General features: G+C 43.0%; 1 protein-coding gene, 3 long non-coding RNA genes, 1 other non-coding gene and 1 pseudogene across 15 annotated transcripts; 3 read left to right on the top strand and 3 right to left on the bottom strand.

Annotated features, from left to right (window-relative positions):
- Positions 1-25465: 25465 nt before the first annotated feature.
- LOC133495921 (uncharacterized) lies at positions 25466-41564 on the bottom strand. Its single transcript, XR_009793684.1, has 3 exons — positions 41480-41564; positions 41120-41388; positions 25466-26080 (listed from the first exon to the last, which is right to left on the bottom strand). It is a non-coding gene; the product is annotated as an uncharacterized LOC133495921 (long non-coding RNA).
- Positions 41565-61224: 19660 nt separating this feature from the next.
- Positions 61225-61343, bottom strand: LOC133497392 (5S ribosomal RNA; annotated as a pseudogene).
- Positions 61344-90540: 29197 nt separating this feature from the next.
- Positions 90541-268469, bottom strand: scn8aa (sodium channel, voltage gated, type VIII, alpha subunit a). 11 transcript variants are annotated; one of them, XM_061805759.1, is made up of 28 exons: positions 267437-268469; positions 266620-267353; positions 262323-262640; positions 236735-236852; positions 235555-235645; positions 235254-235382; positions 229509-229600; positions 212547-212768; positions 212259-212322; positions 206083-206224; positions 202504-202710; positions 202156-202437; positions 168637-168951; positions 167358-167493; positions 166905-167143; positions 156234-156407; positions 155744-156100; positions 154107-154580; positions 153039-153156; positions 151287-151441; positions 150849-151022; positions 125147-125269; positions 111820-112104; positions 111480-111533; positions 107369-107506; positions 107180-107284; positions 104678-104948; positions 90541-93705 (listed from the first exon to the last, which is right to left on the bottom strand). In XM_061805759.1, the coding sequence occupies exons 3-28, from the start codon at positions 262599-262601 to the stop codon at positions 92546-92548; spliced, it is 5904 nt and encodes a 1967-aa protein (XP_061661743.1). In that variant the 5' UTR covers positions 262602-262640; positions 266620-267353; positions 267437-268469; the 3' UTR covers positions 90541-92545. The 11 variants fall into 11 exon arrangements, with proteins under 11 accessions (XP_061661743.1, XP_061661675.1, XP_061661720.1 ...); XM_061805691.1 differs by lacking the exons at positions 125147-125269; positions 236735-236852; positions 262323-262640; positions 266620-267353; positions 267437-268469 and adding exons at positions 229829-233182; positions 236137-236172 and having other exon boundaries at positions 235555-235635; XM_061805736.1 differs by lacking the exons at positions 125147-125269; positions 229509-229600; positions 236735-236852; ... (1 more) ...; positions 266620-267353; positions 267437-268469 and adding exons at positions 229829-229920; positions 233037-233182; positions 236137-236170 and having other exon boundaries at positions 235555-235635.
- Positions 142741-142813, top strand: trnas-gga (transfer RNA serine (anticodon GGA)). The gene has a single exon. It is a non-coding gene; the product is annotated as a tRNA-Ser (tRNA).
- LOC133492936 (uncharacterized) lies at positions 146181-151428 on the top strand. The gene is made up of 3 exons (XR_009792805.1): positions 146181-150905; positions 151009-151137; positions 151290-151428. It is a non-coding gene; the product is annotated as an uncharacterized LOC133492936 (long non-coding RNA).
- LOC133492941 (uncharacterized) lies at positions 236229-238585 on the top strand. The gene is made up of 2 exons (XR_009792806.1): positions 236229-236289; positions 237613-238585. It is a non-coding gene; the product is annotated as an uncharacterized LOC133492941 (long non-coding RNA).
- Positions 268470-279226: the final 10757 nt, after the last annotated feature.

Raw genomic sequence — 279226 nt, 5'->3', positions numbered from 1 at the left:
GCAGGTGCGCAGCTTAGAGGGAACATTGGAGTGGACCCTCTCCACACACTCCCCATTGAGGAATAGTGGGACTGGGTCCATACCGCACTTCCGGAAGTCCAGGATGATTTCCTTCATCTTTGTGGTGTTTGTTGTTGATTGATGATTGTTGCAGATTTCAGGCAGGAAGATTGGCTGTTTGTTGCAGGGAACTGTTGAAGATTTTTGTAAAAACACTGGTCATCTGATCAGCACAGGCTATCAGTACCTTTCTCAGCATTCCATCTGGGCGAGCAGCCTTCCTGGTGTTTACAGTCCCAAGTGCCCGTCTCATTTTCATTTTGTAGTTAGACCCCTCTGTGTGTTCAGCTTTAAATTCCTTGTAGATTTCAGTAAATGTGGTATAAAATTTCATTCTTTGTTGTGTTTTGTGCATGTTTTGAGTTTAATAAGGAAATCTCGGTAATCTTGGTCTCATGGACTTCCTCAATGATGACCAAGGAGAGCACCTGAAAACTCTGTTGGCAGAGATGACCGAACTCTTGGAACCCGCACTGACTGTCCTAGCAACATTCTGCACATCATAAAGGTAATTTTCAGGCCTACAGCATCTTGGAATGGTCCACAGTGAGGCAAGTAAGACTGAACATTGTTGTTTTATTGAATTGCCAGAAGACCATCTCACAAAGTAGGATCCTGGATGCAATGGACCTTTCCAACCTGTCAATCACTCGTACAATAATAGCCAATCAGATAGCCGCATTGTCTTAACACTTGAATTGATACGCCCCTCTCGCCATATTGCCCCACGAGCAATGCTGGTTGTCAGTAGCGTGTGCTTGGAAAAGTTCATGTTACGAAGAAAATAGTCCTCAGATGCGCTTGGGGAACTTGCAATTCTGATGAAAGATAACCAGTAGGTTACAAGGGCCCCGGATGATTCATTTTCCAAAGCCTAAAACACAGTTGGCGAAGTGTCTACGATGGATTAAGGCTTGCAGAACACCGCATGTACAACTAAATGTTGAACAACATCAATAACCACAAGGCTGTATGTTCGAAGGTAAGTGAGGGAGAAGTATCTTCTCTGAGTTTGATTTAATTATTATCAGTGCTTTATATATTGCAGAACAACTTTCACTTTGTTAGTGTACCACTGACCTGCTGAATGAAGTGTGTAATGTTTTATGCCGACGAGTTGGGTTAGTGATACGTAAATGCGCGATGTCATGCAAGAGAAATGTCCATTTGCCTATTTGTATAACATCAGACTTTTAAGACAGAGCACTGGGTTCGATTACAAGCCAAGTCAAATTAATACACCTAATCACTTATAAAGACTACAATGATAATACTCATGATCTTTCCAAGTAAAAAGTACTCACCCTGCTTTTCATGTGCAGCACGATTCCACTATATTATCTGGATTTCAATTTGAAGTGTGTGAGGCATAAAACCTTTTTGCATCAATCACCAACATTTCACTGTAACTGTGACATTGCATCCTGCTCCATCCAAAATCTTAATTCCGTGTACATATCCTTCCGTGAAATAGTTGAGACCTCTCTGTAGAACTATCTTGGACAAGTCTGACGCATATGGCAAAAAACATACCCCAATATTATCTGGAATACGCGATAGAGAATCGACTTCAAACATGTTCTATTTAGTCACCATTTTGGATGCTTGTGGGACATAGTAAAGGGGGCGGAGTTTAAGATTGGCATTGGAAAGGTCCATTGTTGATGAATTCATCAGCCGCACGGCTGCAAGGATCAACTTGTTGCTCCTAAAGAAGGAACATCAATGGTGAATGAAAAACAAATACTTTGAAAATATTTTTAGTACATATGCAGAGAAGCTGGACCCAAAACCAAGCGGCGCTAGATAGAAAATGATGAACTGTTTATAGAGGAAAGGTGATGGAGGTGGTCTTTTGTGGGTTGGCAGGGAGTGGCACGGACAGGTGACAGGCAGTGGTGAAGACAGCTGGCTGGCTTGGCGGCAGCAAGGCATGGATTAGGAATACAGGGGGAAACCCTGAGAACAAGCAGAGAAACAGGAGTCAACAAAGGGAACAATAAATCATTTTGCTTACTTGAGGCAGGCGGGCCATGGTTCCACTGGAAGAAGCTGTAATACTTTGGCGAGGATTTACAGGAACAGGGAGGTTTATATCCAAGGGGTGAGAAGCAAAGCAAAGCACATTTATTTGTATAGCCCATTTCATACACAAAGTAACGCATCGTGCTTCACGTGGTTAAAAGAATTCAAATACAAAAATAAAAACATGTGAAAATAAAAAGTACAAGTAAAACAGCTTTTAATCCAAGAAATATCACTGAAAAGTGGAAGTACTCTAAACAACCTGAGAAAAAGGAAGAGTTTTTAACCTGTATTTAAAAAAAACATTCACACTTGAGGCTGACGTCACATCTTTTGGCAACTTATTCATTTTTTATCCCCCAGCATAATAGCTAAATGTTCAGGGGGAAGTCAGTAGTCACTCTAGGTTGAACCACTGACTCCAACATGGGAAAAACAAACAGAAAAATAATTGATACAGAGGATTTGAAATAAAAATTAATGTGTAAGGGCTGGAGGTTTGTAGAAAGCCATTGCTTTTCTAAATTAAAACATCTAATTTGCGGATAACAAAATATTGCTTTGCTGGCCAGCTCACCACACACAAAAATCGTTAACCTGCAAGATAAAATAAGAACCACAAGCAAAAATTATCCAAAAAAATGAACAAAGATGGTTATGAAGATACAGAGTTTTGGATGTTGATGGCTCAAAAGAGAAAAGAGGGGAAAGTTAAGTTAGGACACAAAAGCAGGAAAAGGCAACAAAGATAGACGATAATAAAGAGGACACAATGTTTTATAGAAAGGAAGAAGATGAGAGGACCAGTAGGAATAAGGCAGGAAGGGAGATAGGGAGGTACACACACACACCCCCACGCCACACCAACTGCTGCAGGGTATCCAGTGCTGTATCCGGCCTTACCCCCTTCACCTCCTCCACACAATGGGGGAGCAAATAAGAGAGTAACTCGGTCAAGAGGAGCAGAAATCGAACGGTCAAAAACATGGGGAAAGACTTTATCCCACATGCCAAAAATACAACAGTTAGATGAAAGCATTGAAGAAACATACCCTGTGATAGAAGTGGCAAATCCTAAGATTCAAGATGATCAACTACCTGCCATTTTGGTACACAGAACCTGGACTGAAGATAATGTGAAAAAGGCCATAGAAGGTATCACATCTCATAAAGTTGATGTAACAGAATTCGTCTAGGGAATGGAAGACTTAAGAAAGTCTTACCACTTAAATGGTGTGGAGGTACAACAAATTTGGATGACAGCAACGAAAGGAGATTGAGATAGCACCAGGGGAGATTGAAATCCAAAATATAAAAATGAATGACTTTCTCTAAGCAGCAGGGAACTTAATCATCGAGTTCGAGGGTTAATAGAGCACACTTCTGCTAGATTTTGACAAAGAGCAAATCATACTACCATTGGAAGAACAAAACAAAAAGACGATTAACCATTTGAAGAATATAGAAAAAACGTAGAACATTTAATCATCGTGGCTGCAGATGAGGAAGAGGCAGGGGGAGAGTAATATAGACGGGATGCAAATTTGATCAAAAAGAAATTATTTTCTGGTGTTGTGGAGAAAAAGGTCACATTTCACATGACTGCTCTAAAAACAAAAAACCCACCACCACATGACTTGAGTGGTCATCTTCCCATCACCATCTCCCAAGGAGAGTTGTGTAAATTGACAATGATCATGGTCCCAGATTTCCCTGTAATATTGTTGGGAAGAGATGGCTTGCTCAAACTGGGACTGGCCTCAGTGCCCTCTCCGACAGCAAATATAGAAGTAAAAAGAAAAAATAAACTACTGGGAGGACAGTTGAATGTCTTATAAAATAGAAACCCAGCACTGCATTATTACACCTTAGACGTTCCAAACAAACCTCCCACAAGAACAGGAGATCTCTTGCTGCAAACAGTTCGAGATATGATTGAACAACCACAAGGTGAAATGGGAAGTGACTCACTGTATGTGACCATGTGGTACAAGAATACAGAACACTACAAGAAAAAAATTCTTACAGGCCATACCAACCAAAATCACTATTGATTATCTGTACTCAAATGGTATATCAGCAGTGGCCCCAGGAACAAGAATGACTGACAAACTAAATGCATTACATAAGGAATGTACACCCCCACACATCATTGTACAAACAAACTGTACAGGAGTGGAAGAGTTTGGGACAATGTGTACAGGGAGCATGAAATGTTTCTTATTGGACAGAAATAGAACCAGGCTTGGATTATAGTGAGGAGACTGAACTGTACAGAAAACCACTTTATTGGACAGTGCCAATACAAATGGGGATACACCCATACTAACCAGATGAGACAAATTGACCCTTTTGGGCCTCACTGAGGATGAGGAGGAATTATTAAAAGACGTGCCTGATAAATTGTGGTCACAGAGACCATCAGATGTAGGACTCATAAAAGGAGCATTACCGGTGCAAATCAGACCCAAAACCGAGTACAGACCCCGTGTGCGACAATATCCATTGAAACCAGATGCACTCGAGGGAGTAAAACCAGGTCTCGATGACTTGCTGAGGGCAGGAGTGATAGTGGAGTGTAATGATTCACCATTCAACACAACCATATTTCTTGTAAAAAAAAGAAGAAAAAAAATGTCCCTCCTTTGGTGGGATGGAGCATGGTTCAGTATTTACAAGCAATAAATTCAGCAGTAATACAAAGAGCTCCTTGTGTCCCTGACCCACACATGTTGTTGAACAATCTGAGACCAGACGCTGCTGTATTGTAGATATAAGAAATACCGTTTTCTCAGTCCCAGTAGACAAACACAGCCAGTTTTGGTTTGGAGGGAAAAAATATACATTCACAACATTGTCTCAAGAGTATTATGAAAGTCCAACAATCTAATCACAAGTAATGACTGCAAGCATGTCCACGTTTCAGCCTCCAGGGGGCAGTCAAATCATAGTCTACGTAGATGATGTGCTTGTAGCTTCACCTGATTTGCAAACCTGCAGACAAGATACATACCATTACTCAAGCATTTGGCAGAAGAAGGTCACAAAATAAGCAAGAAGAAACTGCAAATGTGTAGGGAACAAGTAAAGTATTTAGGTCAATGTTTGAGTAAGGGGGGAGAAGAATTTTGGATGATAGAAAGACAATCATTCAACAAGCTCCAGGACCATGAACAAAGAATCAAATGATGTCATTTTTAGGCCTAACAAAATATTGTAGGACCTGGATAGCAAATTATGCAGAAATAAGGTTGTATGACACACTAATAAATGCATCAGGAACATGTGCACTGGTATCACTGCTCTTACCTGTGACTGCGTTTCCATCAACAGGAGAGGGTATACAATTGGCCGCATCCATCTTTGGACCTCCCCCCAGTTTCTCCCGAAAGTGAAAGTACTTGGAAAGATGGCAATCCAACATACATTGATGCAATTGGCATCCCACGAGGCATACCAGATGAGTATAAATTGGCTAACCAGATTGCTGCAGAATGGGAATCCATCTTGTTATGGATAACCCCGAATAAAAATGTTGACAGAATCAACTACATACATTACAATGTACATAAACTAGGGAACTATATGGAAGTAGGCTTTATTGCTATAAGAGAACAACTACCTGCAACCTCACTCATGGCTTTCCAGAACTGCGAAGCGGTCGACATGCTCCTGGCCGAAAAGGATGGCATCTGTTCACTGTTCGGTGACCAGTGTTGAGCGTTTATTCCAAATAACACAGTACCTGATGGGTCACTCACACGGGCCGTTGAAGGCCTCCACACCCTGAACCAAGGAGCACTCTGGTGTGAGCACATCAGCCTGGTCTGAGTGGTTGGGAAAAAATGTTTCGTAAATACAAAAACATGGTGTTCTCTGTCCTATTTTCTATACCTGTGTTTGCAGCTATTTTTACATTGTGTGGATATTGTATTCCCTGCATAATGGCGTCACTCAACCGACTTATAACCACTGTTATTGCCGACAAATTCAAAATTGGCAGAAATATATCACTATAGGCACAGCAAGGTGATGACAGTGATATTGTTGGCCACGATGTTGACGTTATGACTTCTCTTCCAGACCTGTGCTCTGATCCAAAATATTACACGTGATTAGTGCTATATTTTCCTCTGAGTGTAACCGTTTGTTTTCATCAGTATGATTCTTTATTAAAAAAAGCCGAAACGATGATCCATTAGATGATATGAGGATTTGTGCAAATGTAAGATAAACAGGGGGGAAATGTAGTAATAATTGTAAATATAATTCTAATAAATTTGCTGCAATGAAGAAACTGCTTCTACTTGCAATGAAGAATGCCTTGCTCTGCTCCAGATAACATACCAGCCGCTGAGCAAGAGATAGCACAAGAACAAGAACATCTAATCAGGAGAACTGTTAGAACCAGGAGTGCCTGTTGTCTGTTAAAGAAATGATTGCAAACTTGACCACACATGTACTCAGCAATCTTCCACAACGCATGTACTCATGAAACAAGCAGGTACACTGTGTTCCAACTGTTTTGCTCTCCGGTCTGCTTTTTGGAACATCTGTGTAAATAAGGAGTGTTTGAAACCAAATAAATTGAGGTGTTGAGGAGAGGATAATCAGAGAGCGCACGAGTGAGTTGTACGAGACAGTTCCTCTCCTCTCTCTTCGCGAACTGTCAAACTTGAACTGGTGTCTTTGCTTCTTTTTGTTTCCTGTTTAATAAATGTCTAACCAGTAAACCTGACATAGGACCACCCCCGCACATACCCTGGGAATTTTCTTGTATGTGTATCTGGGTACCAGAATGATTAAAATATGTAAACAGTATTTATACTTTACATATTTGAGATTGAAATTACAACAGTACACATATTTACTTAAATCTTTAGTGATAAAATCTTTGTTAATCTTTCCTGCAATAGTCGCCTGACCGTGGTTGAGAAACACATTGGAGATGCCTTGCTAGCAGGAACAATAATGGTACAAAGCACCTGTTTGCTGCTCGGAAGGGTTTATTAGATCCTTTAAGCACTCAGAATTAACGTGTCCTTTCTTAAACACTACTTTTCCCTGGTTGACCTCGCTAAACTTGTAAACTGTACACACAAACATCTATACTTACTGCTCTACACGCCTGCAGAGTCCCATTCACGCTCTCTAACAGAAACACACACATACGTACAGCCAAGGAGAGGTTTTAAGTTCACTTACCTGCAGCATTGCAACAAGATGATCGTAAACACGGTCCTTAAGGAAGTATGCATGGGCGTCCTCTTCCAAAAAAGGCCTTTTTCACCCATGTTAAAAACGAGCACTCACTATCTGGGAAACTTCCTCCACGTACTGACAAGCAGCACCATACAGAGGCACGTTTCTGAGGCAGTATGTTTTTGAAATTTTCTAACCAGCCTTGTTGGTCAAAAAGCCTTGTCCTTGGGGGGGAGAATCACAATGCAGGGGCCCACAAGTAGAAAAGTGCCCTGTTTGGAGCTCTGGAGGACATCCTAGTAGGTACCATGGTCCCGTGCCATTTGCAGCACAAAGTGGTTGATTCCTACCACTGGATCCCAAAAAGGATAAAAGCGCTCCCAAATAAGAGCCCATTCCTCCTGCTGGATTCCTAAAATGATACATGTGCACAAGTAGTGTCCACCTCTCAGGAGCCGCAGAGGAAGCTTTCGCTGGGGCACAACCCTGAGGTGGTTTTGTAAATACATAATCAAAAAATGTTAGCACTTTAAAAAAAGTTATCACAAACGCAACACTAAGATACGGTACATTTGCGAGACAGTCACCAGCGTGGACGATACAACATACACAACAAGGAAATGGTGGGACAAGGAAAGTTGCTGTTTTGAGGCTTTGATGATGTGCAACGGATGCCAATCGTGCTCTCATTTCTTTTCACACTTTTCCTCCATTCAGGCATCTTTTCGCCCGCTAGTATTCTGTTGAATAAGTTGGTCAAAAACTCCACAGTCATCTCTCCAAATTGGTTCCATACCTCCACCGGTATGTCATCAGGACCATTCCATTTTTCATCCTTTCCACCTGCTCTCTTGGATACACAATATACCAACCTTTCTCCTAATCATCATGTCAACCAACTCCTGAGCTATTCCTGTCATAGTCCCAACATTCGAAGTCCCTACACTCAGTTGTCGGCTCTGCACATTCCTCTTTTTCTTCTTAAGACAAATCCGGTTTCCTCCTCTTCTTTGTCTTGGGACTCACTGTAGTTGAATTTGCACCGACGTCCTGCAGATTAGCAGCAGCAGGCGGTCGTTGTTAACCCGGGGCACGACCGATTCTTTGTGGGAATCTATAGATGAACGCTCATATTTATTTGGCACAGTTTTTACACCGGATGCCCTTCCTGACGAAACCCTCTGCATTTATCCGGGCTTGGGACTGGCCTACAGATTGCACTGGTTTGTGCCCCCATCGGGCTGCATTAAAAAGAAGCCATCAATTGACTCTACTTAAGCATGACATGGCATTAGACTACATTCTAGCTGGGAAAGGGGTTTATGTGTTTATCTGAACCCAATGGGAGGTGTGTGTTACACTTTGATACAAGATAATTCAGATAACATTACCAGTGTGGTTGAAATGCCAAAGGTTATTAAAGATGCTTTTGGCCCATCGGCCAAAGCTGGCTGGTCAGCCAACTCTTGGTTACAAGATAGATTTGGGCCCATGGGTACACTACTTGTTCAACTGTTAGCAGTACGAGTACAGTAGTAACATTGTGTGTTATGTTTTGTTTATGCCAATTGTTGCTCACATTTGCAAAGACCCTGATCCTTCGGTGAATTTGTGTGGTAAGGCCTGGAGACAAAGCACAATTATCAGAGTTACAGAAGGGATGACTTTAAAGTGCCACTGACACCAAAAAGATGAAATTTAGTATGTTTTTAACCAAAAAAAAAAAACAGCCGGAATGGAATCATCTGTTTGTTTACAACACGTCAGAATGTTCCCGTATATTGATTTTTTTACTCTTGCGCAATGAAAAATCTGTGGATTTTGTGGGGTTGAAGAAGAAGCCAGACGTAACGTAGTTTGCAGACAACTTCAGCTGCAGATGAGAAATTAGCTGTTTTCTTTATCCTTTTTGCCAAAATGCCGGATCGTTGTGTTGCTGGATTTTGCTCTAATACTCAGGAGGACGGATTCACTCTTCACATGTTTCCAAAAGACCCGTGTAAAATGGATTGCACAGGTGGAAAGGACAAGAGGTATGTGGGTTCCAAATGACAGGTACAGTGAAGAAAATAACCATGTTGAGTACTGAGAAGAAGAACGAAAAACAAGAATGAAGAAAAATAGACATTCAATTAACAAATTCATTGCAAGAGTCATGGTTGTGCAAAGATGCAGTCTTCTAGCATTTAGAGGAGGTAGACTGCCCCACATTATGCTAAAAGAGTGCCCTTACCTGTTCACGATTCACCGTTATGGACCAGCGCAATGACAATTGTGCAAAGGGTGCAGTTGATTAATCGTCCGATAGGCTACAGTTGATGTTACTAAAATTAATACTGATTGGACCAGCAGGGTGTGAGGCTGTGTCTCAACAATGGCACAAGGCAGAAAATAGTGGGTTCGCTGATCAACAATTTCATGATCTAATGACTAAATTGGAAGAGGGGAAAAAACTGTTTGAATGCCTGGTAGTTTTGATTTGTATTGATCGGTAGCACCTACCCAACGGAAGGAGCTGGACGAGCTGCTGGCCGGGATGTGGAGGATTCAAAAGGATCCAGCCCTACTGGTCCTAGTTCAAGTGGCGTGCAAGTCTTCAAGGGTGGGTAGGGTGGTGCCAACAATCCGTTCAGCGCTTTTGATTATCTGTTCCAGTCGGAAATTGTCCTTTTTTTGTTAAGCCTCTTCTAAAAAAAACAGAGCACTGGACGATTCCACGTTAGCAAGCTCTAGACCCATCTCAAATCTCCCGTTCATAGCCAAGTTTCTTTAGAAACTTATTTTTAATCAACTCAGCAATTTCTTGAATTTAAAATGGACTTTTTGACAAATTTCAATCAGGTTTCTGAACCCGGGGCATGACCAATACAGTATGGTATTCTTTAGATGAACGTGCGTACTTGTTTGGCACAGTTTTATGCGGGATGCCCTTCCTGACACAACCCTTTGAATTTATCTGGGCTTAGGACCTGCCTATTGACACACTGACTTGTGCCCCCATAGAGCTGGATTTTGAATCAACTCAGCAATTTCTTGAATTTTAACAAATTTTAATCAGGTTTCCGAACTCATCACAGTACAATATCTGCTCTTATCAAAGTGTTAAATGATGTAAGGTTGAATACTAACTCAGGTGTCAATTTTGGTCTTGTTGGATCTCAGCGTGGCTTTTGATATGGTTGATCACAATATACTGCTAAACAGGTTGGAAATGTGGGTAGGACTAAATGGAATGGTCTTAAATATTTAGGTCCTACCTGTAGGAAAGGAACTACTTTGTGACCATTGGAGGTGCTCGGTCTCAGCAAATGGCAATGACCTACGGGTCCCTCAAGGGTCAGTTGTTGGACCTCTCCTGTTCAGCCTCTATATGCTACCCTCAAATTCTTCAAAACTTTAATTTTGAATACCATAGGTAGGCAGATGACACAGTTATATTTAGGAGTGTCTCCAGATGACTACAGTTCAATTGAGGTAATGCCCCACTGTCTAAATCAGATAAATAACTGGATGAGCCAAAATTTTCTTCAACAAAATCACAACAAAACTGAGACAATTGTTTTTGGCAATAAAGAAAAGATAATTGCTCTTAGTTAACACATGGAATCTCTATCTTTAAAAACTAAAGACCAAGTCCGAAATCTTGGTGTTCTGATTGATTCCGACCTGACTTTCAACAATTAATCAAATCAATCAAAAACTGCCTTCTACCATCTGAAAAACATATCTAGAGTCAAGTCTTGTAGGTGTTAAGCAGACCAGGAAAAGCTCATCCATGCTATTAACTCAAGTAGACTTGTCTACTGTAATGGTCTTCTGAATGGACTCCCCAAAAACAGCATTAAACAGCTGCAGGTCATTCAGAAACCTGCAGCGCACGTTCTGACCAAAACAAAGCGGTCAGAGCATATAATTCAAATCCTAAAGTCCTTGCACCGTCTTCCAGTCACCTTTAGAATAGATTTTAAAGTTCTGGTACTGGTCTATAAATCACTAAATGATTTAGGTCCTGAATACATGAAAGAAATGCTTATGGAATACAAACCCAATAGAGCTCTGAGATTGACTGACTCAGGTCAAATAGTGGAGGGCAGTCCAATGCAAACATGGTGAAGCAGCATTTAGCTATTATGCTGTACACAAATGGAATAAGTTGTCAAGAAAGGTGAGGTCAGCCCCAAATGTGAATGTTTTTAAATCCAGGTTGAAAACCCTTTTGTTTCCATGCTTTTGAGAATATATCCACTTTTTGATCATATAACTTGCACTGTATGTGGTTTTAATTGTCTTTTTAAAAAATATTTTGTTCATCATTTTTATTGTTTTTATCCCGTTTTAAATGTTGTATCTCTTTGCTTTCAAATGCCGTTAATCATGTAGAGCACATTGAGTTACCTCATGTATGAAATGCGCTATACAAATAAATTTGCTTTGGTTTGCTTTGCTTTTTTGTGGCAGCCCCAAACTAGACGGCGATGGAGGTACACAGTACTGATTTGATGACCGCTGTATAGAACTTTCTAAGCAGCTCTTGTGACAGGCCGTGCTTTTAAACGCCAGGTTGTGTTGGCCACACCAAAGCTCCAGTCGCGTCACTTCCTGTCGATACGCAGACTCGTCTCTGTCTTTGATGATGCCAATGACTGTGGTGTCATCTGCGAACTTCAGGAGTTTGACAGCTTGCTGCCTTGAGTATCTTGAGACTTAGGTGATAACTTGGCCAAAATGCAACTAAACATCATCCCCACAGTGTGTAAAGACATTCTGTTCCACAACGTGCAGGTGTCAATGTTGGGTGCTTCATGGTCACATCCAATCATGTTCTTGATCTGTAGAGGGATGTGACATGTAACACTCAGAAATATCCACTTTCCGATGCGATCTGGGAATGAAAACTGCTCATTTGACACATGGAGATCACAAGGCTGACAGAAGAATTCAAAAGTCACATCTGTTTTATATTACAAACTCCAATTCCAATAAAGTTGGGACATTGCGTAAAACACAACTAAAACCAGAGTATATTATTGTGGTGATCATTTTCAACCTATATAAAATTCAAAACATTAAAAAGACAAGATATTTAATATAGGTGGGACGGTGGATAAGCTGGAAAGCGTTGGCCTCACAGTTCTGAGGTCCTGGGTTCGATCCTGGACCCCCCTGTGTGGAGTTTGCATGTTCTTCCCATGCCTGCGTGGGTTTTCTCTGGGCTCTCCGGTTTCCTCCCACATCCCAAAAACATGCAACATTAATTGGACACTCTAAATTGCCCCTAAGTGTGATTGTGAGTGCGGCTATTGTCTGTCTCTGTGTGCCCTGTAATTGGCTGGCAACCAGTTCAGGGTGTACCCTGCCTCGAGCCCATTGACACCTGGGATAGGCTCCAGCTCTCTCCGCGACCCTCGTGAGGATAAGCGGCTAAGAAAATGGATGGCTGGATATTTAATATTCAAAGTGATATTATTTTTGTCTTTGCAAATACTGTATTCCTTCACATAACACTTTTATACTGTTTGTTATTTATTTTTGGATATATTGTTACAGCACCTCTGAATAAATAAACTGTCAAAAATTAGTAATGTTTAAATGCAAAGGATTTTCTTATTTATTTCAACTTGGTGCTTTTGTCAATCTCAATATGGGTTGAGGGGGGACTTAAAATGCACTTTTTGTTGCTAGTTGAACAGGACAAATACTTTTGAACAGACCAAAACGGAGTATTTTTTAATCTATATACAAATCAAAGCACACGTTATTTGTATCCATCTATCCATTTTCTTAGCAACTTCTCCTCACAAGGGTCGCGGGTGTGCCAGAGACTATCCCAGCTATCTTCTGGCAGGGGGCGGGGCATATATAAAGATATTTTATATATTTCTAAAACAAAATGTTAATTAGCATTATTTCTTGGCAAAATGGGTTTTGGTTTCTAGGTTGTAGAGATGCACATGATGGATTGCAGGTGCCCATTAGTGTGGTGACTTGTCCGTGATAATATAGAAATATTGCTTATGTCAACTTATGTAAAGACATTTCTCTCTATCTTAGGAAGCCAGAGCCCACAATAAGTTTGACGTTTAATGAAAAAAGACAAGTGGTCAAAAACAACACAAACCTCACTCACAGTATCAACAAAATGACAGCACAAGAAGTGACATACAGGTAAAGCAAAATAACCATTACGACTAATAGGGAGATTAATAAATAACTAATGTTGTTGATGAATATGTAACTCTTAACAACTATTAAAAACCAGGCAACCAGTTCAAGGGTACACCCTCCCTCCTGCCCGTTGACAGCTGGGATAGGCTCCAACACTCTTGTGACCCTTGTGAGGATAAGCGGCTAGGAAAATGGATGGACGGATGGATGAATTTCATTGTTTGATGTTTCAGGTCTTTTGTTTGAAGACCAGATACTGAAGGTAAGAATGCATTCATAAACTTGACTTGGGGAATTCTCACAGGACTTGACTTGCCCAAAACAAAATTACTCAGGAGTTTCTTGAGATTTGAAGGTTACCATTTGAGACTCACTTGAAACTTGTTCATGTGAGACTTGATCCCTATGTGTGCATGAAGTATGTTGATGTGACACAATACCGCTCTAAAATTTTAATGTCAGGTAGAAGCTAAATTTAGTCAAGGTTCTGATGAGAGTTACATTGAGTCTTCGCCACGGTTACCGCATTTTTAGCAATGCTGTGAAATTGATTCAAAATTGATAGTTTCACGGATTCAAAACAACATAAGCATCTTTACCCTTGTGATGCACTTTTTCTAAATCAAATAATGATCATCAGTCATTTCTTTATAAATTAGATGTTCTAAAATGAGTTTGAAATTATATTTGAGTATTTTGGGATCATATCTTGTTTTATGGTTTCAGTTTAATCTATAAACCTTGGAAATCATTGATTAATATAATGCATTGAGGCAGCACACTGGCGCAGCTGTAACCTGTCGGCCTTACATTTCTGAGGACTGGGGTTCAAATCCCGGCCTCAGTGTGTTTTCAATGGCGAATGTCCAGGGTGATGTCACGGACAGTAGATGCAGCCAATATGGTGACCAGTTGGATGTTGAATGAGATTTCTGGAACTTTGCGCATTGATTGATTTTTTTCAGCGGGCTTCAGCTTTGTGTGACGAGCCACAACTGACTTTTTTTTTTAGCAGGCACCTGCCTTGAGTTTCCAGCCACAACAGAGGTGTTTTTCAGCAGACTCAACAGCCTTGGGTGTCTAGTCAAATCAGTTAGATCCTGTTTTGAGACTTGTCCACCAACGGCAGCGTTCCAACATTGCATATATAATCTTTGTTCTGCTTTCACACACACACTCTCGGTGTTGGACCACATCCTATGCCTGTGTCACATTGGGTGTCACAGAGCACTCTATTCATTAAACTTCGAAGTGTTTCTCACATTTCACGCCTCTGGAGTCCAGTTATTGACCCAACCTGGAAATGACCCCTCCGTACAGGGCACTTAACCACGCCTTCTGAAGTGACGTCACGCCACGTGCACTGACGTAAGGAGCTTACTGACTGTACAGCAATGGCATAGGATGGTGGTGTGTAGGATGACTCTGGTGGTGGCAAAGATTATTAAGAACACAAAGGTAGAGCAGAGAACCATGTGGTGGAAGCTGAGGAGGGAAGAATGTTGTGTACCCTTTCAGAAAGAGGTGAGACAGGCTCTCAATAGACAGGAGGAGCTCCCGGAAGACTGGAGTGCTACAGCCAAGGTGATTAGAGACACAGGCAGGAGAGTACTTGGTGTATCTTCTGGTAGGAAAAGAGAGATAGAGACTTGGTGTTGCAACCCCAAAACACAAGGAAAGAGATTAGCGAAGAAAAGTGGTACAGTGAGAAGACTGAGGAGAGGCAAAAGGAGTACGTTGAGATGTGACGTAGGGCAAAGGTATATGTGGCAAAGGCTAAACAAGATGCATATGATGACATGTACACCAGGTTGGACATTAAAGAAGGAGGAAAGGATCTTTATAATTTGGCCAGACAGAGGGATAGAGATGGGAAGGATGTGCAGCAGGTAAGGGTGATTAAGCATAGAGTTGGAAATGTGTTGACTGGTGCCAGGAGTGTGTTGAATAGATAGAAAGAATACTTTGAGAAGTTGATGAATTAAGAAAATGAGAGATAAGGAAGAGTAGAAGAGGCAAGTGTGAAGGACCAGGAAGTAACAATAATTAGCAAGGGGGAAGTTTGAAAAGGCACTAAAGAAGATGAAAAATGGAAAGGTAGTTGGTCCTGATGACATACCGTTGGAGGTATGGAAGCAATTTGGAGAGGTGGCTGTGACCAAGTTATTCAACAGAATACTAACGGGTGACAAGATGCCTGAAGAATGGAGGAAAAGTGTGCTAGTTCCAATTTTTAAGAACAAAGGGACCTTGCAGAGCCGTGGCAAGAATTATAAAGCTGATGAGCCAAACAATGAAGTTATGGGAAAGAGTAGTGGAGGGTAGACTCACATCAGGAGTCAGTATCTGCGAGCAACAGTAGGTTTCATGGCTAGAAAGATTCCCACAGATGCATTATTTTTCTTGAAGATGGTAATTGAAAAGTACAGAGAAGGTCAAAAGGAGGTACATTGTGTCTTTGTGGATCTAGAGAAAGCCGATGACAGAGTACCATGAGAGGAACTGTGGTACTGCATGTGGAAGTCTGGTGTGGCGGAAAAAAATATGTTAGAATAGTACAGGACATGTATGCGGGCAGCAGAACAGTGTGCCGTAGGGGTGACAGAAGAATTTATGGTGGAGGTGGGACTGCATCAGGGATCACCTCTGAGCCTCTCCCTGTTTGCTGTGGTAATGGAGAGGGTGACAGATGAGGTTGGACTGGAATCCCCTTAGATCATGATGTTTGCAGATGATCTTGTGATATGGAGTGAAAGCAGGGAGCAGGTGGAGGAACAATTAGAAAGACGGAGGCATGCACTGGAAAGGAGACGAATGAAGATTACCTGAAGTAAAACACAATATATGTTGGTGAAATAGATGGGTGGAGGGGGAAGTGTGAGGCTTCAGGAAGAAGAGATAGCGAGGGTGGACAACTTCAAATACTTGGGGTCAAAAATCTAGAGCAATGGTGAGTATGGTAAAGAAGTGAAGAAACTGGTCCAAGCAGGTGGGAACAGCTGGCGGAAGGTCTCTGGTGTTTTATGTCATAGAAGAGTCTCTGCTAGGATGAAGGGCAAAGTTTATAAAACAGTGGTGAGGCCAGCCATGATGTACGGCTTAGAGATGGTGGCACTGAAGAAACAACAGGAAGAAGAGCTGGAGATGGCAGAAATGAAGATGGTGAGGTTCTCGCTAGGAGTGAGCAGGTTGGATAGGATTAGAAATGAGCTAATTAGAGGCAGAGCCAAAGTTGGATGTTTTGGAGACAAGGTTCAAGAGGGGCGGCACGGTGACTCAGCTGGTAAAGCGTTTGCCTCACAGTTCTGAGATCTCGGGTTCGATCCTGGCTGCGTGGGTTTCCTCCGGACACTCCGGTTTCCTCCCACATTCCAAAAACATGCAACATTAATTGGACACTCAAAATTGCCATGAGGTGTGATTGTGAGTGGTTGTCTCAATGTGCCCTACGATTGTCTGGCAACAGGTTCAGGGTGCACCCTGCCTCCTGCCCGTTGACAGCTGGGATAGGCTCCAGCACTTAGCAGCTAAGCAGCGAAGAAAATGGATGGATGGTTCAAGAGAACAGAGTTCGATGGTTTGGACATGTCCAGAGGCAAGAGAGTGAGTATATTGGTACAAGGGTGCTGAGGATGGATTTGCCAGGCAAAAGAGTGAGAGGAAGACCAAAGAAAAGGTTGATGGATGTTGGGTTGGAAGACATGAGGACAGTGGGTGCTCGAGAGGAAGATGCTCAAGATGGGCTTAGATGGATGAAGATGACATGCTGTGGCGACCCCTAAAGAGACGAGCCGAAAGGAAAAGAAAAACACCAATTTATTCAACAGAACACTCGCGGGTCAGAAGATGCCTGAAGAATGGGTTAGTATTTATTCACAGAAGTAAATGCAAAACCTTGCTTGGTATGTAATCAGCAAGTTGCAGTGTTCGACACCACACTACAATGCAGGGCCATAACAGAGTTGTCACTCCATACAGTGAAGAAAATAAATATTTGAACACCCTGCTATATTGGAAGTTTTTCCCATTTAGAAATCATGGAGGGGTCTGAAATTTTCATCGTAGGTGCATTTCCACTGTGAGAGAGATCATCTAAAAAGAAATACCCAGAAATCACAATGTATGATTTTTTAAAAAAACCATTTGATACAGCTGCAAATAAGAATTTGAACACGTCTATCAGCTAGAATTCTCACCCTCAAAGACCTGTTAGTCCGCCTTTAAAAGTCCACCTCCACTCCATGTATTATCCTGAATCAGATGCACCTGTGTGAGGTCGTTAGCTACATAAAGACACCTGTCCACCACATACAATCAGTAAGACTCAAATTTTTAACATGACCAAGACCAAAGAGCTGTCCAAAGACACCAGAGACAAAATTGTACAACTCCACACGGCTGGAAAGGGCTATGGAGAAATTGGCAAGCAGCTTGGTGAAAAAAGGTCCACTGTGGGAGTAATCATTAGAAAATGGAAGAAGCTAAACATGACGGTCAATCTCAATCAAAGTGGAGCCCCATGTAATAAATCACCTTGTGGGGTCTCAATGATCATTAAAAAGGTGAGGAATCAGCCCAGGACTACATCACAGGACTTGGTCAATAACCTGAAAAGAGCTGGGTCCACCGTTTCCAAGGTGACTGTTGGTAATACACTAAGACGTCATGGTTTGAAATCATGCATTGCATGGGAAGTTGCCCTGATTAAACCAACGCATGTCAAGGCCCATCTTAAGTTTGCCAATGACCATTTGGATGATACAGAGGAGTCATCGGAGAATGTTTTGTGGTCAGATGAGACCAAAATTGAACTTTCTGGTCATAACTAACCGTGTTTGGAGGAAGACAAATTATGAGTTCCATCCCAAAAACACCATCCCTACTGTGAAGCATGGGGGTGGTAGCATCATGCTTTGGGGGTGTTTTTCTGCACATGGGACAGGACGACTGGACTGTATTAAGGAGAGGATGACAGCCATCATGTTTTGTGAGATTTTGGGGAACAACCTCTTTCCCTCAGTCAGAGCATTGAAGAAGGGTCTTTCTTTCTTTCAACATGACAATGACCTGAAGTAGATAGCCAGGAAAACCAAAGAGTGGCTCCGTAAGAAGCATATCAAGGTTCTGGCATGGCTTAGCCAGTTTCCAGACCTGAACCCAATAAAAAATCTTTCAAGGGAGCTGAAAGTCTGTGTTTCTCAGCAAAAGCCCAGAAACCTGTCTGATCTAGAGAAGATCTGTGTTGGAGGACTGGGCCAAAATCTGTCCTGCAGGGTGTGCAAACCTGGTGAACAACTAACGTTTGACCTGTGTACTTGCAAACAAAGGCTCCTGTACCAAATATTAACTAACCCTTTTTCTCAGGTTTGCAAATACTTATTTGCAGTTGTATAACACAAATAAAAAGTTAAAAATCATAAATTGTGATTTATGGAATTTTATTTTTAGATCATCTCTCTCATTCTGGACATAATTTCTCTGTGTGAGAACTTGCAATATAGCAAGGTGTCCAAATACTTATTTTCTTCACTGTAGATCCACCGGGAGATGGCAGGCGAGATGCTGAGCTGGAGAAGTTTGGAGGAGAGGAGTTCAGGAATAATGGTGTTAAACGCAGAGCTGAAGTCCACAAACAGGATCCTTGCATCGGTACCCTTGCTGTAAAGATGTTCAAGATGGAAGTGCAGACCCATGTTGACGGAATCATCCGGAGACCTGTTAGCTTGATAGGCAAATGGCAGTGAGTCCAGTTGGGGACCTGTGATGCTCTTGAGGTGGTCCAGCACAAGGGGTTCAAAGGACTTCATGACCACGTATGTGAACGCAACAGGCCTGTCGCCATTAATACCTGCAGTTAAAAAATCATATATTGTGTTTTCTGGATTTTTCTTTTTATATTATCTCTCTCACAGTGGACAGTGCACCTTCAATGAAAATTTCAGACCCCTCCATGATTTCTAAGTGGGAGAACTTGCAATATAGCAGGCTGTTCAAATACTTATTTTACACACTCTATGTTAGAATAGTACAGGACATGTATGAGGGCTGCAGAACAGTGGTGAACGGTGCCGTAGGTGTGACAGAAGAATTTAAGGTGAAAGTGGGACTGCATCAGGGATCAGCTGAGCCCCATTCTGTTTGCTGTGGTAATGGATAGGCTGACAAATGAGGTTAGACTGGAATCCCCTTGGACCATGATGTTCGCAAATGATATTGTGATCTGCAGTGAAATCAAGGCGCAAGCGGAGGAACAATTAGAAAGATGGAGGCATTCACTGGAAAGGAGAAGAATGAAGATTAGCTGAAGTCAAACAGAATATATGTGCGTGAATAAGAGGGGCGGAGGGGGAAGAGTGAGACCCCAGAGAGAAGAGATAGCGAGGGTGGATGACTTCAAATACTTGGGGTCAGCAATCCATAGCAATGGTGGGTGTGGTAAGGATGTGAAGAAACGGGTCCAAGCAAGTCAGAACAGCTGGCGGAAGGTGTCTGGTGTGTAATGTCACAGAAGAGTCTGCTAGGATAAGGGCAAAGTTTATAAAACAGTGGTGAGACCGGCCATGATGGATGGATTAGAGATGGTGACTAAGAAGAAACAACAGGAAGCAGAACTGGAGGTTCCCCCCAACCCCAGTCTGGTGGCTATCCAGGCCACCAAATGCGAGGCGTCCGGGTGGACAGGTCAGGAGGACGACCCGGACGCCAAGCACCAGGATCCCCACGGGGTGATTCGGGTGGACGACCGCGGTGAGGAACCAAACAGTGAAGCAGGAACCAGACCAAGGCAGGCAACTGCTCTGGACAAGGACCTCCCACGCTGTGGTTGCAAGACGACCAGGGATTGGTCGCCGCTGAGGCTTGGTCAGGAGGCAGTCGTGGATTGGTCACCAATGAAGCCAGGTCATGAAGCGGCTGGGATCCCTCAGGAGTGAATAGCATGATGGAGAGAAGGACCAGAGCCATGACCGCCACCCCGAAGTCTCTCCAGCTCCAGGGTGGCTCAACAGAACTCCCCAGCTCCATTCGCCGTCGAGACAGGGGCGTGGGACGGCCGCGGACCGGTCCCCGCTGGTCCTTCTGGACAGGAACGTGAGAAGGTAGCGGCAGCAGCACCTCCTCCTGGACAGCAACGTGAGAAGGCAGCGGCATCGGCACCTCCTCCTGGACAGCAACGTGAGAAGGTGGCGGCATCGCCTCCTCCTCCTGGACGGCAACGAGGGAAGGCGGTGGCAGCGCAACGATCGCCACCTCCTTCTGGACAGCAAAGTGAGAAGGCGGTGGCAGTGGCATCAACACCTCCTCCTGGACAGCAACGTCCTCTTGGACGGGAATGTGAGAGGGTGGTGGCGCAACCATCGCCACCTCCTCCTGGACGGGAATGTGAGAAGGTGGCGTCTGCGTCCTCGCCACCTCCTCCTGGACGGGAATGTATGGGCGTGCCAGTCGCCGTCGGAGCAGGAAAGGGGGGCGACCGTGGACCGGTCACCAACAAAGCGGGAGCGTGGAGTGGCCACGGACCGGTCGCCACGGGTACTCCTGGGCACGGACGAGAAGCGGCTGCAGAGACTTCGCCACCTCCTGGACACCAACGTGAGGCGGCGGTGGATCGGTTTCTACTGCCAATTGAGCGCTGCTCGGAACAGCCAAAACTGTGATGAGGGAATGGCGAGGAGGCGGATCCGTTCCCACAGCGACGTGGGAATGGCGAGGAGGCGGATCTGTTCCCACTGCAATGTGCGCTTGGCTTGGTAGCGCATCCGTTGCCGCTGCCGCGTAAGCAGAAGTCAGTAACGAGTCCGTTGAAACTGCAACATGGGCGTGTCGAGGTGGCGGCTCTGTTCCCGCTGCAACGTGTGCTTGGCTTGGTAGCGGATCAGTTGCCACTGCTGCGTGAGCAAAGGGTCCGTAACGAGTTCGTCGAAGCGGCAACGTGGGCGTGTCTCGGCAGCAGATCCGTTGCGACAGCGACATGAGCCTTGCTTGGTAGCGGATCCGTTGCCACTGCCGCATGAGCAAAAGTCAGTGACGAGTCTGTCACAGTCGCGAAGTCAGCGTGGCTTGGCTGATTCTTCAATCCTTGCCGGACCTGGACTGTGAGAGCCCCCAATTCGGCACTCTCCCGCTCTATCTCCGCCCGCATTTTGCAGCAGAACACCTCATGATTTGGCGGCTCCTCCTCCCCTTGGGCTGGAAGCTTCGCCACCAGCTGCGGGTCTGCTGGTTTCACCGTTGCCGGCGAGGAGTGGGAGGACGAGGACGGCGTCTTTGTTGCCGCGCAGTGGGAGGAACAAGGGAGCGCCCAGCCTGAGTGTCTCCTCTGGCCGCCACGCGGCGGTCCCGGGTAGATAGCCAAGGGGGTTCTCACAAATGGATTGGTGGACTCTGACCTACCGGCCGAAGACGCTCGGGTGCTGGAAACGCGGGGAGGTGTAGCGAACTGACTGGGATGAAAGATCCGGTGAAGAGATTCATAATCGAAATAATCTGATTCATAGTCAGGCAGCCGGTCATACAAATCAAGGTCCTCATCAAAGTCCGAAAAATCAGAGTCCAAAGGAATATGAGGTGCTGGACGGGTCGTGGTCGGGACGTATTCATAGCTCGCTGGCGGCGCATAAGACACGGAAGCGGAGGACGTCATCGAGCCTACCCTGATCAGACAGGCTTGGTCCTCCGGCAGTCGGTCTGCCTTGTGTTGGTCCCGGCGACGCCGGGTCTTTCCTGCTGGGTCCTGTTTTGGCCAGATCATTCTGTCACGACCCATTGGAATGGAGGTAGGACCCAAATGCAGGATTTGGGAGATCCAAGGTAGTTCGGGGAAAATGTTTATTATTAGAAGGTCGGGGATCGGCCAGGCAGTCAGGTGCAGCAGCTGTAGTTGGGACGTTGGGCGAAGAGAGCAGGTGAGCGGACAGGCAGGAGTTGGTACAAGACGGAGAACCATCAAAGCAGGCAGAAGTGTCAAAGGAGTCAGGCTTACGGGGTCGGTCGGAGAACAGCCAAAGGTCGGTACACACGGGTTGACGATCAGGGATACGAGAGTGCTGGAACGGGACATGAACCTCAATGATCTGGTGGAGAACCAGTCGTCATCGGGGTCCTATATATAAAGGGAATAATCAGCCCGCATGAGGCGCAGGTGTGTGCCTCCCAATTAGCGCGGCCACACGGGCACCTGCACAGCCCGGGCTGGAGCGGCGGGCTCATGACACGTTCGAGGGGTGTGCAAGTTTTCAAGGTGGTGCCAACAATCCACACAGCAGTTTTGATTTTCCGTTGTAGTCACAGTTTGTCCTTTTTGTGGTAGCCCCAAACCAGACTGTGATGGAGGTACACAGTACTGATTTGATGACCATTGTGTAGAACCATCTCAGCAGCTCTTGTGACAGGCCGTGCTTCCTTAGAAGACGCAAGATGATTAATGGGCTTTTTTGAGGATGGAGTTGATGTTCGTCTCCCACGTCAGGTCCTCTGAAACTGTAATTCCCAAGATTATGAAGGTCTCGACGGTTGAGAAATGACTGTTGGACAGTGTGAGGAGCGCCTTTCGTGAAAAGGTGTTCAAGGTGTTCAAAGGACTTCATGACCACAGATGTCAAGGCAAAAGGCCTGTAGTCATGAAGACCTGAGACTGCTGCTTCATTGTTATCGATGGATCGTTTTAAGCAGTTTGGTACTTCACACAATTCCAGGGACCTGTTGAAGATCTTTGTGAAGACAGATTGGTCTGTGCAGATGGGGACACAAGGTCTGGGCCCGGCGCTTTGTTGATCTTTTGTTGTTTTAAGATCTGCCTCACACTCCATTCATGGATGTTAAACTGTATGGAATTTCAGTTTTCAAGCGCATGTTATCTTATCTCAACGAAATTATATGTTCAACTCCACGATAAAATGCATATCTTGTTTGATGTTTTTACCGAAAAATATAAGTCTTCATGAATTAAAGGCGACACGGTGGAGCAGCTGGAAAGTGATGGCCTCAAAGTTCTGAGGACCCGTGTTCAATCCTGGCCCCGCCTGTGTGGAGTTTGCATGTTCTCCCTGTGCCTGCGTTGATTTTCTCGAGGCACTCCGGTTTCCTCCCACATCCCAAAACTTGCAACATTAATTGGTTGTATTTGGGAGTCCTGCTGTTTGTGTCGATGTGCCCTGTGATTGGCTGGCAACCAGTTCAGAGTGTACCTTTCTTCCTCCCCGTTGACAGCTGGGATGGGCTCCAGCACTCCTGCAACGCTTGTGAGGATAAGCAGCTAAGAAAATGAATGGATGGATATGAATTATAGTTCGCGAACTTTGACCTAGTTTCCCGTATCTGACAAACGCCCCCTTTTCCTCTGACGTCACCCCCCCCCCTTTTCCTCTGACGTCACAAATAGGCAACCTGTTATTGTGTAACTAGCTTTTGGTTGTACACCGCTTGACGCCAAAGAAAAAACTATTTGTTTTGAGAATTCCTCAGTGATTGTAAACTAAAATCATTCCGTAATAATGGTGAAAAAGTGTGTGGTTCAGTTTTGTCGCAATTCAAATGATTCTGGTCACAGTTTATTTTCCCAAAGACCCCAGCATCAGAAAACAGTGGGTCAGGTTTGTGTAAATAAAGAGAGCAAATTTTTCAAAAACCAGTCAGCAGTCTGCCATATGCAGTGAACATTTCACCCCGGATTCTTTAACTGGTGGACTCATGTCTGAGATGGATTTTAAATGTTTAAAAAAATTATAAAACCTGTATCAGTGCCTACCTCACCGCTAGTTCTGGCTCCCGAACAGATCAGTGTTGTTAAAGGGACCAAACACGAACTTGGATCACCCACTGAACCTGGACACAGTCAAACAACCTCTGACGATCCCCCACAGAAAGTATTAAAACTGCAAAGAGCTTTTGTTAAAAGACAAGTGCAGAGGTATGTTGATCATCTTTGATTTCCTACAAACTTTGAACACTGTTGACATGGTTGAATTAAAGCCGCATATGTTGTTCTTGGCGAAAAATGTTTTATTATAGCATATCATTTGAACATTCTCAACTAGAAAAATAGGATCATATTTTATCCAAACCTTTTATTTTTTTTTTTAACAATTTAATGTCAGCTATAAAAATGTAGGCAAAAAATGCCTGACTCCACCCCAAACAAACAGTATCACAAAGAAGTACTGCATATCTGGCTACTGACAAGTGCAGGAAAGCTTATGTTATGATGTGTGCAGGGTTTTTAATTTTAATAAAATACTATGTATTATTAAAACAAGCAGTATTACATAGTAGTCACTCAGAGAAGAGTTTATAACTGCTAATTAATGTAAATTCTCTTACTCTCAAATTTGATTGTATACTTCCTTTGGAAACTTGGTTGTCGAGCAAGCAAAAACTGCAACGGTTACCAGCATCATGTGGATTTATGTGGGAGAAAACAGTATTTGTAATACTTTAACTTAGATCAATGAATTAAACTCTTTCCTTTGTCATGTGGAAAATTTCATGACATATGCTGCTTTAAAACCTCATCCAAAGTATGAAGCAAGGGCTGATTGAAATTAATTTGTGCTATCCAGGAGACCTGTTTTCACCTTATAAAAAAATAATTTGTGCGCCATGAAATTAATTGAAATAAACCTGTGCTTTATCCATACATTTTTTCCTTATTTTATAAACTTTGAACCTTACTTTTATACATTAATTACAGATGTTTCAGGAAGCATCTTCTGCACAAGAGGTTGAAATTGAACAAGCAGATGCTGAATCTCCATCTTTGGTACATTCCAAATGTTGCCAGACTGATGAAGTGCATGTTCATGAAAAAGGAACACAAATCTTTCTGACAGCAGAGAGGATACTGCAACATGTATTTCAAACCCAGGATGCCTCAAGATGCTCATATTGAAAGACCAAATAAGCATTCAGTGAAAATGTGATGAGAGCAACACATTTATATACAATGTAAGCATACAGTTCAATAAAAATGCAATGATTGTAGTTCTGCAGTGTATGTTTACTTCATATACGAACACATAGATCAACATTTACACAAAGAAAAAATAAAAATATGTAGGATGTAGACCATTTAAATCCGATGTACTCTTGGCCATCTGTCTCAAATCTTTGACACAGCAGTATGGAAATGGCACGTGGTTATTTCTGCCTACAATTGCCCAACACAATTTCAAGCTGTCAATAAGCAGCATGTCGCATTAACCTGAAAATCAGAAAATATACTCATATGACAATTTTGCAGAATGGGGCTTTGTTTGAACAAGCATTGATTGGACAAATGCTGCTTTTAGCAGGAACAATAGTAATAAAAAATATTATTTATTTAGAAAAATCTTGATGTAAATGGGAAAAAGATGGGCTGATTAGGAGAAATGTTATTTTTATTGTTTTTTAAAAGAGCTTTTACTCATGTTGTGTAAAATCCAGTCGCTGCTGACAGTGTTGCCTGAACTGGAAATAGGCAACCTCAGGTACCCATGGGTTCAGACACCTTCCATTAAATCCTGGGTGCTCTGCCATGCACTGCAGCGAATGATCTGGATAATCTGCCATATTCTGGTGAATATGTTGACTCTCATGTCAACAAAAACTTTCTTTTGTTGTTTCCATGGGTATGCAGCATTTACATGGACACCTGTAGATATTATTAAAAAATATATAAATCTGTTGACAGTCATAAACTTCTACAGAGACCCATATCAGTCCAGTACACAGAACCATCCATTTACATTTCTATTTTAAGCATTTAGTGCCCAAACAAAACCACATAATACCAGTTTACAGCTTTGAATATAAAGGTTAGGGCTTTTGCTCATGACATCTTGGAAAAATTGTGACAAAAATGGGGATGGACAGTTCTGAGTACTGTCTGGTTATGGCTCTCAGAAGGAGTCCCAAGTTTTGGCATCAGTTTCTTCTTCTTTTTCTTTTGGCTTAGCCCGTTAAGGGTCGCCACAGTGTGTCATCTTTTTCCTTCTAAGCCTATCTCGTGCATCCTCCTCTCTAACACCCACTGTCCTCATGTCCTCCCTCACAACATCCATCAACCTTTTCTTTGGTCTTCCTCTCACTCTTTTGCCTGGCAGCTCCATCCTCAGCACCCTTTTACCAATATACTCATTCTCTCGCCTCTGAAAATGTCCAAACCATTGAAGTCTGCTCACCTTGTCTCCAAAACATCCAACTTTGGCTGTCCCTCTAATGAGCTAATTTCTAATCCTATCCAACCTGTTCACACCAACCGAGAACCTCAGCATCTTCATTTCTGCTACCTCCAGTTCTGCTTCCTGTTGTTTCTTCAGAGTCACTGCCTCTAATCCGTACATCATGGCCGGCCTCACCACTGTTTTAGAAACTTTGCCCTTCATCCTAGCAGAGACTCTTCTATCACATAACACACCAGAGACGTTCCACCAGCTGTTCCACCCCGCTTGGACCTGTTTCTTCACTTCCTTACCACACTCTCCATTGCTCTGTATTGTTGACCCCAATTATTTGAAGTCGATCACTTTCGCTATCTCTTCTCCCTGTAGCTTCACTCTTCCTCCTCCACCACTCTCATTCATGCAGGTATATTCTGTTTTACTTTGGCTAATCTTCATTCCTCTCCTTTCCAGTGCGTACCTCCATCTTTCTAACTGTTCCCCCGCCTGTTCCCTGCTTTCACTGCAGATCACAATATCATCTGCGAACATCATGGTCCAAGGGGATTTCAGTCTAACCTCATCTTTCAGCCTATCCATTACCACAGCAAACAGCAAGGTGCTCAGAACTGATCCCTGATGCAGTCCAACCTCCACCTTAAATTCTTCTATCGAACCTACAGCACACCTCACCACTGTTCTGCTGCCATCATACATGTCCTGTACTGTAAACATATTTTTCTGCCACAGCAGACTTACGCATGCAGTTCCGCAAGTCCTCTTTCTCTATCATCGGGTTTCTCTTGATCAACATAGACACAATGTAGCTCCTTCTAACCTTCTCTCTACTTTTCCATGAGCATCCTTAAGGCAAATAATGCATCTGTGGTACTCTTTCTAGGCATGAAACCATACTGTTGCTCGCATATACTTACTTCTGACCTGAGTCTAGCCTCCACTACTCGACCCCATAACTTCACTGTGTGGCTCATCATCTTTATTCCTCTGTAATTTCCACAGTTCTGAACATCGCCTTTGTTCTTAAAAATGGGGACTTGCACACTTCTCTCCCGCTAGTATTTTATTGAATAAATTGGCAAAAACTCCACAGCCACCTCACCAAATTTCTTCCATACCTCGACTGCTATGTCATCAGGACCAACTGTCTTTCCAGTTTTCATTCTGTTCAGTGCCTTAATTAACGTCTCCCATACTAATAAAAGCCACTTCCCGGTCATTAACACTTGCCTCTTTGCCTATACCTCCTCTCCCATTTTCTTCATTCATTATATTCTCAAAGTACTTTTTCCATCTACTTGAGCATTCTACTGGCACCAGTCAACATATTTTCTTCGCTATCCTTAATCACCTTTACTTACATCCTCCTCCTCTATCCCTCTGTCTGACCAACCCGGAGAACTCCTTTTCTCCTTCTTTCGTATCTAATCTGGAGTACATGTCATCATATGCCTTTTGTTTAGCCTTCGCCACCTCTACCTTTGCCCTACGACGCATTTCAATTTATTCCTTACGCTTCTCTTCTGTCCTCTCCGTGTCTCACTTCTTCTTCGCTAATCTCTTACCTTGGATAACATCTTGTATTTTGGGTTCCACCACCAAGTCTCCTTCTCCCCTTTCCTACCAGAAGACATCCCAAGTACTATCCTGCCTGCCTCTCTGAATATCTTGGCAGTAGTATTCCAGTCTTCTGGGAGCGCTTTCTGTCCATCTAGAGCCTGTCTCACCTCTTTCCGGAAGGCCACAGAACATTCTTCCTTTCTCAACTTCCACCACCTGATACTCTGCTATACCTTTGTCTTCTTAGTCTTCCTACCCACTACAAGAGTCATCCTATACACGACCATCCTATGCTGTCGAGCTACACTCTCCCCCACCACAACCTTACAGTCGGTAACATCCTTCAGATTACACAATCTACACAAAATATAATCCACCTGCGTGCTTCTACCTCCGCTCTTGTAGGTCACTCTATGTTCCACTCTCTTCTGGAAATAAGTGTTCACCACTGCCAATTCCATCCTTGGAAGCCTGGGCCACGACCTAACTGCTGTAGAATTCGTATGATGAACGCTCATATATGTTTGGCACAGTTTTACGCCAGATGCCCTTCCTGACGCAAGCCTCTGCATTTATCCAGGCTTGGGACTGGCCAACAGGTAGCACAAATAATGTGCTGCCCAACGGGCTCCAGATAATAAAAAAGAAGCTCTCAAATAAACAACGTCAGCGCAAAAGATACACAATCTATATACTACATACACTATGTTAAAGTTAAGGTCACATGAAAGCAATCACAAGAAACACAGTTCGAACATAAGGTCCACATATCACATACTATGTGTGTTAAAAATATAAAGGATATGGCGATTTCATGAAAACGTGGGTGGAGGGGATTCAAACCACAATGGCCCTCACTAGTAGTTCAAGGTTGAGTCGATGATTGATGCTTGGTCCTCGTTGTATACTCTACGTAGGCAAAACGTTAGCGCGCTAGGCTAAATTGCTCCGAGCAGGTTCGATGTTTCTTCAACATCCAAGAATTGATCACAATTGTGTCTCGGTGTTAGCAAGCTAAGCTAAGGAATACTAGGCCGATAAGCAAATTTAAGTAAAACAGACACTTTCGTTAACGGTCCCAGCTAGGCTAAGATAACTTGGGCCGAGCTGCTTCAATAAGAACGATACTCCAATTTTTGGTATTTGGCCTCAGTTTACCAAGTGACAATACATTTTTGGCGAAGCAAGTTATGACCAGCTATTGCTCTCAAATTAATGTGAAATGCTTATTTGTGAAAATATACCAACTTAGACTAAATACACTTCCTTTGCATAATTTTAAAACAAGACCGAAAACTTCAGATACAGTGAAGAAAATAAGTATTTGAACACCCAAATATATTGCAAGTTCTCCCCCTTAGAAATCATGGAGGGGTCTGAAATTTTCATCATAGGTGCATGTCCACTGTGAAAGAGATAATCTAAAAAGGGTAATCCAGAAATCACAATGTATGATTATTTAATTATTTTTTTGGGGTGATACAGGTGCAAATATGTGTTTGAACACCTGTCTATTAGCTAGAATTCGGCTCCTCAAAGACCTGATAGTCCGTCTTTAAAAGTCCACCTCCACTCCATGTATTATCCTGAATCAGATGTACCTGTGTGAGGTCGTTATCTGGATAAAGACACCTGTCTACCCCATACAATCCGTAAGACTCAAACTTGTAACATGGCCTCCTTCCTGGGTCTGACTGCTGGCTCGGCACCTTCATTGCAAACTACTTCGTCTGCCTTTGAACATGTATTCTGTTGAATTGGCTCAAATTGATAACCTATAACGCCTTTATCGAGCTCGTACTCCTCACAGTCTTCATGGGAGCCTTCAGAATCATGTTCATCGCTCGAATTATCAGAAAATTCATCATCATTCTCAAATTGGTGTAGAACGGCAGCCATGTTTGTGTGATTATGTGTTATGTCACGACCCTTCTCGGGATTTTACGCTGTGTGCTCGGGTTTTTCGGCAAATTCAGCAATGTGCGATCAATTTTTGCCGATCATCGAAAACTCCAAATGTTTCCTCCATAACTGCTTTCAGATTCGAATTCAGCAGCAGCCAGCACCTCGCGCCCATGCCTCGGTGGTACTGGACCAGCAGCAGTTGCTGACTTTCGTCCATGCCTCGGCTATGGAGTTTGCATGTTCACCTCGTGCCTGTGTGGTTTTTCTCCAGGCACTCAGGTTTCCTCCCACATCCCAAAAACATGCAACGTTAATTGGACACTCTAAATTGCCCCTAGGTGTGATTTTGAGTGTGGGTGTTTGTCTCTTCGTGCCCTGCAAAAAAATTTTTTGTTTTAAATGCTTTTAATCATGAAAAGCACATTGAGTTACCTTGTGTATGAAATGTGCTGTACAAATAAATTTGCTTTAGTTTGCTTTGCTTAATGAAGACCTTGGTCTTAAAAGCCACGGTTAGAATCACAGTATAATGGCGGCTTTATTTATTTATTTTTTAATTTCAGGTTTTCATTCTTTTTGAATGTGCGCATACCATTATTTATTAAGGTTTTTCAGAGATGTTTCAAAAACCAACTGGTACATTTGGATATGTGCCTATATGAAAGCATGTCTTTTAAAGAAAATACTCCTCTCTTGTCTTATCCCCCGGACACATAATTATGGGATAAAATGATTTATGTTCAATTAACATTGAATTTTGCCTTAATATCGCAACCATACCCCACGTCTGGCGGGGATGACTGTAGAATGAATGTTATATGAACAATTTTTATCATTTTAACCATTTTTACTTTTATTGATTTATGTTCAATTAACATTGAATTTTGCCTTAACATTGCAACCATACCCCGCGTCTGGCAGCAATGACTGTAGTAATAAATGTTATCTGAACAATTTTTATCATTTTATTAAATTCTTAGAATTTCCATCTTCATCTATCTTTGTCATTCTTATATTGAGTTATCTCATTATTACCATTCTACCTCATTAAAGATCAAACGTCATCGACATTAACATCATTTAGTCGTAAAAATTCCATTTTAAGCAGTCACTCATTGATAATCTCCGTCTTAAGATAAAACAAATCTGTACAATCCTAATAAGGATTGTTAAATTTACTCGGTCAATGACAAGTGCAATCGATTCATAAGAGATGGAGCTGCTGTAAAAGCAGAGCGAACACTTTGTCACCTTGTTACTCTGAAAGGTTACTCGACAAGGCTGACAAGTGGAGGCAGACCGTATTGGCTCTGCAAAACTAAAGGCAGTTAGTACACCTAGGCGCATTCATCTCGACACCGACTTAAGAAGCTCCCGTCCTCCTGCACGCACGGCGTTCGAGTCGGCTGGGGAAAAGGGGTAGCTTAACCCTTTAACTGGAGAGTCGGTCAGGACATTTCTCCCAATTAGTCCTGCGGATAAGCGGAATCTGACAGTAAGTAAGTGTAAATCAACAGATCTCAGAGCTGTCTGCTTGATGGAGTGGCCATGCAGGCATCCTGTCATGACATCTCCGTTCTCTGCCTTGAGACACCTCATCTGGGGCTTGTTTTAACAGTCTGGCCATTTGGAATATCTCTGATGAGAGGCTGGCACTGACTCTCTATCATTCTGCTGCTCTTCCTGTCACTCTCACAAACAGAATGTCTTTGGGTTTTCAAAAAGTATTTGATTGCAGATGAAGCTCCTGTAAAGTGAACTATTTCATTTGTTTCTGAATGCATATATGTTTAAACATAATGGCTGAATGTGCAAAGACTTTGAACTGTGTAGTAACAAGTTTTGTATTCCATAAGCATTTGTTTCATGTATCCATGACTTAAACAGTTGAGTGATTTATAGAGCAGTAGCAGGACTTTAAAATGTATTCTAAAACTGACTAGAAGCCTGTGTATGGAGTTTACAATTGGAGTTATATGCACTGACCTCTTCGTTCTGGTTAGAAAGCAAGCTGCGGCATTCCGAATGAGCCGCAGCTGTTTAATGCTCTATTTGTGGAGTGCAGTCAGAAGACCATTACACTTGAAGAAAACGTTGGCTCAGACAGTTATTTACTTGCTTAAGACAGTGACACACCTCAATTGAACTGTAGTCATCTGGAGATACTGCTAAATGTAATGTGTATATCATCTGCATAGCTATGATAGTCAAAATTAAGGTTTTGAAAAATTAGACTTAGGGGTAGCATATGCAGGCTGAACAGGAGGGGCCAAAGAGCTGACCCTTGAGGGATCCCAAAGGTCATTGGCAGTAGTTGAAACTGAGCACTTTCAATGGTTACAAAGTAGCTCCTTTCCTCCAGGTAGAACTTAAACCATTTGAGAAATATTCCATTTATTCCTACCCACATTTCCAACCTGTTCAGTAGTATATAAGGATCTACCATATCTCAAACTGCTCCGAGATATAACAAGACCAAAACTGACACCTTTCCTGAGTCAGGATTCAACCTTATATCATTTAGCAATTTGATAAGAGCAAATTCGGTACTGTGATGAGTTTCGAAACCTGATTGAAATCTGTCAAAAAAGTCAATTTAAATCAAAGAAATTGCTGAGTTGATTAAAAACAACTTTCTCAACCATCTTGGCTATGAAAGGGAGATTTGCGATGGGGCTATAGCTTGCTAATACAGAATCGTCCAGTGTTCTGTTTTTTAGAAGAGGCTTACCAGACACTATTTCAAGACCTTTAGGAAACTCACTAGACTGAAGTAAACAGTTTATTTTTTGCTGCAAATAAATTAGTACCCACCTCAAAATAGTTTTGGAAAGGTCAGCTGGTATTGAGCTGAGACAGCTTGTTGATGGTTTCAATTGCTGAACTGTTTTCTCTACAGTTCTTTGATCGACTATCAAATTCTTTTTTTTCATTTTATTATTTTACTGATTTGTGCTGACATTTGACCTGATGGATTGTGTTTTGTTCAGTAAAATAACAGGCAACCTCATTGCATTTATCGGCTGTTATGAGTTCTGGAGCTATCAGATTTGATGGGGTTGTGAGTTTGTCAACCACAGCAAGCAGACTGCGACTATTGTTGAGGTTAAACTCAAAACAATCTTGTCTTTTCTTTATTGTGTTCTCTTAAGAACCTTAGGAGTTACAAGGCTATCACCATAAACTTCACAACATAACTTAAATTAATTTCAGTGAAGGGGAGTTTGAAATACATCCATTCATTTATTCATTTTCTGAGGGGCTTATACTCAGTAGAGCTTGCTTGCACTCACAGTCACACGTACGGGCAATTTAGAGTCTCGAACTAATGCATGTTTTTGCAATGTGGGAGGAAACCACAGTGCCCAGAGAAAATCCAGGCAGGCATGGGGAGAACATGCAAACGCCACACAGGTAGGGCTAGGATTTGAACCCCTGTCCTCAGAACTGTGAGACCAATGCTCTAACCAGTTGTGTCACTGTGCCGCCAGTTGGAAATACAGTATAACTTAACAAGAACTGTGGAAAAACATTCTATTACCACTCCAATATATGTTGTGACTGGATTCAACGTTGTACGAATTTACTCCCGACTCACATATAATGACTTGACTTGCTTAAAATTTAGTTGTGACTCAACTTTAAAATTCTGACTTGAGACTTGCACATGCAGTATGTGACTTACGCCCACTTCTGTCTTCTAGTATTTTTGCAGCACTGTGTGCTTTAGGGGCAGCATGGTGGAAAAGCTGGAAAGCGTTAGCCTCACAGTTCTTAGGTCCAATGTTAATTGCCCATACCAATGGATTAATACGTTGTTAATACCATGTTGTTGCAATCACCAGAGGGATCTGTGAGTTGTGGCACGATGAGACAGCCATTATACATTCACACAATAACAGTGAATGAATATGTATGAGGTAGCAAGTTGGAGCAGCTGGAAACCGTTGGCCTCACAGTTCTGAGGACCTGTGTTCAATCCTGGACCTGTCTGTATGGAGTTTGCATGTGCTCAACGTGCCTGCGTGGGTTTTCTCCGGGCACTCCGGTTTCCACCCACATTCCAAAAACATGCAACATTAATTGGACACTCTAAATTGCCCAGAGGTGTGATTGTGAGTGCTGCTGTTTGTCTCTATGTGCTCTGTGATTGGCTGATTTTGTATTTTTTTCCAGTAAATGTGTCCCACGTCCTGACAATAACCTCTGGGTAACACAAAGTTTAACAAACAAAAAAAAATTGATTGATGTGTTCGTGGCCTTTTGAAAGGACAGGTAGATTTTGAGCCCAAAAAATAAAGGTCAAAAGACAGTTCCTTCTAGGAAAAATGCAAGGGCATTGCAGATCTATATATTTTCTACTGAAGAGGTCCTTTCCATTGGAGACCAATGACTTATCTACTTTAGTATCTATCTATCTATCTATCTATCTATCTATCTATCTATCTATCTATCTATCTATCTATATCTATCTATCTATCTATATCTATCTATCTATCTATTAATTAATTTATTTATTTGTTTATTTTTAATGTCCTGTTCAGCTGTTGGATCAAGCAGAATGGAGAATCTATTTTAGTCATAAAACACACATTTTTTTTTATTAAATACACTTTTAAATGGTGACCTCTGGTTACTTCTAACAGTGTAAATACAGGGCAATCATAATATTTTGAAAACTTAAAATACGAGTCCAAACAACCAAAATAATTTTGTCAAACTTCAGACATAAAAATGTAGACTGAGTGAAATTTACATCAAATAGGCTACTGCACTTACAAGTTATACCTCAGAAATAAGTACACAAGTAATTTGTTTATATATATATATATATATGAAAGGGAGCGAGATCATGAAATATAAAAGTGAGCGATAAAATGCGTGATCTACAGGCCCAGTGCTACAGATAGGCCTAATTGTATTGTTTTGTCAATTATATAATATGTGAGAAATTTATGTCCAACTTACCTTTGTTTTTCCCGGTTTGGATATGCTCTTGAATAAGTGCACAGCACTTTGCCGGGAACCTCCATTTTTTGTATGTGTTCAGTTAGATATGTTGGTACCATTTTCATTCCTGTCTGCACAGTTTTCACTTTTTTCTAGCCATGCCCATCTGAAACAGTTTTTTACCCCGTGGTTTTTATTACTATTTGTTCTGTTCCTATTTACGGCGATACGCGCATGCAAACCCCCTGCTGCCCCATCCCGGGCGCTGGTTGAACGCGAGAAACTGAGTGCTTGAAAAGTACAATTTGGGGAAGGAAAAAAAAAGTCTGGTCACACCTGCTTGTATAATCTCTTCATTGAAACCGACTCCTTACAAAAGCATCAAATCTCCGCGGTCCATATAATGGGACTGTTATTGTTTGTCGTCAACACCACGCTCCTCCCGACACGTCGACTTCCACCAGTGGGCATTCTGGCTCAAACGCTTGAACATTGTACATTTTTATTTTTGTTTTGTTTTCTCAATGGCGGGAGTAGTAATAGCACGGAGCATCGACTCCCTGTTACATTCGCTTTGTTGGCTCTGAGCACGCAACACTTCCTGGTTACTATTTACGGTGATCTGCGCGTGCACAACCCCTCACGAGCCGAGAGACATAGTCTCTCCAGAGTGCCCTGGGCCGCCCCTGAGGTCTTTTTCTGGTCGCACATACCTGGAACACCTCAACAGGGAGGCATCTGGATCAGATGCCCCAGCCACCTCATCTGGCTCCTCTCAATGCAGAGGAGCAGCAACTCGACACTGAGCCCCTCCTGGATGACCAAGCTTCTCACCATATCTCTAAGGGAAAGCCCGGACCCCGGCGAGGGAATCAATTTCAGCCGCTCGTATCCGGGATTTTGTTGTCCTCGAGCCATCACCTTATCATGTTGGAGGGGTTTGTTTGTACCAGTGATCCTAGGAGCTAAATTGTCTGGAGCTTCACACCCCTGGTAGGGACACCCATAGCAAAAAGGTCATAGGTAACCCTCATGACAAGTACAAATATTGGATCTCAGTTTCCCTTGCCCGGACGCGGGTCAGCAGGGCCTGGAGGTGGGGCTTGAAGGCGAGCGCCTGGTGGCTGGGCCTGCATCCATGGGGCTCGGCTGGGTACTGCCTGAAAGGGTAACATGGGTCCCCCTTCCCATTGGCTTACTACCTGTGAGAGGGTTCATAGAGGTCGGGTGTGATGTGAGGTGGGCGGTGGCCAAAGGATCCCAAAGGCGGTCCGATCCCCGGCTACAGAAAATATCTATCTATCTATCTATCTATCTATCTATCTATCTATCTATCTATCTATCTATCTATCTATCTATCTATCTATCTATCTATCTATCTATCTATCTATCTATCTATCTATCTATCTATCTATCTATCTATCACTCCTCTCTCTCTGTATACAGTATACTGTCAAGACCAGAACACGAGGCTGAATCCAAAATGCACGACTCATGAGATCATGAGACCAGGTACAGTTTGGGAGGAGTCTTTATTCAGTCCACAGTCAGTACACGGGCAGAAAGTCCAACAAGGCAGCAGTAACAGAATCAGTGAGCGTAAAGGGAAGGGAAGGTCAAGAATGAGGCAGGGTTTGGTACATAGAGTAGCAAGGACGTAGGTGAAGGGTTGCAGGAATGTGGCACGACGTCCAACAATCTGGCAAGAACCTGACAGCATGCGCGGCATTATATACATTGACCGTAATCGCTAAAACATGACGCAGGTGCATGGTGCATCGGGAACAGACACACCCATGACAGAATACAGTAATGCCTCATTTTTAATGGGGAACAGAACCCCCCACGAAAAGTGAAAATCCCCAAAGTAGGGATGCAACCACATCTCTCGCCCACCCCACACACATACCCCGGGAATTTTCATGTATGTGTAACTGGGTCCCAGAATGATTAAAATATGTTAACAGTATTTATACTTTACATATTTGAGACGAGGCAGCACGGTGGAGCACCTGGTAAAGCATTGGCCTCACAGTTCTCAGGTCCCGGGTTCAATCCCGGACCCGCCTGTGTGGAGTTTGCATCTTCTCCCCATGCCTGCGTGGGTTTCCTCCGTTCCGGTTTCCTTCCACATTGCAAAAACATGCGAGATTAATTGGACACTCTAAATTGCCCGCAGGTGTGATTGTGAGTGCGGCTGTTTGTGTCAATGTGCCCTGCGATTGGCTGGCAACCAGTTCATGGTGTACCCCACCTCCTGCCCATTGACAGCTGGGATAGGGTCCAGCACTCCCTGCGACCCTCATGAGGATAAACAGTGAAGAAAATGGATGGATATTTGAGACTAATATTAATTATAAAAATATTTACTTAAATCTTTAATTATAAAACCTTTGTTAATCTTTCCTGCAGCAGTCGCCTGACCGTGGTCCGGAAACGCAGGGTAGACGCCTTAGTGGTGGGAAAAATAATGGTATGAAGCACTGATTTGCTGCTCGGAAGGCTTTATTAGATCCTTGAAGCCAGTGATCGGGAACCTTTTCGACTGAGAGAGCCATAAATGCCAAATATTTTAAAATCTAATTTAAAAAAGGCCAGGCATTTAAAAAAAAAACAAGTACAAGTGAATTTGCACATTTATGTAAGACCAATACCTTTAAGTATCATAAGTCTCTTCTTTTAAATAACATTATTATGATGTTGCTAACCAACGATGACAAAAGTACTTCCTACCATTAATGCGACTTCTGCTGCTGCATGGTTTTGCTGATAGCTTTATAGTTTCATCCATCTATCCAACCATTCATTTTCTACCACTTTTCCGGGTCAGGTCGCGAGGGAAGTAGCTTCAGCAGTGATACCCAAACTTCCCTTTCCCCAGCCACTTCTTCCAGCTCTTCCGGAGGGATCCCGAGGCGTTCCCAGGCCAGCTGAGAGACATAGTCTGTCCAGCATGTCCTGTGTCATCCCTGGGGTCTCTTTCCGGTGGGACATTCCCAGAACACCTCACCAGGGAGATGTCCGGGAGATATCCAAATCAGATGGCACAGCTACCTCATCTGGCTCCTCTCAATGTGGAGGTGCAGTGGCTCGACACTGACCCCCTCCTGGATGACCGAGCTTCTCACCCTATCTCTTAGGGAGAGCCCGGACACCCTGCAGAGGAAACACATTTCAACCGCTTGTATCCAGGATCTTGTTCTTTTGGTCACGACTCACAGCTCGAGCCCATAGGTGAGGGTAGGAACATAGATCGAATGGTAAATTGAGAGCTTCACCTTTCGACATAGCTCCCTTTTCAGCACAACGGACCGATACAAAGTCCGCATCACTGCAGATGCTGCACCGATCTATCTGTCGATCTCCCACTGCATTCTTCCCTCACTCGTGAACAAGCTCTCAAGATACTTGAACTCCTCCACTTGGGGCAGGATCTCATTCCAGACCTGGAGATGGCACACCACCCTTTTCCGACTGAGGACCATGGTCTGAGATTTGGAGGTGCTGATTCTCAGACCGGCTCTTTCAAACTCAGCTGCAAACCACTCCAGTGAGAGTTGGAGATCATGGCTTGATGAAGCCAACAGAACCACACCATCTGTAAAGGACAGAGATTCAATGCTGAGGCCACCAAACCTGAGACACTCTGTGCCTCGGCGGCGCCTAGAAATTCTGTCCATAAAAGTTATTGAAATCGGTGGCAAAGGGTAGCCTTGGTGTAGTCCAACTCTCACCGGAAACGAGTTTGACTTATTCCCAGCAATGCGAACCAAACTCTGACAACGGTCGTACAGGGACCAAACAACTCGTATCAAGGGGTTCAGAAAACCACCGTTAATATTTGGTACAGTAGCCTTTGTTTGCAATTACAGAGGTCAAACGTTTCCTGTAGGTGTTCACCAGGTTTGCACACACTGCAGGAGACATTTTGGCCCACTCCTGCACACAGTTCTTCAGACATGTTTCTGGGCTCTTGCTGAGAAACATGGAGTTTCAGCGCCCTCCAAATATTTTCTTTTGGGTTTAGGTTTGGAGACTGGCTAGGCCACGCCAGAACCTTATGCTTCTTACAGAGCCACTCCTTGGTTTTCCTGGTTGTGTGCTTCGGGTCAGTTTCTCCGTAGCCCTTTCCAGCCGTGTGGAGTTGTACAATTTTGTCTCTGGTGTCTTTTGACAGCTCTTTGGTCTTGGCATGTTACAAGTTTGAGTCTTACTGATTGTATGGGGTGGACAGGTGTCTTTATGCAGCTATCAACCTCACACAAGTGCATCTGATTCAGGATAATACATGGAGTGGAGGTGGACTTTTAAAGGTGGACTAACAGGCCTTTGAGGGTCAGAATTCTAGCTGATAAACAGGTGTTCAAATACTTATTTGCAGCTTTATCATGTAAATAAAGCATAGAAAAAAAATCATACATTGTGATTTCTGGATTTTTCTTTTTAGATTATCTGTCTCACAGTGGAAATGCACTTATGATGAAAATTTCAGACCCCTCCCTGATTTCCAAGTGGGAGAACTTGCAATATAGCAGGGTGTTCAAATACTTATTTTATTCACTGTACATGTCCTATACTATCCAAACATCCACCACACCAGGCTTATGCATGCAGTACCACAGCTCTTCTCTTAGTATTCAGTCATAGGCTTTTTCTAGATCCACAAAGCCACAATGTAACTCTTCCTTACCTTCTCTGTACTTTTGCACTAGCATCCTCAAGGCAAATAATGCATCCGTGGTACTCTTTCTTGGCATGAAACCATACTGTTGCTTGCAGATACTTACTTCTCTCCTGAGTCTAGCCTCAACTACTCCTTCCCATTACTTCATTGTGTGGCTCATCAACTTTATTCCTCCATAGTTCTCACAGCTCTGCAAATCGCCTTTGTTCTTAAAAATGGGAAACCAGCATAGTTTTCCTCCATTCTTCAGGCTTCTTCGCACCCGCTAATATTCTGTTGAATAAGTTGGTCAAAAACTCCACAACCATCTCTCCAAATTGCTTCCCTACCTTTTCAGGTATGTAATCAGGACCAACTGCTTTTCCATTTTTCACCACTTTTGTGCCTTTCGAACTTCCCCCTTGCTCATCATTGACACTTCCTGGTGCATCGCACTTGTCTCTTCTACTCTTCCTTTGCTCTCATTTTCTTCATTCATCAGCTTCTCAAAGTATTCTTTCCATCTATTTAGCACAATACTGGCACCAGTCAACACATTTCCACCTCTATCCTGAATCACCCATACACGCTACACATCCTTCACATCACATTATCCCCAAGTCCTGCAACACTGAAGCACATCCTGGTTGGTTGCAAGACCAGCCTTACTCAAGCCCGTTACACGCGGCGGCACAACCAACTGCTGAAGTGTTCTGGAGGACCAGCGGATAAGTGTTAACACCCTCCCACCCTCGTCAGCCAACTGGCAACCAAGGCTCTTTGTTCGGGAGGGGGAGAGTCAAACCAGCCACAGCTTGGCAGTGCGCGAGACTGGAAATTGCTGGCAGACCTGGACAAAAAGCTCTGCTTTCCAGTTGAGATTGCAACAACCACCCTACAACCAGATCTAGTGCTTTGGTCTGCCTCTCTCAAGCTTGTCTACATCATCAAGCTCACAATCCGCTGGGAGGGGGGAGTCGAGGAGGTGTATGAGCGGAAGCAGCTGAGGTATGCAGTATTTACGGACGAAGTGCAACAGCAAGGCTGGAGAATAGAGGTACGCCCGGTGGAAGTTGGCTGCATAGGTTTTAGCAACTCCTCAACATCGAGGCTACTCAGAGAGATGGGAGTCCAAAGGAACGCCCATCGGCAGCCACTCAGAGATCTCTCCAAGGAGCTGGAAAAGGCCAGCCACTGGCTGTGGATAAAGAGAAAAAAACCCAATTGGGCCTTCAGGAGAATTGATGGCACCTATGGGGTGAACCTGGGACGCTGGGATTCACTGCCAAGTGTTGTGGGCCTATCAGCAAAACACTTGATAACCCGTACTGTGCCATCAATTATTTGAACATCCCACAGAGCCTCATTGAAGCCGAAATATGCCTAAATAGAGGAATATTAATATCTACTGTATTCCTACATAACACACCCTTACCTGCTGCACATCCTTCACATCTCTATTCCTCAGTCTGGTCAACATATAGAGATCATTTTCTCCTTCATTTGTGTCCAACCTGGTGTACATGTCGTCAGATGGCTCGTTTAGCCTTCACCACCTTTACCTTTGCCATACGTCACATCTCAATGTAGTCCTTTTGCCTCTCCTCAGTCATCTCGGTGTCCCAAATCTTCTTCGCTAATCTCTTTCCTTGTATGACTTCCTGTCTTTTGTGGTTTCACAACCAAGTCTCCTTCTCCCCTTTCCTACCAGAAGACACACCAACAGACATGTGATTTTTCCGTTTAAAGGCGGAATTCTGTCTTTTGAAATTGCATTGATTAAAAAAAAATGCACATTCTCCATTTTTCTGCAATGTTCCGACCGTCACCGCTACCAGAATCCACACTCGTTCAATTCCAGTCCGACTTTTGCAAGCGAGGTGGAAGATTGGATACACGTCTTTTGATTGGTCGAACATGTTCCACCTGACCAATGAAAACGCTTGTTGGTACGAGGTAGTTCACGGGACCATTTTCAAGTCAATACGATGGTAGTGCTCAAGTGGAAATACGTCGCTTGAGTGAAAGAAATTGAGTGATATGTCGAAAATAAGTTAATAATAATGACACATGACATTAATAATTGTTGTTGAATTCATGCGTTTCATTCGTTTACTAAAACACGAAATTAAAATGTTTTTGAATTTATACGATATACACGCTATGAAATGGTTTCATGCCTAGAAAGAGTACCACAGATGGATTATTTGCCTTGAGGATGCTCGTGGAAAAGTACAGAGAAGGTCAGAAGGAGCTACATTGTGTCTTTGTGGATCTAGAGAAAGCCTATGACAGAGTACCAAGAGAGGAACTGTGGTACTGCATGAGTAAGTCTGGTGTGGCAGAGACGTATGTTAAAATAGTACAGGACATGTATGATGGCAGCAGAACAATGGTGAGGTGTGCCTTAGTTGTGACAGAGGAATTTAAGGTGGAGGTGGGACTGCATCAGGGATCAGCTCTGAGCCCCTTCCTGTTTGCAGTGGTAATGGATAGGCTGACAGATGAGGTTAGACTGGAATCCCCTTGGACCATGATGTTCGGAGATGATATTGTGATATGCAGTGAAAGCAGGGAGCATGCAGAGGAACAATTAGAAAGATGGAGACATGCACTGGAAAGGAGAGGAATGAAGATTAGCCGAAGTAAAACAGAATATATGTGCGTGAATGAGAAAAGTGGATGGGGAAGAGTGAGGCTACAGGGAGAAGAGAGCGAGGGTGGAGGACTTCAAATACTTGGGGTCAACAATACAGAGCAATGGAGAGTGTGGTCAGGAACTGAAGAAATGGGTCCAAGCAGGTTGGAACAGCTGGCGAAAGGTGTCTGGTGTGTTATGTGACAGAAGAGTCTCTGCTAGGATGAAGGGCAAAGTTTACAAAACAGTGGTGAGGCCGGCCATGATGTACGGATTAGAGACGGTGGCACTGAAGAAACAACAGGAAGCTGAACTGGAGGTGGCAGAAATGAAGATGTTGAGGTTCTCGCTCGGAGTGACCAGGTTGGATAGGATTAGAAATGAGCTCATTAAAGGGACAGCCAAACCTGGATGTTTTGGAGACAAGATTCGAGAGAGCAGACTTCGATGGTTTGGACATGTTCAGAGGCGAGAGAGTGAGTATTTTGGTAGAAGGATGCTGAGGATGGAGCTCCCAGGCAAAAGAGCGAGAGGAAGACCAAAGAGAAGGTTTATGGATGTGGTGAGGGAAGACATGAGGGCAGTTGGGGTTAGAGAGGAAGATGCAGGAGATAGGCTAAGATGGCAAAAGATGACACGCTGTGGCGACCCCTAACGGGACAAGCCGAAAGGAAAAGAAGAAGAAGAAGAAAACACGCTATGAAAGCACGCTTGCATTCCATGACGCAAATCTGAATTCAATTTAGTAGTTTACTTGGTTGAATTTGTATTTTTTGGGGGGTAAAGGTATGCACCTAAATAATGAACGATCGTATTGAGTACATTTTGTCTTTTTTCATTTACTCAAATCACATGCCTCCACCAAGTACTCTCCCGCCTGTCTCTCTGATTACCTTGGCTGTAATCGTCCAGTAATCCGGGAGTTCCTCCTTTCCATCGAGGTAATTTAAACCTGCTCCTAAAATTCGAGCCTTACTACTGTTCCACCTGCTCTCATGGATGTGCAATATATCAACGTTTCTCCTAATCATCATGTCAACCAACTCCTGAGCTTTTCCTGTCAGAGTTCCTGTAAGAGCCTAAAGATAATTTCTGTTCTTCAAATATTTTTAGTCAAAATAATTAGTGTCTAGTTTCTATTAAATCATTTCAGCTAAATTTTAATTATGTAGTATCGAGTATTCACAAATTGTTCATTATATGTATGCTGTGGATGAAGAATATATTACATTCTGTGGTATTTAAAATGAGGATTTTAGGCTTGGTACAAAGTTGATACGTTGGGATGACGTAATGAACCGGAAGAAGAACGAAGGTTAGCCGGACAGCGGAAATTTGGACGGTTGGTCGAAATAGTTTTCGACCATCATCATCAGCCAATCCTAATTATTTTCTTTCTGTTTGTTCATTGACCTGGATTTGCTGTGCCCATTTGATGTGGAAATAATTTTATTTACTTTATTTTTAAATTTGAGTAAACCGTTTTCTTTGAAAAAAGTACTCGCATCATAGATTACATTTTCTCCTTTTTTGTGAGAGTCAAGAAGGAATGATGCATCAAGATTCACCCGTTTAGATGAATTTCCACTGATGCCCGGCAAATTAACCTGTGACGGGCGCTGTTAATCTGGGCCACGACCATCCAGTATGGGATTCTTTAAATGAAGGCTCATATTTGTTTGGCAAAGTTTTAAGGCCTATGCCCTTCCTGACCCAACCCTCTGCATTCATCTGGGCTTAGGCCCGGCCTACAGATTGGACTGATTTGTGCCCCCATAGGGCTATATTCTGCACAATCAACATGGTACCAGATTATTGTCTTTTTAAACTGCATATGTTTCTTGAAATTCTTATCACAGCGCCATTTGCACAACAGTTATATCAAATCAGTCACAAAAACTGCCTTTTACCATCTGAAGAACAGAGCAAGAGTGAAGGCTTACATGTGTCAAGCAAACCAGGAAAGGCTTATCCATGATTTTATCTCAAGAAGACTTGACTATTTTATTGGTCTTCTGACTAGATTCCCAAAAAAGAGCATTAAACAGCGGTACCTCATCCAGAATGCTGCACCTCGGGTGGTAACTAGAACAAAGAGGTCAGAGTATGTAACTCCAATTCTAATGTCTTTCCAATGACTTCTACTCCGCTTTAGAATAGATTTTAAAGTTCTGCTACTGGTCTATCAATCCATCCATTTTCTTTGAAATTTATCCTCACAAGGGTCGCGAGCCTATCCCAGCTATCAACGGGAAGTAGGCAGGGAACTCCCTGTACTGGTTGCCAGCCACTCGCAGGGCACATAGAGACAAACAACCATTCCCACTCACAACCACACAAAGGGCAATTTAGAGTGTCCAATTAATGTTGCATGTTTTTGGGATGTGGGAGGAAACTGGAGTGCCTGGAGAAAACCCACACAGGCACGAGGTGAACATGCAAACTCCCCAAGGTGGGGCTGGGATTTGAACCCCTGTTCTCACAACTGTGAGGCCAATGCTTTTACCAGCTGATCCACTGTGCTGCCCTACTGGTCTATAAATCACTAAATTAAATAGCTTAGGTCCTGAATACATGAAAGAAGTGCTTATTGACAACAAACCCAGTACTTCTGAGTTCTGAGATCGGTTCTGAGATCGATTGACATAGGTTAAATAGTGGAGCGCACTGTCCTAAGCAAACATGGTGAACCATCATTTAGCTATTATGCTGCAAAGAAATTGAATAAGTTCACAACAGAGGTGACGTCAGCCCAATTGTGAATATTTTTGGATCCAGGTTGAAAACTGTTCTTTTGTCTCCCACTTTTTAGTGTCCAACTTTTTTATATTTCTTGCAGTCTATGCTCTTTTTAATTGTACTTTTAATTTCATTCTTTATCTGTATTTTTTATTTTTTTTCCCCTCTGATAAATGTTTTATTTCTTTGTATTCAAATGCTTTGAATCATGTAACACAGATTGAATTATCTTCTTTATGACATCCATCCATCTATCTATTTTCTTAACCGCTTATCGTCACGAGGGTCACGGGAGTGTGTAGCCTATCCCAGCTGTCATCGGGCAGGAGGCAGGGTAAACCCTGAACTGGTTGCCAGCCAATCGTAGGGCACATGGAGACAGACAACAGTTGCACTCACAATCAAACCTCGGGGCAATTTAGAGTGTCCAATGAATGCATGTTTTGACGATGTGGATGGAAACCGGAGTACCCGGAGAAAACCCATGCAGGCATGGCGAAAACATGCAACTTCCACACAGGCAGGGCCGGGATTGAACGCTGGTTGTCATGGCCCTGCCAGTCCAGCCCATGCTGGGCGGGTCCCAGAAGACTGGCGCTAATTAGGAGGCGCACACCTGTGCTTCATCCCCTGCGAATTAACCCCTGTACTTATAGGACCCAGGGGACGACTGGTCTTCGCCAGGTCGTCGCCTTGCATGCCTTGTTCCCACATTTCTGCATTCCTGACGCCAACGCCCTGTGTACCGACCAACGCCTGTCTCCCGACCTACTCTGTAAGCCTGTTGCTACTGTTCCTGCTGTTTGTGCTGACTGACTCCCCGGTTACCGACTCTGGAACGAATAAAGACTTTCTCCTTACTACTTGCCTGTTGCCCATTTGGGTCCGCCCACAATTCCTGGTTATGACACTCGTCCTCAGAACTGTGAGGCCAACACTTTACAACTGTTCCACCGCGCCACCTTTTGTTTGATGTGCTCTATCAATAAATTTGCTTTCCTTGTCTTTGCTACTTGGCAAAGTAAAGATTATTCTGATTGAGATTTTTTTGGTGAAGAATTTGAATTATGAGAGGTGAGTGGCACGCCCACTTCTGGGCTCACTGTAAAATTGGTGAAGTTACATCCTGCTGCTACTTGTCGAGTTGTGCTGTGTTAGCATTTGCTTTTGTTTGTTATCCATTGTCATTATTTAAGGTGCCTTATTTTTGTGTAAGCATGTTAACTTCAGTTTGTAATTTTCCGTTTTCTCTTTGTCGAGAAAATACAACCAACACACAACCACCACAACCACATAGTCATTTTGTGAACATGGGCATACGAGATATTGCAGTCATGTAAAATCGTTTTCTTAAGTGGAAAGTTACATGGAATATGTTAATGTGGGAAATACTGAATGTTTTTGGAAGCTTTATGGATAAACGGACCTGCGTTTGATAGTGACGGATAAAGTTGCATTTCACCAGCAACATGCCTCCTTATTCTGCCATATCTTGGCTTCACCCATCCTTTGTGCATCCTGGCTGTGAAGCAGCACTATGGCCAGCGCTCCAGCTTGTATAGGATAGAAGTTTGGACTTCCCTATTACAGTCATTATCCACACACCTGCTTTCGACATAGCCTCCAAAATGGTCCTTCGACCTGGATAGTATATCACACTCAAACGATACAAGATAGCTACCCCTCAATCTTAATGTTATGGCACACTTTCACGACACCACAAGTGACATCCTCTCTGTTATGAGGACTATGAGACAGAGCTGGATGGTCTCAGGACTCCATGGTGTGGACAGGTGAGTGCTAAGGTAGGGGCACAGATGACTCCCCTTTCTTCCGAGTGTTCTACTACCCCCACATGTAGCATAGTCAGGAATTTGCCCTCCAGAATAGTGGCGCATGATACAACCGGAATAGGCTTTGGCATGCCCCTGACAAGCAACTAGCCTTACTGCTACATCAATACAGAGAAAATGAGAGGTTCCATGGTACTCTTCAGACCTGGAGTTGTGATATTCAACAAGTCCTTTTTTCCAGAATGGAGTTGGAGGAAATTAAATGTGAGAGATACCTGCTTCAGGATTTCCAGCAGTGCATGAAGGCAGACCTCCATGAGTTAAAGGCAGCCAGTACAGATATCCAACAATTAGTCAAAGCTGCAAGAAGCGTTCCATAGTCCGCTTAGGCATGGCCAAGTTATACATACATGCGATGAGGAGGATGTGGACTGACCCCCACCGCCACCACCATGTGTAGGAGAGGAGATTAACTACCCCACAATTGAACACCTCAGTTGACTTCTAGTCACCAAGCCTGCGAGTTTTGTCAGCCTCTATTCATAATCCCCTTCAAGTAAAACAACCCATACCTGTCCTGCAGGCTAGCCCACTGCGGCCAACTGCTTGGCCTTGAGTGGCAACCCCAGGGTTCACTTCCACCGCCTGTGCAGACTCCTGTCTACATGCCAAGACAGGAGTCATCTTCCACCTGGCCATCAACCCTGAGTATGAGCATGAATACTGCCCATGATAAAACCTGTCCAATTATTCCTAATCTCTGGCATAGAGACCCTGGCAAGTTTCTCACCTCAAGATTACCTTAGAGAACTTGCAGCTTTGAACTTGTCAAGTACCTAGTCTTGATTGATCATTTAAAGTTGGAGGAAGCCAAACACATCACTGATGCTTACCTCCATTCCCAGACGCCAGACATCACAGAGAGGATAAAGGCCAACAAAAGATGCTGCCGTTGTGCCTGTTCACATCAAGCACCACACTGCAACTTAAAGAAGCCCTGTCAAGGGCGTCATAGTCGTCAAGGACTCATCCTATATGATGCCAACACAAGGCAAAGAAGAGGAGTGAAACCAACGTTACCACCATAGGACAATGGTGAGAGTTCCACATGAGTGCTATATCTCGACCTGCCTATGGAGAGCGGCCACACCCTGATCATAGTAGTTCCGATGTCCCTACACTATGGCAGCTTCACCCTCGAGACCTATACAGTGTTGGACAATGGGTCAGAAAGAAAAATGCTGCTGAGCGCCGCTCAGAAATGAGCCCTCCAAGGCACTAATGAAATCCTGCCACTGTGCACGATCAGACAGTATGTGTAAAGTCTTCTGGGTACGCGTGTGCCCTTTATCATCTCACCTATAGGTAGCCCAGGAACTTGATGTCATGTTGTCAATGCCTTTACAGCTCCTTTTCGTGATTTAACTAACCAGACTAATAACACTGAGTCCTGCAAGAAGAAATACAAGAACTTGTCAGACATCCCTCTTCAAGCTTTCAAGGGCTTCAACCCCCCGCTGCTCATCGGCAATGAGCACCCACACCTAGTCATTCCCACTCCACCAGTGCACATGGTACCTCCTGGTGGTCCTGCTGCGATCCATACCTGGCTGGGTTGAACACTTCAAGGCCCCTCAAGCATAATTTGCCAGTCAACTAACGCTCAGCAGTGCCTGTTGAGCTCCATAATACCTACAGTGAGCAACATGATGAAATGTGGAGCGACTTTGGGTGACAGACCTCATACCATTGCAGAGTGTCAAAACAGTGACATGCTCAAGGCAAGATAACTTGTAAATCAGCTTGTTGGAGACCAAGACAACTTGTGGAGGTCAACGGTGTCCTATGCTATGCGATCCCTTTGCTCCGCCGCAAAGATATGCTGATACAAGCAGGCTCAGTTATCAAGATAGAATCAGACTGAACTGGGCCCAGGAGACAAGTCATGATACGTTCCCCACCACCTCGTCATCCACAATGGATAGCACCCGCCTAGTGTTCAACTGCTTATTCCAGCACTGAGGGCAGAATTTGAAGCACTACTTCCTACCTGGGCTAACCCTACGGCATCGCTGCTAGAGGTCTTCCTCTGTTCCCGAGAGCACCCAGTGGCTGTTAGTGGAGACCTCAAGTCCATGTTCCCCCATGTTCGTCTCTTACCAGAAGACCACACTCTCATTTGTTTTGTGTGACATGATTTGAACCAAGAGGAGCCAGTGTCTATATGCAAGTGGCAAGTACTCCCCTTTGGCAGCACATGCAGCCTATGTTGTGCCATATTTGTCCTGCAACAGCACACGAGAGAACATGGTCATATTAAAAATGAGGTAAGGACCTCCGTTGAACGATGTTTTTATGTCAATGTTGATTGCCTTCATTGTTTCCTTCATCACTACAGCAAGAGAACTGGTGGACAGATTCCGAGCACTCTTCTCCTCACCTGGATTTGCTCTGCGTCAGTGGACCAGTAATGAGCCCAACATTATCTGTCACCTCTCTGAAGATGCTAGGCCTAACAGCATTAAGATTTAGCTTTCACATGACAACATGGACAACTCAACTATTGCCCTCAGTTGGCACCTTTTCACTGACATTTTAGGCTATAAACATCGTCCAGTACAGTATAGTGAGCCCACCATGCACAAAATCGAAAAAGTGCTTGCCAGCCAGTATGATCATGAACCTTCACCGTTCCATTGACAATATGAGCCAAGATGGTAGTGAGAGGCTTATGGGACAAGTCAATAGGCTGGGATGACCCCCAGTTGCATTCTGGCCTCCTTCATCGGTGGAAGAACTGGGAAGAAGAACTACTTTTCTTCCCATGAATGCACATCCCATGCCTATATCTACCAAAGAGAGTTGCAACCTCCGTGAAACAAACAGGGCTGCAAATCTTCTATGATGCATCTGAGAAAGCCTATGGGGCAGTGTCATGCCTCAGGATGGTGGAAGATGATGGATCAACTCATCTGGCCTTTATGATGGCTCGATCCTGAGTCTCCCCAATACCTTTGCACTCAATGCCTCATCGGGAGCTGTGTGGCACTTTGACTGGAGTGCAGATCGCAAAATTACTGCACGAAGAACTCACGCTGAACATCGGTCAAACTATTATGTGGACTGACTCCACTACTATGTTGACCTGACTCTGACTGGAATCATGCCACTTCAAAGTCTTTGTCGGGACTTGTGTTGCTGAAATCCAAGAATTGACCCCTCACTACAATGACTTGATACAGGACTCTCCTGACGACATCACCTGCGGAAAGGCACTCCAGCACCAAGCCCACCTCAATTGTTGGAGCCAAGGTCTGCTGTTCCTATTGAAGTGACTAAACCAGTAGCTAGAAGATCCTGTCATTTCCCCACAGATAATGCAGATCCCACTGAGCTCCGCCAGTCCGATGTTCTATGGCATAGCTTTCGACTCAGTTTACACAGACCTTCTCCACTTCACCTTGTGGGAGGAGCTGCTCCAAGCTACCACCCAGAAGCTTTGTGGGGCGGCTGCAGATGATGATGGTATCAGTGCTGAGAGGTACCGCCAGACCGACGGAGTCCTTTTGAGGATGGCCTAATAAGATAGTTTCCCTGGAGAGGTCCGCCTTTTTAAGACTGGCAAACCTGTTCTGAGCAGCAGCCATCTTCTGAACCTATCCCAAGATTTCGACACCAATGGGGGGCTAATTCAAGTTGCTGGCTGGCTACTCAGGTGGGAAGAGCTTGCCTACAAAAGCCTTTATGGGATGGTACTCCACCCGTCACATCCTGTGACATTTCTTCTCATCCAGGACTTTGACGGTCAGATGAAACATGCAGGCCCAAAATATGTCTTTGCTGAGATTTGCCGCACATACTGGATCCTGAGAGGAAGAGAAGCCATCAGACATTTGAATATGGAGGGCCAAACCCACTATACCCAAAATAGTTGATTTTCCTGAAGACCAGCTCCGTTTCTTCAAGCCAAAGTTCTACTCTACCGGTGTCAACTGCTTTCTCCAATTCAGTGTCAAAATGGGCCGATGCCAACAGAAGAGAAAAGGAATTGTGTTCAAATGTCCAACGGTCAGAGCAGTGCACTTATACATCCTAACATCAGTCGATACTGACACCTTCCTGATGGCGTGCCGTTGTTTCATTTCTTGAAGAAGAACCCCACCTGAGCTATATTCAGAGAGCAAGAACTACTGTACTTCAAAGGTGGAGAAAGAGAGCTGTGTGAGGCATTTGCAGCTATGTCACCTGATCTCCTTCTTCTCCGATCTTCTTACAACCACCTGCTGCTTCGGACAAGTAATGACTCGCTTTCCGCCAACCGACCTTCTCCCCTTTTAGACATTTCTGAATTCTGGAAATACCATTTGCCTCCAGGAACGGACAACATTCAAGGATATTTGCTCAGAGTGTGGGGACTCGTTACCTTGTGTTACGCGTAACTAAACTGTCTTTGCTGTAAGCTTCTCTCCCTGGCTAAATGCAGAGGGGTTGTGTCAGGAAGGGCATCCGCTGTAAAACACCATGCCAAAGAAATGTGTTCATTTAAGATGACACGCTGTGGCGACCCCTAACGGGACATGTTCAAAGGAAAAGAAGAAGGCATGCAATGTTCAGTCAGCGAGGTTTTGGTCCAGTGTGGATTCTGTGTGCGCAGTGGGTGAGCAAAGACGATAAGGAGAGAGAGCAGCACTGCGGGCGGTTGTGACGGTAGTTAGGTTGACGGAGTTAAATTTACAACCTGTTAGGAGTGAGAGGTGTTTGTGTTCCTTTTCAGAGTGTGCATCCACAAATCACATGATATATATAAAACCCTCAATTTCAAATTTCAGCCTCATCACTCGATCTGACACTCTTTTCACCTCCAAGACATTCTGAGTCAGCTCTTCCTTTAAAATAACCCCTCCTCATTTCTCATCCCATGTACTCCATGATGAAATCATTTAAACCCTGCTCTTAAATGTCTAGCCTTTCTACCTTTCCACCTTCTCCCTTGGATACACAATATATCAACCTTTCTCCTTATTAACTTGTCAACCAACTCCTGAGCTTTTCCTGTCATAGTCCCAATATTCAAAGTCCCTACACTCAGTTGTAGGGTCTGTGCATTCCTCTTCTTCTTCTACCGACGAATCCGGTTTCCTCCTCTTCTTTGTCTTCAGCAGCATAACGATCCAAAATGCACTAGCAAGTCCACCTTGCTCCATGTTAACAGACAAAGTTCCCAACCAGCTCTTTGGTCGCACCTGGATACACACAAGTGTGACATGTGTAGACAGCAAGCCCAACTTTACATCTGCTAAACTACACTTCTTCACGTCTCTTTTCCTCAATTCCCCAACTTTTCTTTGATACTTTACTCTAAATCCAAATCTCTCCATCAACCCCCATCCCCATCAACCCTTTTGCCTTCCTGCCGCCTATGGAAGCTGCTTTTCACAGATCACAAGCAGAGAGGAGGTCATTAGCTGAACGTACGTTTTGGCTTAGCTCCTCTTGGAGTTTTTCTTTCTCTCCGTTTACCTTTGTCTGGAACAAAGGGAGAGGCATTCAATAGTTATTGATTTGGAGCTATGCAACTTTTACTGGATATCCCATTTAATCACAAATGCTACTTTATTGTAGGCCCTCTGACAATCCCATTAAATTGCTCTTTAGCTAATCAAGTACATACATTTTCCTGGAGGACTAACCTTTTATAGAAGCAGCAGAACAAATCTCAGCAGTAACAGGATTGGTGGGGAACTGGAATGTTCCGGGCTGTCATGCCTCTCCAAAATGAGAGGAAAGAAACTTTGAGGAAACAACAGAAACATTCACTCAGAGTTCAGATGAACTATAAGGCAACACGGTGGTTCAGACAGAAAGTGTTGGCCTCACAGTTGTGAGGTCCCGGGTTCAATCCCGGACCCAGCTGTGTTGAGTTTGCATGTTCGCCCTGTGCCTACATGGGTTTCCTCCAGGCACTTTCTCTGGACACTCGGGTTTCCTCGCACATCCCAAAAACATGCAACATTATTTGAACACTCTAAATTGCCCCCATGTGTGATTGCAAGTGCGGCTGTTTGTCTCGATATGCCCTGCGATTGGCTGGCAACCAGTTCATGGTTGACAGCTGGGATAGGCTCACACTCCTGTGACCCTTGTGAGGATAAGCGGCTAAGAAGATGGATGGATGGATGGATGGATGCATGGACGGACATCAGAAAACATAATTTTCTGTTGATTTTTGAATGTAACAATCAAGTTGTTGCGAGTTGTTTTCTTCTTGCTGGGGAGGCGCAACAGAAAATAAGTGAGAACCACTGCTTTATGGGCTCCATAGTGTACAAATCAGACTAAACCTTATCTATTTTTGTCAAATGCGGTAATAATGGGGGAGAGAGTTTCTTAGAGAATATCATATTATTTTCACAGAGGTCAAACGTTTACATACATTTTCTTAGTATGGAGTAGAATTTCCTTTGAACTACATGACTTGGGTCAAATATTTTGGGTAACTTTCCACAAGCTTCCGACAGTACACTGCCGGAATCCTGGCTCATCCTCCTCACAGAACTGTTGTAACTGACACAGGTTTGTCAGTTGCCTTTCCCTGCCTATGTAGAGTTTGCATGTTCTCCCCATCCCTGTGTGGGCTTTCTCTGGGCATGCCAGTTTCCTCCCACATCCCCAAAACATGCATGGTAAGTTAACCAAAGATACTAAATTGGCTGCAGGTGTGAATGTGAGTTGTTGTTGTTTGTTGATATGTGCCCTGGGATTGGGTGGCAACCAGTTAAGGCTGTAGCCTGCCTCCTGCCTAAGAACGGCTGGGCGAGGCTCCAGTACTCCCGTGAACCTTGTGAGGATAAGTAGCTCAGAAAATGGATGAATGGATGGATGTTTCATAATATTGTTGTTGTTACAATCTATTCTTGTTTCTAGAGATGGTGAATTTGGACTTTTTTTTCCGTTGGTGTGGGCAATAATTGTCAAAATTATATATGTTTAAAAAATTGTGAAATATTTCAGTGTGGTGTATTTCTAGTTCCACCTTTTGAATGGATCTACTTGGCTCTTCTTCACTGGCTCCATCTTCTCCCTTAATATCCCTCTAAACTCTAATAACCTGTAGTAACTACTCCTCCTTCTTGTTCTAAACTCACCAAACAATCTCCAAACTAACACTATCCAAGTTCCCAATAGACTGGAACACTCCGAATAAACCCTAATTTTCACAAAGTTACTTGTGGTTTATATTGCTGTGTGAAACTTTCACATATTGCACCAAATTCTGAACCACTTCTTGAAGTGGTCACGTGATACTGCCAGGCAGCAAAGCTTTGGATGGCCCCTCTCCCAAATGAATCAGTCCTCGATATGCACTTCACAGACACGCCTCTTCATTACTTGACACACAGCTCAGAGCCTCGGCACATCCGGTAACATCAGTAGCTAAAGCATTTTCAGCTCTGCTTCTCGTGACAATAAATGTATTATTGGCAGCTAAATCTTAGCAAGGACGTGGCTTTCGAGGGTGATTTAGTTCTAGGCAGCAATCTTACATGTGTAAGCAGTCTAAAAATGTAAAGGCAAAAAAAAAAAACACAAATGGGAAAAGGGCCAGGTCCAAAAACAAGAAAAGGTTACTTAACTAAGTCAGGGGTGTGGCCAGACTGCTGCTCTGGGCACAGCTGCCTCCAGCAGCTCCTCCACCCCTGCACCTTACTGATGCTAATTAGGCAGTGCATATAAGGCCTTGTGTTTTTCATTCTCAGTTGCCAGTTTGTTTCCATGAGACTGCATAGCCGCAAATCACATGATATATAACACCCTCAGTTGCAAGTTTCAGCCTCATCATTCAATCTGATACTCTTTTCACCTCCAAGACATTCTTAGCCAGCTCTTCCTTTATATTATATCCTTTATTCAACTCCAGGTGTGCTCAATGTGTCGATCAGGATAGACCGGTTGATCACGAGGCAGTCTTGGTCGATCGCGGAATGGCATCAGCCAATTGTCCCTCTAAACTGTGCATATGCGCAATTGTGCACCGCTGATGCAATCTCGCAGATATTCTGCGTTGCGCGCAAAAAGTAATCACAATAATCCAATGCAAATTGAAAGTATAACATACAGCTATTCAGTTAGTGGTATTTTGCAATGTGATTCAATGAGTGAAGAATGACTGGTTGTTACATCCAATGGCACAATTCACATACATACTGTAAAACATGAAAAGAAGCCACTAGTTTCTTTTGCGCAGCACACGGAACTTTCTCTACTTACAACGACCACTGCTCCGCCACACTCTTTAAAATCAGGTTAAAATCCCGGCCCCTCCTGTGTGGAGTTTGCATGTTCTTCGTTCTCTGGGCACTGCGGTTTCCTCCCACATCCCAAAAACATGCATTAATTGGAGACACTAAATTGCCCCGTGGCACAGTGGAGCAGCTGGTAAAGCATCAGCTTCACAGTTCTGAGGACCTGGGTTCGATCCTGGCCCCACCTCTGTGGAGTTTGCATGTTCTCCCCGTGCCTGCTTGGGTTTTCTCCGGGCACTGGAACACTCTAAATCCTAGGTGTGATTGTTAGTACGACTGTTGTCTGTCTCCATGTGCCCTGCGATTGGCTGGCAACCAGTTCAGGGTGTACCCCACCTCCTACATGTTGACAGCTGAGATAGGCTTCAGCACTCCCCGCTACCCTCGTGAGGATAAGCGGCAAAAGAAAATGGATGGATCACTAAACCGCCCGTTGATGTGATTGTGAGTGGAATTGTTGTCTGTCTCTATGTGGCCTGCGATTGGCTGACAACCAATTCAGGGTCTCCTCCCCGATGGTAACTGGGATAATCTCCAAAACTCCCCCGACCCTCGTTAGAATAAGTGGCTCAGAAGATGAAAGGATGGATGGATGGATGGATGGATGGATGGATGGATGGATGGATGGATGGATGGGTATTGTGATTGAAGATGGAGGCATCACTGTGGTCTATAATTGACTCCCAGAGGAAGAACACACAGGACAGATTGGTGCCTCTGCAGGACACAAAATCCCAGCTCATCACCTCTGGACCTTCGTGATGTGACTATTGATTTGATTACACCATTGACACAGATACACTGTGTCAGAGGTGCAGTATTTGTTTAAATAAAATACACTTAACAGGTTCATCGGAGGACAGTTTGGGGTATTTCTGTTGGTGCTTTTAGAAATTTGTTGTGGGGTTTTTAGCTCCTTATTTGATGTCAGCATTACTTTGAATGGTGATTGCATGTATCTGTTCTGATTTCCATATTAAGAAATGGTTCCCACTGAAAAGATTAATGTGGGCCACTGCCAGGAAGACTGTCGATTCCATTAAAAATGGGCCCAGATGTTTGTCATTACAGTTATTGATAAGCAAAGGGTCAATACTTTGATTTATTCTGTGACGATAGGACGAACTTCAATCAATCGTCCACAATACACAAGTACAATCAAACCATTGGAGAGCCTCAGTAAATCTGTAGTGCCAGGGCCGGCTGATGTATTAGGTGAAATAGGCAAAGGCTTCAAGGTATATCGCAAAACTGGGGCGGAAGCACACCTTTAACCTTCTGGAATCATTTGATGGACACGTGCATCCAGAGCATGTAAACATTTTATGATGATGTCACTTGTTTTGTCAACTTGTTTTGAAAGTGTGGAATTTAACCTACATAGTGTGCCCCACATTTTCGCAGATTTCTCTATCTAAGATTTTTATTTAAAATGTACCATATTTTCAAGATCATAGAGGGCTTAAATTCTCTTCTAAATAGACGAGACGCCACATTAGACATGGCTCCTTACAATGTGGTCCACCTTATGTGCACACTGAGATGCAGCATTTGCAAATGTTGTTGTGTGACTTGTCCAATAAACACTAAGCAGGTCTTTGGTGCCGCAAACCATGCTGGGAGCATGTAAATAGCATTTAAAGTGCATGCTTTGTGTCAATTGTTTCTTGAGTCATTATTTTAATTACTTTATTATTTGCCAGTTATGATATTCTGTTTGCTATCGTGTGATAATTTTTTTTCCATGTGACACCGTGTGCACAGCATTGTCAGTCGTGACCTACCAACACAGGCAATGTGTGGGGCAATGTAAGATTCTTCTGTGTACCTGTATCTTGTAAGATCTTGTCTTCTCCTGCACCCATCCTTCATGACTCGTGATAATGATACTTTGTCTAAAAAGGTAGTTTATTCACTGTCGTAGAGGTGATGATTTGTGACTTGTGCTGACAATGGATGCGAGGAATACTATTTTGTTGTTTTTTTTTATTTTGCAAGGGACACATTCACCTCCATGTCTCGGCAATGTACTTTGCCATGTTACCTGCAGCTCATGGGTAGCTTAGGCGGCGCATAATAGCTCTGAACAGTGGAACTCAGTGAGGTTGAGTGACAACAGATACACTCTGTTTGGCCTAATGGCCTCTAGCATGATGACAAAAAACGATGTGGTTCCCATAATTTACTGCAACATGCAAATTTGGTTCTTGATTTGATATTTTATTCTACAAAGTGCACACTCACATACGCCGCTCATCAGTGTGTGTATGTCACATTTTATTTCTGTAGTTTTTTTTCTGAGAAAACAAATATTTCAGTCGAAAACTAAAAATACAGTTTTGGGTTATTTTCAGTGAAAACATTTCAGCGTCCAAAATTTGGATGCATCAGCAATAAAAATAATTTATTCTGCTTGTTTGATTTTCAAAATTAAAAATGTCAATCTTCCCTACTCGGACTTTTGCTTGTTTTATTCTATAATTGTTTTCATTTTTTTTCTCGTGTGGTCATGTTGACCCTGTCCAACCAGTTATTAGGTATAGGAGACAATTGCTTTTTCACATAAGATTTTCATGGAGGGAGTTACAAAAATCTGTATACGTCAAAATCATGTTTTGTGGTGAAAAAAAACGCATGGGTCCGTGTTGGCTGCCGTTTTTTTCATTAATAACATACTAAAAATCATCCATTTCATGACAGTGGCCCTTTAAATACTGACTCAGGAAAGGTGTTGATTTGATCTTGTTGGATCTCACTGTGGCTCTTTCTGATACGGTAGATCAGGGGTGCTCAATGCGTCAGCAGTTTACTGTCGATCGCGACCACGTGCCGAGAAAAAAAGCAGTAAAGAAGACAAAAACGTTTCACTTTCATACAGAATGTGAGGTGGACTTTTTTTTCACGATGTAATTTTCAAAGTGCGTTTGCTTCATCTGCCGGTGTAGTGAAATGTGGAACAGCATCTTCGAACTGTTTATGGAAAATACGACACTGACATTCCGCTGAAAAGCAATCTGACAATGAGAAAAGTGAACAAACTAAAATCCCAACTGGCTGCACAACAGTCTCTTTTCACATAATATAGTTTAACAGATAAAGATGCCACCATTGTTTCCGGGTTCGTCATATCAAACATAAAAGAGGCATAGCTGACTCGTTGTTCCGATCTTTTAAAAATAAGGGTGAAATATTATCTTCAGTAAAATCTCTGCAGCTCTAAACGAGTACAGTTACAAGGCGTTGTGAAGCCATGGCTGATGCGTGTACGGACATCGGATATGAGTGTTTCTCAGGAGTGTTGCCCAGGTGTGCATTTTCATTCATATGGTTTTTCGTAATCAACTCAGATAGTAAAAAAATGTTTAAAGTTAATTATGTTGTTTGATATTGGCTCACACGGTGATGCAAGGCACACAAACATACATTTACACATAAAGAATCCTCAATATACTTTAAAATAAATTTCTTTAGCATTTTTGTAGTAGGTAGATCTTTGTGACTTGGTCATTCTATTTCATCATTGGTCATTGTAAAAAACAAAAACAAACAAAAAAACGTCACGGCCCACCCCACCCCCATCGATCACAATAGGCTGGATGGTTGAGAAGTAGATCTTGGGGTAAAAAAGTCTGGTCACCCCTGTAGTAGATCATAATGTAGTGGTGAACATGTTGGAAACGTGCGTAGGACTAAATGTAACAGTCTTGAAAGGGTTCGTATTGTACCCGGAGGAAAGGAGCAACTTTCGAGCCATTGAAAATGCTCAATCTCAACAAATGGCAATGACCTTTGGGGTTCTTCAAGGGTCAGTTCTTGGACCCCTCCCACTGAGCCTGTATATACTACCCCTAGGCATAATTCTCAAGAACTTTAATTTTGACTATCATAGCTATGCAGAATATAAACAAACATATTGAACAGTGTCTCCAGATATCGACAGTTCAATCGAGGTGTTGTGTCTAAAGCAGATACAATGAAGAAAATAAGTATTTGAACACCCTGCTATATTGCAAGTTCTCCCAGTTAGAAATCATGGAAGGGTTGGAAATTTTCATTGTAGCTGCATGTCCACTGTGAGAGAGATCTTGTAAAAAGAAAAATCCAGAAATCACAATGTATAATTTTTTAACGATTTAGTTGTGTGATACAGCTGCAAGTAAGAATTTGAACACCTGTCTGTGAGCTAGAATTCTGACCCTCAAAGACCTGTTATTCCACCTTTAAAAGTCCACCTCCACTCCATGTATTATCCTGAATCAGTTGCACCTGTGTGAGGTTGTTAGCTGCATAAAGACACCTGTCCACCCCACACAATCAGTAAGACTCAAACTTGTAACATGTCCAAGACCAAAGAGCTGTCAAAAGACACTAGAGACAAAATTGTACAACTCCACACGGCTGAAAAGGGCTACGGAGAAATTGCTTAGCAGCCTGATGAAAAAAGGTCCAGTGTTGGAGCAATCATTAGAAAATGGAAGAAGCTAAACATGACGGTCAATATCAATCGGAGTGGAGCCCCATCCAAGAGATCACCTTGTGGGGTCTCATTGATCCTCAGAAAGGTGAGGAATCAGCCCAGGACTACACAACAGGATTTGGTCAATGACCTGCAAAGAGCTGGGACCATCATTTCTAAGGTGACTGTTGGTAATATACTAAGACATCATGGTTTGAAGTCATGCATGGCACGGAAGGTTCCCCTGCTTAAACCAGCACATGTCAAGAAGGTTTTGTAGTCAGATGAGACCAAAATGGAACTTTTTGGTCATAATTCCACTAACCGTGTTTGGAGGAAGACGAATGATGAGTTCCATCCCAAGAACACCATCCCAACTGTGAAGCATGGGGGTGGTAGCATAATGCTTTGGGGGTGTTTTTCTGCATATCAGAGAGGACGACTGCACTGTATTAAGGAGAGGATGACAGCAGCCATGTATTCAGTCTGAGCATTGAAGATGGGTCATGGCTGGTTCTTTTAACATGACAATGACCCGAAGCACACAGCCAGGAAAACCAAGGAGTGGCTCCGTAAGAAGCATATCACGGTTCTGGCATGGCCAACCCAGTCTCCAGACCTCAACCGAATTGAAAATCTTTGGCTGAAACTCCGTGTTTCTCAGCGACAGCCCAGAAACTCGTTTAGAGAAGATCTGCCTCGAGGAATGGGCCAAAATCTCCCCTGCAGTGTGTGCAAACCTGGTGAACAACTACAGGAAATGTTTGACCTCTGTAATTGCAAACAAAGGCTATTGTATCAAATATTAACATTGGTTTTCTCAGCCGTTCAAATACTTATTTGCAGCTGTATCACACAAATAAATTGTTAAAAAATCATACATTGTGATTTCTGGATTTTTCTTTTTAGATCATCTCTCTCACAGTGGACATTTAGCTACGATGAAAATTTCAGAACCCTCCATGATTTCTAAGTGGGAGAACTTACAATGTAGCAGGGTGTTAAAATAATTATTTTCTTCACTGTAACGAAATAAACCCAGATTTCCTTTAACTAAACCAGAACAAAACTGAGGTAACTGTTTTTTGCAATAAACAAAAGTGGATTGCTGTTAGTAAATACCATTACTCACTATCTGTTAAAACCAAATACCAAGTCTGAAACTTTGGTATTCAACAGTCATATTATATATAGAGTCATATTATATATAGAGTCCAAAGTAAAGACTGTGAAGCAGGATTTAGCTATGTTGCACAAAAATGGAATAAGTTGCCAATAGAGGTGGCGTCAGCTCCAAATATGAATGTTTTCAAATCCAGGTTGAAAAGTTTCTTTTTTCTCATGTGTTTAGAGTACTTTCACTTGACTTTCACCTTAAGATGTTTTAATTGCACTTTTTATTTTCAAATGTGTTCATTGCTTTATATTTGAATGTTTTTAATCATAGAAAGCACAATGCTTTACATGGTGTATGAAATCTTCTTCTTGTTCTTTCGGCTTGTCCTGTTTGGGGTCGCCACAGCGTGTCATCTCTAATGTACGCATATATGTTTGGCACAGTTTTACGCTGGATGCCCTTCCTGACGCAACCCCTCTACATTTTAGTAGAGAAGCTTACAGCACCTGGTATTCCCAGGCAGACTCCCATTCAAGTTCTAACCAGGGCCAAACCCGCTTAGGTTCCGAGATCTGACGAGATTGGGTGTTCTCAGGGTAGCATGGCCGTAAGCTCCCTGGTGTATGAAATGCACTATCAAAATGAATTTGCTTGGCTTTACTTTATTTTACTTTAGTTATCTTTTCCTGATATTTGCATTTGTCTGATTATCTAAAATAAAGTGAGGAAACTGTGATACCAATGCTCTTCAGCTGCATCACCATATCAATCCATCCAATTTCTTTGGATCATGGGAGTGCTGGAGCATATCCCAGCTGTTAACGGGCAGGAGGCAGGGTACACCCTGAACTGGTTGCCAGCCAATCGCAGGGCACATTGAGACAAACAGCCTCACTCACAGCCGCACTCACAATTACACATAGGGACAGTTTAGAGTGTTGAATTAATGTTGCATTGTTGCATGTTTTTGGGACTTGGGAGGAAACCCGGGTTCAATCCCGGCCCCGCCTGTGTGGAGATTGCATGTTCGCCCCTTGCGTGGGTTTCCTCCGGGCACTCTGGTTTCCCCCACATCTCAAAAACATGCAACCTTAATTGGACACTAAATTGTTTCTAAGTGTGATTGTGAGTGTGGCTGTTTGTCTTTATGCGCCCTGTAATTGGCTGGCAACAAGTTCAGGGTGTAACCGGCCTCCTGCCCGTTGACAGCTGGCATAGGCTCCACCAATCTCCGCGAGCCTCGTGAGGATAAGTGACAAAGGAAATGGATGGATGGATGGATATATTACAGTGAAGAATATAAGTATTTGAACACCCTGCTATACAAGCACTCCCACTTAGAAATCATGGAGGGGTCTGAAATTTTCAAAGTAGGTGCATGTCCACTGAGAGAGATAAAAAAAAAAATCTAGAAATCACAATGTATGATTTTTTAACAATTTATTTGTAATACAGCTGCAAATAAATATTTGAACACCTGAGAAACACAATTTTAATATTAGGTACTGTAACCTTTGTTTGCAATTACAGAGGTCAAACGTTTCTTGTAGTTTTTCACCAGGTTTGCACACACTGCAGGAGGAATTTTGGCCCACTACTCCACACAGATCTTCTCTAGATCGGACAGGTTTCTGGGCTGTCACTGTCCAATTTTCAATTGGGTTTGGTCTGGAGACTGGGTTGGCCACGCCAGAACCTTGATATGCTTCTTACGGAGCCACTCCTAGGTTTTCCTAGCTGTGTGCTTCGGGTCATTGTCATATTGAAAGACCCAGCCACAACCCATCTTCAATGCTCTGACTGAGAAAAAGCATGATGCTACCACCCCCATGCTTCACAGTAGGGATGGTGTTCTTGGGATGGAACTCATCATTCGACTTCCACCAAACATGGTTAGTGGAATTATGACCAAAAAGTTCCATTTTGGTCTCATCTGACCACAAAACCTCACGACTCCTCTGTATCATCCAAATGGTCATCGGCAAACTTAAGGTGGGCCTTGACATTTGCTGGTTTAAACAGGGGAACCTTCCGTCCCATGCATGACGTCAAACCATGACGTCATAGTGTATTACCAAGAGTCACCTTGGAAACGGTGGTCCCAGCTCTTTTCAGGTCATTGACCAAGTCCTGTCGTGTAGTCCTGGGCTAATTCTTCACCTTTCTAAGGATCATTGAGACCCCACGAGGTGATATCTTGCATGGGGCTCCACTCCGATTGATATTGACCGTCATGTTGAGCTTCTTCCATTTTCTAATGATTGCTCCAACACTGGAGCTTTTTTCGCCAAGCTGCTTGGCAATTGCTCCGTCGCCCTTTCCAGCCGTGTGGAGTTGAAAATGTTTGTCTTGACCATGTTACGAGTTTGAGTCTTCCTAATTGTATGGAGTGGACAGCTGACAACCTCACACATGTGCATCTTATTCAGGATAATACATGGAGTGGAGGTGGACTTTTAAAGGTGGCCTAACAGGCCTTTGAGTGTCAGATTTCTATGTGATAGATAGCTGTTCAAATACTTATTTGCAGCTGTATCACACAAATAAATTGTTAAAAAATTATACATTGTGATTTCTGGATTTTTCTTTTCATTATCTTTCGCACAGTGGACATGCACCTACGATGAAAATTTCAGAACCCTCCATAATTTCACAGTGGGAGAACTTGCAATACAGCAGGGTGTTCAAATACTTATTTTCTTAACCCTATATTTACTGTACAGGCAGCACGGTGTTGGCTTCACAGTTCTGAGGACCTGGGTTCAATCCTGGACCTGCCTGTGTGGAGTTTGCATGTTCTCCCCGTGTCTGCGTGGGTTTCCTCCAGGCACTCCGGTTTCTTCCCACATCCCCAAAACATGCAACTAACATCTAAATTGCCCCCAGGTGTGATTGTGAGTGCGGCTGTTTGTCTCCATGTACCCTGCGATTGGCTGGCAACCAGTTTAGGGTGTACCCAGCCTCCGTTGACAGCTTGGATAGGCTCCAGCACTCCCTGTAACCCTCGTGAGGTTAATCGGCAAAGGAAATGGATATATATATATATATATATATATATATATATATATATATATATATATATATATATGCTTAATTGCTGCTAGCCAACGAAATATCAGCGGAAAATCATCCAAACCAACCAGAGCCCTTACTAAAGTTGGACAACAACATTTATACAGATTTTGGAGCTCAACGCATTCTTCAAGGTTCACCATTGATTTTTGAGAAAGTTTAAGACCTTTAAGTGTGCCTTGTAGTGCGTAAAATAGAGTAGACATCCCTTTAGAACATCAATAAAGGTTAGTGTTAGGCCTCCTGCAACGCATCAGATTCATGCTCCTTATCGCTTTGTCATTTTCTTCCAGACAAATTGAAAAATCGGCGGAATGTTGGAGCAGCTGTTGAGCTTTGGCCTCATGCTTTCGAGAACTGGGGTTCAAATCCCAGCCTCCCCATGTGTGTAGTTTGCATACTCTCCTCGTACTTGCATGGGTTTTCTCTGGACACTCGGGTTTCCTTGCACATCCCAAAAAACATGCGTTAATTGGACACTCTACATTGCCCCTAAGTATGATTGTGAGTGCGACTGTTATCTGTTTCCATGTGCCCTGCAATTGGTTGGCAATCAGTTCCGGATGTAGACACTGATGGTGTAGTGGTACACATGCCTGATTTTGTGGTGTAGTGGTACACATGCCTGATTTTGATGCGGCCAGTGTGGGATCGATTCCCACTCTGATGGTGTCGATATCTACCCTGCGACTGACTGCTGACCAGTTCAGTGTATAGTTCGACTTTCTCCCAAAGCTGGCTGGGTTAGGCTGCAGCTTTCCCGTGACCCTTGTGTGGATCAGCATCTCAGAAAATGGATGGTTGGATGGATAAATATAAAGTCACTTGTATTATTTATATTCCTATCTTATCTCTAGGTGCCACACATTGTACAACAAATGACATGACTTGAACTCCTGTATGGTTTCTAAAATATTTGTGGTAATGTGAGCAATATGAGCAGGTGAGGCGACATGGATGGAATGTTCTAATCAAGTACGACATCTAGCGGCTTTAACCTGGAAGTACAGCAAAACAACAACAACGTGTTTTTTCACATGGAAAGTTTACTTCCACTGTAACCCAGTAGATGAAGTTCTTCCACACCAGGCACGTGCAAAAACATTTTCTGGGATCAGGGCCTGAAGTTACAAAAAAAAAAGGGAACCCACAGTACATTATATTTAACGTATTTTGTCATCACACTAATGAGAGAGCAACCCCAATTAATACATGTAATTTTTAAAAGCGGACAAAACATAACAAAAAATTCAAATTTAGAATTTATAAAAACAGCTGTGAATGAATAAAAACGTTGGTACAAACAAGCATAATCTTTTAGCTACTTAACAGACGCAGCCTCCCAAGTGATATTTTTTGGAAGATTGATATGACCTCACTCGGTTGAAGAGACTTTAGGACAGGATGTTGCAATTATAATACTCATCGGTTGCTGACCATGACTGGGCACTCATGTGCCTGAGTAGCATCTACACCAACATTGTCACAGATTATTGCATTACTTGTCACTTTAAACTGCATATATTTCTTGAAGTCTCGGCACCCTTTGCACAATGGTCATTTCACTGTTAGGTATTCAAACCGCTCTAATTGCAAGAGGACTCTGCATATTTTCGCACAATTGTCAAAAAAAAAAAAAAAAAAGTACCGTCTTTGCCAGATTACAAGCAGCCTTTTGATGCTCTGTGACTGTTCTCCAACTACCAGCTGTCATAACCAGAACTCTAGTGTGGACCCAAATGCACGATTCGGTAGACAGGGAGGCAGTTAAAAGAAGGTCTTCATTTGTTCCAAGGTTCCAACCGGAGAGCCAGTCAGAAAGAGCAGCAATATCAAGACCGTCAAGCTTACGGGGTTGGTCGTAGGACAGGCAGAGGTCGGTACACAGGGGTTCAGGATCAGGAACAAGGAAGTGCGGGAACGAGGCATGGATGGCAATGATCTGCAAAGCCAGACTGTCCGCTGTGTCCTACATATACTGGGATTAATTATCCCCGATGAGGCGCAGGTGTGCAGGGGACCTGCACCGCCAGGGCTGGGACAGTAACCCCCCCCCCCTCCCAACGCCTGGCTCCAGACGGCACAGGGGCCTCAGGATGGGATGCGTGGAAGTCTCTGATAAGGCTAGGGTCCACAATAAAACGGGAAGGGATCCAGGAACGTTCTTCTGGCCCATATCCCTCCAGTCCACCAGGGATTAAACCCCCCTCCCTCTCTGATGGGATGATAGAGGCCCATGTACCGAGTACACCGGACCCCCATTGATCATGCGGGGGGGCGGAGGGGGCTTGACTGGGGGAACATCTCTGCACCTCCCTGTGATTGGTGGGAGTGGGCCATTGGAGGACAGAGTCAACCTTACTGGGATCCATGCGAATCTGTCCCTTGGCCAAGATGAATCCCAGGAATGTGATGGAAGGTTGGTGAAACTCACACTTTTCCATCTTGACATATAGGTTATGTCGTAGTAACTGGTGCAGCACCTCCCCAACATGCGTGATGTGGGAAGCTTCGTCCGGAGAAAAGATCAAAATGTCGTTGAGGTAGACAAACACATTCTTGTTCAGTCTCTCCCATAGCACATCATTAATAAAATTCAGAAAAACCGCTGGCTCATTAGTCAGACCAAACGGCATCACCAGGTACTCGTAGTGGCCTGTTGGTGTATTAAAGGCAGTCTTTCACTCGTCCCCTTTTCTGATGCGTACCAGATGGTACACATTTCGTAAATCCAACTTGGTGAAGATCCAAGCCCCTTGTACCAACTCGAATGCGGTGGCGATCAGGGGAAGAGGGTACCTGTTCTTGATGGTGATGTCGTTAAGTCAATACAGGGCCGTAACGAGGTGTCCTTCTTTTTGACGAAGAAGAATCCTGCTCCAGCCGGTGACGATGATGGTCGGATGAGTCCTGCCGCCAGCAACTCCTCCACGTACTCTTTCATGACTTGGTGTTCCGGTCCTATTAATGAAAAGAGCCTCCCTTGAGGGGCTGCGGTGCCGGGCAACAACTCAATAGCACAATCGTACGGGTGGTGCGGCAGAAGGGACTTGGCCTTTGTCTCTGAAAATACTTCCTTAAGGTCCTAATAACAAGACGGCACTGGTGATAGTTCCAGGACGGACTTAAACTCCTGTACGTCGACTGGCGTGATCTGTAAATTCCTCTCTTTTAGAGCCCTGAGACACGCCTTACTGAATTCATCGCCCCATGTCCTGATTTGACCGGTGGTCCAGTCAATGTGTGGGTTGTGTCTTTTAACCCAGGGGCTGGCCAGGATGACATCGCTGCTCCACGAGTTAAATACGTGGAAACTTGTCTTCTCGGTGTGAGCGTCCGGGAATGTCATCCACAGAGATTGCGTACGGTGAGTTACTCGGCATAGGAGTTAACCATTGGCCGCGTATGCGTTGCAGAACCGTTGCGCCTGAAAGGTCATTGGGCTCAAGGCCTCAACTACCCAAGGATTATTCAGATTGGCGTCCGATCCCGAGTCAATAAAGGCCATTGCGGAACAAGTACGACCCCCCGTGCTCAAGGTGACTTGAAGCAGTGCTCGATCCGATCCCACCACGGTGTAATTCACACTCACCGGAGTCGTTGAGAGTGGAGCACTTGGGCCTGACCAGAGAGTGGGCTATTAAGTGGCCCAGCCATCCACAGTAGAAGCATCGGCCCTCTCGCCAGCGTCACAGTCATTCCTCTCCTGGACCATCGAGCCTCTCAACCTGAATCGGCTCCATCATGGTTATGGGCGTCGGCAGAAGGGGAACCGGTGGGGCAGACGAGCCCTGCTCTCCTTCTAATAGCACGTCCACTTGTCCCTGGATCGCTAGCCTCTGGTCAATCTTGAGAGATAGGGCGATGAGCGAATCCAGGGAGGTAGGCAATTCCACTGCAATGAGGTGACAGTGGAGCTGTGGTGAAAGCCCTTGGAAAAAGGCGTCAAAAGCCTCATTCCATCGACTCTTAGCTGCTCTTATGCAAACACTCAATAGCATAATCTGCTGCACGACGCTGCCCCTGTCGAAGTGCAATCAACGTCGCTGCTGCTTCGCGTTCCAGCGAGGCATACTGGAAAACTTGCATCATGGCACATACAACGGAGGTCCAGGAGTGGCACGTTTCGGAGTTATGGCTCCATTCTGCTGTGGCCCACGCCTCTGCTCTTCCCGCCAGGTGGGATATGACGAAGGCAATTCGTGCGCGGTCCGTCTGGAAGGCGGAAGCCTGTAGCTCGAAGTGGAGGTCACACTGGGCGAGGAAGGGTTTGACGTTCTCTGTGTTGACGGAAAACCATTCAGGCCAGGAGAGATGTGTGGACCCGAACCGCTGAAACTCCACAACTGGCAGGGTTGTCGGAGCGACCTGGACTGAGGTAGTAACTGTGCTGTCGACGTGACGTTAACGGCACTAGCCTGAGATGCAACAACTCGGCTCTAATCGGGCACAAATCTCAAGAAGTCTCTGGTTGGTAACCTAAAGAGCAGTCTCCTGCTCGGCCAGGCGTCTGCCCTGGATCTGAAGAGAGCAGCGGATGGTTTCTGAGTCGGCTGGGTCCATGTCGTGGCCAGATTGTTCTGTCATAACCAGAACTCGAGTGTGGACCCAAATGCACGACTTGGTGGACAAGGAGGCAGTTAAAGGAAGGCCTTTATTGGTTCCAAGGTCGTACGCCAGAGAGTCAGTCAGAGAGAGCAGCAGTATCAAGAGTGTCAACCTTACGGGGTGGTCGGAGGACAGGCGGAGGTTGGCACACAGGGGTTCAGGATCAGGAACAAGGAAGTGCGGGAATGAGGCATGGATGGTAATGATCTGGCAAAGCCAGGCCGTCCGCTGGGTCCTATATATAATAGGATTAATTATCCCCGATGAGGCGCAGGTGTGCAGGGGTCCTGCATCGCCAGGGCTGGGACCGGCAGGACCATGACACCAGCGACAAATTCCTTGTGTTTTTTGATATACTGTACTTGGCAAAATAAAGACAATTCTGATTCGGATTCTGAAAAGAAACCGTAATTTATTTCCACATTTTCTCTCAGTAATGTAATCGATTACAACCACATACATTTTTTAATTAAATGATGTAATCTCATTACATGTAATTAGTTACACCCCATCACTGACTGTATGTGGAATGTTTTTTCTCTTGTCAACACAATGTTTCATTTTTTTCGAGCTTTCAAAAAAATAAAATAAAACTCATTAAGGGAGGCACAGTGCATCAGCTGGAACGCGTTGGCCTCACAGTTCTGACGTCCCGGGTTCAATCCCGGACCCGCCTGTGTGGAGTTTGCATGTTCTCCCCATGCCTCCAGGCACTCCAGTTTCCACCCACATCCCAAAAACATGCAAGATTAATTGGACACTAAATTTCCCCTAAGTGTAATTGTCAGTGCAACCGTTGTCTGGCTCCATGTGCCCTGCAATTGGCTTGCAACCAGTTCAGGGGGCACCCCGCCTCCTGCCCAGTGACACCTGGGATTGGCTCCAGACCCTTGTGAGGATAAGCGGCTTGGAAAATGAATGGATGGATAAAACTCATTAATTTAACTCATTAATATGTCTAAACTGTAATCCAGTAACTTGTTAAATTCTGTGTTGATCATTGTTTCTCCATCTCTCTTAATTAAACATCACAATTGTCAATAACCAGTTGGACATTAAAAAAAACGTGTAGGACTTTTGTTTCTTAGTTCACTCTAGTTTGGCTCTGGCTCTCATTGCTTTGCTTGCTTTGTTTCGTGCATACAATTGACCCCTCCGTACAGGGCACTTAACCACGCCTCCTGGAGTGACGTCACGCCACATGCACTGACGTAAGACAAACAATTAGTAAAAATGGCAAATACAATACAATTCAATACATTCTTAACCGAGACAGACGCCATGCTTCTGATTTCCTTCAAATCAACGATATAGATTCTAAATACAATACATTCTTAACTGAGAGAGACGCCATGCTTCTGGTTTCATTCAATCGTTCACACGTAGCAATGTTATGGTAGCGAAGAACTTCGAATTCATTTATACGAGGCATGTATTGAAAATCAAATATAAGGCATACCTTTGTGCAAAAATATCTGTTTCGGTTGATATTAGATGGATTTAGTTGATGATGCGGTCTTCCACAAAGTTTGATCCATCGAAGGCATTTTTCGTACTGGGTCTTCGGTTTTGGAAAGGGTACTAATCGAACTCCACCAACTAGCCTTTCAGGATACCTGTCGTCACTATTACAAAGTCCGTGACTACACCTCTTAACCATATTTTTTGTTAAATAACCCAAATATGCGATAAAACGCTAACAAAACCTATACTGGACCATGCAATGTTGTCTGAGAAAATGGCGCGAGCAAAAAGGGGCGTGGTTTATGCAGATCTCTGGCCTCTGATTGGTCAGTTACTCGGATTGTGCAATATCCACGGAGGGGTCAATTTACTCAGTCCTACACACAATTTAGGAATCTTACACTTGAGTTGCAGTATATTGGTCATTCCAGAATTGGAGAATATTTTCTGTGTCCCACATGAAATCCATTAACAAAATATTGAACTATACAGTTGTTGTTGTATAACTTACAGTTATACTGTGACAAAATGTAACTCTCATTGGTAAAAGTGATTAGTGAATATAATTTAAAATATGAAATAACTTTTGCAAACCCCCTAAAATTACCCTCTTTTTAGTGTTCCTTCCTATTTAGGACCAACTTCCCTATCATAACAAATAAAAAAAGTTTCAAATCAACACTTTACGTAGGATTTCATTGTCTTCCGTTTAATTGTCAAGACATTTTTTAATTGAGATTTTAAAATGAAGTTGTACTGGTTAAATTTGGCATTTATATGCAAAATGTTTTAAAATTAATCATTTTGGCTTCATATTTTTAACTAAAAAATATGCCTTTGAACTGGTGTGTGTAAACTTTTTATACCCCACTATAGCTATTTATGTCCTCAATCAGTTGTACAGGCGAGCAAAATCTCAAACATTATAATTATTTGATTTTATAATTGTCAGGTTTACACAGCCTTTTGCTTAGTCAGGGACAGCTTCTTCAGGAACATGGTCAGTGATGTTTCTGGTGATATAGCATCCGGTGATAACCAGGCTCACGCAACCCAGGACATTTAAAGTACAATTTCTCAAGGAAAGAAGACATGAGGAACTTCTGGCTTGCGAGGAGAACGTGGGATGTGTCTCTTTCACAATCTCCAACCGTTCTAATCACATCTCCACGAATCCCCATTTTTATTCCTTACCGCGGCCCACATCACAATTAAGCAAATATGACAAGCAAAGCAAATGTGACAAAAATACCAAATGTGAGTCTATGCCATGTCTTCATCATCCTCTCGAGATCGTCAGTCTTTATGTTGTCTTCTGCATCACTCTCTGGTGTTTCCATGGCACCTCACTGTCTGGTGTTTCCATGGGACCCAATGTGATTGCATCACATTGTTTAAGTAAATCATAGCAAAAGTTTCCATGGCACCCAATGGACCTCTTTATTGCATCACATGAAGCAAAGAAGCATTAAAAACAACCAAGAGAGCAAATATGAAATAACTTTATATCTAACAATAATTACTCTGAAATAACATTGTCACTTGTGATTATAGTAATCCCAAATTTATATGAGCATTCAAATTAAATTGTTACATTCAATGATGTGCCCCTCCATGAGCCATCACCTGATCTTGATGGAGGGGTTTGTGTGTCCCAAAGATTCTAGGGCCTACGTTGCTTGGTGCTTCATACCCCTGCTAGGTCGCCCACAGCAAAAAGCTCCTAGGTGAGGGACCAGACAAAGTATGACTCCATAAACCCATATGATGAATAAAACTAATGGATTGAGGTTACACTTGCCCGGACATGGATCATCAGAGCCCCCCTTTGGAGCAAGGGCTGGAATTTGGCTTGAAGGCAAGAACCTGGTGGGACACAGTCCAAAAGAGTAATGTGTGTTCCCCTTCCCATGGGCTCACCACCTGTGGGAGGGGCCATAGGGGTTGGGTGCAATGTGAACTGGGAGATGGCTGAAGGCAAGGACTTTGCCGATTCAATCCCTGGCTACAGAAGCTGGCTCTCGGGATGTGGACTGTCACCTCTCTGCCAGTGAAGAAGCCCTAGCTGGTGTTTGAGGTCGAGAAGTTCCGATGAGATAAAGTCAGGTTGGCCTCCACACACTGAGCTCTGGTACCAGTCGTCTTGAGATGGTTTGCACTCTCTTCCGCTCTCAAGTTGCCCACGATGAGAGGCATCAACCAGGTGTGAGTATACTTCTTCCCGTGAGAAAGCAGAGTCTGGGTTCTCTGAGGTGGGCTCCCCAATCTCTGGCATTGAGGTGGCCAAAGGTAGTTAAACAGTTCCTCGATAGCAAAACCCTGGGGGTGGATGAAATTCGTCCGCAGTTCATATGTTACGGGGCTGTCCTTGTTGACACGCCTCTGCAAAGTTACCAGAGGATCACACTCCTCAACCTCCCTTGTAAGGTCTATTAGGGGTACTGGAGAGGAGGCTCCATTGGGAAGTGGAGTCTCGGATTCAGGAGGACCAATGTGGCTTTCATCCTGGCCGTGGCATAGTGGACCAGGGCTACACCCTTGGCAGGGTCCTCAATTGTGCATGGGAGTTTGCCCAAACAGTCTACACGTGTTTCGTTAACTTGGCGAAGGTGTTTGACCGTGTTCCTGGTTATCTGGGGTGCTTCATGAGAATGGGGTACCAAACACCCTGATACGGGCGGTTCCATCCCTGTAAACTCTGTAGGAGTTTTTGTTCCGCATTGCTGGCCCCAAGTCGGACTCGTTTCCGGTGAGAGTTGGATTAGAAATAGGGTGAGAAGCTCAGTCATCTGGGAGGGGCTCACAGTCGAGTCACTGCTCCTCCATATTGAAAGGAGCTAGATGACGTGGCTGGGGCGTCTGATTCAGATGCCTCCTGGATGCCTCCCTGGTGAGGTGTTCTGGACACCAGAAGGAGACCCCAGGTATGATCCAGGATGCTGTGTTGGATATTTTAAGTATTTCTTACATATCAAATATTAGCTCTATTAGTTGTACCTTCAACGTTCACAGGCTTTGTTCTGTTGTGGTTTCTAGCTTTCCCGGTCATGGTCACAGTTTGTAACACTTGTCCCTAGATGCTTCATATTTGTGCTCTTCTGCTGGCTCCGTTGTGTAAAACTTGGTGCAGCTGGACATAGATAATGGTTTTGTTTTGGCTTTTTCTTTCTTTCTCACTTTAATATAACACAGAGACTTTTAGTCTGAACATCAGTAAGGGGTGATAACTCGTAAGAATTGCACCTTTTCCTCTATTTGCAAAAACCTTTCTTGCTTTTAGTAATAAAACCCCACAAAGACGAGATTATGTCATGGGTGTGTCCTCCCTTTACCCGGTGCACACCTGCTCCGGTGAGCAGACGTGCCCACCTGCTTCTTGTTGCCCTGATTATGGTCTAGATATATTGTCACGCGTACGGTCTGGTCCTCCGCCAGGTTGTTGTACTTTCATCTCACGTTCCCGCAACCCCATGTCCTTGTACTTGATGCTCTGTGTACCAAACCCTGCCTCATTGAGGACCTTACCTCTCCGCCTATTGATTTGGACACTGCTGCCTGCTTGGACTGCTTGCTTATGTACTGACCTTGAACTAAATAAATTCGCTCCCCAAACTGTACCTAGTCTCGTGAGTCATTTATATTGGGTTCAGCCTCATGTTCTGGTCATGACAGAACAATCTGGCCACGACAAGGACCCAACCAACTCAGATTCAGTGCAGACTCTCCAGGCTCAAGAGCTCTGCCTCACGCAACATGAGGAACATTTCCTGACGTTTGATCACCAGTTGGCGTAGAAGAGCAACATGCTGCGGCCGGTAATGTCTTGGCTCAATTCCCTGCTCAAATCTTCTCCCAGCGGGACCGTAGCCAGCCCAGCGCTGGTAGCACCCGCGGAATCCTCGTGTCTCCATAAGTCAGTCAGCTCGCTGGTTATTCCCGCATATGCTGGCATCTACTTGCCGCTCTCCCCTCTGGAGCGATTCTCATGGGACTCCGGTAATATCAAACTCTACTTCGAGCTACTGATGGCTGCCTTTCCCTTGGACAGGGCCAAATTTGCTTTTGTCACTTCCCACCTGATGGCACGCAGGGAAGCATGGGCGACCGCGGTGTGGAGTTGCAACGCGCACACCTACCGGTGGACCTACCGTGGACGTCCTTTGTGAAGTCCATGGCGCAAGTGTTCCAATATGCGCCCCTGAACATGAAGTGGTGAACTCTTTGATCACAATGTGGCAAGCGCAGGGTCTCCGACTATGCTACTGAGTTCCACATTCTTGCAACCGAAATTCAGTGGAACAGCAGGGTGCTCCTAGATGCCTTCTTTAAAGGGCTGTTCCCCTCAGTAAAGGATTAGTTAATCCTGCTGGACCTACCGACAGACCTGGACTCCCTCATCACCTCTCACTTTGAAAATTGACAAGAAGCTGATGAATCAGGAGCAGGACAACACCTAGCGGAAGAATACACTCTCACGCATCAGGGACAATATACACACTCTCTCGGCTCTGGACATGTTCAAACCATCGAAGTCTGCTATCTCTAACCTTGTCTCCAAAACATTCAACTTTGGCTGTCCCTCAAATGAGCTAATTTCTAATACTATCCAACCTGCTCACTCCGAGCGAGAACCTCAACACTTTCATTTCTGCTACCTCAAGTTCGGCTTTCTGTTCTTTCTTCAGTGCCACCGTCTCTTATACATACATCATGGCTGGCCTCACCACTGTTTTATAAACTCTGCCCTTCATCCTTGTGGAGACTCTTCTGTCTTCCTGTTACAATGACCTGAAGGAAGTATTTTACAAATGCAAGCCCAAGTCTGTTCCTCCTCACAACTTATATCACTGCGCCATTGACTTGCTGTCCAGCTCCTCACCCCCTCCCAATCAATTATATTCTCTTTCAGGTCGAGAATATCAAGCCATGAAAGAATATGTGGAGGAGTCGCTGACTGCAGGACTCATCGTCACTGGCCGTGACAGGCTTCTTCTTTGTGGAAAAGAAGGATAAGACCATGCGACCCTGTAATGACTATCAAGGACCGAACAACATTACAATAAAGAACAGGTACCCTATCCCCCTCATTGCTACAGTCTTTGAACTCCTGAAAGAGGCCAAGGTTTCTACCAAGCCGGACTTGAGGAGTGCATACCACTACATGTGGATAAGAGACGGGAACGAGTGGAAAACGGCATTCACAGGGCATTATGAATATTTAGTGATGACTTTTGGGTTCACGAATGCATCTGCCATGTTTCAGAATTTTGTCAATGATGTTTTACGCAAAATAATGAACACAATGTGTTTTTGTGAACCTAGACGCCATTCTGATTTTCTACCCGGATGAAAAATCCCATGTCGGGCACGTTTGAGCTGTAAAACAGCAGTTGCTGCATGACCTGTTTGTCAAGGCCCAAAAGTATGAATTTAACCAACCCTCCAGATTGTTCTTGGGCTTTGTCCTGGCAGAGGGACATACAAAAAGTGAATATATTCTAAAAAGCATGAGAAAAAAGAAGTTTTAACCTAGATTTAAAAACCTTCACACTTGGGGCTGACCTCACCTCTGTTGGCAACTTATTCCATTTGTGTGCAGCATTATTGCTAAATGCCACTTCACCATGTTTGCTTTTGATTCTGCACTCCACTATTTGACCTGAGTCATTTGATCTCAGAGCTCTACTGTGTTTGTTTTCCATAAGTATTTCTTTGATGTATTCAGGACCAACATCAATTAGTGATTTGTAGACCAGTAGCAGAACTTTAAAATCGATTCTAAAACTGACTGGAAGCCAGTGCAAGGACATTAGAATTGGCGTTATATGCTCTGACTGCTTTGTTTTGGTCAGGACGCGAGCTGCAGCATTCTGATGAGCTGCAGCTGTTTAATACTCTTTTTGGGGAGTCTAGTCAGAAGACCATTACAGTAGTCAAGTTTACTTGAGATAGAAGCATGGATGAGCTTTTCCTGGTCTGGTTGACACATACAAGACAGATGGTAGAAGGCATTATTTACTGTATCTGATTTAGACAGTGGCACAATACCTCAATTGAACTGTAGTCATCTGGAGACACTGCTAAATATAACTGTGTGTCATCTGCATAGCTATGGAAGTCAAAATTAATGTTTTGAAGAATATTACCCGAGGGTAGCATATACAGGTTGAACAGGAGAGGTCCAAGAACTGACCCATGAGGGACCCCATAGGTCATTGCCATTCGCTGAGAAAGAGCACCTCCAATGGTCACAAAGTAGCTCCCTTCCTCCAGGTAGGACCTAAACCATGCTAATTGATATAAGATTGAATAGATTTGATATCCACACTCCTTGGTTGTGTCTTTTTTTTTTTTAACCATAAAACCAGAAAGCGGTCATGCAAGCCACTTAATCACCATACTCTCATTGGTATTACTACTTCTAAACTAATTATTGCAGATGTAAAGGTGTCACCAATTACAAGATAATTATTCTAATAAATAAACAGCTTTTTTTATTGTCGCAACCATCTCAAAGATCAATACTTGATACCTGATAAGCTCAAAGGCCTGTTATAGATCCTATATGCCATACCCCAGGGATCATTAAATGTGTAAGAATTATTTGGACATGCACAAAATACTGAACATCAATTTCTGTCATGTATTACTATTTGATGTTGGATGATATTATTCACTCTCACCAGAGAGGATACGTGACCAACATATCATCAAAGATAATTGGTTTCTCAACACTCCAGCCTGGGAGCCTTCCTGACCGCCACTGCCCACATGGCACTGACCACAGTGCATGACCGCAAAGCACACTTCACCTCTGTGCAGCACCATAACACACACATTGGGAGGTGAGAATAATGCATGATGTAAAAAGCGTGTTACGATATATAAAGTCCCATGAAAAAATACCCCCTTCCAGAATTTTTTGTTTTGTTTGCATATCTATCACATGCTAAGGATTCATATAATCAAACCAATTTTAATATCACTCAGAGATAACTCAATGAAATACAAAATGCCATTTTCAAATGACATTTCAATTTATCCAAGGTTGTCCTCATATGGGTCACGGGAGACCTGGAGCCTATCCCAGCTAGCTTCAGGCAAAAGGCAGTCTATACCCTGAACTGGTTGCTAGTCAGTCACAGGGCGGGAATCAATCCCCTAAAGTCAGGCATGTGTACCATTTAAATCCGGACTGTAACTTGGCCACTCCAAAACCTCTTTTTTTTTTTTTTTTTGAGCGTTTGATGATAGAGGTGGACGTGCTGGTGTGTTCCAGATCATTGTCCTGCTGCATGATCCAAGAGTGCTTTAGTTTGAGGGCATGAAGTGATGACTGGACGGATTTTACACAGCAGAATTCATAGTTCATAGTTCCATCAATCACAGCAAGTTGTCCTTGTCCTTGTTCAACAAAGCAGCCCCAGACCATTACAGTGCCACCATGCTTCACTATTTGTCACGAACCATCAGTGCAGGGAAGGACCCAAATGCAGGACTCCGAGACAAAGGAATAACATCCATTGGGTTTTATTGCAGAAGCAGTGTCCGCACCCGGTGACTCGGTGCAAACTCAATGAAGTGGCAAATGCCCGTGACCAAAACTCCAAAATAAATACATGAAACATGCTGAATGCGCCACAGGTGTGACGAGTGCCAGAAGTGGCACCGCCCAGAAGAGTGACCAGGTCACGCCCCTCCTGCCAGTGCGCCAGCCCAGCTCATGACACTATTGGCATCCATCCATCCATTATCTGAGCTGGTTATCCTCACAAGGGTCACAGGAGTGCTGGAGTCTATCCCAGCTATCATCGGGCAGAAATGGTTGCCAGCCAATTCGCAGGGCACATCGAGACAGTCACATTCACAATCACACCTAGTGACAATTTAGGGTCTTCAATGAATGTGTGTTTTTGGGATGTGGGAAGAAACTGGAGTGCCAGAGAAAGCCCGCACAGGCACGGGAGAACATGCAAATTCCACACAGGCGGGTCCAGGATTTGAACCTCAGTCCTCAGAACTGTGAGGCCAATGCTCTTACTAGTTGCGTTAGTCATAAATGCTGTGCCATTTCTTTGCCAGATGTAATAGGCCACGCACCTTCCAAAAAGTTCAGTTTTTGATTTGTCAGTCCACAGAATGTTTTTCCAAAAGTCTTGAGGATCATCAAGATGTTGTTTGTCAACTGTGAAATGAGCATTTGTATTCTTTGCTGATAGCAGGGATTTTTTCCCGGGATTTTTCCTATAGATGCCATTTTTGGGCAGTGTCTATCTTATGGTAGGGTCATGAACACTGACCTTACCTGAGGCCAGTGAGGCCTGCAGGTCTTTAGATGTTGTTCCGGCTTCATTTGTAACTTTCTGGATGAGTCGTCGTTGCACTCTTGGAGTAATTTTAGTTGATTGGTGAACCTGACAGTTGTCCATTCCTGGGAAGGTTTGCCACTGTTCCGAGTTTTCTCCATTTGTGGATGAAAGCTGTTCCCTGCAGCTCCGAAACCTTAGGTATGGCTTTATAACTTTTTCCAGACTCACACTTCCCAAAATTTTGGTTAGTCACATCACAGTGTCTTTGTGATTTAACCAGGGGGACAATTACCTTTTCGCAGAGGGTCAGAAAAGTTTAGATTTTTTTCTGCCTTAATAAATTGAATTGTCATTTGAAAACTGCATTTTGTATTTCCTTGGGAGGTCTGAGTGGTTTTAAATTTGATTTGAAACTTTTGTGTGTGACATAAAAAAATGAAAATCAGGAGGGGGATAATAATTTTTCAAGGCACTCTGGATCCCTAGATATACTAAATTCCAAAAAGGAATCATTAGTCCTTAGTGAGTTCTTATCAGAAAAAAAATAGTTCCCTGTCAATTGATAGTCCATTGTTCTTCGTACTCACCATGCATGTCGTACTAGGATGGCACCAACAACCGGAGAGAAATTTCTTGTGTTGTTACATACTTGGCCAAAACAGTTGATTCTGATTGTGTTTTCCCACCACTGCACATCTGTGAAAGATTGTTTGTGAGTTGGGCTTGTTTTCTAAAACAGTTTTTTTTTACCCTTATCAAAATAGACAGGTTTTACAATGCTACAAGATAGCATATTGACAAACTCCGTGGCATTACCAGTAGCCTAATTTTGGATTGTTTTCTTGAATGGAACCACATTGGTCACGTCAGGAACTTCTGTATCCCGAAAGAAAGTATTTTAAATGGGAACGTGCTAACAGTTGTTACACTAACAGAATAAAATGTGGAGCGTGTCAGATGATAAATGCCAGAGGATCTTGCCAGGTGTGTTTTTGATTGTGCCCAGTCATTTTCAATGGGACTTTAATCAGAATGTATTGGGAAAGGTGTAGTCATGGTCACATCCATCCATCCATCCATCCATCCACCCATCCATCCATTATCTGAGCTGTACAAGAAATTTAAAAAAAGAAATTTAATAACTTCTCGAGACGCAAATTTTGATACATCATTTTTGTGTGGTCTGGGGGTCTCGGTTTTGTGGGCTGGATTGATTGCAAAAATAGCAGAATTTAAAGGCATTTTTAAAAAGTCTCCTAAAGATGGAGAAATTCGGCCTCAAACGGCTATCATTCCTGAAAGGTATAAATATGAGTCCTCCAAATGAAAGCTGAAATTGTACACGTCAATCACATTGTAGTTGTTTTATGTGAAATCTATAGTGCTGGCATATGAAGCCAACCTCATAAAGGCTGCAGTTAAGGATGTGCCTTTTCCTCACACCTGCTGCTGTCTTCAGGAGCAAGGCTGAGGTCTGACCTGTGACCTGTGTAGAGCCCACACAATGCCACTGTGTTACGAATCCATCAATAATGAGGAAGAGGGTCATGTTCTGTGGGAGGTGGCTGGGGCCATTGAAGAACACCTGTGTGCCTTTATAAACTGATATCACCAGCGTGTACATCCTCCATGGTCCACTCTCACAGCTTCTTGCTGGCTTCATGTCCTCTAGACAGTGTCGCCCTTCATTTCACTCTCCCCAAGGTGAGTCGTCGCGCTTCAAAACTGTCAGACAGTGAAGAGTACTTGAATTTAGAAAGAGCCTTTGTGCTCCGGTATTGACCAGGTCATTGGAGGATGATCCTACTCATGTGGTGCATGCTCTTCCCCTTCTTCATTTCTGCCAGTAAGGAAAATGTGTTGGATAAAAGAAGTCACCTGTTGAGGTAATTACTTCTTACATGGTAGCAAACGTTTGATGATACAGTATAGAGCTTATCATATTGGGAAAGTTTTATCCTTAGTCCATACTTTTTCCCCTCTAGGTGGCATTTATATCGGATGGAAAGGGAACAAAACATAATTCGGAACTACAAGAGGCATTCCGAGGGGACTTACACCAGTGACCTGATTGGGCATCTGGATAAAATGAAGGCCAAAGACTTTGTGGAGTGGCTGACCAGCATTAAGTGAGAAGGGTAATTTAAAACAGTTGGTTGTTGAAACGGAGAGACAACATAGTTTCCTGGAAAAAGATTCTGTTGTATGATTGACTATTTCACTCAAGTTTGTAGACTCCATGTTGTGTAATACACTTTGCATTTTCATTGTAGATGTCATGGAAAGCTGCTCAGAATTGCAGCAGACGTTTAAGAACTTCTCCCAGGAGCATGCAAAACTGTACTCATTAAAAATGATGTATTATTATTATTATTATTATTGTTATTTTACATCACTATTATTAGTAGTAGCATCACTAGTAGTAGTTTTGTCAAGATTTATTTCAAGATTAACTTTATTTGTTTTTAATTATAATACAATATTTTCTTTATCTGCAAATTAATTACTGTATACTACACTATTTCAGAGTTGAGATTTGAGAATAAAGTCTTATTAGCCACCAATATTTTGTTGTTATTATTTGTAATTATTGTGCATGCTTTGGTAAAATACACAGCCGAATGACGTGGAGTGAATGAAGAGGTACTTATTGTTGATGTACCTGTCCTGCCACATGGAAGTGCTGTTGCTCAGGAAATTAGTCAACTAGTGTGCTTGTGACCATTTGGCCGAAAAAGTCACATTGCTGCCACGAAGGATTTGTTTGCTTATGCAGTCCAGACTACGTATTGACACACTTGTGTTTAATTAATTAGTTTTGGGAGGTGAGGGATATATTTGGGCTTCATCTGTAGGGTATAAATGCAATGCGCTATTCAGGATGGGGCGAGATTTCTATGAAATTTATTTCCACAAATATATACACGATTTATATATTTTTCAGATCCAAAAATTTATGCACAATTTACAGGATGTACTCATTCATTCATTCATTTTCTATACGGCTTATCTTCACTAGTGTCACAGGCGTATTGGAGCTTATCTCAGATGTCTTTGTAAACTAGTGTAGGAGGAAAACCCACAAAGCAAAGGGAGAACATTTAATTGCTACATAGGCGAGGCTCGATTTTAACCCGGGTTCTGGGAACCGTCAGGAAGATGCTAACCACTCAGTCACCATTCCAGTGTGATTGACAAGTTTTTCAAATCCACAAATATTTCCCCATTTACATGACTTTATTACTTTTTTATGTTGTGTGTGCCTTTATCACAAAAAAATTATTTATATATTATTATCATCCATCCTGCCTCACAGTTCTGAGGTCCCGGGTTCAATCTCGGACCCGTCTGTCTAGAGTTTGCATGTCCTTCCCGTGCCTGCGTTGTTTTTCTCCGGGCACTCCGGTTTCCTCCCACATCCCAAAAACACACATTAATTGGAGATTCTAAATTCCCCGTAGGTGTGGTTGTGAATGTGAATGCTTGTTTGGCTACGGGAACCTTTTGCTACCAGCAACTCCTGCTACCATGCTACTTGCTCCATGATTGTGTTTACTTCCATTTGAAGTTGTTATCATCTACTGAGCACCCCTGTGGTTGATCAGGGTGCCTGCCCTCCTCGAGAGAGGACTGGAATAGGAGGGACAACAGAGGTGGGGGCAAAAAAAGGAGATGTCATCTGACCCCAAATGCAACCCTGTAGTGTTGGTAATGATGGTTTTATTTGTTTTGCTGCTTTTCTTTAATTTAGTTTTTTATTAACCCTTGCAGTCAAAAAAGATGAAGATGCCATGATGTTTTATGAACTGGCAGCTCCTTATATAGTGTCCGGAAGTATTGAAATCCTTTGGATTTTATCTTAAATTTTTAAATAAATTCTTCTTAAAATGTTGTCTAGTTGGTCTTCATCTTATTCAAAAGAATAAACAGGGTCTGCTTCAACTAATACAGCATGAAAAGATGTTTTCATATTTTTTGATACATTGTTGTTGTCATCACTACTAATGAAGGTACCCGGTCACATTTGAATTGACAAAATAAAGGCCAGTGATCATAAAAGACGGGATGTGATGGAATTGGATAAGAGGATTTTTTTTCCCAGCAGTCTGATATAGTGCAGTTGTAAAACCAAACCGGACCGGAGGAACCAGCGACGAAGTGCGATTCGGGCGAAGTCTACTGACGTGGAACGTAGGGTGCACCCTCATCGACCTGGGCAGTTTCAGCAAGACGGCGACCGGGTTAATGATCTTGGAAATTGGGAATGGGCCAACGAACCTGGGAGCATGTTTCCGGGATTCCGTCCGAAGCGGGAGATCTTTGGTGGAGAGCCACACTCGCTGTCCCACCCTGAGCTCTGGTGCGGCCCTTCTCTTGCGGTCCGCTCATGCGCAGCAGTGTCCTCCGAGCTGCTTCCCAGGTCCGTTTGCAGCGTTGCACCCCGGCCAGGACCGACGGGACCCCGGAGTCTGTGGCCAGTGGAGGAAACGGACGGAGGATAGCCATGCACGACATGGAGTGGAGCCATACCTGTTGAGGCGGAGGGTAGAGAATTGTGGGCATACTCCACCCACTTGATGTGCTGGCTCCACGTGCTCTGGTCCCTGGATGCCAGACATCAAAGACCGGTCTCCAACTCCTGATTTATCCTCTTCGTCTGGCCATTAGACTCCGGGTGATGACCTGATGTCAGACTAGCTGAGGCGCCGATGAGGTTGCAGAATTCCTTCCAGAAGCGGGCGCTGAATTGCGGACACCTGTCTGACACGATGTCCTGGGGTAGCCCGTGGTAACGGACGACCTCGTCCAACACCATCTAGGCTGTCTGCTTGGCCAACGGGATCTTCGGAAGCGGCACGAAGTGGACCATCTCGGAGAAACGGTCCACTACAGACAGCACAACTGTGTTCCCTTGGGAGGGTGGAGGTGTGGGCCACTGCAGAGTGGAGTCGCAACTCAGAGATCTGCCGTTCATGGACGAGGTTCGTCTGCGCGCTCACCCAGGTATTCCAGTACGCGGCTCCGGAACACAAGGCGGCGTCCTCTCTCATGACAATTTGTCAGGGTTGCCACAGCGTGTCATCTCAGATGAATGCACATATATGTTTGGCACAATTTTTACGCCGGATGCCCTTCCTGACACAACCCTTCTCAGGGAGTGGCGGCCCCGTAGCTCAGTGGTTAGAGCACCAGTTTGGTAAACCAGGGGTTGTGCGTTGGTATCCTATTGGGGCCTCCACTCCCCCACCACTACCTTACAGTCAGTAACCTCCTTCAAAAGACATCGTCTGCACAAAATAAAATCTACCTGTGTGCTCTCTTGTCAGTCACTCTATGTTCCTGTCTCTTCTGGAAATAAGTGTTCACCACTGCCAAGTCCATCACTATCTGACCCTCAAAGTTCCTTTGCTGGATCCTGTACTTACCCATCACTTCTCCATCCCCCCTGTTTCCTTCGCCAACATGTCCATTGAAATCTGCACCAATCACAACTAACTCTCTGACTGGGATGCTCAGGACTACTTCGTCTTGTTCCTTCGATAATTTCTCTTTCAACTCAAGGTCATATCCAACGTGTGGGGAATAGTAACTCATTACTTTATACATAATACCCTCAATTTCAAATTTCATCCTCATCACTTGATCTGATACTCTTTTCAACTCCAAATCATTCTTAGCCAGCTCTTCCTTCAGAATAACCCCTACTCCATTTCTCTTCCCATCTACTCCATGGTAAAATAATTTCAACCCTGCTCCTAAACTTCTGCCCTTACTCCCTTTCCACTTGCTCTCCTGGATGCACAATATATCAACATTTCTCCTAATCATCATGTCAATTAGCTCCTGAGCTTTTCCTCTCATAGTCCTAATATTCAAAGTCCCTACGCACAGCTGTAGGGTCTGTGCACTCCTCTTCTTCTTCTGCTGACTCAGCCGCTTTCCTCCTCTTTTTTGCCTTCGCCCTACATTATCTAAATTTCTACCTATGTCTTGCAGATTAACACTGCCGAGAGTGGGCATATTTAGCCGGTGCCATGACCTATGCGTTATGCAATTCGTTTGTTGAACGTTCATATATGATTATCACAGTCTTACACCGGATGCCCTTCCTGATGCAAACGTCTGCATTTATCCAGGCTTGGGACCAGCCTAAAAGTTGCATAGGATTGTGCCCCCCATCGGGCTGCAGATAGTCCAAAAAGCAATCAAATAAACAAAGTCAGCACATAAGACACACAATTCACATACTACCTCATATATGTTAAAGTTAGAGTCGAATACAAGCAATCAAATAAACACAGTCAGCACATAAAGTACAAAAATATCATACTACCTAGTCTCTGTTAAAGTTAAAAGGGTATGTGGTTAAGCAAGGTTCAATCATGGAAATATAAAGGATGTGGCGATATGGGGATCAAAGATATTCAAACCACAACCTCTCTAGTAGTTGAACCTTGATCCACTTATGCAATTTCGTTCGATGTTTCTTCCACAGCAATGATTTGATCACAAACGCGTCTCGTTGTTAGCAAGATAAGATCGACTCGGCCGAGAAGCAAGTTTAAGTGGACGTTTCCACTTGCCCCACTTCCTATAAGTAATCACGGTCCTCGTTGTATACAAAACGTAGGTTTTGCAGGTCGTGTAGGAACTCGTGTTTGATGTTTTCCCCCTCAGTAAATATTTGATTACCGACGCGTCTTGTTGTTGGCGACCTTGGCCGAGCAGTTTCAATGCGAACGATATGGCTCCAATTTGGGTACTAAGTCGTCACCAGGAGCGTCCCACGTCAAGTGTTCACAACATTCGGTTCAAATTTAGCAGGGTTTATTGAGTTATGATCGGGCTGGGCAGAGCCTCCTCGTTTAAGCTGCCACCAGTTCGTCAACCACAAAGATGGCTAATACTCCAAATGCATATTTCTTCATATTCCTATTCCCGTCACAAAGAACATTTGATGTTTCAAACAAGTTTCTTGGGTGTTGCGAGCCTTTCAATTCTGCTCCATTTGTTGCTTAGGGCAAGTTGAGCTTTCTGGCAAGTGACTTTGTCACTTCCAACTGGGTACTCAGCTGCAAATGTAGCATGCCTTCCCTGGAAATGTCTTTCCATATTACTTTTTTTGTGATTTTACAACTTCTCAGTAATAGGTGTAGGAAAACATCCCATACTGCCAATGAAAGCAAGTGATTCAGTCCAAGAACTGTTGAATCCTTTACTCTCCACAGCTATCATTCCCTTTTTCCGTTTGCGATTCATGGCCCATCACACACCCACCGGATTGTTTACGACATCCACCTGCCATGATGAGTTCATCGTAGGATTTGATGCAAATCTTCATTGATAGAATTGTAGGAATTTAATATTTATTCCACAAATTTTTACAGCATTCAAAAACAAAAACATTTCGTCATGTTTCTCCACCATCTAATTTTCATCCCCCATCCTTTTCCTTTTTCATATATTTTTGAAAAAGCTCCAGGGAGGCACTAGGGCGGCGCTAAAGAGCCACATGCAGCTTGAGAGCCACGGGTTGCCTACTCCTGCTATAGCATCACTTCAGATCCACAATAAGAAAGGAGCAAAGAGAAAATTTTGTACACGTATTACCATTCAAAGTATTAAATCAAACGTATCTTAATGTATTTTGCCTGTTATTTATTGAATTTCATATAAATCAGAACAAGAATGAGACTTAATGGGCAAGTATGTAACAACACACAAGGAATTGGTCTCCGGCAGTCGGGGCTGTGTTACAATATGTCTGTTCCAATCCATTTTTCTTTTAGTGCCACTCAATGTTTGAATAACCTTTATCACCTTTGATTGTTTGTCACAGACTTCCTCAAATAGTGCTAGTTTCTCTTTCATAAAAGTGGGAAATTACCTTACCTGTCTGAAAGTTCAGCACCACTCAGTTCATGATCTTCAAATTGCCCCTGGCCTAAGGAAAGTATATATATACCTCAATTGAACTGTAATATTCTGGAGACACTGCTAAATGTAACTGTGTCATCTGCATAGCTATGATGGTCAAAATTAAAGTTTGGAAGAATTTGTAGCCTATGCAGGCTGAATAGGAGAGGTCCCTTATGTGACATGTAACGAGCCTCTCAAGGCACTTCATGATCGCAGGTGTGAGGGGACAATGTGCAACAAAATGAGTAATAATTTTGACTATCAATGGCTGAAATGACAAACCACTTAAAGATTTTCCTGTAAAACATGCATGTGTGCGCATATGCACAGGAAAAAAATATTTCTGAATTCACACACAATAAACAGTTGCAAAGTAGGAAAGATCTCTCCTCCTGTTTGGGATTTTTAGTACAGTTTTTTAATTAATCTCAACACTTTATTTTACTTTTATTTTAAATTCCATTATTATTTGAGTTAATATGGAATGTGTTTTAGGGTATCAATGAGAGCCGCTGTATATTTTATTGTAAGGACAATTTAATGATTATCTGGTATGAATGAACAAAACGGAGATACTCATCTTGGTCAGTCTGGTGGCCATCCAGGCCACCCAAAGTGAAGTGCTTGGCTGAGCGGTTGGGAGCTTGGCCATAAATGATATTTAATGTCCAAAAAAGGCAACTAAACAGTCCAACAAACAATAATCAAAATAACAACAACAACAAAAAATAAAACTTAATGAAAAAAAAAAAAAACAGACAACATTAACTGGACAGGGACAATGGCAGGGGCATGGACAGAGTGCCTGACAGGAACAAAAAATGGCATCAAGAAAAAATGGACTTACAGGAACTGAAAGAAACCAGAGAGTTAAATACACAAAGATTGAGAAGACAACAAGGAACAACTGGACAAGACACGAGTGGCTGGAGGGAGCTGATTGGTCAACACAAAGGAGAGGGTAAACGCAAACAGATGGACATAATCAACTGAGGACTGAAGACATGAAAAAACATGGGACACCTGAAAACACGAAATAAAACCAGCTGAAATAAAATGTTGACCATGACATCATCCATAAAATACCATCACCATATCCATATTTGGTCCTACCCTAACCGACCAACCGACCATTTCAACATCTCCAACTCCTCCGTTGACCATCCGTGACTAGGACATGAGGCGAATCTTCAAACAACAAAAGAGCAACGAAACAGCGAACCCAGACCTTGTGTCCTCATCCTACTTTAAAGTCTGCCCAGACCAACTTGCTCCAGTCTTCACAAAGATCTTCTACAGATCTCTAGAATTGTGTACCAACCTGCTTCAAACGCTCCTCCAACATCCCGGGTCCCCAAGAATCTCTGGTCTAAATGACTACAGTGTGTTGCCTTGACTTCTGTGGTCATTAAGTCCCTTGAACGCCTCATGCTGGACCACCTCAAGACCGTTGCAGGTCCCCAGCTAGATCCACTGCAGTTTGCTTACCAAGCTAACAGGTCTGGGGATGATGCAATCACCATGGGTCTGCACATCATCCTTGTACACCTTGACAGCAAGTAAGCCTATGCGAGGAGCCTATTCTTGGACCTCAGCTCTGTGTTCAACACCATAATCCCCAAATGCCTCTCCTCCAAGCTTCTCGAGCTCAGAGTCTCACCTGCCATCTAGCAGTGGATCTACATTTCCTGACAGGCAGGACACAGCAGATGAAGCTGAGGGACACCACCTCATCCATCAGCACCAAAGCACACCAAAGTTGTGTCCTCTCCCTGCTGCTTTTCTCGCTCTACACGAACGACTGCACCTCAAGGAACACAGCTGTGAAACTTCTGAAGTTAGCAGATCATCGGGCTCATCAAAGATGGTGACAAGTTTGCGTATCGACAGGAAGTGGAGAGGCTGGATCTTTGATTTGGCCAACACAACCTGGCGCTAAACATACAAAAGACTGTAGAAATGATGGTGGACTTCAGGAGGCATCCTTCATCACAGCTGCCTTTCATACCATCCAACAGTCTTGGGTCAAGACCTTCAAATTCTTGATAATTACAGTCTGACAGGTGGGAAACGGGAGACAAACATCAACTCCATCCTCAAAATAGCCCAGCAAAGGATACCCTTCTTGCCACTTCTCAGCCTGCCACAAGCACTGCTGAGACCATTCTACACAACAGTCATCGAACCTGTACTGTGTACCTCCATCAGAGTCTGGTTTGGGGCCGCCACAAAAAAAATACATACTTCATCTGCAATGGACAATCAAACTGTTGAATCGATTGTTGGCATCACCTACCCACCTTGAGGACTTTCACACCACTCAAACTAAGACAAGAGCGGGCAGGATCCAATCGGATTCTCCACATCCTGGCCACCAACTTTTCCACCTCCTTACATCGGGTTGCCGCTATCGATCAATGCATACCAAAACTAGCAGGTATTCCAACAGTTTCTTCCCTCTTGCAATTAAGTAATTAAATCCTTGTATATACAATTTTGACCCTACAATTCAATTCCAACATGCTGCTAGTTTTCTGCCTTGGATTGTTGTCACACTCTGCTGGCCAATTATTATTAACGTTATATATGACAGACTATCGCATGACTCGTTCCTTTAAACTGCATAAACCCCTTAAACCTTGACACGCTGCACAATTCTCATTACACTTGACTATCACTCTAATAGGCATGATAGAAGACTGCATCCTTGCACAACTTTGGACAACTGTGAGTTTATATAATGATAATGTTCCCTGTCAATTGACTGTCTAATGTCCTTTGTTGTTAGTCTGTTTATTCTGTTCTTCATACTCGACATATATGATATGGCGACACCCACTACCAGAGAGAAATTCCTTGTGTGCTGTTACATACTTGGCCAATAAAGATGATTCTGATTTACTCGTCAACATTATTGCTTCAGAGCCTATATTTCCACATTCTTGACCCCGAAGAGGAGCATTACAATACAGATTGATAACAAGGTTGTAGTCCTGGGTAGTAGGGAAAGGGGGATCTTAATACATGCGCGTTTTAATAAACTCCATAAAGCCTTTAGAAAGAGAGGCCTGCCATCATAATACCAGTAAGCCGCATTTCACATGACATTGTGTGATCAATCCGCTTGAGTGGGGCTAATTTGTTGAAAAGATGATGAAGCAAACACATAATTTTAACTGGAAGGGGGCTTTATTGGTAATAAAAAGTTCGTGCTCAAATGAAGACAATCTTTCATATATTCTTGCCAAGAGTCCAAGTGGTTGTGCAATACACTAGCATATTGTACTGAATATCCTTTGTCACTCACTTTCTAAAACACGGTGTCATATAAAAACAAACCACTTTTTCATTTTTCAGCCAAAAAAAACCTAATAATCAATGAACCATGCTTTTTCAAAAAGTAATGAATCCTATAATTAATGAATATCGCTACAAAAATCAATTTCAGAGGGACACGGATAGGTAAAGGAACTTAAGAGAAATTAATCAAAGGCAAGCTCCTTTTTCACAAGCTAAGTGGGTGACACACACACTCACACACATAACACTAGAACAGCACATTGCTGACAGGCATTTTTTGTCTCTTAACAACACACACTGGAATATTGAGATGAGGTGAGTGTCTGCATGGCAGTGTTCATGATTCCGTATACTTCATGTATGGTGTGCTCACCCACGTCCCCCAAATAGAAAACTCTCCACATCTTTCTATCATTATCATCACTCTTGTTTCATGTTTTTAGGTGTGGCAGACATCACAATTTGCAGAGAAAAGGCACATGCCATTCAGTGGAACACTATTGAAAGCAAATGATGCGGATGAGTTGTCATGACACTAATGAATGTGGTGGGAGTGGTGGTGAAGGAAGGATGAGGAGTAAAAAGTGGGCTATACATGGTTAGGGGTTCATGAGCCACACCAGCTAGAAGAGCTGATTGGTAGAGAAGGTCAGTGTGCAGTGCATGTGTGTGCGCACGTGTAGTGAGTGAATGACATGCTAGTAACATTGTCATTCTGTCACAATCACACTACGATTCAAACAAGCTCAATCCCTCTCCACCAACATTGAAAGATCTACTGAACATATTGAACGTAATCAAAATGCATTTTTCTGTTTGATATGTATAAATACATATGTGTGTGTATGAATGAGTCACTTCAATTCAGTCACCAAAGTGAAAAGTGTCACAACAAATCCAAAAGGTAACAAATGTGACAAATGGCATAGCTGGAAGCCATTCTATAGCATCATTACTATTTTTACATGTGTGATTAGTAGTAGTAACAATGTTAAAATTCTTTATTTACAAAAACACAACAAAGCATGCCGATTAAATTAAATCATATGGTACAATATTTATAGTTTCTTTCAAAAAAGTCATTCTTTCCGAACCATTGTGCCATTTACACTGTTGCCTGCGTTGTACATCTACATCTTGTTTTTTTTTTGTTTTTTTTGTATGTTGGTGCCTAACCCAGTGAGTGAGTCAGTTGGAGCAATTTCGTTGAAGATAAGATTGATTCAGGTGAATGGTGCAGCTTAGTCAAATGGTTCGCTCATCGGGAATGTATTTGGTTTTAGTGTGCAGCAGTCATAGCTATTAGGAGACTTCATGTCGTAAACCGACCTGGCTTCATGGTTCAGACAGAAGAGGGTACTTTTGTAAGGGGTAGAGGCAGTGTTATACACACCAAATGGCATTAGTAGTGTGACGGCGGATGACAGATCCGGATAGAGATAGTATCATTGACTGGCACATACAAAAAGAATGGCAGGAACACCTTAAGAGGCAGCTGGATTGACAAAGCCTTGCATTTCTTCAAGGAGTAGAAAACAGCCACAAAGCTGATTTGATTGCTCACACAGCATAGCTGCATCCATGTAAGAGGTGCTGATGTTTCATCTGAAGTCTTGCCTTTGTCGTCTATGCCTGACTCACTGGAAATGTGTGTGAAAAAAGATGGTGCCAATGATACACTGACAAACATGGCAGTTGATTCTGTTGGTGAGCGTCACTTGCAGACAAACCACACTTAATTATAGCAACTACAAGCCCTTTTGTTGCATGACCCCTTTCCTTCTGTTCATGCTAGGTACGGTGAAGCAAGAACACTGGATCGCCATGCGCTAACTCTGCCCACACTTCACAATGTTCCGCGTCATTCTCCAGCCTTGTGGGAGGATATCAGAGAAGACAAACTGCCAGACGATGTGTCTAATTTGACAGAAACGCGTAACATTACATAACAGATAAATGGCTGGAATCTCTAATGCATGTCTGTCAAGAGTACAAAGAAAGAAAATCAAATCAGATCTTCATCTTCAGGGCTACAACAGTCACAAGGATCTCAAACTCTGTGGCGTATCAATGCTCTCCCTACAGCAAAACAATATGAGATGTGAGCCCCAGACCCCAACGAGGATAAGCGAGCATCTATGACATGAGTATGGAATTCTACCACCTTTGAAACAGCCATCCACATGGGGAGCAGCAAAAAAAAAGAAAAAAAAATACATTTAAGTTGCCTTACAGCTGACATTGGAACTTTACATTAGAAGAGTAGCAACACTTGCAAAGACTACAGATCTACTTATCCCCAGGGAGCAGCCTCTTGCTCACACAGTGAAATCACTGCAGAGTTAAGAGTATTGTGTCGACTATGATTACTCATGCATGATTCCTGATCAAAACGTGCCTTCATAAAAGTCATTTCTATGCATTGAACAAGCACAATAACTATTATTTTGGTCTGAGCAAGACTCTTGCACACTGTGTCATAACCATGTCCAAAACCAAAATATCTTTTCCCGATGTCAGTAGAATAAAGACGATATGAAAGCGGTTGTCACATGGGTTTGATGTCCGGGTTTTTTTCCTTCTCAAAATATGAAGAATCACTGAAGCACAAACAAACAAAAACCCCTTTGTCTATATTTCAGTATTCCCCCTCCCATCCAGCCACCCACCCATCCCCATGTGGTTGATTTGTGATTTTCTTTTCTTCTCCCTTAGGCTGCCGATATAATTCTTGTGGTGCTGCAGTGTGGAAAGTTTGCAGAGGTACTTCACATGCTTGGCGTTGGCAGGGATGTAGCTGTTTCCTCATTCTCTCATCAGAGAGTTGTGTGTCTTGGCAAGTTGGTCCCCAAAGATATCGGTGTGTGTGTGTGTGTGTGTGTGTGTGTGTGTGTGTGTGTGTGTGTGTGTGTGTGTGTGTGTGTGTGCGCACGCACACATGCAATTGCCAGCACACTTTTTTCAGTCACTAACTTCTAAGAGCTTAGTCATTATGCAGTAAAGTTCCACAGTAAACTGATTGGGTTTGGTTCAGCTGTCTTTGATGACATAAGAAACCACATTTCCCTCAGTAGTCAGTAAACATTGTCTTCCAGTATTTTTCTCACGTTTTATTACTTGCAAATGATGAGTCTAACTGTTCTTAACACTTAGATTCCCACTGATCTTTTTTGTTTTTGTCCTTCTCCTTCCTGGCCCACTCCTCCTTGTTGTCATCTTGCTTCTCCTTGTCAGGTTTGGTCACGCTGTCATATGAAGGGAGCGAGGCAGTGGATGGCGTACTCTCCTTCTTCTCCTGGTTGTTGCCACCATTTTCCAGTTTGCTGTTGACAAACACATGCCTCTTGAAAATGATGCCGCGGCGTATGAGGTGAGCGCGATAGGCATTTTGTATGATCCTGGCTGACATGTCCTCCTGCTTGCGGCGCAGGGTGGTGGTGATGGGCTCGTACGACACCTTAGAAGGGTTGGCCGCCACAAAGCGCTCTTCCATCTGCTGCCTCAGCATGTCCAACTCACCACTGTCACCCAACACACGCTTGGTGAAGGCAAACAGGATGTCCAGGCAATGGATGCGATCGCCACTCACCATGGGCATGTCCATGGCAATCAGCTCAATGGTGTTAGGCTTTGGCACACGAAGTGGGTGTTCGAGCGCGTCAGCAAAGTCAGACAGTTTGGCAAAGGTGATGAACTGAGAGGCAGTGGGATCAAACTTCTCCCAGATCTCATAAAAGGTCTCAAAGTCATCCTCACTGAGAGGATCGGCGCTCTCCTCTGTGGCTACGCTAAAGTTCTCCAGGATGATGGCAATGTACATGTTGACCACAATCAGGAAAGAAATGATAATGTACATGACAAAGAAAAATATTCCCACTGAAGGGTTACCGCAGTCACCCTTGACTGAGGTACCAGGGTTCTCCAGGTTGGGGTTGCAGTCTGGCGGGTAGTTGAGGATGGGCAGAAGTAAGCCGTCCCAGCCAGCCGAAGTCGTGATCATGAACAGTATGATCATGCTGTTGCCGAAGGTCTCAAAGTTGTACAGGTCGTCGATCCCGGCACCATGCTTTACGTAACCAAAGTTGGACATGCCGAAGATGGAGAAGATGAACATGACCAGGAAGAGTAAGAGGCCGATGTTGAACAGCGCTGGCAGTGACATCATCAGGGCAAAGAGTAACGTTCGGATGCCCTTTGCTCCTTTGATGAGACGCAGAATACGTCCGATACGAGCCAAGCGAATCACCCTGAACAACGTTGGAGATACGAAGTATTTCTCGATGATGTCAGCCAGGAACATTCCTGTGAAAGTGAACAACAAATCACAAGTGAAAAAAGCTGCATAAACTGTGTGTGTTTCTTTCGGCTTGTCGTAAACTAATGCAGGGTATTTGTGGGTTAGGTTAAACTTTTTACAACTATATTTAACACATTATAGGAAATTAAATTTTCATTGCTCGCAGACAAGATGGATTTCTGCAATGCCTACCCAATCATAACGTGTCATATTAACCAACCAAATAATCTTTTGTCAACTGCCAATTTCTGAAAATGTGTCTGTGAGACAGTCTTTCCTTAAAGGGGTACACTCATAATTAGAAATGTTACAGTACTTACACAGCCCATCAATGTGGTTTTAGTTAGCAACACAGTCTGGGCGACATAGAGCAAAGATGAGCTAGACATGCTGCTTATGTTTACTTTCAATTATAATGGCGAAAGTTAAAAAAGAAATGATCTTTTTTTAAGATGCAATGACGGTCGGAGTATGTGAATAATCGAAGAAAAAGTGGTGAAACTGATCAAGATCTCCTCTTTTTCAAGTGTGAAAGGTCTGGTCTGAAGCCAAAATAGAAAGTGCAGGGTGAGATGGTGTGTAATGTTGAAATTCCACCTTGGCACAGCCTGATACAGGATGAAAGCACAGACAATACAGTGCACAAAAACCTAATTGTGTATTAAAAATATAATACACAAGATAACATTAACCTTAAAACTTTGTGAGCATCATTCAGCTCCCCCCATGGTGGTGTGTGCTCTTGTACTTTATGCTGTATGTGTGAGCACTCAGGAACAAGGCCCACTGTTGCAGTCTAGCAGCGGCCATGGCTCTTCATCCCTTAGCTGCGTTAAAGACTTAGGCTAAAGGCTTATGATCTGTGAGGAGGGTAAAGTGCTTTCCATACAGATATTGGTTGAACTTGTTCACTCACCAGACCAGACTAAGTGGTTCTCGGTCAATTTGCGCGTAGTTGCGCTCAGCTGCATTCAATGATTGATGATCTGCAAATGTGTACTGAGCCATTCTCCTTTACCAGTGGCACTATTAGCATCACTCATTCAGACCAATTCACTTTTGATAGGACGCCCTCATGTTCCAGCCTTTGGAGTTCATCTTCTACTTTTCATTTTAGATGTGCCCAAGCTGTGTCACAGGCTAAGCAAGGGCAGGGTTGGCCTGGGACGGAGTGGAGGCGAGGAAGATCACCTGGAAAGAGCTTTGGGAGATCGAGGCATTTAGGGCAAGCTTTACCATCACAGCTGTATATGAGGTCTTGGCTTCTCCAACGAACCTAAACCAGTGGTATGCCAAAGATCCCAAGTGCCTGTTATGCCCAAGTCCTGCAACACTGAAGCACATCCTGGCTGGTTGCAAGACCAGCCTTACTCAAGGCCATTACACCTGCACAACTAAATGCTGAAGTGTCTCACTGGTGTTCTATAGAACCAGCGGATGAGGGTGAATGCCCTCCCACCCTTGTCAGCCAACTGGCAACCAAGGCTGTTTGTTCGGGAGGGGGAGAGTCAAACTGGCCACACCAAGAAGCCACCAGACGGTGGACAGCTCAGCAGTGCATGAGACAGGAAGCTGCTGGCATACCTGGATGAGAAGATCTGCTTTCCATCTGAGTTTGCAACTACCACCCCACAACCAGATCTACCGGTATGGTCTGCCTCTCTCAAGCTCGTCTATATATCGAGCTTACAGTGCCCTTTGAAGGGACATTCGAGGAGGCTGAGGTATGCAGGAGTTGCGTCCAAAGTGCAACAGCAAGGCTGGAGAGCAGAGGTACGCCCGGTTGAAGTTGGCTGCAGAACGTTTATAGCTTCTTCAACATCCAGGCTACTCAGATAGACGAGAGTCCGAGGGAAGGCCCATTTGCAGGCAGTCACAGATCTTTCCAAGGCAGTGGAAAAAGCCCGCTAGTGGCGTTGGATAAAAAGGAAGAGACCCCAATTGGGCCTTCAGGAGAATTAATGGCACCTAGGAGGTAAACCTGGGATGCGGGGATTCACTGCTGAACCCTCCCGAGAGTGTCGTGGGATCATCAGTGAAAGAAGGAAGGAAGGAAGCCTACTTGATAATCCGTAGGGTGCCATCCCTTATTTGAACATCCCACAGAGCCTCATTGGAGTCGAAATGCATGAATAGAGGGATATTAAGACCCAGTCCTACATAATACACTTTGGGGCAGAGAGCGTATGGAACTGGGTGTGGCTTTTGGAATTTGTGCACAGCGTCATGATCCAGCACAATCTGGGCATTCAGGCGCTTTAGCCTGCCAATGCCATGTTTGCGATACTTCTCCTGCATTGATAAGTATTTTGTTCAATTTTTTTATTTGGAGACCCATTGCTCTGCTTTTTGGTCACTACAGCTTGCATTTCTTTAATTGACAGCCAATCCAATTGTATTTCATGAAGCCATTCACGGCCAAATAGGGGCGCAACAACATACAGGGACAGGCCTACTCTGTTACGTTTTGAGGATTTAATCAGGAGACCGCAAGTGCAGATGTGAGATGTGTGCCTAGTAGTCCTTCTTGGAGATGACTGACAATGCAGATCCAGTATCAAATTCCATAGTCAGTGTTTCTCCTTCGAGTTTGGGAGAAACCCATATTATTCCCCTATTGAGTCTTTTCAATGAGCATACATCAAAGCAAGCTACGGTACATCGTGTACAATGTCTGTATCAGAAGAGCACGTTTCAATGTCGTGCATGTCTTATTGTTTATTCTTATGTTTGTGAAACTTCTCTTTCTCTTTTTCTCTCACTTTTTTTTTTGCACATTTTCTGTATGTGACATGTTTTATGGCACTTGTTGCACTCCTTTTCTTTAAACCAATAGTCAACTGGAGCGTGTAACTTCTTCCCACAGCGATAGCATTATTTTTCTGTCTTTTGTTTATGTTGTGCACATTGCACTCCTGTACATGGCATTCCTGTGTCATCTGCTGTTACAGCTCAGTAGCGCCATTGGCATCAGCTTCCATTAACGTAGCAACTTCAGTTACACTTTTCAGGGTCAGGTCTTTTTCTGTTAACAGTCATTTTTGCATATTCTTTTTGTGCATCCTGTGCACAAATCTATCTTTCAGTGAATATGTCAGATTTCTTCCAAATGAACAATGCTGAGACACTTTTCTTAATGCTGCCACAAATTCAACAATAGACTGTTTTTAATTGGTTTCGTTTTTGAAATTTAAAACTGACAAAATGAAGAAAGGCTTTGGATTGAAATGTGTCTTTAAAGCAGTAACAATGTCACTGTATGACTTTTGAGCAGGATTGTCTTGAGTCAATAGGTTGAGTAGCAAATTGTATGTCTTAGCTCCAATTACACTAAGCAGTACAGCTATGTTTTTGCCATCTGGATTGTACTGTACAACAAAGTATTAATCTAACCTTTCGACGTATGTTGTCCAGTACTCTAATGCACTATCAAAACTGTCCATTCTTCCAATCATCCCTGCCATGGTTGGTGAAGTATTTCCCATGGGGAGAGACATTTTTACTTAGCGTTTCAATGTGCCAGCTTCTATCACAGTCAACATGTACAGTAGCTTAGCTCAAGGTGGGGGTAAGGAATGTAACCCTCGCGGATAACGAGGGAACCCTGTATCTGTTATATGCACAGCAGCACTATTTATGGATGGAAATTCAGGTGGTGTGTCAAGTTTAACCATGAGAGGGTCAACGAATAGAATAGAATAGAATAGAATAGAATAGAATAGAATAGAATAGAATAGAATAGAATAGAATGCCATTTATTGTAATTATATGTCATACAATGAGATAGGAGAGCTTCTCCTGCATACAAAAGTCCAAGGTAAAAATAAATATGTTAAAATAAATCACTCCATCCATCAATTTTCCAAGCCGGTTATCCTCACAAGGATGGCGGGAGTGCTGCAGCCTATCTCAGTAACTCCAGGCGAAACTCTGGGGGAAAGGCGGACTAAACCATGAACTGGTCACAATAAATATAAATAGATATGCAAACCCTGACCAAGCTTTCACATATTGATTAATCGCACGGCTTCAGGAAGAATGAATATTCAGGGGAATGATGGCGATCCGATAAAAAATTTCTCACTCGGTTAATCCTTGCTTTTGAGCATTTGTAGCAGAGCAAAGCAATTTTATTTGTATTATGCATTTTATACACAAGAAAATTCAATGTGCTTTACATGTTTAAAAGTATTCAAATACATCAATAAAAACATTTTAAAAAGTACACTTAAAACAGCTTTCAGTGCAAGAAATATCACTGAAAAGTGGAACTACTCTACTAATCTGAATTTGAAAAACTCACACTTGGGTTTGACATCACCTCTGTTGACAACTTGTTCCATTTTTTTGCAGCATAATACCTAAATGCAGCTTCACCATGTTTGCTTAGGACTCTAAACTGAATTATTAGACATGAGTCAGTCAATCTCAGAGCCCTACTGGGTTTGTATTCCATTAGTATTTCTTTCATGTATTAAGGAACCCATAACCCAATAGCTCAGTGGTTAGAGGATTGGTTTGATAAAACCAGGGATCGTGAGTTCGTGTCTCACTGGGGTCTCTACTCCCCAAGAGGGGTTGCGTCAGGAAGGGCATCTGGTGTAAAAAAAATGTGCCAAACAAATATGAGCGTTCTTCTGAGATGTTATGCTGTGGCGGCCCCTAACGGGACAAGCTGAAAGAAACTTACTATTCAGGATATATACCATTTAGTGATTTATAGATCAGTAGAAGAACGTCAAAATCTATTCCAAAACTGACTGGAAGGTATTTATCTCCTCTGCCAATGACTTGCTTGTATCTCCTGGTGTCACATCACAGCCTGTAAAGTTTGTGAGGCTTTGTAAACTCTATTACACCTCCCGGGGTCTGTTGCTGGACAAGTAAGACTATCCTCCTCCTGTAGTCCATCTTTGCATTTTTTATGGCTTTTTTTCAGTTCAGCTAGATCGACCTGTCGATCGCGATCGACACATTGAGCATCCAGGTCTAAAGTGTTTCCAATCTCTTGTTGGACATTTGACATACTGGTGGAACTTCGGGAGTACAGTCTTGAGATTGGTCTTGTTGAAGTCCCCAGCTACAATATGAGTACCTTAGGAGTGGGCCTGTTGCTGTTCATTAATGACGGTCAACAAGAGAGAGTACAGCATTAGTATTAGCATTAGCATCTGGTGGGATGCACACAGCCGTGATGATGGCTAAAGTTACATCTCTTTGGACATAAGACGATGGAGCTGCCATTGGTGAGGGACTTAAAAGAGATGGCGTTTGTGGACAGTTCTTTAGCCTAAGCAGGAAGCTGAACCAACGGCCCCAATTTTACTTGCTCTCCCTCATCCGCCTGCATCCCTATGCCTGTCCCACAACAATCCACAGTCTCATTATCAAGCCTGGAAAGTTATATCTGCATTGAATGTCTCCTGAAACTGATTTTTTGTCAGTATCCAAAGCCCAAAAGTTCCTGGCGGGAGTAGCACCATCGTGCCGAGGTGTATGTGAGCAAAGTGCTAGAAAATCACAGACAAAATACAAGTATAAAACATTGAGAAGGAGAGTCATAACCCGGTGCATCCGTGCGCGCTGCTAGAGTGTACATGTAGTAAACATACGAACATGTAAACATGTAAGCCCATTCTTGGACAACAGTAAGTTCTGACTGTTTAATAGAGAATGGACTACAAAATACTTTTTCACGTTTCACTCATATTTTCAAAGGCTGTAACATCCGCTGTCATTTTTCTACCAATCATGCTAATCATGTTATCAATGCAAAAATAGATAGCAATGCCTCAGCAGTCTGAATCCAGCTTACAGACTCAGCAACAACAATCCAACAAGTTGCCATCCAAGATTCATGTCTTTTTTTATTACCATTCAAATTAGCAAAAACAAGTGACCATCGTTCCCAAATGGGAGTTTCTTCAAGAATGCACAGTAAATAGAACAAGAATCTTGTGTCATGAGAGCAAGACCAAATTTAAAAACTTAAATTACTCGTGACACAAAAAACATGCAAATTTGTATGTTTTTTTTTTTAAAACAAAAACGGCTGGAATGGAATCATCATTTTGTTCATAGCTCGTCAGAATGTTGCCGTATACATATTTTTTAATCTCGCGCCATGAAAACCCTGTGGTCTGCAGAGGATTGAAGAAGAAGCCGCAAGTGATGTATTGGGCAGACAACTTCAGCTGCAGAATTTAGTGTATTTACCGTAATTTCTCGAGTGTAATGCATCTTGAAGTATAATGTGCACCCCCAAAGTTGACCTAAAAAAATCAGGGAAGCCCTTCTACCAATGTACAATGCGCACCACCAATTTGCTGCTACCCATGTGCTCAAAATATATTAAATATATTTATATTTTGTTCGCTATGTACTTGTATTGTTTTTCAAAAAACTGTCTGTACGACAATCATTAATAGTAATCATTGTGCATGTACTGATGTATAATCTTAGGACAGGCCACAAGACAAGCGTGTCCTGGTCCCTCTAATTGTCAGAAAAGAATCCCTCAATCGATTAAAATAAATCCACAATGGCGAAAGTTAAAAAATAATGATGGCATAACATTTTATTAATACTGTTGATAATATATATTATAGTCTTAAATAATATTTAACACTGTTTGACTTAAACATTTTTTGCAATAAATATTTGTGCATAGTTGAGTTTATCCTTTACGTTACACATCATTGGCCAAGACTTCAAAAGCAGGTTATCTGCTTATCTACAATCTGAAAAATATCCATCGTAGCTACCTTTGGTCACTTGGTCTAGTTCTGTTGCTTCCTGAATTCATGAACAGTGATCCTATTTTGCTCCCACAGGATGTCATTGTCTGTGCCATCCATGGCATTTGTGGGGAAACATTTTTTGAATCCCAAGAGTTTGGTTCCACAGTGCAGCTTCTCGCCCACCTGAGTCCATAGCATTCAGATGGTGTCAGGTGGCTATCAAAACAACATGAGCTCAAACTATGTAGAAATTAGCGTAATGTGCACATTTTTAAAAAACTGATCATTTCAATGGTGCCCGCTCTCCTATGTTTTTATAAGGTCCCCATGACGCTTGTATTACATAGTTTGTGCTCACATTCTTTTAATACCCACCTGAAGCCATTGAGGCGAGGTATCGTTGTTTCGAACTGCCGCGCTACCTCTGGGTTGGCGGTGTCATCGCAACGAAAGATGACACATATCTTTTAAAAGAAGCTGCACAACTAGCCATTGTAGTCAACATTTTTTGTCTTGGTTTAAGTTAAAACTCAAGGCAGTCGTTTGTGATCTTTGGTGCAGTAGCAACAAACATGCTGTGCTAACTATCGTAAAATGCAAGCTCCCCGAGGAGGTCATAGAGTTCAGGTTGGGGGCACACATTACCGTAATAAATATAAATGTGTAATATAAGACATCGTATATCATATTGAAATGTATGTGTATACCTTTTTTAACCACTCTATGTACCTGTATACAACTATACAATATGATTCTATTTTTTATTTTTCATCCATAACTAAATATAATGCCCTCTATTAACTTTTTGAAAATATTTTTGGAAAAATGTGCACATTATTTTTGAGAAATTACAGTACCTCTTGTACAGGCGAGAAATTAGCTGTTTTTTCTGCATTATTGCCAAAATCTCAGCTCATGTTGCTGGATTTTGCTCGAATGCTTGGGAGGATGGGTTGTCTTCACACATTTCCAAAAGACCCAGTTCGTTGTGAAAAATAGATTGCACAGGTGCAAAGGACAAGAGCTTTGTGAGTTCCAAATGACAGGTGTGTATAGAGCTAGTAAAAAAAAAAAATCATTGGAGGGAGAGACTAATTTGTTTCACAGTTTTTAGCATATGTTACATGTGAATTTAGAATAAATCCCGTTGTCAAACCAGCAAAATATAACAAAGCAGTGGTATTGACAATTTCAGTATAAGTATAACACAATTTAATCACACACAACACAAAACAATAACTAACACAAAATAGAAGTACAAAGACCGTTTAGTAGCATGTAACATGAGCTAACTAGCCAAATGATGTATAGTCACCAAAGTCGAACGAATGTTTCAAATAAGCAAATGCTATTTCCAGCAAATGTTCCTAGTTGGCGAATGTTCCGGAAATGTCAAAAAGATGAAATGCAGAAGGTAGTGTGGCATCCGTGGACTTGTGTACTTGTCCGAAAGCAGCAGTGGTCATAAGAAGCTCCGTCGAAATCCACGTGTGACGACGTAAACTTCTCTCAGAACGTAACAAAACATCCGTGTCATAATAACTTAATACAGTACGTCAGTAATAAAGTACGTAAGAAAGGAAAATCAAGAGAATAATGAATGAATAGCTAAAATAAAAATGTAGACACAAATAACACATAGCATAGCTAATTTCGATAACATCCATGATATTTACTTCAACTAGCATGAATCCTCCTGAGTACGCTACACACACAAGACTTGTAAAAGGGTTGGGAAATCAAACAATTATGGGCCAGTCATTTAGAATATTTCATTGGGTCCCTCGTCCTCCTCGTCGGCCCATTCGTCTGTGTCTGTAGGGGAGTCTGGTGTCAGTGGTGAAGTGTTGGGAATATCGTCTAAATAGAGATGTGAAACAATAAAATGGCCCCGGTCGCTCTGAGATCTTTTCTTCCTAAAAAGAGCTTCAGTTTCAGAAGCGGCGTCAGAAAAATAAAAAACTTGCTCTTCTTCATCTGCCATTGCCTTTGGCGCAGCGTGTTTTCGATGCCGAGGGCTCCAGTGTGATGTCTGCACATGATGTCACAGACAAATATGGCCTCCTCTGCAATGCACTATGTTTTGAGTCAGACTGACGCAATTTCATGCTTTTATGAACCGCTCCCAGCTCACTTTTCCCGACTGGTATTATCATCAAAGTGATTAATATTATTTGTAGTTTTGATCACAATACATATTTTAAGCTTTGAATTTTGTGTCACGACCATTTTACGCTGATCACACAGGACAGTGATTCACCGTGTAGAGGTAATTGATGAAGATTTAGCTAACAAGTGAAGTATGTCTTATGCCTATATTTAGTCATGACTGCACAATTTCCTCATGTCCTCAATGGGGCTCTGTTCTGTAGCCAGATGTGTCCTTGAGTGATATCGTGCATCTCTGCACGTAGCTCACCTTGCTGCACACCTACGCCTCATGCTGGCTGAATGGCCCCGGAGTATATAGGACCATGGGGATGACTGGTCCGGCGCCAGATCCTGTATCTCTGATCGACAACCCGTGTGTACCGACCTCTGTCTGTTCTCCAACCGACCCCGTAAGCCTGACTCCATTGACACTCCTGCCTTCCCTGATCGAGCTCCCGTGTACCGACTCCTGCCTGCCCGATCCGCGACCGTGGAACAATAAGCGTTTTTCCCGAATAACCTCTGTGTCTCCCGACGCCTGCATTTGGGCCCTACCTCCGTCTCGATGGGTCATGACATCTATGTTGGTTTTTAAAAGCCAATGTGGCCCCTGAGTCAAAAGGCTTGGCCACCCTGGTGTAATTGTCATGAGCTATCCTTGTAGATCTTGTCTTGGAGCTTGGATGGTGCTTGCACTGCTCTCTCTGAATTTGTCAGAGTAGTTTGCATGCAAAATACGTTTTACTTTTACTTCAGTATTTATTAGAAGATGAAGCAATACTTTTACCCTGCTACAATGATTGACATGCCAATCGCTACTTTGATTTATCCATTATTCCATGCGGAATCTATTTATTATTACCTTTGACTTCTACATAGGGTGCTGTTGTGCCAATCCAATGTGATCACTAATCTCATTTCTCCAATTCACCAAACAGATGGGTCAAGGCAGCCATATGAACACCCAAAAATCCTTTGTAGTCCCAATCAAAGTGATTCATTTGGGGAGAAAAAAAAAAAACAGCCCCACGAGTGTTTACTTTACGGACTGAAAATGAATAGCTTTGTCATGTGTCATCAGTCTAAAATTATGACAACACAAATGTGAATATTTCAGGCCACTTATAACTTAAGAAAACACCATTTGGAATTTCTCTCTCTCTATCTCTCTCTCTCTCTCTCTCTTCTCTCTCTCTCTCTCTCTCACTCTCTCTCTCTCTTTCTCTCTCTCTCTCTCTCTCTCTCGCTCTCTCTCTCTCTCTCTCTCTCACTCCCTCTCTCTCCTGTTATCAGCACCACCTTGGCTGCCCATCTGTTTTCTATCAACTGTTATCATCTCTGCCTGCATAAGATCCTGCCAGATTGTGGAAATCCTCACCAAAGTGTAAATGTTCCACCATGGTACACCGACCTAGTACATTCACATAAGCATGCCTTATTTTGTATTATTCTGTTTTCCATCTTATTTCTTGTACTTAGTGCTCCTTTTGTGTACCCTACTTTACTGACTTTACCTACCATGCTGCTTAGCCAAGCCACCTGCTTGCACCACCGCCTGCCGAACAGTTCCCATTTTGGCAACATGCCATATGCGTCAAAGATTGAATTTTCTCTCTTTTTGTCAATAAACTATTCACCAATAACCTCTCTGTCTTCTCTTGCTACCTGGTTCTGCTAAAATGGATACCGTCAACACAAATGGGTATTTTAATAGTTTGGTGCTTGTACTCATCAAATGCAGCCCTACAGGGACACAAAGCCAGTGGAATCTGTTGGCCGATCCCAAGCATCATGTGATGCCCAAGTGCGCTAGTTCAGAAAGTAAAAGGTTGCCAAGAGTTTTATCGGTCATACAGTTTTTCTATTTGTAAACTTTAAAGAAAAGACAATGATGATCTCGCTTCTACTGAAGATCTTTATACCACCTCTGTGAAACACACTACAATTAAGAGAAACAGTTCTACAAGTAGTTAAATTTTACTGTAGCTTATGCCATTTATACTTGATTATCAGGGCTGGATGGACTGCAATCAATGAAAACACGGATTGTCATCCAAACAGAATGGTTCTCTGTCCTGCAACTTACCAACAATTGACAGGATAACAACCACCACATCAAAGATGTTCCATCCATTGGTGAAGTAGTAGTGGCGAAGAGCAAAGAGCTTCAACAAGAACTCTGTTGTAAAGACCACAATGAAGATGAAGTTGACCCAGTACAGGACAGTTTCTGTCTCATCGGACTGATCATCTGTTTCCACCATCATGGTGACCATGTTGAGACAAATGAGGATCATGATGGAGATGTCGAATACTTGCTGTGTGACAAAGTCAAACACCATTCCTTGTATCTTGTTCTGTGGGGACAGAGGTCACAAAATTTAACATATGTACAAATTCATCCATGCATCCATCTTCTGAGCCACTTATCCTCACAAGGGTCACAGAAGTGCTAGAGCCTATCCCAGCTGTCATCGGGCAGGAGGCAGGGTACATCCTGGACTGGTTACCAGTCAATCGCAGGACAAACAGTCGCACTCAACCATACCAACGGGCATTTAGAGTCTCCAATTTATTCTCTAAATAATTTTAGGGATGTGGGAGGAATTTTGAGTAACGGGAAAAAACCCATGCAGTCACAGTGAGAACATGCAAAATCTGCGCAGGCGGGGCCAGGATTTGTATCCTGGTCCTCAGAACTGTGAGGCCAACACTCCAGGCAGTTGCTCCACTGTGTCGCCCATATGTACAGTACATATATTCATTCATTTTCTACAGCGCTTATGCTCCCCGGGATTGCGGTTGTGCTGGAACTTCTCCCAACTAACTCTGGGCAAGAGGCGGGGTACACCTTGAACTGGTCGCTAGCCAATTGTAGGGCACACAAAGACAAACAACCATTTGCACTGACATTCACACCTACAGGTAATTTTGAGTTTTAAAATAACCAATCATACATGTGATTGGGATGTGGGAGGAAACCAGAGTACCTGGAGAAAACCTATACAGTAGAGAACATTTGAACTCCACACAGGGCAGGCCCAATTTGAACACTGGTCATCAGAACTGTGAGGCAGATGTACAAACCAGTCAGCTACCGTGCCTTGGAAGTGTGAGTGTCCATATATTCTTCCACGTTGCCAGATGACTTTTCAAAGCCACTCCAATCCATGTAGTCTAGAAATCTTAGATTACATTAATTACATTAGTGCACTTTTTCACTGTTTTCACTGTAGGCTTCCCTCACTTAAGTGCTTGCTATATGTTGGTATTAAGTGAGTTAAGCCGCGATTAGACGAGCCCAAGAGCTACTCAAGGTATGGCACATTATGCTTTATTTAGTGTAGTATAGCAGTAGTCTAAAACGTTATACCCCTGGTAGAACAGTCATTGTGCTGCTTTTATTTAGGGAGTTCGTGGTTTAGTATTGTTGAAGTTTCAAAGAATAATGAGATGTGAGTCTGGGTGTTTTTTTACATTTCAGTTACCAGTTAAGCAAGTGTTAGTAGTGTGGCATTCATGGTAGCTTGAGGAGGAATGTAAACACCAACAAGAATGAAAAATGAAACCTGAAAAGGCAAGTACAATGGCTTACAGTTCCAAAGGAGTGATTGTAAACCTGGGCTGTAATGTGTGATGAGTTCCAAGATGTCGGTACAGCATTTTTCATTGCTCTAAACACAGGTGTCAAACTCTGGCCCTTTGGCCCGTGAGGCAATTTAAAATTAATATTTGAGCTGGCCCGCCGGTATTACAAGTATTACACACTTGTTTGGTTCCATATTAAAAGATTCATTTGTTCAACCTTGGCCCGCGGCTTTGTTCAATTTAAAATTTCGGCCCTCTGTGAATTTGAGTTTGACACCACTGCTATAGAAGTATATCCCGCTGTGTATTGTTTTTGCTGATAACGCTATGACACACTCAGCCCGTGTAGTTGGAAGGTGGGAAGTCTTACGGATCCATTGGGGACACATTCACATGACCATGTCTCCATAAACCACCGGGTGGCAGGATGTTCAATGTCTTTTCTCTTCTCTATCAGAATATGAACCTAGTCCATTTTCTTGAGGAGCGAGCATAGATTCGTGAGGTGGATCAACGTAAACCCAAATCTGTATCCTCTTTTTCAGAGCAGAAGTTGGATGCTGCCGCGCTTCGCCCTTCATCACCTACGTCTACATGAGCCCCCCCTCCCCGCCCACTGCCGAGTGAGTAACGCAAAGAAGAAAACTGATCAGATTTGCAAAAGACTCCCTGATTGTTAGGAAGTCTTCACACACAAAAACAGACAATACTAGAGAGTATTTAACCGAGGTAACAACACGGGTAGCCACTATGTTGTAACCATAACCATCATCCTTGATTTCGCATGCAATAAACATTAAAGAGGAGAAACTATACAAAAATACAAGAATTTGAGAAGGGGACAGTTACTTTTTCATTGCATTGTACAGGTGTATGTGTTGCTTGAGTGAAATACTTTAAATAACTAAAATATTAACATTCCATTAGCACTGTCCCACATTATTCTGTGGTAAACAGTAACTTCTTGGATGGACATTATCTTAAAAGAAGCATATTGTACCTGAGGTCGAGGGATGGGTTTCTGAGGCTTTTTGGAACCTAGTTTCTTCATGGCATTGTAGTACTTCTTCTGTTCCTCTGTCATGAAAATATCCTGACCTCCAAAGTACATGAGGGGAAAAAAAACAGCAATATTTGATCATAATCTTGTACCACAATTGAAATGGAGAAATAGACGTGATAGACTTATCTTTTTCTTTTGCTGGTTGAAGTTGTCAATGATCACACCAATGAAGAGATTGAGGGTAAAGAAGGAGCCAAAGATGATGAAAACCACAAAGTAGATGTACATGTAAATGCTGACTTCATAGTCGGGCTGGTCTTCCACCTGAGGGCAAGAAAGACAGGGCGTAGGTTAGTTCATCTGTTAAATTTATCATCCACTCAGTGGCACCTTGAATGCGCCAAAAGTTAAAAGACTTTTGAATTCAACCAAAACAACTTTTGAGCGACATGAACATATGACTTGAACCTCACCTGATTCCATGTTAACCATAATCAAAGGATTAACTTTGGTTTTGGCCATTTTCTTTGGATTTTCTGAAGGGACAATGGGGATCATAGAATATGCAACAGAAGTACTGCGCTGTGAAAAAGTATTAGTCCCCTTTCTGATTTCAGTTTTTTTTTTCTATGACAGGTTTCAAATCATCAAACCAATTTTAATATCAGAGACAACCTAAAGAGATCCAAAATGTGGTTTTCAAATGACAATTTATTAAGGCACAAAAAAGTTTGTCCCACGCTTCTTTCCAGAATTGGTTCAACTCAACCATATTGGAAGCTTTTCTAGTCTGAACTGTACGATTTAAGGTCACACCATATCATCTCAATTGGATTTAAATCCAAACTTTGACTTGGCCACATCCATCCATTCATCCATCCATTTTCTGACCCGTTTATCCTCATAAGGGTTGCGGGGAGTGTTGGAGCCTATTGCAGCTGTCAATAGCCATGAGGCAAGGTACACCCTGAAATGGTTGCCAGCCAATCACAGGGCAGACTTGGCCAACCCCAAACCTTATTATATATATATATATTTTTTTTTTTTTTTTTTTTTGGGCCATTCAGAGGTGGACTTGCAAGAATGTTTTGGATTGTTGTCCCACTGTATGATCCAACAGTATTTGAATTTGAGGCCGAAAACTGATAGCCGGACATTCTCCTTCAGGATTTTCTGATACACAGCATAATTTATTGTTCCATCAATCATAGCAAGTTGTCCTGGTCCTGAGGCAGCAAAGCAGCCCCAGACCATCACACAGCCACCATCATGCTTTACTTTTGGCATAATGATCTTTTTGTCAAATGTTGTACCATTTCTACACCAGATGTAACGGGCCGCACACCTTCCAAAAAGTTCAAATTTTGACTCGTCAGTCCACAGAACGTTTCTCAAAAAGTCTTAAGGATGATTAAGATGCATTTTGTCAAATGTTTGATGAGCCTTTATATTCTTCTGACAGCAGTGGGTTTCGCTTGGAAACTCTCCTATGGATGCCATTTTTGACTAGTGTCTTTCTTATGGTGGAGTCATGAACACTGACCTGAACTGAGGCCAGCGAGGCCTGCAGGTCTTTAGATATTGTTTAAGGTTCTTTTATGACCTCCTTAATGAGTCCTTGCCACTCTGGAAGTAATTTTAGTTGGTCATCCACTCCTGGAAATGTTTGCCACCGTTCCCATTTTCTTCCATTGACTGATTTTACTGATTTACTGATTTTACCATTAACTGATAATGGCTCTGATAGTGGTTCGTTGGAGCCACAAAGCCTCGGAAATGTAACCTTTTCCAGACTGATGGATTTCAATCACTTTTCTTCTTGAATTTCTTTGGATCGTGGTATGATGCATTAATTCTTGAGATCTTGTAGCCTATTTCATGGTGGCTGACAGATTCTATTTAAGTGATTTCTTGATTCAACAAGTATGGTGATAATCAGGTTTGGGTGTGGCTTGTGAAATTGAACTCACCTTTCCAAATTTGTGGTTAGTCACAGTGACTTTGTGATTTAACTGGAACAATGAAAAACAGTAAAAATGAAATTACTTTTTCACATTGGGTCAGAACAGTTTGGATTTTTCTTGCCTTAATAAATTGAATTTTCTTTGGAAAACTGTATTTTGTATTTCCTTGAGTTGTCTCTGAATGATATTAACTTTGTATGTGATATGGAAAAAAATTAAATCAGGAGGGGGGGAACTACTTTTCCACTGCACTGTAAGTGAACACTCCCTCGTGGAATTGTGATGGGCCTTCACTCACATTCCAAGACAAAACTCATCCATCATTAGCGAGTGTGTCAGTGTCATGATTAAGTGTAGAGATTGACTCCAAAAAGGCTGCTTTTGCATTGGCCTTTTTGCCCTGAATGAGAAAATTGTCAAGAACAAACACTATGTTCAAGCATGAGGGTTTCCATATACGCATTTACCATAAAGACACCCTTGGCCACAGTTCAATGATCAACTCGGTCTCGTGTCATTGGACTTAAGACGGCATGTATTGGATAGTTGTGTGGATAGAGATATGATCACCACTTGCTAATAATGTTGGCTCCAATGATAGGGGAGTCCGGTCAGACCTGACACATCCAAACGTATTGTGAGGATCTGCTGGTTCTGTTGACTTTATCAAGGTGTGGTGCGTCCTCTTGCTGGAGCGAGTGTGACGCGGTTGGGATAAATCAGCACCTCCAAGTCTGAAACCATCGTCTTCATTTAGAAGCCAGTGGAGTTCCCTGCCTGGATTCGGGTTGTGCTTGTGCTCAAAGCAGATGAATTTACGTTCTCTTATGTATTTTTCACAAGTGAGAGAATAATCCAGTTGGAGATCGTCACACAAAATCCAAAGATATGCATGATCTGCATCAGTCTGTCGCAATGAAGAGAGTTAAATAGAGCAGCCAAGCTGTCAATTTAGCTTCTGTCTATCTTCAATCCCCAATAGTCATGAGCTGTGGGTATTGACCGAAACAACAAGATTGCAAATACAAACATGTTTGTGCTGCTGGGTGAGTGGCCTCTACCTTAGAAATAGGATGTGATTTGGGAACATCACAGGAGGCTATGGGGAAGACTCAGGACAGACAGGACTACTTATCGCTGCTGGTCTTGGTGCAATCTGGGCTCTCTCCCTGAACAGCTGGATGAAGAGAGTGGAGTTTGAGCAACACCTAGGCTGGATTAAGATCCAGAGCTAATTTTAAAGCGTATAGGGTGCCAGACTTCACTGTCAAAACAATATGATGGAAAGGTGACTATTATGCAGAAATACTCGTACCCACACATTAGGCGCCCCTACGTTCTAGCAAAACTGAGCTGCATTTGGTTTTGCTGAATGCACAGATTAGTGTCAGATACCAGTATTAGGTTGTAATAAACCTCGCAGACTTGCTTGCTTAGTGAACTTGTTGACAGAGTGGTGGTGGAGGTGAAATTTGTTTTTGGTGATGAGTCCATGAGGCACATGCACACAAAATAGTGGATGGCACGCTGGATCCACAAGTAAAATTTGCTTTTACTGACATTCCAGGTGCTTTCTTTCTTTCTCCACACCCTGGATTCCTGAAAGTAGAAGCATCTCTATTTGTAATGTCATTGTTGTGGTCTCAGTACTCATGGTTACAAAACCAAAACTTGGCCCAGAATCATATCAGGCTGGCACACAGTCATGACTGGGCCCTCAAAACGGGACAAATTTTGCAAGACAAAAAAATTCATATACACAATGTATAACGTATCCTATCAATGTTGATCTTTGCCATATTTTCATTATGTCATGGAACAGCTGGGAACACAGGTTTAAATTGTAAAGAAAAAAGTAGAAAAAAAACTATCTCGCCATCCATTATCTGAGTCGCTTAACTTCACAAGGGTCGTGGGAGCACTGGAGTGTATCGCAGCTATCTATGGGCATGAGGAAGGGTACACTCTGAACTGGTTGCCGGCCAATCACAGGGGACATACTGTAGAGATAAGCAGTATCACACTCACAATCACACCTAAGCGCAATTTAGAGTATCCAATTAATGTATGTTTTTGGAATTTGGAGGGAAACCAGAGTCCCTGGAGAAAACCCATGAAGGCACAGTGAGAACATGCAAACTCCACACAGGCGGGGCCAGGATTTGAACCCCAGTCCTCAGAACTGTGTGGTGACATTCTAACCAGACACGCCAAGATTAATATAAAAAAGGAATAAAACGTTGCCTGTTCAATTAAAAAATGTTCTACGATGATTACAGTTATTCCAAATACTGTACAACTGAAAATGACATTAAAAGGTTTTATAACTATACCTCTCTGGAATCCACAGCTGCATACATAATGTCCATCCAGCCTTTGAATGTGGCCTTTGAATAGAGAAACTCGTTGAAATACACTGATAGACAATAGTGTCAAAAAAGACAAAAAGAAAAGCCTACATTTCCTATACAGGATAAGGGAAGCAAAGAGTATCCAAACTCAAAGCAAGAGTGATGCATGTCCAGTTGAACAGAAAAAAAGATAAATTTGGAGAAACACTTATGCACACAATGGAAGGAGCTTGTTAGAACTGTCGACGCAAATGAAAGAAATCAGAGATGATGGAAAGTTTAAAGAGGAGAAATCAAGTCCACATCCAAATTACACACTCACCACTTGTAGCAAAGCCAGGTAGCCAGCGCCCACATTGTCAAAGTTGATTTTAACGTTTTTCCACCTGACCTCTGTAGCGTTTTGCTCAATGAGGGCCTCACATTGAGTCTTGTTGTTGACTTCGTCGACAGGAAAGTACTCCTCAGAGGTCTCATTGAAACAGTAGTAGTACTTGCCCGCAAACAAGTTGACGCCCATGATACTGAAAATCAGCCAAAAGATGAGGCAAACCAGCAACACGTTCATAATGGAAGGGATGGCTCCCACCAAGGCGTTGACTACCACCTAAACCAGATCAGGAAAAACATCATTAAAACACCAGTAGCACCAGGGATTGCAAATCGATGACTTTAACCTTTTGGCAGGAGACATCATACTGTTATATTCACTGAAAAAAATGTTTTTCTTACTTTTAGAGGAGGCACAATTTTAGTATTATTAATTCATCAAGCTGAGCTACTCTTTCAGTGTGGCATAGTGTATCCGAGACTATTGACATGTGGACAACTAGTGCCATTTGGTGAAATTGTAGCTGATCATGTTTGCATGATTAAAGTTAATACGGTCTTTGTTTTAACTTTTCTGAGGGAATGGCTCATATATTAAGGGATGTTCAAGCAGGTGCCTGCCATAAAGGGTTTGGAAAAGGCTGCTTCACAATATACGGTATATATTATATCCATCCATATTCTGAGTGGTTTATCTTCACAAATTATATACAATTAGAAATATAATGGGCAGGACAGAGAGTTAGCACATGTGCCTCAGTGTTCTGAGGTCAGGTTTGAATTTTGACTTTCTATGTGGCGTTTGCATCCGCTCCCAGTGCGTGTCCTACCATATAACAAAACAGGGATCTCAATTGAAAAATGAATTGGCCATAAATGTGCAGAGGAGTGTGAATACGTGTTTAGAATAAAGAAGGAAATGTAGATTTTTAATACAAAAACAGTCTACATTGTAGTCATTTAGAAAACTTATTTGTGGTGTTTTTGCTCACCATTTGGAGTATTCCGGATGTTCTCAAGTGTAAACTCAAATTTCCAATTATTCTTGATTGTAAAAATGCTATCAGGTAGCATAAAAGAATGTGGTCATATTATTTAAAACGGACTGATGAAACAGTCAATTCCATACCAATATGATGTGTCCATACCAGCACAGTCCAATTATTAAATTGTTAAAATTATATATAATAAAATATATATATATATATTTGTTTCATGACTAGGCTCAACGAATTCACACATTTCTATTGCGATCAAAATAAATATCACATTTAACCAGCCCAAATGTACTCCTAGCAGTGCAGTCTAATTTACTGAATGCTGTTAACATAGTAGTGCTAATTTTTTTAATGGCAGGCTGACAGCTGATCATGTATGTCATTGTTTTGTGTAGCCATATTCCTTCTCTCTGGACAGCTGTTCTCTCAGCAGGTATGCAACTGCCAACTTCCAAGCAACTACACTGTCTGCTCAAATCATCATTCAAAAGGTTTTTGTTGAACATTCTGAGGGAATGGCTCTTGTTAGAATATGAAGAACAAATCATCTGTTGACCTCTTTAATATCTGTAATTATGAGTATACGCCTTTAAGAATACAGCAAGGTAGACTAGGCAGGAATGTGAGGTAGGGAGCTGCCCGTTGTTGTAGTTGTTGTTTTCAAGAGTTTGTGGGCTGCCCAAGTGTTAATAAAATAAATAAATAAATAAATAAATGGATAGATGAATTATAAAAAACCCAGAGGCGACTCCTGTTCCTCATTGCTAATTGCAGACTGCATTAAATTGATGTCAGAGATTCATGTTTCACAGTACCGCACGTCTGCTCTGTGGAGGAGGAGGATGTTTGGCAGCTTCGGTGCTCATTTGAGGTGAAGCTGTAACCCGACGAGTGTGCGACTGATATGCTGTTGGTGGACCGAATGATGAAGACCACGGCCGTCGCGATTGCGTTGCCATGTGCCAAAATCTGGGCGAGCCCGCCACAATGGGATTACTCAAAGGGAAGGTGCAGTTTGAGCTGTTGACTGATGTAGTGCGCTGGACACAGGATGTGAAGTGCAGTTGACCTTATCAATGTCAGATGACACCGCACCCGACTGTTGCTGCTGAGCTGGGAAGAAAGACTCAACAACAGCTCATCAGTTGGTACTCTGCAGTGACGTTTTGGAGAATTTAATATGAGAGACTCCATATTCTGTGAGTTTCAGCACCATGTACAGCAACCAGAAGAGTCACTTCGTTGCCTTGTTCATGAGATTGAGAACTTTGGATATTGTTGATACACTGAAATGCCAAATCCAATCCAAGGTAAACCAATAGGTGACCGATTTATCCCAGCTCTCAGTCTGTATAAGCGACGCCTAAATACATAACTTGCACACCCTGCAATCTCAAGAACCACTCCATTCAATAAATCAATAGAGAAATAAGTGGATAGAGAGCGAGGGACGAAAGAGATTATGGCACAATGGGAGCTAATGACAGCTTTGTTTCCATTTGAAGAACATTTTAAAACAGCAGATTTGTAAGCAAAAGATTGAATATGTCAGATAGAGATGCATTGTTCAAAAGACTTAAAAACCCTGTAAAGTGTTTTCAGTGATTTGTTTCTGAATACATATATACAGTATGTGTGACCATGAAGACTGAATTGTTGATATTTGATGTTAAAATCATTCACTACTTGTCATCCATATTTTATGTCCGTGGCTAAAATCAAGCTCAAGTATGCACTTCAGCTTTCTTGTATGAGTCGAATTTTCCGCAATTGAAAGTTAATCAGTAATAATAGCTTACACCTTTTACATCATTGCAGCATGCAGTTAGCAAGCAAGCCATGTTAAGAAGATGTGTTTTACTCGAGTCTTATGTGTTTTGTATTATTTGGTTCACAGTGTCTCTTGTGCTAAATCGGAGTTAGGCTAGTTGGCTTGTAGACCGGATACTATTTGTCACCACCTTTTTCAATGTGCGGGTCAACACAAACAGACAGCTCCAGGAAACTTAAATGTTTGTGACATTCACTAGTCTATGAGTTAGTGGGATCCCACTAGCAAGCTAGCAAACAAGCTGACCGTTGACGGGCTCCTCCAGTACATGAGTCGGTGTGAGGGTCCACATATCAGACATACTTCAAGGAAAGTTACCTCCTTATTAACACGGTGGCACACATTATTCAGTAGAACTGATATTGTGTGAGCCACAGGCACGTATTTGAGAAATATCCGCCACACCCATTTTCTGAGCCGCTTGTACTCACAAGGGTCACAGGAGTGCTGGAGACTACCCCAGCTATTTTCGGGCAGGAGGCGGTGTACACCCTGAATTGGTTGCCAGCCAGGGCACCATGAGATTAAGAAACAGGCGCACTATCTCTACGTGAAGACTGTTTTTCCCCCTACCCAAGACACCAACCACCACCCGCCTCAACGACTACTGGCCGGTAGCACTCACACCTGTGATGATGAAGTGTTTTTTCTACGATGCAAACAAATCAACAGAGGATCCCATGAATAAAGCGCTACACACAGCGCTGTCCCACCTGGAGAAACAAGGTCATTAAGGCCCCCTTCTCTTTGTAGAATACAGTTCAGCGTTTAACACAATCCTACCACATGCCATGGTAAGGAAATTGCTGAACCTCAGTCTACTTCACTCCACATGCCTATAGATTAAGGACTTTTCAACAGAACGCTCACAAAGGGTCAGGATTACCCCCCACACTTCTGCAACCCTCAAATTCAGCACCAGCTCCCCTCAAGGGTGCGTGCTGAGCCTCCTGCTTTTCACATGCTACACTTCAGATTGGCCTCCCCATCCACACCAGTACACCTTCATTAAGTATGCAGATGACACCACAGTGATGGATTGCATCACAGGAGGTGATGAGTCCGCTTACAGGATAGGTTGCAGCCACTGACCCTGTGGTATAGAGAAAATAACCTGCTTCTTAACATATCCAAAATAAAGGAGTTCATACTAGACTTCAATAGAAGAATAAACAGACATTCAGCCCATTTTCATCAGTGGGACCTGTGTGGAAAGGGTCAGTGACTTCTGCTTTCTGGGAGTCCACATCAAGGAGATGCTAACCTGGAAAAAGAACACTGGCCAGGTGGCTAAGAAGGCTAAAAAAAAAAAAAAAAAAGACTTCACCCACTGAGAATCCGCAGGAAGAGCAACATCAGCCAGTGACTACTTGTCTTTTTACCTCTCCACCATGGAAAGCATCCTCACCTAAAGCCTGTGTATGTGCCAGCTGCACAGTTGCAAACAGGGAAGAACTCCACAAGGTCACCAAAATGGCAGAGAAGGTCATTGGGAGCCTTCTACCTACATTGGAGGACCTTCACAGTTCTGAATGCCCAAGGAGAACCAATGCTATCCTGAAGGACTCCTACAATACTAAGCCACTCCCTGTTTGTGGAATTGCCATTGAGCAGATGGTACAGGACCATTAAAAACAGGAGACATAGGCTTTCCAACTGCTGTTAGAGCCCTAAACAATCTGTAATATGTGAAATATACCAATGCAGAAATTCTAGCATCTGTCCATCCATCCATTTTCTACCGCTTACCCAAGGTCGGGTAGCAGGGACAGTAGCTTTAGAAGGGACCCCCAGACTTGTCTCGCTCCAGCCACTTCATCCAGGTCTTCCAGGCAGATCCTGAGGGAGGTAGTCTCATCAGCATGTCCTGGGTCATCCCCAGAATCTCGCCATCCAAATCCAATGCCCGACCCAGCTCATTGGAAAATAGATAGCTTCGCCTTTCAGCTTAGCTTCTTCACCACAATGGACAAATACAAAGTCAGCATCACTGCAGATGCTGCACCAATCCACCTGTCAATCTCTCATTCCATTCTTCCCTTGCTCAAGAACAAAATACTTGAAGTCGTCTACTTGGGGCAGGATCTCACGTCAGACCAGCGTCTACACCCACCGTTGGATCCAACTAACCACCAGGTCGTGATCAGTTGACAGCTCTGCCTCTTTCTTTAACCATGTGTCCAAGATGTGGCTGCAAATCCGATGACACGACCTCAAAGTCGATCATTGAACCTTGACCTAGGGTGTCCTGGTGCCAAGTGCACATCCGGACAACATATGTTTAAACATGGTGTTTGTTATGGACGATCCGTGATGAGCACAGAAGTCCAATAACAGAACACGGCTCTGGTTCTGATCGGTTGGCCTGGGGGTCCTTCTTCTCAAATCATTCCAATTCAGGCCTCACTGTCATTGGACACCTGAGCATAGAAGTCCTCCAGCAGAACGATGGAGCAGCACCCCCTTTAAGGACTCCAAAAGGTTGAGTATTCTGAATTGCTGTTTGGTGCATAGGAACAACCAACAGTCAGAACCTGTCCCCTCACCTGAATGGAGAGGGATGTTACACTCTGATCTACAGAGGTGAACCCAAACGTACAGGCACTGAGCCAGGGGGCCATAAGTAACCCACACCTGCTCAGCGCGTTTCACTCTGGGCAACTCCAGAGTGGAAGAGAGTGCACATTCGCTCATGAGGAATGGTGCCAGACCCCACGCAGTGTGTGGAGGCGAGACTGACTATACCTAGTCGGTTCTTCTCAACCTCATACATCACCTCGGGCTCCTTCCCAGTCAGAGAGGCAACGTTCCACGTTCCGAGAACCAGCTTCTGCAGCTGGGGATTGGATCACCAAGATCCCTGCCTACAGCGACCACTCAGCTTGCACTGCACCTGACTTCTATAGCCCCTTATACACATGGTGAGCCCATGGGAAGGGGGATCCACATTATCCTTTCGGTCTTTTCGGGCCCCATGGTTGCAGGCCCTGCAAACCAGGCACTCACCTTTGAGCCCCACCTCCAGGCCTGGCCCCAGGTTGTAGGTGTGACCTGCATCTAGCCAAGGAAAACCTCGATCCACTTGTATCATTCATCATAGGAATCTTTATATGTATAGGTACAGTGGTAGCTAATTTTCAAACGTCTCTGTTTTCGTACAAATCGGTTTTCAAATAAAAATTGCAAGATTTTTTTGCTTTGGTTTTCAAACGAAAATTGGTATTCAAACGCCCTGACCAGCTGACCCACGACAATTTTTTATTGTGTTTTCGAACGGACCCACGAAAAAAAACGGAAACGACGTAATGCATGCAACTGCATGCGATGCAACCAGTTGATTCACACACTCCTCTGGACGTGTTCGTGTCCCGGTTGTGACTTTTTTTCTTCCAATTGAGCAATATTAACCCCCAGTCATGGCTCCAAAGAAGGCATGTGGAACTGCCGGTGCGGAAAAAAGGAAAGTGTTGCGCAAAACTGTCGACTTCAAAAATGATATGATAGCCGAATACGAATCTGGTGTGCATGTTTCTGAGCTATCGAAGAAGTATGGCATGGCAAAATTGACGACTGACTCACAAGATACATGTGTATATACAGTTGTCCAAGACAACCGGAAGCGAATTGACAGTGCAATTTCTTATCGGAGAAAACATCGACTTCGGCATTAAATACAGGTTCTCTATGCCGAGTTTATCTAATTTTTCCATGGACCTTTGTTTATTTTCTCCTTCTAAATGTCTAATGGTATCGGACAAGACACTGGGTGTGGTGGTATGAGACATATTTTCATGTCGTCTACAACCGACTTAGCATTGAACAATGCTTTTGTTACACCAGCAATACGGCAACATAAACAAAAGTTACGTGATTTTATGATGTAGGTGCACGAGCTTTGTTGTCTGTGCTTTCATCCTGGATCAGAGTGTGCCAAGGTGGAATTTTAACATTACACACCATCTCATCCTGCACTTTCTACTTTGGCTTCAGAGCAGACCTTTCCCACTTGAAAAAGAGAAAATCTTGTTCAGTTTCACCACTTTTTCTTCAGTTATTCACACACACTGACAGTCATTGCATCTTAAAACAACAGCATTTCTTTTTTAACTTTCTCTTTTCTTATCGAGAGTTAACATAAGCAGCATGTCTAGCTCATCTCTGCTCTATGTTGCCCAGACTGTGCTGCAAACTAAAGCAGCAGTGGTGGATACTGTCATTATAAAACACATTGATGGGGTGCGTAAGTACTGTAACATTTGTAATTATGAGTGTACATCATTAAGAGCGGAGGGGGCGGTGTAAGATAAACTAATAAAAAGAGTGTGTGGCAGAGCAGGAGTTGTTGTTCGAGAAAGTTCCGTGTACTGCCTGATAGAAACCAGTGGCTTCTTCTTTTCATTTTTTACAGTACGTAAAGAATTATGCCATTGAATCTAGCATCACTCACTCATTGAATCACATTGCAAAATTCCACAAAGTGAATGACTGTACGTTTTGCTTTCAATTTATTTTTATGCGCAACACAGATTATCTGTGCGAAGAGATTGCATCAGCGGTGCATAAGTGCGCACACGCGCAGTTTAGAGGGGACATTGGCTGATGTCTTTTTTTTGGGGGGGGGGGGCATGCCGTCCCGTGATCAATCAAAACTGCCTCTTTATCACGAGTGATGCATTGAGCACCCCAGAAATATATATATATATGTGTGTGTGTGTGTGTGTGTGTGGTGTGTGTGTGTGTGTTGTGTGTGTGTGTGTGTGTGTGTGTGTGTGTGTGTGGAGAGAGAGAGAGAGAGAGAGAGAGAGATTCTGCAGTAACTCACTATGTCCAATGCTAAATTTCAGGTGGAGCTTACGTAAATATCTGCTTAGTCTATGATTTCTTAATGTGTCCATTTATTTCACTTTTAATTTTTGATTTTCATTGTGTTTTTTCTATTTTTATCTTGATTATTATAGTTTTATTTAAATTTTATCCCTGTACTAAATGCTCTGCACTTTCTTTTTGTCGTTGCACTTGTTGCAATGACAAATCTCTGAATCTGAATGACTGACATGGGTGATAATTGAAACACGGAAACTGGGATATAGGGATAAGACACTCAAGATCTGAAGTATAAATACAGCCTAGGAGTAAAAAAATAAAAATAAATCAAAAAGCCACAGTTCTCAATATTATTATCATTTATAGTAATACATTCCATGTGCAATATGGCAACTTTATTTGAAGTATTGCAATGCTCCACAATCGCTTTCATCTCTGTATGCATCCACTTCCCCATTGATTTATTTGTTGCTCAGCATTGGTATTGGTCACTTTTAACAAAATGTTAATATATCGATAGGTGAATATCAACATTATGATCTTTTTATACCCTTCTGTTTGTCTTTCCGTCCTCACAATGTTCTATCGTACTTATTCCATTAAAAAGCATCTTGTGGATGACTAGTGTCACCGCCAATCCCTTGCCTTAAATGGATGCCCAAACGTATTAGACTAGAGTTATTGGCAGATTATATGAATGAGCCTTGATCTATTTGATTATTGCAAGCAGCTTCTTTTTGCTAAATTGTCATTTTGGGAGGAACCAAAACAATGCTTGCTGTTCTCAATCCACAACTCGCAAAGAGGGGTTCAATGGAGCCCCTTGTTACCTCCCACATTCACTTTCCATTCAAATGAAAGGCTACAGGAATCCAGGACCTGCTGTATGGTGTTATGGTATGGATAGCTTGTGTGCAATGGCATCTGAGCGTATTTGCTATTCTTCTACCCACGCCCCTTAAAGGTGGGCATTGAAATGGAATACGTAGAATTAGATGAAGTGGATTAATATCCATTGGGGGACAGAAGTCTAACTAATAGTCTGTACTCCAAAAGCCACACTTGGGCACTAATCTGTCTCAATTCCTGACACTCCCTGAAGATCCTGGACAAGCAGGAGAGAATGTGACTCAGCAGAGACGGAGAAGTGGTGGGTAGAGAGGGTGGGACTAGGGTAGGGTGGATGCTGTACTGTGCTGCACATCTGGCCATGAATGGGGTACATGTCAAGAGTCCTCGTGCAAAAGTAGTAGTGAGAGGGGGACAAAGAGGGAGGGGCATGGGGCAACAACAAGAACCAGCATTAACCAATCACAATAACCAGTCACACAAACACCACATACCAATCACGGACAGGTATTTGACAACTTGTCAAAAAACCTTTTGGCTACGGGTGCGTTTGAATGTGATATTGAACTTAATCTTACTTGTGATATATGGCCTCAATCACTTTTTAACCGAAAATACAAATGTAAAGTGAGACTGTTGTTTCACAAGCTCATGATGTGATAAAAATGTAAATCTAAAAAACTGTGAGTAACCCAAAGCACATTTGACGCCCAAATCAGTGACTTGTCAATATTATATGTACTTGTTTTTGTTCGTAATCTGCGAACTGATTTCAAAGCTCCTTGGAATTTGTACAAACATACAAAACTGAACCGGCTTTCAAAAAAATGTAAAAAAATCTTTTACTCAAGATGCAAAATGAAATACAATCATTAAAAACAAAATGACTTTAACAATATTAATTCAAAACAAGAATTTGCTAAATGGTTGACTGTCCTAAATGACAATGAAACGACATCACTTCTACCCTCCTTCCTTGAAAGTGCTTGTAAAGTATGTGCATCTATTATCTGTCATGATCCTGCCGCTCCAGACCGGGGTGTGCGGGTGCCCGCGCGCTCGCGCTAATTGGGAGGCACACACCTGCGCCTCATGCGGGCTGATTATCCCGTGTATATATAGGACCCTGATGACGACTGGTGCTCTCCCAGATCGTTGAGGTTCATGTCCCATTCCAGCACTCTCGTATCCCTGATCGTCAACCCGTGTGTACCGACCTTTGCCTGTTCTCCGACCGACCCCGTAAGCTTGACTCCTTCGACACTTCTGCCTGCCTTGATCGATCTTGCGTGTAGCGACTCCTGCCTGCCCGCTCACCTGCTCTCTTCGCCTGACATCCCAACTACCGCTGCTGCACGTGACAACCTGCCCAATCCCCTATCTTCTAATAATAAACGTTTTTCCCCGAGCTACCTTGCATTTGACGAATCCTGCATTTGGGTCCGACCTCCGTTCCGATGGGTCGTGACATTATACAGTATGTCTCTGCCATCTGTAGACTTAACACCGTTTTGATCAGCCTGATCATTCGGTAATTGGCATATTTTGCTGATCGGCCCATCGGTTTTGATGTCATAATTCGTCGCGCTGATCAATTGCATGATTGATGACCTCTGAGAAAGATATGTACTCTGCGCCGCCATTGTGCACACCATATGTAGTACTATTTACATGTTTTTTTCATGTTTTTTGACATAGAATTGTAAATATGTGATGGCCGGTAAAGAAATAAAAAATCAGCTGCATAGAAGAGAAAAGATGGCTGAGAGACAACAAGTAATGCGTGGATTAGACTACAAGACAAATTTGCTCTTTAAAGATTGTCAGATTACTGGAATAAAACATTCTATTCCAATACCACTGCATCCTGTTCTTTTTATCAGTGGGCTTTTGTCTGGTCAACTCAAATCAGACTTCATACAAATGTTACTGTGGGGATGTCAACATGAGTGGATCGCACTAAAAATAAGAAAAAAATGGGGGGAAACATGTTGGTGTTCACCGGTGCTCAGGATAGGACATTTGTGTAAGGCTTGCTTGATGGCTGCAGTTTGCCTACTGAGCTAATAGAGCTGCGGATGACACAGTCAACATGCGTCTGCACTTCATCCTTGAACACCTCAAATACATGGAAACCTATTCGTGGGTTTTGTTCATGGACTTCTGCTCTGCATTCATCACAATTAATCACGGACTCCTCCCCTCCAAGCTTCTCCATCGCAACATCTTGCCTGCCATCTGCCAGTGAATTTCCAGCTTCCTTGATGGGCAGGACCCAGCAGGTGAGGCGGGGGGACACCACCTCATCCACACGCACCATCAGCCCTGGGACACCCCAATGTTGTGTCTTCTCCTTGCTACCCTTCTCTCTCTTCACAAATGGCTGCACCTCAATGCACCCGGGTGTCAAACTCCTGAAGTTCTCACATGACACGACTAGGACAGGGACAATTAAAACTGCTGAACGGATTCTCGGCACCACCCTGTCCACCCTTGAGCACTTCCATGCCACCCAAACTAGGACAAGAGCAGGCAGGATCCTATCGGACCCTCCACATCCTGGCCACCAGCTCTTCCAACTCCTTCCCTTTGGTAGGCGCTACCAAAAACGGCAAGACAAAATTAGCAGGCATTCCTACAGCTTCTTCCCTCTTGGAATTAAATTCTTGAACAACGAACTTACAATTGACTGGCTTACAGTCATCTTTAGAATAGAGTTTAAAATTCTGCTTCTGGTCTATAAGTCACTGAATGCTTTAGGTCCTGAATATATGAAAGAAATGCAAATGGTTACAAAACCAGTCAGGCTCTGAGATCGACAGACTCGGGTCGAATAATGGTGCACAGTTCAAAGCTAACACCGTGAAACAGCATTTAGGTAATATCCATCCATCCAGCCATTATTAGCTGCTTATCCTCACAAGGGTCGAAGGAGTGCTGGAGCCTATCCAAGCTGTCAACGACCAGGAGGCAGGGTACACCCTGAACTCCTTGCCAGCCAATTGCAGGGAACATGGAAACAGACAACAGCCGGACTGACAATTTAGAGTGTCCAATTAATGCATGTTTTCGGGATGTTGGAGGAAACCAAAGGGCCAGGAGAAAACTCAAACAGGCACGTGGAGAACATGCAAACTCCACACAGGGAAGGCCAGGGTCGAACCTTGGTTCTCAGAACTGTGAGGCCAACTGTGAGGTCCTCAGAACTGTGGGGCTCCACAGTGCTGCCCATTTAGGTAATATAGTGCATACAAATGGAATAAGTTGCTGACAGTAGTGATGATAGAACCAACTATCAATGTTTTTAAATCCAGGTTAAAAACTCTTTCTCATGCTTTTTAGAGTATTTCCTTTTTTAAATGTTATTTCTTACATTGATTTAATTGTACTTTGTACTTGCATTGTATTTTTGTTCTCTGTTTTAAATGTTTATTTCTTTGTTTTGAAATGCTTTTAATCATGTATGAAATGTGGAAGAAATGTGTATGAAATGTTCAATTAAAATGAAATTTCTTTGCTTTGGTTAAAATTCCACTGCAGCATGCTGCGAATTTTCTGCCTCTGGTTTGTTGGCATATCCTGCTGGGCCAATTAGTATTTTATATTACAGACACAACTAGTCACTTTAAACTGCATACACTCCTTGAGTCTTGACACCATTTGCACTATGATCATTGAACTATCACTCTCATGGGAATTCTAATTGCTCTAAATGCTAGAAAACTCTGCATCCTTTGCACAACTGTGAGTTTAAAAAAAAAATGTTCCCTGTCGATTGTCTGTCTGTCTGCTGTCATACTAGAGCAGCTCCAACTACCTTAGACCAATGCATTGTGTGTTGTTTAGAAATTTGGTCAACAAAGCTGATTCTGATTCTGAATTGTGATTCACTAGCATAATATTGGTGGTCTGAGGAAAATTTGCTGGTACGCATATGGTATGAATCTGCCGGTGATTTTGCCAGTGTGACATCTGTAAATGATGACGCAGGCAATATGGCTGCCACCGGGATGTCAAGTGAGACTTCGGTAACTATGCACATTAATGATGCTCTCCGCTCACTTTTTTTTATTATTGACATCAAAATGAATAATATTACTGTATATGTATTTTTGATAACAATACCTATTTTAAAATATATATTTTGGTGTCAGTTTTTCTCTTTAACAAAGCAAAAAATCTCAAAAACGGGCTCCTTGCAGCGTCTTTGGCACAGATTTTGAATGTGACTGGTGGTTGCTGGTTTTTGTCACCACTGAGGGATTCTGTGTGCTGGGGAAGGAGTCGGAGGTTATTGGGATGTGTAGGGGATATGTGAGGCACGAAGGTGTGGGTTGTGGTCATCATTGAAAGCTGTGCTCAGAAATCAGGCCAGAAGAAGAGCTAATTATAGATACGAGTGCTGGTTGAGGTGGCATGTTAGCCTTGGGTCTTTAGCTGGGACATAATTCACAGTCACCAGTTTGCAACAAAGTAAGAAAAGATCATCAGAATTTGTCCTTTCTCACTTATGTGATGAGGCACCTGCGCAAAACAAAAAATGGCTTTTTTTGTATGTGGTTTAAGGTAATCAATTTCTCTGAAAGTTGTTCTAGTGTTATTACAACTGCATCATGGCTTGTTCGTTACCAAAATCGAAATTAACAGGAAGGCATGGTACAAGATGGGAAAGGTTTGGCTTTGTATTAAGAGAACCCCCAAAATTTTGTAGATCTTTGTAGTATGTTTATTCATTATTTGATAGTTTTCAGTTCTAACATGCTTGAAACTGTTAAATTGGCATGCGGAAGGATCAGCTGCTTAGCTTTGGATCTTACCCTCATCCCTTCAAAACGTGACAAGGCTCTGAGGGGTCTCAAGGCCCTTAGTGTCCTGAGTGATTTAATAGGCCCTAGATCGGAGTAGCCCAGCGCATTAGCTACAAGGCTGACTATAGACACCTACACAAAAAACAGAGAAGCAAAAGAGGTTCCAAACTGTTAGAAGTGTGAGATTATTCACTAAGGAAGAGAGAGGGCCCTGGCGTAGACGTGCAGAGTTGCTTAACATACACACAAATCTATGCATCCTATGCAAATATAACATTGCATTTATCCATGCATAGACACTTGAGAGAGAAGGTCAATGTTTAGGTTTTGTTTGTGTGGTGTTTTTGTTGTTGATTTTTTTTTTTTTTTTGTAGCAGGACACCAAGTGGTTTGTTAATGTTAGTTAATTTGGGGAAAATCCAGTGCACCTGCAAGGAAATGCGAAATTAAACATAGAGAAAGAGGGGGGGGGGGGGGAGGATCAGAGGGAGGGGACTCAAATCAAGGGCAAATTAAGCATTGAACATGACACAGCTTAGTACAAGCAAGAGGGGGCGAGGAGCAGAGGAAGACTTTGAGAGGGGAAGGCAGGAGGAAGAAGAAGAGAGGTCAACCTGCAGGAGTTGATTAAAAACCTAACAGATTGGAGAACCTTACCCTTGCCCCTCTAACATTGTCTCTCCATGTCGCTCTTGGGTTCAAATCCCAATCACAATTTAAAAAGACAAACTAACGGTACCTAAGAGAAAGAATACAAGTCAACATATTCAAATGTGTCAGTGGACTGGCATTATTTCTCACACATTATGTAAAGTTCAAATGGTCACACAGTTGTGCAGGCGGTGGGGATTCAAATTGGAGAGGCACAGTCACATGAACCACACATGAGAGACAAGGATGGAAGTTTACGGCACACCCGATGAACTTATAAAGACTTCAAGGACAGTAAAACCCCATTGAATACAGTCCAGTTGTACACAGTTAACAGCATGTGGCAAGAAATGGCTAAAGCCCCTCTCAAGTAAAATGTTTTTCAAGTGCAAAATACAAACCAGTGTATGCATTCACCCAATGTGAAATGAGACAAAGTGGCATGTTTGTTAACAATGGATCCCATGAAACCGAGGCCTGTAGAGCTGATCTAAGCCTTGCACACGAATAAAGAAGTTATTACTATGTTAGTTATCATGATAAAAGTAAATCATTACTACTATAGTTGGTGTTAGGAACTATTGTAGTTGGTGTTGGGAACTACTATAGTTACTGTTGGGATTATTTTATCATGCATTTGTTTCTGTTAGTCTTAGTCTGAATTGTTCTTGTTGTGAGCTGCGTGCGTGTCTTGACGTGTGAACCAGTGACACCTGGAAGGCGATGCCCCCCCTGCCGACCTCAAGCTGATACTCCTGAACACTGCGAAGCGATGTCTCCATCCTGGCCTCAGCATGTTTCCCTTCTGATCTTAAGCAGATACTCCTCAACACTGGGAGAAGATAACGCCCTTCTTCCGCAGGAGGATAGCCCCAAATGCCATAAACATGTCTTTAAACAATGCCATGCTTTTTCTCTTGTGGGTTTATCAGGACACTCTTGCAGCCTTGAAGAAACATGTACCTTAGTGTTTATGTGCTGTTGGTGTAGCCATCTGTGTCAGCATTTTTGCTGTATAACCATGTAACCCTTTGACCTGAGAATGCAATAAAAAAGAGCAGACAGGGAATACCACTTGGCAGTCTGAGGTAGTGCACTCACACAGTGTGTCCTCCGTCTGTCCCTTGCAAGAAAAGACAATCTTGGTTGGTTTGAGTTCACTCTCTACAGTCCTCTGGCTTGTCTTACCTGTATTTCTAGGAACATCTCTGACATTCTAAAACTTGGTCCTTTGAGCCGGATGACAACATTTTCTTTTCGGCGGATGATCGACGACAATTGAAATCGGTTCACCGTCCAAGTCTCCAGGAGACCCGGAAAGTCCTCCTTTCCATGAGGCCAGTCCTTGGACATCCTCCGCCGGGAGAACACAAACGTCATCCGATGACTTGCATGTGTCTCAACCAACGGAGATTTCACAGGTCAGTGTTTGCATTACACTTGGAAAAATAGTACCGAATATCTAGTCGAAAGACTACTTAGTATATTTCCCATTTTTCATGGGTCAGTGTTTTTATAACACTTGGGAAGAATAGTTCTGAACATCTAGTCAAAGGAATAGTATATTTCCTATTTTTCAAAGGTCAGTGTTTTTACAACACTTGGGAGAAATAGTGCAGAATATCTAGTCGAAGGACTAGTATATTTCCAATTTTTCAAAGGTCAGTGTTTTTATAACACTTGGAAAAATAGTACAGAATATCTGGTCAAAAGACTAGTATATTTCCTATTTTTCACGGGTCAGTGTTTGTACAACACTTGGAAATGTAGAAAACTTTTAGTTTCAGGACACAGAAATTGATCAGTCTGTGAGAGTGAATGTGTACAGAGTGAATGTCCAAAGTTTGAGAAATCTAAAACTGACTGAGGGTCGTGAGTAAAAACACCCTGGTAATACCCGCTCCGAATTGGGAGTAGAAGCTTGGTATTCAACCTGAGTCAGGCACTTGGAATTTTTCTCAAAACTGAGGAACCAAATCTACACGCTTATAATAATTAAGACCGTCAAAAATTCCAACCGTCCACTTTCCAATGTTGAAGTAAAGGAAAAATGTCGTTTTGCTGAAATTGATTACAAGGGAACAACAAAATTCACCGAAAAGTGGCAGAAAAAGTATGGATTTTCTGGAAATGTAGACAACTGTGAAGAATTGGACAAACTTCTCAGTAAATGATCTATTAAAGACGGGCAGAAGAGAAAAGACAATAACCACGGTAAACAGTGGTTTTATTGTCAGGCCCTTCTTGATAGAGCCAGAGAAATTCAAAGTTGTAAAATTGAAAAAATGAATAAAATAAATTATGAACGTGTCAAGCAGAAAAAGAAAAAAGCAGAGGATCCTGTAGTAAACATTAACTTGACAGGAAAACTTTGTGACACAAAAGGGGGACCACATGACGGGAGTAATAAAAAACCTCCATTTGACGTGTTCAATTTATCACCCAAAAAAAGCAAAAGTGGTTTAGAGAAGGCAAGTATCTTAACTGCGGCAAGGACTGTCATCGTGCTCGCTATTGTAAAGCCAAGGCCAAGTCGAGTTGACACCGTGTTGACGATTCATCTGATGAAGATTGACTAGGCCAGGACTCCAGAGCGGCCGCGGACTGTAGATTGATTACCCACCCTCTGAACTCCGATAGCGACAATGATAAAAATGTTGAGGAAGACATTAAACACATGTTCGACCTCGAAAATTATTTCATGCGTCATCAGACTGAACCCATGATGAAACCAGAATTAACCTTACTAGTCCAGGGAAAACCAACCGTTTTCCTAGTTGATACGGGCGCTGATGTGACCATTTTAGGAAAATGGGGCCCTGCGACAGTTAAACCAAGCCAAAAAAAAGATTTAACAGTCGCGGAGCTCATGGTTTACTTCAACCCTTAGTTTTGTCCCGTAATATCGAGTTCCGGAGTCCCGATTACCCAAATAAAAAGGCGAATGTGGAAGCAGTTCTACAGCCACGGTGCCCGCTCAATTTATTAGGTCGCGACGCATTGACACTATTAGAGATTAGCATCCCAACTAATAAACGGGGGCGAATGGAAGCTAACATCCAAATTAAAGAAATGGGGCACATTATTATTGGTCACTGAATTTGCCTGAAGAAGAATGTGGCGTTGAAAATTTACTAAAAGTAGCTCAAGGGAGGGTCCGGCCGGGTGGCGACATGCAGTATCGAAATCATTTAAATGTCACCATTAGGTACAAAGAATCCCAAGGCCCTGATCCAGACTACACCAAATTGTTTTTGGAATTGGCTGAGCAAGAAGTGCAGGTCAATCACATTTATTGGAAAGGAAGGTGGTGTTTTGCGACTGTCAGACTAACCACGGAAGTGAAAGCACTGCTCCCTCCCGGGCAGCATCCACACATTTCACTTGCGAAGCCAAAACAATTGTAAGATATGGGGGACTGAATTCAGTGACACTTTTACCCACACTAGCAGAGGGCACTCCACATGACTGTGGAAGCCACGTCCAAATTTCCACCAAACCACGACCTGACCTAATGAACACTCCCCTCCCGAGTGGAGAGGTTGTTTTTGTTGACGGATTAGGAAACAAAGGGGAAGATGGCCGCAACAGGCTGGGATTTGCAATAACGACACAAACTAAGGTCTTGTTTCAGCCAACACTTAACTCAGTATGTTCGGCAGAGGCAGCAGAATTGTTTGCACTGATCCAGGGTTGTAATATGTTTTCCAAGAAACATGTTACAATCTGGACCGACAGCCAATATGGCTGGGGCTCAGTTCATGTGTTTTGTCGACAATGGTCAAATCGGGGCTTTATAACCACAACAGATAAAGAGGTTGCTCACAAGGCACTTCTCCAGCAGTTACTGGACGCAGTACAACTGCCGGACAAAGTAGCCATTTGAAAATGTGAAGCTCACTTCGCAGGAAATGACCCAATCACAATTGATAACAGACTAGCTGATCAAGCAGCCAAGGCTGCAGCCCAGAGATTCCCTATGGCACTGGTGAAAGAGGTAACAAAAACACATGCAGTAAATCAACATGACATTTTGATTTCACGTCAGAAAAATGCACCACTCACTGAATGCACACATTGGGAGGACAAAGGTGCGAAAATTGACAAGGACGGGGGTTAGCAAATTGGTCCGAGGGGAAAACCCTGGCTGCCAAAATCATTGTTTGGATGGGCAGCAAGATTGACAGATCGGTTGAGTCATGTGTCAACAGGGGGAACGGTGGCATTGACACAACAGTATTATCACACACATGGGTTTACACACTTTTCAAAAAAATTTTGCAAACAATGTGTTATCTGTTTAAAAAATAATCCACAAGGGTATTTAAAACGACAAAGAGGAACATTTCCTCTGCCTCCAGAACCATTTCACACAATCCATATGGATTACATTGAGTGAAACAAAACATGAGTGATGGAATATTGGTGATAATTGATGTATTCTCCAAATGGGTTGAGTTGTTTCCAACAGCGCATGCTGATGCAAATACGGTTGTAAAAGCACTGTGTAATTGTATTATTCCAATGTTTGGCATTTCAAGTGTGATTCGAAGTGACAATGGCACACATTTTGTGGATGACGCTGTGAAAAAAGTTGGACAGCTGCTGAAAATCGACTTAAAGCGTCATTGCGTGTATCATCCGAAATCTGGTGAGCTGTTTGAACGAACAAAGGGAACTGTCAACAAAGCTAGACTCATAAAGACAATGAGGGAAACAAAAAGACAATGGCCTGACTGTGTTTCAATCGTTGCAACGGCAATGAGGATAGTGCCAGCCGAAGGAAAAACATTAACCCCATTTGAAATTCTATATGGCCACCCTTATAGACTTCCAGACCTGGACTCGTCAGAATCACCAGCAACAGGCACATCGATCCCTTTCCACATGAAAAACATGTTTGACCGGAAAGAGATGCATAAACACAATGATTTGCCAGTGTGTTCTGCTCCACAGACAGATCACGTCCGCGTGGGAGACCAAGTCTTCCTCAAAGTGCTGAGACGACCTCGCTGGGACAGTGAACGCTGGGATGGCCCCCACCAAGTGATAGCAGTGACACCTACGGCTGTAAAGGTCCAGGGACGTGACGGCTGGATCAGCCAGTCGCAGTGCAAGCTCCTCCGATTCCCTCCTGACGGGCCTCGTGACTCCAGTCCCTCGGGGTAGGATCTCCACGACGTACACACCAGTGTACCGACGAAAGACCACAGTTGGAGAGAGTGTTTTCCGTGGCAAACACACCCCTCTCGGGAAGATGAAGCAGACCACCGGCCAGAGGCTAACCGCAGTCCTGTCAACCAAATCTGCTGTTTACTTTCTTGCAGGCCTGTGCCTGATGGCAGGTGGTGCGTAACCTCGCGGGAAGGAAAGCACCAACACTGAACGGTTGCACAGCCGTAGACTGTTGTCTACGTCCATCCTGGGAGACCTACAGCTGCTGATGGACAGAACGGTAACGATGATTAATGTAACTTCCCTTTCTCAAGAACTTTCCATCACCATTCCGCTGGACCCATTGCAGTCCCGCCAGACAAGGTTCAGCAAGATCTCAGCGGTTCCTGACAATTCGGGTGCAGATTTAGAAGAGCAATATACTGAAGTAACTAAAATGAGTCAGTGGCAAGATTATTGGTTTTATCTAATGAGTGCCCATGATGCAAATGATAAAAAATGGTTGTCCTGGTCCAATTATATCACTTCTGTTGATGGTGATTATTGGTCAAATGCAAATGATAAAAAATGGTTGTCCTGGTCCAATTATATCACTTCTGTTGATGGTGATTATTGGTCAAATCCACATCGGAATCAGGGAGTGTCAAATTGGCACGGCAAAATATCTATCAAAGCGATAAGGTCTGATGTACCCACCATAACATTTGTATTACAGCCAATGTCGTCCCTACCAAATAAAGACAGAGAGAACTGTACTATGCTGACTCTATGGGCATGGTACGGAGGAGGGGGCCATCCACGTGTCCCAATTAAATTGTGCTATAATTGGCAGCCACCCATCCATAATGGCCAGTCACAGCAAGAACATCTAAACGCTGTTGTCACCTCCCTACGAGAAAAAATAAGGGAAAAAGCGTGTGGTGTTAAAACTCACTATAAAGGAGAATACATTGAAACTCTGTTAAGAGAAGACAGAGGTGTTGGGATCAATGATAACCTCTTCCTCGAACGAGGAGTGGCAGTAGCTAAGTCGTTAAAGAAAAATTGTGTTGTGTATATGAAACCGCGTCCCGCTTTGCAGGTTGTAGAGGCAGTTCCATCTGAGTGTGTTCTGAATATGACAGAGGGTCTGCCAGGCACCCCTTTTTGTTTAGCATACTCGACTCATTTTCCTATTGTGCAAGGAGAAACCAGACCGATGTTATTTCATCCTCCTCCTTCTGGGAACTTCACGTGCTTTAAACGAGATAAGTGTGGACAGACTAAGTGTACTGATCATGGTAACATCAAGTTCACTATGTGCAGCACCACCATCAGTTGTGGTGGTATTGTGGAGGAGGGACTCTGTACGCTAAATTGTCTTCATATTGGTCAGGAACTTGTGTGTGTGTTACTGGAGTCCAGCAAACAACTTCTTTCTTTCTTCTTTCTTGTTGTGAATGATGAAGTGTTAACACTTAACAGTACACTCAGGATGAAAAGAGATTTGAGTAATGCTAATTTAAAGCCTCCAATTACACAGAACACCCCAGTTTATTTTGATGCAGTTGGCCAACCTCGGAACATTCCAGACAAAGATAAATTGTTAGATAAAACGAAAGCAGCATTCACACAGCTGCCTTTCATAAGTTATCTTTTTCCTATAACCACATATAAGCACACTGAACTAGTCAATTATCTAAATCATAAAGTTAACACGTTAACAAATTTCACAGAAGCATTGTTCACACATACAGCTTCCCAATTGCATCCCACTTCACTTGTGGCTTTGCAGAATAGGCAGGCATTAGACATGATATTGGCGGAAAAAGGAGGGGTTTGTCGTATGATTGAATCTGGTGAGTGTTGTACCTTTATCCCTCTACACACATTGTCTAATGGTTCATTAACTGTAACCCTTACACTACTCAGGGCTTATAGGGAGAAAGTATGGAAGGTGTCGAACCAAACGCTTTTTTGCAATGGGTTAGGGTTAATACGTTTGGAAGTTGAATACTTTTGGAAATTGGAAAAGCATAGCTGTTGCTATAGCCATGATTATCATTTGACAATTATTGTCTTGTTTTTGTATCGTTTATGGTATTCCCCTTTGCAAAGTTTGTACTGCAAAAGTCATGGATGTTGTTGAGATGAAAGTAGCTGCCCAAGTTACTGTCGCCATGTCTGAATATCAACTAGTGTACGTGGACTCTGATAATGATGATGATTCATTCTACTGTTATGTAAACCTTTTTTGACGACTTCACAGAAAAGCAATGCAGTTGTGAATGTTTGATGTTTCCAGGTTTACCTTGTATATACGTACATTTAGTCCAATAGGGCATCCGGCGTAAAAATTGTGCCAAACATATGTGCGTTCATCTGAGATGACACGCTGTGGCGACCCCGAAAGGGACAAGCCGAAAGAAACTTACTTACTTTTAGTCCAATACAACTTTAGTCTTTTGCCTCAACTTTCGCTCTTGCTTGGGAATGGGTTTCGACTCTTTTTTCCCTGGTGGGTTTTTTGAGTAGTTTTCTTCCCACTCAAGGAACAGCTTTTGATAATGATGTTGTGTTTTATTTTTATCGTGATCAACAGGGGGGAAATCGATAAAGAAGTTATTACTATGTTAGTTATCATGATAAAAGTATATCATTACTACTATAGTTGCTGTTGGGATTGTTTTATCATGCATTTGTTTCTGTTAGTCTTAGTCTGAATTGTTCTCTTTGTGAGCTGCGTGCGTGTCTTGAAGTGTGACCCAGTGACACCCTCAAGCTGATACTCCTGAACACTGGGAAGCGATGTCTCCATCCTGGCCTCAGCACGTTTCTCTTTTGATCTTAAGCAGATACTCCTCAACACTGGGAGGACAAAATGCCCTTCTACCACAGGAGGATACCCCCAAATGCCATAAACATGTCTTTAAACAATGCCATGCTTTTTCTCTTGTGGGTTTATCAGGAAACTCTTGCAGCCTTGAAGAAAGATGTACCTTAGTGTTTATGTGCTATTGGTGTAGCCATCTGTTTCAGCATTTTCGCTGTATAACCATGTAACCCTTTGACCTGAGAATGCAATAAAAAAGAGCAGACAGGGACTACAACTTTGGCAGTCTGAGGTAGCGCACTCACACAGTGTGTCCTCCGTCTGTCCCTTGCAAGAAAAGACAATCTTGGTTGGTTTGAGTTCACTCTCTACAGTCCTCTGGCTTGTCTTACCTGTTTTTCTAGGAACATCTCTGACACACACTACCAACACTAAATCGTGACCAGCAGGAGGAAATTAACAACAGCTAGAGTTGGCAATATGTAGTGTGAATGATTCCTGAGGGACGCTTGGCTAGTAATGCAGGAAAGATTTGATGGGATCACCTCCAATGCACTGACCGCCATTAAGAAGGTGGAGGAAGAGGACCCTCCAAAAGTTTTACAATTTTGAATTTCAGCAAAACTAACGAAAAAATGTTGGCACTATCGTATCTCACAAATCACAAGTGGGCATAACGAGCCACATTTTAGTCAGCATCATCATTTTTAGTATCCATCCATCCATCCATACATCAATGTTCTGAGCTGCTTATCCTCACGAGGATCATGGGAGTGCTGGAGCGTATCCCAGCTACATTTGGCCAGGGAGCGGGGTACACGGTGAACTGGTTGCCAGCCAATCACAGGGCACATAGAGACAGACAACAGGTGCACTCACAATCACACCTAGGGGCAATTTAGAGTGTCCAATTAATGCATGTTTTTGGGATGTGGGAGGAAACCAGAGTGCCCAGAGAAAACCCACACGGACACAGAAAGAACATGCAAACTCCACACAGGCGGGCCAGGGATTTGAACCTTGGTCCTCAGAAATCTGAGGCCAACGCTGTAGAGCTGTGCCATCGTGCCACCCATTTTCAGTATTTGAGCTTTAATTTTCTTGTCTTGTCTTTACCGAGCAGTAAAAGTAGCAGTCCTTTCTCTTCTATTAAAAAAAAAACAAAATATCTAATTTTGTATATCTTTAGCAAGGTGACTGTGTCACATTATTTAGCACTGTGTACTGTTAAGGTGATCATTTGATTCTGAGTGATTTGCCTCAACATCGCCAGTCATATATTTACATATGTAGCTTAGCAGCATGCGCAGCATACTGAGGCAGGAGGGGTACAGTAACTTTATTTAGCTTTGACTGAGGCTGTGTTTGATGGCCAGGTAGCTGCCTGGTAGAGTTGGTCTGATTACTTTGGAAATCTAGTTGGTTATAAGTTATCGTATTAAAAATGTAACAGTATGTATTATTTCAATTACTTTCTCAAAGTGCTATAATAAAATACATTTGATTTCATTTTGTTTACTTTACTTAATTTTTAATTACTGCATTAACAGGATGGCCTTTATTTGTCAGCGTATTTTATATGCAACGTACGTTTTACTTTTACTTCAGTATTTATTAGAAGATGAAGCAATACTTTTACTCTGCTAAAATGATCGACATGCCAATCGCTACTTTGATTTATCCATTATTCCGTGCGGAATGTATTTATTATTACCTTTGACTTCTACATAGGGCGCTGTTGTGCCAATCCAATGTGATCACTAATGTCATTTCTCCAATTCACCAAACAGATGGGACAAGGCAGCCACATGACCACCCAAAAATCCTTTGTGGTCCCAATCAAAGTGACTCATTTGGGGAGAAAAAAAAAACATCTCCACGAGTGTTTACTTTACGGACTCTGAAAAACAACAGCTTTGTCATGTGTCATCAGTCTAAAATTAGGACAACACAAATGTGAATATTTCAGCCCACTTATAACTCAAGAAAACACCTTTTGATAAGTTGCAATGTCTGTCTCGCTCTCTTGCTCTCTCTCTCTTTCTCTCAATGCTTAATTTGCCCTTGATTTGAGTCCCCTCACTCTGATCCTCCCTCTCTCTCTTTCCCCTCTCTCTCTCTCTCTCTCTCTCTCTCTCTCTCTCTCTCTCTCTCTCTCTAACATACATTGTGCCCCCAAAATGAGTCTGGTCAGCGAATAGCTTCTTCATTCATTTGTTTAAGTGAAGAAAGCAAATAATGTTCTGTCGGGTCCAATGAATGTGTTGTTGGTTTTAGGGCAGTTATGCGGCAGGTGTGTGGGCGCCATGATGGACGAATGTTTAGCACATCTGCCTCACAGTTCTGAACACCAGGGGGTTCAAATCCCAGCCTAAAAAACGGATAGATGAATGGATGGGAGTTCACACACACACGCCCATCCAACCATCCATCCATCACTTTTATGAACAGCTTATCCTCACGAGGGTCACAGGTGTGCTGGAGCATGTTCAAGCTAACTGCGGCCAGGAGGCAGGGTGCAGCCAATCACAGGGCAAATACAAACAAACAACCGTTCACACACATTCACACCTATGGACAGTTTAGACTCTTCAATTAACCTACCATGCATGTTTTTATGATGTACCTGGAATTGGGAGTACTCAGAGAAAACTCAGACAGGCACGAGGACCCTGCCAAAGGGGTAGAGTTTTTCTACTGTTCCTTGGCCAGGACAAAATCCACACTGCTCATACTGAATCTGAGAATTGACTTCCTGACAGACCCTTCTCTTCAGCCCGTCTGAATAATGAAGACTGAGCAGTATGACCCCTCTGTAGATGGAACAATACAAAACACAGGAATTGAGGACCTGTTCGAAGAATCCCCCCCGTGCCAACTCACAAGTCCCTACTCAAGGTTATCAGCGCCCCCATGGCACTATACACAGTGTTGATGCCACTCTGTTTCTCCCTCCTGAGATGCCGGATGGTTGACTAGAATTTCCTCTAAACCAACTGGAAGATTTTCCAGAGCCTCACTGAACACCTCCCACACTTCACTTATTGCCTCAGCAATCACCAAAGCTGGACTCTGTTTTTTCTGCTCTTTCTTCAGCTTCATTGTATCCCTCACCGTTGATGTCCACCAACTGGGTCAGGTATTGCTGGCATGACAGGCAACTAACCTTACGGCTACAGCTGTGGCCGGTGGACTTGGCAAGAAAACCGTAGACCATGGTCCACTCAGAATCAAAGCCCCCTGCCTCCCCTGAAGCGTGTGAAGTTTTTGCAGAGGTGGGACTGAAACTTCTTTTGACGGGGGATTTTTCAAAACATTCGCAGGAGACTCTCACGATACGTTTGGGCCATCCAGGTTCCACCGCCATCTTCCCCAACATCGGAGCAAACGGCGAACCAGGTGATGATCAGTAGACAGTTCCACTTTTCTCTTTACCCGAGTGTCCAAGATATGAGGCTGCAAGTCCCATGACATAACTGCAAAGTCAATCATTAAATGGTGACCTACAGTGTCCTGGTGCCAAGTGCACGTACAGACATCCTTATCTTTGAACATAGTGTTTGTTTTGGACAATTCATTGTGAATACAGAAATTCGGTAACAGAACACCATTCAGGTACTGATCTAACAGTAAAGATCCATCCCCTGACCCAAAGGCAACAGGAGTGACCCCATTGTTCAGGGACAGATCCAGCGGAAAATAAGTATTCCCACACTTGCCTGATGCCTCTCATCATGGGCAACTCCATAGTGGAAAAGAGTCCAACCCCTCTCAAGATTGGTACCACAACCCAAGCCATGTGCGGAGGCGAGCCTGACTAGATCTAGTTGGAACTTCTCAACCTCACACAGCAGCATCCTGCCCTGCCAGAGAGGTGATATTCCTTTTCCCTTGACCCAGTTGCTGTAGCCGGGGATCAGATCACCTTTGGCCACCACCCAGCTCACATGGCACCCAACCCCTATGCTCCCTCCCACAGATGGTGAGCCCATGGGATGGGGGACCCATGTTACTCTTTCGGTCTGTGCCCGGTCGGGCCGCATGTGTGAAAGCTCAGCCACCAGGTGCTCACCTGCAAGCCCCACTTCCAGGTTTGGCTCCAGAAGGGGGCCCCGCTGAGCCACATCTAGGTAAGGGAAACCTAAATCCATTTTTATTGCTCATAATAGGGGTTTATGGAGCCCTGTTTTGACTGGTCCCCTACTAACGACCTTTTTTTGCAATGGGTGACCTTAACAGGGGCTAATTTATTCATTTAATGTGGCTTCAACAACACTAATATTTAAGTTATTGGTCCATGTTGATGATAACTAAAACCTTTTTTTTTCTAGATTAGTTGGACGAACTGTCTACAGCTGCACCACCGTGCCGCATATACAGGGTGTCCCAAAAACAGGTATCTTCTTCTTCTTTTCCTTTCAGCTTGTCCCGTTAGGGGTATACACATTTTAAATAATGATATTTGTAAATTCTTGTACATGTTAAAAATTATTCTAATTGTAATAAACATTAAGTTTATAATTATTTAAAGTCTGTATACATTTTTTTGGGACATCCTGTATAGAGATCGTGCACCAACGTCATAAAATCACGTGATTTTTGTTTACATCGCCATATTGCCGGTCAAACAAAGCATTGTTGAAAGTTAATTCCGTTGAGACGAAACAAATAAATGTCTTATAGGACAACATACAGAGTTTTGTCCAATACCGTTAAACATTTAGAAGGTGATAATAAACGAAGGTATGTGGAAAAGTTAGACATACTTGGCGTAGAAGACCCATATTTCATGCCGAAGTCGATGTTTTCGCCGATAAGAAAGTGGACTGTTAATTCGCTTCTGCTTGTTTTGGAGAACTGGATATTCAGTACATATGTATTTGGTGAGTAAGTCGTCGAGATTTACACGGAAGAGTTTTAAAGTGTATAAAATTCTGGACGCATACAAATACTTTGTTGCTGGATCTGTTCTCAATCAGGAATAAATCCCACATCGTGAAGGACCCACTCAGACTTTCTCAAAACAAATACCAATATTTAAATGAATGACCCCTGGTTTTACAGAAACTTGGATTCATTAACTATGATTGGAAAAAAAATCTCGGAGTCGTCTCCTCCGTATACTGAAGGGTAATTGCTGCCACACGTTAACCTCTGTACACCTCTCTGTTACAGACAGTTTAATATACTTTTTAAATTCGCATTGTTCTCAAATCAGTCAACTTGGCGTTATAAATACTTCTTGATAATTTGAGACTGAGAAGGATAATTCCTACCTGAAATGATCGCTACGCAGGTGTGTGTATTTCTTTGGGAACCATCCATCCCGTTTAATTGCTGAAATCCATCGTTCTTTTCTATCTTTTCACATGATATTCGAGAGAATGATATCTTTGAAGGACTGTCATATCTATAGTAACAACCAACAACACAACACGTCTCAGGCATTGTGAAAAATCTGCTGTGGTTCGACAACTCCTGTACTGCTGAGCAGCTTTGTTTGACCGGCAATCCATCGATCTTCTCTGGTCTTTTCAGGTGGTATTCTATAGAATGATATGTTTGAAGAACTGTCTTGTCTATTGTGACAACCAACAGCAGTTTATTGAGTTTATTTGCCCTTTTCGCCACCTTTTTGCACATTAAGGCTCAAAAGAAGAAAGGTGGGGTGTTTATTTAACAATGCTGGTCCAGCCAAAAGAACAGCAATGACCATGGAAACGAAAAAAAATCAGAGAAAGGATTAACACCAACAGACGTGACGGACTTAAAGACTTGGGCTTCAGTCAGACTAGTGTAGGAATTATTATTAAGGACAAAGCCCATATTTTAGCACATGTGAAGAGTTTCGTCCCAAGAAGGGATCATACAGCGATCACGAAGCAACTTTTTTTTTTTGTGAAGAAAAAAAACCAACAAGCAACGTTCTTCGATCATTGTCGAGGTGGAAAGATTACTCTGAGATTATGGATCGAGGATCGGAATCAACGTAGGCTTAATGTTAGCCTAACATTCATTAAGGGAAAAGGCATGGTGAACTTTGAAAGCGCAAAAAGGCAAGAACGCTGATGAGGAATTTTCCACTAGCAACGGCTACCTGCACTTGCTTCCTTAGCAATAGCTGAGCACAGCCTCCCTTCATCTTCATTCATCCCAGCCTGCCTTCCCAGATGGTATGTGAAGAATCTTCCATTCATCCATTTTTTGAGCCGTTTATCCTCACGAGGGTCACAGGAATGCTGAAGCAAATCCCAGCGGTCATTATAAATTTTGACTTTAATGGTGAAATCTGACTTAAATCAAAATTCAACTTAAGTCGCGAATGTGGGAACAGATCTCAGTCGTAGACTGAGGACTACCTGTATATATATGGGTTGGGCTTCCGGTTCCCAAAGTGGTGACAACTAATCAAGGAGGCTCTGACCTGCAAGACCGTACAATAAATAAATCCTTCTGAATTTGGACAGAATGTTGTGAATACTCAATGTGGGACGCCCCTGGTGACGACTCCTGTGGAATAAACCCATCATCTGTGTAATCTTAGTACCCATTAGGAACCGTATTCATTCGTGATGAAGCTGTGCGGCCTAGCCTAGCCTAGCCTAGCCTAAACTAGCTCAATAACATCAAGCCACGTATGTAATCAAATATTTGCTGGGGAGGTAATCATCAAACATTCGTACTTACACTACCGGCAAAACCTACGTTTCATTTACAACGAGGACCGTGAGTACTTAGTAGGAAGTTGGGCAAGTAGAAACATCAACTTAAATTTGCTTATAGGCCCGGACCACCTTAGCTTAGCTGGCTATCAACGACACATGTTTGTGATCAAACCGTGCTGTTGAAGAAACAGCGAACGTGAATAACTTGTACGACGAGGGCCATGAGGACTTTAACAACAAATTTAAGTCTTATCTTAGTGCATCTTAAAACCCAAATTGGTGCCGTGTCGTTCGCGTTGAAGCTGCTCGGCCTAAGTTAGCCTTGCGTGCTAACAATATTACCTACAGTACATAGAGTATACAACGAGGACCAAACATTGAACGTGAATGCAACCTTCAACTACTCGAGTGAGGGCCATTGTGGTTTGAATCCCTTCCATCCAAATGTCTTTTAAATCGCCATATCTGTTATATTTTCACACAGGTAGTATGTGATTTGTGTACCTGATCTGCTGACTGTGTTAATTTGATTGCTTTTATCTAACTTTAACATAGATGAGGTAGTATGTGAATTGTGTATCTTATGTGCTGACTTTGTTTATTTGATGGCTTGTTTTTGACTATCTGCAGCCCGATGTGGGTCACAATTCCTGTGCATCCTTTAGGCCGGTCCTTAGCCCGGATAAATGCATAGGGTTGCGGCAGGATGGGCCTCCGGCGTAAAACTGTGCTAAACATATATGAGCGTTCATCAAACAAATTCCATAACGGATAGGTCGTGGCCGTACTATCTACGCCCGCCCCCGCCACTGTTAATCTGCAAGGTGTAGGGAGAAATTCAAATAATGTAGGTCGAAGACAAAAAAGTGAAGGGAAACGGCTTAATTGGCAGAAGAAGAAGAAGCATGAACAGACCCAACTACTTACCCTACCCTACTTTGAATGTTGGGACTTTGACAGGAAAAGCTCATGAGTTAGTTGATGATTAGGAGAAAGGTTGATGTATTGTGCATCCAAGAGAGCAAAGGGAGTAAGGCGAGAAGCTTAGGAGCAGGGTTTAAATTGTTTTACCATGGAATAGATGGGAAGAGAAGTGTTATTTTGAAGGAAGAGCTGGCTAAGAATGTCTTGGAGGTGAAAAGAATATCAGATTGAGTGATGAGGCTGAAATTTGAAATTGACGGTATTGTGTGTAATGTGATTAGCGGCTATGCCCCACAGGTAGGATTTGACCTCAAGTTGAAAGAGAAATTCTGGAAGGAACTAAACGAAGTACGCCTGAGCATTCCAGAGAGAGAGTTGTGATTGGTACAGATCTCAATGGACATGTTGGCAAAGGAAACAGGGGTGATGAAGAAGTGATGGGTAAGTACGGCATCTAGCAAAGGAACTTTGAGGGTCAGATGGTGGTGGACTTCACAAAAAGGACGGAATTGGCAATGGTTAACACTTATTTCCAGAAGAGACAGGAACATAGAGTGACCTACAAGAGCGGAGGTAGAAGCACGCAGGTGGATTATATTTTGTGCAGACGATGTAATCGGAAGGAGGTTACGGACTGCATGGTAGTGGTGGGGGAGAGTGTAGCTCGACAGCATAAGATGTAGGATGACTCTGACCAGGAAGTGGCATTGATTAGTAAGGGAGAACTTAGAAAAGCACTGAACACAATGAAAAATGGAAAGACAGTTGGTCGTGATGACATATCAGTGGAGCTATGGAAGCAATTTGGAGAGGTGCCTGTGGAGTTTTTGACCAACTTATTCAGTAGAATACTAACGGGAGAGAAGATACCAGAGGCATGGAAGAAAAGTGTGGTCGCCCCCATTTTTGGGAACAAAGGTGATGTTCGGGGCTGTGGAAACTATAAGATGATGAGCCACACAATGAAGTAATGGGAAAGAGTAGGGGAGGCTAGACTCAGGACAGAAGTATCTGCGAGCAACAGTATGGGTTCATGCCTAGAAAGAGTACCACAGATGCATTATTTGCCTTGAGGATACTTGTGGAAAAGTCCAGAGAAAGTCAGAAGGAGCAACATTGTGTCTTTGTAGACCGAGAGAAAGCCTATGACACAGTACCAAGAGAGGAACTGTGGTAATGCATGCACAAGCCTGGTGTGGTGCAGAAATATGTTAGAAAAGTACAGGACATGTATGAGGGCAGCAGAGCAGTGGTGAGATGTGCCGTATGTGTGTCAGACGAGTTTAAGGTGGAGGTGCGACTGCATCAGGGATCCACGCAGAGCCCCTTCCTGTTTGCGGGAGGAATGGACAGGCTGACAGATGAGGTTAGACTGAAGCCCCATAGCTCAGTGGTTAGAGCACTGGTTTGGAAAACCAGGGGTTGTGGGTTCGTAACCCACTGGGGCCTCCATTCCCTGAGAAGGGTTGCGTCAGGAAGGGCATCCGGCGTAAAAATTGTGCCAAACATATGTATGCGTTCATCTGAGATGATACGCTGTGGCGACCCCGAAAGGGACAAGCTGAAAGAAACACACACACACACACAGATGAGGTTAGACTGGAATCCCCTTGGACTATGATGTTCGCAGATGATATTTTGATCTGCAGTGAAAGCATGGTGCAGGCAGGGGATCAATTAGAGAGATGGAGGCAAGCACTGGAAAGGAGAGGAATGAAGATTAGCCGAAGTAAAACGGAATATATGTGCATGAATGTGAGAGGCAAAGGAGGAATACTGAAGCTCCAGGGAGAAGAGATAGCGAGGGTGGACAACTTCAAATACTTGGGGTCAACAATACAGAGCAATGGAGAGTGTGGTAAGGAAGTGAAGAAACGGGTCCAAGCGGGGTAGTTGGTGGAAGGTGTCTGGTGTTCTCTGTGACAGTGAGTCTCTGCTAGGATGAAGAGCAAAATTTATAAAACAGTGGTGAGGCCAGCCATGATGTACGGATTAGAGACGGTGGGACTGAAGAAACAACAGGAAGCAGAACTGGAGGTAGCAGAAATTAAGATGCTGTGGGTCTCGTTTTGAGTGAACGGGTTGGATAGGATTACAAATGAGCTCATTAGAGGGACATCAAATGTTGGAGGTTTTGGAGACGAGGTTAGAGAGAGGAGACTTTAATGGTTTGGACATGTTCAGAGGCGAGAGAGTGAGTATATTAGTAGAAGGGTGCTGATGATGGAACTGCCAGGTAAAAGAGCAAGATGAAGACAAAGAATAGGTTGATGGATGTTGTGAGGGAGGACATGAGGACAGTGGGTGTTAGAGAGGAGGATGCACGAGATGGAAAAAGATGACACGCTGTGGCAACCCCGAACGGGACAAGCCTCTATATATAATACAGTGAAGAAAATAAGTATTTGAACACCCTGCTATATTGCAAATTCTCCCACTTGGAAATCATGGAGGAGTCTGAAATTTTCATCATAGGTGCATGTCCAGTGTGAGAGAGATAATCTAAAAAGAAAAATCCAGAAATCACAATGTATGATTTTTTAACGATTTATTTGGGTGATACGGATGCAAATAAGTATTTGAACACCTGAGAAAACCAATGTTAATATTTAGTACTGTACCCTTTGTTTGCAATTACAGAGGTCAAACGTTTCCTGTAGTTGTTGACCAGGTTTGTATACACTGCAAGAGGGATTTTTGCCCACTCCTCCACACAGATATTCATTGTCATGTTAAAAGACCCAGCCACGACCCATCTTTAATGCTCTGACTGAGGGAAAGAAGTTGTTCCCCAAAATCTCACAATCTATGGCCATGGCCATCCTCTCCTTAATACAGTGCAGTGGTCCTGTCCCATGTGCAGATAAACACCTCCAAAGCATGATGCTACCACCCCCATACTTCACAGTACGGATGGTGGAGTGGAGGTGGACTTTTAACAGTAACAGGTAACAGGTCTTCGAGGGGCAGAATTCTAGCTGACAGACAGGTGTTCAAATACATATTTGCAGCTGTATCATACAAATAAATTGTTAAAAAAATCATACAGTGATATTTCTGGATTTTTCTTTTTAGATTATTTCTCTAACAGTGGACATGCATATGCATGAAAAGGTGGGAGACCTTGCAATATAGCAGGGATGTTCAAATACTTATTTTCTTCACTGTATATGCATTTAAACAATAAAAAAATGCATGAACTTCATGCAATTTAAATGTGTATCATTTTCCTTGTCAGTGTCAGTGCAATGACTTCAGAGAGACTCAAGAGGGAAGGAGTAAGTGTTTAAGTCGTATCTCCATTGTTTGCCTGCACAATTCTCGATTAGCTTCTCCATTTCTTCCATTATGTGTGGCCTTTCTTTTGTAATTTTAGTCACTCCTTGGGCAACACTAGCTGCCTTTTATCACATTTTTATTAATTAAGATAGTCGAAATAGTCGACTTCGCCGTATGATACTAGGAAGAGCCGTAACAAACAAGCATTGCATTTGTGTACTTCGATTCACTGTGGTTTGCTGAACTCTCCTTTTCCTTTGCTGCTGGCAACACCGCTGTCCTTCTTTGGGCTCATAGCAAAGAAAATACTGGAAAAATTAAAAAAAAAAATCTTGAGAACCACTCGCGAAGGTGGATGCTCACACACTGAGCCCGCAGTAGCATGGTATTAGCATGCACTGGCTTGAGCCTGAGTGACTGCTTATCTCGAAATGAACAGCGGCTCGTCTCGGCACCACCCCATGTGCATTCGCCACTGCTCGGCCCGAGTCGGCTACCCAGTCAACATTGGTTTAGCTTTGCTCGGTGTTTGGGCACAGAAAATTGGGTTGAAAATGTAAGTTTTTTTTAACAGAGATTTTTGGGTTGGTCAAGCACTGAGACATTTCAATTTGGGTGTTTCACTGTATACACGCACACACACATATTTCACAGATTCTGCCGTGGTATGTAAACTTATGAGCACATTTGTACATGTACATGTCAACTGTCTTAATGGAATGAAAGTGTAGAGCTTTTTCATAGCCATTAAATTGAGGCATACACTTGTCAAATGTGAAATTTTTTTCCTTTTCCCCTATACCTATGTATAATATGCTGTTACATTTGACAATATTGGGGGAAAATGTACATTATACATGAGAAATAATGGTACTTTTCCAAAGTAACTGTGGTAACACTGTCCACCAGCATTATCATACCACTTAAGTACATAAAACACATGTTCTTCTAATCATGTGTCAGTTGTCCCGAAATACAAATTGTACATTGGTGAGTTTAAGACTGTGGGCTGAGGGGTGTAGCCATTTCTTCCAAACAAGAAAAATCAATAGTCAACACATAGCACCTAGAACCAGCCAGTGACACCAAATGGTCAAACACACGACATAGAATATGGAAACATCCAAAGCTTACCAAAGTCCCATAGGGAGGATTGTATAGGCAAAATCTTCATTTTAACAGGTGGCAGAGGAAACTCAGTTTTTAAAGATAAAATTATGGGGAGAAAATTAGATTTTGGGCAGTTGTTAAAGCTGAGCCTTTCCATTACACATCAATGACTGTAGCCAGCCTTTTAAAATAAAGATTTTGCCTTCATTAACACAGTTCATTAACAGTGTTTAGACTAGTTGTCACCTTCAGCCTGACCCCATGGACAGCACTCGTTCAGGACACCCAGCTTTTGGCCCAGTGCTAGGCCAGCTGGGTGGATGTGGCCTCAGTGCGTCGGTATCCTTCTGCAAGTGGGGCTGTGATCCCAGGATGACGACAGCACAAAACAAACAGAAATAAAGCAAACTAAAGGCAGAGGGGAAAAACAAAACCATGAAAAATAATCTGAATTGAAAAAGAAAGAATGGATGAAGAATGACACCTGATAGCTTCTTCCTCACACACTGGACTTTTGAAGATATATTTACATTTTATCCGAATATTAGAGGAGGCAGAGCACTTATTTTGCACCCTAATTTTGATCATTCAGTCTTTGTCCCCTGGTCAACACATTTAAACCATTTTGAGCCTGTGACTGTCCTTTGTGCAAAATATTTGGGGAATATGAAGCCCTCAGTTTCACCAACCTTTTGTTGAATTTTAAGGAACTTTTCTTTCTATTAGGCCATCATTTACTGCAGTTATTAATAGTAGTCTGTTTGCAGGAGTGTGTCCCATTCATTTTAAAATTGCTGTTCTGCAACCCATCCATCCATCCATTTTCTGAGCTGCTTATCCTCATAAGGGTCACGGGAGTACTGGAGCCTATCCCAGCGCTAATCGGGCAGGAGGTGGGTTACACTCTCAACTGGCTGCCAGCCAATCACAGGGCATATGGAGACAGACAACAGTCACAGTCAAAATCACACCTAAGGGCAATTTAGAGTCTACATTTAATGGAAGTTTTTGGGATGTGGGAGAAAACTGGAGTGCATGGAGAAAATCCACGCAGGCACAGGGAGAACATGTAAACTCCACACAGGCGGGAGTGGGAACTGAACCCCGGTCTTCAGAACTGTGAGGCCAACATTCTTACCAGTTGCAACACCATTCGCACTGTTATCCAACCTTTGATTTAAAAAAAGAAAAAAAACTGGGCCGGATCCCACTGTTTTGGCAAATTTCAGGCCGATCAAATAACTGCCTTTCCTCTGAACAATATTTGAAAAGATTTTGCATAGCCAGGTTGTGGAGTCGGTGAAATATTTAATAATTATGTCTTTCCCCCATTACTTTTTTAAGGTGTTTTAATTGCAATCTACAGCACTTTGGAAACGTTGTTTTTGTTTAAATTTTGCTATATAAATAAAGTGGATTTGATTGGATAGGAGACATGTTATGGAAAGTTGGCTTTTTATTTCCTGTAAACATATAGATGGGACTTTGGAGTACCTGCCCACATCTAAAATGTCAAATTAAACAATCATGTAAATCCTTTGTGATCTGCCTACACCTACCCACACAGGAAACTGCAATAGATCTTTGAATAAGCACTCACTTTTTCATAGTAGCTGCATACTCTCTTCCCACCTGCCTAGCTCCTGTGGTAATGTTAATAAACACATATTTGACAATGCCCCTACAATACAGGAAGGTGGAGTGTGCATTGGCTAATTTGCATGAAAGAGAAACAACTCTACCGAAATCTAGTCATTTTAACCAGGTAAGTGGATTTCAGTGAACTGTAATTCTTCATCCTTTATGTATTTTTAAGTGAAGAATGTCCTTTTATTAGGGCACATGGAAACTTTTTTAATTTGCTCCTCCCAATATATCTCCTTTAACATGTCATCTTTACTGGAGCAACATTTTATATTCAACACTGGATTCCAAATGAGACAGCCCCTGTTGTTCACATTAACACAGCAAAACAGACACAAATGTGCAAGAAAAAGATGCAATAACAGAGGGGTCATGAGGAAAAGAGTCAAGCAGATTCACACAGAATAACATGAGCTGGTTTAATGATGGTGCCCCACCCCTCTTTGCAAATCTATGTCAACAGTTTGCACTCCACAACACAGCACAGCAGAGGCAACACCAACCACCACAATTCATTCATTCATTTACTTATTTACTTATTTATTTTGCAGTGGGAGTGCTAGTGAAGACCAAACTTAACTTAACTTACCACTGGGTGCCTGTCACCCACCATCATTACACTTCAGTACAACATCATCACATTGCTGAGGTTAGACTTTCCAGAAGGAGCGAGCAGGGAGATGGTGGGGAAAAAGTGGGAGAAGATTTTCACACTTGACAAAACATTTGCTGATGGCTTGGGAAGCTGCACCGTCCTAAATGCTCCAACAGCAACAACTTTGAAGAATGTTACTTTGAATATTTATGTGGCAACTTAACGGTTAATACTAGAGAGAGCGAGAGAGAAAGAGACAGAAAGAGCGAGAGAGAGCGAGAGAGAGAGAGAGAGAGAGAGAGAGGGAGAGAGAGAGAGAGAGAGAGAGAGAGAGAGAGAGAGAGAGAGAGAGAGAGAGAGAGAGAGAGAGAGAGAGAGAGAGAGAGAGAACGCTTGATCTGTGTGTTTATATGGACAATTGACCTTTTGCTAAGCTACACCATGTAAATGCAGATTTTCCAGTAACAATGCAACACAAAATACCGGTAGAGGTAGGCAATGGAGTTTTATTATCAGTAAATTAATGTTTTTTGTTGTTGTTGTTGTCAGTGCATTAACCAAACTGCTAACATTATGCTACTAACGTGAGACCTCGTGATGACACGTGGTGCAAGGTGGCTAAGGTCATTAGTATGGTGCTCCTGGATGCAATGTTTCAATAGGCTTATTACTTTTTGCGTTTACATAATTGTAATACGAAGAGCAGTTAATCTGAGATTTATGGTTGAAATCTACGGTAACTCCAGTCTCCTTGTGTGGAGTTTTCTTGTTCTGCGTGACCTGCGTGGGCTTTTTCCCAGTCTTTTAAAAACAAGTGAGGTTCACCAAAGACTATATTGTACACAGTGTAGGTCTGAATATGCGTGTGAATGTTATTTGTCAATGTGCGCCCTGCAAATGAATGTGGTGGAAAAGCCTAGATGAACATCCCACAAATCAGTCAGTGTCTCTGAAGACTAAATCATGACAAGATGTGTGGAATAAAATGGAACTAAATGCTCTGCCAGAGGTTCAAAATGTACACTAACTACTACGATTGTTAAAAAGTGATGCATGGGGGTGACTTGCGGCAATTCACCATGCACTTTAAAGCCTTTCAAACTGGTTATCTTACTTTAGTTTGCTAGTCGCTCACAATGGTACCAGAGTACGAAAAGGGGAAACTGTTGCAAACAAGGAGGAGAACCAAAGACAACTAGTGGAAGGTTCTGATGTGGGTGATACGGGCATCTGCCTAGGGTGGCATGTTGATGACTCATTCAGATAACTCACTGATAACTTTGGATGAGAGATGCAGTATAGTACAGTACACAGTTACACAGTAACCCTAACCCTAATTGCAAAGACACATATAGTAAGCAAACAAATAATCAAACTCATATTCAGACATATGGACAATTTAGTCTTCAATTAACCTCCTGTGGATATTTTTGGGAATGTGGGAGGGAACCTGATTATCTGGAGAATGGTTGATAAAAATAATCCTAGTTTACTTTTGTTTGTTTGATAGTTCAATTTAAAACCTTTATGAATTTTCATTGACTAAAACTGGACTAAAATTATTATTATTTAGAAATGACTAAAATGTTACTGAGACTAAAAAGCATTGTTTTTAAAAAAAAAAAATCACAATGGTACCTCTGCTGTCACTTTGATAAGATGAATGTAGCCTTCTAAGGCTATATCCACATCTATACATACCCATCTTGAATATAATTTTGACAAAAATGGGATTAAATTTCTCAGACGTCAAAAGAATCCTGTTGAAAGTGCGATGGATTTAGCGACAGCAACTAAGAGTGTAGCTGTTAGCAAAAGGTCAATGATAATTGTGAGATCTTAACCCTTATGGTTGCCATTGTGTTTCACTCTGCATGGTAGTCATTGACAGGAGTCCATTCACAGGTTTTAGGTGAGGTGTTGGACACTGTGGAGAAGCATTTTTGTTCAAGAAGAAGGACGGAAGTCAGAGAAGTTTTTATACTTTTCAAGTGCCTCCTTATAGATTGTTATAATTCTGGAAAAAAATGTCATCTCTATCTGAAAAAAATCACTCACCAATATCCATCTCACAAAGTTTAAGTGCTTATGAAATTAATGATGGATATTCTCTTTTCTGGTCCTTCAAACTTGACACAAGACACAAGGAATAAGGAAAGAGGACATTGGAAGCCTAATATCAACAACAAAAACATCTTACAAGTCAGAGACAAGCCAAAACACAATTCTTTGAAACATCCCACAGCTCTGAGTGGTACTTAAATATGGCTCCAATCAATAAGTGTGTTAGTAAATGTCTCATCCAATTATTTCCTCAAATCATATTTCAAAATGTTGGATCAGGCAAGAAATTTGGTCCTGAAGTTATTTTTGTCACACATACAGTACAGAAGCCTCTCAGAGAAGGAAACCAAGCATAAAAGCTTGATTGATTGGGAAGTAAAAGAAAGGCATGTGTCCATTTCATATGGACAGATGCACAATGTGTACTCTATATCACACTTATGCAGTAGCATACTGTGTAGATGACAATTAGAAGCTAAATAGACGAGATACTAACTTAAGTATCATTTCATTAACAATGTAACCTCTCCCAATTGACAATAGAAAGCAAAATCATCAGATTTTATGCCTATCTCCTCAGCACAAAGTATATTCATATATTCTATTTTTAATATCCCAAAATATAGCTCAATTGTCTATATGTATGATGAACGCAAGTAGTAAAAGTATGAAGTAGGTGTTCATATTATTTACATGTATTAATTTTATTGTTTGAATACTGCAATTTTGTCTTAACCAAGGTGTGGTTGCAGGACTGACTAACCCCTCTCACAGAAAAAGAAATGCACTTACATCCACAATGAAGAAGTCCAGCCAACACCAAGCATTGGTGAAGTACTTGACAAAGCCGTAAGCAACCCATTTCAGCAGCATCTCCAAGATAAAGATGTAGGTGAAAACCCTGTCTGCGTACTCCAAAATGATTCGGATGGTTTTCCTTTGCTCAATATAGACATCCTCAAATGCCTTTGGGAGAAAGAGGAAACAAATATGTCACATGCAAGCATTATTTATAATGTGAAATGTGTCCGGCACCATGGCCAGCCATGATTAACATGGAGAATTAATTGCTGTGCTGTATGTAAGTAAGGTATTCTATAAATGCTGAAATATTTGCTGTGATTTAAGGAGCATTTGACATATTGTATTTAGAAATGAGTCGCAGTTTGAAAAATTATGCAGCCCTTTAATAAAGGAAGAAAAATAGCACTTCATTTGCCTCCAACTCACCAGGGCTCCACTGCTGAGGAGGATCATAAAGATGATGAGAGTCTCAAACCAGTTGTGCTCCACGATCAGGTAGCAGGTCTTCCTCAGGAACCACCAGCTCTTCCCCCACCCCATGGTGATGTCAACATCGCAGCACTTATACTTGGCCACACATGCTGCAAGCACACAGGGGATGATGAGGATTCCACTGTCAGCGACACAGAACAAGTGTGTTCAAGCATATTCTGTGCTAAATCGGAGATTACACCAGTTACAGCAGGACTGTCCCAAGTTATTAGTTGATTAGGTGCCTCATACCTCTGTGTATTGTTATCCATCCATTTTCTGAGATGCTTATCCTCACAGGGGTTGCGGGAGTGCTGGAGCCAATCCCAGCTGTCAACGGGCGGGAGGCAGGGTACATCCTGAAGTGGTTGCCATCCAATTGCAAGGCACATGGAGACAGACAACAGTTGCACTTACAAATTTAGAGGAAATTTAGATTCTCCAATTAATGCATGTTTTTGGGATGTGGGAATAAAGAGGAGTGCCCAGAGAAAACACTTCCAGGCATGGGGAGAACATGAAAACTCCAAACAAGGTTGGGTGGATTTGAACCCCGGTCCTCAGAACTATGAGGCCAGCGCTCTATAGCTGCTCCACTGTGCCGCCCGCATTGTTAAATAGGTTAAATTATTTAAAGAGCCCAAGTCCTGACCTCTTTAACTGACTTTTCTTATTACACTGAAAATTGATTATTGCATTAATCGCTGTATAATGACATTATGAGCAAAGTAAGGTCATAAAAATCTAGTGTCAATTACGGATTCCTACCCCATAAATTCAATACACACATAATGATAATTCAGCCACTTTACTTCAAAAGCCCAACTTCCAGGTGACCCTGTAAAATGATCCCGATTGATTATCCTGTGGTGTGGGGTGTGTTAAGAGTGATTTCGCCTCCCTGAAGTGTAATGATCAGGGTCAACAATTAGAAATGTTAAATGTGGTGGAGGGATTTGTGTTTTTGTCCATCTGTTATGGGGTGGTCTGGTTTGGAGGCCTGGTTTGATGTGGATTCGTAGTCCTCAATTGGAAATGAGTTAAAGTGCCTGCTTTACTTCAGTGGAGTTCAAGTATTTTGCAGTCTTGTTCACTAGTAAGGGAAGAATGGGGCAGAAGATTGTCAGGTGGATTGATACAGCATCGATAGTGATGTGGATTCTGCATTGGTCTGTTGTGGTGAAAGGGGAATTCAGCGTACTACTCAATGGATGTTGCCACTCTCACCTATAATAACGAGCTTTATATGCCCCCTGTGATTGGCTCACGACCATTTTAGGATGTACCCTGCCTCTCACCCAAAGATATCCAGCACACCCGCCACCTTAGTGAGGATAAGCAATAAGGAAAATGAATGAATGAATGTTTGTGTGTTTTTACATTATTTTTAGATGACGTAGAAAACGTTAAAAAAATGTTGGCTTCTTAGTGACCTGAATGACATTAAACAAACATCCTGTGCTGAGTTAACAGTAGTCATAGTCCTTTAAAAAGATGCTGGATATGCACACATATCTTGAGGGGATTTAGGGATCAGTGTCAGGGATAGAGAGAGTCAGAAAGTGATGATAAATAGTGGGCATGCTTGAGTGAGTCTTTATAATGAAACTGTCATTCACCCAGCTGCCCTAGCATTGTCACTAAGCCCAAGGGAGTCTTGGTGCTGCTGACTGAACGTAATGGGCGCCATGGAAGCAGCGGTCTCACCATCTGTCCAACATGCCTCTGGTTCCAAGTATTCTTCCACCGTCTCCACCACCACCACCTCCTCTATATCTGGCTTGATATCAATGGTGCTGCCCTCTGACGAACTGGTGTCATACAGCTGAACAGACAGTTGTTGGGAAAAAAAAAAAAAAACAAACGCCAACAACAGTGTTCAGGTCTCAAGGTAAAATCTCAAGTCTGTTAGGAAATGGAAATTTCATCATAGCCCATAGGTGTAGTACAGTGTAGTAAGTAGCAGTACATTAAATACTGGAGTATTTGTATTGCGGTATCATGCAACATCCCAAATGTTCTCTGAAGAATAATTTGGTGAAAACCCAAGTACATCATTACCAGTTTTTCAGTAACATGATAGTTGGAAATGATATCCAATTGTTGTGTATATCGCTGATGTACACTAATATGTTTGATTTTTGCACTAACTATCTTCCCTGATATTATATTAGGCCCCGTAGCTCAGTGGTTAGAGCACTGGTTTGGTAAACCAGGGGTTGTGGGTTCATATCCCACTGGGGCCTCCACTCCCTGAGAAGGGTTGCGTCAGGAAGGGCATCCGGCGTAAAAATTGTACCAAACATATGTGCATTGCATCTGAGATGACACGCTGTGGTGACCCCGAAAGGGACAAGCCAAAAGTACTTCTCTCTCATCTGCCATATACTTGTCATTTGTAATCAGTAGTTTGGACTGATTCATATGTTGTTTTAGTTTTGTACTTGAGCAATCATTGATGTTAAAAAGTGTGATGAGGACTGTGCATTATCTTTCCTTTATGGGTGTGTTTAAAAAGTGTTTTGACTGTTTTTTGTTCTATTCTATATTTTAAAAATAATGTGTTAAATTGTTATTTGTTTTTCAGTGGTGAGAATCTGGGAAATTAATTCAGTTGGAAATTATGTTTGAAATTCGACCAAATCAGAGTATAAACTCAACATCACACAATGTATTTTTGTCAAACCGAGTCACCACAGACGGTTTGACAACATAATCATATGAATGTGGCAATGGATGACTGCTTGTCAGAAAAGAGGCTCGAGTCACACTCACCTCTTTGCTGTTCTCATTATCTGACTCGCTGCTGAAGTCCTCTGTATTGAGGTTCTCAAAATCAGACTCCCCAACAGCAATGGGTACGCAGACAGTCAGGTTGGGGTTGTGGATGAATGACATGTGGTCTTCATCGATCATGTACTTGCCCACACTGCTGCCAATGCCACTGGTAGTGCCATTGCCATTCTTTGCATAGTCCAGATCTCGGTTTATGTCCACCCCTGTGTGATTGGCAATACAGTTCAGCTTCTTGTCATACATGTCGTCTAAAGGCTTCTGCTCGTCCTCCATGGGTGGTTTCCTCAGGAGACTGGCCAGGAGCAGTCTCATCTTGGCTTTGATCCATGCAATGCCTTTCTTAATGCGGATGACAGAAATTTGCAGGTTGTTCAGCTCTCCGTCATCATCCGTGGCAGCCAAATTATCTGCACTGAATGAGCTCAGCAGCAAGGCAAGGAAGAGGTTCAACACCTATGCAAGATGGAGAAGGGAAAAAAAGGCAAGCAAATGTGGATATTTGGATCATTGGCAGAAGGTATCGATCCAGTGGGGGGAAGGGAAATTTCAGGGCTGACAATACTGATATTTTGTTTTCAATTATCATGATATAGTGATAATGCCTTGTATTGGTGTCCCATGAAATATATAAATCATATAAATTAAATAACTCAACACAAAGGTACATTAACAGATATAGTGGGATACAGTATTTGTCTCTGCTGTAAATGTCCACCCTGTCAAATGAAACAAACAAATCCCTTGTCAGCTCATTATTCCTGAAAAGTGAGTGAGAGGTATTAAATTTCCACCCCACTGTTAGGTAGCAATGGCTAATACTGCCTTCACACCAAGTTTTTATGCACATTACTTAGTAGTTGGGCCATTTTCAAGTGACAGACATTCTGTCCACTGGACTGCAGTGTCTTAAACAATATCAGATCAAAGCCAAAAGGTAAGCCGAGCCGGATTGAGTTTTGTTAGGTGTACGGATTAATGTTATCTTTTTTATGCATATTTATAATTTTTGTGGTTCCTGTCATGATTACGGCTACCTCCTCTTGATTCCAGCCAAAAGAAAAAGAAGAATTTTCTTAGCATTGGCTAAATTTAACATTTGAGGGTTCTTTACAACCAGCATCAATTCCAAACCTCTGAACTACGATGTATGTGCTGCATGCGCCACATAAAGAAATCCAGATACCAGTTGGCAGACATAATTCTCCAAGAGTGGAAAAAACAGTATAACCCAAACTGTCTTTCTGGGGGCTCGCACCTCTTATTGTCATGGTAACAAACTATCTACTGTCATTTGCCCATTATTTCTTGGGAAGAGGAGGGGTTTCACACTTCCATGGGACAGAACCTCTCCCTCCTAACAAGCTTATTTAAAAAAAGCGGGGGAAAAAAGGTAATAGTATAAATTGTGTAAGAATTATTGATTCTTGGGATATTTTAACAAAAACATGTCTCCATGAAATTTGTAAACGTTTACAATAACTTCAAAAGCGGAATGGCCAGAAGAAAATATGTGATGCTCCTATTACCATCTTCTAGCCTTTTAAAAATATTCATTTGTCTGTTCTTTTAAGTGGGTGCTCTCTCACAATTATGTGATAAGTTGTGTACATACTCACCACCAAGTTGCCAATGACCATGACCATCATGAAGACGATGAGGCACATGGCCTGGCCGGCCACCTCCATGCAGTCCCACATGGTCTCAATCCACTCTCCACAGAGCACCCGGAAGACAATCAGGAAGGAGTGAAAGAAGTCATTCATGTGCCAGCGTGGCAGCTTGCAGTCAGTGTCGATTTTGCACACACAGTCTTTGTAACTCTTTCCAAACAGCTGCATGCCCACTACGGCAAAGATGAAGACGATGATGGCCAACACAAGAGTCAAGTTCCCTAAAGCGCCCACGGAGTTGCCAATGATCTTGATCAGCATGTTGAGGGTTGGCCATGATTTTGCCAACTTAAACACTCTCAGCTGGAAAAAGGGAGTTGGTGAAAGGGCATTAACGGGGTTATGTCAAATTATTAAAATCTACACTTAGCCCCGCCCCCAACAACACGTTCGTACTTTATAAATTCTATGTTTTTTTGCCAAAATGACCATTTACCAGTCGAAATGACCGTAGCACTGACAGACCCTCGACGTCTGCTAGGGCCAGCTCGACTAAACTCAGGGTCACAATGAAGCCGTCAAAGCAATTCCAGGCCTCTTGGAAGTAGTAATAGGGATCCATAGCCACAAGTTTGAACATCATTTCCCCAGCAAAGATCCCAGTGAATACCTGGCAGGATGGAAGACGGGAAACAAAGAAGAGTAATAATCAGAAACATGATGGGGCTGTAAAGACGACTTATGTGACAGTGAGGCCGGTCTTTACAGTACAGCAGTCACTCACATTAGAAAAATGTACGGCTGTGGTCAGTCATGCTGGCAGATACAGATACAGGTGTGATTAGGGATGGAATCTCAAGACCTTAAAATAACTTACTAGTTTAGTATAACATAACTGTAAATTAAAAATAAAATAAACAAATACATAACTAAAATAGAAAGCAAACATTTAAAACTGAGAAAGGATCATTTCAATTTCAACTGATATTAGTAGAACATGATATAAAACGGTATTTGAAATTTTTCATCAATAAAAATTCTTGATCTGACAAACTTTATCTGAAGAAAAATTAAATGCACTGGCCTGTCAAGGAATGAACACAAACGGTCTATACGCACAATGTTTTGAAAATACTGAAAGTTTAGTTTAACATAATCGGTGTTAGTGGCAACAAGCTAGTGATACATTGTAACAAACATTCCTGTTGGGAATCGTGATATATTATAATCTTGTGTAATTTACGGCGGTATCGATATTATCAATCCATTAATGAATGATAGCAGTACGTGATCTCTCTTCCTAAAGCATGTAGAGGGGAAAAATTTTATACTTTGAGATAACGCGCACCACGGGGAAAATGACCGTTACAACTTAGATCAAGTCAAAGTTAATCACAATCTCATACTTATAGTTAGTGGTGCAGGTGCACGCGTGCGATGCCATGACTGCCGTAAATAGGAGGCCGGCTTACTAGAACGCGCCTTTATGTGCATGCACTCAACGTATTGGGCACACCTGAATAAAGCAAAAAGGTGGATGACATTCTAACGTCTTTTTTTGGGGGGGCACGCCGTCACATAATCAACCAAAACTGCCTCGTGATTGACACATTAAGCACCCCTGGTGTAACTGAATTTCCTTTGACATGGCTCATTATGTTGATGACTTTCAACGTAAATGCGCTCACAGTATGTGAAGAAGCTCTGAACATGCGTGTTTGGCATCACTTCCGGACATGGTCAGTACGGTTAACTTGCATTTCCTGTTTCCAGGTGAAGACTGATTGTTTAGGAGCAGGCTTGTTTCGTTAACGTTTATTAAATAAACACATCACATCAGTACACAAAATAAGATACGTCTTTGAATATCTATTTTTTCTTCTCGTAACAAATTTTACACGCATGGTTTTTCGTGCTCGACTGTGCGAAGGCGCGCGAGTGTGGCCGCGCTCGTCAAATGTGTGTGACTAACTAAACCAAGCCAACTATGATTTATAAATTTGAAAGGTCGCTTGCAGCTTTGTTTGTTTTTTAAACCCACAATGATATCCCCATCTGTTTTTCTTGGTATAAAACTGAATTATTGCTTGCAGAATATCTTTGGCAATGCATGTTGAAAGCTAAATGATGCTCCCAAACAGTTTTAAGGTTAATGTTATTTTTTCTCCGATATTTGAAATACAGAATTAGCTTTTTGTGCACTGTATTGTCTGTGGTTTCATCCTCAATCAGCCTGTACCAAGGTGGGATTTTAACATTAGACACCATCTCATCCTGTACTTTCTATTTTGGCTTCAGACCAGACCTTTTTTACGAAAAAAAGAGAAATCTCATCCAGTTTCACGACTTTTTCTTCTATTATTCACATGCCCCGACATTCATTCAAGTAACAGCACTTTTTTTTTTTTTACTTTTACCATTATTATCGAGAGTAAACGTGAGCAGCATGCTCTACGTAGCCCAGACTGTGTGGGTGGACGGTGTTTGTAATTAGGAGTGTACCCCTTTAACAACTGAAGGGGGCAGAGTCAGATAAATGAGCAGGAGACTGTGTGCTTCCGTGTCAAAAAATAGAAAGGCTGTGGTTCACTGCGCTGGATTGGTCACCATAAATAGTAAGCAGGAAGTGTTGTGTGCTCAGAGCCAACAAAGCGAGTGTAACAGCGAGTCGATGCTCCTTGCTATTACTACTCCCGCCTTTGAGCAAGCAAAACAAAATTACCAATATACAATGTTCAAGCGTTTGAGCCAGAATGCACACAGGCGGAAGTCAACGTGTATGGAGGAGCTTGGTGTTGATGACGAACAATAACAGTCCCATTATATGGACCGCGCAGATTTGATGCTTTTGTGAGGAGTTGGTTTCAATATAGAGATCATACAGCAGGCGTGGCCAGACTTTTTTTTTCTTTACCCAAATTATACTTTTCAAGCACTCTGTTTCTCGCGTTCGACCAGTGGCGGGGATGGGGAGAGAGCTCAATGGGGTTAGGATGCATGCATCGCCATAAATAGTAACCGGGAAGTGTTGTGTGCTTACACGTATATATCCATCCATTCATGTTCTTAGCTGCACGATAGTCGCAGGAATGGTGGAGCCTATCCCAGCTGTTAACGGGCAAGAGGCAAGTTTACACACATGCAGACATGGGGAAAACATGCAAACTCCACACACGGAAGTCCGGGATTGAACAGCTGCACCACCCTCATAACGTATGTTGTTGCTTATACAGTATTAGGACAAGAGGCTATAACTCAGCAGCTAATAACCAGTAATGATAGATGCGTGCAAATTTCCCCTGCTGGTGAACGAGCCCCAAGTGTGACAGCCACAGTTGTATCCTGTCAGGTTAACCCCATGGGAGGTTAAAGAAGGAGAAATTTGGGTGCATTTTCTCAGTTTTGTTGCACAACACGTCGACAGCTTGGCTTAGCTAGAACGAATGATCTGTAATGCTAAGCACCGGCGACGTCAGCGGCGGAGTCAAGGATGTTTCTTCCACGTTTGGCTGTGAAAGCTGGCACACATCCAGATATTGCTTGGATTTCAAAAGTGTTCTTCATTTTCAATTTTTATTTTCAATTAATGTCCAAAATATATGTAATAATAATATTACTTCACATTGGAGGGTTTATTGTACATATGAAATTTGGAGAGAGGCTTCCTTTAACATTGCAAAGAGAAATTAAGCAGTAAAGCTAGAAAACTGTTTACAGCTAACCATGCTAAATCAGTCTTGGTTTCAGGCGCTAACCAACTAGAAAGTGAATATCCCCCTGAGTAGACAACTATAAACGTGTTCACAGTAAGTGGCATGGTGGCACATCTGGTTAGATCGTTGACCTCAAAGTTTTGAGGACCGGGGTTCAAATCCTGGCCCCACCTATGTGACACTCCAGTTTCCTCCCACATCCCATAAACATGCATTAGTTGGAGGTTCGAATAATTGGCCCTAGGTCTGATTGTGAGTGTAACTGTTGTTTGTCTCTATGTGCTCTGCAATTGACTGGCAACCAGTGTACTTTGCCTCCTGCCCGATGATAGCTTGGATAGGCTCCAGCACTCCCATGACCCTTGTGAGGAAAAACGGCTCAGAAAATGGATGGCTGGACTTTCACAGTCCACACCCACCAAACATCATCCCTCTGACTACTCTCTCACATTGACTTGTCTTTACACAGATATTCTTTAGCAGGGATGACCACACATTTTTGCCCGGGGATGGGGGGTGGGGCTGAGTGTATTGTCGCCGTGATGTGTAGGTGTAGGGGATGGCCGGGGGTTGCATCGCAGCGACTGTCATGGAGAAAGCAAAACACATATGGTAAATAGGAATCCAGCTTGCTAGAACACGCCTTTATGTACATATGCACACCTTTAGATGCACATGCACAGCGACGTGTCAGAAGAGGCCAGGAGTGGTCAAACCAAATTTTCAATCTACCAGTGTGATCTACGTATTGACCACAACTCAATCAAGCAATGAGATGGGTGATGTTTTTTTTTTTTTGGGGGGGGGGGGGGCATGGATTCGAGATCAATTATAACTGCTGTATGAAATACTTATCCAGTCTTAAACACCCCCACCATCCCAGTCCCCATGAAACCTGCAATATCAGGTATGAATGATTGTAGGCCTGCCGCCCTGGCATCTGTGGTCATGAAATACTTTGAACACCTGATCCTGAACCATCGCAAGAGTGTCGCAGATCCTGTCTGGTGGACCCTCTGCAGTTCGCTTACCAACCAAATGGGTCTTTGGTGGGCGCAGTCAACACTTCATCCGAGAACACCTTAATGGCACAGTGACCTACATGAGAATCCTTTCATGGACTTCAGCTCTGCTTTCAACACCATCACTCCCCAAACTCCTCTCCTCCATTTTTAGCTCAAAATCTCACCTGTTATCTGCCAGTGGAGTTCCAGCTTCCTGATGGGCAGCACACAGCAGACGAGCCTGGGGGACACCACCTTATCCACAAGACCCAACAAGACCGGGGTGTCCCAAGGATATATCATCTCTCTGCTGCTCTTCTCTCTCTACACAAACGACTGCACCTCAACACAGCCAGCTGTCAAACCCCTGAAGTTTGCAGACAACACCCCAGTCATCGGCCTAATCAAAGATAGTGATAAGTGTGTGTACAGTGTCGTGAAAAACTATTTGCAAATCTATCACACACAAAGGTTTGAAATCATCAAACCAATTTTACAATGACTCAGAGACAGCTCAAGGAAATACAAAATGCAGTTTTGAAATGACAAGTCAACTTATTACGGCTCAAAAAGGATCCAAACCTTTCTGACACTCATTGAAAATGTAATTGCCCCCTGAACCCAAAAATGGGTTTTGCCATCTTTGGCAGCAATAACTGAAATCAAGTGTTTGCGATAATTTGTAATGAGTCTTTAACATCACTCTGAAGGAATTTTGTTCCACTCTTGCCAGAATTCTTTCAACTCCACCATATTGGGGGGTTTTCCAGCCTGAACTGCCCGTTTACAATCACGCCACAGTCTCAATTGGATTTAAATCCAGACTTTGATTTGGCCACTCCAAAAACTTTTTTAGCCATTCAGAGCTGGTGTGGGGAACACAATATTTTATGACCTGTAAGCCGGTCCCAAGCCCGGATAAATGCAAAGAGTTGCGTCAGGAAATGCATCCATCGTAAAATTGTGCCAAAGATATGTGTTAATGAAACGAATTCATAACAGATAGGTCGTGGCACAGGCTAAATATGCCCGCTTCCGCCACTGTTAATCTGCAAGGCGTGGGTAGAAATTCAGATAATGTAGGTCGAAGGCAAAAAAGAAGAGGAACGCGGCTTAGTCAGCAGAAGAAAAAGAGGAATGTACGGACCCTACAGTTATGTGTTTGAATGTTGGGACTATGACAGGAATAGCTCAGGAGTTACTTGACATGATGATTAGGAGAAATGTTGATATATTGTGCATCCAGCGGAGCAAGTGGAAAGGAAGTAAGGCGAGAAGTTTAGGAGCAGGGTTTAAATTATTTTACCATGGAGTAAATGGGAAGAGAAATGGAGTAGGGGTTATTCTAAAGAAAGAGCTGCCTAAGAATGTATTGGAGTTTAAAAGAGTATCAGATCGCGTGATGAGGATGAAAAGTGAAATTGAGGGTATTATGTATAAGGTGATTAGCGGGTATGCCCCACTTGTTGGATATGACCTCGAGTTGAAAGAGAAATTCTCGAAGCAACGAGACGAAGTAGCGCAACGCATCCCAGTCAGAGAGAGAGTTGTGATTTGGTCAGATTTCAATGGACATGTTGGCGAAGGAAGCAGGTGCGATGAAGAAGTGATGGGTAAGTACGGCATTCAGCAAAGGAACTTTGAGGGTCAGATGGTGGTGGACTTCGCAAAAGGATGGAGTTACTCACTGTAAGGTAGTGGTGGGGGAGAGTATAGCTCGACAGCATAGGATGGTGGTATGTCGGATGACTCTGATAGCGGGTAGGTAGATTAAGAAGGCAAAGGGAGAGCAGAGAATCAGATGGTGGAAGTTGAGAAAGGAAGAATTATGTGTGGCCTTTCGGAAAGAAGTGAGAGAGACTCTAGACGGGCAAGAAGAGCTCCCAGAAGACTGGAATACTACTGCCAAGTTTTTCAGAAGGGCAGGCAGGAGAAAACTTGGGGTGTCTTCTGGTAGGATAGGGGAGAATGAAACTTGGTGGTGGAACCCCAAAATACAGGAAGTGATTCAAGAAAAGAGATTAGAAAAGAAGAAGTGGGACACGGAGAGGACTGAGGAGAAGCGAAAGGAGTACATTGAGATGCGACGTAGGGCTAAGGTAGTGGTAGCGAAGACTAAACAAGAGGCATATGACGACATGTACACCAGGTTGTATACGAAAGAAGGAGAAAAGGATCTCTTCAGGTTGGCCAGACAGAGGGATAGAGATGGGAAGGATGTGCAGCAAGTTAAGGTGGAAATATGTTGACTGATGCCAGTAGTGTGCTAAGCAGATGGAAAGAGTACTTTGAGAAGTTAATGAATGCATAAAATGGAAGAGAAGAAAGAGAAGAAGAGACAAGCATGAATGACCAGGAAGTGGCAATGATTAGTTAGGGGGAAGTTAGAAAGGCACTGAATAGGACAAAAATAAAAATGGAAAGACAGTTGGTCCTGATGACAGACCAGTGGAGGTATGGAAGCAATTTGGAGAAAAAGCTGTGGAGTTTGTGACCAACTTATTCAATAGAATCCTCGCGGGAGAGAAGATGCCAGAAGAATGGAGGAAAAATGTGCTAGTCCCCATTTTTTTAAGAACAAAGGCAATGTTCAGAGCTGTGGAAACTATAGAGGAATAAAGATGATGAGCCACACAATCAAATTATGGGGTAGAGTAGTGGAGGCTAGACTCAAGTCAGAAGTAAGTATATGCGAGCAACAGTATGGTTTCATGCCTAGAAAGAGTACCACAGATGTATTATTTGCCTTGAGGATGCTCATGGAAAAGTCGAGAGAAGGTCAGAAGGAGCTAGGTTGTGTCTTTGTAGATCTACAGAAAGCCCATGACAGTGTACCAAGAGAGGAACTGTGGTACTGCATGCACAAGCCTGGTGTGGCGGAGAAATATGTTAGAATAGTACAGGACATGTATGAGGGCAGCAGAGCAGTGGTGAGATTTGCCGTAGGTGTGTCAGACGAGTTTAAGGTGGAGGTGGGACTGCATCAGGGATCCGCTCTGACCCCCTTCCTGTTTGCAGTAGTAATGGATAGGCTGACAGATGAGGTTAGACTGGATTCCCCTTGAACCATGATATTGTGATCTGCAGTGAAAGCAGGGAGCAGGCGGAGGAACAATTAGAAAGATGGACACATGCACTGGAAAGGAAAGGAATGAAGATTAGCCAAAGTAAAACAGAATATATGTGCATGAATGTGAGGGGCGGAGGAGGAGGAGTGAAGCTCCAGGGAGAAGAGATAACAAGGGTGGATGACTTCAAATATTTAGGGTCAACGATCCAGAGCAATGGTGAGTGTGGTAAGGAAGTGAAGAAACGGGTCCAGGCAGGTTGGAACAGCTGACGGAAGGTGTCTGGTGTGTTATGTGACAGAAAAGTCTCTGCTAGGATGAAGGGCAAAGTTTATAAAACAGTGGTGAGGCCGGCCATGATGTATGGATTAGAAATGTTGGCATTGAAGAAAAAAGAGGAAGCAGAGCTGGAGGTAGCAGAAATGAGGATGCTGAGGTTCTCCCTTGGAGTGAATAGGTTGGATAGGATTATAAATGAGCTCATTAGAGGGACAGCCAAAGTTGGATGTTTTGGTGACAAGGTTAGAGAGAGCAGAGTTACATGGTTTGGACATGTTCAGAGGGGAGTGAGTGAGTATATTGGGGAAGGGTGCTGAGGATGGAGCTGCCAGGCGAAAGAGCGAGAGGAAGACCAAAGAAAATGTCGATGGATGTTGTGAAGGAGGACATGACCTGTGGCAACCCCTAACGGGACAAGCCCAAAGGAAAAGAAGAAGACAGTCTTGAAGAAATAAACTACTTTACACTGTGTTGAACATTTTTTTTCCATTACATATTTGAGCATGGGGCCTCAGCTGGTAAAGCATTGGCCTCCCAGTTCTGAGGACCCGGGTTCAATCCCGGCCCCGCCTGTGTGGAGTTTGCATGTTCTCCACATGCCTGTGTGGGTTTTGTCCGGGCACTCTGGTTTCCTCCCACATCGCAAAAACATGCAACATTAATTGGACACTCTAAATTGCCCCTAGGTGTGATTGTGAGTGTGGCTGTTTGTCTCTATGTTCCTGCTATTGGCTGGCAACCAGTTCAGGGTGTACCTCGCTTCCTGCCGGTTGACAGCTGGGATAAGTTCCAGCACTCCCCGCGACCCTTGTGAGGATAAGCAACAAAGAAAATGGATGGATGAATATTTGTGCATAAAACCTTTGTGCATAGTGAAGTTTACCTACATTACAGATCCTTGGCCAAGACTTCAAAAGAAGCATCTGACTCAGCTCCAATCTGAAAAATATCTACTGTAGCTATCTTTGTGCATCACTGTCAAATTCATCATTGATGAGTCCAGTGGTTGGTCCAGTTCTGATGCCTTCTGCATTCATGAACAATGATCCCATCTTCCTGCCACAGCATATCATCCTCTGTGCCATCCGCAGCGTCTATGGGGAGTCTGCATTTTTTGTCTTCATTTAAGTTTAAACAAACTCACGGGCAGTTGTTTCTGATGTTTGGTGCAGTAGCAACAAATATGCTACCCTCGCAATCGTAAAATGCAAAGCTTACCCCACAGACCTCCTAGGACAGGGGCGCCCAGACTTTTTTTCCACAAGATCTACTTTTCAACCAGCCAGCATCTCATGAGCTACCGACGGGGTTGGGTGGTGGGGGGGAGTGGTTGATGATGCTCCCAATGTTATGTGATATATTGTACTTTATATAAATATATATATGTATACTTAAAATAGAGAATTAGCTGTTTGTGCACTGTATTCTCTCTGCTTTCAACCTGGATCAGGTTGTGCCAAGGTGGAATTTTAAAATTACACACCATCTCATTCCGTACTTTCTACTTTGGCTGCCTTCAGACCAGACTTTCCCACTCGAAAAGAGAAAATCTCGTCCAGTTTAACCACTTTTTCTTCAATTATTCACATACTATGGCAGTCATTGCATATTAAAACAACAGCATTTCTTTTTTAACTTTCTCCATTAATATCGAAAGTAAACATAAAGCAGCATGTCTAGCTCGTCTTTGCTCAACGTTTCCCAGACTGTGCTGCAAACTAAAGCAGCAGTGGTGGATACTGTCATTATAAAACACATTGATGGGTTGCGTAAGAACTGTAACATTTGTAATTATGAGTGTATGTCTTTAAGAGCAGGGATGGGGGGTGGGTGTAAGGTAAACTAGGAAAAAGAACGTGTGGCGGAGCTGCGTTCGCTGTGAGAGAAAGTTCCGTGTGCTGCCTAAAAGAAACCATTGGCTTCTTTTCATTCTTTTTACAGTACGTATGTGAATTGCACAATTGGATGTAACAATCAGTCATCCCTCACTCAATGAATCACATTGCAAAATGCCACAAACTGGATAGCTGTATGTTCTAATTTCAATTTGCATTGGATTTTTTTGTTTTTTTGTTTTTTGCGCGCAACTCAGAATATCTCTGAAGAGACCTGTATACGATTATACACTGTTACTGTATTTTATTATTTTTCATCCATACCTAAATATAATGTGCTCTATTGACTTTTAGAAAATATTATGGAAATTTTTATTTCTATTTTTTAAATATTATTTTCTTGTTAGGCAGCAGGTGGCGCACCTGTACAGTGTTGGCCTCACAGTTCTGAGGTCCAGGGTTCGATTCTGGCCCCGCCTTTATGGAGTTTGCATGTTCTCCCCATGCCTGCGTGGGTTTTCTCCGGGCACTTCGGTTTCCTCCCACATCCCAAAAACATGGAACATTAATTGGACACTCTAAATTGCCCCTAGGTGTGATTGCAAGTGTGGCTGTTTGTCTCGATGTGCTCTGTGATTGGCAGCTGAGATAGGCTCCAGCACTCCCGCAACCCTCGTGAGAATAAGCAGCTAATAAAATGGATGGATGGATGGATTTTCATATTATTGATATTTTGGCTGTTCTTCTAAATGTTAAGAGTTGTATGCATTTTGGTAGTTCCATGTCTTTTGGGAGATCCTTCAAAAAAAAAATATTTGATCGGGACATTCCTGCTTACCCTATAACATCTTAATCAGTTTCTTTTTAAGATTTAAAATTTCTTTGAATCCCTCCTTCATGCTGCTTTGTGTTTTTTTTTTTTTTTTTTTTTTTTTCTCTGATTGAAATATATTTGTGTTTATGTTTGGATATAATTGCTGTGACAGGTTTCTTTCCCCCAATAGGATGAATAAAATGCTGTATGTATTATATGTATATAATGCCTCTGTTTTCACTGAATTTTTACTTTGGGTGCAGGAAAGTGGGGGTGTGGCATTTCTGTGGTGATTCTGACTTCGATGTGTCTCCACCAAACCGGAGGAGGGAACCAGGATTAGAACCTGTCAATATACTGTTTGTAAAAGATTACAGGATACCTGAAAACCTGCATAAGAGGCTGGTTTCACACTCTATTAATAGAAAATATACAGTATTACGAAATCACTCACCAGATTCCCCACATAGAGCATATCCTCGAAGTCAGGTGTCATGGGGTAGTGTTCCATGGCCATGAAAAGTGTGTTGAGTACAATGCAGATTGTAATGGCCAAGTCCACAAAAGGATCCATGACTATCAGGTTGACAATCTCCTTGATCTTCAGCCATGTAGGGGAGCATTCCCATATCAAGAACATGTTTGAAAACTTGTACCAGCATGGGGGACACTTTCGCTGGGATTCCTCTAGTTCTGAAGACATAGCGTGGGTCAGATTTCACAAACTAAAATACAAGTGCATGGATCAGACAAAGGTTTTGAGTGACAGAAAAATTGTATGTACAGTATCTAGTATTGCTTGCTATGTAAAGTACAAAAGCAGGAAATACATGACAAGCTAACCAACCAATGAGAATGAAAGAATAATGAAAAACCAGGTTTAAAAGCTGGGTTAAAGAGGCAATACCCTCCACTAGAGTGTTGGTAATGACGCTCATGACACTGTTGGCCCGCTCTTTCCGCCCAAAGGAGGTATTGAGCTGGTCCACAGACACCATCAGGGAGCCAGACATCTTCTTCTTCACCTCAACCTCAGTAGCAGGCTGTCAGGAGGAGAGGAAGAATCAAGCACCCATGGAGAGGACATGAACACCATCCCACATCCCCACCAGTGGCTGGCAGAGGGAAGCGGACAAAAGCATTGGCAGTAAAAATTGTGATTGTTAACGTTTGTCATCGGGGCACGTGTAATGTTTATTTTTCTCAATGATAGTTAAATGACCTTTGTATATGCTTTAAATTCATGAAGGGGTGAGTTTATTTACAGTTCCTAATGGCAGGTTTTGAGAGGTTGTCCAAATGACAAGACTTTTATGCATTGCAAAATCATGGTTTATGTGTGCAAAATGATGGGATTTGTTTATTTGTATAAACCCAAAAATTGGAAAGAGACAATAATAAAAAGTGAGTTGAGTTGCAATGCATAATCATGCTCCAAGTCAAAGAGAAGGAAAGGAATCTACAGATTTATTTGTCATGCTTTTGTTTTTGGTGGGGCTCTATCATGTGAACTATTGGGACACTACTTGTGCCTTTCAGTTCAATCATGTTAACTATGGAGTTTTTGACAACGAACAAAGGTCAACACATACAAGAGCAGCGGGTCTCCTTTGCTTATTAAAATATTCATGTGTGTTCCATTAAGATGGACCTGTGCATTAGGGTAGCAGATCAAAATGTCTCCCTGCTGACTGTCTTCTCCACCTCCTACTGTAGCGCTACCCACACAAGCTTTCAGAGGCCTTAGATGCCTGAAGAAGGAACACAGTAACACACTGCACTGGAGAATATTAACTCATCTTTACATGTTGCTTTGAAAGCATGGTGATAGTGGGGAATAGTCAAAAAATTTGAAGGTGTCAATTGAGAATATTTTTTTTGCACCAGACACTGGAATTCAGAATTACGAATCAAATAAAAATTGTCTGAAAGTCAGTAAGAGACCCACTTTCACTAACCTATCATAAATGTAGGGCTAACTTAAGCATATTTATGAATGACACTATCCTTTGCTTTACTATGAAAGGCAGCACACACTGCAGGTGTTGGATGAGGAGAAGGGGGTGGAAAAAAGTTACATACGGGATTTTTTTAAAGGTGACAGATCAGGAGATTAAAAAAGAGGAACGAGAGTGGCAGGGGTTGCGGGTCCATGCCAAGATAGGTCTACTCATTGACTTCCTTACTCTGTCATCAGTAGCCGCCTTATCTATTTTCACCTCAGGCAGAAGGCGTCCACCAGGCCCGGGGCCAATCAGCGACACCACGCCGTTGCAATCCACTGTACTGTTCCTCTTCCCATGATAGCCACTATAGCTGCTGCGCCGGTACGGGCTGAACAGGGAGCCCCGGCGCTCATCACACTCTTCCACCGTGCTGTGTTCATCGTCTGCAAACTCGTTCTCTGAACCCACATCCTTGCCCCGGCCCTTGAAACTGAAGATGCTGCTCTTGCTGTTGTGGCGGGACAGAAAGGGTGAGCCTGGTATGCTGAGGAGAGACTAGAAGGAAGCAAAAACAACAGAGTTGAGGTGAGAGATAAGGGTTAGGAGTTTGCATGTTCTCCTCGTGCATGCGTGGGTTTTTTCTGAGCACTCCGGTTTCCTCCCACATCCCAAAAGCATGCAACATTAATTGGACACTCTAAATTGCCCCTAGGTGTGATTGTGAGTGTGACTGTTTGTCTCTATGTGCCCTGCAAATGTCTGGCAACCAGTTCAGGGTATAGAGCTTGTGCACCTACGTCATAAAATCACGTGACTCACCATATTGGCGGTCAAATAAAGCATTGTTGCAAGAGAATTCTGTTGAGGCAAAACGAAAATATGTCTTATAGCATGATACCTAGAGTTTTGTCTGATACAGTTATAGATGTAGAAGGTGATGATAACAAAAGTACGAGGAAATATTAGAGACACTTGACATAGAGGACCCATATTTCATACCAAAGTCTATGTTTTCGCCGATAAGAAATTGGACTGTTAATTTGCTTCCAATTGTCTTGTACAAATGGATATACACATTTATCTGATGAGTAAGTCATCAAGATTTCCTGGATCTGTTCTCAATCAGGAATAGTGTGATGAACCCACTTAAGAGTTTTTCAATACAAATACCTATATTTAAATAAATGAACCTGGTTTTACAAAAACTCATTCATTAACTATGATTAGAAAAAAATAGGACGGGGAGTCTTCATCTCCGTACACGGAAGCGTATTGCAGCCACACATTAATCTCCGTAAACCTCTCTGCGACAGATGGTTTATTTCCTTTTTTTAAATATGCATTGTTCTCAAATGAGTCAATTTGGCATCGTAAATACTTGATAATTTGAGATTCAGTAGAAAAATTCCTACCTGAAATGAAATGATCGCTACACAGGCATGTGAATTTGGTTGGGCACCAGCCATCACATTTAATTTCCAAAATCCATTGATCTTTTCTGGTCTTTTCAGCTGGTATGCTATAGAATGACATCTTTGAATATCTGTCTCGTCTGTTGTGGCAACCAACAGCACAACAGGTCTGAGGTACCCCCCCAACCCCAGTCTGTCTGGTGGCCGTCTAGGCCACCAAAAGCAAGGCGTCCGACTGGGCAGGTCAGGAGGTCGACCCGGACGCCAAGCACCCAGGTCCCCATGGGGTGATTCTAGTGGACGTCCTCGAGGAAGAACCAAACGGCAAAGCAGGAACCAGACGGAAGCATGCGACTGTTCCGGACAAAGACCTCCCATGACGTGGTTGCGAGGCGAGCGGGGATCAGTCGCCGCCAAGGCTCAGTCGGGAGGCAGCCGTGGATCCATCACCTGCGAGGCTAGGTCGTGAGGCAGCCAGGGAGTGGTCACCGCTGAGGCTTCATTGTGAGGCGGCCAGGGGGCGGTCGCCGCTGAGGCTTCATCGTGAGGCGGCCTGGGATCAGTTGCTGCTGAGGCTAGGTCAGGGAGTGGGCGAAGATCGGTGGCCGTCGTGGCATGGCCCTCAGACAGCCGTGGACCGGTCGCCATTGAAGCAGGAGAGGGAAGTGGCAGCCATCGAGACCGGGGTGTGAGGAGACCATATACTTGTCGCTGTCGAGACAGGAATGGGAGACAGAAGAATACCTGTCACCGTCAAGACAGGGGCGTGGGACCGTCAAACCAGGAATGGGGGGCAGCCGCGGGCCGGTCGCCGTCGAAGCAGGAACATGGGGCGAAGGGGACTGTGATGCCGTCGCTGCCTCCTAGACTGGAACGTGAGGATGCTGACGAGCCGTCACCGCCTCCTGGACAGGAACGTGAGGCGGCTGCGGAGCCATCGCCACCTCCTGGATGGACAGGAACATGAGGCTGCGGAGCCATCGCCCCCTCCTGGGCAGGAACGTGGGATTTGGAGAGTTGCTCCTGAAAACCCACAGGCCGCAGAACGCTGCGTTGTTGCTCTTTCGGTGTTTGACTTGGCACATCTGAACTGGGGGCTTGCCCATGAATCAGAGTCGACTGCTTCAGGCGGAATCCCACTGGCTCAGAGTGAAGGATCCCGAAGGAGAACTGGCAGAAACTAGGGGGCATGAATAAATCATTCTTGGGAACAGCATGGAGCGACGGGAATGATAAAGTCCTCCCCCTCTTAACTGGAGAAAAATAGCTTATCTTCGATCGCCAATTCCACCCTTTAACTTCGCCGCTTGCCCGGAAGTCTATCACCACCGTGACGTAGGTGTGACACGGCAGTGAATCTGTTGCCACCAGCGACGTGAGCTAGGTTCGGAAAGGGGTCGATGGATACCTTGGAATGAGAATGGGTCAGCAGCGCGTCTGTTGAAATCGCGACCTGGGTGTGGTGAGGCGGCGGATCTGTTTCCACTGTAACATGAGCTTGACTCGATAGCAGAGCAGTGGCTACCGCGGCGTGATCTTGCAATGAATTTGGTGAAACCGTGACGTGGGCATGGTGCGGTGATGGATCTGTTTCCACTGCAACATGAACTTTGCTCGGTAGCGGGTCCATCGCCACCGCGACGTGGGTGTGGCTCGGGAGTGGGTCAATTGCCACTGCAGCATGAGGGTGAGTTAGCAGCGAGTCTGTTGCAACCGCGATGAGGAGCGCCAGTTCGTCACTCTGCCGCTCTATTTCTGCCCGCATTTCGCGATAGAAGACCTTGGGATTCTCGAGTCGCTGCACCTCGGGATTTGCGGAACCCTCCCCCCTCTGGGCTGGAAGTTTCGCCATCAGCTCCGGGTCTGCTGGTTTGGGTGTTGCCGGTGAGGAGTGGATGGACGATCGCAGTGTCTTGGTCGCCGCACAGCAGGAGGCACAAGGAGGCACCCTTCTTAGGCGTCTCCTCTGGCCGCCACGCGGAGGACCCGGGTAGATGGCCAAACGGGTTCCCAAAAAAGGATTGGAGGACGAGGACTTGGACGTACCGGGTGAAGGCACTCGGGAGCTGGAAACACGGGGAAGTAAAACAAACTGACTGGGACTAAAGATAGGGAGAGGAAATTCACAGTCAATATCCAAATCGCAGTCTGGCAGCTGGTCATATAAATTTACGTCTTCCTCAAAGTCCGAAAAATCCGAGTCCAAGAAAATATAAGGTGGTGAGCGGGTCGTGGTCAGGACATAATCATGACACACAGGCGGTGCGTGTGACAAGGAAGAGGAGGGTGACATCATGGAGCTTACCCGGATAGGATATGCTTGGACCTCCGGCAGTCGGTTTTCCTGCCATTGTTCCTGGTGACGCCGAGTCTTTCCTGCTGGGTCCTGTAATGGCCAGATCATTCTGTCACGACCCATCGATGTGGGAGAGGACCGAAATGCAGAACTCCGGAGATGCAGACGCAGTTTGGGATCAGTCAGAGAGAGCAGCAGTCTCAAGGGTGTAAAGCTTACGGGGTTGGTCGGAGGACAGGCGGAGGTCGGTACACAAGGGTTTAGGATCAGGAAACGAGGAAGTGCGGAAATGAGGCATGGATGGCAACGATCTGGCAAAGCTAGATCATCCGCTGGGTCCTTTATATACTGGGGTTAATTATCATCGATGAGGCGCAGGTGTGCGCCTCCTCATCAATGCAGGTGTGTAGGGGACCTGCACAGCCAGGACCATGACAGATATTGGTACAGCGTATGCCAATTTCTGTGAGGAAGTGTGTACCAACAAAAATATTTTGCACATTCAATAACAACAAGCCATGGTTTACAGCCAGAATTAATCAACGCTGCCAGGCTATAGTGGTCGCATATCGCAGTGGGGGTAGGGCCCTGTACAATCACACTAGAAACTCGCTGAGTAAAGTAATTAACATTTTGCTCCAGATTTGAAAACAACACTTTGACTCTACACACCCACCAAATCGCATCTCTGACCACTTCAACATCTCCAAATCCTCCATTGACCATCCATGAGCTGAACATGAGCCGGATCATCAAACAACAACAGATCAACAAAGCGGCTGGCCCAGACATGATGTCCCCATCCTGCCTCAAAGTCTGCACAGACCATCTTGCTACAATCTGCACAAAAGGTCTTCAACAGCTCTCTAGAGTGAGGATGGAGAGGAGACCCATGTTGACTGCATTATCTGCAGACCTGTTAGCTCAGTAGGAAAATCGCAGTGGGTCCAGCTGGGGACCTGCAACGTTCTTGAGCTGGTCCAGCACAAGAGAAGACAACTTTGCACAACTATGAGTTCTTATAAGGAAAAAAGTTCCCTGTCTTTTGTCCTTCATTCTTGTTACTTTGTTTATTCTGTTCTTTGTACTCAACACTGGCCAATAAAGCTGATTCTGAATCTGATTGAAACATGAGCTGTCTGAAGTGTACCCTGCCTTTCACCAAGCAGTACTGTTCCATTCAATATGCTAGACAATGAATCTTGGGGCATTTTCCATTATAAGACCTAGGCACACTCATTCATGATTCATTTCAAACATGAAAAAATGGAATCAGCGATACTTGACTTTGTCACGGTCATACTGAAAAGCAGGCGAACAAGATAGAGAAAGAACATGAGTCATGATAAAATCAATCTGTATCACCGCCAATATATATCCTGCTTTTAATATAACTGTAACTAGCTCAACTGAAATGTTTTGGCAATGGTCTGCCAAATACAATGTGAACAGGAAATGCAGGTAAGCACATCACATTACATAAGTCCCATTTTATTGTTTTCAGAAACCCACACTCTGCGACAATATGAGCACTGCCTTTGGAAAGGTACAGAATCGCTCCCTTTGAAACATTCATGGAATTGCTATGAATTGTTCAGAGACTGGATTTAGGCACGGGGCACATCTACACATCCAGCCGGTGTATGCTCATCTCTACACAGCAGTGCATTGTCACCCCTCAAAACCAAGTTCATGTGTCACCTGATAGTAAGCAAAAACACAAACATTTTGAGTATGAGTCATGCTTGTCATGAGCACGCGGCAAGGGACAGGACCCAAATGCAGGACTCCGAGGCAAGGACATGATGTTGAGCGTGGTTTTATTACAGGCAGACGCTGTACACAGCTAAGCAGTCCAAAAAAGCAGAAGCACAAAAACGCATGGCTAAAGCCAAAGTCCAATAATCGTGAAACAAGGTCCAAAGTAAAATGCAAAGCTTGGAAGGCAGAGGCACCAAAATGCAAGGCTACAGGCAAGGTAGAAAAACATGAGACGAGGTCCGATGATTACGAGGCAAAACTTGGAAACATGAACAAAAACGTGACTTGTCTAAGGTGGCACAGGAACGCCGTAACGAGGGGAATACACTATTATACCCTCACCCACAATGATGCAGTGTACAACACACACAAACACAAAGAACTGGCCAATGGAAGAGACAAACTCAAGGCTTAAATGCCTAGCGTCCTTACGGCGAAGTTGTGGGGCTGCTGCCAAAGGTAGGTGGCATGGCACTGCCCCTGACCATACTATTCGATTTGCTCTACACTGGTCCATTCACATCCAGACTACAACCTCAGAAAAAACTTTAATTAATAGTTATGTTCCAGAGGGTAATAGTGTTTTGGTCTCGCAAACACAAACATTAACAACAAACATTGATGTTAAAAACCTTTCACTGTGTTTACACACAATGCAAAATCATTTTTGTTGTATGGCAGAATATTCAATCCATTTTATAGAGTTCATCTTATTACATGAGGCTTCAGCCCACCTCACTAGAGATTATAAGAATAACTGCAAGCTTGTTTTGCCTTTTTCTTTGTGTTTTCACAACATTTAGTCTATAACGACAATGGTGGTAAATTAAGTAAAATACCTCATTAGTTAGTTAATTAGTGTGAAGTTACTACACTCCTGTTTGCAGCAAAAAAAGAGATGGGCAGTGTTCAAACTATTATTTGTCCAACATTTTGTTGTCATAATTGTTGAAGATGACTGCTAGTAGTCATGTAAATGTGTTGCTTTCTGGATTTTTGAAGATGCTGAGGTTCTCGCTTGGTGTGAACAGGTTGGATAGGATTAGAAATGACCTCATTAGAGGGACAGCCAAAGTTGGATGTTTTGGAGACAAGGTTAGAGGGAGCATACTTCGATGGTTTGGACATGTTCATATATTGGCAGAAGGGTGCTGAGGATTGAGCTGCCAGGCAAAAGAGCGAGAGGAAGACCAAAGAAAAGGTTGATGGATGTTGTGAGGGAGGACATGAGGAATGTGGGTGTTAGAGAGGAGGATGCACGAGATAGGCTTCGATGGAAAATGATGACACGCTGTGGAAACCCCTAACGGGACAAGCCAAAAGAAAGAGAAGAGAAGAGTTGCCATTTGTATTTTAGTAGGCTGATAATAATTATTATCATTCCATTGCCTTCGGTTTGATTGAACTACTAGGCCAGTTTGGAGCATTGTTTGTGAATAAAGGACTATGATTTGAAAGATGCAGTTTGGAGCATTGTTTGTGAATAAAGGACTATGATTTGAAAGATGTAGAGAAAGCCTACACAGGGTACAAAAAAGAGGAACTGTGGCACTGCCTGAAGAAGTCTGAGGTGGTCGAGAAGTACGTTATAGCAGTACAGTACAAATATGAAGACTGTAGAAGGTGTACTGTAGTTTTTGACAGAGGAATTTAGAGTGCAGGTCGGACTGTATCAGAGATAATCTGTAAGCCCCTTCCTGCTTGCAGTGGTGAGGGATAGGCTGATAGATGAGGTTAGACTTGAATCCCCATGGACCATGATATTTGAAGATGAAATTGATAAACCAGGGAGTAGGTAGAGGTTGGAAAGGTGGACTAGAAAGAGAAATTAAGATTAGTAAGACTGTAACAGGATCATAATCAGCTTTATTGGACAATTATGTAAACAACACACAAGGAATATGTCTCCGGTAGTTGGAGCTGCCCTAGTAAGACACGTTTAGTACGACAGCAGACACTGAATTTTAACTCAGAGTTGTGTAAAAGATGCAGTCTTTTAGCATCTAAAGCTTTCATAATCATGAAAGTGTGAAATGCACACTCTAATGGCACGCATGTCCCACACAAACCAAGATACAGGATGTTTACGTTTGGTGGAATTTGGTGGCGCGAATCCAGCACCTATTTTTTCCAAGGAGGCGTTTCGTAACGTGAATTTTTCATCACTAGAGACGGTCGTAAGTAGAGGTACCATTTTATAATGGTAAATTGGCCCAGCAGAATGTGACAACAAAACGTAAGGCAAAAAAATTGGCAGTATGTTGTAGTTAACATGTACGTTAGTTTTTCAAGGATTTAATCGCCAGAGAGAAGCTGAAGAAGCCTGTAAGTTTTGGTTTTTATTGTTCGGAAACGTCTACCTGAGGGAAGATGCTGGAAGGGCTGATGGCAACGATGTGGAGGGTCTGATAGGTTCCTACCTGCTCTTGTTAGAGTAACGTGCAAGTCCTCAAGGGTAGGTAGGGTGTTGCCTACCCACCCAAGGAAGTGAATCATTTGCTGGGGTTTTGTGAGGATGGAATTGATATTTGTCTCCCACTTCAGGTCTTGTGAGACTGTAATTCCTAGGAACTCGGTCTCGACAGTTGACATAAGACAGTTGGGTAGTGTGAGGGGCAGCTGTGGTGAAGGATGCCTCCTGAAGTCCAGAATCCTCCTAAAGGACACAATGATTTACAGCTGTAGTCTTTAGTGCGTCCAACTCAACGTTGGATCAGCCACACTAAAGCTCAAGCCTCTCCACTTCCTGTTGACATGCAGATTTGTCACCGTCTTTGATGTGCCTGATGACTGTGGTCTCATCTGAAAACACCAGGTGTTTGACAGCCAGGTGCCTTGAGGTGGAATCTTTTGTTTAGAGCAAGACGAGCAGACGAGAGAGGACACAACCTTGGGGTGCCCCTGTGCTGATAGTGCGCGTGGATGAGGTGGTGTCCTCACCTGCCTTGTCCTGCCCGTCATGAAGTTGTAGATCAATTGGCAGATGGCCCACGAGACACTGAACTTGAGAAGCTTGGAGGAGAGGAGTTCAGGGAAGATGATGCTCAACACAGAGCTCCACAAACATGATCCTCGCATAGCTTCCCTCACTGTTAGATGTTCAAGGATTAAGTTCAGACTGAATTTGTTGAATGCATCATTCGCTGACCTGTTTAGTTGGTAGGCAAACTGCAGTGGGTACAGCTGTGGACCTGTGAGACTTTTGAGGAGGTCCAGCACAAGGTGTTCAAAGGACTTCATGACCACAGATTTCAAAGCAACTGGCCTGTACTCACACAGACGGGCAGGATAGTCCACCACTTGGTTAATCTTTTGCGTATTGCATCCTTTTCATGGAAGGTCAATGTAGAAGTCGAAGATGTTGAAGTGGTTGGTGGTGCAGTGTGTGGAGTGAAAGTGTCCTTTGCAAATCTGCAGTAAAAGTTGTTCAGTTCGTCGGGTAGTTTACCATTGTTGTCCAAAAGGGTGGGTCATTGCTTGTAATTGGTTAGTGATTGTAATGCGGGCCAGGCTGATTTGGAGTCGCTGAAGTTGAATCTAAAGGCGGTGGAATTTGCTTTTATATGAATGAGAAATGGTGCACGGATGTTTCACAGCTAAGCACACACTGCAACTTGCTTTTGGTGTCATTGTTCTTGAACTGTAACCCATTTTACTTGCGTGAATTCACCTCTTTCATTCCCGTAGGTGTTTACATTCCACCCCAAGCTAATATGAATGGAGCACTACTAACGCTCACAAGCAGGTAAACAAGATTGAAAAAACCCCACTAAGATTCACCCCTCATTCTCCTAGGAGATTTTAACAGAACTAAACTTAACCATGAACTCCCTAAATATAAGCAACACGTAAAATGTCCAACGAGGGTTAGTTTTAGGGTTATATGACAATTAAACAAGCATATCGAGCAATTACACGCACTCCCCTAGGCTCCTCCGCTCACTGCTTACTCTACTTAATACCTACATACAGGCAAGCACTTCAGTGGGCGAAGTCCTCGGTAAAATCAGTTAAAAAGTAGACCAATGAGACAAAATTAGAACTTCAAAGATGCTTTCACTGCACAGACTGGAGTGTCTTTGAAAATTTCTCAACCAGCCTTGATGAATTCACCAATATTGGTACTGTGCATGTGACCTTCTGCGAGGTGTGTGCACCAACAAAAACCTTTTGCATGTTCACTAACAACAACCCGGTTACAGCCAGACTGAGGCAACTCCACCAGGCTAAAGAGGATGCATATCATAGTATGGATAGGGCCCTCTACAATTGCACTAGAAACCAACTGACTCAAAAAATTAATATTCTAAACAGGGATTATGCAGCTAAAATGAAAAAACACCCTGACGCTATTGACTCCAAATCAGTTTGGCGCAGATTACAATCGCTCATTAATAACAAGCGACGGTCACCCCCCCAGTAGAAAACAAAAGCGGATTAGCTGACAACCTAAATAGCTTTTACTGCAGATTTGAAAAGGACACTTTCAACTCCACACACCCAACAAGACGCACTTTCGTCTACTCCACAGTGTAGCATCCATAAAAGGGACGTGAGACAGATGTTCAAACAACAAAAGATCAACAACGTGTCGGGCCCTGACCTTGTGTCCCCATCCTGCCTCAAAGTCTGTGTAGAACAACTTGCTCCTGTCTTCACAAAGATCTCCAATACCAACCTGCTTCAAATGCTCCACCATTATACCAGTCCTAAAAAAAGCAACCGTCTCAGGTCTTTATGACAACAGGCATGTTGCCTTTACATCTTTGGTTATGGAGTCCTTTGAACAGCTTGTGCTGGAACACCTCAAGGGCATCAGAGTTCCCATGCTGGACCCACTGCAGTTTGCCTCTCGAACTTACAGGTCTGCGGATGATGCCGTCAACAAAAGTCTGCACTTCATCCTTGAACATCTCGACAGCAAGGGAACCTATGTGACAATCCCGTTCGTGGACTTCAACTCTGTGTTCAACACCATCATCCCTGAACTCCTCTCCTCCAAGTTTCTCCAGGTAAGCGTCTCACCTGCCAACTCCCAGTGGATGTACAACTTCCTGACGGGTAGGACACAGCAGGTGAGGCTGGGGGACACCACCTTATCCACTCCTACTATTAACATGCTGTTTTCTGAATTTTTAAAGACACACCAGTCTGTGCATTCAAAACAGCTTTGAAGTTCTAATTTTGCCTGATTTGACCAGTTTTTCATTGATATTATCTAAGTTTTTGCACACTGAAATTCTTGCCTGTATGAAGGTATTAATTAGATTAAGCAGTTGCTGGCGGAACCTAGAATAATGAGGTGTATAGCACAATATGCGTTATCTAAAGTGGTATCTCAAAGTGCTATTTTCCCTGGTCAGACAGTCTATGGGTTGATTGTATTTTGGGAGTTCGTGGTTGTGTTTAGCTTTGTAAAAATCTCCTAGAAAAATGAGGGCTGAGTCTGGGTGTTTTTTCTCAATCTCCTTTACTTGTTCGGTGATGGTTAGCAGTGCTGTGTTCGTGCTGGCTTGGAGTGGAATGTAGACACCAACAAGGATGAAATAGGCAAACTCATACGACGAGTAAAATGATTTACAGGTCAAGAACACTAAAAGCGGGCTGCAGTGTCTGGTGAGTTGTGTGACATCCATGTACCATTTTTTAATTGATATGGAAAAATATCCCATGGCCTTTTGTTTAACACAACATCTCTGTGATTCCATCTGCTCGGTAAATCTGAAGACATGTAGCGCTATAGGGGCATCAAGAATCTGTTCGCGCAGTCTCGGTCAAGCACAGAGTTTTTGCTGGTCCTGATCAGGGGATGAAGCTTGTTTGGAGTGGAGCGGAGATTCGCAAGATGAATAGACGGGAGTGCTAATCTGTCTTCTCCTGCAAAGTCTGTCTTGGATGTGGGCCTGGATCCTCCTGCAACGTTGTCTCCTCCATGACACAGTTGCTTTCACAGTTGATGCGCCAGTAAGTACATTGGGGGGAGTCAGCGAATTTGTGAGAGTTGTTGAAAAAACAGTCTGGCTAAGACTCTCTGAGGGTTAGCAAGTCATCTCTTGTGTACTTGAGTCCAGAGACAACCAAAAAATATAGAAATCTAGACAAAACCAGAGTGCAGCATGTTGAGGCGACCACAGAGGTAGTTGCCATCTTGGAAAAAATACAGATGAATGAGAGATGGGGTGGATAAAGAATGAGACTACAGGAAGAAGAAATAGCATGGATGGAAGACTTTAAATATTTGGGTTAATAGTTCAGCTGAGTGTGAAAAAGAGGTGAAGAAATTAGTCCAAGCAATCTGGAACAGGTTGAAAAAAGTCGTTACCTGACAGAAAAGTCTCTGCTAGGATATAGGGCAACCTTTTCAAGACAGTGGTGAGGCCAGCCATGATGTATGAATTAGAAACAGTGGCACTAACGAGACAACAGAAAACAGTGCTGGAGGTTACAGAATGAAGATGTTGAGGTTGCTAGGAGTCATCAGGTTGGATAGCATTGCAAATGAGCTCATCAGAGAACAGCCAAGGTTGTGTGTGTGTGTTTTTTTTTTTTGTTTTGTTTTGGGGGGGGGACAATAATGTTCGAGAGAACAGACTTTGATGGTTTGGATAAGTCCGGAGGAAACATTTGAAGAAGGGTGAGGTGGCTGCCAGGCAAGAGAGCTACAGGAAGACCTAAGAGAAGGTTGATAGATGTAATGAGCTAAGTGTTATTACTATTCCCGGTTGTTATGCAAACCCCAAAAACTGATAAAATGTTGCATTCCTGACTCCTGCAGCTCAACCAGCCAGATCCCGTTTTGAAGATGCGCAAAAGTGGGTTCATATAATCTGGAGCCATAAAATTTCCTCATGACTTGTACAGCTGACTGAGGGAGGAAGTGATTGATGACTATTGAATAATGGAACACGATAACCCCGGTGGTAGTTAAGTGGGACTGTCATCCCAATAAACATTCTAAAATAGATATTGTAATGAAAAATACACATAACAGTATTCACTTCAGTGTCTATACGGAAAAAAAAAAGTGAGCGGAGAATGCGTCATCCATGCACAAAGTTGTGGAATTGAGTGTCCCTCGACATCCAAGTGGTTGCCATATCGCGTCCTCTGTCCTTGACGTCATCGTCACTTCCGCCGTTGAAAATGACTACTATCGAAGCCGAACAACAGAGATATTCGGATTTTTCCGACACCCCTTCTGACACCGGAGCTCTTTTCGAAAAGGACAACACCACACAACCGAGTGAAGTTACCGGGACAATATTACACTATTGTTTCGAGCCCTCAGGGCAATATTACACTATTGTTTCGAGCCATATTCACATGACATCCGATCACGGCCAAACCACATCCTGTCCGATCCACTGCGGCGGCGGAGATGAGCCATCGCGGCTCATCGCAGCCGGCCGGTGTGGCTTATGACAGAGCCGAGCAGTGCTGCTTTAGGGGGGTGTTCACAGTCAAGCCGGGGCACTTTATGCGCGCACGCGACTGAGGAACGCATTCTCGGCTGGGTTCTTCAGAGCCGCCCCCGTCGCAAAGCCCGACGCGGAGCCTTCGCAGAAGCTGTGACCCCGAACACGCCGCCTCAGCCGGTGTGGCTGAGTTTCAGCACCCTTTCTGGGATATAAGGAGGAGGTGGAGCCGAGCTATGCTCCTTTTAGGGGTATGTTCAAAGTCGCCGCAGTACGCGATGAACACTATCGAGACGAGGCTGAGTGAGACATTGTTGGCTGGGCGACGCGCACATCGACACATTTCATACGCATATCTTTTGTTACGTTATGAGAGAGACCGATTACGTGGTCCGCCCCAAACTATTAATTTTTTTAGTAGCTGTATACACACTTACCCGTTATTTGGAACCCACAAAGCTTTCGTCCCCTGCACCCATGCAATCCATTTTTCACAACGAAGAGGGTGTCTTTCAAACTTATGAAGGGTAATTCCATTCTCCCGAGTGTTCAAGCAATGTCTAGCAATGCAATGAGCCGGCATTTTGGCTAACACGAAGGAACAACGAGCTACCTTCCCGGAGGTAAAACTAATGGAAACAAACGAGTCCACGAGGGGGCGCCGCTGTCACGAGGGGGCACCGCTCTCCTTTACGTCACTTCCTGCTTCTTCTCGAAAACAAATTCCTGAGAGGATTTTCATGGCGGGAGTTACAAAATGCTGTATACGTCAAAATCATGTTTTGTGGTGAAAAAACACATGGGACCATATTGGCTGTGGGTTTTTCATTAATAATATACCAAAAATCATCTGTTTGACGACACTCGACCTTTAGAAATACTGCATATAGACCCACGTAAATGCCCCACTTGTTAACTAACCATCAGGAATATTCTATATCAGGGTTCGGGAATGTATGGGTTTTGAGTCATACCTGGCTCTTTTGAAGGTTGCATATGGCTCACAAAGCCCTCATAATGACATACAGTAATCCCGCTCTACTTCGCGGTTCACCTATTGTGGATTCAGTGCATTGCGGGTTCCTGCCCACCCCAAAAAACAAAACACTGTTAATGTGTGCGTGAGAACCTCTCTCATTCAAAATGCCTACAAAGCGCTGATCTTAAAGCTCTGGCCGAAGCACCCAAGCTGAAGAGAAAGATGCAAAATAAGATTGTTTTAAAAGAAAGCTACATTAACTTTGTGGACAGCGGACTGCAGAAAAACCTCTGGTGTCTGAGGAAAAGGTAGCCACCGCCATGGCCGCTAGGGGCGCTGGCAGTCTGGTCTCGGAATACATTTCTGGTTCACAAAACATTATTCAGCATCTGACGTGAAATGTCCGAGACCTGGTCCAATGCATTGTGGAGAACCTCAAGGCCATGTGTATTCTAGTTTGGAGGGAATGTGATGAGAATAAGGGTTTTTTTGATGCGAAGTGAAAGTTTGATCGTTTTTTTTTCCCGAGATTTTCAGTGTTAAACACGCATATACTGTTATTATTTGGTTAATTATGATTTTATCTTTCATAATTGCTAATTATCCTGGTAATCTGTCATATTTTTGGACAGAATGAGGTGAATAAATAATACCCTGCATACGTCGCCACCGGTGCCAAAAAGGAGCAAGGCTTCTCGAGGTGGTCCTGAATGAAGATTAGCAATAAAAAGGAAATGTTATAAACTGCATCCAAGCTTTTTATTGATTTATACTACTTAAAATTTCTGCACATGGCCCAAAAAACATGTAAATTATATTGATTTGTGCATTAATAGTGATACAATGATCTCTAACTTGTCACTGGACTTGATAAAATGCAACAGCGTTTAGGCGACAATTGGGGATGTTTATGTATGCTTCTTGTTGCCAGGTTGGTTTCAGATATGTTGAATGCCGTTGGATCAGTATGTGGAGTGTTTAGGGTGCAAGTACTGCTAAAGATCCACTGCAAGTGATCAAGAAGGTGTTACTGTAGCAGGTAGAGTTCCATGCTTTTTTTTTAATCAGTTTTCATTTTTTTTACATCATGTACTTGCCCAAGTAATTGGTAATTGAGTTTTATGCATTAGATTATGCATATTTTTAATACATTTAACGGAACGCTTTGTAGTTAATTGAGGCTTTTTTTTCTTCATAAAATTATGTTTTGTAAAATGTAGGTTGATGTAAATCCCATTAATTATTAAATGAACTAAAATTTTCATGTCAATAGTAACCATTTTGAAACATGAATGCAATGTATTTATGTAATAAATGTACACACGAATATGTACAAAGTAAATGAAATGACTTAGTATGACTCAATTTAATTTTTTTTAAGGATACAGCTCCAGAACTAGCTACCAGTTACCAGTGACCACTTAAATCAGAGGATGGACCGGGACCATATGTTTTATTATGAGGGGGAAGAGGGATTCCAACCGACACAGCCTGTATACACTGTGTGTAAAAGCCATTTTGAAATGACTGGGCATTGACAGTACTAACATTTCGACAAACAGTTGTGACTTTCATCTAGTCAACAATCATATCAAATCAATCACAAAAACTGCCTCCTACCATATGAAGAACATATTTAGAGTGAAGTCTTGTATGTGTCAAGCAGACCAGGAAAAGCATATCCATGCTTTTATCTCAAGTAGACTGGACTACTGTAATGGTCTTCTGACTGGACCTCCCAAAAAGATTATCAAACAGCTGCAGCTCATTCTGAATGCTGCAGCTCACCTTCTGACCGAAACAAAGGGGTCAGAGCATATAACTCCAATCCTAAAGTCCTTCCACTGGCTTCCAGTCAGCTTTAGAATAGTCTTTAAAGTTCTGCTACTGGTCTATAAATCACTAAATGATTAAGGTCCTGAATACATAAAAGAAATGCCTACGGAATACAAACCCAATAGAGCTCTGAGATTGACTGACTCAGGTCAAATAGTGGAGCGACGAGTTCCAAAGCAAACATGGTGAAGCAGCATTTAGCTAATATGCTGCACACAAATGGAATAAGTTGCCAAAAGAGATTAGGTCAGCCCCAAGTGTGAATGTTTTAAATCCAGGTTGAAAACGCTTCTTTTTTTCCTCATGCTTTTATATATAGTATAGTATATCTCCATTTTAATCATATTACTTACACTTTACTCTATTTTATTTTTTTAATATATATTTTGTTTGTCATTTTTATTTTATCCTGCTTTCAATGTTTTATCTCTTTGTTTCAAATTCTTTTAATCATGTAAAGCACATTGAGTTATCTCGTGTATGAAATGCGCTATACAAATGAATTTGCTTTGCTTTGCTTTGCTTTGCTTTGCTTTGCTTTGTACTGTGAGGTGATCTGTACTCACGTAGGGAGATATTTAGATGCTGTTTCCAGGGCAGTCCTTGAGTGATGGCCACATAATAGCTTTGTCCAGTGTTCGCATGAATCTGTCAGGTATAGCATTAACTTGAGGCCACAAATGTGTGATCCTACGATGTTGAAATCCGAGATAGACTGCAAACTAGGAAAACTGGTCACTGTTAAATGGGGGACTATTGTTGGTTTTTAGAATTTGAGGAATCCCAAACATGGAGAAGACTTTGTCCATGACAGGAATGACAGTGTTGGCTGAAGTTGATCTCATAATCTCAACAACAGGGTATCGTGTGTAATTATCAATGATGATGAGTAGATACTCTCCAGTCAGAAGTGGTCTAAAGAAGTCTACACTAAGACTGTGCCATGGAATTTCTGGTAAGGCTGACATCTTCAGTGGCTCAGTGTGGAACTGGTGTGTTAACTTGACATGCAAGAGATTTGTGTACTGCTGCTTCTACTCTGCGATCAATGTCAGGAAACCATATCTTGGTTCTGAGCAATGCTTTCGTCTTGACAATGCCCTGAAGTTCTTCATGGGCTAGTTGTATGAATTTATGCTGTAGGGCAGTTGGAATGACTATTCTTGTGCCTGGAGTATAATGTCTGATGCATGTGATGTTGTCAATTCCCTACTCACACGTTTGAACTGTTTAAGTATGTCAGCATGGCGTGATTTATCAATTTTGTGCCAAATGTTGGGTCTCATGCATTCACTGACCTCTTGCAGGATTGAGTCTTTCTTTGTCTCTTCTTTGATCTCGTCAAGCATCATGGCCATGGGTGTTGGATGGTTCACAACAAAGTTTATATACCGCTCAGCCACTTTTGCTGCACGTGTGCTTTTGTTTTTTTTCAATGTGATTTAGTGTTGAAACATGTAGTCAGATGAGTTATAATCCCCTTTTCTATATTCTACTTTGATGTTGAAGGAGTTTAGATCTGGAATTGTTCAATATGATTTCAAAGTGTGTCTTATGCCCATATTTAGTCATGACTGCATAATTTCCTCATGTCTCATTGGGGCTCTGCTCTGTAGTCAGATGTGTCCTTGAGTGATATCCGCATCTCTGCACGTAGGCTAACCTTGCTGAACTGCATACTGGACACTTTGTAAAAATCCATTGCCAGGTAGAACCGGTTGAGACACAAACCCTTTCTCTCAGTGGAAAGCTCCAATGTAATATCACAGGATTGATACCGCTCATGGTCCGCCCTTCTGAAAAGATGTGAAAGAATTAATCACTATGTTAGTTATCATGATAAAAGAATATCATTACGCTATAGTTACTGTTAAATTGTTTTATCATGCGTTTGTTTCTGTTAGTCTTAGTCTGAATTATTCTCTTTGTGAGCTGCATGCATGTCTTGCACTATAACCCAGAGACACCTGGGAGACAATGCCCCCCTGCCGACCTCAAGCAGATACCCCTAAACACTGGGAAGTGATATCTCCATCCTGACGTCTGCGTGTTTCCCTTCTGACCTTAAGCAGCAAAAGTGGTTTAGAGAAGGCAACTGTCTTAACTGCGGCGAAGAGGGTCATCGCGCTCGCCATCGTAAAGCCAAGGCCAAGCTTAATCAACGCCGTGTTGACAATTCTTCTGATGATGAATGACTAGGCCGGGACTCCAGAGGGGCCGGGGACACCAGATTGGTGACCCACCCTCAGAATTCCTCCTCCGATAGCAACAATGATGAAAATGTTGAGCAAAACATTAAACACATGTTCAATCTCGAAAATTATTTAATGCGTCATCAGACTGAACTCATGATGAAACCAGAATTAACTTTAGTAGTCCAGAGAAAACCAGCCGTTTTCCTAGCAGATACAGGCGCTGATGTGACCGTTTTAGGAAAATGGGACCCCGCGACAGTGAAACCAAGCCAAAAAAAGGTTTACATGTGCAGTCCCATACTATCATGTTGCGCAGTCCCTCTTCTTCTTTTCCTTTCGGCTTGTCCCATTAGGGGTCGCCACAGCGTGTCATCTTTTTCCATCTTAGCCTATCTCCTGCATCTTCCTCTCTAACCCCAACTGCCCTCATGTCTTCCCTCACCACATCCATAAACCTTCTATTTGGTCTTCCTCTCGCTCTTTTGCCTGGCAGCTCCATCCTCAGTATCCTTCCATCAATATACTCACTCTCTCGTCTCTGAAGATTTCCAAACCATCGAAGTCTGCTCTCTCGAATCTTGTCTCCAAAACATCCAACTTTGGCTGTCCCTCTAATGAGCTCATTTCTAATCCTATCCAACCTTCTCACGCCGAGCGAGAACCTCAACATCTTCATTTCTGCCACCTCCAGTTCTGTTTCCTGTTGTTTCTTCAGTGCCACCGTCTCTAATCCGTACATCATGGCCGGCCTCACCACTGTTTTGTAAACTTTGCCCTTCATCCTAGCAGACAGTCTTCTGTCACATAACACACCAGACACCTTTCGCCAGCTGTTCCAACCTGCTTGGACCTGTTTCTTCACTTCCTTACCACACCCACCATTGCTCTGGATTGTTGACCCCAAGTATTTGAAGTCATCCACCTTCGTTATCTCTTCTCCCTGTAGCCTCACTCTTCCCCCTCCACCTTTCTCATTCACGCACATATATTCTGTTTTACTTCGGCTAATCTTCATTCCTCTCCTTTCCAGTGCATGTCTCCATCTTTCTAATTGTTTCTCTGCATGCTCCCTGCTTTCACTGCAGATCACAATATCATCTGCGAACATCGTGGTCCAAGGGGATTCCAGTCTAACCTCATCTGTCAGTCTATCCATTACCACTGCAAACAGGAAGGGGCTCAGAGCTTATCCCTGATGCAGCCCCACCTCCACCTTAAATTCTTCTGTCACACCTAAGGCACACCTCACCATTGTTCTGCTGCCATCATACATGTCTTGTACTATTTTAACATACTTCTCTGCCACACCAGACTTACTCATGCAGTACCACAGTTCCTCTCTTGGTACTCTGTCATAGGCTTTCTCTAGATCCACAAAGACACAATGTAGCTCCTACTGACCTTTTCTGTACTTTTCCACTAGCATCCTCACTGCAAATAATGCATCTGTGGTATGCTTTCTAGGCATGAAACCATACTGTTGCTCGCAGATACTTACTTCTGTCCTGAGTCTAGCCTCCACTACTCTTTCCCATAACTTCATTGTGTGGTTCATCAACTTTATTCCTCTATAATTCCCACATCTCTGAACATCGCCTTTGTTCTTAAAAATTGGAACTAGAAAAGTTTTCCTCCATTCTTCAGGCATCTTTTCGCCCGCTAGTATTCTGTTGAATAAGTTGTCAAAAACTCCACAGCCATCTCTCCAAATTGCTTCCATACCTCCACTGGTATGTCATCAGGACCAACTGCCTTTCCATTTTTCATCCTCTGTAGTGCCTTTCTGACTTCCCCTTTACTAATCATTGCCACTTCCTGGTCCTTCACACTTGCCTCTTCAACTCTTCCTTCTCTCTCATTTTCTTCATTCATCAACTTCTCAAAGTATTCTTTTCATCTATTTAGCACACTACTGGCACCAGTCAACGCATTTCCGTCTCTATCCTTAATCATCCTTACCTGCTGCACATCCTTCCCATCTCTATCCCTCTGTCTGGCCAACCTGTAGAGATCCTTTTCTCCTTTCGTGTCCAACCTGGTGTACATGTCTTCATATGCCTCTTGTTTAGCCTTTGCCACCTCTACCTTTGTCCTACGTCGCATCTCGATGTACTCCTTTCGCCTCTCCTCAGTCCTCTCAGTGTCCCACTTTTTCTTCGCTAATCTCTTTCCTTGTATGACTCACTGTATTTTGGGGTTCCACCAGCAAGTCTCCTTCTCCCCTTACCTCCCAAAAGACACACCAAATACTCTCCTGCCTGTCTCTCTGATTACCTTGGCTGTCGTAGTCCAGTCTTCCGGGAGCTTCTGCTGTCCATCGAGAGCCTGTCTCACCTCTTTCCGAAAGGCCGCACAACATTCTTCCTTTCTCAGCTTCCACCACATGGTTCTCTGCTCTACCTTTGTCTTCTTAATCTTCCTACACATCATCATCCTATGCTGTTCAGCTACACTCTCCCCTACCACTACTTTACAGTCAGTAATCTCCTTCAGATTACGTTTTCTGCACAAAATATAATCCACCTGCGTGCTTCAACCTCCGCTATTGTAGGTCACTATATGTTCCTCCCTCTTCTGGAAATAAGTGTTCACTACAGCCATCTCCATCCTTTTTGCAAAGTCCACCACCATCTGTCCCTCAAAGTTCCTTTCCTGGATGCTGTACTTACCCATCACTTCTTCATCACCCCTGTTTCCTTTACCAATATGTCCATTATAATCTGCACCAATCACAACTCTCTCGCTGTCTGGGATGCTCAGAACTACTTCATCTAATTCCTTCCAGAATTTCTCTTTTATCTCTAGGGCATAGCCGCTAACCACATTATACATACACCCTTACTACCTTTTCACCTGGTCTCTTGGATGCACAGAATATCAACCTTTCTCCTAATCATCACGTCAACCAACTCCTGAACTTTTCCTGTCATAGTCCCAACATTCAAAGTCCCTACACTCAGTTGTAGGCTCTGTGCATTCCTTTTTTTTTTTTCTGACGATGGATCCGGTTTTCTCCTCTTCTTTGTCTTCGACCCACAGTAGCTGAATTTCCACCGACGCCCTGCAAGTTAGCAGTGTCGGGGCAGGCATTGTTACCCTGGCCACAACCGATCCGGTATGGGATTCTTTAGATGAACGCTCATATTTGTTTGGCAAAGTTTTTACGCCTGATGCCCTTGCGACGCAACCCTCTGCATTTATCCGGGCTTGGGACCGGCCTACAGATTCACTGGTTTGTGCCCCCATAGGGCTGCATTTTGCGCAGTCCTGATGACACAAATAAAAAGGATGCAAGCATGGAAGCAGTTCTCCAGCCAGGGTGCCCGCTCAATTTATTAGGCCGCGACGCATTGACACAATTAGAGATTTGGATCACAATTAATAAACAGGGGCGAATGGAAGGTAACATCAAAATTCAAGAAAATGGGGCACATTATTATTGGTCGCTGGATTTGCCTGGGGAGGAATGTGGCGTTGAAAATTTACTCAAAGTAGCTCACGGGAGGATCCGACCGGGAGGCGACATGCAGTACTGAAATGATATACATGTCACCATTAGGTACAAAGAATCCCCAGGCCCTGATCCAGATTACACTAAATTGTTTTTGGAATTGGCGGAACAACAAGTGCAGGTCAATTACATTTATTGGAAAGGAAATTGGTGCTTTGCCACTGTCAGACTCACCGCAGAAGTGAAAGTGCTGCTCCCTCCTGGGCAGCATCCACACATTTCACTCGCGAAGCCAAAACATTGTGAATGGAGAGACACGAACAATTTGGCTGGAATGATTCCACACGAAATTTGGGTCCCATCACAAAACTTCACCGACGTTCAAGAAACAGAATCAGAATGGTTCCGATTGCGTGTTAGATGGAATTTTGCATGAGTCCACTACAGCTGATTAGCTGAAGTTTATGTGGTCATCCCTGTTGGAAGGTGCCATTTGCCATCTCCCATTCGGGCTATGGAGCACTCGACCTGCTGATGTTGAGCTCATGACAAACACACCACCAGTAATTATACAGGGAAAAATGGAACATTGACCGATAATTCCACAATGCCCACTGAAAAAAAGACGCTGAAAAAGGCATCCAACCCGTAGTTGAAAAATTAAAAAAGGCAGGAATTTTACGCGCGTGCCAGGACTCACCATGTAATACGCCTATATTCCCTGTCCGAAAAGCACAAACAAACAAATGGAGATTAATTCAGGATTTGCGTGCAGTAAACCAAGCAGTACAATCGCCTGCGCCAAATGTTCCTAATCCACACACTCTTTTTGAACTCATTAAGACCTGGAACCAGGTGGTTTTCTGTGGTGGACCTGGGTAATGCCTTTTGGAGCTTCCCTGTCCACCCTGACAGCCAATGCTGGTTCACATTTACGTTCAAAGGTGAAAAATTAACGTTCACAAGGTTATCCCAGGGATTTTGTGACTCCCCAACAATTTTCTTTGAAGCAATCACAAGGTGTTTGGCCTGATTTCATGCCTACACAAGAGCCACATTTTGGTACATGTGGACGATATTTTAGTGGCGTCAAACACACAAGAGCAAATGCAAAATCGATACATTAGCGTTACTGCAATATTTGCATGACACAGCAAACAAAGTTTAAAAAGACAAAATGCAATTATGGAAGCAAGAAGTGACCTATCTAAGACACATTTTGACGGAAAGAGGACTCATTGTCGGTGACAAACAGAAACAAGCCGTTGCCAAGGCTCCAAAACCAGTAACAAAAAAGCACATGATGTCATTTTTGGGTCTTTGCAATTATTGTCGCTTCTGGATTGCAAATTACTCAGAAATCACACGATCATTGCTGAATATAATTTATTTATTTAAGGCAATGACATTACAAGACAAAATTGCATGGATGCCAGAAGCCGACAAAGCTTTTGATCTTGTCAACCAAGTACTCATTGGTTCAGCTGTGCTAGAACTACCAAATTAGGACAAGCCACTTGAGCTGACAGTGACTGCAAAAGACGTTCATGACCTCAGTGTTGCTGCAGAAACATGGCAGAAAAATGAGACCAGTTCCACACTATTCGCAATAATTGGATTCGGTTGCACAAGCCACTCCAGAGTGTGTTCAGGCAGTGCTGGCCGCCACTCTGGCTGTTGAGGCGTATGTGGAAGTAGTCTTGTTCCACCAGTTAACACTGAAAGTGCCACACAGAGTTTCAGTCCTTCTGCTGGAAACAAAGATGGCATTTTTGTCATTGTTATTACAGGGACACATCACAATTGTAAGATGTGGCGCACTGAATTCAGTGACACTTTTGCTCACACCAACAGAGGGCACTCCACACGACTGTGGAAGCTACATCCAAATTTCCACCAAACCATGACCTGACCTCATGGACACTCCCCTCCTGACTGGAGAGGTTGTTTTTGTTGACGGATCAGCAAGCAATGGGGAAGACGGCTGCAACAGGGTGGGATTTGCTATAACAACACAAACTAAGATCTTGTTTCAGGCAACACTTAACTCTGTGTGTTCAGCACAGGCAGCAGAATTGTCTGCACTGATTCAGGCTTGTAAGATGTTTTCCAAAAAACATGTTACAATCTGGACCGACAGCCAATATGGCTGGGGCTCAGTTCATGTGTTTTGTCGACAATGGCCAAATCGGGGCTTTATAACCACAACAGGTAAAGAGGTTGCTCACAAGGCACTTCTCCAGCAGTTACTGGACGCAGTACAACTGCCGGACAAAGTAGCCATTTGTAAATGTGAAGCTCACTTCGCAGGAAATGACCCAATCAAAATTGGCAACAGACTAGCTGATCAAGCAGCCAAGGCTGCAGCCCAGGGAATTCCCATGGTTGACACAGCACTAAAAAAAAAGCACCACTCACCGAACGCACACAGTGAGAGAACAAAGACTCAAAAATTGACAAGGACGGGGTTAGCAAATTGACCGAGGGAAAACCCTGGCTGCCAAAATTATTGTTTGGATGGGCAGCAAGATTGACACATGCATTGAGTCATGTGTCAACAGGGGGGATGGTGGCATTGACTCAACAATATTATCACACACATGGGTTTACACACTTTTCAAAAATGTTTTGAAAACAATGTGTTATCTGTTTAAAAAATAATCCACAAGGGTATTTAAGATGACGAAGAGGAACATTTCCTCTACCTCCAGAACCATTTCACACAATCCATATGGATTACATTGAGTTAAACAAAGCATTAGGGACGCAATATTGTTTGGTGTTCATTGATGTGTTCGCCAAATGGGTTGAGTTGTTTCCAACAGCGCATGCTGATGCAAATACCGTTGTAAAAGCACTGTGTAATCGTATTATTCCAACGTTTGGCATTTCAAGTGTGATTCGAAGTGACAATGGCACACATTTTGTGAATGACGCTGTGACAAAAGTTGGACAGCTGCTGAAAATCATCTTAAAGCGTCATTGCGTGTATCATTCGAAATCTGCTGAGCTCGTTGAACGAACAAAGGCATCTGTCAAAGCTAGACTCATAAAGACAAAGAGGGAAACAAAACGACAATGGCCTGACTGTGTTTCAATCGTTGCAACGTCAATGAGGATAATGGCAGCCGAAGGAAAAACATTATCCCCATTTGAAATTCTATATGGCTGCCCTTATAGACTTCCAGACTTCGACTTGTCAGAATCACTGGCAGCGGACACATCGGTCCCAGTCCACATGGAAAACATGTTTGACAGGAAAGAGATGCATAAACACAATGACTTGCCAGTGTGTTCTGCTCCACAGACAGGTCACATCCATGTGGGAGACCAAGTCTTCCTCAAAGTGCTGAGACGACCTCGGTGGGACAGTGAATATTGGGACGGCCCCCATCAGGTGATTGCAGTGATTCCTACAGCTGTGAAGGTTCAGGGACGTGACGGGTGGATCCTCCAGTCGCAGTGCAACTCCTCCGATTCCCTGCTGACGGGCCTCGCAACGCCGGTCTCTCGTAGTAGGATCTCCACCACTTACACGCCAGTGTACCGACAAAAGACCACATTTGGAGAGAGGGTTTTCCATGGCAAACACACCCCTCTCGGGAAGATGGAGCGGACCACAGGCCAGAGGCTGACCGCAGTCCTTTCAACCAAATATGCTGTTTAATTTCTTGCAGGGCTGTGCCTGATGGCAGGTGGTGCACAAATTCACGGCAAGGAAAGCACCAACACGGAACAGTTGCCCAGTCATTGACTGTTATCTACGTCCACTCTGGGGACCCTATGGCTCCTGATGGACAGAACGGGGACGATGATTCTACTATTATGTAAACCTTTTTTGATGACTTCACAGAAAAGCAATGCAATGCAGTTGTAAATGTTTGATGTTTCCAGGTTTACCTTATATATACATATATTTTGCCAAATACAACTTTAGTCCTTCCCCTCAGCTTGCTTGGGAATGGGTTCCAACTCGTTTTTTCACTTGTGCACAGGAATGTCTCCCTCTCACAAACAACGATATCCTCCATCACCCAAAACCAACAAATGTCAAAACCATGCTGGTCTTTCTCAGTCTTTGCAACTACTCCAAACATCATGTTCCAAACTTTGCTGAACTCACTCACCCACTCCAACGGATGGTCAATGAACAAGGTATGTGTAATCTTTGTAACACTCTTTGTTCGACCACAGAAGCAGACACTTCCTTCATTTCCTTGAAACAACATCTTTCCACTGCTGCAGCTCTTGCGATTCCTGATTACAGTGTAATTTCTATTTTGACGTGTCTGAAAAGGTCAACAGTTTTTATGCTGCTTTTTATCAGAAAGGGGAAGGAGGAGGTCGACATGTTTGTGTGTATGCATCAACCCAATTGGAAAAATACGTGCAAAGTCACTCAATTTGTGCTTCCTTCCCATCTGCTTTAGCCAGAGTGATTCAGAAAACATCTCACATTCTTCTTCATCACCCGCTGACTGTGCGGACATCACACAGTACAGTCCAGTACGTCACAAGTCAAACTTTCACCATGACCAGAGGACAACAGAAGAAAATTTAAGGAATTTTTACACAATCACATATTCTCTTTACTCATGAAGGAGTAAACATGGCTGAAGGCCTGCTCATAGGAGAACCACATTGTTGTGTACAAAAAAACTATGCAAGAAGAAGTCTGCACTGAACTTTACGAGTCACCTCTTGACAACCCAGCCTTGATTCTTTTCACAGACGGATGTTGCTTCAAAGGCAATGGTGGGTTACAATCTGGATTTGCAGTAACCCAACCCATAGAAACAGGTTTTGAAGATGTGCAGGCAGAAAGAATTCGAGGCTCCCAGTCAGCACAAAGAACCGAAATTTTGGCATTAACAGCAGCTTTTGAGTTGGCAAAAAATCAGTCAGTTAACATTTACACAGATTCAGCGTATGCACACATGAGAGTTCATGTTGCATTAAAAGAATGTGAGCGAAATGATTTCCAAACTGCAACCGATACACCCATTAAACATCAGGATGACATTCTCGAATTGCGAGATGCTTCCAATGTCAGTGGCAGTGATAAAATGTAAAGGTTACTCTCAAACTAATGATTTTGTATCAACAGGAAATGAATCAGCAGATCAAGCAGCAAAAAAGGTTGCAGGGTACCGACCAACGCTCAAATTAACTGTAAGTGAGTCTGACTGTGACAATCAACAGGAGGTGACAGTAGAAACAGTTAAGTTGTGACAGAAAAAAGCGAGTCTAGAAGAAAAGTGTGTGGATGTCGAAAGGGGTGTCAAAAATAAGGATTGGCATATGGCGAAAAGAGGGTAAGTGCATTCCATCTCAGACACAATTGAAAAAGTCAAATTTAAGAAGCCCATGGAACATGCCATGTCGGGGTGGATGAAACACTAAGACGACTCCACTCCTGGTGGCATTCCTTTATGAGACAAATTGTTAAAGGTGAACCGCAGGACTGCAGCTTTTGCATTCGGTATAACAGTATGCCTACAACAAAACCACTACAAAAACCCCTGGTCAGGTGATTTCAACAGGATTTCACTGACGTGATTACAACAGTGTCAGGTTACTAGTATTTGCTTGTCATAGTCGATTCCTTTTCACAATGGCCAGAGCCATATCCCTGCAAATCTGAAACACCAGGCATAGTGTTAAAACATTTTGTTAATCATTACATTTACAACCAGACGCTCCCCTCAAAATGAATACTTGTGAATCTGTGTGGTTAAAACTACTTAAACAAAAATGGTCTCAATCTAGGTGGACAGGTCTCTTCCAGGTCATGGAGCAGATGACCACAGCAGTCCATCCTGCAGGAAAGGGGGACACGTGATTCCACATTTCGTCTACAGGACCTGCCAGATCCACCTCAGGCTCAGTGATCCCTCCACCTGACGACAACCGGAAGACCACGTCTTCTCCAGTGCCGGCTGGCACCCTTTAATGACATAATTCAACAAGGAACCCAACTGTGCCCCAGCTTGACTCATCCCAGAGGAAAAGGCTCCATGCCCGATGCACCACCCACTCCGGACGATGACGCTGTGGCACCTTTCTTTAATTTTGTTCATTTCAGGTGTCGGACTCTTTCAAGTCCGAAAGGGGGATTGAAGTGTGTCTTATGCCCATAGCTAGTCATGACTCCATCATTTCCTCATGTCCTCAGTGGGGCTCTGCTCTGTAGTCAGATGTGTCCTTGAGTGATCTCTTCGCGTGTAGGCCTTGCTGAACTGCATACTGGACACTTTGTAAAAATCCATTGCTAATTAGAACCGGTGGAGACAGAAACCCTTTATCTCAGTGGAAAGCCGTGATGTCATACCAAAGGTTTGGTACCACTCATGGTCCGCCCTTCTGACAAGATAAAAGATGAGTGCTTTCTCTCTACCTTCACAATTGTGATCTGCTCTCTACAGCCATTGTATGTAACTCATAAGTGCCCAGAATATTCTGTAAGGAAATAACTTTGAAGATAGTGTTCATCGTCTCCAGCCTTTATTTGGATAACCAGCATTCACACTACCTGAAATTAAACAAACACGCGGAAGAAAAAAGCATCCTCCAACAGTTTCCAATGCTTTGTGGTCAGTCACAGAAGTCAAAGGGTGGCCATAGATGTACAGGTGGAAGTGCTCAAAACTCCACACAATGGCCAAGGCTTCCTTTTCAGTTTGTGAATATCTCATCTCGACATCACTTAGAGACCGACTTGAATACGCAGTGATGTGTTTTACCCTTTGGTTGTCCTTCTGGCAAAGGATTGCACCTAGTCCAATGGGGCTGCCATGCATAATCAGTTTAGTCTCTCTCCTTGGGTAGTACAACATAGTAGTATCACTGGCCAGATGATCTTTCAGTGTCTGTAATGAACCTTGCTGCACAGGAGCCCATGTCCATGGGGTTTTCTTTCTGGTGAGTCGGCGTAGTGGTTCTGAGATGGAGGACAAGTCTTCGATGAATCTTGGACAGTAGTTCGCCATGCACAACAAGCTTTTGATGTCGCTTGGAGTCTGGGGGTCTGCAGCCTGCTGGACTGCAACTACCTTCTTGGGATCTGCTGAGACACCTTCTGCAGAAAACACGAAGCCAAAGAACTCAAGCTTGGTTTTATGGAACTCACATTTTTCACAATTGAGTTTAAGACCGCTTTCCTTGAGTCTTTTGAACAGGGCTCAGAGGTTGTCAGTGTGTTCACTCTGGGTGGCACCATAAACTATGATGTCATTGCTGAGGTTCTTCACACCACGGAGACCTTGCAGTTTTTCGCATAAGCCATTCTGAAACACCTCAGCAGCAGAAGATACTCCAAAACTCAGACATTTGTAGCGTCTGAGTCCCAGATGAGTGGTGAATGTGGTTATGAATCTGGTGTCTGGATGGACCTCTAGCTGGTTGCATTCAGCTCTCAGATCCAATTTTGAGAATCAAGTTGCTTCATTTAACTCATGTACCATGTTGTCCATGGTAGGAGCGATTTGACATTTTCTGTGTGTGGACGTGTTAGCTTGTTGCATGTCAACACAGAGTCTCACTTTATCTGGGTTTCTCATGTTGGGAGCTGCAACAATAGGTGAGACCCATGGAGTGGGCCAGTGACTTCCTCGATGATGTCATCTGCCTCCAACTTACGAAGCTCATCCTCAACATTCTAGTGGAGGTGAAACGGTACTCTTCGATGTGGTTGACATTTTGGCTTACCATCTGGGTTACGTGTAGTTTTACCTGATAGACTTTCAGCATTCCGATTCCTCGGAACAGCTCAGTGTGAGTTGCAAAAAGATCATCTACCATGGTGGAATATTGTGGTGTACGTGACACTCTCATGACGGTCTTGATCAGGCCCACTGCTTTGGAGGTCCTATAACTCAGAACAGTGAAGCAGTCACCTTTAATTATAGAATGTGCATTGTGCCACCTTTTGTCCCTTATCCACATTGCACTTGAATGCACCACTCACAATTAATGAGACATTAGAGCGAAATGGGTATATTTTGATTGTAGTGGGACTCAATTGCAGACATGGCATCAATTTTGCAGTTTTGCTCATACAGTTTTCAGTCTGTAGTAGGTCAAGCCTCTTGTTGTCCTCGACTGCATATCCATATGCATCTTCACTGCTGGATGAGTTACGCTTTGTGTGTTCATCTGGAGTCTTTGTTACGTGATGGACTTTTCTTGAGTCACGCCTGTCTTTGTTTTGTTTTTGTTTGGATGTTTAATGGCACTGTCTCACGAAGTGATTTAGTTTACCACAGGCTCTACATTCCTTATTCTTAGCTGAGCATTCAGTTTCATGGGGATATTTACCTCCACAATTTCTGCATTGAGTGGTGAAAGCTGAACCCTTTTCCGGCCATCTGTTATTCTTTTGAGGCTCACTTTTATCCAATGTGTTGATTGAAGTTGCTGTGTCATTTTATATGCCTGATGCTTGCATCCCAGACAGTTCCAGTGTTCTCCCATAGTGAAGAAGCAATGCTAGTGTTAGGTCAGGTTCTACGCAGTGCTTTTCTGCGTAGTCTGGATGATGTCCATATTTGTGTAATTTGAGTTTTAATTTCTGCATCAACATCTGCAAACTCACAATTTTTGGCCAACATTCTTAGTCTTGTGTGATACTTGTCTTGAGTCTCTCCTGGTTCTTGTATGGATTTTCTGAAGATACTTGGTAATAAACATTTTTCTTTGGTGAAAAATATCCAGCCAACTTCTACTTTGTTACACCATAATCATCATCATTTGCTGCGAGTGTAACATAGAAAGTATTCGGCAACCTTGAACTTTTCAACCTTTCGCCACATTTCAGGCTTCAAACATAAAGATATATATATTTTTTTTTGTCAAGAATCAACAACAAGTGGGACACACAATCATGAAGTGGAACAAAATTTATTGGACATTTATACTTTTTTATCTAATAAAATCCTGAAAATGGGGCATGCAATATTATTTGGAACCCTTGCATTAATAGTTTGTAGTGCCACCTTTTGCTGCAATTACAGCTGCAAGTCGCTTGGGGTATGTCTCTGCCCGTTTTGCACATTGAGATACTGAATATTTTGCCTATTCTTCCTTGCAAAATAGTTCAAGCTCAGTGAGGTAGGATGGAGAGCGTTTGTGAAGAGCAGTCTTCAGCTCTGCCTACAGATTCTTGATTGGATTCAGGTCTGGACTTTGACTTGGCCTTTCTAACACCTGTGGATATGTTTATTGGTGAACCATTCCATTGTAGATTTGGCTTTATGTTTTGGATCATTGTCCTGTTGGAAGATAAATCTCTGTCCCAGTCCGTCCAAATCCAGCTTTAAACTTCACAATAGTATCTCGGACCTGCCTGGTGGGTTCCTTGGTCTTCATGATGCTCTCTGCACTTTAAACAGAACCGAGTAGGTGCATTTATCCGAAGACTTGATTACACACATTTGGATTCTATTTAGCATCATCAGTCAACATTCGATCATTCGGAGATCCTCACTGAACTTCCAGAGTGAGTTTGCTGCACTGAAAGTAAAGGGGCTGAATAATATTACACGCCCACTCAGTTTTTTATTTGTTGAAAAGTATAAAATATTTAATAAATTTCATTCCACTATACGCTTGCGTCCCACTTGCTGTTGAATCTAAAAAAAAAAATCAATAATAATTTTATATCTTAATGTTTGAAGCCCAAAATGTGGTGAAAGGTTGAAAAGTTCAAGGGGGCCGAATACTTTCACAAGGCACATTCTCCTGCCATGTGTAGCAGCAAAGCTTTCAAGATAGAATCTCCAATAATGTTCATAGCAGTGGTATAATTTTCATACGTTTGAACCCATTTGGTCCAGCGAGGTCCAGCAGAGCCTGGATCGGTTTTGTGTCAAATGGTAGGAGAGCTATGTGCACCTGTAAAGACATGCCCTTTGACGTCTTCGCATCTCTGAGACAGCGATGATCTTTGCTGGAGTGGATGTCACTAAGGAGCCCATCCCTGTCCTCCCAACCGTCCACTACAACATGGGAGCCATACCTACAAACTACGAGGGCCAAGTGATCACTCACACCGACAGCAACTGAGTGTTTGGCAGAGCCTGTGCCCTCAACATCGCTGAGGAGCACAAACCTGGTGAGGCGCTTTCCCCTCTGAAGTCCAATGCAGGGGAAGAGTCTGTCGCCAATTTGGATAAGATGAGGTTTGCCATTGGAAGTTTGTGAACCTCTGAAATCAGGCTCAACATTCAGAAGGCAATGTGTTCTTTGTCATTGCTTTTTGCTGCTAGCTTTAGCGTCTTAGCCATTAGCTTTAGCGTCTCAATTGTTTATCCTTGTCCATATTTCATCCTAGTCCATCTTTTCTCCTTTTTCCACTTTTCTTTCGACACTGTGCACGCTTCCGTTTACCCCTCGTCACCTATGTAATGTTCATGGATGGATTATAAATTTGTAATACTATAATTATAATAATCCCTCCATCCATTTTCTCAGCCACTTATCCTCACAAGAGTTACGGGAGGGCTGGAGTCTATCCCAGCTGTCAATGAGCAGGAGGCATGGCACACCCTGAACAGGTTGCCAGCCAATCGCAGGGCACATTGAGAGAAACAGCCGCACTCACAATCACACCTAGGGGCAATTTAGAGTGTCCAATCAACGTTGCATGTTTTTGGGGTGTGAGAGGAAACTGGAGTGTTCAGAGAAAACCCACGCAGGCAGGATTGAACCCGGGACCTCAGAACTGTGAGGCCAACACTTTCCAGCTGCTCCACCATGCTGCCTAATACTGTATATATTATATTTTGAGGTAATATAAACATAAACATCCATCCCCCGCTTCTTTGTGGTTTTTCACTTTTCTCGGGTGGTTCTGGTAACAATTAATCGTGAAAAGGGATTACTATATTGTACATTTCTGTCGTGCAGGCAACGCAGATGCAAATGCAATTTTTTTTTTGTTTGTTTTTTGTTTTGATTTGTATATTTTTAAATAATTTGGTCTTCCAGCTCATAAAACCCATTAAATCAGCAATTAAAAAAAATGTAATACTGTGAAAAAAAATCAGCCCAAATTTTTCAGGCAATAAATGTTTTAAACTGAGTGTCACAGTAATTGTCTACTAAACTCAAAGCATCTGCACAGGTTTCCCCGGGTGTCATTAAATTGCTTCAGTTTGGTTCAATTGTCTCTGTTGGGTTCACTGTGGGGAAGACTGCAAATGTGAAAACTAAACAGAAGACCATCATTGATGATATTCAGATGCATCTGGAAGATGGGCTAAAATTGCCAGATTCCTCAGGTTCGGCCACTTTTGAGTCTGAGCCAATGTAGGAAGTGTCTCAACTGGGCCAAAGAGAAGAAGGACTGGACTGTTAGCCAGTGGTCCAATGGCCTATTTTCCAGTGAAAATAAAGTATGCCTTTCATTCTGGAATCAATCTCCAAGACAATGTGATGAACAGAACCCAGGCTGCTTGCAGTCCTGTGTGAAGCATCCACAATGAGTCATGATCTGGTGCTGTGCAGGTGTTGGTCAACTCTGCTTTCTTCAATCCAAGGTTACCGCAATCCTCTGCCAGAATGTTTTAGAGGACTTCATGATTCCCTCTGCTGAGGATTTATGTGGAGATGCACTTTTCATCTTCTAGCAGGCCTGGCCCCTGGCCATACTGCCAGGAGAACAAAAATCTGGTTTGGTACCAATGCCGTCACTGTACTTAACTGGCCAGCCAACTTGGCAGATCTAAAACCCACTGAAAATTTCAAGTTCTTAACAAGAGGAAAATGGGGGCTACCAGACCTGCAAAAACAGATAAGTACATTGTGATTTCTTCACAGTATTCTAATTTTTTGAATTGATCTGATTTCATGGGTTTTATGAGCTGGTATTCCAAATTAGGAAAACAAATAAAATTAAATACTTATAAATACTTGGAATTGTTTAAATTGTGGGCCGTTTCACTCTTTGAATGGCAGGATATACCCTGAACTGCTACATTAGCTTTGTGACAGATTAGGTAGTAATGTGTTCATACAAAGATAGTGTGGTTTCTTTGTGTTATGTTTTCATCTTTTACAGAAGAGGAATTTCATTTTATACTTGTGTGACTGTTAAATGAATTTTCTTACCTTTCCTCAATCATTACGATGGGTTAAAGTGTTAAAAGGTGTTTCATTGCTTTTAAGATATTAATACTAACTGCTAAACTAATTATTATTACTAATTATTTTTTTAAAAATTACATGACAATAGATAGTGTCGAAATGTAGCTTAAAACATTACCTTACCAGTGAAAGGTTTTGCGGCGGTAATATTTTTGCAATGGAATGAGAAATGTTGTTTAACTGTTGTTTGACTAAATTCGAAGTTGGACCAGAATTGTGATAGAACTTCAAGGTACAACTGTGGTCAGACATCAGGGAAATGCTCCTCACCTGGTTCATAATGGAAGATTTTCGACCCAGGCGGTTATCGGGAAAGCGGAAGCGGCTCCTCTTGCTGCCATCGTCTGACTCGGACTTGACAAACTTCTCACTGTCACCTTTCTCCTTCTCTTGCTCTTTTTGCCGCCACTTCTTCTTACGGTTCCGCCTCTCTTTGGCACTCTTGGAGCTGAGCTTGGACATCTCAGAAGAACTGCATGAAAGCCGCCCTCCCCCATCATCCTCGACGGCCTCTTCTGATGCTGTTCCAGCTGAGGTTGCCATGGCACCAGTCTAATGATAAACATATGCATTAATAGCATCTAACAGTAGCAGTGGGATCTCCCATAAGATACTGACTTGAGCTTCCTCCTGTTGTTTCTTGAGCTGCTCCAGCATAGCTTTAAACTCTTCCTCCTTCTGCTGGGCTTCCTCCATGGTGGCTTGGTTCTGCTCCTCATAGGCCATGGCCACCACAGCCAGGATCAGGTTGACCAAGTAAAAAGAACCCACAAAGATCACCAACACAAAGAAGATCATATAGGTCTTTCCTGCCGCCCTCAGTGTCTGTTGAGAGATACATTTAAATGATTCATTCTGTTAGTGGGGAAAAGACACTGTAGAAGTTTAACAGGTATTGTTGTTTCTAAAAAGCCCCAGAGTCCAACATTTCAAGTGGAATCATTGTGCCATGTCACTAAATCACATTGATATGGTCAATAGACTTAGTAGTGAGTTAAACGGGGTACACGACCGATAATAATGGCAGATTTGAGCACTTTCCCATTCACCCAATCAAAATAAGCAAAGGCCCGATTATTGAATCTGTAAAAGATTAGCCTGAGCAATTCTTGTGGTGTGAGGTAATAGTGAGTTTGCCTGCTGGTCTGCTTGGAATACCATCAGGGGCCGATAATCGTGACTGTTGGAGGTCAGTGTTTATGATGAAAAATCTGGTGACAGCCACTAGTTTGAGCGTCTGCCTTAAAGTACTGGGTACTGGGGTTCAAATCCCAGCCTCACCTGTGTGGAGTTTGCATGTTCTTCCCATGCCTGTGTGGGTTTTCTCCGGGCACTCTGGTTTCCTCCCACATCCCAAAAACATGCATTATTTTCTATGTGGATTAATTCATTAGTTTGAGTGTGAATGGTTGTTTGTCTCTGTGTGCCCTGCGATTGGTTGGCAACCAGTTCAGGATTACCCCGCCTCTTACTCGAAGAAAGCTGGGATAGGCTCCAGCACTCCTGCGACTCTTGTGAGGATAAGTGGCTCAGAAAATGGATAGATGAATGATGGAAAATCTTTGAGTGTGGTCAACAGAGTCTGTGATTGTGATGTGAAATGGAACAAAGACAACGAAGATGCTCGCAGCTGGTGCTGTTGCCAGGCACCAATAATGTCCTTATGTGCGGGTTCTCTCACATCTTAAAAATCTGTTAGAATGTTAAATATCAGAATGTGTGCGCCCATCTTAACAATATTTGATGCGTATCAAATAAAGTTGTTGTTTTTTTTTTTGAAATCATGTCAGTAGTGTGAGACAGACAACATGTAATTTGGTCTTTCACGACTTGTAAAATCTTGTATTCCGTTACCACACCATCACATCTTTTATGATCACTGGGCTTTATCTTGTCAACTCAAAAACAACAGGATCCACTAATTATCATTCTGACAACAACAATAATGGATCACGCGTCTATAATAACAAAATGAGGATAAACATGTTTGGTGGCCACCGGTGCTTGGGAGAGGACATTTGTTTAAGGTTTGCTTGAGATATGTTCACATACTTTTAATACAATAACGCTTGCAAGCAACAAAATGTCATGTAACCTAGCACGGTAGAGTGAGCACTAACCGTTGTAAGTGAACACGCAGGTGTTCTGTCAAATCATGCTAGAAGGTTTTGGTGTGTGTGAAGTAGTTTAATTACAATAAAGTAATTTAGTTAAAAGGCGCTGATGGTGTAGTGGTACACACTCCTGACTTTGGCGCGGACAGGATGTAATCAATTCCTTCTCAGTGAGGGTGTTGATATCTCCCCTGCAACTGACTGGCAACCAGTTCAGGATGGAGTCTGCCTTTTGCACAAAGTAGCTGGGGTAGGCTGCAGCTCTCCAGTGACCCTTGTGAGGATAAGCAGCTTGGATAATAGATGGATGGATTAATTAAAATGAGTTAGCACCCATTGTTTCTATGTTGTAATGTTGGTTTGACCTCACTGATTAGAATAGACTAGAGCAGAGATTGTGCTTTATGAAACCAAGTCACATATTTTACAATTGAAAAATTTCACAGCACACCCACAAGCAAAAATGTCAGAAAAAGTGAATGCTGTACATTGAATTCTGTATGTACGTCCTGAAATCTAGTAGAAGACCATTCATTTGTTCCGTCTCTCACTAGGCCTCACTGGCATAAAGCAATGAACAATTCATTATTTATTGTAAAGGGAATTTTTGGAGCAATTTCGCAAATCCTTACATGTATAGGTGTGTGTGTGTGTGGTGTGTGTGTGGTGTGTGTGTGTGTGTTGTGTGTGTGTGTGTTTGTGTGTGTGTGTGCGTGTGAATATATATACATCCATCCATTTTCTTAGCCGCTTATCCTCATAAGGGTCTTGGGAGTCCTGGAGCCTATCCCAGCTGTTTTCGGGCCAGAGGCGTGGCACATCCTGAACTGGTTGCCAGCCAGTCGCAGGGCACACAGAGACAGACAACAGTAGTACTCACAATCACACCTTGGGGCAATTTAGAGAGTCCAATTAATGTTGCATGTTTTTGGGATGTGGGAGGAAACTGGAGTGCCTGGAGAAAACCCAGACAAGGACAGGAAGAACATGCAAAGGGAGGCCTGAGGCTGAACCCGGGTCCTCAGAACTGTGAGGCCAATGCTTTCCAGCTGCGTCACTGTGCCGCCACCATTGAATATTTTCATCGTATTTAAAGAAACCTTATCCAACTGGAAACTTGATATTGCCTTTTATGGCATTAATATATTTATAACTCCGTGTCAAATGCTTGATATTTGTTTAAGTGCATTTTTTGTAAACAGGGTCTGAGTTGTGTTTGAGACGTGGTTGAAAACTCTTCTTTTTCTCATACCTTTAAGAGTACTTCCATTTTTAATATTTCTTGCATTGTATGCTGGTTATAATTGTACGTTTATTTTTTCATTTTTTATACATATATATTTTGCAGGACGATGGAGCAGCTGGAAAGCATTGGCCTCACAGTTCTGAGGTCCAGGGTTCAATCCAGGCCCCTCTTGTAATGGAGTTTGCATGCTCTCCCTGTGCCTGCGTGGGTTTTCTCTGGGCACTCCGGTTTCCTCGCACATCCCAAAAGCATGCAACATTAATTGGACACCCTAAATTGCCCCTAGGTGTTATTGTGAGTGTCGCTGTTTGTCTCTATGTGACCTGCAATTGGCTGGCAACAAGTTCAGGGTGTACCCCGCCTCCTTCCCATTGACAGCTTTGATAAGCTCCAGCACTCCCATGGCACTTGTGAGGATAAGCGGCTAAGAAAATGGATGGATGGATGGATGGATGGATGGATATTCATTCTGAAACATTTCCAGTTATAATGGGCCTAAACACATATTTAGAGAGAGCAAGAATAACAGTATGAGCATGAATAACAGTAAGATATTGTACAAACAGTATAAAAAAAAGAGGAATGACTGCAATAAAAATCTGCAATACAGTGGGACTGCAAAGAAAGAAACATTATAGCTCAGGATTACTGTAGCTGTACTCCATGATGATAAACTGCAGGGATTCTTTCTTCCTGGGTTGAGACTCGGGCAGGTGTGTGAATCTCGGGACTCACGTAGCATCAAGTGTAAAATGATTTTATTGCAACTCGGGTTAATGTTGTATGTAGCAACTGAGTGTGACAGTATTTTTCAGTAGGTGAAGATATCAACTTTACCAGCATGTAGAGGTTTTCCCAGAAGTCTTGTGTCATGAGTCGGAAAAGAGCTAGGAAGGCCCATCCAAAGCTGTCGAAGCTAGTGTAACCATAGTTTGGATTCCTCCCAGCTTTCATGCACGTGTAGCCCTCCGGGCAACGACTGAGAGAGGAAGGAAGCAAGGATTCAGAATGACACATTTTTTTACAGTGGTACGCTTAAGTGAGGAAACCTAAAGAGTGGTGCAAAATATGCTACTGAAAAATATGGCCTCAAGTTGAAACCATTTTTGGAGTTCATCAGAATCAGAATCAGGTTTATTGGCAAAGTGTGTAACAACACACAAGGAATTAGTTTCCTGGAGTCATTGGCTGGTACAAGATTCAGCTGGACATAGATAATTTTGTTTTGTCTGTCTCTGTCCTTCTCACTTTGATATTATCAAGGTTTTCTGTTTTTTTTTTGTCATAAAACCAACAAAGACCAGATTGCTTCCTCACTTACGGTGTCAGAAAAACAAAAGAACACAAAGTACATTACGCTTTAAGGAAGATGTATTTTTTTCAAGGTGTAGCCAGAGTTTGATGACCAATTGCACTTCATATTAATACCAATTGTTCAAGTTAAAAGGAATGAGGAATTGGCAATTCCGCCAAATGTGATAATGGCACTTGATGTTTTTATAGGTGGGGAGGGCCCCATGCTAGAAAGTATAAGCACCTGGCCCGCTGACATCCGGGGGTTCATAGGTCCGCACAAAAATCTAGCCAAAAGAGATGTAAAAATGTCTTTAACGATATCACAACAATTCAGTTCTATGTTATATTTGATCTTCTCATGTTTTTAGCACTTCAAAATGATTTACCTTATATGGAATATGGAAAATATATCATTACTTTATTGACCATAGCAGAGGCCCCGTAGCTCAGTGGTTAGAGCACTGGTTTGGTAAACCAGGGGTTTTGGGTTCATATCCCACTGGGGCCTCCACTCCCTGAGAAGGGTTGCGTCAGGAAGGGCATCCGGCGTAAAAATTGTGCCAAACGTATATATGCGTCCATCTGAGATGATACGCTGTGGCGACCCCGAAAGGGACAAGCCGAAAGAAACACACAGGGACAAAATATGACAATTAGTTTAATTCATTTAAAGAAGCGCATATCCAGGTGTTATTTGTTATGGGCAAATAACGTCACTAATGACATGTGGAGGCTTGTTTGGATGACGGTACATTGTGCTGCATACAATGTTACAATTACGACAAGGGAATTGCAAGTAACCTTTTAGAGGTACAGTGGTTCTTCTACTTGTGAAAGTTTTTGTCTCTAGCTATGAAGGAAATTCAGGATACAAAAGGAGAAAAATGGTGGTGGATTCCACCGAATGTAAACATCCTGTACACTATCTTGGTTTCAAAGCATCGCAATAGAACTGCTCTCCCATTGGCCTTTGCCCATTGTCGGAGATACTTACTGGCATCACATTGGCTAGGAGAGATGTCAATCTTTAGTCATCAGAATAAGAATCAGGTTTAATGGCCAAGTGCACCCACCGTGTTGAATTTGAAGTTATTATTTATTTGAGGTAGTTTTAGTTTTCACGATCAAATGGTGCAATAAGTCTGTCAAAAATATTTACAGTTTCCATCCATCCATCCATCCATCCATCCAACCATCCATTTTCTTAGCCGCTTATCCTCATAAGGGTTGCCGGGAGTGCCGGAGCCTATCCCAGCTGTCAACGGGCACCCTGAACTGGTTGCCAGCCAATCACAGGGCACATCGAGAAAAACAGCCACACTCACAATAAAACCTAGGGGCAATTTAGTGTTCAAATAATGTTGCATGTTTTTGGGATGTGGGAGGAAACATGAGTGCCCGGAGAAAACCCACACAGGCACGAGAAGAACATGCAAACTCCGCACAGGTGGGACCAGGATCAAACTAGGGACCTCAGAACTGTGAGGCCAACACTTTCCAGCTGAACCAACGTGCTACCTATTTACAGTTCAAACAATGATTTTTTTTTCAGCCAAACTGATGCGCTTAAAATCATTTCTGTTAAAGACTAAAAAAGAATGTCAACAAAGTTATTCTTTGTTGTAAGTTGAACTATAGTTTTAAAATGTATTTAATTTTTTTAAATGTTAATAGGGATACATAAGGATGTTCTGCAGAGTTGTACTTATAACAATTTTATAGACAAATAATATTTATAATCACGGCAGAGAGTGGGGAGGCGAATTGTTTTCTTTCTGTTAGGTAGGGTATAACAGAAAATAACTGAGAAGCACTGCTATACACAGTGTTGACAGTGCACTGCTTCCCCCTCCTGAGATGTTGGACGGTGGACCACAATTTCCTCGAAGCCATCTTTAAGTCGTTTCCCATGGCCTCACCGAACTCCTTCCACGCCTGGATTTTTGCCTCAGCAACCACCAAAGCTGCATTTCGTTTGGCCAGCAGGTACCTACACGCTGCCTCATTAGTTCCACAGGCCAGAAATCCCCAATGGGACTCCTTCTTCAGCCTGATGGGATCCCTCACTGTTCGTGTTCACCAATGTCTTCGGGGGTTGCCGCCACGACAGGCACCAACCACCTTACGGCCCCAGCTCCGGTCGGCCACCTCAGCAATGAAATGTGGAACATCGCCCACTCGGACTTGATGTCCCCCGCCTTCCCTGGAACATGGGCAAAGTTCTTCCAGGGGTGGGAGTTGAAATTACTTCTGACAGGGGAATCTGCCAGCCGTTCACAGCAGACCCTTACAATACATTTGGGCATTTTGGACTTGAATCTTCCCCCACCATCGGAGCCAACTCCCCACCAGGTGTGATCAGTTGAAAGCTCTGCCCCTGTCTTTGCCCGAGTGTACAAGGCATGCAGCCGCAAGTCCGATGACACGACCACAAAGTCGATCACTGAACTGCGACCTAGGGTGTCCTGATGCCAAGTAAACATGTGGACACCCTTACGCCTTATAACAGAAAACCATTCGTGTTCTGATCGGGGGGGGGGGGGGGTTGTTCTTCCCAATCATGCCCTTCCAGGTCTCACTGTTAGTACCCACGCGGGCATTGAAGTCCCTCAGTATAATAATGGAGTACCCAGAGAGAGCACTCTCCAGCAATACCTCAAAGGACTCCAAAAAGGGTGGGTACTTTGAACTGCTGTTTGGTCCATAGGCAGAAACAACAGTCAGGAGCCATCCCCCCAACTGAGGGTGGAGGAAGGCTACCCACTCATCAATCAACGTCCAGGCACCCAGCCGGGGGAAAATAAATACACCCATACCTGCTTGCCGCCTCTCACCGTGGGCAACTCCAGAGTGGAACAGAGTCCAACCCCTCGCAAGAGGACTGGTACCAGAACCCAAGTGGTGCATAGAGGCGACTCCGACTATATCTAGTCGGAACTTCTTGCCTTCACGCAACAGGCCGGGCTCCTTTCCTGCCAAAGAGGTGACATTTCATGTCCCTAAAGCTAGTTTCTGTTGCCGGGGAACGGATCGTCAAGGTCCTCGCCTTCGGCTATCAGCCAGCTCATATTGCACCCGACCCCTATGGCCCCTCTCACAGATGGCAAGACAATGGGAAGGAGGGCCATGTTACCCTTTTGGGCTGTGCCCAGCCGAGCCCCATGGGTGCAGGCCCGGCCACCAGGCACTTGCCTTCAAGCCCCACCTCCAGGCCTGGCTCCTGAGGGGGAAAACTGAATTCACTGTTCTTATTGGTCATACGGGTTATGGAGACGTACTTTGTCTGGTCCCTCACCAACTGTTTGCCATGGGTGACCTCAAGAGGGGCGGGAAGCCCCAGACAACTTACAGTAGTTCCAAGGTTCATTGGGACACACAAACACCTCCATCACCATAAGGTGACGGCTCAAGGAGGGGATACCTGCACTTTAAAGGTCTATTAGTATGTTAGTATGTTTTTAATTTAAAAAAAAAGGCAGCCGGAATGGACCCATCCGTTTTTTCACCACACGTCATGATGTTGTCGTATATGGATTTTAGTATCTTACGTCATGAAAATCCTCTCGAGGCATTCGTTTTGGATAAGAATCAGGAAGTGACGTTTTTTTTCGAGACACCCACGCTGGCGGGTTCATGTGTTTATACCAGTTTTACCGGCGGGAAAGTAGCTGTTTTTTCCTGCGTGTTAGCCAAAATGTCGTCACGTTGTATTGCTGAATATTGCTCAAACACTCAGGAGGATGGATTAACTCTTCACACATTTCGGCATGAAAAATGGATTGCATAGGTGCAAAGGACGAGAGCTTCGTGGGTTTCAAATGACAGGTATGTGTGTAGAGAGCTATTTAAAAAAAATAATAGTTGAGGGGGATGACTTAATCCTCTCAAAAGTAACAAAAGATCTGTGTCATAATAATAAAGTAGTGTCATAATAACTAAATAAGTACGTAGGTCAGGGGTGCTAAATGTGTCGATGTGGCTGTGGCGTTGTTGTCTCTCGGCGGCGTTGTAGACGCTCGCCGGCGGGGTTGTTCATTGCCCCCGCAGAGGTGGGTCGGGGGGGGGTGTTTGGCCACGTTTGGGAGGAGAAAGGAGCTCCCCCCCACCACCCAGTTACTTCAACCTTAATGGGTCCTCCTGAGTACTCTACATGCTGTCATAAATACTGTTGGGGAGTCTGCTGTTAGTCAAAAGTGATCCGTATATCATCTAAATATGGCTCGAATCGATAGGGTAATATTGCTGCGGTCACTTCACTCGATTGTGAGATGTTCTCTTCTTTGAAAAGAGCTTCCGTGTCAGAAGGGGCATCGGAAAAATACGAAAATCTCTGTTGTCCGTCTCCCATAGCAGGTGGCACAGCGTCTTCTCAATGGCAACTGTCCCAGTCTGACAGCTGTAAACAAAGTTCCTTTCCTTCATCACATCTTCATTGCCCCTGTTTCCTTCACCAACATGTCCATTACAATCTGCACCAATCACAACTCTCTCTCTCTGTCTGGGATGCTCAGAATTACTTCATATAGTTCCTTCTAGAATTTCTCTTTCAACTGTAGGTCACATCCTACCTGTGGGGCATACCCACTAATCTGTCAGGGGCATGGCCAAGCCACTGCCATGGGCGGTGCTTCCTGTGAGGGGCATGGCCAAACCACTGCCCTGGGCAGTACCACCTCTGACAGCTGTCACACAGCTGCGTTACATTTTGGACACTAATTGACCAGACATTTAAGTTGTGAATGTGCCATCGGCATTTGCCACTTTTTAGCGTTTGCATTACTGCATCTTGGGATACTCCGCTACTGTACGTAAGTTCGCAAGTTTGTGCCTCTGTCACAGCGACACTTTCCGTCTTTAGTTTGATTACGTCTTGTCCATGTTTGTAAGTTTGCGTTGTAGTCATTGGACCTTGTGCACATTTTTGTATCTTGCCTGTTGCCTAGCGCTCAACCTCCTTCTGGAATAAAACCACTCTTAATATCATGCCCTTGCCTCTGAGTCCTGCATTTGGGACCGTCCCCGAGCCACTTGCTCATGACGCTAATCACATTATACATAATAGTCTCGATTTAAAATTTCAGCCTCATCACTCAATCTGATCCTCTTTTCACCTTCTAGACATTCTTAGCCAGCTCTGCCTTTAAAATTACCTCTACTCTATTTCTCTTCCCATCTACTCCATGGTAAAATAATTTAAACCCTGCTCCTAAACTTCTAACCTTACTACCTCTCTACCTACTCTCCTGGATGTACAATATATCAACCTTTCTCTTTATCATCATGTAACCCAACTCCTGAGGCTTTCCTGTCATAGTCCCAACATTCAATGTACCTACACTCAGTTGTAGGCTCTGTGCATTCCTTTTTTTCTTCTCCCGACAAATCCGGTTTCCTCCTCTTCTTTGTTGACGACCCACAGTAGCTGAATTTTCATCGACACGCTGGAGGTTAACAGTGCCAGGGCCAGGTGTTGTTAACCCGGGCCTTGACTGATACAGTTTGGTCTTGTTTAGATGAACGCTCATATTTGGACCTGCCTACAGATTGCACTGGCTTGTTCCCCACATAGGGGTGCATTAAAATGAACCTCACCACTAATGTCATAAAACTTCTCACGATCCATGTGAGGATGAGTGCTTTGGACAATGGAGGTACTGCTGTATTGACAATGTCAGATCATTTCAGGCACACTGAGGAAGGGTACGAGATATACTCACCCTGAGTCTGAGCTGTTTCCACAGAGAAGGGCATCGGACTGGTGAGGGAGGAAGTAGAAATTTGCTGAAGAACAAAAAAAATGGTTACAGTCAGGCATTATTCACATTCTATATAACACGCTTAATTGTTTTGGAAAAAGTTCACAGGTGGATTTTCAATTGAGCTTATTTCACACCAATTCTTTTTGTCTTGCCAGGTCACATTGGCATCTTGTTTTATTGTGGCAGCATATTGGCTGACCTATACGGTAGGTTACTCACAAAGCCAGGCCCTTCTCTCCCACTTACTGTTGTTCATGATGTACTCATCCCAGTCGAAGCTCATGCTGCCATTGGCCACGTAGGTCTCGGTTATGTTGATGGGCCAGATGACGCACTTGTGGCGCAGGTTGCCCATAAAGAGCTGCAGACCAATGAGTGCAAAGACACTGAGGCAGAAGACGGTCAGGATCATCACATCTGAAAGTTTCTTGACTGACTGAATGAGGGCTCCCACAATGGTCTTCAGGCCTGAGAGAGGTGCCACGCAAACAGAAGCACACAGATTGATGATGCAGGACAGACAGGTTTGGAAGGTATGACCCTTTGGACACTCTCCTTGGGTGGAAATTGTAGTCGAGCTTACTATGACTTTGGTATATTGGTCTTTTGGAGGAAAAATATTGATGATACATCGCAACATCTGTATGGTACAGTAGTGTTCAAAATAATAGTAATCTAATGTGACTAACCAGATGAATCCACGTTTTCAATATATATTTTATTGCCACATGTCAAACAAGTTACCAGTAAGTTCAGTAGATTCCCAGAAAGCCAACAAGACCCAGCATTCATGATATACACACTCTTAAGGCTGTGCAATTTGTTGAAAGGGGTGTGTTCGGAAAAAAAATAGCAGTGTGGCATTCAACTAGTGACGTCATCAATTTTGTGAAAAACAGGTGTGAATCAGGTGGTCCCTATTTAAGGATGAAGCCAGCACCTGTTGAACATGTATTTCTTCTTGAAAGCCGGTGGAAAATGTGTCGTTCAAAACATTGCTCAGAAGAAAAATGTACTTTGATTTAAAGTTTGATTGGAGAGAGGAAACTTTACAAAGAGGTGAAGAAAAAATCTATAGGCTGTTCAGCTAAAATGATCTCTAATGCCTTAAAATGAAGATAAAAACCAGAGACACGTGGCAGAAAATGGAAGACAACTATCAAAATGGATCACAGAATCAACAGAATGGCAAAGGATCAGCCAATGATCAGCTCCAGGATGATCAGACTGTCTGGAGTTACATGTAAGTCCTATCACAGTGAGATGCCGTCTGTGTGAAGCTCATCTATTTACAATAAACCCCCACAAAGTCCTCTGTTAAAAAAAAAAAAGGCATTGACAGAAGAAAGAGAAATGGAGTAACATTTTGTGGACTTATGAAACTAAAATTGTTGTTTTTCCATCCAGGAGCCAGAGACAGTTTGTGAGATGACCCCCAAACTCTGAATTCAAGCCACAGTACACAGTGAAGACAGTGAAGCATAATGGTGCATGTATCCTGATATAGGAATGTTTCTCCTACGATGGTGTTGGGCCTATATACCGTATAGCAGGGATCATGGATTGGTCTGCATAGGTCAACATACTGAAGAGGACATGCCCTTGAAATGATCGTTTCAACAAGACAATGACCCCACACACACACATAGACATGCAAAGTCTTGATTACAAACCCACAAAGATAATGTCATTGGGTGGCTAGCCCAATCCCAGGACCTTAATCCAATCAAGAATTTTTGAGGTTACATCAAAAATTGTGTTTCTGATGAACAACCAAGAAACGGTAATGAATTGTGGAATATGGTTAAGGAATCTTGGAGTAGTACAACAGCTGAAAGGTGCCACAACTTGGTTGACTCCATGACACACAGATGTGAAGCAGTTATTTAAAAAGAAAAAACTGTGATAATACAACTATATATTAGTTTAGTGATTTATAGGATTGGTAAATCCTAGAAACAAAAATGTTTGTAAAAAATAGCTTTGAGAATGCAAAGTCAATGTAGATTCCTGTTTTTTAACACACCCCTTTCACCAAATTGCCCGATTGCACCGCCTTAAGAGTCTGTACATCATGAATGCTGGGTTTTGTTGGTTTTCTGAGTCTCTACTGCACCTACTGGTAACTTGTTTGGAATATAGCAATACAAAACACATTGAAAATGTGGATTAGTCTGGTTAGTCACACTGGACTTATTATTTTGAACACTACTATATGTATTGAAGAAGTGAGTAAACTGTCTATAGAAAAACATATCTCAGTACGATTATGACACACCTAAACACAAGGAATACATTTTTGTTGCAATTCCTTTTAAACAGTAAACACTTTCAAAGATTTTAGATGCAGGGCCCACAATTTAAACAATTTCAAACATTTTTTTCACATACTTCCAGTTCATGAAACACACAAATTCAGGAATTGAAAAAATAGAATGGGAATTCTTTTCTTAAATTGCTCCCTTGCATTGCCTTGGAGTCATGGAAGCTCGATTTCCTTGATGCTTAACGCCATTTATTTATTTTAAGTCTGGTGGCCCTCATTTTCCTCTTTATAATACTCCATAGATTCTCAATGAGGTTTAGATCTGGTGAGTTGGCTGCCCAGTCAAATATTGTGATGGCATGGGCATCAATCAAGGTTTTGGTGCTTCTGGTGGTATGAGTAGGGGCCAGGTACTGCTAGAAGATGAGACACGGATCTCCATACAGATCCTCAGTAGAAGGAATCATTAAGTTCTCGAAAACATTCTGTTAGACTCTTGCAGTGACCTTGGATTTGAGAAAACAGTGTTTACCAACACCTGCAATGGATATTGCACCCAAATAATGACTGATCGTGGATATTTCACACTTAACTTCAAGTCTTGGACCTAGATTCCCAAATAAAAGGCTTACTTTACTTTCCAAGGAAAAGAGGACAATGGACAACTGGCCAACAGTCCAGTCGTATTTCTCTTTGGCGCAATTGAGACGCTTCCTACATTGCATGGCTCAGGCTCAGAAGTGGCTTGAACTGAGGAACCCGACAGTTGTAGCCCATCTACCGGGTGTGTCTGAACATTATATTTTTTGAAGCTGTGACTCCCACCTCATTCCACTTTTTCTGGATCTCTGCCAGATAATTTAATCTTCTGTTTTATAATCCACTGAAGCCCACAGTGATCTCTTTTGTTAGTGCATCTTATACTAGCACATTTTCTCTTTTCATTCACCTTTCGATTGATATGGTTGGACACAACACTCAACAACCAGCCTCCTTAGGTATGAATGTTTGTGGCTTGCCCATCCTATGAAGGGTATTAATGATTGTCTTCTGGACAGTTATCAAGTCTGCAGTCTTACCCATATTGAACCCAACTGAAACAGTTAAACAAAAGTGGAGCATTTGGGGAAGTCTATGCAAGTGGTTTGAGTTTAGTAGAATATCAGTCAGTGTGTGATACTCAATTTAAAACATTTATGGCCTGCAAAGGCTGGCCTGATGTCTTTACAGTATTCAAATTCCTTATTTCGTGGGTTTGATGAGACAGACTTTTATTGAAAAATGAACAAAGAAACACTTGAAATTGTTTAAGTTGTGGGCTCTGAATCAATAGTCTACAAACCCAATTCCTATGAAGTTGGAACATTGTGTTAAACATGAGTAAAAACAGATCACAAATCATGTTGAACCTGTATTTATTTGAATACACTACAAAGACTAGATCTTTAATGTTCAAACTGATAAACTTGATTGTTTTTCTACAAATAATCATTAACTTTGAGCTTTATGGGAGCAACACATTCTCAAAAAGCATATATATAAAGTAAAAACACTGTATACAAGACGCTAGGCCAAAATCAAAAATCAGTGTCTGTGGCTTTTGATCCCCCCTCAGGCTGAACCACATCAAAAATTGATCCCAATGTGTAAAGGATATCACAACACGGGCTCAGGAACACTTCATAAAACCATTGTCAGTAGATACAGTTTGGTGCTAAATCAGTAAATGCAACTTAAAACTTTACTATACAAAGAAAAAGTAATTTGTCAACAACACCCAGAAACACCACCAGTTTTTCTGAGCCCGAGCTCATTGAAGATTAACTGATGCAAAGTGGAAAATTGTTCTGTGATCCACTTTTCAATTTGCTATGGAAATTATGGACATCATGTCCTCCGGGCCAAAGAAGAAAACAACCATCCTGACTGTTATGGATGCAAAGTTCAAAAGCCTGAATCTGAAAAGCAATCACATGGACAAATTAGACATAACACATCTGTGAAGGCACCATTAATGCTGAAAGGTACTTCTTGGCTTTTGGAGAAGTATCCAAGCAATGACCTTTTCATGGATACAGCTGCTTATTTCAGCAAGACAATACCAAACCCTAACCTGCATGTGTTACAACAGTGTGGCTTTGTATTAAAAGAATGCGACTACTATACTGGCCTGCCTCCAGTCCAGACCTGTCTCCCAGTGAAAGTAAGTAGCGCATTACGAAGCGTAAAATATGGAAACAGAGACCCTAGACTGTTGAAGAGCTAAAGCTGTACAACAAGCAATGCAAAAGAATTCCACCTACAAAGCTACAAAAAGAGTGTCCTCAGTTCCCAAATATTTATTGAATGTTTAAGGAAAAGGTGATGTAACACCATGGTAATTATAACCATGTCATAACTTTTTTGGAATGTGTTGCAACCATATGTCAGGGGGATGGCCAAGCCACTGCCATGGGCGGTGCTTCCTGTGAGGGGCATGGCCAAACCACTGCCCTGGGCGGTACCACCTCTGACAGCTGTTACACAGGTGTGTTATATTTTGGACACTAATTGACCAAGCACTTAAGTGGTGAATGTGTCATCAGCATTTGCCAGTTTGTTGCGTATGCTTTACTGCATCCTGGGATCCTCCGCTACTGTGCGTCAGTTCGCAAGATTAGTGGAGAGCATTCCTTTGTTACAGGGAGCCTACGCCTCTTTAGTTTGACCACGTCTTGTCCATGTTTCTAAGTTTGCTTAGTAGTTTTTGGACTTTGTGCACGTTTTTGGATCTTGCCTGTTGGCGAGCGTTTTTGTGCTTCCACCTGTTTTGGAATGCCTTTTCATGTTCGACCTCCTTCTGGAATAAAACCACTCTTAATATCATGCCCTCACCTCGGAGTCCTGCATTTGGGTCAGTCCCTGTGCCGCTGGTGTATGACACCGTAATATTCAATGTTGATGATTATTTGCAATTTGAACATTAAATATCTTGTTTTTGTAGCGTATTCAATTAAATGTAAGTTGAACATGATTTGCAAATAATTGCATTCTGTTTTTATGCCTAACAACGTTACAATTTCCATGGAATTGTGTTTGGATGAAAGTTGAACTTTTTTAATTGAATTATTGAAAAAAAATTATGTATTCATGATATCAATTTTTTTTTGGGGGGGGGTCTGAATGTCATTATTATTACAGACAAGGGTTTGTGGAGTTTTTCATTGGGTGGAAAACGCAGCATAAACCACAACACAAGACTCGCAGTACTGTGCCTAAAATACCAGTATTGTGATATAAGAGAAAAAAGCATCGATGACATGTCACCTTATCAAGAGTGAAAAAAATAAGTATTTGAACACCCCGCTATACTGCAAGTTCTCCCACTTGGAAATAATGGAGGTGTCTCAAATTTTCATTGTAGGTGCAGAGAGATAATCCAAAAAGAAAAATCCAGAAATCACAATGTATGATTTTTTTAATGATTTATTTATGTGATACAGCTGCAAATAAGTATTTGAACACCTGAGAAAAACAATTTTAATATTAAGTACAGTAGCCTTTGTTTGCAATTACAGAGGTCAAACGTTTCCTGTAGTTGTTCACCAGGTTTGCACACACTGCAGGAGGGATTTTGGGCCATTCCTCCACACAGATCTTCTCTAGATCGTACAGGGTTCTAGCCTGTCGCTAAGAAAAAATATTTTCTATTGGGTTTAGGTCTGGAGACTGGCTTGGCCACGCCAGAACCTTAATATTCTTCTTTCAGACCCACTCCTTGGTTTTCCTGGCTGTGTGCTTTGGGTCATTGTTATGTTGAAAGACCCAGCCACAACCCATCTTCAATGCTCTGGCTGAGGGAAAGAGGTTGTTCCCCAAAATTTCATAATACATGGCCGCAGTCATTTTCTCCTTAATACAGTGCAGTGGTCCTGTCCCATGGACAGAAACCCCCCAAAGCATGATGCTACCGCCTCCATGCTTCACAGTAGGGATGGTGGGCTTGGGATGGAACTCATCATTCGTCTTCCTCTAAACACGGTTAGTGGAATTATGACAAAAAAGTTAAATTTTGGTCTCATCTGACAACAAAACGTTCTCCCATAACTCCTCTGTATCATCCAAATGGTCATTGGCAAACTTAAGACTTGGCCTTGACGTGCTGGTATAAGCAAGGGAACCTTCCGTGCCATGCATGATTTCGAACCATTACATCTTAGTGTATTACCAACAGTCACCTTGGAAACGGTGGTCCCAGCTCTTTTCAGGTCATTGACCAAGTCCTTTTGTGTAGTCCTGGGCTGATTCCTCACCTTTCTAAGGATCATTGAAACCCCATGAGGTGATATCTTGCATGGAGCTCCACTCCGATTGAGATTGACCGTCTTGTTTTGCTTCTTCCATTTTCTAATGATTGCTCCAACAGTGGATCTTTTTTCACTAAACTGATGGGCAATTTCTCCGTAGGCCTTTCCAGCTGTGTGGAGTTGTAAAATGTTGTCTCTGGTGTCTTTGGACAGCTCTTTGGTCTTGGCTATTTTACAAGTTTGAGTCTTACAGATTGCATGGGGTGGACAAGTGTCTTTATGCAGCTAACGACCTCACACAGGTGCATCTGATTCAGGATAATACATAGCGTGGGGGTGGAATTTTAAAGGCGGACTAACAGGTCTTTGAGGGTCAGAATTCTAGATGATAGACAGTTGTTCAAATACTTATTTGCAGATATATCACACAAATAAATCGTTAACAAATCATACATTGTGATTTCTGGAGTTTTCTTTTTAGACTATCTCTCTCACAGTGGACTTGCACCTATGATGAAAATTTCAGACCCCTCCGCGATTTCTAAGTGGGAGAACTTGCAATATAGTAGGGTATTCAAATGCTTATTTTCTTCACTGTAACAAAGTTATATAGAAAATACACATCACGCAAAGAAAAGGTAATTTAATATGTTAACACAATATCACATTTTACAAAATTAATCTCACAAAGATGGAGGCAGTCAAAATCACCATAATGTACTTAACATACAGTAGGACACCCATAAAGTCAGCATTTGATGCTTCCGTATCAGTTCGGTACCGTCAAACAATTGCAATACGTCAATATTTTGTTCACTTCCTCATCTGTAAAGCCCTTTTTTATCTTTCTTTTTTATCTTCTCTTTTTATTATCTTTTCTAACTTTCATTTACCCAAATAGGGAGATTGAAAACAGCTTCTGTTTTATTCTGAAAATATTACACTTCTTCATATCAACTTCAATATGAATGTTAAGTCTTCTTTACACAAGGGATTGATCGCAAGACAAAAATGTAGCAATGACAACTCCATGTACTGTATATTTAATGACATTGTGAGCAGGAGAGCACCCAAACATACAGTCTTAATACAGAGAGTAAATATGATTAAAAAGTACATCAATCTATCAATTGACTTAAATAACACGTTACAAAATGACAGGTTATATATAACTATAGAAACAAAAACAAAGAAGAAATATCAAAGAGCCTTCCCGCTCTTTTAAAAATTATTCGAGCAAAATAATTGTGTGATTTGCATTTCACAGTCAATTGAGCATAGTGGGAAAGAGAGGGGGAAGGCTGCAGATATTAAAGGATAGCACAGCAGCACAACAAAGGACCATGAGAGGGAGACGGAGGCAGGTTTGGGGTTGGTGGAAGGGCGGAAACTGCATGCAGGGCATTTAAACTCCAAGGCTGAAAAGGTAGCGATTCAAAACCAACGCAATGTTGTGTGGTGTAACTACTTTAATTGTCTAGTGTGAGGTTTCATGTTATTGTTGAGCCACCCTGCAGTCTGTCTCATCCACACTGCAGACAAAGTCTCATTACCTTGGCCACCTCGGCAGGCAGCGTTCACCCAGCCCAGTAGGTAGGAAGTAAAATATGGAAGAAGGATGACCCCCTTTTATTGTGTTAGCGCTTACTTCACGTCTTATAATATATTTCCTCGCTTCTCATAGTCCCGACTTGGGCTATGTGATAAAAACAAAGTTTTTATTTACATTAGTATAAGTAATCCATCCATCCATTTTCTTCGCCGCTTATCCTCACGAGGGCAGTGGGGAGTGCTGGAGCTTATCCCAGCTGTCAACAGGCAGGAGGCTGGGTACACCTTGAACTGGTTGCCAGCCAATCGCCGGGCACATTGAGACAAACAGATGCACTCACAATCACACCTAGAGGATATTTTAGAGTGTCCAATTAATGTTGCATGTTTTTGGAATGTGGGAGGAAACCGGAGTGCCCAGAGGAAACCCACGCATGCACGGGGAGAACATGCAAACTCCACACAGGCGGGTTCGGGATTGAACCCGAGACCTCAGAACTGTGAGGCCAACGCTTTACCAGCTGAACCACCGTTCCACCTAGTATAAGTAATAATAATAATAAAAAGGACAATAATACATGAAAGAGAGGATTTTTCTTTTCTTTTTGAGAGTGGTTTGGTTGTATGAATGCTCCCACTTGAAGCAAGAGTGCAAAACTAAAACGTTGACCTTAAACAGTGACCAAAAACAACAGCAACTGAATTGAGAAACGTAACTAAAATTGTGATTGTGTACGTATGAGTCATCTTCTACTTCTTTTCCTTTCGGCTTGTCCCGATTAGGGGTCGCCACATCGTGTAATCTTTTTCTATCTAAGCCTATCTCGTGCAACTTCCTCACTAACACCCATAGTCTTCATGTCCTCCCTCACCAGATCTATCAACCTTTTCTTTGGTCTCCCTCTCTCTCTTTTGCCTGGCAGCTCCATCCTCAGCATCCTTCTACCAATATACTCACTCTCTCCTCTGAACATGTCCAAATCATCAAAGTCTGGTCTCTCGAACCTTGTCTCCAAAACATCAAACTTTGGCTGTCCCTTTAATGATGTGCTACCTCAAGTTCTGCTTCCTGTTGTTCCTTCAGTGGCACCGTCTCTAATTCGTACATCATGGCTGGCCTCACCACTTTTTTATAGACTATGCCCTTCATCCGAGTGAAGACTCTTTTGTCACATAGAACACCAGACACCTTCCTCCAACTGTTCCACGCTGCTTGGAACCGTTTCTTCACTTCCTTATCACACTCTCCATTGCTCTGTATTATTAACCCCAAGTATTTGAAGTTGTCCACCCTTGCTATCTCTTCCCCCACCGTCCTTCTCATCCATGCACATATATTGTGTTTTACCTCTGCTAATCTTAATTCCTCTCCTTTCTAGTGCATGCCTCCATCTTTATAATTGTTCCACAACCTGCTAACTGCTTTCACTGCAGATCACAATATCACCTGCGAACATCATCATCCAAGGGAATCCAGTCTAACTTCATCTGTCACCTTATCCATTACTAGCGCAAACAGGAGAGGGATCCTTGATGGTGTCCCACCTCCACCTTAAATTCTTCTGACACACCTGAAATTTTGGATTAAGCTAGGCTACAGTAAACCAATTCAGCAATGCTTGTTAAACCCACTGAAATTATATTTTTACATAACCATGAGACACAGAGTAATGGTGTTGTTTCATTTGGATTACAATGTTTTTATCTATACTAACCAGTTATTAGATTGTGTATCGTACGCGCCATTGATCAACCCAGGTTCCACAGTCCACTGGAAAAGCAAATTAATTGTCACAATAATTTGAAAAGAAACAATGTCCGCATCTAATTGCTTTGAGGCTTGTTTAGGGTAAAAAAGTGCAAAACAGTTTCCATCCATCAATCCATTTTCTTTGCCACTTATCCTTACAAGGGTCGCAGGAGTGCTGAAGCCTATCCCAGCTGTCCACGGACAGGATGCGGGGTACACCCTGAACTGGTTGCCAGCCAATCGCAGGGCACATAGAGACAAACAGCCGCACACACAATCAAACCAAGGGACAATTTAGAGTGTCCAATTAATGTTGCATGTTTTTGAGGGAATCTGGAGTGTCTGAAGAAAACCAACACAGGCACAGGAAGAACATGCAAATTCCACACAGAGAGGGCCGGGAGTTTTAGCCATGTATGCTTTATTTTGTACTGTTGCTGCTGCTGCTGGCACATTTAATTTTCTTTTTGTCCTTGTATGCTATGTACAGCCTTCTTGAAATGAAAATGAGTGGATGCAGTTTTATCACGTGTCTACCTTTTGAGTAGTTCAGATCTTCTACATTACATAACAGAATAATCCGGCCAAACACATGGACCCTGCAGACCCTTTCCAAGTCCACCTGGCCTTAATGAACAAGGCAATCTGGTGGGGAAGCATGAGCAAACATTGCACAGGCTCATGGAGAAAGTGACAGACACAATAAGCACATGGGTCAATCAACTTTGCGTTAGATTGGATGTGGAGAACCCTCCCTTTGTCCCAGGAGGATCTCGTACCGAGAACGTGCCCCTACCGCCTCCACGTGCCCCCAGCACAAGTCAACCCATCATACCGCACCCACCCCGTTATTCTGGGGAGTATGGCTTGTGTGTGCAGTTTATTCACCGGCGTTCTTTCCTGTTTGACCTCTGACTGTCAAGTTTCGCACAGAAATGAGCCAAGGTTGCTTTTGTCATGGGTTCACATAACAGCAAAGCAGCAGCATGGGCGATTGTGGTAAGCAGTGCGAAACCGGCAGTTCAGACTTCGCTTAACACCTTCTTAACTGAGATGCATAGAGTTTTTGATCACCCGGCTCGAGGCAAAGAAGCCAGTGGTAGGCTGCTGGATTTTGCGCAAGAAACTTGTCAGTGGCGGAACATTCCCTTTCCTACTGTGTTCTTGCTGCTGAGAGGGGGTATGGCAATGATGCGCTGTTTGGCATTTTTCACCTCAGACTGACGCCGGCTGAATGGGACCGCCGGATGAGATGGGGTATGCAACTGCAGGGGAGCATTTCCTCTGGTGCACACAGTGTTAATGTCACTGCACTCATCGGCTATGGGCAGATGAGAACTTTGTGGACATTTCTGTCGCTAAAAAGTTAAAATGTCCTTTGTTTAGACTGGAGTTTGCAAAGGAGTCTGATCTGAACGGATACCCTCTGGCAGTTGTAACCCAGCATACTGACGCCTTATCGCTTAAACTGCCAGACAATCACAACAAAGTCATAAGCCTAAATGTGATGCCCACGCATTGTGCGCCAATAGTTTTGGGTCTTCCGTCGTTGAAACGTCACAATCCACATATAAATTCAGAGAAGCTGGGCATTGCGACCTGGAGCATCTTTTGTCATGCTCACTGTCTTCGGTCTGCAAGTCTCCCCCCCCCCCCCCCCCCCCCGAACACTTGCTAACAAGATGGTTGAACAAATTAACCTGGTCAATGTAAAGGCTGAGAACCTCGACTGACGGAAGGTCTTCAGTCAGGATAAGGCCAATGTCCTACTAATGTACCTAATGTCAAACTATCACATTTCTAAACTCGAAGAGAAAGCCTTTAAGGTCCATATCCCTCAGATCTCAGGCATCCTTCATTGTCTCCCGTGGGGGCTGGGTTCTTTTTCACAGAGAAGAAAAATAAGACTGTCCGTCCATGTGTGCATTTGAGTGGTCTTAATGACATCACTATTGAGAACCCCCTTCCACTTTTGGACTCAGCCTTTTTAATGCTGCATTCGGCGACCATTTTTACTAAACTCCACCACTGAAATGTATACCACCTGGTGAGAATCAGGGAGGGAGACGAGTGGAAAATCATATTTAACACCCCATTGGGTCACTTCGAGTACCTCATGATGGCATTCAGGCTAACCAATGCACCAAAGGTTTTTAAGTGCTTAATCAATGACGTCCTTTGTGACGTGATCAATCATTTTTGTTAAATCTTCCGAGATGACATTTAGATTTTTCCTGAAGCCATCAGGAGCACGTATGGCATATCCGCCTGGTTCTCCAATGCCTTCTGGAGAATCGGTTATACATTAAAGCAGAGACATGTGAATTCCATTCTAGTTCGGTCCAGTTCGTGTTGTTCATCCCAGAGAATGGGAACTTTAGAGCAGATCCATCCAAGAGCAAGGTGGTGATAGATTGGTCTGCCTCCACTTTTAGGAAATAACTGCAGAGATTCATAGGGTTTGCCCATTTCTAGGTAGTTTATTCATAACTTTAGTCACAAGGCGGAATCACTGATGAGGCTTAGATCCTCTAAAATCCCTTTTGAGTGGACTTGAGATGCTGAATTGACCTTTGTTGCACGGAGGTGATTATTTACCCATGCACCTATTTTTGACTTAACCCAATCCAGAGTTTCAGTTCTGTGTTGAAATGGATGCTTTGGATTCAGGAGTGGAGGCTGTCCTGTCCCAGTGATCCTGGGTCGACCAGAGACTTCATGCCTGTGCCTTTTTCTCATATCAGCCCAGTCCGCCCAAGTGAAATTATGACGTTGATAACAGGGAGCTGCTGGCCATTGTCCTCGCGTTGCAGGAGTGGAGGGAATGACTGGAGGGGGCTGTTATTCCATTTCATATGTTCACAGACCACAAGAACCTTACCTACCTCTGTTCCACTCGCAGGCTGAACTCCCATCAAGCTCGGTGGACTTTTTTCCTGACCTGCTTCAACTTCTCCATCACTTACCGATTGGGCCCAAGAAACACCAACCCAATTGCATTCTCAAGGCTCCACAAGCCTTCCTCAGAGGACCAACCCTCGGAGATGATCGTGCCTGTGGACCGTATTGTGGGAGGACTCTGGTGGGAAGTCAATTGACCAATGTGTTAAGGAATATACAAGTCCCGGATGGATGTCCAGATGGAGAGCTCTCCCTTCCTGCCCCTTGACACCCAGAGGTAGTACCTAAAGTGGGATCATTGTATCTGGTGGAATATCTGCAAAGCACTGGCCCGCGCCGCCTCTCGCAACACGATGCTGGCAGACCGCCACCGTCTCCCGGCTTAGCACCATGGGCAGGAGGTGTGGCTGTTTGTGGGGGACCTGTGGTTGCCAGTGGTGTCCAAGAAGTTGGGCCCAAATTCATTGGCCCCTTTGAGATCCTCTCCATCATTATTTTCACACAGGTAGTATGTGAGGTAGTATGTAATTTGTGTACCTTATGTGCTGACTGTGTTTATTTGCTAGCTTTTATCTGACTTAAACTTTAACATTGATTAAGTAATATATAAATTGTGTATCTTGTGTGTTGGGCTCCGACCTGCACGACCGTACAATAAATAAAAATGAATGAATGAATTTGGACCGAATGTGGTCAATACTCGACGAGGGATATCCCTGGTGATGACTTCAGTGGACTAAAATCATCATCTGTGTAATCTTAGTACCTAAACTGGTGTCGTATTCATTTGCGTTGAAGCTGCGTGGCCTAGTCTAGCCTAGCTTAGCATAATATCAAGTTGCGTATGTAATTAAATATTTACTGAGGAGGTAAACATCAAACGCTAGTACTTACACGACCCGCAAAACCTACGTATCATATACAACAAGGACCGTGAGTACTGATTAGGAAGTTGGCCGAGTGGAAATTAAACTTATCAACTTAAACTCGCTTATAGGCCTAGAGTGGGGCCATTGTGGTTTGAATCCCTTACATCCACATATCTTTTAAATCGTTATATCCTTTATATTTCCACACAGGTACTATGTGATTTGTGTATCTTATGTGCTGACTGTGTTTGAGTGCTTTTATCAGACTTTAACTTTAACATAGACTAGGTATTGTGTGAATTGTGTATCTTATGTGCTGACTTTGTTTATTTGATTGCTTGTTTTTGTCTATCTGCAGCCCGAAGGCGTCCTGTGCGTCCTGTAGGCTGGTCCTAAGCCCGGATAAATGCAAACGGTTGCAGCACGAAGGGCATCCGGTGTAAAACTGTGCCAAACATATTTGAGCATTCATCAAATGACTTCCATAATAGATAGGTCGTGGCCCAGGCTAACTATGCCCGCCCCCGGCACTGTTAATCTGCAAGGTGTTTGTAGAAATTCAGGTCAAAAAAGAGGAGGAAAGCGACTTTGTCGGCAGAAGAAGAAGAGGCATGCACAGTTCCTAAAACTGTGTGTAGGGACTTTGAATGTTGGGACTATGACAGACAAGGGTGGATGACTTCAAATACTTGGGGTCAACAATACAGACCAATGGAGAGTGTGGTAAAGAAGTGAAGAAACGTGTCCAAGAGGGGTGAAATAGTTGGCGGAATGTGTCTGATATTCTATGCGACAGAAGAAGCCGGCCATGATGTACAGATTAGAGATGGTGGCTCTGAAGAGACAGCACTCCCATGACCCTTGTGAGGATAAGCAGCTAAGAAAATGGACTGTAGACCTAATGAGGATGATTATCAGATGGCCATTTTTTTCTGACTAAGCAGAAGGAATATGCCAGATTATTGTGTAGCGTCGCCTTCCTCTCACTCGTGGTCCTTGTGGTTCTAACATTGTGTGTAAATATACTGTCAGCTCAAGTGCGGTCATACTGCAAATTTGATTCTCCTTAGTTTTGTGTTTGACCCGGGCGTCCTCCTTCTGGTGCGGATTCAACCTCAACAATCGGATAATTAATGGTTCTTTTTTACACAGACGTGTTTACCTTCGTTTGTACTGTTACGGCTGCTACTCGTGAGTTAGGCATACCTTGAGTTTCACTTTTTTTAATGCTTGTTCTCACATGGACCATTTTATCAGCGTCTACTTTAGTGTATCCTGTTACGGCTGCTGCTTGAGAACTATGTGCATCTTTTGTTTCCCTTTTGTCCTTGTACGCTATCTGCAGCCTTCTTGTCATTAAATTGAATGTATACAACTCTATCACATGTTTGCCTTTTGGGTCCTTTATTCCTTCTACATTATGTAACACTATCAAAGAGTTCGTTCTGACCTTTATGGTTGTGCCTACAATATAGGGGTACCAGCTATGTTAAAACCGAAGACCTCTAGGGGAAAGCAGCTGTCAATGGTGAGTTCTGCACGCAATGGCTGGAAAGGTGGATGACGGCTGCAAAATCACTGAAATCCAGTCGACTTGGAGTTCTTTGCCACTCGACATAATTCCAATTAAATGCCAATATATTCCTATTTTCCATTGTTGAACAGCATCCACACATTGAATAAATCCAGACACAGGTGTTTCCCCAGTGATAGAGGATGGATCCTCCTGAATGGGTCTTTCAACATAAGGATTAACCAAAAATATTGCCACTGCAAAAAAAAGAAAAAAGTAGCTCAAGAAGAAGGATATTCAGGTCATGGAATAGCTAAGTCAGCCTCCAGCCCATAACCTGATGGAAAAGCAATGGAGGAGCTAAAGTTTTGGTATTTACAAGCAGAAATCAAGAAACTTGGTTATTATTCTTAAACTTGCGATTTAGAGTTTAAATCAGTCCTGAACCATGTGCAAAATTAGTGAACAACTACAAGAATCTCATTGCAGTGCTTGCCAACAAGGAGTTCCAAACCAAGTGCAAAGTCACTTTTGGGATCAAATCCTTATTTCATTCAATAAAATCCTGAACACTTTATAACTGTAATATTGTTTCATTTTTAAACACATATTTTTTCTATTATGACAACTAATAAAGAACCAGGGCGGCACATTGGATCAGCTGGAAAGCGTTGGCCTCACAGTTCTGAGGTCCTGGGTTCAATCCCGAACCCACCTATGTGGAGTTTGCATGTTCTCCCCAGGCCTGTATGGGTTTTCTCTGGACATTCCGGTTTCCTCCCACATCCCAAAAACATGCAATATTAATTGGACACTCTAAATTGCCCCTATGTGTCAATTGTGAGTGCGACTCCATGTGCCCTGCGATTGGCTGGAAACAAGTTCAGGGTGTACCCCGCCTCTTGCCCAATAAGAGGTGGGATAGGCTCCAGCACTACTGCTACCCTCATGAGGATAAGCCGCTAAGAAAATGGATGGATGGATGGATAAACAACCATAGACCATAAAATAAACCATATCACTATCTGTAAGTGAGCATGCTTATACATTCATCATGGATCAAATGATCGATTTCTTCTCTTGTATTACTTCTCTAAATGGTTTATTTAAAAAAAAAAACGGGAACTGCACTGTAGATTTAAGACTACTTACAGACATTAATATCTCAGTTGACTCTAGTATATTAATTTTCTTGTTAGGGTGTCCAAAGGACGCATGTCATCTGGTCAAAATCTTCCACTGACCGACACGTAAGGTATTTGCCTCAGTGTGGATGTCAATAAGGTTGTTCACCCATCAAATAGGAATCCTTGGCCCTCAACACTAGATTATTATATCTCTCTGAAAAAGAGGAGGGGGAAATAATCAGGAACCAAATGAAAAAACAAAAACAAAAACGAGGGCAAATTAAACTGTCAATGCCATTTGTCAGCCAAGATCTTGGTTGGTTAAGATTAGAAAAGCAAGTGACTGAGAAGCATCATGCGGCATACGAGATATACTGATGAACTAGGCTTGGCAGTCTTCATGTATTAATAATTTGGTGGTATATGAGGGCCGACGACAATCTTGAGTTTTTCTGTGCAATATCATTAGGTCAGTGAGTGTTTTATTTGACTAGCACTTTGTTTATTAATTTATTTATTTATTTATTTATTTATCTATTTATTTGTCAATCTGAGAGACACAGTCATGCAGTATATTTTTAATCGGATAAACTTATTGTTGGGTATAGGATGACCACACACCAACAATTTTATTAGCTGGAGAAAAGCTTATGGAGTGTGGTGGGCTGGGCAGGGGTAGTAAAGGGAAAGCAACTGCTGTGGAAAGCAGCATAACAATAAGAGTGCTTACTGGGGCAGAAGAAAAGTGCAGACACATTGAAGTGCCCGAGAAGAGACTGCAAAGCCTATCAAAAATGTATTAGTACCATTTTTGATCATTTTGGAGGTTAGAAAAAATGGCTGTCTCCAGTTGTTTTGCTGCTGTTTGAAAATCATAATCGTAACCATAGTGAGCAGAAAAGAAAAGATGGGAGGATCAGCCTTAGTGTTTAAATGGAGTCTCACCTGGGATGACAGAGATAGTTTTCAATGCTCGGAGAACTCTGAATGTTCTCAGCGCAGATACATTGCCCAGGTCCACAAACTCTGTTATATATCTAGACAGGGGAAGGATCACACACAGAACACACACGATGACCAAAACCAAACACGGCAAGAGCACAACACCAGCGCACCAGGAGGAAGAACAACGCCACTCATAGAGCCTGTCCACAGAAGAGGAGAAGGGTGGACGGTAAAGAAAGAAAGGAGGACACACACACCTAACACCAACCCCGCCCATTCGGCCTCCCCCACAGCCACCACCCTGCCCAATCCTGTCTTACCTGGAATGACAGAAATTGTTTTCAATGCCCTCAACACCCTGAACGTGCGCAGAGCTGAGACATTGCCTAGGTTTACAAACTCTGTTATATACCTGCAGGATCAAACCACAGTTAGCACACAACAGCTGGTTAATTTGATGTACACACATGACCATGGAGAAAGTATACATGTGATCATGTTGATAGCTATACATTGGTACTTCCACTTATGAGAGAATCCACAAGCAAGGAAAAATTTGAGCAATCGCACTGGTTACCATGTCGGCAAAATTCACAACAAGTAGAAGTTTACCAGATAGTGAACAATTATTCAAGAACAGAGAGAATTGCACGTGTATTTAACCAAGGCACATTAAGTTCATCTTAAGAAAGCCCACAATCTTAATGCTAACAGACAATGCAAAACACCATCGACAGGCTAACAAAACTAGCATTGATTTTGCTGCAACTATAAACCTTGAAACAACGAGTAGACAACTAAATGGTAGGGACACATGCTGACAGACATACAACAATACTCACAGCCATGTTCTCTTTGTCCTCTGCGAAAACCAAGTTTTTGTTACTATTTATTATAGTGAGTATTTATTAACAACGGTATTCTTTTGGGTCTAATACTGTTTTGTTTTGTTTTGTTTTGTTTTTTGACACACTGGAATGGATTAATGATATTTGCATTTAATTCAATGATGAAAGATCGCTTGAGATACGAGAGTTTTGAATTACGAGCTTGGTCACAAAACAACTTAAAAGCTTAAGTCAGTACACCACTGTATACTTGTATCAGGTGTCCCAACAAATGTACGAAATGTGCAGTCCCACCAGAGATCCCTCTGATTGACATTTCACGAACTAGGATTTGCGCCCCGTTTCTCAGAACTGTGAGGGCAACACACTAAAGTTGCGTCACTGTGCCAAAACTAACTTTACCAAGTTCAGACTTAAACCATCATTTATAGTCATGATAGTTGTTGCATGATAAACGGAAAGTCCACCAATCCACTTTCTGCGTATGGTCACGTGACTTTCTGCATCATCTGCGTCACATTTGAGCTCGAGACGTAAATTCATCACCTCTTTTTGATTTTTAATTTAATGTCTTCTACTTTTTTGCTTTCAGCTTTTCTCGTGAGGGGTCGCCACAGCGTGTCATCTAAGCCTATTTTGTGCATCTTCTTCTCTAACACCCACTGTGATCATGTCCTCCCTCACAACATCCATAAACCTTCTCTTTGGTCTTCCTCTCGCTATTTTGCCTGGGAGCTCCATCCTCAGCATCCTTCTACCAATATACTCACTCTCTCGCCTCTGAACATGTCCAAACCATCGAAGTCTGCTCTCTCTAACCTTGCCTCCAAAACATTCAACTTTGGCTGTCCCTCTAATGAGCTCATTTCTAATCCTTTCCAAACTGATCACTCTGAGGGAGAACCTCAACATCTACATTTCTGCTACCTCCAGTTCTGCTTCCTGTTGTTTCTTCAGTGCCATCGTCTCTAATCCGTACATTATGGCCAGCCTCACCACTGTTTTATAAACTTTGCCTTTCATCCTCGCGGATACTCTTCTATCACATAGAACACCAGACACCTTGCGGCAACTTTTCCATCCTGCTTGGACCCTTTCTTCACTTCCTTACCACACTCTCCTTTGCTCTGTATTGTTGAACCCAAGTATTTGAAGTCGTCCACCTTCGCTATCCCTTCTCCCTGGAGATTCATTCTTCCTCCTCCGCCCCACTCATTCACGCACATATATTCTGTTTTACTTCGGCTAATCTTCATTCCTCTCCTTTCCAGTGCATACCTCCATCTTTCTAACTGTTCCTCCGCCTGTTCCCTGCTTTCACTCTTCTTCTTCTTCTTTTCCTTTCAGCTTGTCTCGAGAGGGGTCGCCACAGTGTGTCATCAGTTTCCATCTTAGCCTATCTCCTGCATCTTCCTCTCTAACCCCAACTGCCCTCATGTCTTCCCTCACCACATCCATAAACCTTCTCTTTGGTGTTCCTCTCGCTCTTTTGCCTGGCAGCTCCATCCTCAGCACCCTTCCACCAATATACTCACTCTCTCGCCTCTGAACATGTCCAAACCATCGAAGTCTACTCTCTCGAATCTTGTCTCCAAAACATCCAACTTTGCCTGTCCCTCTAATGGGCTCATTTCTAATCCTATCCAACCTGCTCACTCCGAGCGAGAACCTCAACATCTTCATTTCTGCTACCTCCAGTTCTGCTCCCTGTTGTTTCTTCAGTGCCACCGTCTCTAATCCGTACATCATGGCCAGCCTCACCACTGTTTTGTAAACTTTCCCCTTCATCCTAGCAGAGATCCTTCTTTCACATAACACACAACACACCTTCTGCCAGCTGTTCCAACCTGCTTTGACCCATTTCTTCACTTCCTTACCACACTCTCCATTGCTCTGGATTGTTGACCCTAAATATTTGAAGTCCTCCACCCTCGCTATCTCTTCTCCCTGTAGCCTCACTCTTCCCCCTCCACCTTTCTCATTCACGCACATATATTCTGTTTTACTTTGGCTAATCTTCATTCCTCTCCTTTCCAGTGCATGTCTCCATCTTTCTTATTGTTTCTCTGCATGCTCCCTGCTTTCACTGAAGATCACAATATCATCTGCAAACATTTTGATCCAAAGGGAATCCAGTCTGACCTCGTTTTTCAGCCTCTTACGTCCTTACGCCTCTCCTCATTCCTCTCCATGTCCCACTTTTTCACTAATCTCTTTCCTTGGATGACTGCCAGTATTTTGGGGTTCCACCACCAAGTCTCCTTCTCCCATTTCCTACTAGAAGGCATCCCAAGAATTCTCCTGCCTGCCTCTCTGAGTACCTTGGCAGTAGTATTCCAGTCTTCCGGGAGCTCTTCCTGTCCATTTAGAGCCTGTCTCAACTCTTTCCAAAAGGCCACACAAAGTTCTTCCTTTCTCAACTTCCACCACCTGATTCTCTGTTCTACCTTTGTCTTCTTAATCTTCCTACCCACTACCAGAGTCATCCTACACACCACAATCCTGTGCTACATAATCTGGACAAAATATAATCCCAGGTGCTCAGACCTCTGCTCTTTTAGGTCACTCTATCTTCCTGTCTATTCTGGAAAATAAGTGTTCACCATTGCCAATTCCATCCTTTTTGCAAAATCCACCACCATCTGCCCCTCAAAGTTACTTTGCTGAATACTGTACTTACCCATCACTTCTTCATCACCCCCGTTTATTTTGCCAACATCTCCAGTGAAATCTGCACCTATCACAACTCTCTCTCTTTGGGATGGTCAGGACTACTTCGTCTAGTTCCTTCCATAATTTCTCTTGCAAGTCGAGGTGACATCCTTCCTGTGGGGTGTAGCCATTAATCACATTATACACAATACCCTCAAATTCAAATTTCTTTCAGCCTCATCACTCGATCTGATAGTCTTTTCACATCCAAAACATTCTAAGCCAGCCCTTCTTTTGAAATAACCCCTACTCCATTTCTCTTCCCATCTACTCCATGGTAAAATAATTTAAACCCTGCACCTAAACTTCTAGCTTACTTTTTTTCCACTTGCTCTCTTGGACGCACAATATATCAACCTTTTTCCTAATCATCATTCTCAAAATAAATAAAGCTGACATGAGTGCAGTGAGGCAACATGCATTTAAATCAAATCTCGTCACGATGACAATTCATGATGATATTATTTAATCTGGGCGGAACGATGGAGCACCTGTAGAGCATTGGCCTCACAGTTCTGAGGACCAGGGTTCAAGCCTGGCCCTGCCTGTGTGGAGTTTGCATGTTCTGCCCATGTCTGCATGGGTTTTCATCAGGCCCTCCGGTTTCCTCCCACATCCCAGAAAATACGTCACATTAATTGGAAACTCTAAATTGTCGGGTGGTGTGATTGTGAGTGAAAATTGTTGTTCATTCCTATGTGCCCTGCGATTGGCTGGCAACCAGTTCAGGGTATACCCTGCCTCCTGCCCGTTGATAGCTTGGATAGGCTCCGGCACTCCTGTGACCCTTGTGAGGATAACCAGCTAAGAAAATGATGGATCATTTAATCCAGTGCATTACATCTACATATAATGAAACATCCAACATTGTTTGGGACACCCAACAGTGTGATGTACTGTATATTCGAAAGGCTGGCCAGAGTAGTGTTCAGCTGACACAAGGGGTGGAACTAATTAGGTTGGTAAGAGGTGTTACATGGTGTGTCGTGAAAGCTTGAATTCCCAAAGAGAAAAACACCAGACGTCTCTCGGTAACAGTGGAGGAAACAGAAAAGATGAGCTGCCAGTCAAAGCAAACAGCAGTACTTTGAAGTTGAAACACCGCAAAACTATTTGAACCGTCATTATACATAACATCATCACATCGCACCAGCTTTGCTTATTTGCAGCACTTACTGAATGGTCTTGGATGGTAAGATTATCATGCAGAAATTAGGATGATAAACAGCTGAGAGAATGAATGGATGGATGGATTATGCACTTTCATGTCATTAATGTTAAACTTGTCGACAAATGTTAATATTTGTAGAACAAGTATCCATTCATCCATCCGACCATCCATTTACTGAGCCGCTTATCCTCACAAGGGTCGTGGGAGTGCTCAAGCCTATGCCAGCCATCATCGTGCAGGAGTCGAGGTACACCCTGAACTGGTTGCCAGCCAATCGCAGGGCACATGGAGACAGACAATAGTCGCACTCACAATCACACTTGGGGGCAATTTTGAGTCTCCTCTTATCACATGTTTTTGGGATGTGGGAGGAAACCAGAGTGCCCAGAGAAAAACCCACACAGGCATGAGGAGAACAATCAAACTGCAGACTGGCGGGGCTGGGATTTGAAAGCCAGTCCTCAGAGCTGTGAGGCCAACACTATAACCAGTTGCACCACCGTGCCTGTAAAACGAGTACAGGTGTTAATTTTAAGATATGAATTAAAACACTGCCTGTAAGTTTAAATGTATATGATGATGACAATTTGGACTGAATTTAATGATTGCAAATTTATAACTGCTCTCAATGGTGAACTTTGTTTGAAAACATACAGAAGCAAAGTTAGGTCAACTGTCTGACTTTGGTGCAGGGAGCGTGGGATCGATTCCCGCTCAGTGATGGTGTTGATATGTGCCCTGTGACTGACTGGTGACCAGTTCGTGGTGTAGTCTGCGTTTCACCCTAGGTTAACTAGGGTAGGCTCTGGCACTCCTGCAACCCTTGTGAGGATACGCGGATTGGAAATGCATGGATGGATGGATAGAAAAGCGAAGTCATTTTGCATTTTGGAAGGGATTGTGGTCAAACTTCAAAATACCACTGTAGTTTCTCTATCCACACTTCTCAAAACCACCAAATGTATTTCAATAGAATTCATCTTAAAAGTGGTAACACAGGAGAGGAATACTTACGCCATGGAGATGACCATAAAGTCCAGCCAGTTCCAAGGGTCTCGGAGGAATGTAAAACCATCTATACAGAATCCTCGCGCTGTGATTTTTACAAGAGACTCAAACGTATAAATTCCTGTGAATGTGTACCTGAGACAAGTGTATCAACAGGATTACTATACAACCAGCAAACAACATCTCACCAAATAACAGTCTAGCCAACATAGCACATGCAAAACATACAATACACAGTATCACAAGAATAGACGCATAAAATGTAAACATCATCATTATGAGGGAAAAAATTGAAAGGTTGACTTACTCTACTTGTTTTGACCACTCAGGAGGATCACTAAAGGTCATGAATATACAGTTGGTCAAAATAGTACACATAATGATCATGCTGAAAAGAGTAAACCGTAGGTTAAGGGGGAAAACAACAACAATTAAAGGAGGCAATGACAAACATAATACAACATATAAAACCTTGTCATCAAAATTCTGTCATTTTTTAGATATTTTGAGTCATTCACTATCTTGTTTGTCAACTAATCAGGAGTTCAAATGAAATGGACTAAATTACACATTGACTTGCTTTCATGTCATGTTTCATGTCTAATATGCAATTTATTTCATCTTGTTTCATTCATATACAACATTTATATTATTTTGGTTATAAAATATTAAATCTGTGTAAGAGTGTGAAACCAAATACACAAATGCTAATTAGTACAGAAAATATATGGTTCGATGGTCCAATTTTGCACCCTAAGTCCACAAAGGCTGACTTTCTAAAAGGTGGAAATTTATGAAAAGAAAAAGAAAATACAGAATACATGTAAATGTGTACGCTTGTTGTTATGTTTAGTTGTTATTTGAAAACATGAAAAAGAAGAAAGATTACTTGTTTAGTCAGCGACGGCTTGTTGCAGGCACTGTACTTGATATACACGGTAAAATACATTGCAGATATGACTTCACTCACTCATTCTCAATGTTTATTTCAAGCGAAGCTGCAGTATGCCAAGACTACATAATGCATGATCCAAAGGAAAAGGTAGTGTAGAGCCCTGTGTGTGGAATTACATTTTAAATTATTTTTTTGTAATTTATGCATTTAATTAAATAAGAGATTGTATTTTTTATTAAAAAAGCTTTAATCTATTCTAAGTGATTAAATGTTTGTTTAAACTTTACAACTTCCCAAGAGTAAATTAGCATTAAGTTTACATGTACTTTTTAAAAAAGAATCAATATTGTATTGAATCAGAAGTTTAAAAAATTATTTGAATTGAATTGTAAGGATCCTAACAATACGTAGTCCTCAAATTGATGATGAATCAGATCGATAAGCAACATCGATAATAGAATTGGCCTTTCTGTTGACCCTTACTCCATTACTAGCTATCCTCATGTTAAATATTTATAAACAAATCGGACACATCATTATGAATAAAGCAAACAAGCAGCCTTTGTATTAAAACAGCATTAAAAAGGATATGAATGTATCAAAATTTTAATAGCTACTTGCCTAACCGGATTAAAAGGACTTATGAAGTACAAGGCAGGTGTGGCACTGAAACGGAAGATTGTCTTCCCCCTATTTAGCACTATAAATGTCTGTGGAGAGAAGAAGACAGGGAGAGACAATATCATCATTAAAGAGCCCATTTGGTTTGAAAAGCAATTGCAAATGGATAGAGCAACACATATTCTAGCAAAAATCTTTTGGATTTTCAAATACAACAGAATACACAGGGAAGCACAATTAGAGAGGGGCCAAAAGTACCCAAAGCCAATGTATTCTGGTGGGATACGCGACATACAAAACATTACGAACCATTGCAAATAAAATATCCAATGTGTTCTGTCATTTTCACCCAGTAAAACACATTTAAATGTATTTCAACCAAGACAAAAGTTGCCAGGAAGTTTCTATTTTTAGTATGCTGTCCTATTAACGCAGCAGTTGTGATTGATCACAATCTTTTCATTTTCCCACCGAATACAAAAAACATTGTTGTCTGTGTGTCCATGTGTCTCTTGTTTAGCTGCTATCACTCATGCTTGCTTTTTGAGAAACCAAAAGAAGATGTTATGCCTCTTCCTGTAGAAAACCTCAAAATTGTTTAAATAAAACATAGCAAAGTGCTTGAAAGTTTAATAAGACACTGCATTTTGTTATGTGTGTGTGTATTTCTATTCTTTGTTCTCTTTATTTTCTTATTATGCTTTTAAGTTGTCATAATACGGGTCTTTGTGACACTATTTCCTTTCATAATTTTGTGTCCTTATGATGTGATGCGGTTTCCTCTAATGCTCTTGGGTCCGTGTGTACCTGTGGGTACCTTTGTGATGCAAAAGTCTGAAATGTTTCAAGGATTACCTATATAAGGACGAGAAAGATGCACAACGAGGCTTCTTCTCATGACCTCACCGCTGCTCTGGGAAACTACGCAGCTTGGAACGCTAACAGCATGGATGCCTGCCGCTTTTCATTTTTGGACCGGCTGGAACTTTCGCTAACTTGGAATACCCGCTGGGACGAACATTTGCTTGTTTGGGAACACTCATTCAACATTGGTGACTATTCACCGTTGTGCCTCAACTCCTCTGTTCTTGAACGCCTATTTTGTGTTACCTATTTATCGTGTTTGTGTTGTGTTGATGTGTGTGTGAGATTAAATTGTCGGAAACACAATAAAACTGCCTTGTCGCATTTTGCTGGTTTGAACAAAGGGGACGTTAGTCTAAATTCATACATAACAATTTTCTCAGCATGCTTGAACGAGGTCTCAGGCGTAAACGTGTAGGCGTGTGTGTGTACCTCTGTGTCACATGACTCTTCATCTGTGCACTCATAGCTAAAACCAAGCAAACCATTCACATAGCTAACAGGAACATAAAACATCTCAAGGGAGGATATAGAACAGCTTCATTGTGGTCACATGACTCCTTTTCGTATGCATTTGACTGACAATTATTACATTACAAGTTCCACAACAGCCTAGCCCTGCTCTGCGCTGGCCTTGCTTGGCTTGGCCTGCCCGTGTTTTTCGTCAGACCTTCAATCAGTATACATGCAATTTATTTTTCAAAACAGTCTTGCTGTCCATATAAACAAACAGTTTTGGTTTTTTTTAACTTCAAAGAGGAAATAAACATTTACATTTGCATGCACTTTACCTTTTTAGCTATACTATACTATCATAATGCTTACTATTGCACTCCATATCCACAAATAAGTTAAGTGTATTTTCATTTTCAGATAGTTTATTGCTTTAAAAAATGTGTTATGACATTGTCTTTTTTACATGGCATAAAAAAATAAACCACTATTTGTGCTTAAGTTATTTACTTTTATTTGTACTTAATGATTCGATAGCAGCGCTTTTATACTATCCACCCATCTATTTTCTGAGCTGCCTATCCTCACAAGGGTCGCAGGAGTGCTGAAACTAATCCCAGCTTTCATCAGGTAGGAGGCAGGGTAAACCCTGAACTGGTTTCCGGCCAATTGCAGGGCACATAGAGACAGACAACAGTCACACTCACAATTACACCTAGGGGCAATTTAGAGTCTCGAATTAATGCTTTTGTTTTTGGGATGTGGGAAGAAACCAGAGTGCCAGGAGAAAAACCCTGCAGGCACGGGGAGAACAGGCAAACATCACAAAGGCGGGGCCGATATTGAAGCCCAGTCTTCGGATCTGTGAAGCCAACGCTCTACAGTTGCACCAATGAGCCCCCCATTTGAATTAAGATCAAATCAAATGGCTACGTAAAGAAACAAATCGAATTGTAAAGTTCTTAACAGTTCCCGGCCCAAGTCCCATGTTAATCCATTCGCTTGTGTCTTCTCCAGGTGTGCCTCATTGTCTCGTTAATTTATTTATTTAGTTCCCTGGGTTTGTCAAGTCAGCATCATTGTTGCTGTCGCCCCATTTCACTTGTCATGTTATCTTTTCTCTGGTAGTTTTCCTCAGTGTTTCTTTACTTTGAAACGTGTTTTTAGGCGCTGTCTGTTGATTCTGTTGTCATGATGTAAGGTGCACCTAAAAGCCATTTTTTCAAAAGCCGACAGTGGACCTTATAAACCAGTGTGCCTTATATCTGGATCAATATTGACTAATCGTGGCTACCATGGATGTCGTCAAAGTAACAGGGAACCCGTAGAGAGGAATTCTAATCCCACTCCATTTGTGTGTGTGTGTGTGTGTGTGTGTGTGTGTGTGTGTGTGTGTGTGTGTGTGTGTGTGTGTGTGTGTGTGTGTGTGTGTGTGTGTGTGTGTGTGTGTGTGTGTGTGAAAATCCCAAAATGGCTACATTCAAGAGGCAAGCTTACGACGCAAAGTTCAAACACAAGGTTATTAGTCACGCAATAGAACAGGGGAATCGTGCAGCAGCGAGAGAATTCCACATTAATGACTCAATGGTGCAGAAGCCAAGGAAGCAGCAAGATGACATCCACCAAGGAAAGAAGACTAGACAGAGTTTCCGAGGGAATAAAGCAAGATGGCCACAGTTAGAGGACAAACTCGAACAGTGGGTTGTTGAACAGACAGCGGCAACTAGAAACGTCTCTACAGTCACTATTCCAATGAAGGGAACACTGCTGGCACGCAAAGTTAAAATCAATGAATTTAGAGGCAGTCCTTTTTGGTTCTTTTGATTCATGAAAGGGTTAGGTTAATCTCTCAATCCATACCAATTGTTTCACAGCAACTGCCCAAGACTACCAAAAAAACTTGCAACTTTCTGCGCAAGCTGCAAAAACAGGATCACTAAAAAGAAATCCGGCCAAAGCACATCATCAACATGGATGACGTTCCACTCACCTTCAATATTCCTGTGAAACCGCACTGTGGATAAAACGGGGACATGTACAGTGAATTTTTGCACCACAGGGAATGAGAAGTCATCCTTCACTGTAGTTGTTGACTGCCAAGCTAATGGTCAGAAAATTCCACCCATGGTTATTTTCAAGAGGAAAATGGTGCTGAAAGAAACATTTCAGCTAGCATCATCATCAAAGCTAAGTCAAAGGGATAGATGGAGGAAGAAAAGATGACTGAGTGGCTGAAAGAAATTTACGTCCAGAGACCGGTTGGATTTTTTCACACATCTTCGTCCCTATCGATTTACAACTCGATGCGCTCCCATTCCACTGATGATGTCAAAAAACAAGTGAAGCACACTAATTCAGTGCTTGCTGTAATTCAAGGTGGTTTGACAAAAGAACTCCAGCTGCTAGATATTGGTGTCAACAGGGCTCTCAAAGCTAGACTGTGAACTGCGTGGGCACAGAAGGGGAACATATGTTCACCAATACGGGGAGACCGTGCCGAACGACAGAGGCCACTATCTCCCAGTGGATTATAAATGCCTGGGCTGATATATCAGTCTCAAATGTGCTCCGAGCTTTCAGGAAGACAGGAATTGTCGTTGAACTGCCAGACAACAACAGCGACACTGACTCGGACAATGACAACTTTGACGAGAAGAAGCCGTGCATGTTGGATGCCAAATTCGTCCAACTATTAAATTCGGACACTGAAGAAGAAGAATTTGAGGGATCTGTGGAGGAGGATTAAACTGCTGAAGTAAGTTTTGCATGTTTCTTTTGTGTTTACAACTGAACAAGGTTGGTCAGATTGTGACTATGGACATTAACGTTTGAAAATCATTGGGTTATTGTTATATTGTTATTGCTTTGAAAGTTACTATATTGTGACAGCACTGTTTGATTTACCGTAACTGGGTCAGATTGTGTCTTTTACGTGTTTACTGAATCTGTCAGGGGCATGGCCAAGGTACTGCCCTGCATGAACACTAATTAGAACAGTCAATTAAGCCTTTCGGCACGGTGGATCAGCTGGTAAAGCGTTGGTTTCACAGTTCTGAGGACCCGGGTTCGATCACGGCCCCGCCTGTGTCGAGTTTGGATATTCTCCCAGTGCCTGCGTGGGTTTTCTCCAGGCACTCCGGTCTCTTCCCACATCCCATAAACATGCAACATTGGACACTCTAAATTGACCCTAGGTGTGGCTGTTTGTCTCTAAGTGCCCTGTCATTGGCTGGCAACCAGTTCAGAGTGTACACCGCCTCCTGCCCGTTGACAGCTGGGATAGGCTCCAGCTCTCCCCTTGACCATCATGATGATAAAGCAGTTGAGAAAATGGATGGATGGAATTAAGCCTTTCAGTGTGTCTTCTGCATTTGCAAGTTCATTGTGCTAAGTTGTATTGGATACTCCACTATCGTGTATGCGTATGCAAGCATTGTGTAGTGCTTCCCTTCATCACAGTGTTCCTTTGCCACTATAATCTTGTCACGTCTTGTTCACGTTTCTAAATTTTGCCCCCGAGTTATCTGACCTTGTTTCATGTTTTTGGACCTTGCCTTTTGCCTTGCGTATTTGTGTGCCTCTGCCTTCTCGGACTGCTTACCCATGTATGACCTCAGTTTTGAATAAAGCCACTCTCAACATCATGACCTCACCTCTGAGTCCTGCAGTCGGGTGCTGTCCCTTGCCTCATGCCCATGACAGAATAAACTGACCCGAAAAGGACCCAGCAGGTAAAACGCAGCACTGCCAGTCTTGTCGTCGGGCTGCCTCGCAGCACACTCAGCCGGTTGACCAAGCATCCCCTATATGAGTGGGCTCCTTTTTTTTTTGTCCCCTCCTACCTTGCCATCTTCACCACCCCGTGTTTTGCTGAACTGATTTTTCAGATTTCGAGGAAGACCTTAACTTATATTTGATATTAAATGAAACTTGGTTAACAGAAAGTAGCTACCATTTTAAATGAGGCAACACCAGCATATTTGAATTTTATGAACAAGTGTCGTACATGGAAAAAAATGTGGCGGTATGGCTATTATTTTTAATCATTATTTCAATGTAAAGAAATCATACTCTTATTTTAGCTCTTTTGAATATCTGTGTTTTTTAGTTAAGGGTGACCCAAAGGTTATCGTTTTAATCATTTATAGACCTCCAAGATGCAATGGGAAATTTATGGAGGATTTTTCAGAACTGCTGTCAGTTATTTGTATTGAGTACAACTATTTTGTCATAACAGGATACTTTAACATTCATGTTGACAATAACATGGAAAAAACATCCAAAGACCTTTTTGCAATACTAGACAGATTTGACCTATCTCAACGTATTAAGAGTCCAACTCACACTCAAGGTCACATCTTAGACCTGGTCATCTCTAAGGATGTTCAAATTCTATAGATTGATCTTAAGGATATTGCAATTCCTGACCATTTTTGTGTATTTTTTTGATTTACAGATTCTTCCAAAATTTCAGACAAACTATCTCGATTAGGGAAAGGTACATAAATGGCAGTACTGTCACTAAGTTTATGGAGACTGTGGCCATGCCACAGACTGTGAATGCTGAGACAGTTGATAAACATTTGGACAATTTCACCTCAAAAACCACAAATGCCATGAATGGTGTCGCTCCTGTTAAAACTAAGACCATCCCGAGGCGACCTAGAACACCGTCGAGGAGCACAATGATGGTCAAAAGATCTAAATTGGAGTGTAGGAAAGCAGAACGCAAGTGGAGAAAAACTAAACTCCAAATTCACTATGACCTCTACAGACAGTGTCTTTGTAATTTTAACGAAGTTAGTTAGAGCTACACAGCAACACTTTTCTGAAATCATCAGTAAGAACCTCAGCAATACCCGTGCTCTATTTGCTGTGGTTGACAAGCTTACAACACCCCAAGAATCAGATATATCCAGAACTCGTAACTCGTATTTTAGTGAAAAAATATCAGGTCAGATGTCAGCACAAATCACCAAAAAGGATAGAATGATATCACATCTGAAGCCACCCAGAGAAAACTATTAAATTGTCAGAATTTGATATAGTTGACCAAAAAACTGTACAGAAAACTGTTCAGCAGTTGAAACCATCAACGAGCTGTTTCAACTCAATACCATCTAACTTTTTCAAAACTGTTTTGAAGTCAGTGCGACCTGATTTGGAGCAAATAATCAATTGCTCACTTCAGTCTGGCGAGTTTCCCAAAGCTCTTAAAGTAGCTGCTGTTAAGCCTCTTCTAAAAAACAGAGCACTGGATGATTCCATGTTAGCAAGCTATAGACCCATCTCAAATCTCCCGTTCATAGCCAACATTCTTGAGAAAGTTATTTTTAATCAACTCAGCAATTTCTTGAATTTAAATGGAAATTTTCACAAATTTCAATCAGGTTTCCGAACTCATCACAGTATAGAATCTGCTCTTATCAAAGTGCTAAATGATATAAGATTGAATACTGACTCAGGAAAGGTGTCAATCTTGGTCTTGTTGGATCTCAGCGCGACTTTTGATACGGTAGATCACAATATACTGCTAAACAAGTTGGAAATGTGGGTAGGACAAAATGGAACGGTCCTTAAATGGTTTAGGTCTACCAGGAGGAAAGGAGCTACTTTGTGACTATTGGAGGTCCCCGGTCTCAGCAAATGGTAACGACCTATCGGGTCCCTCAAGGGTCAGTTCTTGGATCTCTCCTGTTCAACCTGTATATGCTACCCTTGGGTCATATTCTTATATCATCATATCGTCATATTCAAAACTTTAATTTTGACTACCATAGCTATGCAAATGACACACAGTTATATTTAGCAGTGTCTCCAGATGACTACAGTTCAATTGAGGTATTGTGCCACTGTCTAAATCAGATAAATTACGGGGTGAGCCTAAATTTTCTTCAACTAAATCACAACAAAGAGACAATTGATTTTGGCAATACAGAAAAGAGAATTGTTGGTAAACACCTGGACTCTCTATCTTTAAAAACCAAAGACCAAGTCCGAAACCTTGGTGATTTGATTAATTCCGACCCGACTTTCAACAATCATATTAAATCAATCACAAAAACTGCCTTCTACCATCTGAAGAACATATCTAGAGTGAAAGCTTGTGTGTGTCGAGCAGACAAGGAAAAGCTCACCCATGCTTTTATCTCAAGTAGACTTGACTACTGTAATGGTCTTCTAACTGGACTCCCAAAAAAGAAAAAAAAAAGAGCAGCTCATTCAGAATACTGCAGCTCGCGTTCTGACCAAAACAAAGCGGTCAGGGCAACTCCAATCCTAAAGTCCTTGCACTGGTTTCCAGTCATCTTTTGAATAGATTTTAAAGTTCTGCCAATGGTCTATAAATAACTAAATGATTTAGGGCCTGAATACATGAAAGAAATTCTTACGGAATACAAACCCAGTAGAGCTCTGAGATCGAATCACTCAAGTCAAATAGTGGAGCGCAGAGTCCAAAGCAAACATGGTGAAGCAGCATTTAGCTATTATGGTGCAAAATATTGAATATGTTGCCAACAGAGGTGACGTCAGCCCCAAATGTGTTTTCAAATCCAGATTAAAAACTCTTCCTTTTCTTCACGTTTTAGAGTCCTTCCACTTTTCAGTGGTACTTCTTGGATTAATTTGACTTTACTTTACTTTACAAACATGGTGAAGCAGCATTTAGCTATTATGCTGCACACAAATGGACTAAGTTACCAGTAGAGGTAAGGTCAGCCCCAAGTGTGAATGTTTTTAAATCCAGGTTGAAAACTCTTCTTTTTTTCTCATGCTTTTTAGAATATATCCACTTTTTATCATATTTCTTGCACTGTATGCCGTTTTAATGGTCTTTTTTTCACATTTTGTTTGTCATTTTTGTTGTTTTTATGCTCTTTTAAATGTTTTATCTCTGTTTTCAAATGCCTTTAATCATGTAAAGCACATTGATTTACCTTGTGTATAAAATGCGCTATACAAATAAATTTGCTTTCCTTTGCTTTGCTTTGCGATGACCACCTGCCAGATTCTTTTTCGGAGATTAATTTTGGTTTATCCTTCCCGGTGTTCAGTCCTAATCAATTTGTTTTGCCTCACCCTGTCTCCAGCCCCCGAGTGCCCAAGTCCTCTTCCTCTATTCCTTTCTGGGGCACCTGTTTGGCTATCTATCCAGGGCCCGCCATCAAAATCCTCTTGAGGGATTTGTTTTCGAGAAGAAGCAGGAAGTGACGTAAAGGACAGCGGCGCCCCCGAGTGGACTCGTTTGTTTCCATTAGTTTTACATCCAGGAAGGTAGCTCATTGTTCCTTCGTGTTAGCCAAAATGCCGGCTAATTGCATTGCTGGACATTGCTTGAACACTCGGGAGAATGGATTTAGCCTTCATAAGTTTGCACGAGACCCGGTTTGTTGTGAAAAATGGATTGCACGGGTGCAGAGGATGAGAGCTTCATGGGTTCCAATAACAGGTCGGTGTGTATACAGCTACTAAAAAAAATAATAGTTTGGGGTGGACCACGTAATCGGTCTCTCATAACATAACAAAAGATCCACATACGAAGTATGTCGATGTGTGCGTCGGACGCCATCGGGCTGCTGCGCGGACGGCGGCAAATCTGAAGAACCCAGCCGAGAATGCCTCTACCAGCCGCGTGCGTGCAGTAATGCGGCGGCTTTGAACATCCCCCTAAAAGCAGCATGGCTCGGCTCCATTATGCGCCACCACGGCGCTGATAATCAGCCAAACCTGAATCAATGTCTGTCTACCATCATTGTAGTCTTTTGAGCATGTTTTTAAACCCTCACCGAGAACCTGTCTGCCATGGATGACCCTACCAGGGGCATGTGGCCCCAGACAACTTTCGTCCCAGCATCATTGGGACACACAAATCCCTCCACCACAATAAGGTGACGGCTCAAGGAGGGGGTGACGCCTCAAGGAGGAGATTGTTTTTATTGTCTTCGTAATTGTATCCACATATTGAATGCTCACTTTCCCCACCTTTTCCCACACAGGTACAGTATACTGTATATGACACACTCACAGACTGTCCCACATTCACTTATAACAGGGGTGCTCACACTTTTCTTCCCCAGGATGTATATTTCAAGCAGCCGGCTCTCAGGACTGACAAGGTGGGGGGGGGGGGCGGTTTATGCGCCAGCTTGCTACAATGCACATTTATGTGCACATGTGCTGTGACACATGGATGGTCAAAACGACTGTCAGTCTATCGACGCTCGCAATCAACATATTGGCCACACCTGAGTCAAGCAACGAGATGGACAATGTCTTTGTTTTTGTTTTTTTGCCACCCAGTCACACAATCGACCAAAACTGCCTTGGCGATCAACTGATTGATCGTGACTGATGCATTTGACACTCGTTTTATACAGTTGTACACTTATCATTACTATGTCAAGCATCACACTTGTCTCATAGAAAGTATTGAGCATTCATTCACAAGCATAGAGAATTAAGAATTTGGATTATATCACAAAGTTAAATATGAATATCTTCTTTATACAAGAAACCCATTTGTCAAAATCAGAATTACCTTTCCAATCAAAATTTCATTCAATCCTCTTCATCTAGCTTTAACACCCGAATACAAAGAGACTCAATACTAATTCATAATGGACTACCCTTTATACTAAATGGGCAGCACAGTTGCACAGCTGTAAAGCGTTGGCCTCACAGCTCTGAGGACCCAGGCTCAATCCTGGCCCTGCCTGTTTAGAGTTTGCATGTTCTCCCCGTGGCTGTGTGAGTTTTCTCACATCCTCCCACATCCCAAAAACATGCATTAAGTTGAGACTCTGAATTGGCCCTAGGCATGATTGTGAGTGCAACTGTTGTCTGTCTGCCCTGCGATTGGCTAGCAACTAGTTCCAGGTGTAGCCTGCCTCCTGCCCATCGACAGCTGGGATAGGCTCCAGCACTCCCACGATCCTTGTGAGGACAAGCGGCAAAGAAAATGGATGGATGGATTACACTAAATAGCAAAATAATTGACCCAGAAGGCAATCCATTTTTGTTAATTTAACTATCCATCCATTCATCCACAAACTGGTTGATCGCGAGCAACACATTGAGCACCCCTGATCTAGACTGTCTCACTATTGTTCTACTGTGGTATGCACGCACAGGCCCCTTTCCACTACGTCCCATAAAAACTTGTTTCTGTCTGACTGCAATTTGTGTAATCATCAGAATATCTATCCATCCATTATCTGAGATGCTTATCCTCACAAGGGTCACGGGTCACCTGGAGAAACATCAGAATAATTGTAAAAAATGTATAAATACCAGTCAGCGGAGAGAGTATTTCAAATTCCCTAATTGCACAGCAAAGCTGTTCCAGCAAAAGAGCATACGCCATTCTGCAAAGCTATGCATCTGAATAAGAGAGGTTACAATAAATAAATAATTAAATAAATTGCCAGCATTCATAAACACAATCGCATATGCTGGAATGCTCCCCACATTTGAAATGCACCATTTGTTGTGACATTTGCTGTTTAACACAAACACGCATGTTGAGTGCATATGTATGTCCCTTACCCTCTGTCTCTGTCTCTCTCTATTGCTGACTCTCTCTGATACACACACACGTACCCACACACTCAAGTACACACATGCCATGTATCAAGCCTTTTCCCCTCTCTTTAACGCATGACTATGAGTGGAAGGAGGCAGACAGGTGGCAAGAGTGGTAGCAGCAGCAGGCTGAAGAGGAGCCCAGCATTGGCAGCCAGCCAGAAGATGAGGGAAGGCATGGAAGGTGGGTGGGAGCAGCGAAGAAGAGACCACCGCCATTAAGCAAGGCTGCATTATCTGGATTGAGACGGCTCGTGGTGAATATTTAATGGGACCTTACAACCCGCTCTCGCTTTGGTTCCTGTGTTGTATAGCACCACAAACACTGAATTCTGGCTACCCCAAGCATTTTCAACTAGAACAATGTTTGCAGTGAGGTTGGAAATATGTTGGGAATAATTTTCAAAAACTTATTCATTAATGAATCCGGCGCTATTTTGGGTGATCCAGATGGTTGAATGACAGCCACCAATTCCCAACAAACCTTAAACATCAGCAAAAAAGCCGTAGCGTGATGCTTTGGGCTTGAACAATGCAGAGTGAGATGATGGGCCCTTATTTGATGAAGTTTCCAAAATGAATCCGGCAAAATATGTGGTGTGTCTCTTTGAACATTTCCTTCCACAGAGTAAAAGAACAGTGCCTTCTGAAGTAAAATATTCATGCAAGTAGAAACACTAACCCACACTGCAAATATTACAAAGGTATGGGTTTTGAGAGGGAGAAAAAATCATGGTGCAACAACCATCATCCCCATGGCCTAAATGCTATTGCGAGACTGGAGCTTTGGTGTGGCCCACACAACCTGGCATTAAACACTAAAGACTGTAGAAAGGATTGTGGACTTCACAAGCATCCTTTACCACAGCTGTCCCTCACGCTGTCCACCTGTCTTGTCTCAACCATCGAGACCTTCAAGTTCTTGGGAATTACAGTCTCACAGGACCTGAAGTGGGAGACCAACATCAACACCATCCTCAAAAAAGCTCAACAAAAGATGTACTTCTTGCGGCTTCTGAGGAAGTATGGCCTGTCACAAGAACTGCTGTGACCGTTCCAAACAGCAGTCATCCAATCAGTACTGTGTATCTCCATCACAGTCTTGTTTGGGGCTGCCACAAAAAGGAAAAACTCCAACTGCAACCAACAATCAAAGCGGCTGAACAGATTGTCAGCACCACCCCACCCACTCTTGAACACTTGCATGACACTCAGAATCAGAATCAGTTTTACTGGCCAAGTGTGTAAAAACATACAAGGAATTTTTCTCCAGCAGTCGGTGCTGCCCTGGTACGACATTCATAACAAAGAACAACAAAGCCACAAGAACAAGACAAGAGACACTTCTGTCTATAGGAACCATTCCTTATAAGAGTTGTGCAAGATGTAAACTCTTCTTCATTTAAAACAGGTAAGACATAAGTGTGTTAACATCCCACAGGATCTATCAGAAAATCTTGTGAAAAGCATCTGATTAAGGAAAATCTGTAGCGATATGATAGGCTATGATTGGCGATATGATATGATAGGCTTTCCACTTCCAGTCGTGCTTGTTGGAACATTCAGAAGCTTAAATATTCGCCTGAAACCATTTCCATCATTATGTTTAGCAAGAATTATTTTGCAATGGTTTTTGGACAGTTCTCTACTCTTACTTTTAATAAGATGTATATTGACACACCTTGGAAATGGTACTTTTTTCTAGGCAACCATTCAGCACTGAACCAGGTGATATGCATTTGAAGTGACAAGGGACTGGATTACTGTTTGGTTATTATTAGATTTTGTACCGTCTCTGCTTTCCATACCTTTTTTCACATATCTTTTTTATGTGTTCAATACTTTTCCCCTGTGTCTTTCCATATTTTTACACCCAACTTAATTTCTGATCTCATTTGCTCTACTTTCTTTGTATTTATGGATAACTTTGGTTGTTTCCAACATCTGTCTGTTTGATAGTTCGGAAATATATATTAATGTCGCGACATGAACAATATCCAGACTCTCAGGTTTCCTTTCCCAAACCTGTTAAACCAAGCATGCTTCTGAAATACCAACAACAACAAAAATCCATGCATGACTTGGTAAAGACACTTGCATATAAATGTAAAAAAGCTTATGAGTGTAATCTTCGCGTGTGTATCCCATAATATTGCAATATTACACTCACAGCCAGTGATGGGAATAACAGCGTTTAAATAAACAGCGTTACTAACGCAGATAACAGGTAATCTAACTAATTAAATAAATTTATCAAATTAATTGGCTGACTGTTAGTATAACAGCGTTACCATTATCAATACCCCGTTACTGCCCGTTACTGAAGCTGCCCAATTTAAAAAAAAAACATAAAAGCTGTCATCCAATTTCACTCACACCGACAGGACTCAGGCACAAGTGTGTGTCTTGTCTTGTGTGCTTGAGTGTTGCAGAGTAACAAGAGTTGGGAGGGTGAGATAATCTCCCAAGTAATGATGATTGTCTAAGATATAGTAAGATTCAGCCAATCAGAGGAATTAGGTGGGCGGGTGTTTAGAGCGCATTCATAGTGGCGGGTGTTTACAGCACATAACGAGAAAAGGCGAGTGAGGAGGACTCAGATGGCATTTGCCAAATGGAGATTCAAACACTACTTTAACCTCGTTGAGGTGAAAGGTAAAAATGTGCATGTCAAGTGTGGGGAAGCTGATCTTCACACCAAAGAGGAACAGACTCTCTGACCTCAAGTTTGAGAAGCTGCTTCTCCTATGATACAACCACAGGTTTAAAGGCTAAAATGTTGAGATGACTGGGCTGGGTGGGTAGATGTTTGGTGAGAGGAATCCATGCATGTTAAGAGTTGGATTTAACAAACCATTAACATTTTCAGTTCAATGTAAACATGAGTTTCAATCAATTCAAACCTCTGTGCACGTACCGTATTTTCGTTTGTTTGTTTGTGACTATAATGCGTCCTGAAGTATAATGCGCACCCGCGAAGTTGACCTAAAAAAATCAGGAAAACCCTCTACCAATGAACAAAGCGCACCACCAATTTGCTGCAATCCATATGCTCAAAATTTTAGGAATTATCTGTATTTCTATTTTGCTAGGTTTGTACTTTTATTGTTTGTACTTCCATTGTTTTTCAAAAAATCGTCTGTACAACATTCATTAATAATAGTCTGTGCATTTACTGATGCAGTGGTACAGGACATGCTTGTCCTGGTCCCTGCAATAGTTAGAACAGAATCTCTGAACCAACTAAAACAAATGCTCAACAATGGCATAACATTTTATCAATACTGTTGATAACACATATTACAGCCATAAATAACTAAATTATTTTACACTGTGTTAAACGTTTTTTTCCATTACATATTTATGCATAAAGCATTTTTGCACATCTTTGACCAAGACATCAAAAGAAGAATATCACTCAACTCCAATCTGAAAAATATCCATTGTAGCTACCTTTGTGCATCACTGTCAAACTCATCATTGATGACTTGGTCCAGTTCTGATGCCTCCTGCATTCATGAACAATGATCCCATCTTCCTGCCACAGCATGTCATCCTCTTTGCCATCCAGGGTGTTTGTGAGGAAACATTTTTTAAATCGAATTTGAATTTTTTGTTCCTCATTATTGTCAGCGCTGACAAATGGGCCACCAGCCTTAATGGTTTTGACTGAACTCGAGTGGGTCAGAATGAAAAGAAAGTTGCACGTGGGTCATTTAATTTGCGTATTAATTGACCTACTGGAGCTCTTCTCACAGTTCTGAGGACCCAGGTTCATATCTAACCTCTCTTGTGTAGAGTTTGAACGTTCTACCTCTGCTTGTGAGGGTTTTCTCGAGATACTCTGGTTTCCTCACACATCCTCCTCACAAAAACATGCATGGTAGATCCATTTAAGAGTCTAAATAGCCCGTGGGTGTGAATGTTCATGTGAATGGTATTTTTTTTTCTGCATGTCCTGCAATTGGTTGAGGACCATTTTAGGGTATACCCTGCCTTTTGCCTGTAGTCAATTTGGAAAGAAACTGGTGTGATCCTAGTGAGAAGAAGGGGGGAGGCGGGGAATATCAAGTCTGAGTGGACAATGTTCCATGCATGCTGATGTGGCCAATCTGAGTTGTGGCCTTATGGTTATCGGTGCCTGTCATGGTGGCAATGCTCAAACACGTTGGATGACATCAAACTTCTTCCTTTCGGGCCGGTTTGGCCTGTGGGACTCCAGTGGTAGCTGATGGACACCGGATGGCCATGCCGAATACAGTTTTAGTGGTCGCTTAAGCAAAAACAGGGGCATAGGAGGAGTTCAGTAAGGCCATGGAGAAAGATTTCCAGAGGCGTTCCAGGAAATTCTGGTCCACCATCCGGCGTCTTGGGAGGGGGAACCAGTGCACCATCAACTCTGTGTATAGTGAGGATGGGGCTCTGCTAGCCTCAAATCGGGAGTGGGGAGAATACTTCGAAGACCTACACAGAAGAGAAAGAGAAAGCTGAGTCTGGGTTCTCTGAGGCGGGGTATACTAATTGAGGGGTTGAGGTCACCGAGGTGGCAGGGCCGCAGGAGTAGGTGAGATTCACCCGGAGTTACAAAAGGCTCTGGATGTTATGACACACCACTGCAACACCGCATGGACATCAGGGACAGTTCTTCTGGATTGGCAGAATGGGGTGGTGTCCTTCTTTTTAAGAAGGCGTGTGATCACACCAAACGGCGTGTTCAAACTACAGGGGGATTACACTCCTCAGCCTCCCCGGTAACGTCCATTCAGTGGTGCTGGAGAGGACGGTCCATCAGGAAGTCAAATCCCAGATTCAAGAGGTTGTGGTTTTCGCTCTGTCCGTGAAATTGTGTACCAGTTCTACACCCTCGGCAGGGTCCTCAAGGGGCCATGGGAGTTCACCAACCAAACTACATGTGTTTTGTTGTCTTGGAGAAGGTGTTTGAACATGTCCCTTGAGGAGTCCTCTAGGGAGATACTTTGGGAGTTTGGGGCATCAAACCATGGCAATGGACTATAATGTTTTTACCATAACAAAATTAAAATTAGATTAGTTGACTTCAGTCATGGGGGCACGGTAAATGACTGGTTAGAGCATCTGCCTCACAGCTCAAAGGCTCAGGGTTCAAATCCCAGCCCCACCTGTGCGGAATTTTTATGTTCTCCCCATGCCTGCATGGGTTTTCTCTGGGCACTCTGGTTTACTCCCAAGTCTTAAAAACATGCAATAAGTAGAGACTCTAAATTGAGACTCTATGTGCCCTGCGATTGGCTGGCAACCACTCCAGGGTGTACTCCGCCTCCTGCCCGAAAACAGCTGGGATAGGCTCCAGAACTCCTGCAACCCTTTTGAGGATAAGCGGGTCAGAAAACGGATGGATGGATGGACTTCGGTCATTTGTATAGAGTGTTTTATTTTGTTTACAACTGAGTCAAATCTTACGAGGACATGTCTGGTCTACAACTTTGACAAATAGTGTACATCCTATACCTTTTGGCATATGTAGACAGGGGTAGATTCTTATGTAGTTCTCTTTCATCTCGAACAGTGGAGACGTATTGGGCCATGACAGAATGGTGGCCTGCCTTTCCTTCAAGAAAGAGATGGCCAACTATGGCTTCCTCTGATACGACAGCTGACTAAACGAATTCATCAATCTCCTTTGGCTTTGTGAAGGGGCCACTCATGGAATTCAGTTTGTGCAAATCTGCATTGCGTCCTCCTTCTGACCATCTTTCACAGTCCCTTTTCGTCTAGCTTCTGCTGTGAGTCCTGGCCTGACCAGGTCACGGAATCTGGCCGTTTGGTCTACAGACTTCAGTGCAATCAGGTCAATTGACTTGCCTTCACTATATTGCTGTTTGCAGTAGCCATTGGAGAAGCTTTATGTACTGACAATTTATTCTGAAAATACCCCAAATGCCTCTCAGGCATTGTTGATTGGTGCATGCTGTAATTTAGCATGATCCTTTTTGCTGACAAGGAGGTCACTGTTTTCATCAAAATCCCAAAATCCAAAGACATCTGCATGCTGAAATACCTCTGCTAGCTAGCCAGAGTAACACCTTTAACGATTATGTCTGCGGGTTCTTTCACATTAGGAACAGCCAAAAAATGTATTCATTGGACTTGCGGTTCTAGACCATTTTAGTAAAAGTTGACCTTTTTTTTTTTTACATTATCTATTTGCATACTAGATTTTTGCTGAGAGAAATTGGATGAATGGATGGATGGAGGGATGTTTTGTTGTGCTATATATCCATATGATGGGACTTTGCCATTGATTAATGTTGATAGCTTGTTAATAGTTTCAAATTCGCAATATTTAGTGAATTACAAGAGGTTTTGGTGTATAGTTTGATGTGTTTAGTAATAAGCAGATGTACAGTATATTCCATGGACTTTATTTGTATGCCTAGGCAGCAGCTAATATTCGCTTGCTTAAAACTTGAAAATGCTATGTTGCCGTTCAGCTGAGTTTAGTAGGTGGATTGGATTCTAAGGTTGGGCAGTGAGAGTCGCGAAACGATTGGTACCAGGACTAACATTGCATTTCCAGAAACGTCAAATTTTTAAATTTCACTTTGCAATTTTGATGCCGAAAACCAATGAGGAACGCACACAAAGATGTCCTTCTGAACAACGGTGGTGGCAGTGAACAAACTTTGTTAAAATTAATGACCACTTTGATGCAACATTTGGAATAAAATTATTTCACACAAAGGAGGCTTTCACAATGTATAGAAGTCTGACGTTTTCCCCCCCACTCAGAGTCTCAACCCACACCATGCAGAGCTTCAGTGCAGTAAACACTCAGTCAATTGGGTGACTGAAACAATAAAATAAATTAAAACGGTTAAAGGCAGCACGGTGCAACAGCGGAAAGAGTTGGCCTCACACTTCTGAGGACCGGGTTCAATCCTGGCCCACCCTGTGTAGGATTTACATGTTCTCCCCATACCAGCGTGGGTTTTCTCCGGTGTCCTCCCACATCCCAAAAACAACATTAATTGGACACTCTACATTGCCCCTAGGTGTAATTGTGAGTGCAGCTGTTGTCTGTCTCCATGTCCCCTGCGATTGGCTGGACACCAGTTCAGGGTATACCCTGCCTCCTGCCCATTGACAGCTGGAATATGCTCCAGCACTCCCGTGACCCTTGTGAGAATACACGACTAAGAAAACGGATGGATGGGAACAGTTAAAATAACTATAAGAACAATGGTATATTTAACTTTTACTTGAAACATTAATTAATGAATATTAAGTCGATTGGGTTAGTTCCATAAATATTGCGGGCTCCTAAGACAATGGATGATCATAATTTGGATACTTTTTAATTTTAACCAAGCAAACCTTCTCTCACCCAACCCCCTAAAATGAGAATCGGGACTAGGAATCTCTCATTCAAACAATGTCCAACCCTATTGGATACCAACCATAAAGTGGACAGGGACTTGAAGATTAATTAATAAAACTATGTCACGTCAGCAAGATTAAAGCCACCTATTTTGCAAGCCTTATACTGTCAATCGCCTTTGCATTCCATTGACAGATTGCATAGATATCCAACTTAAACAAGGTCACAGATTCATGTTAACTTATGTTATGCATAAAACAGGGAAAAAACATGGCATATTGTAATTTTCAGAAAACAACTTTGGTACTTATCAGTCAAAGTCACACATAGACTGGTAGGATAGTCAAGAGGACAGACCTGCTTGTACTTGACCAAACATGTTGGATGTTTTTCTTTTTACAATCATTTTTACTCATTATTGAATCTTTAAAAAAAACCTGTAAGAGGTTGTAATGAAATTTGTAAGAATAACCTGAAGATAAATGACCTTAAAACATCTTCCATAATACAGCATGCCGGCACCTCTGCAGTAACAAACTCACAAACTACATTATATTACAGCGATGGAGAGATGTTGGCAAGGTCACCGGAATCAGCCAGACACGTCAGGAATATTTTGGTTTCAGTCATTTTTGTTCCACAAAGTCCATCCTCATATAGAACATTGAGTCACTGCCTCTGACCTTGCCCGAAAAACCTGCAAGAACCCCATTTAAAGAGCTCATTGAAAGATCATTAAACACGGCAGTGCACCTACAAGAAAGTTACTATGAAATGGAAATCATCACGGCAGTCTCATTTCCTCGCTATGAGTCGCCGCGCACTCCGGTTTCCTCCCACATCCCAAAAACTTGCAACATTAATTGGACACTTTAGATTGCCCTGAGGTGTGATTGTGAGCGTTTGTCTTGATGTGCCTCCAATTGGCTGGAAACCATTTCAGGGTGTACGGGGGGTCCTGCCCGATGACAGCTGGGATAGGCTCCAGCACTCCCCGCGATCCATGTGACGATAAACAGCTGAGAAAATGGATGGATGGATATATATATACAGTATCTCTAACTTATGAACGCTTGTCATTTTATGATGAAAAATGCTGCCCACGTGTTGTGTTTGAGTGTGGTTATAGCGGAGCCTATTTTAGCTTGCCTTAGCTGAGCCTAGGTCATGGTTTCCAAATAGGGAGTCGTGGAGTCTTGATGGGAAGGGGATTGTTTCACTCCCCCCACTTGACAAATTTTCAATCCCCAGTTTCTAATTTCCAGTTTTATCACGCACTCCCGCTTTTACAATTTTCAGTGCTAGCGCCCCCCATCCCTCAGAGAGAAGTTCATGTGGTGGAGGGGCACATCCCAAAAAGGTGGAAAACCACTGGTTTAGATGATGTGGTGTTGAGTAAATCAAGAGAATAGTAGTGTACTCCATTTGGCCTCAACTGCTTCACTTAGACAATAGTTGTCAAACTCATTTTTAACACTGGCCACATCATAGTTATGGTTTCCCTCAGATGGCTGTTATGACTGTGAAACTATAGAAAACTATAATAACCCAATATCAATCCAAATCCACAACAAATTCCTGGATAACTAGTTTTGTTATCAGTAGCTAATGAATACTGTTCAACTATTATGAACTTATTAGAGTATTAGTAAAAAGAAAAATGCCAGCAGTTTTCAATCATTTGTGGAATTTTGGAAAGAACGTGAAGATGACGCATGTGATTTACTTTTGCCGGCCACATTAATTGATGTGGTGGGCCAGATCTGGCCCGAGGGCCTTGAGTTTGATACCTGATACCAACCATTTCCAGTCAATGGAACATCCATTCTTCCATCCCAATGCAGCAAGAAGTAATTTGGGAATACAGGTAATTCTGAAACAGTCATCAATCCAAGTGTAAAATCCAGCAAACCGTTACTGCAAAACAGGGGTTGGCAAATTAGAGGGCAAGGGCCATATACAGCCCGCTCAATTCTTGAATCTTGCCATTTCCTTTTCTCAGAGTCCTACTATGTTACTTGTTAATATAGCTATTTACAAAATTAAAATTGGTTAATTGAAATGTGTCTATTAATTTTCTACTTAGTTTTTCCACATTTATCTCATTAAACAATTGCTTAAACTGTTTCTGTAAATAATAAAATGTAATAAATATTGAGTCATTCATTGCCAGTACCCCTTATTCTCATGAGGCTTGCAGGAGTACTAGAGCTGGTTACACCCTGAACTGATCACCAGCCAATCACAGCACACATATAAACAATCATTTGCACTTACATTCACACCTATGGGCAATTTAGTTTACAATTAACCTAGCATGCATGTTTTTGGCATGTGGGAGGAAACTGCAATGCCCAGAGAAAACCCATTCAGGGAAGGTGAGAACTTGGAAAGTCCAGATTGATTTGAACCCTAGTGGTTTTGCTGATATCTGATCTAACAAAGGTACAATGTCTGCATGCAGATGTTTTTATAAGTGGTCCTCTCCAACTTGTAAGACTTGGAGATGAACTTTTGTCGAGGCTCCGTCAATTAAACAAGTGGTTAACTGTAGTGTGTACTGCACTGTCCATGAGTTTCATTTACAATTTGTCCACTTTTTGGGAGCACAGACATCTTTACAAGGCTGATGGTTTCTGCCTAAATAGATGAGGAAATAAGGGACTAGCTGCCAACGCTTTTTACTATGTATGTTATTCAAAGGCCCAAAAACAAAATTGTACAAATGTGAACACAACTAAAAAACAAAACAATGCAATGCTCCCAAACAATCAGAAGAACAAGAGACAAGGGTCAGACCGACTCATTAGGGTCATCCAAACAATTGGAGAAGCAAATGACATGAGATGAGCCAGCACTCTAAATTTTCCACAACTGTCCCTGACCCATTGACATTGACACTTTCAATGTCACCTGCGCCTCATGCAGCCTGATTATGCTGTGTATTTATATGACCCCGATGACGACTGCCCGGCGCCAGTTTGTTGAGCTTCATGTCCCGTTCCAGCACTCTCGTATCCCTGATCGACAACCTGTGCGTACCGACCTTCGCCCATTCTCCGACCAACCTTGTAAGCTGACTCCTTTGATACTTCTGCCTGCCTTGATCGTTCTCCTGTGTACCGACTCCTGCCTGCCCGCTCACCTGCTCTCTTCGCCCGACGTCCCAACTACCGCTGCTGCACCGGACTCCCTGCTCGATCCCTGACCTCGGCATATAATAAACGTTTCTCCTTGAACTACCTTGCATCGTCCGAGTCCTGCATTTGGGTCCTACCCCCGTTCCAATGGGACGTGACAGCCACACCATGCAAAGATCCTCCTCCCATCCCCCCTTACCTGAAAACACTCTGAAATGTGAAAGGCCCCTCCTCAACCAGAAAGAATCTATTCTGCGAATATGACTGGCATGTGCGGAGTCTTTTCCAGAATAAAACGGGCATTTTTCATCGCTGTAATTATCAAGGACAGAAAGTTCCTCAAAGAGACATGGCATGAAAAATAAAACGTCAAACTTAGTGAGGAGAAAATGTGAATCCATCAAACCATTGTCTCTAGTTATCTCTGCGAGACCAGCGCTTTTAAATATCAGGTCACTGGGTCGTAAATCATTGTTTATTAATGATATAATTACAACCTATAATCTGGACTTTTGGTTATTAAATGAAGCGTGGTTAACAGAAAGTAACTGAAGTAGCATTTAAAATGAGGTAACACCAGCAAATTTTTATTTTATGAACAAGTGTCCAATAGGAAAAAATGGGTGGAGGTATTGCTATTTTTAAGTCATTATTTCAGTGTAAAATAAAAATTATATGAGGTGATTTTAGCTCTGGCATGGTGCACAGGTGTAATGTGTTGGCCTCACAGTTCTGAGGACCAGGATTCAATCCCGGCCCCGCCTTTGTGGAGTTCTCCCAGTGCCTCTAAAATGCCCCTAGATGTGATTGTGAGTGTGACTTGTCTGTTTTCATGTGCCCTTTGATTGGCTGCGAACCAGTTCGAGAACAGCTGGGTTTGGCTCCCACAACCCCCGTGAGGAGAAGCGGCTCAAAAAATGGATGGATGGATTTTGACTTCTTTGAATATCTGTGTTTTTCGTTAAAGGTGACCCAAAGATTATTCTTGTTGTAATTTATATATCTCTGAGATATAATGAAAAATGTATGGAATATTTTTCAGAACTGCTGTCAATTATTTGTACTGACTACAATTATTTTTTATCAAAACAGGATACTTTAACATTCATGGTGACAACAACATGGAAATAAAATCTATTGAACTCTTTGCCATACTAGACACATTTTACCTCTCCCAACATATTAAGAGTACAACTCACAGTCAAGGTCATATCTTAAACCTAGTTATCTCTAAGGATGTTGCGATTCTATCAATTGACATTAAGGATATGGCTATTTTTTTTACCATTTTTGTGTGTGGCCATTTTAACTACTTCTTCCAAAAGTTGAGACAACTTCAATGTCTACTAAGAAAAGGAACATCCCTCCATTTTCTGACCCTCTTATCCTAATGAGGGTCGTGGGAGTGCTGGAGCCAATCCCAGCTGTCATCAGGGAGGAGGCAGGGTACACCATGTACTGGTTGCCAACCAATCGCAGGGCACATTGAGACAGACAACTGTCGCACTCACAAGCGAGGGGCAATTTAGAGTCTCCAATGAATGCATGTTTTTGGGATGTAGCAGGAAACCAGAGTGCCCGGAAAAAACCTACGCAGACACGGGAAGGACATGCCAACGCGACACAGGCGGGCCCGGGATTTGAAGCCTATTACTCAGAACTGTGAGGCCAACGCTCAACAGCAGTATCACTGTGCTGCCCACCACTACAGACAGTGTCTTTGTAATTTTGACCAAGAGTTAGTTAGGGCTAGACAGCAACACTTTTCTGAAATCATCAGTAAGAACCTCAGCAATACTCGTGGTCCATTTGCTACGGTTGACAAGGCCACAAATCCCCCGAATCAGATAGCTCCAGAACTCGAAACAGCTGATATGCAATGAGTTTGCCTATTTTTGTGAAAAAATACAATCCTTCGGTTAAATATGACCACAAATCAGCAAAGTGATACAATGATACTACATCTGAAGCCACCCAGTAAAAACGCTATTACCATGCCAAAAACTGTTGAGAAAACTGTTCAGCAGCTGAAACCATCAAGAAGCTGTCTTGACTCAATACCATTTGTCTTTTTGAAAACTATTGTGAAATCAGTGCGAGCTGATTTGCAACAAATAATGAACTGCTCACTTCCCTCTGACAAGTTTCCTAACGCTCTTAAAGTAGGTCCTGTTAAGTGTGTTTCTTTCAGCTTGTCCCTTTCGGGGTCGCCACAGCGTATCATCTCAGATGGAGGCATATATACGTTTGGCACAATTTTCACGCCGGATGCCCTTCCTGACGCAACCCTTCCCAGGGAGTGGAGGCCCCAGTGGGATATGAACCCACAACCCCTGGTTTACCAAACCAGTGCTCTAACCACTGAGCTACGGGGCCTCTGAAAGTAGGTCCTGTTAAGCCTCTTCTAAAAAAACTGAGCACTGGACACTTCTGTGCTAGCAAGCTATACACCAATGTCTAATCTCCATTTCATAGTATAGATTGTTGAGAATGTTATTTTTATCAACGCAGCAATTTCTTGAATTTAAATGGACTTTTTGACATATTTCAATCAGGTTTTCAAACTTATCAAAGTACAGAATCTGTTCTTATCAATGTGCTAAATGACATAAGGTTGAATACTGACTCAGGAAGGGCGTCCATTTTTTTCTTGCTGGATCACAGGGTGGCTTTTGATATCGTAGATCACAATATACTGCTCAAAAGGTTGGAAATGAGTGTAGGACTAAATGTCATGGTCATTAAATTATTCAAAGCATACCTGGTGGAAAGGAGCTACTTTGTAACCATTGGAAGTGCTCAATGTCAACAAATGGCAATCACATAAAGGGTCCCTCAAGGGACACTTCTTAAACCCCTCCTGTTCAGCCTGAATATGCTACCCCTTGGGTCAAATTTTCCAGAACTTTAATTTTGACTATCATATGCCTTAAACACAGTTATATGTAGCAGTGTCTCCAAATGGCTATAGTTCAATTGAGGTGTTGTGCCACTGTCTAAAGTATAAAATAATTGGATAGCCAAAATTTCCTTCAACTAAACCACAACAAAGCTAAGATAATTTCTATTGGCAATAAAGAAAAAATGATTGCTGTTCACATATACCTGGACTCACTATCTTTAAAAAGCAAAGACCAAGTCCAAAACCTTGGTGTTCTCATAGATCCGACCTGACCTACAACAGTCATCTCAAATAAATTACTGAAACTTCCTTTTACCATCTGAAGAAGATATCGGCAGTGAAGGCTTGCATGTGTCAAGCAGACCAGGAGAAGCTTATCCATGCTTTTATCGCAAGTATACTGACTGGGGTCCTCAAAAAGAGCATTAAACAGCTAGAGCTCGTTCGGAATGCTACAGCTCAGGTTGTGACCAGAACAAAGATCTCAGAGGATATAACTCCAATTCTAAAGTTTTTACACTGACTTCCAGTCCATTTTATAATAGATTTTAAAGCTCTGTTAATCGTCTATGGATCGCTAAATGATTTAGGTCTTGAATACATGGAAGAAATTCTTATGAAATACAAACCCAGTTGGGCTCTGAAATCGACTGACTTAGTTCTAACAATGGAGTGAAGAGTCCAAAGCAAACATGGTGAAGCAGCATTTAGCAAAAAAAATGAATAAGTTGCCAGCAGAGGTGACGTCAGCCCCAAATGTGAGTATTTTCAAATCCAGATTAAAAACTCTTCCTTTTTCTCATGCGTTTTAGAGTCCTTCCACATTTTCAGTGGTACTTCTTGGATTAAAAGTTGTTTTAATTTTACTTATTCAAATGTTTTTATTTATGAATCTGAATGCTTTTATTCATGTGAAGCGCATTGAGTCACCTTGTGTATGAAATGTGCTACACAAATAATTTTGCTTTTCATTGGGCAGGAATCCAACAATAATTTAATTACCAAAACGGTGGACAGGGTTAAAACTTTTTTAAAAAGAAACTTACAAACAAGTATTTAAACATACAAACTGTGAAAATTTCTAGAGCATTTTTCAATCATTAGAACGTTAAATTAAATTGGACTCGTTACTTTTTGACTGCCCCACGTATTTCAAATAGACATTTGCAATAAAACTCTTATTTATCATCTACAAATGAACCATCTATCTGATTTGAAAACACTCTATTCTTATTATTTATATATTATTATTTAAACTCACTTTCTGAGAGTTCAGGTAGTAAGGGTCCAGATCCTCCAATGGTACCGCCACCATTCCCTTAGGGATGTCCCCATAGATGTAGGGCAGGCTCTTGCCAGCCTCCAGGTCGCTGTTGGGCTTGGGCTTGTTCTCATCATCGTCATCACGGTAACTGCTGTCCTGCTTTGGCGGCTTCTTGTTCTTCTCCTCATTGATGCGCTGCTCAAGGGCCGCCAAAGATTCCACATTAAACCTCTTAAAGCTGTCAGGTCCTGGCGGTGCAAGAAGGGGTGCAGCCATGTTTTCATCCTGCAACTATGTGGGCTTTAGGCAGCAGATCTGTGAGAGGATAGAGCAGAGCATAAATCAGCTCACGCGTTTCTGTTCTTCACCATTTATGTCCAAATGGTGGTACATGCATCCATGGGCATAACCCAAGACAGATAGTACATGTCAGCTCTGGGACGAGCGTTTAAAATTTTCAAGTGTGATTTGTTTTTTCAGACAAAGACCTCTAAATAATTCAACTATTGGTTTAAAACACGGTTGTTGCCTTCAACAATGCAAAATCTTCACTCGACAGAGGCTATATTGAATTTCCCCTTGAAGGACACCAGTGATTATATCCACGCATCCATTTTCTGAGCCGCTTATCCACACGAGGATCACGGGAGTGCTGGAGCCAACCCAGCTGTCATGGGCCAGAAGGCAGGGTACACCCTGAACTGGTTGGCACCCAATTACAAGGCACATGGAGACAGACAACAGTCCCACTCACAATCACACCTAAGGGTAATTTAGAGTGTCTAATTCATGTTGCATGTTTTTGGGATGTGGGAAGAAACCAGAGTGGCCAGAGAAAACCCACGCAGGCACGGGGAGAACATGCAAACTCCTGACAGGCGGGGAAGGGATTTCAACCCCGGTCTTCAGAACTGTGAGGCCAACGCGCTACAGTTGCCCCACCGTGACGCCAACATTGAGTATAATAATCCATCCATTTTCTTAGTCGCTTATCCTGACAAGGGTCGTGGGAATGCTGGAGCTAATCCCAGCTGTCAACGGGCAGGAGGCAGGGTACACCCTGAACTGGTTGTCAGTGCACATAGATAGATAGATAGATAGATAGATAGAGAGATAGAGAGATAGAGAGATAGAGAGATAGAGAGATAGAGAGATAGATAGATAGATTAGCTATTCAATATAACAAAATGATAATCTGCTGTATCTGGATAAAACAGGCAGCACACAATTAATAACTTACTTCAATTATTTTTTCCTTTTCTTAAAGCTCCACTTTTTCCTGCAACAGTCTAGCCACCACTGCCATAATATAAGTATTGTATTTGAGTTTGTGGTTATTTTGGCAATTTTGCAAATTTCTTTGGCCATTTTTTGCAGAAAAACGTTCACATTCACCCACTCAGAGAGTGTCTGTGAGAGAAAGAGAGAGAGAGAGAGAGAGAGAGAGAGAGAGAGAGAGAGAGAGAAAGAGAGAGTAGAACAAGTATTATTTTACAATTATTATTCTGATTATTATTATTGGTCAGCGATTGGCTGGCAACTAGTTCAGGGTGTACTGTACCCTGCCTCGTGCCCCATGACAGCTGGGATTGGCTCCAGTACTTCCGCAACCCTCGTAAAGATAAGCGGCTCAGAAAATGGATGGATAGATATCATTATTACTACTAATTACTTCTTATTACTACTACTGTATGGAAGTAAATATTTGCCACCAGGATTATAATTAAAAATGCTACTGAAAATGTCATGTTGTAAGATTCACATTATTTCAAAGTGACCACATTTTCAATAGCTGTATTTCAGTTTAGCTTTTCAATGTTAGCACATTCGCCATGTAAAAAAATTCAACCTTTAAAATTTAAACGCAATATTTTCAATCACCTGAGATTCAACTGGCTACAATTCGCTGTCTGAAATTCACCATCTAAATTCAGTGTTAAGAAGGCAGGATTACTTCAGGTCAGATAGTACCCAACACCCAGCCAATCCAGCAGTTGAATTTCATCGCTTGTTAACTGTGCCTTTCACATAAAACTCGTGTGTCATGTCATTTGTTGCAAATTTGTTTACCTCGATGTCACGTTCCCGCATTCCTCGTTTTGACTCACGATAATCTGACCTTGCCTTATGTTTTTTACTTTGCCTCTGCCTCTGTTTTGGATACTGTTGCCTTTTAGACTAACCGCCTGTGTACCGACCTTTTACCTGCCATTAAAACTCTCTGCTCGTACTAAAACTTGTCACAAGTCTTGCATTTGGGTCCTCTCCTGTGTTCTGCCTTTGACAGAATGAACTCTGTGTAGCCTTAATATGGACCCCAATAAAGTAGAGGCCATTGTCAATTTGCCTACCCCTAAGTCACGCAAGGACATTCACTTACTGTGGTTTCAGCTGGTAAAGCGCTGGCCTCACAGTTCTGAGGTCCCAAGTTCAATACCGGACCCACCTGTGTGGAGTTTGCATGTTCTACCTTGCCTGCGTGGGTTTTTCTCTGGGCACTCCGGTTTCCTCCCACATTCCAAAAACATCCAACATTAATTGGACACTCTAAATTTCCCCTAGGTGTGATTGTGATTGTGAGTGTGGCTGTTTGTCTCAATGTGCCCTGCGATTGGCTGGCAACCAGTTCAAAGGGTGTACCCCGCCTCCCGCCCGTTGACAGCTGGAATAGGGTTCAGCACTTCCCGCGACTCTTGTGAGGATAAGCAGTGAAAAAAATGGATGGATGGATGGATGGATGGATGGATGGATGGAATTCACAAGGAATTTTAGTACCATAATGCATGAGCTCACCTCATCACACTGACCATTTTTATGGGACCCGTTATGTCAGGCAGCATTCAAAAAACTCCAATTAGCCATACCCTAAACACCAGTTTTTCATCGAGGTAGATGCATCTGATTCTGATATCGCAGAAGTGCCCCAAAGATGGCAAGTTACATCCTTGCCCGTATCTTTCCAGGAAGCTCACCTCTTCAGAGAGAAATTATGATATCGGGGGCCAAGAATTACTTGCCTTCACTATTTACATCTAACCAGGATGCTTTGGGGTACTGCTGGCACTAAGGGTACCGCAAAGCATTCTGGGAGCATGTAAATAGTGTTTTAAGTGCATGTTTTGTGTCATTTGTTTTGTTTGTAGGTTGTGAGGATAAGCGGCTCAGAAAATGAATGGATGGATGATTATTGAGCAGAATGTTTAAGTATAAAGTGTCATTTTAAAGAATAACTGTTTTAGAAAACCTCATGTAAGGCTTTTTAAATGATTTAATGATTTATGATGTGCTGGAGGTGGTCTACTTGAAGACCTTTTGAAATTCAAATGGAAAACCGTAATACTTTTTTTTTTTTTTATCCTTTAATGGCTGCTCGTCTCAGGGAAAGCCTTTTAGTCAGCGCATGTTACATGACAGGTAATTTCAGGGTCAGCCCAATGCATTTGAGGCAGCATGAGATGGAAAATTGCATATTAAAATACTGCAAATTCAGACGTGCCGTTTTTTTTTTTTTTTCTTTTTATTCACGTTTTCCCAACACCGTCTATGTGAACATGTTGGTCGTGAGGGGCTCTCTGTACTTCACTCACGCACCTGCACACACACACGCCCGCGCGCGCGCCTGGGCAATCAAACATGACACCCCCATGCAAAAACGTCTGTTTTTTAAAATGGAACCCGGAACAGCCTTCAGTTTCTGCTCTGCTGACACACGTGAGCGTGCGCACATGCACGGCGCGGGTGCATAAAATTAGAATCATATCAGAAGATAAGTCGTGCCCTCGACGGCGGAGGAAAAAATTACCAGGCATCATCTGATTCCACACACAAAATGAGACACGCACGATAAGGCTTGTTTTGTGCTCTGACGCGAGTGGATGGACACGGCGACGACGACCGACGAAGAGGGTCCATGTTTGTGTAGGGGATGTAGAGGTGCGCAAAAAAATAAAAGCGCATTGACTGAGGCAGGCAAAAAAAAATATTTATTTATATATATATATATATTCAAGAGTCGTCATTTGCAGCAACCCGACAAGCCAGTGCTATCATTGTGATCATTGTGTTTAAAATGTACATTCAAAAGATCAAAAGATCTTGGTGCAAGCCGTCGACACTGCGCGTTCCCTTGAAGGGTGTGCACCACACCCGTACAGCCCTGTCAACGAGCAAATCGATGCAGTACACGAAATGTGTGCCCGCGTGCGTACCTGCGTGCCAGCTAAAACATTTAAAAATAAGAGAAAAACAGGAAAGGACCGACACCACCAAAAGACACATGGAAGGACATACTCACACGCATCCTGTCATCCAAGGTTGAGCCAAGTGTCACGCAAAGTGAAAAACATTTTTAAGATGGAGTCAGCTGTCCCGCAATGTGAAAAAAAATATGAGCAATTATATAATGGGTATTTATTTCTTAAAATGGAGCCATCTTATGGTGCGTCCGATACGCGCTTCTTCCTCCCTTAGTACGCATAATAAACACTTGACATTTTGTAGGTTCGTCTGGTCCGTAAGTGGACGATGCTAAAGACACACGTTCAGATCTGAAAAGAAAAAAGGAGGGGGTCGTGGGGGTGAATGATGAGGGCCAGCTCTGCGACATTCACGCAAGACAAGGCCATCAAAAAGGCAGCTGTCTCTCGCCCCTACACACACACACTCACACACACACACACACACACACACACACACATACACACAACGAGCTCCTCATGGAAGGGAAAGAAAGTGCGTGCGCTTACCTCGGAAGCGTCACAGGGAACGCGTGGAACCGTTGCGAGACTGCAGAGTTGCGAAGGGTCTGGCAGAAACTGCGCTTGTCGCCATATTGCTACTGCCGTCTGCACACGCACTTCAAGCAGGAGCAGCCCTCCTTACAACGAGCGGCTTCCCTGCATCATTGATGACCCTCAGCACAATATGAGGGTGTGTCGCCTGCTGACTGATGCGCCAATCCGAAAGGTCATTTGGGCCTGGCTATAGCCCTCCACGCCTCCGAGAGCCCCCGCTGCCAGTGCGTCGTATCTTTAGCGTGAGAGTGGGAAATGTTGTAATGTAATGCTAGTGATTGCATGGAACTCACACATACAGAGACAATGTACACGCACCTGAGGCTTGACAAAAAAATATGAGCTCTCCGACTGGTTAAAAAAAAAAAATGTTCATCCACAAATTTTCGTTTACATTTTTCCTAGCCATTTTGAGAGCAAATTTGATCAATTATTTTTCCAAAAATCCCAATCCGAATGCAAAGCTATTTTCATTCAATACGCATGCCAGTTTTGCAAAAATATTGTGTTAACTTTTCCTGCTACAATCTCCTGACCGTGGCCTGGAGACGTATGGGAGATGTCTTCTTCGGGGCCGAGGTTGTCCTCCCAGGGGTTAAACTTACTTCTCTCGCTGCATAGGTGAGCTGGGAGGCGAGAACAATAATGGGACGAAGCACCGATTTGCTACTCAAATGGCTTTATTGGCTCATCTGCGCATTCAACATTAACGTGTTCTCTAATCGCTACTCCACGACTTTTTGCCGGTCGCCATGACTGTCAGGGCCATGGCCAGGCCATTGCCCTGTGCATGGCTGGCTCTGGCAGCAGCTCCTCACCTGCACCTCATTGTCGCTAATTATGCCATGTATTTAAGATTTGTGTGTTGTATTGCCAGTTGCTAGTTTTTTGTTTGAGACTGCATTAGTCTGCGTGAGTATACAAGCCTCTTGTTTTGTAATTGCCACCAAGTATAAGTCAAGTTTCTCTTTTGCCTAGTACAGTAGTTATTGGAGCTTGTTTTCATGTTTTTTTTGGGGTTTTTTTTTTTTTTTTTTTTGGGAATGCAGTCCTATGGGGGCACAAACCAGTGCAATCTGTAGGCCGGTCCCAAGCCCGGAAAAATGCAGAGGGTTGCGTCAGGAAGGGCATCCGGCGTAAACTGTGCCAAACAAATATGAGCGTTCATCTAAAGAATCCCATACCGGATCGGTCGTGGCCCGGGTTAACAACGCCCGCCCCTGGCTAACCTGCAGGGCGTCGGTGGAAATTCAGCTACTGTGGGTCGAAGACAAAGAAGAGGAGGAAACCGGATCCAGCGTCAGAAGAAAAAGAGGAATGCACAGAGCCTACAACTGAGTGTAGGGACTTTGAATGTTGGGAGTATGACAGGAAAAGCTCAGGAGTTGGTTGACATGATGATTAGGAGAAAGGTTGATATTCTGTGCATCCAAGAGAGCAGGTGGGAAGGTAGTAAGGCTAGAAGTTTGGGAGCAGGGTTTAAATTATTCTACCACGGAGTAGATGGGAAGAGAAATGGAGTAGGGGTTATTTTAAAGGAAGAGCTGGCGAAGAATGTCTTGGAGGTGAAAAGAGGATCAGATCGAGTGATGAGACTAAAATTTGAAATTGAGGGTGTTATGTATAATGTGGTTAGCGGCTATGCACCACAGGTAGGATGTGACTTAGAGTTGAAAGAGAAATTCTGGAAGGAACTAGATGAAGTAGTTCTGAGCATCCCAGACAGGGAGAGAGTTGTGATTGGTGCAGATTATAATGGACATATTGGTAAAGGAAACAGGGGCGATGAAGAAGTGATGGGTAAGTATGGCATCCAGGAAAGGAACTTTGAAGGACAGATGGTGGTGGACTTTGCAAAAAGGATGGAGATGGCTGTAGTGAACACTTATTTCCAGAAGAGGGAGGAACATATAGTGACCTACAAGATCGGAGGTAGAACCACGCAGGTAGATTATATTTTGTGCAGACGATGTAATCTGAAGGAGGTTACTCACTGTAAAGTAGTGGTAGGGGAGAGTGTAGCTCGACAGCATAGGATGGTAGTGTGTGGGATGACTCTGGTGGTGGTAGGAAGATTAAGAAGACAAAGGTAGAGCAGAGAACCATGTGGTGGAAGCTGAGAAAGGAAGAATGTTGTGCGGCCTTCCGGAAAGAGGTGAGACAGGCTCTCGATGGACAACCGAAGCTCCCGGAAGACTGGACGACGACAGCCAAGGTGATCAGAGAGACAGGCAGGAGAGTACTGGGTGTGTCATCTGGTAGGAAAGGGGAGAAGGAGACTTGGTGGTGGAACCCCATAATACAGGGAGTCATACAAGGAAAGAGATTAGCGAAGAAGAAGTGGGATACTGAGAGGACTGAGGAGAGGCGAAAGGAGTACATCGAGATGCGACGTAGGGCAAAGGTAGAAGTGGCAAAGGCTAAACAAGAGGCATATGAAGACATGTACACCAGGTTGGACACGAAAGAAGGAGAAAAGGATCTCTACAGGTTGGTCAGACAGAGGGATAGAGATGGGAAGGATGTGCAGAAGGTTAGGGTGATTAAGGATAGAGATGGAAATGTGTTGACTGGTGCCGGTAGTGTGCTAAATAGATGGAAAGAATACTTTGAGAAGTTGATGAATGAAGAAAATGAGAGAGAAGTAAGAGTTGAAGAGGCAAGAGTGAAGGACCAGGAAGTGGAAATGATTACTAAGGGGGAAGACAGAAAGGCACTACAAAGGATGAAAAATGGAAAGGCAGTTGGTCCTTATGACATACCGGTAGAGGTATGGAAGCAATTTGGAGAGATGGCTGTGGAGTTTTTGACCAACTTATTCAACAGAATACTAGCGGGCAAAAAGATGCCTGAAGAATGGAGGAAAAGTGTTCTAGTTCCCGTTTTTAAGAACAAAGGGGATGTTTAGAGCTGTGGGAACTATAGAGGAATAAAGTTGATGAGCCACACAATGAAGTTATGGGAAAGAGTAGTGGAGGCTAGACTCAGGACAGAAGTAAGTATCTGCGAGCAACAGTATGGTTTCATGCTTAGAAAGAGTACCACAGATGCATTATTTGCCTTGAGGATGCTCGTGGAAAAGTACAGAGAAGGTCAGAAGGAGCTACATTGTGTCTTTGTGGATATAGAGAAAGCCTATGACAGAGTACCAAGAGAGGAACTGTGGTACTGCATGCGTAAGTCTGGTGTGGCAGAGAAGTATGTTAAAATAGTACAGGACATGTATGATGGCAGCAGAACAATGGTGAGGTGTGCCTTAGGTGTGACAGAGGAATTTAAGGTGGAGGTGGGACTGCATCAGGGATCAGCTCTGAGCCCCTTCCTGTTTGCAGTGGTAATGGATAGGCTGACAGATGAGGTTAGACTGGAATCCCCTTGGACCATGATGTTCGCAGATGATATTGTCATATGCAGTGAAAGCAGGGAGCATGCAGAGGAACAATTCGAAAGATGGAGACATGGACTGGAAAGGAGAGGAATGAAGATTAGCCAAAGTAAAACAGAATATATGTGCGTGAATGAGAAAAGTGGAGGGGGAAGAGTGAGGCTACAGGGAGAAGACATAGCGAGGGTGGAGGACTTCAAATACTTGGGGTCAACAATACAGAGCAATGGAGAGTGTGGTCAGGAAGTGAAGAAACAGGTCCAAGCAGGTTGGAACAGCTGGCGAAAGGTGTCTGGTGTGTTATGTGACAGAAGAGTGTCTGCTAGGATGAAGGGCAAAGTTTACAAAACAGTGGTGAGGCCGGCCATGATGTACGGATTAGAGACGGTGGCACTGAAGAAACAACAGGAAGCTGAACTGGAGGTGGCAGAAATGAAGATGTTGAGGTTCTCGCTCGGAGTGACCAGGTTGGATAGGATTAGAAATGAGCTCATTAGAGGGACAGCCAAAGCTGCATGTTTTGGAGACAAGATTCGAGAGAGCAGACTTCGATGGTTTGGACATGTTCAGAGGCGAGAGAGTGAGTATATTGGTAGAAGGATGCTGAGGATGGAGCTCCCAGGCAAAAGAGCGAGAGGAAGACCAAAGAGAAGGTTTATGGATGTGTTGAGGGAAGACATGAGGGCAGTTGGGGTTAGAGAGGAAGATGCAGGAGATAGGCTAAAATGGCAAAAGATGACACGCTGTGCCGACCCCTAACGGGACAAGCCGAAAGGAAAAGAAGAAGAAGTTTTCATGTTTTTTGGACCTTGCATTTTGCCATGTGTTTTTGTGCCTCTGGCTTTTTTGGACTGCTTACCTGTCATGATCCTGCCGCTCCAGCACGAGCTGTGCGGGTGCGCTGATTGAGGCGCACACCTGCGTCTCATGCGGGCTGATTAGTCTGTGTATTTATATCACCCCGATGACAACTGGGCCCTACCAGTTCGTTGAGCTTCATGTCCCGTTCCAGCACTCTCGTATACCTGATCGACAACCAGTGTGTACTGACCTTCGCCTGTTCTCCGACCAACCTTGTAAGCCAGACTCCTTTGATACTTCTGCCTGCTTTGATCGTTCTCCTGTGTGCCGACTCCTGCCTGCCCGCTCACCTGGTCTCTTCGCCCGACGTCCCAACTACCGCTGCTGCATCTGACCGCCTGCTCGATCCCCGACCTCTGCATATAATAAACGTTTCTCCCTGAACTACCTTGCATCGTCCGAGTCCTGCATTTGGGTCCTACCCCTGTTCCATTGGGACGTGACAGAACGAACTGGCCAACACAGGACCCAGCAGGAAAGACCTGGCGTCGCCGGGACCGATGGAAGGTAGACCGTCTGCCGGAGGACCAAGCCTGTCCGATCCGGGTAGGCTCCCTGACGTCCTCCGCTTCCGTGTCTTACGTTCCGCCAGCGAGGTATGAATACGTCCCGAACACAACCCGTCCGGTTCCTCATATTCTTCTGGACTGTGACTTTTCGGAATATAAGGAGTACCGTGATTTGTATGACCGGCTGCCGGAGTACGACTCCGATTATTCAGATTATGAATCTGCTCGTCCGATCTTTCATCCCAGTCAGTTTGTTTCACCTCCCCGCGTTTCCAGCACCCGAGCGTCTTCGCCCGGTAGGTTTAAGTACACCAATCCGTATGAGGGAACCCACCAGGGGAGACTCCCCGGCCGGGCGCTCCCTGGTGCCTCCCGCTGCGCGGCAACTAAGACATCGTCCTCCCACTCATCGCCGGCAACGGCGAAACCGGCAGAACCGCAGCTGGTGGCGAAGCTTCCAGCCCAGAGGGAGGAGGCGCCGCCAAATCACGAGGCGTTCTGCCGCGAAATGGGGGCACAGAGAGCGGCAGAGCGTCGAATTGGCGGCTCTCACGGCCCAGGTCCGGCATGGATTGGCGAACCAGCCGAGCTATGCTGACGTCGCCGTTGCGACGGACTCGCTGCTGACGCAGGTTCAAGTGGCAGTTGGAACTGACCCGCTCCCGAGACACGCCCACGTGTCAGTTTCGACTGACTCTCCGCCTACTGAAGTTCACGTCGCCGTGGAAACAGACCCACCTCTAACACGCCCACGTCGCAGTTTCAACGGACTCGTTGCGGACTCAGGCTCACACGGCAGTTGGAACTGACCCGCTCCCGAGACACGCCCATGTGTCAGTTTCGACTGAATCTCTGCCTAATCTCGTTCACGTCGCCGTGGAGACGGACCCGCTACCGCGCAACGCCCACGTTGCTGTCTCAACGAATGAACCGCAAGCTCACGTGGAAGTGGGGACTGACCCGATGCCGCCTCACGTTGCTGTCCAGGAGGTGGCAACGTCTCCTCAGCCGCTTCCCGTCCATGCTCTGGAGTACCAGTGGCGACCGGCCCGGGGTCGGTCCACGTTCCTGCTTTGTCGGCGACCGGCCCGCGGTCGGTCCACGTTCCTGCTTTGTCGGCGACCGGCCCGCGGTCGGTCCACGTTCCTGCTTTGTCGGCGACCGGCCCGCAGTCGGTCCACGTTCCTGCTTCGTCGGCGACCGGCCCACGGTCGCTCCACGTTCCTGCTCTGTCGGCGACGGGCACGCCCAGACGTTCCTGTCCTGGAGGTGGCGATGGTGACACTGACGCTGCCTTCTCACGTTCCCGTCCAGGAGGAAGTGGAGTTGGTGATGCTGCCTCCGGCTTCTCACATTCCTGTCCAGGAGGTGGCAACGGTTCCCCAGCCGCCTCACGTTGCCGTCCAGGAGGGGGCAATGGCACCACGGCCTCCTCACGTTCCCGTCCAGGAGGAAGTGGAGTTGGTGATGCTGCCTCCGCCTTCTCACGTTCCTGTCCAGGAGGTGGCGACTGTTCCCCAGCCACCTCACGTTCCTGTCCAGTAGTACCAGCGGCGACCGGTCCGCGGCCGTCCCACGCCCGTGTCTCGACGGCGACAAGAGCTGGGGAGTTCTGATGAGCCACCCCGGAGCTGGAGAGACTTCGGGATGGTGGCGGTCATGCCTCCTGGTCCTTCTCTCCATCATCCTATTCGCTCCTGATGGCTCCCAGCCGTTTCATGACCTGGCCTCGTTGGTGACCAATCCACGGCTGCCTACTGACCAGGCCTCGGTGGCGACCAATTCCTGGTCGTCTTGCGACCACGATGTGGGAGGTTCTCGTCTGGAGCAGTGGCCTGTTTCGCCGTTTGGTTCCTCACAGAGGTCGTCCGCCCGAATCGCCCCGTGGGGACCCTGGTGTTGGCGTCCGGGTCGTCCTCCTGACCTGTCCACCCGGACGCCTCGCGTTTGGTGGCCTGGATGGCCACCAGACTGGGTTCGGGGTGGGCGTGCCCTCCACACACCCCTGCCTGTGTTAATTATTGTCTGTGTTTTTTCGTTTAGGCACGTCTGGGAGCCGTGCCTTTGGGGGGGGGTACTGTCATGATCCTGCCGCTCCAGCACTTGCTGTGCGGGTGCCCGCGCTGATTGAGGCGCACACCTGCGTCTCATGCGGGCTGATTATGCTGTGTATTTATATGACCCCGATGACAACTGGCCGGCGCCAGTTCGTTGAGGTTCATGTCCCATTCCAGCACTCTCGTATCCCTGATCGACAACCTGTGTGTACTGACCTTCGCCTGTTCTCCGACCAACCTTGTAAGTCTGACTCCTTTGATACTTCTGCCTGCTTTGATCGTTCTCCTGTGTACCGACTCCTGCCTGCTCGCTCACCTGGTCTCTTCGCCCGACGTCCCAACTACCGCTGCTGCATCTGACTGCCTGCTCGATCCCCGACCTCGGCATATAATAAACGTTTCTCCCTGAACTACCTTGCATCATCCGAGTCCTGCATTTGGGTCCTACCCCCGTTCCGATGGGACGTGACATTACCTGTGTATGACCACCCTCAACATCATGTCACTGCGTCAGAATCCTGCAATTTGGGTCTATCCCCTTGTCCCATGCTTGTGGTATGAGTAACTTTTCACTCTTTTCATCTGTACGCATTCTTTTTTTTTTCCTTTTCACCCTCCCGCTGCGCAGTCCCACACACACTCACACATAAACACACGATGGCCACACACACTGAGCTTGTTGTCACAATACCCATTAAACAGTAATAAACACAAAAATCACACACTCAAATACCATAACGAATGAAAGCAAAAGACACTCGTAACTACCGTAATGACCTCAAGCAAAGTACACGCGCACTCTCATTAACGAAACAGAACTTCAATATGCTTTTGTGCCTTCATGAGAGCCACATAAAAACTTGCAAAGAGCCACATGCAGCTTGAGAGCTGTGGGTTCGCCACCCCCTTTTATAGTTTACTGGAATTTAGAATCTTTCACATTAGAAACATACAGTCATGTCCATAAATATTGGGACATTCGAGTGAATCTTCTGAACAAACCTTTTCACAAACTGATTTTAATCATTCAGTACACTCAGGTGAACTGCCGTGCCCATTCCTATCAGTTAATGATGGATTTTCCACAGAGTTTATAAACATTTCCCATCTATACTAGAACCACTATTTTTTAGAATGGTGACAGAAATAAAAGATAAAAGCCCAACTCGAAACCATATGAACAAAGATGCAATAAAACTAGCTGTACTACCTACTCATCCAGCTCATTGCTGACCGCTGCCACGAGTTAATATAGACACCTAAATCATTTCCAAGGTTTTCTGCCAACATACTAGAATAAATTCTCCTTCGATAATACTTGACCTAAAAGTGTTGTTGTTTTTTTTTTTTTTAAAGGTACAACAACAATGTATAGCAACTGATTAACCTAATGAGTACCGATACGTCTCAGTGTAGTAATTAAAAAGAAATTGTCTTATCACGAGTTGCAGAAAATGCTTTTGACAAAGTTACCTGGTCCTTTCTTTTTGCAAACTTAGCAAATTTGGCTTTGGTGATTCATGTTCATAAAGTTTCATTTTACAAATAGGAAATAGACAAAGATACCCATTCTCATCCCTGGTATTTGGACTATTTATAAAACACCTGGAATGATGTTATGGCAGAAGACTAGCATTAAAGGTATCTGTACTCCTGTGTCAGAACGCAAAATCAATCCATACGCAGACGATATCCTTCCCTTATTTACAACAACCCAAATCATCACTTCAAATGTTTTTTAACCTCTTGAAAACATTTTCACAATTACCAGAATCCGGTATCAATTGGTCAGAATCAATAATATTCCCAAATAACTGCGAACTAATGGAATCCTGTAGACCAGGGGTGCCCAGACATTATTACCCCAAGATCTACTTTTTTTATTTAAAATACAGAATTAGCTTTTTGTGCACTGTATTGTCTGTGCTTTCATCCTGGATCAGGCTGTGCCAAGGTGGAATTTTAGAAATTACACACCATTTCATCCTGCACTTTCTACTTTGGCTTCAGACCAGAGCTTTCCCACTCAGAAAAGAAAAAATGTCATCCAGTTTCACCACTTTTTGTTCGATTACTCACATACTCCGACAGTCATTGCCACTTAAAACAACAGCATTTCATTTTTAACTTTCTCCATTAATATCGAAAATAAACATAAACAGCATGTCTAGCTCGTCTTTGCTCTACGTTGCCCAGACTGTGTTGTTAACTAAAGGAGCCGTGGTGGACGCTGTCATTATAAAACACATGGATGGACACTGCTTAAGTACCATAACATTTGTAATTATGGGAGATATTCAACCCTGAAATCTAATCATGTTGTTATCAAACCCCTTCTTACAGTAGAGTAGCTTCGACAGCAGTTACGAAGTATTACCCTTGACCCTTAGTTCAAAATTAATCATTTATCGTATATGTGATAATATTCATTCATCCATCCTTCCATCCATTTTCTTAGCCGCTTATCCTCACAAGGGTCACGGGCCGTGCTGGAGCCTATCCCAGCTGTCAACAGGCAGAAGGCCAGGTACACCCTGAACTGGTTGCCAGCCAATCGCAGAGCACTATGTAATAATATAAGGCACTCATTCATTTTAGGCAGGGATTCATTTGATTTCACAATCATAACGGCCTCTGAGGGAAGGCATAACTACAATGTGCTCTACCAATTTAAAAATTTACTCTAAGAATAAGAAAAAGGGAATTATCCCAGCAACCCTTTAGAAAGCTAAAGCAGAAGGAGGACTTGGCACATCAACTTCAAACACTATTAGTTAACCAAATACAAAATCTCATTAAATGTTAATCAACAATCTTAGGTGGTACATAACAGATGGACTGCAATAACTACAAACGTTCAGACCTCAAATTTATCAGCACAAGCCTCAAATGCCACAATTGCTTTCAGCATCTGATTATTGCAGTGACTTTATCAGGTTGGTGGAAAAGTCTACAAACCACACAATCTCAGTCAGCACCATATGATTCCTCCACAATGTGGCACAATTCTGATTTTAATTGAAAAAAATACTCCTTTACATGGGAACAAAGCAGAATTGTCCACTTACATCACTTGTTCAAAAATAATATGTGAATAATAATAAAATTATTAATTCTAATAACAGAGGTTGCATGGTAAGAAGCTGTAAAGCGCTGGCCTCACACTTCTGAGTACCTGGCTTCAATCCCGGCCCTGCCTTTGTGGAGTTTGGATGTCCTCCCTGTGCCTGCGTGGGTTTTCTCTGGGCACTTCGGTTTCCTCCCACATGCCAAACACATACAACATTAATTGGACATTCTAAATTGACCCCGGGTGTGATTGTGAGTGTGACTGTTGTCTGTCTGCATGTGCCTTTCGATTGGCTGGCAACCAGTTCAAGGTGCCTCCTGCCTGTTGACAGCTCGGATGGGCTCCAGCACTCCCCACAACCCTTGTGAGGATAAGCAGTTAAGAAAATGGATGCATGGATGGATGAATGGAAGGATAGTAATAAGCAGCAAAAGCTTATTTGAATAATTTAAAATTAGGGACAGTAACTTCCTTCAATTCATCTTTCAAAATATGAATAACAATCCTAAAAAATAGAATAACAATCCTAAAAAGATTATCAACACGTCAAAACTGTCATGTACTGCTCTGCAGTATGCTTTTCCTTTCTCTCCCCTACCCTTTGTCTTGCAGCACCTGTTCTCAATCAGCCGTCATCATCATCTTCCCCACCATGATTTAAGCCTGCCTGTTTACAGAGTTCAACATCAAAGTATTGCAGACTCTCATAGTGGTACCATGGTACACAAACTCAATAAGTCTTGCAACTCCTTGTTTCCTTGTTAAAACCTGTATCTTGGGTGTTCCAAGTGCTCCCCTGTGTTCCCGTCCCATCCCATTCCTGGCACCAAGCCCGCCACATGTTCATGCCGTTGCGTGCCAACACATATTGGACCACTTCCATTACCTTTCATCATTAAACAGTTCATCACATTACATCTACCGCTGCCTCCTCCTGGGTCCAGTTCCCCTCAACTCAGAGAGAAAAACTGTGGAACTACTCCCATAAAAAAAAAAACTCATTTCAAAAGTATAGAAATTAATCTCAACTAGTATTTCAATACACATCAACCATAAAATGTGAAAATAGTGAACCGTGGATGCCGTGTCTGCTTCACAGTTCTGAGGACCGGGCTTCAAATCTTGGCCCTCCTCTTTGAAGCTTGCATGTTTTCCTCGTGCCTGCGTGCGGTTTCCCCTGGCACTCCAGTTTCCTCACACATCCCAAAAACATGCATTCATTGGGGAGTCTAAATTGCCCTCAGGTGTGATTGTGAGTGCAACTGTTGTCTGTCTCTATGTACCCTGCGATTGGCTGGCAACCAATTCAGGGTGTACCCCGCCTCCTGCCCGTTGACAGCTGGGATAGGCTCCAGCACTCCCCGTGATCCTTGTGAGGATAAGATAAGCGGCTAAGAAAAAAAAGTCAGCCTGAAGTCTTTTTTTGTTTTTGAACATTTCGGCAGCACACGGAACTTTCTCTAACAACCCTAACCTTAATATAGCTGGGTTGCACATGACGTCTCGCTTGTTCATCCGGATACTTGACCGCCATTGTTCAGACAAGCAGTCAGCTGTCCATCGTTATCATGCCAGATTTTTGATCTGCTTCTACAGGTGGGGAAAACGTGGTAACAGAGACATTGGGAAGCGACACAAATGCGCAAACAACCGCACTAAAAAGTAACTACAGCTGCACAAATGGTGCTAAGTATGTCAGGACTAAGCTAGTCAGTAAGTTCGCTCCAATTGTTTTCTCTCTGTTTTCTCTTAAACTTAAGGCTAGAAAAATGAGTGGGGCAGCTGGACCAAATAAGAAAAGTATTTTACTGTACCCCTCTATCTTAATTAATCAATCAATTAATTAATTAGTTGGAAGTCTGCTTGAGGCTGGCTCTCCTGAGCTACTCTCAAAACTTTGCATCCCTGGCTGATTCACTTCAGTGCAAGTCATTGCAGTAAACTCAGGTATTTATGTTGTGCAACATTGTTAATTGTTATGTTGTGCAAGATTGGCTCATGTGGTGATATAAGGTACATCAACATTGGTGCTAAAACTGTGCGGGCAGTCCAGAATTTAATCTCTCCACTCTCAAACTGGAGACATGGTCGTGACCACTCCCCCAAAAATAAAAATAGACAAAATAAAGATATAAAATATGTAGGTGCTTGAAAAGCATATCTTGGAGAAAAAATGTCCACCTTGGCGCCGCAAAGAGAAAGTTGTGGTAATTCTGATTGACCTAA

This window comes from Syngnathoides biaculeatus, chromosome 2 (genome assembly GCF_019802595.1).
Source record: "Syngnathoides biaculeatus isolate LvHL_M chromosome 2, ASM1980259v1, whole genome shotgun sequence".
Classification (NCBI taxonomy): Eukaryota; Metazoa; Chordata; class Actinopteri; order Syngnathiformes; family Syngnathidae; genus Syngnathoides; species Syngnathoides biaculeatus.
The sequence above is the reverse complement of the archived record's forward strand: the minus strand, read 5'-3'. Positions and strand labels throughout refer to the sequence as shown.

Coding starts and splice junctions, on each gene's coding strand:
- scn8aa (XM_061805759.1), bottom strand. CDS start 262,601: ATGGCTGCACCCCTTCTTGCACCGCCAGGACCTGACAGCTTTAAGAGG. Junction 236,853..262,322: donor ACTACCTGAACTCTCAGAAA/GTGAGTTTAAAT, acceptor TTCTCTCCACAG/ACATTTATAGTGCTAAATAG. Junction 107,285..107,368: donor TCAACCAGCAAAAGAAAAAG/ATAAGTCTATCA, acceptor CCCCTCATGTAC/TTTGGAGGTCAGGATATTTT.